Below are 244,633 nucleotides of genomic sequence, written 5' to 3'. Positions count from 1 at the left end.
TGTTTCTACAGGTATATTATGAACAAAGGGATCGTAAGGGACAAAATTGGTTCCCTTGAAGATCAGACTAGTCGGCTTTGTATGGAGCCAGAAGAGATGGGGGAGATCTTAAATGTTTTTTTTTCCCATCAGTGTTCACTCAGGAAATAGGCACAGAGTTGTAAGGAAAACAAGCAGTGAGGTCATGGAACCTATACAGACTAAAGAGGAGGAAGTGCTTGCTGCCTTAAAGCAAATAAGGGTGGATAAATCCCCAAGGCCTGACAAGATATTCCCTCAGACATTGAGGGAGGCTAGTGTAGAAATTGCAGTGGCCCTGGCAGAAATATTTAAAATGTCATTAACTACGGGTGAGGTGCCAGAGAATTGGAGGGTAGCTCAGGTTGTTCTGTGGTGTAAAAAAAGCTCCAAAAGTAAACCTGGAAATTGTAGGCTGGTGAGCCTGTCATCAGTAGTAGGTAAATTATTGGAAGGTGTTCTAAGAGATCGGATATACAAGTATTTAAATAGCCAGGGACTGATTAGGGATAGTCAACAAGGCTTTGTGCATGATAGGTAGTGTTTAACCAATCTTGTAGAGTTTGAGGAGGTTACCAGGAACATTGTTGAAGGAAAGGCTGTAATGTAAAAGGACTTTAGTAAGCCCTTTGACAAGGTCCTACATGGAAAGTTAGTCAGGAAGGTTCAAACACTCGTTATTCATGGTGAGGTGGTAAACTGGATTCAGCATTGGCTGGATGGGAGAAACCAGAGAGTGGTGGTGGATGACTGTTTCTCGGACTGGAGGCCTGTGACTAGTGATGTGACTCAGAGATGGGTGCTGGGACCATTGCTGTTTACTAGGATGTTGCTGGGACTTCAGGACAGGTTAGGACTTTATTTCCTGGAGCGTAGAAGAATTAGGAGAGATTTGATCAAGGTATTTAAGATTATGAAGGGGATAGACAGAGTAAATGTAGGTGGCTTTTTCCCACTGAGGGTCGGTGAGATACCAACTAGAGGACATGGGTGAAGGGTGAAAAGGGAATAGTTTAGGGGGAACATGAGGGAGAACTTCTTCACACAGAGTGGTGGGAGTGTGAAGCAAGCTGCCTGCTTAAGTGAGCTCAATTTTAACATTTAAGAAATATTTGGACGGGGTGGGGGGCTATGGACCTGGGCGCAGGTCAGTGGAACTAGGCAGAATCATAGTTCAGCACAGACAAGAAGAGCTGAACATGCTGTGATGTTCTATGGTTCTTTGGATAGGTTTGGGCAGGGGGTGGAGAACCACCAGGGATTGTGTCAGGACAAGGGTGGGCACAAACAGGGGACGGGGCAGCCAATGTCTCACCACCTTCTCCCATCTCGCCAAGACCCACCTTCCTGGTGAAGGTATAACCCAGGAGGAACTGGAAGTTGGGGAGTCGGGAGACCCGTCTACCTCGGAGTGTGGGCACACTTTCCCATGGCAGCCTTTGCAGATCCTGCAAACAACAGAAATATTTCAGTCTGGGGTCCGGTCCCCAAAAAAACTCCCCCTCCCCAAACAGATTATCCACACCTCCCCAATTGGGTCCTCCAACCAACCCACTGGCCCCCAACCATCACTCCCCCCTCCCCAATCAGGTTGCACCCACAAGTGAGAGCCTACTCCCACTCCCCTCCCCATGGTTCCAACCCTTCTTCCCCCTGGCGCAAGATACCTTGTCAAGCAGGAGGATGAGCTGGGAGGATGGTTGAGAGGGTTGGCCGGTCAGAGCCATCAGCCTGTTCACCACCCCTCCAGGTATTGACCCACCTTGGTGGGACAGCTCCCACACAGCCCTCGGCCAGGGAGTAGATATCCACACGGGTCAGGAGGTGGGAGCCCGCAAGCACAGCCTGCAGAGAGCAGAGCATGCCAGGTGAGAGCAGGCAAACCTGTCCTTCCCCATCTGTCCCCCACTCCCTCAGCTCCCTCCTCTTACCCCCAGCTCCACTCATATATTCCCTTCCCTCCCGACTCTCTGTACCACCCTCCCACATGTACCTTTCTCTCCCTCCCCTCATATCCCTTTCTTCTGCACTTCCTCCTCCACATACTATCCCGCCTACCCTAGCCACTCTCCTCTCTGCACTTGAATCACGTCCCCTGCTCCTGCACTGCCATTCCTCCAAACCCCATGCTTTTCTCCTGTACTTCCTCTGCTTCCTCCTCCCTTCCCTGCACCAATGCCCCCCCACCACAGCTCCTGGGACAAGTCAGCACTGACCTTCAGCAGCTCCTCCTCCACCCGCTGGTAGCCGCTCTCCTCCAGAAACTGGCAGAGCATGGCCACCTCGTGCTCCAGCTGGGGATCCCGGCAGGAGGGAAGCAGCAGACCCCGCCAGCAGCCCAGGACTCCAGTCTCCAGGGAATCCACCAAAATGCTGCCAGAGTTGGGGGGGTGGGGTATGGAAAAGACAGATTAGGGGAGTGATCCATGGGGGCACCCAACCATTCCCCCCCCAAACACACACACACACTGGGGAGGGGGAGGAAGAGACTGTTTATTGATATATTGTTAACCATTCCGTCTCTCCTCCCCTCACTCTCCCAACCCACTGGCCAGGGAAATCCTCTCTCCCCTTCCCTTCATTTGTTGGTCCAGGGCAATCAGTCCCCTCTCCCCGCTCACTTTCATTTGTTGGTCCAGAGCAGTCCATCCTCTCTCACCTTTACCCCTCTCCCTTCATTCATTGGTCAAGGTTGTCCATCCCCCCCTCCCCCCTCCCCCCTCCCCCCTCCCCCCCTCCCCCCTCCCCCCCTCCCCCCTCCCCCCTCCCCCCTCCCCCCCTCCCCCTCCCCCCCTCCCCCCTCCCCCCCTCCCCCCTCCCCCCCTCCCCCCTCCCCCCCTCCCCCCTCCCCCCTCCCCCTCCCCCCTCCCCTCCCCCTCCCCCCTCCCCCTCCCCCCTCCCTCCCCCTCCCCCCTTCCCCCTCCCCCCTTCCCCCTCCCCTCTTCCCCCTCCCCTCTTCCCCCTCCCCTCTTCCCCCTCCCCTCTTCCCCCTCCCCTCTTCCCCCTCCCCTCTTCCCCCTCCCCTCTTCCCCCTCCCCTCTTCCCCCTCCCCTCTTCCCCTCCCCTCTTCCCCCTCCCCTCTTCCCCCTCCCCTCTTCCCCCTCCCCTCTTCCCCTCCCCCCTCCCCCTTCCCCCTCCCCTCTTCCCCTCCCCTCTTCCCCCTTCCCCCTTCCCTCCCCCTTCCCTCCCCCATCCCCTCTCCCTCCCCTTCCCCTCTCCCCTCTCCCCTCCCCTCTCCCCTTCCCCCCTTCCCCTCCCCCCCTCCCCTCCCCCCCTCCCCTTCCCCCCTCCCCTTCCCCCATCCCCTCCCCCCTCCCCTTCCCCATCCCCTCTCCCCTTCCCCCATCCCCTCTCCCCTTCCCCCATCCCCTCTCCCCTTCCCCCACCCCCTCTCCCCTTCCCCCATCCCCTCTCCCTTCCCCCACCCCCTTACCTTCATTCGTTGGTCCAGGGCAGTCCGTCCTTCCACCACGCCTTCAGTTCCGTCACATTACTGACATCTTTCTGCTCTTTGAGAATGGAGTCAAACTCTGCCAGCAGTGAACTCACAGAGACCTGGGGAAGAATGGGTGACAGTGTGACCCACCCTGACTGACACTCAGACCGACAGCCACTCCTCAGGAGCCCCCATCCCTCCTCTACACCGCCCATCCTCTTGTTCACAACACACCGAGCAGCATCTCTCCAACCGAGACTCCTGTGAGCTGGAGGGACTCAGTGGGTCAAGCAACATTTCAGGTCAGGAGTCTCCAGGATCTCCCTAGATGCTGCCTGCCTAACCACTGTGTAAATCGGACCCCTGCTGCAGGCTCCCCACACCACACCCCACCCTTCTGACACTATTCCTCCCCTTGCCCACCCACCCACCTACCAGCTCACTTTCTGCTGGTATCTGCACCATCACTGGGACCCTCCCCTTCTCCAGCCTGGTCAACAGCAGCACCTCTCCCATGTCTTGTGAGCAAATAGGAGCCAGGGTCAAGAGGCAGACCACCACATCTAGAGGGGAGAGAGGAGAAAGGAGAGAGGAGAGGGATTAACTCAGAGGCGCAGACCACCCAGTTGGGAGGGAAGGTTGTAACAAGGGGTGATGGAAGAGGGGGCCATATCACTCCTGCAGCACGGTGCAGAGCAAATCCTCCCTCCCAACAGTCCGGATTCCCCCTCCTACCTTCAGGAATCTGTTGCAGCTGATCCTTGAAGACATCAGCTCCTGCCTGGACCCAGGCTGAGGGCTCAGCCCCACTGAATTCAAACACCGAGCGCAAGTCAGTCAGATAGTGAGGCTGGGAGTCTGGTTCCTTTCCCTCACAGAGACTAAGCTCCTGCAGCCTGGTCATCAACTCCTCCCCTTGAGCTTTCCTGTACTTCCTGGGGAGGAGAGAAGCAAAACCTTGAATGGGAGAGGAGAGTGGTAGAGGAAGGCAAGAGCATCTGGAGTATTGTGCAGTTTTGGTCACCCAGCTGTGGGAAGAATGTCACTGAGCTGGAAAAGGGGCAGAAAAGATTCACCAGGATGTTCAGGGACTGGAGGGCTGAAGTTACAACGAGAGGCTGGATAGGCTGGGGCATTTCTCCCTGGAGTGGAGGAAGCTAAGGGGGGACCTTAGAGACGTTTGTAAAATCATGAGGGGCATGGATAATATGGGTGGTCACAGTCTTTTCCCCAAGGTCTGGGAGTCTAAAACAGGTTGAAGGGGAGAGGTGAGAGATTTAAAAGGGACCTGATGGGCACCTTCTCACAGAGGATGGTGGGTGTGTGGAACGAGCTGCCACAGGAGGTGGGGACAATTACACCGTTTAACAGACATTTGGTCAGGTCTGTGGATGGGAAAGGTTTAGAGGGAGGTGAGGTGAACGTAAGGAAATGGACGACCTCAGGGACTGGGTTGGCAGGAGGGGATGGGCCAAAGGACTATGCTCTTGGAAACCCAACCACAACAGAGGCCATAGAGTCCCACCTGGGGGCCCTGAACGTTTCAGGGAAGTCACAGACTGAAATCATGGAGTTAGTAGGAGAGAAGAAACTAATTAAACTTGACAACTTCACAAGGGCGACCATAAGCTTTGAGCAGTCCCACAAGGCCATGGTCAAGAAAGGTTGAAAATGGATGGTGTAGGAAAGAAACCCACCACAGTCAGAGGTGTTTCCCCCTCCCCCCCCCCACTCCTTCCCGCTCACTCCTTTCCCTCCCCAAGCTTACAAAATCTTGCGGTGAAGGTTCTGCACCATCTGTGTCGAGAGGTGATAGCCAGCGACTCGCTGATCAGAAAGGCAGTGATGTGAGGATGCCGAGAGCCCATGCAGAGGGCCAGGAGCCGACAGGCCCGGGCATACAGGCCACTGGGTGGGCAGTGACTGACACAAGCCACTGCTTCTGACAGGCAGGAGTAGACAGAGTCCAATGTGGTCACGTCTATAGAGAGAGAGAGAGAAAGAGAGAGGAAACTCTGCTTGGTTCGCACTTCTCCCAACCTCCCCTGTCATGCACTGACCTGAAGATGAGGCCTCATTGTTGGGTGGATGCGGAGGGTCTCCAGTAGGCAGTCTCCTCCTCCTCTCCAGCTTCAGGACAGTCTGACGCTTGCTGAGGAGCTGATTCACATCGACGCAGGACCTCCGATTCCAGCACCTCCCTGGTCAGTGCCCTGCGGGGAGCTGCAGAATAAGCAGAGGCCCAGGTACAGAAAACAGTAGGAAATTGTGGGATACTCCCTGCCCCTTCCCTTGCATTCCTTTCCTTCCTTCTGCCTCCGCCCGGCCGGCCTCCCGGCCTCCGCCCGGCCGGCCTCCCGGCCTCCGCCCGGCCGGCCTCCCGGCCTCCGCCCGGCCGGCCTCCCGGCCTCCGCCCGGCCGGCCTCCCGGCCTCCGCCCGGCCGGCCTCCCGGCCTCCGCCCGGCCGGCCTCCCGGCCTCCGCCCGGCCGGCCTCCCCGGCCTCCGCCCGGCCGGCCTCCCGGCCTCCGCCCGGCCGGCCTCCCGGCCTCCGCCCGGCCGGCCTCCCGGCCTCCGCCCGGCCGGCCTCCCGGCCTCCGCCCGGCCGGCCTCCCGGCCTCCGCCCGGCCGGCCTCCCGGCCTCCGCCCGGCCGGGCCTCCCGGCCTCCGCCCGGCCGGCCTCCCGGCCTCCGCCCGGCCGGCCTCCCGGCCTCCGCCCGGCCGGCCTCCCGGCCTCCGCCCGGCCGGCCTCCCGGCCTCCGCCCGGCCGGCCTCCCGGCCTCCACCCGGCCGGCCTCCCGGCCTCCGCCCGGCCGGCCTCCCGGCCTCCGCCCGGCCGGCCTCCCGGCCTCCGCCCGGCCGGCCTCCCGGCCTCCGCCCGGCCGGCCTCCCGGCCTCCGCCCGCCGGCCTCCCGGCCTCCGCCCGCCGGCCGGCCTCCCGGCCTCCGCCCGGCCGGCCACCCGGCCTCCGCCCGGCCGGCCTCCCGGCCTCCGCCCGGCCGGCCTCCCGGCCTCCGCCCGGCCGGCCTCCCGGCCTCCGCCCGGCCGGCCTCCCGGCCTCCGCCCGGCCGGCCTCCCGGCCTCCGCCCGGCCGGCCTCCCGGCCTCCGCCCGGCCGGCCTCCCGGCCTCCGCCCGGCCGGCCGCCCGCTCCGCCCGGCCGGCCGCCCGGCCTCCGCCCGGCCGGCCGCCCGGCCTCCGCCCGGCCGGCCTCCCGGCCTCCGCCCGGCCGGCCTCCCGGCCTCCGCCCGGCCGGCCTCCCGGCCTCCGCCCGGCCGGCCGCCCGGCCTCCGCCCGGCCGGCCGCCCGGCCTCCGCCCGGCCGGCCGCCCGGCCTCCGCCCGGCCGGCCTCCCGGCCTCCGCCCGGCCGGCCTCCCGGCCTCCGCCCGGCCGGCCTCCCGGCCTCCGCCCGGCCGGCCTCCCGGCCTCCGCCCGGCCGGCCTCCCGGCCTCCGCCCGGCCGGCCTCCCGGCCTCCGCCTCGCCTCCCGGCCTCCGCCCGGCCGGCCTCCCGGCCTCCGCCTCGCCTCCCGGCCTCCGCCTCGCCTCCCGGCCTCCGCCTCGCCTCCCGGCCTCGCCTCGCCTCCCGGCCTCCGCCTCGCCTCCCGGCCTCCGCCTCGCCTCCCGGCCTCCGCCTCGCCTCCCGGCCTCCGCCTCGCCTCCCGGCCTCCGCCTCGCCTCCCGGCCTCCGCCTCGCCTCCCGGCCTCCGCCTCGCCTCCCGGCCTCCGCCTTCCCATCGCCTCGCCTCCTGGACTACGCCTCCCCTCACCTCGCCTTCTGATCTCCGTCTCCCCCTCACCTCGCTTCTGCCCGGCTGCCTTCTTGCCCCTGGATGCAGCCTGGCGCGGTCGTGTCGATTTGACCTGGCGTTTGCAAGTGGCAGCACTGAGCTGGCGACCTGTGTCCAACATTCCTGGACTGCCTCCTTCTTCTGCCTCACTGTCGTCAAAGTGTTTCTGGAGCCGGAGCGGGCACGGACAAGGGTGGGGGCTTGGGGTTGCACCCAGGTCGAGGTGCTGGGCTCGTCCTCCAGGACTCTGAGCTGGGGCCCAGCTCGGGACAGAGTCCTGCCAGGCCCAGCTCGGGACAGAGTTCTGCCAGGCCCAGCTCGGGACAGAGTCCTGCCAGGCCCAGCTCGGGACAGAGTCCTGTCAGGTCCAGCCTTCTCCTTTGACTTTCGACTGACTTTAGCCTTGCCCAGACAGCACTGTTTGAAGACCAGCCCCAGACTGGGGAGAAGATCCTCGCCAACCTGCACTGGTGCTGCTGAGAGAGCCGGGTCAGACAGAACACAGCTTTGCACAGCAACAAGGATGCCCGAGTCTGTTCCATGTCCAGCAGTCCTGCCTTCCTGAGGTCCAGCCACTGCAGGCTGGCCTCAAGCTGTTTGCTGGCCTGGTCCAAGGAGTCGCAGTTCAGGATGAGCCAAGCCAACTGGGAGCAAGCCTGAGCTGCTATCCCATCAGTGGGCCCTGCAGGCTGGGAGGCATTCTCTCTGCTCCGCAGGCCCACCACCTTCAGCTGGTCTGCCAGGCCCCAACAGGCCACTTGGTGACGGAGGCCTGGAGGCTGGCCCTCTGCTGCACGGCTTCCAACAGGCTCCTGCTCTCCCTTGGCCTGCCCGAGCTGGCTTCTAGCAGGGCTTGCACCAGAGCCCATCGTAGGGAGGTGGAGGAAAGGGGCAGGTCACTGCACACAGGGCAAGTGCAGTCAGAAAGGTGTGCCATGGGGGCCAGGGACATCTCAGGGGCTTAGGCTTCAGGAGAGGAGAACTGGCTTGGGCCGAAAGGAGGGAGCTTGGGGCTGGGTCATTGCAGGAGAAGGGCCGGATGTGCAGGAAGGTGGGGGCTTCCTCAGCTGGACTCTCCCTGCTCTCCCCTCTAAACTGGGCAGCCCGGCCCTTCCTCGGACGGATCCGGACCCCGTCTCTCCAGTCGTCGTGGTGATGGCATTGAACTCTGCGAGGGAAGAGGGACAAAGCAGTAAAGGGTGAGCTCAAATCATGGGACCCTTCCCTATCTGTCACACACACATTCTCTGCCAAGACCCCAGGACAGACCTGCGTCAGACTCCAACAACACCATCAGCTGCTCCAGTTCCAGTGAACAGGCTCCCACATTTCCCCTCTGTAGCTCCAGCTCGGCACTAGCCACCAGAAGGTCTGCAAACCTGCAATGCAATGCAATGGGAAGGGGTTTGGTGAGTGAGAGTCTGCTCCCAGCATTGCAGTTCTGCGAAAGCCTGGCCAGGGCACAGGGATCCTTTGGAGGTTGGACCCATTGGGAATTTATTCCCTTGGTCAGCCTACCTGCCATTCCTTGAACCCCAGGAATCAGGATGGGGAAAGGAGGAAATTGATGAGAGACAGGTTCTCACAGAAATCCATTGGTCTTTATCCAGAGCAGAGTCAAGGATCTCTCTCTCCAGTGTACAGGTGTGGGGGTCAGGGTCTCTCTCTCTCTCCAGTGTACAGGTGTGGGGGTCAGGGTCTCTCTCTCTCTCCCCAGTGTACAGGTGTGGGGGGGTGGGGTCAGGGTCTCTCTCCAGTGTACCGGGGTGGGGTCAGGGTCTCTCTCCAGTGTACCGGGGTGGGGTCAGGGTCTCTCTCCAGTGTACCGGGGTGGGGTCAGGTTCTCTCTCCAGTGTACCGGGGTGGGGTCAGGGTCTCTCTCCAGTGTACCGGGGTGGGGTCAGGGTCTCTCTCCAGTGTACCGGGGTGGGGTCAGGGTCTCTCTCCAGTGTACCGGTGTGGGGTCAGGGTCTCTCTCCAGTGTACCGGTGTGGGGTCAGGGTCTCTCTCCAGTGTACCGGTGTGGGGTCAGGGTCTCTCTCCAGTGTACCGGTGTGGGTCAGGGTCTCTCTCCAGTGTACCGGTGTGGGGTCAGGGTCTCTCTCCAGTGTACCGGTGTGGGGTCAGGGTCTCTCTCCAGTGTACCGGGGTGGGGTCAGGGTCTCTCTCCAGTGTACCGGGGTGGGGTCAGGGTCTCTCTCCAGTGTACCGGGGTGGGGTCAGGGTCTCTCTCCAGTGTACCGGGGTGGGGTCAGGGTCTCTCTCCAGTGTACCGGGGTGGGGTCAGGGTCTCTCTCCAGTGTACCGGGGTGGGGTCAGGGTCTCTCTCCAGTGTACCGGGGTGGGGTCAGGGTCTCTCTCCAGTGTACCGGGGTGGGGTCAGGGTCTCTCTCCAGTGTACCGGGGTGGGGTCAGGGTCTCTCTCCAGTGTACCGGGGTGGGGTCAGGGTCTCTCTCCAGTGTACCGGTGTGGGGTCAGGGTCTCTCTCCAGTGTACCGGTGTGGGGTCAGGGTCTCTCTCTCTCTCTCCACTGTACAGGTGTGGGGTCAAGGTCTCTCTCTCTCTCTCTCTCTCCAGTGTACAGGTGTGGGGGTCGGGGTCTCTCTCTCCACCCTACAGGTGTGGGGTTGGAGTCCCTCTCCATCTCCGGAGTACAGGTGTAAGGTCAGGGTCTCTCTCTCTCCTGCCTACAGGTGTGGGGGTCAAGGTCCCTCTCTCTCCTGCCTACAGGTGTGGGGGTCAAGGTCCCTCTCTCTCCTGCCTACAGGTGTGGGGGTCAAGGTCCCTCTCTCTCCTGCCTACAGGTGTGGGGGTCAAGGTCCCTCTCTCTCCTGCCTACAGGTGTGGGATCAGGGACTCGCACTCTATCCAGTTTATAGGTGGGTCAGGGTCTCTCTTTCTCTCCTGCCTACAGGTGTGGGGTCAGAGTCCCTCTCCCTCTCCAGTGTACAGGTGTGGTTAGGGTCTCTCTCTCCAGTGTACAGGTGTGGGGTTAGGGTCTCTCTCCAGTGTACAGGTGTGGGGTTAGGGTTTCTCTCTCTCCAGTGTACAGGTGTGGGGTTAGGGTCTCTTTCTCCAGTGTACAGGTGTGGGGTTAGGGTCTCTCTCTCTCTCCAGTGTACAGGTGTGAGGTTAGGGTCTCTCTTTCTCCAGTGTACAGGTGTGAGGTTAGGGTCTCTCTTTCTCCAGTGTACAGGTGTGGGGTCAGGGTCTCGCTCCCTTCTCCAGTGTATAGGTTTGGGGTCAGGGTCTCTCTCTCTCCAGTGTACAGGTGTGAGGTCAGAGTCTCTCTCTCTCCAGTGTACAGGTGTGGGGTCAGGGTCTCTCTCTCTCTCTCCAGTGTACCGGTGTGGGGTCAGGGTCTCTCTCTCCAGTGTACAGGTGTGGGGTCAGAGTCTCTCTCTCTCCAGTGTACAGGTGTGGGGTCAGGGTCTCTCTCTTTCTCTCTCTCCCCCCAGTGTACAGGTGTGGGGGTCGGGGTCTCTCTCTCCTCCCTATAGGTGTGGGGTTGGAGTTCCTCTCCCTCTCCAGAGTTAAGGTGTGGGGTCAGGGTCCCTCTCTCCTGCCAACAGGTGCGGGGCCAGGGTCCCTTTCTCTCCTGCCTACAGGTGTTGGGTCAGGGACTCGCACTCTCTCCAGTTTATAGGTGTGGGGTCAGGGTCTCTCTTTCTCTCCTGCCTTCAGGTGTGGGGTCAGAGTCCCTCTCCCTCTCCAGTGTACAGGTGTGGGGTTAGGGTCTCTCTCTCCAGTGTACAGGTGTGGGGTTAGGGTCTCTCTCTCTCCAGTGTACAGGTGTGGAGTTAGGGTATCTCTCTCTCTCTCTCTCCAATGTACAGGTGTGGGGTTAGGGTCTCTCTCTCCAGTGTACAGGTGTGGGGTCAGGGTCTCTCTCGCCAGTGTACAGGTGTGGGGTCAGGGTCTCTCTCTCTCTCCAGTTTACAGGTGTGGGGTCAGGGTCTCTCTCTCTCTCTCTCCAGTGTACAGGTGTGGGGTCAGGGTCTCTCTCTCTCTCTCTCCAGTGTACAGGTGTGGGGTCAGGGTCTCTCTCTCTCCAGTGTACAGGTGTGGGGTCAGGGTCTCTCTCTCTCTCCAGTGTACAGGTGTGGGGTCAGAGTCTCTCTCTCTCTCCAGTGTACAGGTGTGGGGTCAGGGTCTGTCTGTCTGTCTCTCTCCAGTGTACAGGTGTGGGGGTCGGGGTCTCTCTTTCCTCCCTACAGGTGTGGGGTTGGAGTCCCTCTCCCTCTCCAGAGTACAGGTGTAAGGTCAGGGTCTCTCTCTCTCTCTTGCCTACAGGTGTGGGGTCAGGGACTCGCTCCCTCTCCAGTGTATAGGTGTGGGGTTAGGGTCTCTCTCTCTCTCCAGTGTACAGGTGTGGGGTTAGGGTCTCTCTCTCTCTCTCTCCAGTGTACAGGTGTGGGGTTAGGGTCTCTCTCTCTCTCTCCAGTGTATAGGTGTGGGGTCAGGGTCTCTCTCTCTCTCCAGTGTACAGGTGTGGGGTCAGGGTCTCGCTCCCTCTCCAGTGTACAGGTGTGGGGGTTGGGATCTCTCTCTCCTGCCTACAGGTGTGGGGTCAGGGTCCCTCTCTCTCCTGCCTACAGGTGTGGGGTCAGGGTCCCTCTCTCTCCTGCCTACAGGTGTGGGGTCAGGGTCCCTCTCTCTCCTGCCTACAGGTGTGGGGTCAGGGTCCCTCTCTCTCCTGCCTACAGGTGTGGGATCAGAGTCCCTCTAGGGTCTCTCTCTCCAGTGTACAGGTGTGGGGTTAGGGTCTCTCTCTCTCCAGTGTACAGGTGTGGGGTTAGGGTCTCTCTCTCCAGTGTACAGGTGTGGGGCTAGGGCCTCTCTCTCCAGTGTACAGGTGTGGGGGTTAGGGTCTCTCTTTCTCCAGTGTACAGGTGTGGAGTGGAGTCACTCACGGTCGGACACATTGCAGCTTGGCCGTCAGTCGCAGGGTCTCCCGGCAGAACATCTTGGCCTCTTGGGCGCTCCCGATGGTCGTCAGAAGCCGGATTAGTGTGCGGGAGCAGTTGAGGAGGGTAGAGAGCACCAGCCACTTCTGGAAGAGGTTGTCCCCTTCAGGAAAAAAAAGAGGAAGATGTTGATTAAAGGAGACCCAGAACCAGACAGTGGTGGTTCAAGACAGCACACTTGGGTGGGTCGGGGGGGTGGGGGTGGTGTGGGGAAGAGACAGTGAAGATTCTCATGAAACATTGAAGGGTCAGTTCATTTCCGAATTTGGAAGAAATGGTTTGCAAGGAGACATTGCTTAAAAAAGCTGATAAGACCAGTTAAAAAACTACAGGCCAGTGAGCTTCACATTAATGACAGGATCTACATGCATGTGGAAAGACAAGAACGGGTTGGGGACAGTTTGCTTGGCTTTGCCCTTGGGAAATTGGAGTCTCACGAAGCAGAAATGTTTTTGGGGTGGTGGTCAAGAAAATTGTTAAGGGCAAGCCTTCAACAAGGTCCCACGTGGTAGACTGTTCTGGAAATTCAGGGTGAGTTGGCCGATTGGGTACACAAGTAGTCTAACAGTAGGAGACGGGAGGTGGTTGTTATTCATAATCGGAGACATGTGACAGGGCCCATGTTTGTTGTCTGTATTAACGAGTAGGATGACAAACTTTAAAAAAAAATGTATACATGCAGCACAGTAACAGGCCCTTCCGGCCCACGAGTCCGTTCCGCCCAATTTACACCCCATTTACCTACGTTTTGAATGGTGGGAGGAAATCAGAGGGCCCGGGGAAAACCCATGCAGACACAGGGAGAGCATACAAACTCCTTACAGACAGAGCAGGATTCAAACCCCAGTCCTGATTGCTGATGCTGTAACAGCATTGTATTAACATTCCTAACCACTAAGCTTTGTGGAAGACACCAGAATTATGGTCTAGTGGACAGTGAGAGAGGCTCACTGAGATCACAACAGGAGTGAGAAGAGCTGGGGAATTGGGCCAAGAAACGGCAGGAGTTAAATCAGGACAGGATTGACACAGGTAATGGTCTTGGCCTGGGTAGTGTTTTTTAAAATAATTTTTTATTTTTCACACTGTGAACCTTATCAACCAAAATATATACAAACGTTTCTCATTAAATATACAGTGGCATTTTCTCCCTTTCATCCCCCCATACCCTCCCTCCCCCCTTCCCACCATCCTCCAAAACCAATAAATATTCAACATATACAATACAATAAAACCATAAAACAATGTCTTCACACAATGAAAAATAAACAAGAAAAATGTGTCATCTGTTTGTTACGCACTGAATCAAATTGTTTTGTCTTCTTATCATTTCAGGGGGTGGAGGTCCGAGGCAAGCTCTCTCTGTTATGTTCCATGTTCCCAAATTTGTTCAAATAATGTGACTTTATTTTTTAAATTATATGTTATTTTTTCCAATGGAATACATTTATTCATTTCCATGCATAATTGCTGTATTCTCAGGCTCTCTTCCATTTTCCAAGTTAACATTATACACTTTTTTGCTACTGCTAAGGCTATCACAATGAATCTTTTTTGTGCTTAATCCAATTTGAGGCCTAATTCATTACTTCTTATGTTATTTAAAAGAAAGATCTCTGGATTTTTTGGAATGTTATTTTTTGTGATTTTATTTAATATCTGATTTAGATCTTCCCAAACGTATTCACTTTTGTACATGCCCAAATTGCATGTATTGTTCCCATTTCCTTCTTACAACGAAAACATCTGATGATGTTGGATCCCATTCTTTTAATTTTTGAGGAGTGATAACCAATTATACTGTATCATGCGTAACCTTGTTTATTTTTAACTAATATGGCTCCTCTAGCTTTTGAATTATATGATGCTGGCGCTATGTATCCTACCCAGTCTCTCTTTAATTTGTTATGTTCCACTTCAGTTAGATGCGTTTCCTGCACAAATGCTATATCTATTTTTTCTTTTTTCAGTGAATTTAATAGCTTCTTCCTTTTAATTTGGTTATGTATTCCATTAATATTTATAGTCATATAGTTCAACGTGGCCATCTTATATCTTGTTTACACCTCTTTTCTGCTTCCTCACCACCTTCATCCCCCTTTTTCCCCCATTTTCATCTCTGTTTTCCCTTTTTAAACTCAATGTATGACAACACATTTAAAACATAAAATACTCCAACAATTCCCACACCCAATATAACCTTAACCTCAAATGCCCCCTCCCCCCTCCCTGAGTTGCCCCTTATCCCTTGCCAGGCAACCACAACTTCCCTTTCCATTTGGATTGCGATCTTGCTCGCAAGCGTCAACTGATTTCGCAGTGACGGTTATTCTCTCCCCCCAACCCACCCCCCCCAAAAACACATTTTTAAAAAAATTTTTTTTTTTTTTTTTTACACATATAACAAAGCTCTCCCTTTTTAACCCCCCCCCCTTACTCCCTTCCTTCCCTTCTTTTCCCTCTTTAGTTCTTTACATATACATTGTTTTTACATCTTTATATATATTTTTATCACCTCATTCTTATTACATCTCTTCATCTTTCCTTCTATTCTGCAAACACTCTGTGAATTCTTGTGCTTCCTCCAGATCCAAGAACAGTCTGATTTGCTCCCCGTGTATAAATATTTTAGGCACAGTTGGAAGCCTTAACATGAATTTATAACCTTATTCCATAGAATCGATTTTTGCTGTATTAAACTCTTTCCTCTTCTTTAAGAGTTCAAAACTCGTCTGGGTAAAAAAACATTTTTTGACCCTTGTATTCCAATGGTTTATTATCTTCTCTAACTTTATTCCTTGCCCGCTCCAATATATTTTCTCTTGTCGTGTATCTCAAAAGTTTTACTAAGATGGATCTTGGTTTTTGATGTGCCTGTGGTTGCGGAGCTAATGCTCTGTGTGTCCTTTCTATTTCCATTTCTTCCTGCATTTCTGTCATTCCCAGGACCTTCAGGATTCATCCTTTTATGAATTCCTTCATGTCTGTGCCGTCTTCACCTTCCTTCAGGCCCACTATTTTTATGTTGTTTCGCCTATTATAATTTTCCAACATATCAATTTTCTGAGATAACAACTCTTGCGTCTCCTTAATTTTTTTTGTCACTTTCTTCCAATTTTCCTCTTAAGTCATTTACTTCCATTTCTACACCTGTTTCTCGTTCTTCCACATTTTCTACTCTTTTCCCTATTTCTGTCATGACCTGTTCTAAACTTTGCATTTTATCTTCTGCTCTTTTCATTTTTCTTTTAATTGCACTAAATTCTAATAACCATTCTTTTAGTAATCTCATTTGTTCTTCAAAAAAGGCTTTATCTATATTCTGTCCATCTGTTTTACCTTCTATTTCTCTGTGAAGATCTTGGTCTTCTTCTTCCTCTTCTGTGTCTGTACCTGTGTTTGTGTCTTCTTCTTCTTCTTCTCTTCTTTGTATCTGTGTCTCTTCTGATTCTCCTGATGAGTTGCTTGTATCACTTTGTCGGGCCTCTTCTTGCTGGGCCTCTTGTTGTTGATCCTCCTGGGCTGCTCATCTGTCGGGCCTCCTGCTGCTGCTCCTCTTACCGTTCACTCCATCGACTTTCTTCCTCTTCTGGGTCCTCACTCCCTCTCCTCCCACCTTTCTCATCTTCCAGCTGAGAGCCCTGGTGTCAGGCGTCCTTCAGCTGGCTGTGCCATGGTTGCCCGCTCCTCAGCTGAGCCCCCTCCCATTGGTGTTTCCTTTTACCTTTGATTGCGCAGTTGCACACTTTTGTTTGGCTCAGAGAGCCATTTTTGCAGTCCATGGTCGAGGGGTTGCGACTCCGTGAGGCAGACACCAACCTCGGAGATTGGGCGCTCTTCGCCACCATGGCTCCCTGTTCCTTCGTGCAGGTGCAATGGAGGATTTAGACCAGCTTATGCAAGAATGTATACATGTGAATCAGATGACATAATCTAAATTCGACCATGGGGCCCAGAGATGCATATGAATCAGAAGACAATCTAATTTACACCATGAGGCCCAGAGATGCAGTTGTCTTTTGTTGGTCGCAGACTGTCAGGAGACCTTGAAGATAAGTAACCATTTATTCAGGGTGATGGGCTGAGTAAACAATTTTTGGGTAATAGAAGCCATGGTCCCGCTGCTGAAGTTTCAGACTCTCTGAGGGATGGAAACGTCTCTCAGCAGGAAGAAGAACTTCTAGAGTCCAGCTAACATCCCGGTCGGGGGAGGTGGAGAAGCTGCTACCGATGCCCCGACAACCTACCACAAGTGTGCGGTCATTGCCTCACTTCGGCAGTTGGGACCAGTCCAGGCGTTGATAAGTATAATTGGGAAGGGCTTGCATATTGTAGTTTGAAATCAGCTTTTGAATTTGTAATAAACATTTGTATAAACTGAACTGCTCTCAGTGTGGGTGTCTATTTTCTTTCGGTAGCTCAAACACTGTGACCAATCTAAAACGAACAAAGTGAGAGGTACAAGTTTACCCAGGACAATTGGCGCTGCGAGCAGGATTGGTTGAGATGTTTCGCCGAAAGAAAGAGATGAGCCCTGAGCAGTTCTTGATTCCGGGATGGACTTCCAAAGACGATGGGTTTGGCATGTTGGCCAATACCCTGTCTTTGTTGGGACCACCTAATTGTTGGGATGAGAAGTTAGATCAATCAAGTGCGCCTCTGGGAGAGCGGGTTGCCACTCTCCTTCGAGAAAGTAAATTTCCTGTTAAAAAGGGGATGCTGACGAACGGTTTTTGGCTGCTGGCCACACCCTTAAGCCGCTCCGTTCAGCTTGAAACAGAATCAGTTCAGCGAGAAGTAGAATCTCAGCACAAGAGAGAGCAACAAGAGGAGGAGCTAGAAGCCCTGCGACAACGCTGTTACATGATGAGCGAGATTGTTCGCACTAGTCAGGACCGAGCCAAAGAATGGGAGGATAAGCATGTCCAAACGATCTGCCGTAATATTAAACTCCGGCAGCAGCTCTGTGCAGATAAAGAAAGGCATGGAGTAGAACCCGATTCACATCGTATTCGTGCCATGATAAGGAATGGCGACAATCCTGATGTAATTGATGATTGGGACGGGTATATTTGGAATGATGACAATGGTAATAATGCAGATACTCCTCAGCATGTGCCTAACATACTACCCTCTCCACCCGCTGTTCACGCCCACCCTGTAAGGCAGCAGATTTTCCAAACAGATGGAGAGGGAGAGGGGCAGAATGTAACTGACGAGATTGAAGAGGTAGATGATCCCCTGATCTCACTAGAGGACCCAGGGGAAGGTACCCGAACCCCTGCTTATGCTTAATGGCCCACCCCCTCTTCGGGAAGGCCTAGGCCACGGCCCATCCACTAGGCAAAGGATCCTGTGGGCCAAAGTGGGAGCAGAGGTCAAGAGAAGTCAATGATACGTGACTTCTCTATAAAAGAGCTGGCTGCCATTGGAGATCGATTTAGGCAAAAGGCGGGAGAAACTCTGGCAGCCTGGCTCCTGCGTGTTTGGGAGCAAGGAGGGGGTAATGTATATTTAACCCCTGAGGAATTGTTGGGATTAGGAACTCACTTATTGGAGGAGGGGGATGGTGGTATGCTGACTTGAAGGCGGTCACTTTACCACTAGACTCCCATGATCACCCTCTTCGGCTGTTTACTGATTCCTGGGCTGTGGCTAATGAACTAGTGGTATGGATGCCTGATTGGCAAAAGAATGACTAGCTGGTACATGACCGCCCAGTATGGGGCAAACAGTTGTGGCAGCTGTTGTGGGATGCTTCCCATCCTCTTGAGATAACCGTATATCACGTTGACGTCCAATACCAATGCGATGATGAACATGGCACAACATAATGCAGTAGCAGATCAGCTTGCCACTATCAGCCGCACTGATACCTTCCCCCTGGGTCGATGGGCACACAAACAGAGTGGCCATTTGGGGGAGAAGGGATCAGCTATGTGGGCCCATACACATGCCTTACCCATCCATCAGGACGATGTCCGCGTGGTCGTCCGGACATGCCCAGCATGCCAGGTTGTGAAGTGCTGCACCCTTCCTCCTGGTCCGCATAGCTGAATAAGACGGGGAGCTCGCTCAGCTGCGGTCTGGCAAATTGATTACATAGGCCCTATGCCAGACTGTATGGGTAAACGTTACGTCCTAGAAATGGTTGACACATTTTCAGGCCTGGTTTTTGCTTTTCCCACCAAGACAGCTGACCAAGCTAGCACTATCCAAGGACTAAACCATTTAATTTCTTGTTATGATGTACCAGAATAAATTCAGTCTGATAATGGCTCGCACTTCTCCGGGAAGGCAACCTGTGATTGGGCAGCTGACAACAGTATATTATGGGTCCACCATATTCCTTATTACCCGCATGCAGGCTGCCGGGTTAGTTGAACAAATGAACGGCTTACTGATGGAACAAATTAGTTTGTTAACACCACTCGGGACCCTGAAGGGGTGGAGCCATGTGCTGCAGCAGGCAGTCGACAATTTGAATCATCGCCCTTTAAAGGGAGGTACACCGTTCCACCAACTTCTTCACGCTTCTGGAGGAGTCACGTGATGGAGTAGTGGCCGGTAGGAGAATACCAACCCTCTCCAGAAAAGAAGGAAAAAAGTAAAGAAAAAGCAAAGCCCCAGACACATAAACCACAACAAATAAAAAATAAAGGTGTGGAGGAAATGGCACCAAAGAAAGAAAAGCCAAAAACAACGGGAAGAAGGAAAGACGCCGGAAGAGAAAGGTGAAGGCCTTACCTGTACGAAGAAGCAGGGACCCGCCATGGAAAGAGGAGCCCACTCCCTGAGGTCAGTGGAAACCCCGAAGGGTCGCGACCCACCGAGCGCAGGACTACAAGGATGGCTCACGGAGCCAAATAGAGATGCGCATGACAAAGACAACACTGACGGGAGGGGGGACCAGCTGTGGAGTGGAACTCCACAACTTGAACACCTGAGTAAGACCCGACAGCAGGGCTCCCAGCGGGAAGATATAGGAAATAACGGGAACGGGAGGGAGGAGAATTAAAAAAGAAAATCAGAGACTCAGCAGAAGACCAGCCCAGAGGAAGAGGACCAACATCAAGACACCATTAATAAAAAAAAATACCCAGCAAACTGAGATAAACAGCCCAACAAGAAAGTCAGAATAGACACAGATACAAGGAAGAGAGGTAGAGGACACAGGTCCTGGAGTGGACTCAGGGGAAGAGGAGGGAGAACATCAAGGTCTGCACAGAGAAATGGAAGATGAAGGGAATGGACAGTACATGGATAAAAAATTTTTTCAAGAATATATGGAAGCATTAAAAGAATGACTGACACGAAATTTAGTGAAATAAAAAGAATAAAAGGTACAGAAGAAAAAGTGAGTAGATTAGAGATGGTCATGAGAGAAATAGGGAAAAGAGTAGACAAGGTGAAAGAATGAGAAACAGCTGTAGAAATGGAAGTGGACGACTTAAAAAGGAAATTGGAAGAAAGTGATAAAAAAGTTAAAGAAACACTGGAGTTGTTAGCTCAGAAGATGGATACAATGGAAAACTATAATAGGAGAAACAATATAAAGATAGTGGGCCTTAAGGAAGATGAAGAAGGCAAAGATATGAAAGAATTTATAAAACAATGGATTCCCAGGGTCCTAGGAATGCCAGAATTACAGGAAGGAATGGAAATAGAAAGGGCACACAGAACATTAGCCCCAAAACCACAGCCACAACAAAAACCAAGATCCATTCTAGTAAAATTCCTTGAGATATACGACAAGAGAAAATATATTGGAGAAGGCAATGAAAAAAATGAGAGAAGACAAAAAGCCACTGGAATACAAAGGTCAAAAAAAATTTTTCTACCCAGACACAAGTTTTGAGTTCCTGAAGAAGAGGAAGGAATTTAACGCAGCAAAATCGATCCTATGGAAGAAAGGCTATAAATTTATGTTAAGATATCCATCGGTGCTTAAAATAGTTATCCCGGGGCAGCAAAGCAGACTGTTCTCGGATCCGGAGAAAGCACGAGAATTTGCAGAACGCCTGCAAAACAGACAGAGAGATGAAGAGATGTAGCAAGAACAAGAATGACGTCAAACTTCATATAAAGAAGAAAAATAATGTATAAGAAGGAGAAGAAAGGAAGTAAGGGGGGGGAATTAAGAGGGTGAGCTTTGATACATGTGAAGATAAAAGTCTTTTCTGGAGGGGGCTGGTTGGGAGAGAATAACAGTCACTGTGAAAAAAGTTGACGCTTGCGAGCAGGTTCGCAATCCAAATGGAGAGGGGAGATGTGGTTGCCCGGCAAGGGACAAGGGGCAACTCAGAGAGGGGGGGGGGGGACATTTGGGGTTAAGGGAATTTTAGATGTGGGAATAGTGGAAATATTTCGTTTTAGAAGTGTTGTCTTACAGTGTGTTCAAAAAAAAAAACCAAATGGATAAGGAGGAAAGGTGGTGATGAGGAAGCGGAAAGGAAAGGTAAACAAAGTATGAAATGGCCATGTTGAACTATAGGACTATAAATATTAACAGAATACATAACCAAATCAAAAGGAAGTGGCTGTTAAATTTACTGAAGAAAGAAAAAATTGATATAGCATTCGTACAAGAAACACATCTAACTGAAGTGGAACACAAGAAATTAAAGAGAGATTGGGTAGGGCATGTAACGACGGCATCATATAATTCAAAAGCCAGAGGAGTAGCTATATTAATCAATAAAAATGTGCCAATCAAAATAGAGGAGGAAATAATAGATCCAGCAGGGAGATATGTAATGATAAAATGTCAGATATATTCGGAGTTTTGGAATTTACTCAATGTATATTCACCTAATGAAGAGGATCAATATTTATGCAAGATATCTTTTTGAAGATTGCAGATACGCAGGGGAATATACTGATAGGAGGGGACTTTAACCTTAATTTGGACTTAAAGATGGATAAAACTGGAAAAAAAGACTAGCAGAAAGAACAAAGTAACCAAATTTATGGTTAAATTGATGCAGGAAATGCAACTTTTGGATATATGGAGGAGACAACACCCAAAGGAGAAGGAATACTCATATTATTCGGGTAGGCACAAAACATACTCAAGGATAGACCTGTTCCTGTTGTCAGCCCACATCCAAGGGAGAGTTAGGAAAATGGAATATAAAGCTAGATTGTTATCGGATCACTCACCCCTGTTATTGGCAATAGAGCTGGAGGACATCCCACTGAGAACTTACAGATGGAGATTAAACACCATGCTACTTAAAAGACAGGATTTTAGAGAATTCATTGAGCAACAAATTAAAATGTACTTTGAAATAAATACGGAATCAGTGAAAGATCAGTTTATACTATGGGATGCAATGAAAGCGTCCATCAGAGGGCAGATAATAAGTTATGTAACTAAGATGAAGAAGGACTATAATCGGGAAATAGAATAGCTGGATAGGAAAATAGCAAGTACAGAAAAAGAATTAGGAGTAAGGGAAGGTACAACAAAAAGAAGAGAATTGGCGGACAAAAATAAAATGAAACACTACAAACGTATAAGGTGGAGAAGAACATCATGAAGACAAAACAGAAGTATTATGAGCTAGGAGAAAAAACGCACAAAATACTAGCTTGGCAACTTAAGACAGAACAAACTAAAAGAACGGTATTGGCATCAAGGAAAAAGGACAAACAAATTACATATAACCCAACAGAGATCAATGAAAACTTCAAGGAATTCTACGAGCAACTATATCGAACTGAGAACGAAGGGAAAGAAAACAAAATAAATGAATTTCTAGCTAAAATTGAACTACCGAAATTGCAAGAAGAGGAGCAAAATAAATTAATAAAACCATTTGAAATAGAGGAAATACAGGATATATTAAAAAAAAGCTACCGAACAATAAAACACCGGGAGAGGATGGACTCCCAATAGAATTCTATAAAACATTTAAAGACATTAATTCCTCCTCTCCTGGAAGTAATGAACCAGACTGAAGAAACACAAAACATGCCAGATTCATGCAAAACAGCAATAATTACAGTAATACCACAGATGGGGAAAGATCCACTAACACCAGCATCGTATAGACCAAAATCTCTACTTAACACAGATTATAAAATAATAGCTAAACTATTAGCAAACTGATTGGCCGACTGCGTACCAAAAAAAGTAAAACTAGATCAAACTGGATTTATTAAGAAGAACAACGGACAATATCTGTGTTCATTAACCTAATCCATGCAGTACAGGGAAACAAGACGCCAACAGTGGCGGTTGCCTTAGACACAGAGAAAGCCTTTGACAGAGTAGAATGGAATTATTTATTCAAAGTACTACAGAGGTTCAACCTACCAGAGAAATATATTAATTGGATTAAAGCATTATATAAGGGACCATTGGCGAAGGTGATAGTAAATGGATATATATCAAACCAATTTAAATTAAGCAGATCAAGTAGGTTGGGATGTCCACTATCTCCCTCACTGTTCGCGTTAGCTATAGAACCACTGGCAGAACTGATAAGAACAGAAAATAAAATAAGAGGGATTAAAAGAGAAGGAATATAAAATCAGTCTATTTGCAGATGACGTCATAGTATACTTAACAGAACCAGAAATAACAATAAAAGAATTACACAAGAAATTGAAGGATTATGGAGAAGTATCGGGGTACAAGATCAACGCAAATAAAAGTGAAGCGATGCCAATGAATAATGTGGATTTCACAAAGTTTAAGAATCACCATTTTGATGGCAAACACAAGCAATTCGATACCTAGGTATACAACTAGATAATAATCTAGGCCATCTATACAAACTAAATTATTAGCCATTAATGAAGAAATTACAAGACGATTTAGAACATTGGAAAGACTTACCACTAACACTGATAGGAAGGGTAAATTGTATTAAAATGAATATCTTCCCAAGGATACAATACCTATTTCAATCATTACCAATTCACCTAACAGAGAAATTCTTCAAGGAGCTAAAGAAAATAATAAGGAAATTCTTATGGAAAGGGGGAAACTGAGGATAGCGCTAGATAAATTAACAGAATGGTACAAGGGGGCTTATAGCTACCAAACTTTAAGAATTATTATAGAGCAGCACAATTAAGATACCTATCAGATTTTTATCAAACAAGGGAAAAACTAGATTGGACCAGATTAGAGCTAGATAAAATAGGGGAGAAGGTACCTGAACATATACTATATAAGTGGGATGAAAAGCTGGTGCAACATTCCTATTCACCAGTACTGCACCATCTGCTCAACCTTTGGAAGAAGATTCACGTAGAAAGGAATAAAACAAATTATCAACTACCAAAATTAATATTGACGCAAAATCAACTAATCCCTTTCACAATAGATAACCTTTCCTTTAAGGAATGGGAGAGAAAAGGGATCAAAAGAATAGAAAATTGTTTTTTGGGAAATAAATGATTATCTTTTGAACAAATGAAGGACAAATATGGTATAACTCACGGTACAATGTTTGCATACCACCAACTGAAAACCTACTTGAAGGACAAATTGGGAAGCAGACTGAGGTTACCAGAAGGAAGCAATTTTGAATATGTGATCACAGACACAATGATAATTAAAAGATTTATAACAAACATGAAGATCTACCGGGACCAATGTCTGAAGAGGGCGCACAAAATCTGTGAATTGGTGCGGACTCGAAAGGCCAACATTGCCTGTTTCCACTCCGTAAATGGTTATATGGTTAGATGGTTATATGTACATCAAATTGCAAAAGAGAGAGGACTAGTCACGTGATGAAGTAGTGGCCGGTAGGGGAACTCCAGCCCTCTCCAGAAAAGTAAAAAGATAAAGAAAAAGCAAAGGCACAAACATAAAAACCAAAACAAAGTGAAAGTAAAAGTGTGGAGAAAATGGCAGAGAAGAAAGAAAAACCAAAAACAACAGAAAGAAAAGAAGAAGGAAAGACATCGGAAGAAGAAGGAGAAGGCCTGTACGAGGAGGCCCGCCGTGGAGAGAGAAGCCCGCTCTCTGAGGTCAGTCGAAGCCCCAAACTCGGGACTACAAAAATGGCTCATGGAGCCAAACAAAACTGCGCAACCGCGCAAGACAAAATAAGAAATCAAAGAAACAACAGATGACCAACCCAGAGGAAGAAGACCAACAGCAAGACACTTCTAATAAAAATAAGACCAAAAATACCCAACAAAATAAAACAAACAACCCAACAAGAAAACCAGAAGAGACAGAGGTAAAGGACACAGATCCTGGAGTGGACTCAGAAGAAGAGGAAGAACACAGAGAAATGGAAGATGAAGGGAAGGGCAAGTACATGGATATTTTTTTTTAAAGAATATATGGAAACAGTAAAAGAATGGCAGTCACAAGAATTCAGTGAAATAAAAAGAAAAAGAAAAAGTACAGAAGAAAAAGTGAATAGATTAGAGATGGTCATGACAAATATAGGAAAAAGAGTAGACAAGGTGGAAGAACGAGAAACAGCCATAGAAATGGAAGTAGATGACTTAAAAAAGAAATTAGAAGAAAGTGATAAAAAAGTTAAAGGAACACAGGATCTGTTAGCTCAGAAGATAGATATAATGGAAAATTATAATAGAAGAAACAATATAAAGATAGTGGGCCTTAAGGAAGATGAAGAAGGCAAAAATATGAAAGAATTTATAAAAGAATGGATCCCTAGGGTCCTAGGAAGTCCAGAATTACAGGAAGAAATGGAAATAGAAAGGGCACACAGAACATTAGCCCCTAAACCACAACCACAACAAAAACCAAGATCCATTCTAGTAAAATTCCTAAGATATACAACAAGAGAATATATTGGAGAAGGCAATGAAGAAAATAAGAGAAGACAAAAAACCACTGGAATACAAGGGTCAAAAAATTTTTTTCTATCCAGATATAAGTTTTGAACTCCTGAAGAAGAGGAAGGAGTTTAATGCAGCAAAAACGATCCTATGGAAAAAAGGTTATAAATTTATGTTAAAATACCCAGCAGTACTTAAAATATTTATTCTGGGGCAGCAAAACAGACTATTCTCGGATCCGGAAAAAGCACGAAAATTTACAGAACAACTACAAAACAGACAGAGAGATGAAGAGATGTAACAAGAACAAAAATGACAACAAACTATATGTATGTGTGTATGTAGGTATATATATATATATATATGTGTGCGTGTGTGTGTATGTATATAGAAATATTATATATATATGTGTGCGTGTGTGTGTATGTATATATATAAAAAATAGAGTATAGGTAAGAACTAATAAAGGGAAAGAAAGGAAGTAAGGATGGAATTAAGAGAGTGACCTTTGTTATATAAGATTAATATCTTTTCTGGGGGGGGCTGAGTGGGGAAGAATTACAGTCACTGCGAAATCAGTTGACGCTTGCGAGTGAATTCGCAAATCCAAATGGAGAGGGGAGATGTGGTTGCCCGACAAGGGACAAAGGGCAACTCAGAAAGGGGAGGGACTATTGGGGTTAAAGGAATTTTAGATATGAGAATAGTGGAAATATTTTATGTTTTAGAAATGTTGTCTTATAATCTGTTCAAAAAAAGAAAGCAGAAATGGATAAGAAGGGAAGGTGGTGATGAGGAAATGGGAAGGAAAGATAAACAAAGTATGAAATGGCTATGTTGAACTATATGACTTTAAATATTAATGGAATACATAACCAAATCAAAAGGAAGAAACTTAAATTTACTGAAAAAAGAAAAAATTGATATAGCATTCGTACAAGAAACACATCTAACTGAAGTGGAACACAAGAAATTAAAGAGAGATTGGATAGGAAATGTAACAGCAGCATCATATAATTCAAAAGCCAGAGGAGTAGCTATATTAATCAATAAAAATATACCAATCAAAATAGAAGAGGAAATAATAGATCCAGCAGGGAGATATGTAATGATAAAATGTCAGATATATTCAGAATCTTGGAATTTACTCAATGTATATTCACCTAACGAAGAAGATCAAAAATTTATGCAAGATATCTTTTTGAAGATAGTAGACACGCAAGGGAACATACTAATAGGAGGGGATTTTAACCTTAATTTGGACTCAAACATGGATAAAACTGGAAAAAAAACTAACAGAAAGAACAAAGTAACCAAATTTATAATTAAATCGATGCAAGAAATGCAACTTTTGGATATATGGAGGAAACAACACCCAAAGGAAAAGGAATATTCATATTATTTGGATAGACATAAAACATATTCAAGGATAGACCTATTCCTGTTATCAGCCCACATTCAAGGGAGAGTTAGGAAAACAGAATATAAAGCTAGACTATTATCGGACCACTCACCCCTGTTATTGGCAATAGAGCTAGAGGACATCCCACCAAGAATGTATAGATGGAGATTAAACTCCATGCTACTTAAAAGACAGGATTTTAGAGAATTCATTGAACGACAAATTAAAATGTACTTTGAAATAAATACGGAATCAGTGAAAGATAAGTTTATACTATGGGACGCAATGAAAGCGTTCATCAGAGGGCAAATAAGTTATGTAACTAAGATGAAGAAGGACTACAATCGGGAAACAGAACAGTTGGAAAGGGAAATAACAAATATAGAAAAAGAATTAGCAATAAAGGAAGATACAACTAAAAGAAGAGAATTGGCAGATAAAAAAATAAAATATGAAACACTACAAACATATAAGGTGGAGAAGAACATAACGAAGACAAAACAGAAATATTATGAGCTAGGAGAAAAAACGCACAAAATTCTAGCGTGGCAGCTTAAGACAGAACAAACTAAAAGAATGGTATTGGCATTAAGGAAAAAGGACAAGCAAATTACATATATTCCAACGGAGATCAATGAAAACTTCAGGGAATTCTACGAACAATTATATCAAACTGAAAACGAAGGGAAAGAAGACAAAATAGATGAATTTCTAACTAAAATTGAACTACTGAAATTACAAACCAAGGAGCAAAATAAATTAATAAAACCATTTGAAATAGAAGAATTATAGGAGATATTAAAAAAACTACCGAACAATAAAACACCAGGAGAGGATGGATTCCCAATAGAATTCTATAAAACATTTAAAGATTTATTAATTCCTCCCCTCCTGGAAGTAATCAACCAGATTGACAAAACACAAAGCTTACCAGATTCATGTAAAACAGCAATAATTACAGTAATACCAAAGCAAGGGAAAGATCCACTCGCACCAGCGTCATATAGACCAATATCATTACTTAACACAGATTATAAGATCATTGCTAAACTATTAGCAAACAGATTAGCAGATTATGTACCATAAATAGTAAATCTAGACCAAACTGGATTTATTAAAAAAAGACAAACAACAGACAATATCTGTAAATTTATTAACTTAATTCATGCAGTAGAAGGAAATAAAACTCCAACAGTAGCGGTTGCTTTAGACGCAGAGAAGGCCTTTGACAGAGTAGAATGGAATTATTTATTCAAAATACTACAAAAATTCAGCTTACCAGAGAAATATATTAATTGGATTAAAGCATTATATAAGGGGCCATTGGCGAAAGTGACAGTAAATGGATATATATCAAAACAATTTAACTTAAGCAGATCAACAAGGCAGGGATGCCCACTATCTCCTTTATTGTTCGCATTAGCCATAGAACCACTAGCAGAACTGATAAGAACAGAAAATAAAATAAAAGGGATAAAAATAAAAGACAAGGAATATAAAATCAGTCTATTTGCAGATGACATTATAGTATACTTAACAGAACCAGAAATATCAATAAAAGAATTACATAAGAAATTGAAGGAATATGGAGAAATGTCGGGGTACAAGATTAACGCAAATAAAAGTGAAGCAATGCCAATGAATAATGCGGATTTCTCAAAATTTAAGAAAGAATCACCATTCAGATGGCAAACGCAAGCAATGCGATATCTAGGTATACAAATAAATAAAAACCTCGGCCATCTATATAAACTTAATTATTATCCACTAATGAAAAAAATTACAAGACGTCTTAGAGCATTGGAAAGATTTACCACTAACACTGATAGGAAGGATAAACTGTATTAAAATGAACATTTTCCCAAGGATACTATACCTATTTCAGACATTACCAATACGCTTAACAGAGAAATTTTTCAAGGATTTAAAGAAAATAATAAGGAAATTTTTATGGAAAGGGGGGAAACAGAGGATAGCACTAGATAAATTAACAGAATGGTATAAACAAGGAGGCTTACAACTACCAAACTTTAAAAATTATTATAGAGCCGCACAATTAAGATACCTATCAGATTTTTATCAAACAAGGGAAAAGCCAGATTGGACTAGATTAGAACTAGATAAAATAGGGGAGAAGATACCTGAACATATACTATATAAATGGGATGAAAAATTGGTACAACGTAGGAATTCACCGGTATTGCATCATCTGCTCAACATTTGGAAGAAGATTCACGTAGAAAGGAATAAAACAAATTTGGGCCACAATATTCTCCGTTGGTTGCTCGCATTATTGCTTATTTTTGTGATTATTGTAGTTTTGTTTTCTCTTTTTCGCTCCTTCTATACTAAAATGCTTGTTAGGTCTCGTAAGTAACAGACTGCGACCAAGGGCTGGAATGTAATGGAGGATTTAGACCAGCTTATGCAAGAATGTATACATATGAATCAGAAGACATAATCTAATTTACACCATGAGGCCCAGAGATGCAGTTGTCTTTTGTTGGTCACAGACTGTCAGGAGACCATGAAGATAAATAACCACTTATTCAGGGTGATGGGCTACGAGTAAACAATTTTTGGGTAATAGAAGCCATGGTCCCACTGCTGAAGTTTCAGACTCTCTGAGGGGTGGAAATGTCTCTCAGCAAGAAGAACTTCTAGAGTACAGCTAACGTCCCGGTTGGGGGAGGTAGAGAAGCTGCTACCGGCGCCCTGACAACCTACAAGTGTCCCGGTCGGGGGAGGTGGAGAAGCTGCTACCGGAAGCCCTGACAACCTTCAAGTGTGCGGTCATTGCCTCGCTTCGGCAGTTGGGATCAGTCCAGGCGTTAATAAGTATAATTGGGAAGGACTTGCATATTGTCGTGTGGGTGTCTATTTTCTTTCGGTAGCTCAAACACTGTGACCAATCTAAAACGAACAAAGTGAGAGGTACAAGTTTACCCACGACAATCAGGTAAGGCCTTCTTTCTTTTCCAGAGACTTTTCTTTTTTCCCTGTTGTTTTTACTTTTTCCTTCTTGAGTACCATCTTCTTTCTCTTCAACTTTATCTTCTATTTCTTATACTTTATATTTGTTAAGCTTTGTCTTTTCTTGACTTTTTTTTCTGGAGAGGGCTGGTTTTACCCTACTGGCCACTTCTCCATCACGTGACTCTTGCCTGGGTAGTATTGAAGAAAGACTTGGGATGTGGGTACAAAGTTCCAATCAAGTGGCAACATTGGTTGACAGGGTGGAGAAGGTGTTTGATACACTTGCCTTCATTGTCAGGGCACTGAATTCAGGAGCAGGGATGTCCCGTTACAACTGTCCAGGATGTTTGGGAGACCACACTTGGAGTAGCTGTAGGAAGGATGTCACTGAGCTGGAAAGGGGGCAAAAAAGATTCACCAGGATGTTCTCGGGACTGGAGGGCCAGAGTTACAGGGAGAGGCTGGGACTTTTCTCCTGGAGTGGAGGAGGCTGAGGGGGAACTTTATAGAGATTTATAAAATTATGAGGGGCATGGATAAGGTGGGTGATCACTATCCTTCCCCCAGGGTCGGGGAATCTAAAACTAGAGGGCACAGGTTTAAGGGGAGAGATGAGAGATTGAAATGGGACCTGAGGGGCACCTTCTTCACACAGAGGGTGGTGGGTGTGTGGATCTAGCTGCCACAGGAAGTAGTGGAGGTGGGGACAATTACACCATTTAACAGACATTTGGACAAGTTCTTGGTTGGGAAAGATTTCTAGGGAGATGGGTCGAATGCAGGGAAATGAGTAGAGGACTGGATCAGCAGGGAGGAGATGGGATGAAGGGTTGTTTCCATGCTGCAAAACTCCATGAGTACTCAGTGATGAGTCAGGATATCCCCATAGCTTGGTGGAGTGAACAATCTGGTGTACCAACACACTAGAGGACAAACTTTGCCAACTCACAGGAGCACCAGTTGTATTATCTACAGTTAGCTGCAGCAAGTCATTGAGACAGCTCTTTCCAAACCCACCACAACTGCCAGCTAATGATCGGCGGACACCAGGATTTGGAAGTTGCCCTCTGAGCCACGCACTATCCAGACCTGGAAACATATTGCCATTCCTTCATCCTGACTGGGTCAAAACCATGCAATTCTCTTCTGACTATGTTTCCCCACACCTCAAGGGCAGCAGTTGTTCACAAAGGCAATTCAGGGAGATAATCAGATGCTGGCTCAGTCTGAGGCCCACACCCCATGAATGAACAAAGGGAATAGACAAGTTACCTGAATTGGGAGGGCAGGCCAGATCGGGGCTGTTGTTGCTAAACATCAGTACACTGGGACAGAGAAGCATCACGATCCCACACAGAATCTTGTGGGAGTCAGTCAGGGCAGACTCAGCAGAGCTCCAACCTGAACAGAAAGAGGAGTGTGAGCAGAGGAAGGGGGAGGGGAGTGTTTGAACCACAGCCACCCAGCACCCCACCCACCTTGTTCCTTCAATTGTCCACGGAGCTGAGCTGGCAGGATAGAGGCAGGCAGGCTCAGGTAGAGGGCTGCCAGCTGTTGGGCCTTGGCCTTTAGCAGGTACCAGACCTTGGAGGGTTTCTGGAGAGATGGAGACTGCAGGACCTCCAGGAGCAGCAACAAGCCATCAGCAATCTGCAGGGAGGAAGGAATGAGGGTTTCAGCCAGAGGCAGCAGAAAGATTTCAGTTAGATCTGATCAAGAGCAACTAGACTGCTGGAGAAACCAGTAGATCAGGCAGCAACCATGGAGACAAAGGGACAGCCAACAGTTCAGGTCAGGACTGAGGGTCAGTGTGTAGAGGATAACGGTGATGGCGGGAGGGGAGGTGGTTGAGAATCTGTTGAGGGGCCGAAGAAATACATGCGCACCATTCTATGTGGGGGTAAAGGTGACCCTCAGGTCCATCTACATCTCTCACTGCTCAGGAAAGGCAACCGACATCCTGAAGGACCCATCACATCCTAGACGCACTCTCTTCTCCTACTGTCAAGGAGAAGGCTCAGTGTGATTGCCCACCAACAGCCTTAAATACAGCTTCCCTGCAGCCACCAGGCTCATGAATGACCCCCACCCACTAAATTGTTGTCTTTACACAGCTGTATGAATGTTAGTGTTACCCTACTAGACTACTAACAGAAGAACCTTTCTCACTGTACTGTGTGACAAATAAACTGAAATCCTCCCCTCTCAACATAAACCTGTGGCCTGGAGTTTTAAACTCCCCTGCCCTGACCATTCACCTTTTCCATGCCCTTCATAATTTCAACTTCAAGTTCACCTCTCCAACCTCTCCTTGTAAACCATGAGGCCAGTGGTGTACTGGATAGACTACTCCTTCCCAGCTCCAGAGACCTGGGCTTGATCCTGATCTTTGGCACTGCCTATCAGTGGAGTTTGCATGTTCTCCCTTTGACTGCATGGGTCCCAGGGAAAGGGTAATTGGTCATTGTAAATTGCCCCTCAGTAGGGGGGGGGGGGGGGAAATATGTGGGAGAATCCAGCAGCTGTTGGTGATGATGTGTGGGGAATAAAATGGAATTAGTGGGTTATGGTGAGCAAGGATTCAGTGGTCCGCAGTGGAAGTTTCAAACCTGCATGTATTCCTGACAAAAGCGCGATACAATTACCCATACAGACTCCCCCCCCACCCCCAGCGAACCCCGCCCGAGTACCTGCTGGCTGGTAAACATCTGCTGACTGCGCAGGACAGAATATGTGGTCTTCAGCAGCAGGTAGTCATTCTTACTGGGGTTGGATGACTTCAGGATCAGCTCAGCCTCATCCAGGCAGGCCTGGGAGAACCATGGACACAGAGAGGTGATGAGGGTTGGGGAGGAAAAACAGAAAGAGGAAGGCAGGGGAAACAAAAACAGAGGTCAGAACACACTGCAGCACCCACCCATTCACCCTGCTCTCTCCACCTCTGAAGGGTGCCTGAACAGCAGAGCCCCAATGGCCCCCTGCCAGCCTCTCACTCACATCCCTAACCCACCACCACTCCCCACACCTACCCCAGCTGGTTCCACAAACTCGATCAGCAGCAGCACCTCTGCCATCTGGAGCAGGACGCTGAGTACCATCAGAGGCTCCGAGCTGCGGTCCAGGAGGTTCAGGCTTAGCATGTAGCTCTCGATCACCTGGAAAGGCTGCAGGAAGGAGGTGGGGGGGGGGGGGGGGGGGTGAAGAGGTGCAGGCAGGTTAACTTGCTTAGATAGGACAAAGTTGATTCCTATGGTAGGGAGAGTAGAGGACAAGAGGGCAAAACGTCAGGATTGAAGGACACCTATTTAAAACAGATTTGGTGGAATTTCTTTTTCCAGAGATGGGTGAACTTCAGGAATTTGCTACCACAGGTGGCTGTGGTGATCAGGTCGTTGGGTGTATTTAAGGCAGAGATTGATAGGTATCTGAATTGGTGGAGTATCAAAGGTTATGGGGAGAAGGGATGGAAGTGGGGTTGAGTGGGAGGATGGATCAGCTCATGATGGAATGGCACAGCAGACAATGGGCCAAATGGCCTGCTTTTGCTCCTATATCTTATGGTTTTATAAGCAATTTTAAAAAATTCTTCTCAATCTGTACTGGGAACGTTAGTGCTTGTGTTAGATATAAATGGCAGATAAAAAACTCAGTGTGGGTTAGCAGGTTTTCAGATGACCCTAAAATTGGTGGCACTGTGGAGCGTAGAGGGTTATCGAAGAATGCAGTAGGATGTGGGCAGAGAAATAGCAGGTGGAGTTTAATGCACACAAGTGTGTGGTGCAGTTCTTTGGGAGGTCAAATACAAGGGGAATGTACACAGTTGATGATAGGGCTATGAACAGCATTGATGTGTGGAACGATCTGGGGGCTCAGGTCCACATCTCACTGGATGTGGCCATGCACATAGATGGGGTGGTAAAGAGGCTTGTCTTCATTGGGCAGGGCATGGAGTCCTTTTCCCCAAGAGGGCACAGGTTTAAAGGGGACCTAAGGGGCACCTTCTTCACACAGAGGGTGGTGGGTGTGTGGAATGAGCTGCCACAGGAAATGGTGGAGGTGGGGACAATTACACCATTTAACAGAAATTTGGACAGGTCCGTGGATGTGCAAGGTTTAGAGGGAGATGGGCTGGACACAGGCAGAGAGGATTAGTGTCAGCATAGAGGAGTTGAAGCAAAGGGCCTATTTCTGTACTGGATGACGGAGGTTACCTTGTAAATCAGCCAATAGAGAGCAGCCATGAGGTGAAGGTCGTGGACAGTCTGCTCAGGGCTGCGGAGTGTGGGCGCCAGTGACTCCAACAGCACGTTCTTCCACAGGGACAGGGCCTTGTCCAGGTGTTTGCAGCGCTCTAAACACAGAGAGGGCAGAGATAGGGTGAGTGGTGAGAAACCTACCTGCCTACTCCAGTAAGAGATGTCTGAAACACTGATGGGAGACAGGGCGAGTAGTGAGAATCCTACCTGCCTGTCCCGGTAAGAGATGTCTAAAACACGGTGGGAGCAGAGACAGGGCGAGTGGTGAGAATCCTATCCCCCAGCCCCACCAAGAGATGTCGGAGACCCAGAGGGGACAGAGACTGGGTGAGTGGTGAGAAACCTACCCCTGGGCCCAGCCCTAGTAAGTCGCGTCTGAAACACAGTAGGAGCAGAAACAAGGCAAATGGTGAGAAGCCTACCCTCCAGCACCTAACCCCTGGGTGTAACGTTGAAGGTTGTTGGTTCAAATTAATCATTGATTCCGCTTTGGTTCATTGACTCCTCAAAACAAAGCATTTTAACATGCCAGGTGTTGAAGTTGGGAAGGAGATAGCCTTACATGATGTCAGTGAAGAGATTACAAGGAGGATACTCTTCATCTATGGAATGTACCAGAGACAGGACATTTTACTGGTGAAGCTCTGTTCAAAGGTATAAACAGAGATAGGAAATTGTGGAATAAAAAGAATAAAGGATTCTTTTTACGGTTCTGTTTTTTGAACTTTTGACCAATTGAAAGATAAGTATAATATACCAAATAATACAATTTTTTTCTTATTATCAGCTTAAATCATATTTAAAAAATAAGTTAGGGATGAATTTTAGACTAACTGATCGAAGTTAATTTGAATATTTAATAACTGATATGTTTATCAAAAGATTTATTACAAATATGTATAAAAAATTGCAGAAAAAGGATTTATTTAAATCTAATTTGAGATGGGAGATTTAAATATACAAATTCAAGAAGTATGGTCAAAATTGTCAAGAAAGTGTAACTAATACAATTAATGTTCGATACCAAATGGTACAATTTAATTTTTTTTTACATCAACTATATTATACTCCATATAAATCACATGGAATTAATTCAAATTGTTCTGATCAATGTTTTAGATGTAATAAAGAAGTAGGAACTTTTCTCCGAGGAATCGCTCATGCGCGATGTGTACGACAAAGACACCAACGGGAAGGGGGACCAGCTGTGGAGTGAAACTCCACAGCACGAACAGAGAAGTATATTAATTGGATTAAAGCATTATATAAGGGGCCATTGGCGAAAGTGACAGTAAATGGATATATATCAAAGCAATTTAATTTAAGCATATCAACAAGGCAGGGATGCCCACTATCACCCTTATTGTTCGCGTTAGCTATAGAACCACTAGCAGAATTGATAAGAACAGAAAATAATATAAAAGGGATAAAAATAAAAGATAAAGAATATAAAATCAGTCTATTTGCGGACGATGTTATAGTATACTTAACAGAACCAGAACTATCAATAAAAGAATTATATAAGAAATTGAAGGAATGGAGAAGTGTCGGGTTACAAGATTAACGTAAATAAAAGTGAAGCAATGCCAATGAATAATGCGGATTTCTCAAAATTTAAGAAGGAATCACCATTCAGATGGCAAATGCAAGCAATAAGATACCTAGGTATACAAATAAATAAAAATCTCGGCCATCTATATAAACTCAATTATTATCCACTAATGAAAAAATTACAGGGCGATTTAGAGCATTGGAAAGATTTACCATTAACACTAATAGGAAGGATAAACTGTATTAAAATGAACATTTTCCCAAGGATACTATACCTATTTCAGGCATTGCCAATACATTTGACAGAGAAATTCTTCAAGGAGTTAAAGAAAATAATAAGGAAATTTTTATGGAAAGGGGGGAAACCGAGGATAGCACTAGATAAATTAACAGAATGGTATAAACAAGGAGGCTTACAATTGCCAAACTTTAAAAATTATTATAGAGCCGCACAATTAAAATACCTATCAGATTTTTATCAAACAAGGGAAAAGCCAGATTGGACTAGATTAGAACTAGATAAAATAGGGGAAAAGATACCTGAACACATATTATATAAATGGGATGAAAAATTGGTCCAACGTCGGAGTTCTCCAGTATTACATCATCTGCTCAATATTTGGAAGAACATTCATGTAGAAAGGAATAAAACAAATTACCAATTACCAAAACTAATAATGACGCAAAATCCGTTACTCCCTTTTACAATAGATAACCTTTCCTTTAGAGAATGGGAGAAAAAAGGGATCAAAAGAATAGAAAATTGTTTTTCAGGAAATAGATTATTATCCTTTGAACAAATTAAGGATAAATATAATATAACTCAAGATACAGTGTTGGCATATTACCAATTGAGATCCTACTTGAAGGACAAATTAGGAAGTAGTCTGAGGTTACCAGAGGGAAGTAACTTTGAATATGTGATTACAGATACAATGACAATCAAAAGATTTATAACAAATATGTATATTAAACTGCAAGAAAAGGAGAATGAGGAAACAAATGGTAAAAGTAAACAAAAATGGGAACAAGATTTAAATATAAAGATAAAGAAGGAAATATGGGAGAAGTTATGCTCTGGAACGATGAGAAATACAATAAATACGAGGTTACGTATGATACAATATAACTGGATACACAGGCTATACATTACACCTCAAAAGTTAAATAAATGGGACCCAACAGTATCTGACAGATGTTTTCGTTGTAAAAAAGAAATGGGAACAACAATTCATGCAATCTGGACATGTGAGAAAGTAGAAAAATTTTGGGAAGATCTAAATCAGATATTAAATAAAATTACAGAAAACAATATACCAAAAAACCCAGAGATCTTCCTCCTAAGTAACATAAAAAATAAAGAATTTGGACTTGATTTGGATGATGCACAAAAAAGATTTGTTAAGATAGCTCTAGCCGTAGCAAAAAAATGTATCATGTCAACCTGGAAATTGGAAGATAATTTGAGAATACAACAATGGTATGTAGAAATGAATAAATGTATTCCATTAGAAAAAATAACATATAATTTAAGAAATAATATTGAAATATTTGAACAAATATGGGAGCCATACATGAAACACAATAGAGAAAACCTACCGGGGACATCTACCACCTAAATTAACGAAAGGAGAAGGAAATGAAAATAATTGACTCAGTGGAATTTCTTGTTTATTTTTATTGAATGACAACATTGTTTGACTGGTTTAATGTGTCTTAGATTTTGTACTTTAAATGAATGGGGGAGGGGGAGGTAGGGAGTGTGGGATGGGAGGAGTGGGGGGAGAAAATTACACTGTATATATTTGAAAAGGAAAGTGTATGCATCTTGGTCAGTGTGGTTTATGGTGTGAAAAATAAAAAATTTTAAAAAAGACACCATGGAAAAAAAACCCAACAAACTGAGACAAGCAGCTCAACAAGAAAGTCAGAAGAGACACAGATACAAGGAAGAGAAATAGAAGACACAAACCCAAGAGCAGACACAGAAGAACACCAAGCTCTGCACAGAGGACTAGGTAAAATGAATGGACAGTACATAGATTAAAAAAAATTTCAAGAACATATGAAAGCATCAAGAGAATGGCTGACACTAGAATTTAGTGAAATAAAAAGAAAAATGAAAAGTACAGAAGAAAAATGAGTAGAATAGAGCTGGTCATAACAGATATAGGGAAAAGATTAGAAAATGTGGAAGAACGTGTAATGGCAGGAGATATGGAAGTGAATGATAAAAGAAAATTGGAAGAAAGTGATAAAAAAGTTAAAGAAACAGGAATTGTTAGCTCAGAAGATGGATATAATAGAAAACTATAGTAGGAGAAACAATAAAAGATAGTGGGTCTTAAGGAAGATGAAGAAGGCACAGACATGAAGGAATTTATAAAAGAATGGATACCAAAGGTCCTAGGAATGCCAGAAATGCAGGAAGGAATGGAAATAGAAAGGGCACCCTGAAACCACAGTCACAACAAAAACCAAGATCCGTTTTAGTAAAATTCCTGAGATATACGATGAGAAAATATAATCGGAGAAGGCAATGAATAAAATAAGAGAAGATAAAAAAACCACTGGAATACAAAGGTCAAAAATTTTTTTCTACCCAGATACAAGTTTTGAGTTCCTGAAGAAGAGGAAGGAGTTTAACGCAGCAAAATCGATCCCATGGAAGAAAGGCTATAAATTTATGTTAAAATATCCAGCGGTGCTTAAAATAACTATCCCGGGGCAGCAAAACAGACTGTTCTCGGATCCGGAGAAAGCACAAGAATTTGCAAAACACCTGCAAGACAGAAAGAGAGATGAAGAGATGTAACAAGAACAAAGAACAATGACAAACTACATATAAAGAAAAAATAATGTACAAGAACTAGAGGGAGGAAAAGGGAAGTAAGGGAGAAGGAGGGGGAGAAAAAGAGGAGGGGTTAAACAAAATATAAAATTGATAATAAATAAATAAAACATAAAAAGAAAAAGAGAAGAAATGAGGGGGAGCTTTGTTGTAATGGGAAGATAAAAGTCTTTTCTGGAGGGGGTTGGGTGGGAGGGAATAACAGTCACTGTGAAATCAGTTGACACTTGCAAACGAGTTCGCAGTCCGAATGGAGAGGGGAGTTGTGGTTGCCCAGCAAGAGACAAGGGGCGACTCAGAGAGGGGGGTGGACACTTGGGGTTAAGGGAATTTTAGATGTGGGAATGGTTGAAATATTTTATGTTTTAGAAGTGTTGTCATACAGTGCGTTCAAAAAAAAACTGAGAAATGGAAATGGGGAAAAGGGGAAAGGTGGTGGTGAGGAAGTGGAAATGAGATGTAAACAAAGTATGAAATGGCCATGTTGAACTATACGACTATAAGTATTAATGGCATAACCAAATCAAAAGGAAGAGGTTATTAAATTTACTGAAAAAAAATTGATATAGCATTCGTGCAGGAAACGCATCTAACTGAAGTGGAACACAAGAAATTAAGAAGTAGGAACTTTTCTCCATGCAGTTTGGCAATGTGAAAAAGTAGGAACATTTTTGGGAAGATGTAAGTATTTTATTGGGACAAGTTATGAAGTTGAAAGATCTCAAATTTTTTTATTAGGAGATATTTTTGATTTGAAGTTATATACTTATCAGAAGACGTTTTTAAGTGTAGAAATGTTTAGCTGCAACATAGAAACTAGACAATAAATGGCAAATGGAACTACTAAATTGAATACCAATAGGGAAAATAACGTATTGTGATGGCGCACGTCCTCATGGCGAACCGGCCACGCTTGTATCGCCACTTGGCGGGGCACCCATGGGGAAATGGCGTCAGCATTCCTTCCAGTGTGCGTCCTGGGCAGCGATTGTGACGTAACAATGCACCAGGTGACTGAGCTCATGCTGCCCTTAAAGAGGTGTGCTGAATGTGAATAAAAAGTCGTTAACTACCTTCGGAGTGGAAGCAGTGATTTCCTTCAGCTCCTGCAAGTGCCACAGTATAATTTATGGAATCAACTTGAAAAATTTGAAAACTTATATGGATTTTATTGCTATGACTTCATCTACAGTGTCTGCCACTCCCGCTCCAACTCACCTTAGTTAATTCAAGGTTCAAGATCACTATGTAAATTTGAAATTTAATTAATAAAAGATTATATGATTATCAGCCAGGCTTTTTTTCTTTTCTTCTATCTTTCCTACTTTTTGGGTAGGGAGAAAATATGAAATTATGTATTCTTTTTGCATCATTGTTTTTTTATTTTTTATGATATGGATAAATTTTCTACTTGTATTGATGCAAATGAAAAATAAAATTTACCAAAAAAAAGGGGGATAGATGCTTGTGCACCAGGTTACGAGCAGAGCCAGGCGAGCAATGGAGTGCTGCCACACACCTGGCTGGATTGGTTGGCAAGGGTTCCTTTCCCCCCCCACCTCGCACATTTACATCATTATTCTCCAGTGTCTCCTTTGGTCGTGAGTACCTCTTGTTGATGAATCAGGAAAGAACAAGGGGCAGGCATTGAAATTGTTTCGTTACAAGAGAGGTTTTGAGGAGCCATGCTTGCCTTCATGGGCCAGGGCACTGTCCAGGAACGCCCCGTTACAACTGACCAGGACGTTGAGGAGACCACACTTGGAGCTGGGCACCCAGCTGTAGGAAGGATGTCACTGAGCTGGAAAGGGGGCAGGAAGGATTCACCAGGATGTTCCCGGGACTGGAGGGCTGGAGTTACAAAGGGAGGCTGGATAGGCTGGGACTTTTCTTCCTGGAGTGGAGGAGGCTGAGGGGGGGACCTTTTCGAGGTTTATAAAACCATGAAGGGCATGGATAAGGTGGGTGGTCACAGTCTTTTCCCCAGGGTAGAAGAGTCTAAAACTAGAGGGAACAGGCTTGGGGCAAGAGGGGAGAGTTTTAAAGAGGACCTGAGGGGGCACTTTCACACAGACGCTGGTGGGTCTGCCCTTGGCATAGTAATAGAGGGGGAGGGGAGGTAATGAAGATTTGGAACACACTCACGGGTCTCGGTCCTCAGGTTGAAGTTGATGCAATCATGTGGGAAGCTGGCGCCCTGCTGCCGGTCCTCATAGTCCAGCTCGTTGGTCTCTCCCTCCTCCAGATCAGGGGTGCTGGCAGCTGCAGCACGCTTCCTCCTGCATAGCTCCACGTTCTGGAGATGGGAGCAGTGGTAAAAATTAGTGATCCAGAAGGAATACCCTGGCCACAATGGAGAGACCCACACTCCCTCCTGCACTGCTCGACGTTCTGCAGGGTGCAATATTGGGCATCAGAACACCCCCCTCCCCACAGCTTCCCTGGCAGGGAGAAAGAAGGTCTTACCATCTGGATTTGAGCCTCCAGTTCACAGACGTAGAGCCACAGAGAGGCTCGGGCCTGGTCATCTTGCAGTTGTTGCCTATTTTCAGAGGTCACTGGCAGGGACACCAACACTCCCAGTGCTTCCTCAGCACAGTCTGTGGCCGAGCTGCAGAGAGAGGTGACAGAGAGGATGAAAGGTAAACTAGAGCTACACAAATCCTCACTGGACAGAAGGGCCTGTTCCCATGCAGTGAGAGTGGAGGTGAGGTCACTTTCCTCTCTCCCTCCACAACACTGGTCAAAACACTAATGCACACCCTTTGGGGGAACACAAGGACATCAGAAACAGCAGCACTAGTCGGCCACTCAGCCCATCAAACCTGCTCCCTCATTCTGGTCACACAATACAAATAGGAGCAGGAGTCAGCCATCCAGCCCATCAAGCTTGCTCTGCCATTCAATAGCTGATCTGATGGAGAGTCACGTGATGGAGTAGTGGCCGGTCAGGGAACTCCAGCCTTCTCCGGAAAAGTTTAAAAAAAACACACAAAACACAAAGGCACAAACATAAAAATTAAAATAAAGTGAAAGTAAAGGTGGGAAGAAAATAGCAGCGAAGAAAGAAAAGTTGAAAGCAACGGGAAGAAGAGAAGAAAGGACGTCGGAAAAAGGTGAAGGCCTTACCTGTCCGAGAAGGCCCGCCGCGGAGAGAGAAGCCCGCTCCCTAAGGTCAGTTGAAGTCCCGAGCTTGGGACTACAAAAATGGCTCGCGGAGCCAAGTAAAAGTGCGCAACCGCGCATGACAAAAAAAACACTGACGGGAGGGGGGACCAGCTGAAGAGTCGATCTCCACAGCTGAGAATGACAGCTGCAACACCACAACAGGAAGAGAACATAGAAAACAACGAGAACAAGAAAGAAGAGAGTAAAAAGAAAACAAGGAAACAACAGATGACCAACCCAGAGGAAGAAGAACATAGAGAAATGGAAGAAGAAGGGAAAGGCAAGACAATGGAAATATTTTTTTTTTTTTAAATATATGGAATCAGTAAAAGAATGGCAATCACAAGAATTTAGTGAAATAAAAAGAAGAATTAAAAGTACAGAAGAAAAAATGAATAGATTAGAGATGGTCATGTCAGATATAGGAAAAAGAGTGGACAAGGTGGAAGAACGAGAAACAGCTGTAGAAATGGAAGTAGAGGACTTAAAAAAGAAATTAGAAGAATCTAATAAAAAAGTGAAAGAGACACAAGAGCTGTTAGTTCAGAAGATAGATATAATGGAAAATTATAATAGAAGAAATAATATAAAGATAGTGGGCCTTAAGGAAGATGAAGAAGGCAAGAATATGAGAGAATTTATAAAAGATTGGATCCACAGGGTCCTAGGAAGACCAGAATTACAGGAAGAAATGGAAATAGAAAGGGCACATAGAACATTAGCCCCGAAACCACAGCTACAACAAAAAGCAAGATCCATTTTAGTAAAATTCCTAAGATATACAACAATAGAAAATATATTGGAGAAAGCAATGAAGAAAATAAGAGAAGACAAAAAGCCACCGGAATACAAAGGTCAAGAAATTTTTTTCTATCCAGACATAAGTTTTGAACTCCTGAAGAAGAGGAAGGAGTTCAATACAGCAAAAACGATCTTATGGAAAAAAGGATATAAATTTATGTTAAAGTACCCAGCGGTACTTAAAATAGTTATTCCAGGGCAACAAAACAGACTATTCTCGGATCCAGAGGAAGCACGAAAATTTGCAGAACAACTACAAAACAAGCAGAGAGATGAAGACATGTAATGAGAGTAAAAATGACCACGAACTATACGTATGTGTGTATATGGGTGTATATATATATATATATATATATATATATATATATATACACATATATATATGGAGGTGTGAGGGGGCTGGTAGTCATGGTGGGGAGCTGGCTGATGGAGGACCTCAGTTTTCTTCAGGCTGACTTCCAGGCCAAACATTTTGGCAGTTTCCGCAAAACAGGACGTCAAGCGCTGAAGAGCTGGCTCTGAATGGGCACACAAAACACAAAACGGTCAACCAGTTTACCTATCTCGGCTGCACCATTTCATCAGATGCAAGGATCGACAATGAGATAGACAACAGACTCGCCAAGGCAAATAGCGCCTTTGGAAGACTACACAAGAGAGTCTGGAAAAACAACCAACTGAAAAACCTCACAAAGATAAGCGTATACAGAGCCGTTGTCATACCCACACTCCTGTTCGGCTCCGAATCATGGGTCCTCTACCGGCATCACCTACGGCTCCTAGAACGCTTCCACCAGCGTTGTCTCCGCTCCATCCTCAACATTCATTGGAGCGCTTTCATCCCTAACGTCGAAGTACTCGAGATGGCAGAGGTCAACAGCATCGAGTCCACGCTGCTGAAGATCCAACTGCGCTGGGTGGGTCACGTCTCCAGAATGGAGGACCATTGCCTTCCCAAGATCGTGTTATATGGCGAGCTCTCCACTGGCCACCGTGACAGAGGTGCACCAATGAAGAGGTACAAGGACTGCCTAAAGAAATCTCTTGGTGCCTGCCACATTGACCACCGCCAGTGGGCTGATATCGCCTCAAACCGTGCATCTTGGCGCCTCACAGTTTGGCGGGCAGCAACCTCCTTTGAAGAAGACCGCAGAGCACACCTCACTGACAAAAGGCAAAGGAGGAAAAACCCAACACCCAACCCCAACCAACCAATTTACCCCTGCAACCGCTGCAACCGTGTCTGCCTGTCCCGCATCGGACTTGTCAGCCACAAACGAGCCTGCAGCTGACGTGGACATTTACCCCCTCCATAAATCTTCGTCCGCGAAGCCAAGCCAAAGAAGAATATATATATAGGTGTATGAATATATGTGTATACATGAATGTATCCGTATTTAGAGGAAAATATATAGAGTATAGATAAGAATTAATAAGGGAATGAAAGGGAATAGAGGGAATAAGGAGGGAATTAAAAGAGTGACCTTTGTTATATATGAAAATTGAAATCTTTTCCGGGGGGGTCTGGGTGGGGAGGAGTTACGGTCACTGCAAAATCAGTTGACGTTTGCGAGTGAATTCGCAAATCCAAATGGAGAGGGGAGATGTGGTTGCCCGACAAGGGCTAAAGGGCAACTCAGGAGGGGGAGGGGAGAATGGGGTTAAAGAAGTTTTAAATAGGAGAATAAGGAAAATGTTTGATGTTTTAGAAATGTTGTCTTATAAAGTGTTCAAAACAAGAAAGCAGAAATGGATAAGAAGGAAAGGTGATGATGGAGAAACGGAAAGGGAAGATAAACAAAGTATGAAAAGGCTACGTTGAACTATATGACTTTAAATATTAACGGAATACATAACCAAATCAAAAGGAAGAAACTGTTAAATTTACTGAAAAAAGAAAAAAATTGATATAGCATTTGTGCAAGAAGCACATTTAACTGAATTGGAGCACAAGAAATTAAAGAGAGATTGGGTAGGACATGTAACAGCAGCGTCGTATAATTCAAAAGCAAGAGGAGTAGCTATATTAATCAGTAAAAATGTACCAATTAAAATAGAAGAGAAAATAATAGATCCAGCAGGGAGATACGTAATGATAAAATGTCAGATATATTCGGAGTTTTGGAATCTACTCAATGTATATTCACCTAACGAAGAAGATCAAAAGTTTATGCAAGATATTTTTTTGAAGATAGCAGATACGCAAGGGAACATATTAATAGGAGGGGATTTCAACCTTAATTTGGATTCAAATATGGATAAAACTGGGAAAAAAATTAACAGAAAGAACAAAGTAACCAAATTTATAATTAAATTGATGCAAGAAATGCAGCTTTTGGATATATGGAGGAAACAACACCAAAAGGAAAAGGAATATTCATATTATTCGGGTAGACATGAAACATATTCAAGAATAGACCTATTTCTGTTATCAACTTGTTTGCAAGATAGAGTAAGAAAAACAGAATATAAAGCTAGAATATTATCAGACCATTCACCCTTGATATTGACAATAGAGTTAGCGCTTTTGGCTTCGCGGACGAAGATTTATGGAGGGGGTAAATGTCCACGTCAGCTGCAGGCTCGTTTGTGGCTGACAAGTCCGATGTGGGACAGGCAGACACGGTTGCAGCGGTTGCAGGAGAAAATTGGTTGGTTGGGGTTGGGTGTTGGGTTTTTCCTCCTTTGTCTTTTGTCAGTGAGGTGGGCTCTGCGGTCTTCTTCAAAGGAAGTTGCTGCCCGCCAAACTGTGAGGCGCCAAGATGCACGGTTTGAGGCGATATCAGCCCACTGGCGGTGGTCAATGTGGCAGGCACCAAGAGATTTCTTTAGGCAGTCCTTGTACCTCTTCTTTGGTGCACCTCTGTCACGGTGGCCAGTGGAGAGCTCGCCATATAACACGATCTTGGGAAGGCGATGGTCCTCCATTCTGGAGACGTGACCTACCCAGCGCAGTTGGATCTTCAGCAGCGTGGATTTTAAACTCCATGCTACTTAAAAGGCAGGATTTTAGAGAATTCATTGAAAGACAAATTAAAATGTACTTTGAAATAAATACGGAATCAGTGAAACATAAGTTTATACTATGGGATGCAATGAAAGCGTTCATTAGAGGGCAAATAATAAGTTATGTAACCAAGATGAAGGAGGACTATAATCAGGAAACAGCAGTTGGAAAGGGAAATAGTAAATATAGAAAAAGAATTAGCAATGAAGGAAGATACAACTAAGAGAATTGGCAGATAAAAAAATAAAATATGAAACACTACAAACATATAAGGTGGAGAAGAACATAATGAAGACAAAACAGAAATATTATGAACTAGGGGAAAAAACGCACAAAATTCTAGCATGGCAGCTTAAGACAGAACATGCTAAGAAAATGGTATTGGCATCAAGGAAAAAAGACAAACAAATCACATATAATCCAACGGAGATCAATGAAAAGTTTAGAGAATTCTATGAACAATTATGCCAAACTGAAAACGAAGGGAAAGAAGGCAAAATAGATGAATTTTTAACTAAAATTGAACTACCAAAATTACAAATAGAGGAACAAAATAAATTAACAGAACCATTTGAAATAGTAGAAATACAAGAGATAATAAAAAAAAAACTACCAAATAATAAAACACCAGGAGAGGATGGATTCCCAATAGAATTCTATAAAACATTTAAAGATTTATTAATTCCTCCCCTCCTGGAAGTAATCAACCAGATTGACAAAACACAAAGCTTACTAGATTCATGTAAAACAGCAATAATTACAGTAATACTAAAGCAAGGGAAAGATTCACTCGCACCAGCGTCATATAGACCAATATCATTACTTAACACAGATTATAAGATAATAGCTAAACTATTAGCAAACAGATTAGCAGATTATGTACCTAAAATGGTAAATCTAGACCAAACTGGATTTATTAAAAAAAAAGACGCACAACAGACAATATTTGTAAATTTATTAACTTAATTCATGCAGTAGAAGGGAGTAAAGCGCCAACAGTAGCAGTTGCTTTAGACGCAGAGAAGGCCTTTGACAGAGTAGAATGGAATTATTTATTCAAAGTATTGCAAAAAATCATTTTACCAGAGAAGTATATTAATTGGATTAAAGCATTATATAAGGGGCCATTGGCGAAAGTGACAGTAAATGGATATTATCAGACCATTCACCCTTGATATTGACAATAGAGTTAGAGGACATCCCTCCAAGAATGTATTTTTTCTTTTTCTTTGGCTTGGCTTCGCGGACGAAGAATCAAAGCAATTTAACTTAAGCAGATCAACAAGGCAGGGATGCCCACTATCACCCTTATTGTTCGCGTTAGCTATAGAACCACTAGCAGAATTGATAAGAACAGAAAATAATATAAAAGGGATAAAAATAAAAGACAAGGAATATAAAATCAGTTTATTTGCAGATGATGTTATAGTATACTTAACAGAACCAGAATTATCAATAAAAGAATTATAAGAAATTGAAGGAATATGGAGAAGTGTCGGGTTACGTAAATAAAGTGAAGCAATGCCAATGAATAATGCGGATTTCTCAAAATTTAAGAAGGAATCACCATTCAGATGGAAAATGCAAGCAATAAGATACCTAGGTATACAAATAAATAAAAATCTCGGCCATCTATATAAACTCAATTATTTTCCACTAATGAAAAAATTAAAGGGCGATTTAGAGCATTGGAAAGATTTACCATTAACACTAATAGGAAGGATAAACTGTATTAAAATGAACATTTTCCCAAGGATATCATACCTATTTCAGGCATTGCCAATACACTTGACAGAGAAATTCTTCAAGGAGTTAAAAATAATAAGGAAATTTTTATGGAAAGGGGGGGAAACCGAGGATAGCACTAGATAAATTAACAGAATGGTATAAACAAGGAGGCTTACAACTGCCAAACTTTAAAAATTATTATAGAGCCGCATAATTAAGATACCTATCAGATTTTTACCAAACAAGGGAAAAGCCAGATTGGACTAGATTAGAATCAGATAAAATAGGGGAAAAGATACCTGAACACATATTATATAAATGGGATGAAAAATTGGTACAACGTAGGAGTTCTCCAGTATTACATCATCTGCTCAATATTTGGAAGAACATTCATGTAGAAAGGAATAAAACAAATTATCATATAACAAAACTAATAATGACGCAAAATCAGTTACTCCCTTTTACAATAGATAACCTTTCCTTTAGAGAATTGGAGAAAAAAGGGATCAAAGGAATAGAAAATTGTTTTTCAGGAAATAGATTATTATCCTTTGAACAAATTAAAGATAAATATAATATAACTCAAGATACAGTGTTGGCATATTACCAATTGAGATCCTACTTGAAGGACAAATTAGGAAGCAGTCTGAGGTTACCAGAAGGAAGTGACTTTGAATATGTGATTACAGATACAATGATAATCAAAAGATTTATAACAAATATATATATTAAACTGCAAGAAAAGGAGAATGAGGAAACAAATGGTAAAAGTAAACAAAAATGGGAACAAGATTTAAATATAAAGATAAAAAAGGAAACATGGGAGAAGTTATGCTCTGGAACGATGAGAAATACAATAAATATGAGGTTACGTATGATACAATATAACTGGATACACAGGCTATACATTACACCTCAAAAGTTAAATAAATGGGACCCAACAGTATCTGACAGATGTTTTCGTTGTAAAAAAGAAATGGGAACAACAATTCATGCAATCTGGACATGTGAGAAAGTAGAAAAATTTTGGGAAGATCTAAATCAGATATTAAATAAAATTACAGAAAACAATATACCAAAAAACCCAGAGATCTTCCTCCTAAGTAACATAAAAAACAAAGAATTTGGACTTGATTTGGATGGTGCACAAAAAAGATTTGTTAAGATAGCTCTAGCCGTAGCAAAAAAATGTATTATGTCAACCTGGAAATTGGAAGATAATTTGAGAATACAATGGTATATAGAAATGAATAGATGTATTCCATTAGAAAGAATAACATATAGTTTAAGAAATAATATTGAAATATTTGAACAAATATGGGAGCCATACATGAAACACAATAGAGAAAACCTACCGGGGACATTTACCACCTAAATTAACGAAAGGAGAAGGAAATGAAAAGAATTGACTCAGTGGAATTTCTTTTTTATTTTTATTGAATGACAACATTGTTTGACTGGTTTAATGTGTCTTAGATTTTGTACTTTAAATGAATGGGGGGGAAGGTAGGGAGGATGGGATGGGAGGAGGGGGGGAGAAAATGACACTGTATATATTTGAAAAGCAAAATGTATGTATCTTGGTCAATGTGGTTTATGGTGTGAAAAATAAAAAAATTTAAAAAAAAGAAATTGAAGGAATATGGAGAAGTGTCGGGATACAAGATTAATGCAAATAAAAGTGAAGCAATGCCAATGAATAATGCGGATTTCTCAAAATTTAAGAAAGAATCACCATTCAAATGGCAAATGCAAGCAATACGATACCTATGTATACAAATAAATAAAAACCTCGGCCATCTATAGAAACTCAATTATTATCCACTAATTAAATAATTACACGACGACTTAGAGCATTGGAAAGATTTACCACTAACACTAATAGGAAGGATAAACTGTATTAAAATGAACATTTTCCCAAGGATACAATACCTATTTCAGGCATTGCCAATACACTTGACAGAGAAATTCTTCAAGAACTTAAAGAAAATAATAAGGAAATTTTTATGGAAAGGGGGGAAAATCGAGGATAGCACTAGATAAATTAACAGAATGGTATAAACAAGGAGGCTTACAACTGCCAAACTTTAAAAATTATTACAGAGCCGCACAATTAAGTCACCTATCAGATTTTTATCAAAGAAGAGAAAAGCCAGATTGGACTAGATTAGAACTAGATAAAATAGGGGAGAAGATACCTGAACATATTTTATGTAAATGGGATGAAAAATTGGTACAACGTAGGAATTCTCCAGTATTACATCATCTGCTCAATATTTGGAAGAAGATTCATGTAGAAAGGAATAAAACAAATTACCAATTACCAAAACTAATACTGATGCAAAATCAGCTAATCCCTTTTACAATAGATAACCTTTCCTTTAGAGAATGGGAGAAAAAAGGGATCAAAAGAATAGAAAATTGCAAAAGCTGATCTGATGATGGGCTCATCTCCACCTATCTGCCTTTTCTCCCATCCCTTAATGCCCCTACCATGTAAAAATCTATCCAACCTGGTCTTAAATATATTTACTGAGGTCACCTGCACTGCTTCAATTGGCTGTGAATTCCACAGATTCACCCCCCTCTGAAAAAGGCAGTTCTTCTTAAATCTACTTCCCTGGGTCTTGGTACAATATTGGTAAATGTGAGGTTATTCTCCAAATCTTGGGGCTCCATTCCCTCTTTCTAGTCTCACTTCCCCGTGGAGACAACTTTCCTGCTTCTATCTGATCTTTTCCTTTCATCGTTTTATGTCTCAAAAAGACCCCCCTCATCCTTCTAAACCCCACTGAGTGCATACCCAGAAAAATCGATCTCTCCTCACAGGCTCACCCCCTCATCTCTGGACCAACCTGGTGACAACCAGTCTATTCTTCCTCCAGTGAGGAAGTCAGAACTACACGCAGTACTCCACATGCGGCCTCACCAGGACCCTGTCCAGCTGCAGAACCTCCCTGCTCTGAAATTTAATGCCTCTTGCAACGAAGACCAATATCCCACACTGCACTAATTGCACATTCCTGCCCTCTCACCATTCTGTATGCTGGCTGAAGTCACGGTAACACAAGACCTGGGCCAGTTCCACAAGCTGTACAGCCCTCATGTGCTCAAGACCCCTCCCAGGGTCCTCGTCTGCTAGCCGCATCAGGTCGCAGATGACGTTGAACCGCTCCTGTGCAGTGTCCATCCGCAGACGCTTGTAGGCACGCAGCTCTTCAGATAGGAGATCTGCAAGGGTTTGGGGCTCCAGCTGCCAGGACTCTAGTGCATCCTTCAATGTCCTGAACAGAAAAAGAGGGTTCAGGTCCAATACAGAGAGAAGTCAGCATAACACAAGGGCCAGGTCCTGTACAGAAAGAGGGGTCAGATCCAATAGATAGAGGTCAGCGTAACACAAGAGTCAGGTCCTGTACACAGATGAGTACAGATCCCTACACTTCACAGGGGCTCAGTCTCTCTGCTTGGGGCATGGGTAGAGGTACCTACCTGAGCTGTAGCTCCTCGTTGCCAGTTTTCACTGCGTCGGCCTTTATGCTGACCCATAGGGCAATGGGATCGATCAACCATTCAGACCCCCATCCGCACACTGCCCCCAGCCACACGCTGACCATCTCCAGGGCCAGCGCCAGCCTCCCCGCCCTTCGGCAACAGTCTACTAGCAGCCGGAAGAACTTGGGCACCTGTGGGGAGACAGCACAGAGGGGAGAGGATGAGGTGAGGAGGGGGGAGGTAAGGAGAAAGCTGGCAAACAGGGGGAAAGGGTGAATGGTGGAAAGGAAGAGGAAGAGAAGGACTACCACACAAACACACACCTCCCCTCACAACCAGCCCAGCTTACCCGATCTGGAGGCAGGGACAAGTGACAGAACCTGTTTGAGGGTGGGCCCTCCTTGCCCAGAGACACGGCCACCTCCGCAGCCAGGGAGAAGAGTTTTTTGGTGTAGAATCCATAGGACAGGTTGTAGACTCGCAGGGCTGTGGGGAGAGAGAAGGGTCAGTCAGGGTAAATCACAGGTGCCTGTGGGACAGAGAGGGGTCAGTCAGACCAAATCACAGGTGCCTGTGGGAGAGAAAGGGGTCAGTCAGACCAAATCACAGGTGCCTGTGGGAGAGAGAGTGGTCAGTCAGAGAAAATCACAGATGGCTGTGGGAGAGAGAGGGGTCAGTCAGTGCAAATCACTGTGGGAAAGAGGAGGGGTCAGTCAGGGCAAATCACAGGGAGCAGTGGGGGGGGGGGAGAAAGTGAAGGGACAGTTTGGAGTAAATGACAGGGTGGGGTGCAGTAGAGAAGAGGGGACAGTCAGGGGACACAAAGTTATAGGGAGAAGAGTTTAAGGATCAAGGGACACAAGGCTATAGGGAGAAGAGTTTAAGGATCAGCCAGGGGCTCAGTACAAACAGGTGGGGAGGATGCCCCAGGGAAAGAGTGTCCCAAAACCCTAAACCCAAGTCTCTCGCCCTTTTTATGACTTGTCGATCACATTGACAGACCCTTCAACCATCTCCTCCCTGCCGACCTAGCTAGTCCCATTTCCCAGAATTTGATCCATCTCCCTCTAAACTTTTCCCATCCAGGATGGATGGATGTCCAAATGTCTGTTAAATGGTGTGATTGTCCCCATCTCCACGTCTTCCTGGGGCAGCTCATTCCACACACCCACCACCCTGTGTGTGAAGAAGGTGCCCCTTAGGTCCCCTTTAAACCTATGCCTTCTAGTTTTAGATTCCCTAAACCTGGGGAAAAGTCTCAGCCTCCTCCACTCCAAGGAGAAAAGTCCCAGCCCATCCTCTCCTTGCAACTCCAGCCCTCCAGTCCCAGGAATATCCTAGTGAATCTTTTCTACCCCTTTTCCAGCTCAGTGACATTCTTCCCGCAGCTGGGTGACCAGAACTGTGTAGTCTCCCCAACGTCCTGGACAGTTGTAATGGGACCTCCTTGCTCCTGTTCTTCAGTAATGAGGGATTACAGAAGAGATACTTACCTGTGGCCCCTGCATACTCTGACAGGCCTTCGTCAGTCAGGAGGCGCTCCACCTCTGCCATCTTCTGGATTGCATTACAACACAGCTCCACCAAGGACTCTGCCACCACAGCATCCTTTTCCTAACCAGGGGTGGGGAAGAGAGAGACAGATGATACAGAAAATTCTTTCCTCTTATCAAACTTCCAATACACAGAAGTGTAGAGGGTTGTAAATAAAACCTCCCTTCATCGCCTCTGTCTATACTTCTCACTGCCTCAGGAAAGCAGCCAAAATGTAAAAGACTCATCACCTTCCCTCCCCCAACACCAACCCCCATCTACCTCCCTCACCACCTGGTCAGGAAGAAGATTCATGAGTGGGTTCCAGATTCAAAGATCTTCAATGTGCAAATGACAGGCAAAATACCTCCATCCCATGGATGTCACATAGTAGAGAACATTCACTGAAGAATGGATTATGGGAGGGAGTTTAAAGGAGATGTGTGAGGCAAGGTTTTTGTTTCCCAGAGAGTGGTGGGTGTCTTGAAGGGGATGCCAGGGGCAGTGGTGGAAGCAGGTAGAATACACATCGACCCCTACTTACGATGTCCCGATATACAATATTTCAAAGTTACGATGGTTCTGTTCTTGTGTTTTTTGGCAAAATCTTGTGTTTTCGTTCAGCGAACCATGCATTTTTTTAACCGGGAAAACCACGCACTTTTTCAGGTGAACCATGCATTTTTCCTGGCAAACCGTAATTTTTTTCAGGGCAACTTGCACACTTTTTGAGCAAATCGCATGTGTTTTTATGGCAAGCCACGTTCTTTTTTTAAACAGGGCAAATTGCACACTTTTTAAAGCAAATTTTGCACTTTTTGGCAACTCGTATTTTTTTCTAGCAACCAGTGCTTTTTTTGTTGGGGAAAACTGCGCTTTTTTTGGGGTAACGTGCCCTTTTTTGGGCGAATAATGCGTTTTTTTGGAAACGTACCTTTTTGTGGCAAACTGCGCCCACGCTTTTTTCTTGCAACGCGTACTTTTTTGGCAACTCGCACGTGTTTTTTGTGGCAAATCATGTTTTTGGCAACTTGCGCACCTTTTGGCGACTCGTGTTTTTTGTGGTAAAACGCGTTTTTTCAGCATACTGCATTTTATCAGCAAATCGCACTTTTTGTGGCTAACTGCGTTTTTTTCCGGCAAACAGCGCTTTTCTTTGGGGCAACCTGCGCACCTTTTTCTGGCGAACAGCGCACTTTTTAGGCAAACTGCATGTTCTTTTTCAGCGAATCACGCAATTTTTGTGGCTAACTGCTTTTTTTCCTAGCAAACAGCACTTTTTTTTCCGGGACAACTCAGCATATTGTTTTTGTGGCACCGTGCTTTTTTCAGGGCAAACCACGCACTTTTTCTTGGGAAATCACACTTTATTGGGGTGAATTGCGCACTTTTTGGGAGGGGAATCATGCTTTTTCATGGCAACTCGTGTGTGGCTTTTTAAATGACAAAAATCGCGGTTTTTCCCGGCACATCCCACTTTTGTTTTGGGCGATGCGCATGTTTTTCCTCCCGGGGGAAAAACAATCGCACTTGTTTTGGCAAACCACCATATTTCCACAGCAAACCATGCCTTTTTCCTTGGCAAATCTCACGTGAACACAAAGGGAGTGGAGAGAACAGATCGTGTGTAGGCAGCAGAGATTTAGTTTAATTTGGGCACAGACATCATGAGCCTGTGTTGCACTGCTCTACGTAAAAATAAAACAGGAGGTAGTGGGGGATTGTTTTGTCCAGGTGAGGGAGATTCAAGAAAACCTCACCACAGGCCAGGATAAATATATGAAGAGACCTTGCAAGAAGAAGCAGGACCTCGACACTCTGTAGTACCTACTCTGGTGATTCGGAGAGGAAGGGCAGACACACCCTACCTGAGACTCCTGAAGGTAGTCAGATGATCTGCTGGTAAACAGCTCCAGATTCTGAAAGCACTGCTTCAGCAAGATGGACCGCTCAGGCAACCCTTCCTCCTGGGAGGCACAGCGAGAACCAGTTAATGGAGAACACACCACCCCCACAGAGAACCCCCAATAGCCAGGTGCAGCCTTGAGTCAATGAACCCAACTGCTCTCTCCCCAAACTGAGGAACACCATCCCCTACACGCTCCCCCCACCAGTGACCCTCTGACCCCAGGAACACTAGCTCCTGACACTCCCCTCCCGTGACCCACCGATCCCAGGAACACTATCGCCCTATACGCCCCCCTCAGTGACCCTCTGACCCCAGGAACAATAGTCCCCTACATGCCCCCCCCCCCCGGGATCCTCTGACCCAAGGAACACCATCACCCTACACACCCCCCATAATCCTCTGACCCAAGGAACACCATCCCCCTACACACCCCCCCCCTCCCTCAGTGACCCTCTGACCACAGGAACACCAACCCCACACTTTGCTCACAATGACCCTCTGACCCCAGGAACACCAACCCTACATTTTGCTCACGATGACCCTGACACCAGAAACACTGTCCATGTACAACCCCACCAATCCTGAAAGCACTGCCCCTGCATACACCCTCTCCTCTCACTGAGAGTGACATACTCCCTAACCAGTGCCTTGCTCCCCTCCTACTCCCTTCCTTTCCCCACTCCCTCAGAGACACCATGAAATCTCGCTCCCCCACCCCCTTCCCTTCTCTCTTCACCTGCTGAGCCTCCTCCTGCAGCTGGGCTAGGTAGAGTTGCAGGAACGAGCCCAGCTCAAGCAGCTGCTGGGCAGAGAGGACAGACTCCCCTTCCTTGTTGCCTTCCAAACTGATCAACAGCTGCTGACACCCCACTCGTAGTGCCCTGCGCTGCTCCTGTCCCTGAGCCAGAGGCAATGAACGCAGCAAAGCCTGCGCCTTGACCAGGGGATCCCCACCCACATGCAGCTGAGCACCCATCCCGCACATCCTCAGGGCTGCCCGGAAATGGGGGGAGGCGTGGCTGGGCAACAGCTCCTCTGCCCGGGAGAGGGTGCCCAATGCACGGCTAGGGTGGCCAGACTTGCACAGGGAGATGCAGCATTGCCCAGTCAGCTGGCAGAGCAGCAGGTGAGAATGTGGGGAATCAGCAGCCAGCAAAGGCAGCAGTCGCTCCTCAAAAGCTCCAGCCAGGTGCTCGGACTCCTTTCCTCCCTGCGAGTCACTCCCCTTCTCAAAGAGGGCACAGGCCAGAGCAAAGTTCCTGGCAAGGGGACTGGAGTTGGAAACGGTAATCCTATCCACCAGGACCAGAAAACGGAGTGAACTCAGCCGTAGGGTCAGAGCCCGGCATCGGGAATGCCCGACCCCCTCCGTCTCCTCCTTCTCTGCCCTCTTCCACAGCACTCCGAACCCATTCTTGGCCACTGCCTCATAGTCCTTCAGCAGCGGGCTTCCCGTCAGGCTCTCCTCCCAGTAGTTCTCCAGGCCCCGGTAGAGATGGTCAGACAGAGAAAGCCAGCCATCCAGCCGTGCCCTGGGAGCTGAGCTTCTCAGCAGGTGGAAGAGAAGCCTCTCGCCATACAGCTGGGGCTGGCCTTGGCTCGTAGCATGGTAGCCACGGTAAGCCAGCTCTCCCAGAGACATCAGACTCTCCAGGTGATCTCGGGATGTCCCTTCCTCCCCCATCTGTTGGATGCAGGCCCTCATCACCCGGTCACAGGTCACCCGCTGCTCCGTTCTTCCATCAGGCTGCTCCAGTACATCACGCAGAGACTCCTGATGAGGGGAGGAAAGGAGATGGAGAAGTCATCATTGTATGCACAAGTACACCAGGCAGTGATGAACAATGCCCAAGTTTACAACACCATCTAGATCAAACGCAAGTCCATGACTGAAGTAAAATCACAAGGCTGGAGAAAATCAGCAGGTCAAAAAGTGTACTTTGGAGAGCAAATATAAAGATGCATAACCAATGTTTCGGGCTTGAACCTTCAAGATATAAGCAAAATGTAGACACCTTGATGATATTTTATCCACACCTTGATGAAGGGCTCAACCCTGAAGTGTTGGTTCCATAAAGTACACTATTTGACCTGCTGAGTTTCTCCAGCTCTGTGTTTTTACCATCTACATAAGTTGGGGAGGTGGGCCAATGAGGTGTTGCCATTTGAAAAGTGAAACCAGAGTAGGACTTGTACAGTAAATGGCAGGATCCTGGCGAGTGTGGTAAAGCAGAGAGACTGAAGGGTTCAGACACTTAGTTTGCTGACTGAAAAAGTAGGCAATGTAGTGAAGGAGACATTTGGCACCTGACCCTTCATTGGACAGGGTAGCGTACGAACGTTGGGACCTCAGAATTCAGCTGTACAAGGTGAGACCTGTACTGCACAGTTCTGGTTGCCAGATTTCAGAAGAGCATCAATGTATTGGAAATGTGCAGAGGATGTTCACCAGAATGTGGCCAACACTGGAAGGCTTGAGTTGTATGAAGAGGACGAACAGGCTAGTGTTTATCCCTTAGTACATTGGGGGGGGGGGGGGGTGAGGTGTGATCTTATCGAGGTTTATAAAATCATGAGGGATGTAGATAAAGTGAGTGTTCACCATTGGTTTCCCTGGGCTAGAGGGTTAATTTTTTTCTCTCAGAGGGTGGTCCATATGTGGAACAAGCTGCCAGAGGAAGCTGTAGAAGTTATGGTTACAATATTCAAAGGATATTTGAACAGATGCATAGGTATGAAGGATTTACAAAGATATGGATTAGAACAGGTAAATAGGACCAGCACAGAATCCTTACCAAGCACCTATTTCAGTGCTGTAAAACTCAAAGGGTGTAAAGAGAAGTGTGGCAGATGCAGTGTCCATGGACTAACTCCACCTCAGCATGTAAAGTGTCCCTTCACACTCCTGGCATGTCTTGTGGTCAGGAGTCCCTCACTGCTGGGTTCCCAGCCTCTGAGCTGGTCTCGTCCACAGGGAGTCCAAGTGCCTCAATTGCAGTGGGACAAGGCAAATGTGAACGTCCGTGAAGATGTGCATGAAATAGAGGGGCCACAGGTCTTCTAACGGAGAGGTGCTCAGACAGGGTCATGGGGAGGGATCCCTGACAGGGGGAAGAAGAGAAGGGGGACTAGGGCAGGGTCACAGAGGAGAGAGGGGGGGGGGGGAAGAGAGAGAGGGGGGGGGTGGGGGAAGAGAGAGAGGGGGGGGTGGGGGAAGGGAGGGAAAGAGAGGGGAGGGAAAGAGAGAGGAGGGGAGAGGTGAGGGGGAGAGGGGTCACTGACAGGTCGGGCTCCAGCCTCACCTGCAGCTCGGCCCGCAACCGCTCGCTGTCCCGCCGGCTGCCGACCCGCCGCCGGGCCGCCGCGGAGCTCAGTGCCGCCATCACTCCTCCCGCAACCGCCTGCCCAGCCGCCGTTCAAACCGTCCGCGCACAACGCGTCCGCCAATCACAGCGTAGACTCAGCGCACGTGACTCGTCCCCTAACGCCTCCGAATCGCCGCGCGATTCCCCCTCCCCGCCGAGGCCGCGCGCGAACAGCGACCGCCAATCATAGCCCGGGCCAGTGCTGGTGTCCGCAGTCCTGACGAAACCTACACCAATCACAGCTTGGCACCCACCCAGCTGAGGCCGCCCACACAAGGTTCTCGCCAATGACAGTCTGACCCCGAAACCCACGTCAGGTTGTTCGCCGTATCAGCCAATTGCAATACCAGGCCAGCCAAGTGGCGTCCAAACACGGAAATGCTGGCGGAACCCTGCCGTCTCGCACTGTCCATAGGAGGTCATTCGCCTGAGTGCTTCTTCGGGTTGTAAGCAAAGAACATGAAGGTGTCAGATTAAAGACTGGTCTGTCACCGGCAACCCTGGCAAATTTCTCGAGGTGTGGTGGAAAGTGTGCTGACCGGCTGTATCGTGGTCTGGGATGTGACCAACACCAACACCTCTGAGCATAAAGCCCTCTAAAAGGTAGACACAGCGCAGGACATCACACCATTGAGAACATCTACGGGGAACGCTGCCGTCCAAGAGCAGCATCGATCATCAGCACACGCTCTGTTCTCGCTACTGCCATCAGGAAAGAGGGGTTCAGGAACAGCTGCTCCTCCTCCACCATCAGACTCCTCAAGACAAACTCAATCAGGGAGTCATTTAAGGATCTTACTTGTGCACGTTATTTATTTATTTTTTTAACTCTGTATTGCACAGTCAGTTTGTTTACATTCGTTATCTTTCACAGTTATTTATTTCTTTACATCACACTGTGCAGTTTATTTTCATCATCATCATGGCCCATCCCTTCCCGAGCGAAGATGAACATGGTGTCTTGTAGCTCTTCTGCCCTCACAGAACTTTTTGTAGTTGTTGGCACATTGTGATGTGCCACTGCGAATCGCAGGATGCCATGCAGTGCGATTAATTTTTTGTGTGAGGCCCTCCCAGTCCATATGGTTGACATGGAATGACTGGAGATCGCGCTTGAGTACGTCTTTGTAGCGAGGATGTGGGCGGCCAACAAGGCGGGGAGCATCCGGTGGCCCACTGAAGAGGGCATCTTTGGGCAATTGGCCGTCCTCCGTATGGACAATGTGGCCAGCCCACCACAGGTGGCGAGTGAGAATGATTGAGTAAAGGTCCACACTTCCAGTCTTCTCCAGGACTTAGACATTTGTGACTCTGTCGCACCATGAGTAGCCTAGAATGGATCTGAGGCAGCGGAAATGGAATGCGTTAAGGCGGTGTTCTTGCTTTCTGTATGTGACCCAGGGTTCACAGCCATGGTGAAGAGTACCCAGCACTCAGGCCTCGTAGACTCAGATCTTCAACTTGGTGGAGAGATGGCAGTTATCCCACATGCAGGCACGGAGGCGTCCTAAGGTAGTGGATGCTTTTCCCAAGCATGTGTCCAGTTCTGCGTCGAGTGAGTTCATTGATGTCATGGTGGAGCCCAAGTAGTAGAATTTCTCTACATTGGCAAGCACTGACCCATTGATGGTAATTGATGGAGTGTCATGGGTTTGTTGGCTAAAGACGACGGTCTTCCCCAGGCTGATTTTCAGTCCAAATTCAGTGTAGGCAGATGCAAATGTGTCGCACAACACTTGCAGCTCTGGCTGGGAGTGAAACACAAAGGCAGCATCATCTGCATAGAGCAGTTCTTGAATTATAACCCTTCTGATTTTGGGCTTGGCCCTGAGCTGTGACAGATTAAAAAGTTTTCCGGAGTTCCTTGTGTGCAGGGCTATGCCTGAAGCTTCTGGAAAGGCACGGCGCAGAAGAGCAGAGAAAAAAATGCCAAACAGAACTGGAGTGAGTACACAGTCCTGTTTTACGCCACAGCAGATTGGGAACTCTTCTGATCTCGAGCCGTCGAATTGGACAGTGGCCTGTATGTTGTTGTGGAACTGGATGATGATGGCCAGCAGTGTGTCAGGGCAGCCAAGATGTTTTAAGAAATGGAATAGGCCTAAGCGACTAACATAGTCAAAGGCCTTGGTGAGGTCGATGAAGCACATATGGAGGGGTTTGCGTTGTTCGATGCATCTCTCTTGCAGTTGGCGGAAGGTGAAGACTATATCGATAGTTGATCAAAATGGTCAAAAGCCACATTGGCTTTCAGGTAGTTTTCTGTTGGTGATGGTTTGCAGGCGGGGGGAGGATTGCACGACAGAGTATCTTGCCTACAAGGCTGAGCAGTGTGATGCCACAGTAATTGTTGCAGTCTTGGTGGTCACCTTTGTTCTTGTAAAGGGTCACAATGTTCACATTCCGCAGATCTTTGGGGATACAGCTTTGAATAGTGTTGTGAGCTCGGAGATGAACGTTTTGCCACCAAGCTTCAAGATCTCAGAGGGGATACCATCGATTCCAGGTGATTTGTTATTTTTCATGCAGTGGACTGCTTTTCTGACATCGGTGATGGTAATTTCAGCATCCAGCTCTGCTAGGACAGGGTGTTGATGATGTCAGGGTCCACATCGACTGGTGTTGTGTAGAGAGCTGTAATGTTCAACCCAGCGGTGTAGTTGAGAGTCAAGGTCTGTGAGGAGACTCCGATCGAGAACGCAGAGTGGAGCAGTTTTCTTAGGTACTGGATCTAGAGCTTCTTTGATTCCGCTGTACATCCCTCTGATGTTGCCGCAATTCGCGCTGTTCTTGATGCGCGCGCTGAGATCCTGCATCGCAGTCCTGGTGGCTCTTTGAACTTTCTGCTTATCAGACTGGTAAGCTGGCAGCGTTGAGGCAGACTCGTCCACTTTATTTTATGCAGTGGTCATTCTGTTGCGCCCCAGAGGACAAAGGATCTCAGGGTTGCATGTGACCTCATATATGTACTCTGACAATAAATCTGAAGACGGGGTGGAGGAGTATCTTCCCTTTTCCTTCTGTCTCTGTTAACAGAGCCAATAGCAATTCTCACCTTTCCTCTTATCATATCCAATTAACACCTTTTGCTGGTCTGGACCCCCAGGCAGTCTTTATGGAAAATATACCTATGTATATTATCTTCATTAATCCATCACTATGTTACAATTCACTCTGTACTTCAATTCCATTGTTTATGGAACATATTGATGTAATTATGTAACGGCCACAGTATGTTGAAAGGTTGGCTGATTATGTGTAGAATTTGCTGACTCCAAAACCTGCTAACTTTAAAACACAAACAGGGAAAATATCTTCATCCCCAAGTTTACACAAAACTGCTAAATTTAAAAGACCAGTCCAGAGAGAAAACATCAAGGTCATATATTGAAATCTAAGAAAATAACAGTGGTTACAGGCACCAGGAGAATAAGCATTAAAACAGGATGAGATCAGGGGAGTAACAGGAGAGCAGATAGGAGAAGCTGGACGGGACAAGGTAGGGGAACCATAGTTGCGAGTGATTTATTTTGAAACAGGCCAGTTACAAGATAAATGTGGTGCAAGGAGAAGTGATAAGAGAACCATGATCAAGAAACGAACCCAGGATGAGCTAATTGGTACAAAACATCAATCAAAGTCGGAGCTAAAATTCTGTGTGTGTATGTGTGTATATATATATAACCAACCAATTTTCCGCTGCAACCGTGTCTGCCTGTCCCGCATCGGACTTGTCAGCCACAAACGAGCCTGCAGCTGACGTGGACATTTGCCCCCTCCATAAATCTTCGTCCGCGAAGCCAAGCCGAAGAAGATATATATATAAAGAAGGGCAGTGTCTTATAGCAACAGGTTTTTCTCTCTCCCCCTCCCCCCCCCTCATCCTCTGGGAGTGGTTTGTCAGCAATGGGAGGCGGTGCGAGGGATCCCTCCTTCCCTCACAGGGACACTCCCTCCTGGCACAAAAGCCCTCAGTGTTGGGCAAGAATGTCCAGCTTCCACATCTTGCTGCAAACTCTGAAACCAATTACTGAATCACTACCATATGTGGAGCCCCAGGGCAGGCTCAACCCAGCTCATCAGGCAGAACTCATACATACACACACACATAAGTGTACATGTGTGTATTTATACACACACAGAAACATGTCTGAACCGACTTATTTTGACTTGTCCAACTTGTTCGGAACTGTAATTTCTTGTGTTCACTACATTCTCGTGACCTGACTCACTGAAAACCAGGCTGACGAGCTGCCTAGGCCCCATTGTCTAGGAGACGGTGTGCCCAGATATCCTCGGCCAAGCAGTGGCCTGGGGTGATGAGGAGCATCGGTGTTGAGTGTGACCATGGAGGAGGTGTTGTTCACCCATTGCTGCCTGTTGTCCAGGAAGCCAAGGATCCAGCTGTAGAGCTGGGGTCAGGGAATGGGCGCGTGGGCCGCTCGACCTCCCCCCCCCCCCCCAACCCGTCCCTGTGCAACCGAACACCACTCCAGCTCCCTCCACACTTTCCCGTGGCATTGCAGCAGCCGGCTGAGGATCAACCAACCATTAGACATGGCAGAAGAAAGAGGCTGATTTAGTTTGGTGTCATGAAGCCAAGACAACCACCTCTCTCCAGGTGGTCCCTCCGCTTTGAGGCCGGAGGCAGGAGTGGATTTTAAACTGCGGACACACCTTTTAGGGGGCGGCCCTACAAGGCTGCTTGCAGCGTTAACTAGTCCAGCAGAAAGGGCCCGTTCAACCGGAGGCGCCTTGAAGCTGGTCGACTGGAGCCCATGGAGGATGGCCGACCAGAGCTGCATCTCCACCGTTGACGTGATGTCAATTGAAGCGCGGTGAAGCAGAAGAGCACAGGATGATGGTGGACCAGGAGCAGGCAAGGGAAATATATATCAGGTGTCAAGGCCATTTCAGGTGCCCTGAACACCCCAGAGGCTGCATATTCTCCCCCCTTGCAGCTAAGGAAGTACTCACCTGAATGCTCTGAAAGCGCCTCCGAGGCGCCAACACCAACCCTCCTCCGGGAGGGATAATTGGCAGAGAGCCGAGCTCACCTGAATGCAGCCATGCTGTAAGCGGCTGCCTGGGGGCGGACTGATGGCGTAGCAGTGATGTTGTCAGGATGAGATGCATTAGCGTGAATCTTGAAAGCATTAATGGCCTTCCCAAGGATTTGGCGTATCTCAGCCTCCACATTGACACAGGCTGATAACATCAGAGGTATTTCCCTTGCCTGCTCCGGGTCCGCCATAATCCTGTGCTCTTCTGCTTCGACGCGCTTCGAAGCTACAGGTCCAATCGACCAGCTCTGAGGTGCCTCTGGATATGAACAGGCCCTTTTAGGTGGACCAGGTAGCCTTTTAGGGCTGCCACCTGAAAGGTGAATCTACAGGTTAGAATCCGCTCCTGCTGCCGCACTCAAGGCGGAGGGTCCACCTGAAAGGGCCCTCAGTTTTGAGTCTGAGAGGTGCAACATCCCCGGTGAGGGCACCAATCCTACTGATCTCCTCCATGCACCTCGTCGGTGTTTGAAAATCCGCGCTACCGCGTCTCAGGCTGCACGTCCAGGTGCGCAGCGCTCCGTCGATCATCCCTCCTGGAGGAGGGTTGGCGTCGGCGCCGCTTCATGCGAGTCCGTCTTCAGCCACAGGTCGGGCGGGGGTGGGGGAGAGAAATTCTGTAGCTTTTACAAGGTGGTTCAGGCCACCTGAAAGGGCCTTCAACGTCGATCAGCACCCGGGTGAAGGTCTTGTGGAGCTGGTGGCCCGAAATACGGCCGGCTGTCTCATGCACGGTGGGGGTGGGGGGAGGGTGACGGCAGCACAAAGACGAGGTTGGAGGAACCTACTATTTCGTACTGTAAAATGAAGCTGGAAATTAGAATCCTTGAAGGTAACATCATTTCCAGCTCTCAACATGTTTATTTCTTCATTTATTGCCACCGGCGGGTCGATTATCCTGACATGGAATATTTTTATTGTAAAAATGGATACTGTCATTACTTGTTGTGACCTTCTCTCTCTCCTCTCCCCCCCCCCCTCTCTCCCTTTCGATGTTATGCTTTGACCGCGTAAATAAACAGCAAATGCAGGAGTTGAAATAATTAGCCATCTCTGCACCTCTGTGGACGCGTCGCTATCAGTCAGGAACAGGTGGAAAGATTTCCACTCGTTGCCTGCCTTGCAGCACCTTCACCGAGTTGCTCTGTTTCGCTTCTACTAATACTCTTGGCATTTTGGTGGCACCAAATCGATTAAGGGATCCAGATTCCAGTATCGCTCCCTGGTCTTAGTCGCAATGGACTCCTCATCGGACTGAACTGACCTCATTGACTCCAGTAGGAAACAATAAAGGCTGTTGGCATTTCCAAGCAGATTATTGTGGCTAATAACGAAGTAATCATAACGCTCCTCCTGGAATAACCAGTGCGCACACTTGCCTCCAATGGCAACGAGCCTCCGTCTCGTTTTGCCAAGTATTGGGAGATGTCATGTTCTTGGTTTTCTGTCTTGTTAAGCTCCACGTTCCCGGTGAGACAGTACGGCAATGAGACCAAACTTGAACATTCGTCGCAGTAAAGAATCTTTCACATTAAAACAAAACGTCCGTACGGCGGCCGGCTCAATGGCCGTCTTCGTTCCCCATAATCCCCCACGCAGCTGGAACTGCTCTGCCTTTCCCTGGCGCTGACCCTGGCAGAGCAGTTCCAGCTGCTAGCGATTTTAGCCAATGATCACGCACACCAGACCTGTAAACACCCCAAACTTGAACCCACTCTCCTCCCGCACCCTCAACTGTTCTCCCCAGTTTGTAAATTAAGTACTGAAATATTGTATGAATGTGATTTCTTGTCATAATTAAATGCACCACCTTTGTTAATGGAAAAATAGTCAGACACAGAGTGAAGCTCCCACTACCCCTCCCGCCACCATTTATTGATGTTGGGGACACATCATCCTGCCCACATTTTCCTACCCCCTTGGTGAAGGGCTTAGGTCTGAAATGTCGGTTCTGTATCTTTATCTTTGCCTCATAAAGTTCCCTGTTTGACCTTCTGTGTTGCTCCAGCTTTGTTTTTTTTATTGCAACTGTTTCTTTAATCAACATCCTGTGCATTAATATCGGGGTTTACGGCCACTGCACGTTTATGACAATAAACTCCTTCTCTCTGGGCATCAGTCGTTTCTGCCAGTCTTATGCTGCCAGGATCAAACATGGTGGCGAGAATCCGTAGCGCGTGGACAAAGTTGTCCACATTACTTCTCTTTGGCTTGGCTTCGCGGACGAAGATTTATGGAGGGGGTAAATGTCCACGTCAGCTGCAGACTCGATTGTGGCTGACAAGTCCTATGCGGGACAGGCAGACACGGTTGCAGCGGTTGCAGGGGAAAATTGGTTGGTTGGGGTTGGGTGTTGAGTTTTTCCTCCTTTGCCTTTTGTCAGTGAGGTGGGCTCTGCGGTCTTCTTCAAAGGAGGTTGCTGCCCGCCAAACTGTGAGGCGCCAAGATGCACGGTTTGAGGCGATATCAGCCCACTGGCGGTGGTCAATGTGGCAGGCACCAAGAGATTTCTTTAGGCAGTCCTTGTACCTCTTCTTTGGTGCACCTCTGTCACGGTGGCCAGTGGAGAGCTTGCCATATAACACGATCTTGGGAAGGCGATGGTCCTCCATTCTGGAGACGTGACCCACCCAGCGCAGTTGGATCTTCAGCAGCGTGGACTCGATGCTGTCGGCCTCTGCCATCTCGAGTATTTCGATGTTAGGGATGAAGGCGCTCCAATGAATGTTGAGGATGGAGCGGAGACAACGCTAGTGGAAGCGTTCTAGGAGCCGTAGGTGATGCCGGTAGAGGACCCATGATTCGGAGCCGAACAGGAGTGTGGGTATGACAACGGCTCTGTATACGCTAATCTTTGTGAGGTTTTTCAGTTGGTTGTTTTTCCAGACTCTTTTGTGTAGTCTTCCAAAGGCGCTATTTGCCTTGGCGAGTCTGTTTTCTATCTCGTTGTCGATCCTTGCATCTGATGAAATGGTGCAGCCGAGATAGGTAAACTGGTTGACCGTTTTGAGTTTTATGTGCCCGATGGAGATGTGGGGGGGGGGCTGGTAGTCATAGTGGGGAGCTGACTGATGGAGGACCTCCGTTTTCTTCAGGCTGACTTCCTGGCCAAACATTTTGGCAGTTTCCGCAAAACAGGACGTCAAGCGCTGAAGAGCTGGCTCTGAATGGGCAACTAAAGCGGCATCGTCTGCAAAGAGTAGTTCACGGACAAGTTTCTCTTGTGTCTTGGTGTGAGCTTGCAGGCGCCTCAGATTGAAGAGACTGCCATCCGTGCAGTACCGGATGTAAACAGCGTCTTCATTGTTGAGGTCTTTCATGGCTTGGTTCAGCATCATGCTGAAGAAGATTGAAAAGAGGGTTGGTGTGAGATCACAGCCTTGCTTCACGCCATTGTTAATGGAGAAGGGTTCAGAGAGCTCATTGCTGTATCTGACCCGACCTTGTTGGTTTTCGTGCAGTTGGATAACCATGTTGAGGAACTTTGGGGGGCATACGATGCGCTCTAGTATTTGCCAAAGCCCTTGTCGAAGGCTTTGGTGAGGTCAACAAAGGGAGCCACAGTAAGGCTGCCAGCAATAAAGATGGCTGCGCCGCCAGCAGCGATGGGGTGACCGGAAGTGGTCTGCGATCCTGCGCGAGATGCTGGCCCGGCTTCCGGCCCTTGGTGTCCGCCTCCTGGCCCTGTATCGGCACCCACGACGGCAACTTCCACTCCGACGAGGCGCTGGCCTGCTCTGACAGCTGCCCGAGTATCAAGTGAGGCCCGACCTCTCACCCCTGGGGGTGGGCCTCCCCCTAACCTCTCACTCCTCAGGGTTGACCTCCCCCTGGGGGCGGGAGTCACCCTGACCTCTCACCCCTGGGGGTGAAGCTCCTCCTGACCTCTCACCCGTTGGTTGGGCTCACCTGACCTCTCACCCCATGGGGTGAGGCTCCCCATACCTCTCAACCCTGGGTGTGGGCTCACCCTGTCCTCTGACCAAAGGTATAAGGTTCACCCTGACCCCTGGGTGTGGGAGTCATCCTGACCTCTGACCCTATGTGCAGGGACCACCTTGACCTCTCACCACTGGGTGAGAGACTCACCCTGACCCTTATCCCCTCAGTGTGGGGTTTAAAAATTGAGGGCTGCCTGGTTGGTGCCGCACAGCGATTTACAGCGATCAGGATCGGGATTTGAATCACACGCTGTCCGTAAGGAGTTTGTAAGTTCTCCCCACTGTTCAAAACATACCATGGGTTGTTGTAGGTTAATCGGGCAGCACGGACTCATGGGCAGAAAGGGCCAGTTACCGTGCTGTATGTCTAAATTTAAATTAAATATCAGGAAAATGGGCCTCTGCAGAATTATATTGCCTTCAGGCAGAGAAAGGATGTCGGGAGGAGTCACGTGATGGAGTAGTGGCTGGTCAAGAAAACCAGCCCTCTCCAGGGAAATAGGAAAAAAGTTAGGAAAAAGCAAAGAATAACAAAAATAGAATACAAGAAATAGAAGATAAAGATACAGAGAAGAGAAAGAAGATGGCTTCCAAGAAGGAGAAAGTAAGAACTGGGAAAAAAAAGTAAAAAAGTCAGCGGAAAAGAAAGAAGGAGGCCTTACCTGCACAAAGGAACAGGACGCTGTGGTGACGAGGAGCGCCCGACCCTCGAGGTCAAACAAAAGTGCGCAGTGCAAAATCAAAGGAGAAAGAGGACACCGGCGGGAGGGGGGATCAGCAGAGGAGCGGGGTGTCACAGAGCAAGCAGCTGAGGGACGCCCAACACCAGAGCTCTCAGCTGGAGGGCAAGGAACAACAGAGGAGCAGCACAGGAGGGGAGGACAGCAACAAGAAGCCCAGTAAGAAGAGGCCCGACAAAGAGATACAAGCAGCTCATCAGGAATAAAAGACACAGACACAAAGAAGAGAAGACACAAAACACAGATACAGATGCAGAAGAAGAGGAAGAAGAGGAAGAAGACAACCAAGATCTTCATAGAGAAATAGAAGGTAAAACTGATGATCAGAATATAGATAAAGTCTTTTTTGAAGAACAAATGCGATCATTAAAAAAAATAGGGAAAAGAGTAGAGAATGTGGAAGAGCGGGAAACGGCTGTAGAAATGGAAGTAAATGAATTAAGAGAAAAATTGGAAGTGACAAAAAAATTAAAGAGACACAAGAGTTGTTATCTCAGAAAATTATAGTAGATGAAATAACATAAAAATAGTGGGCCTGAAGGAGGGTGAAGAAGGCACAGACATGAAGGAATTTATAAAAGGATGGATCTCGAAGGTCCTGTGAATGACAGAAATGCAGGAAGAAATGGAAATAGAAAGGGCACACAGAGAATTAGCTCCAAAACCACAGGCACATCAAAAACCAAGATCCATCTTAGTAAAATTTTTGAGATATACGACAAGAGAAAATATACTGGAACAGGCAAGGAATAAAATTAGAGAATACTGGAATACAAGGGCCAAAAAATATTTTTTTACCCAGACATGTTTTGAACTCTTAAAGAGGAGGAAAGAATTTAATACAGTGAAATCGACTTTATGGAAAAAAAGTTATAAATTCATATTAAGACATCAAGGCGTGCTTAAAATATTTATAACCGGGGAGCAAAACAGACTGTTCTTGGATCTAGAGAAAGTGCAAGAATTCGCAGAACGTTTGCAGGACAGGAGATGAAGAGATGTAACAAGAATGAAGAACGGCGATAAAGTATATATAAAGATGTAAAAACAATGTATATGTAAAGAACTAAAGAGGGAAAAGAGAAGGGAAGGAAGGGAGTAAGGGGGAAAAAAAAGAGAGCTATGTTATAAGTTTAAAAAAAATTGTTTTCTGGAGGGCTGGGTAGAGGGGGAATAACCATCACTGCAAAATCAGTTGACGATGCAAACAAGGGATTTGGGGCAACTCAGAGAGGAGGGGAACTTTTGGGGTTAAGGTATTAGTGGAAGTGGGAACTGCGGGGGTACTTTGTCTTAAATGTGTTGTCATACATTAAGTGTAATAAGAGAAAACTAAGATGAAAATGAGGAAAAGGGGGATGGAGGTGGCAAAGAGATGGAAAAGAGGTGTATGCAAGATACAAGATGGCCATGTTGAACTATATGACTATAAACATTAATGGAATACATAACCAAATTAAAAGGAAGAGGCTACTAAATTTATTGAAGAAGGAAAAAATAGATATAGCATTTGTGCAGGAAACGCATCTAACTGAAGCGGAACATAAACTAAAGAGAGAGTGGGTAGGACATGTAATAGCAGCATCCTATAACTCAAAAGCTAAAGGTGTAGTCATACCAGTTAAAAATGTACCAATCAAAATAGAGGAGGAAATAATAGATCCAGAAGGGAGGTATGCAATGATAAAAGTGTCAGATATACTCAGAATTTTGGAATTTACTCAATATATATGCGCCTAACGAGGAGGATTAAAAGTTTATGAAGGATTTTTTTTTGAAGATTGCAGACACACAAGGAAATAATATTGATATGAGGGGATTTTAACCTTAATTTGGACCCAATGTTGGATAAAACTGGACAAAAGTAAAAAGAATAAAGTAGCCAAATTTATGGTTAAATCAATTCAGGAAACGAAAATGAATAAATGTATTCCATTGGAAAAAAAATAACATATAATTTAAAAAATAAAGTCACAATGTTTGAGCAAATTTGGGAACCATACATGGAACATATCAGAGAGAGCTTGCCTATGACCTCCATCCCCTAAAATGAGAATGAAAATGATAAGACAAAACGACTAGATTCCGTGTGTAATAAATAGATGACACATTTTTCTTGTTTATTTTCCTTTGTGAGAAAATATTGTTTTATGGTTATATTGTATTGTATATGTTGAATATTTATGGGTTTTGGAGGGGGTGGGTAGAGGGGAGGGAGGGAAAGGGGGAAAAAAAGGGAGAAAATACCACTGTAAATTTAATGAGAAACGTTTGTACATATTTTGGTTGATATGGTTCATAGTGTGAAAAATAAAAAAATTATTTAAAAAAAAAAAGGCAGGGAAAGGATGCCCAGATGAAAGTCTACATACAAGGGATGCATAAAATCTTGTCAACAACAAAAAAGGGTTCCCTGTGAAGCAGACACATCTTGGTTCCTTCCGTACTTCTCTCCTCCCGACGACATAAAAAACATTAAAGATTTTTATGTTACACGAGGTGAAAAGAAAACAAGGCTTTCACTTAAATGTGCTGTGACCACTGGGGCTCCCGTTGAGAATGGCTGGTCTCAAGCATTGGTTTTCAAACTGCCCCCCTAAACTCACATCCCACTTTAAGTGATCCCTATTGCCATTGGTGCTCTGTGATTAGTAAGGGATTGCTTGAAGTGGGATGTGGGTGGAAAGAAAAAGTTTGAAAACCACTGTTTCAATCGTCCCTCATTGACTCGTTATGTGCACAGTTTCATAACTCCAAAGGAAATGGCCAATGACAATTTTTCTCAAAGTATTTCAGTAACAATTCAAGATTCAATTTATTGTCATTTTAATAAAAGTGTCTTTTTGCCTGCTGCAAGGCCGACACATTCTCCACCAGCAGGAATTGTCTAAGCGTCTCTTACAGTCAGAGAGAGAGAGAAAGGATCAAGAGAGATTCCCCCAGAGTCACCGAGTGTCCGTGGATTCACCTCCAGCACTTCTGCAGCCACACAGAGTCCAGTCCAAACCATCAGCAACCCGAGCTCCAGATCTGAACCTCCAGGTCCAGAGCAGTGGTCTAGACAGTTTAGAATTGGGTCTGGAACAGTGGTTCTAAACCCCCTCTTCCCACTCACATACCACCTTACTCATCACGGAACACTTATGGCTTAGGGATTACTTGAAGTGGAATGTGAGTTTAAGGGAGGGGATTTGAAAACCACGGTCGAGAGTATTACCTGGAAGGACTTGGGAGAGCTAGAAGGGCCCATGAGAAGGCCTTGGTGAGCAGGATGAAGGACAAGAGGACGAGTTGTGATGGGTCCCATCGGGGGTGCTGGTGGGCACGTGTGCATAGAGTCAGAGCAGGTAGCGGAGATCTGTAATGAATACTTTGCTTCAATATTCACCAAAGGAAAGGACTGTGAAAATCGTGAAGATGCCTCGGGGCGGACTGAGGCGCAAATGCACGTTGACACTGAGAAAGAGGACGTGTTTTTAAAAAAATAGACATACAGCACGATAGCAGGCCAATTCAACCCTACGAGTCCGTGCCGCCCAATTTACACCCCATTAACTTACACTCCCGGAGCACTTTTGGAGGGTGGGAGGAAACCGGAACCCCAGGGAAAATCCACGCAGAAACGGGGAGAACATACACACTCCTTACAGACAGCTCAGGATTCGAACCCCCGTCCCGATCGCTGGCGCCGTAAAGTTATTGCTATGTTAACCGCGACGCAAACTGTGTTTGTAAAGCGTGAAGTTCGTTAAGACGGGATTCACCCATGGCTAATGTGGAAAGTGAGGGAGGAGATTGTGGAATCACTGGCGATGATCTTCACATCATCACTGGAGACAGAAGTACCAGAGGGTTGCAAATGTTGTTCCCCTTTTCCCCTCGTTACAGGAAGGATGTGGAAGCTGTGGAGAGGGGGGCAGAGGGGATTTACCAAGATGTTGCCTGGATTGGAGAACGTGTCTTATGAGGCAAGTTTAGCAGAGCTGGGACTTTTCTCTTTGGAGCGAAGAAGGGCGAGAGGTGACTTGATAGAGGTCTACAAGATTATGAGAGGCATTGATAGGGTGGACAGACAGAGCCTGTTTCCAAGAGCGGGAATAGCAAACATGAGGGGAGGAACATTAGGAGTTAAGTTTTTTTTTAAAACAGTGTTGTAGGTGTCTGGAATGGATTGCCATGGACGGTGGTGGAGTCTGGTACATTAGGGGTGTTTAAGAGACTTTGACAGGCTCATGGATGAAAGAAAAACTGAGGGTTCTTGGTGTGAGGCAGGAAAGGTTTAGTTTACTGAGTAGGTTTACATCGGTTGACACATCGTGGGCTGGGACTGTGTTGAAATGTTCTATTCAGTAAAGGAGTGGAGATAACGTGGGAAATTGTAGACCAGTGAGTCTTATTTCAGTGGTGGGCAAGATATCTTGAGAGAGAGAGAGAGAGAGAGAGAGAGAAAGAGAGAGAGAGAGAGGATTTACAAACATTTAGAAGGATAATCTGATTAGGGATAGTCAGCATGGCTTTGTCAGGGGAAGGACATGTCTCACGGGACTGATTGAATTCTTTGAGGATGTAACAGAACATTGATGAAGGTAGAGTGGTGGATATTGATTCATTAAGGCCTTTGATAAGGTTCCCTGTGGAAGGCTCCATTTGTACATCGCAGTGTTAACCAGTTTGAGAACGTTGCCACTCTCTGTCTCTCCCACAGGATGCACAGATAGTCCGTACGAGGGAGCCTGAGGTTTTGCGGGAGTGTGACGTGGTGGTGGATGTGGGAGGGGTGTATGACCCAGCTATTCATCGTTATGATCACCACCAGAGGTTTGTGACAGCAGGGTTCCACCGGAGCATGGCAGTTCGCTGGGGTCCAGATGGGAGGGCTCGTCCATCTCCTAATGTTGTTCAATGTCAGAGCTGGCTGGAGAGGGGCTGAATGGCTTTGTGTCCCAATGTAACAAGCTGGAGAGGGGCTGAACAGCCATCCATTCCAGTGTGACAGGCCAGAGATGGGCTGAATGGGATCCTATTCCGGTGTAACTGGCCAAAGGGCTGAATGGCCTTGTGTCCCAATGTAACAGGCTGGAGAGGGGCTGAACAGCCTCCTGTTCTGGTGTGGCAGACTGGAGAGGGGCTGAATGGCCTCCCATCCTGGTGTGACAGGCCAGAGAGGAGCTGAATGGCCTTATGTCCCAATGTAACAGGCTGGAGAGGGGTTGAACTGCATCCTATTCCAGTGTAACAGGCCAGAGAAAAGCTGAATGGCCTCATCCTGCTAATCTTCACCTGTCAATTCTCAGGACAAGAATAAATCCCAGAGGGGCTCGGTCTGAAACATCACAGGCACCAAACTTCACTTCATCGATGTGATCGACATGAGGCGGTGTCTTAAAAAAGAAGCTCTATCCTTAAAGACCCCACCACCCAGGCCATGCCCTCTTCACTCTGCTACCATCGGGGAAAAGGTACAGGAGCCTGAAGGCGAGCACTCAGCGGCACAAAGACAGCTTTTTCCCCGCTGCCATCAGATTCCTGAATGATCAATGAGCCACAAACACTGGCTGACTTACTTTTCATGCAGTTTTTATTTATTTTGTAAGGTGGTTTATATAAATATTTGCCCTGTGACACTGCCACAAAATAACAAATTTCGTGACACATTCATGACAGTAAATCCTGATTCTCCCTGCCCCAGGTCCTTCACTGAGACGACGTCTTTCCCGAGGTCTGGTTCCAGACACCAGACCTGGCTTAGCAGTGCAGGCCTGGTCTACTTTCACTTTGGGAACAGAGTCCTGGCTCAGTCCCCGGGGCTGGAGGTCTCTGACAGTCCACTCCCCACTCTACTGGACAAGGTGAGAGCACGAGGTCAGGGGTCCAGCACAGGAGGTCAGGGGGTGGGGTGGAGAGAGAAGATGTGATCATTTGCTGTCGAGGTGTGATAAGTGAAGGCCATCAGGTCAGGGTCAAAGTCAAGTGGCTGGTTCATGATCAAGGGGCTGGGGTTAGGGTCATGAGGTGGGGTCAAAGTCAAGGGCCTGGAGTCAGGTTCAAGGGGGTCAGACCTCGACTCGTTCCACGTTCTAACTCTCCCTATTCTCCCCCACCCCCAGGTGTACGAGAATGTTGAGGAGATCGATGCCATTGAGAACAGGATCCCTCGCTGTGACGGGGTCTTAATACATTATCAACTCACCTCAGCACCCATGTGGCCAACCTCAACCCCCTGTGGAATGCAGCCCCACAGGACACAGAGGTGAGGGCTGCCCCCAATACTTCCCCTTCCCTCCTTCTGCCCCTTCCCACACCCACCTCACCTTTGCTCTCACCCTCTTGCAGGCTGCCTTCGCCAGGGCCACGGAGCTAGTGGGGGGGGTGAGTTCCTGGACTGACTGAACTATTACCACACGTCCTGGCTGCCAGCATGAGGGCTGGTGGAAGAGGCCATCCAAAGGCGGAGGGAGGCGAGGGCCAGGGGCGAGGAGTTGCTCGGGGGCAAGGGTTTTTTGGTGGTGAGGGGTCAGGTCAGGGGAAGGGGTGAGATAGAGTGAAAGGTGAACAGTAGAGGGGGTTCCCAAGGAACTGAGAGGTATGGGGTGGTGGTTCTTCCACCTGGATCCATTTCAGGTCAGTCCCAGTGTGGGCCAGTCTTAGTGGAGGTCAATCCCAGACCCAGTGTGGACCAAACCCAGTATTGGCCAATCCCAAGGACCACCCTCTCTTTTGCAGGAGGATGAGAATGGAGAGATCATGGCCCTGAAGCAAGGAGGGTGCCCGTGGGAAGAACATCTCTTCGAATTGGAGAAAGAGCTCAAAATTGAGCCACCCATCGTTTATATTGTACGTGGACCCCCAGGGACACTGGCGTGTCCAGTGTGTTCCAGAAACACCAAAATCCTTCACAGGTGAGAGTAGAGAGGGAATAGCAGCAAGCACTTGGGTTTGTTCTATTTACCAAATAACACTCCCCCCCACCCCCCCCAAACCCCTGGATCAGATCACAGCCTGTGACCCACTCCCGGGGATCTGTTATTCTATATATAAACCCCCTGTACCTCTGGATCATATCCCAGCCTGTAACCCCCTCCTGGGGATATTATTTTATATATAAACCCCCTGTATCCCTGGAACAGATCGCAGCCTGTAACCCATTCCAAAGGATCTGTTATTCTATATATAACTCCCCCAAACCCCTGAATCAGATCCCACCCAGCCTGTGACCCACTCCCGGAAATCTATTATTCTGTATACTGAATCCCATTTCCCTTCCCCTGGACTGTTCACCCTCTCTCACCTCTCCCACAGGCTACCTCTGCCAGAGGATTGGCGAGGGCTCAGGGACACCGAACTGTCCAACCTAAGCAAGGTTGCAGGCGGTATTTTTTTTACACGCCACAGGTTTCATTAGAGGCAACGTCAGCAAGGAGGGGACTCTGCAGATGGCTCGCAAGACCCTGACTCAGGCAGGCAAGGTGGAGGGGTTCTGACCCTCTGGTTGCCTGTACAGAAATAAAGTTCTTCATCTAACTTGTACAGAGTCTGTTCCTGGAGCAATCCGCGAATGGCAAGAGGCTTGTGTTTGGTGAGGGGCTCCCTCATCTGCACACATGCACAAATTGCAAGATCCTGTGTTTAACCAGGGGCTTGTGTCCATACAGGACAGAGCACGTCTACACGTAAACAGAGATTTCCCCACCCCACATGCATGCATCGCTCCTTGTGGCTGCAGACCTACTATCCCTTGTTGCCCCATGTGTACTTACATCTGCACTCAAACACATCTGTGCACATAGGCACACCATGCGCCGTCCCGACACACATTCGAACGCCTGAGGCCAACGCAAGGGTGGAAGTGAAAGAATTTTATTCACTGTGACAGTTAGGGAGCATCTCTCTCTCCATTCCTGCCATGTGGGTTTGGTGGCTGGGGGCATGAGGGGTGGTTACAGCTCAGAGAACAGGTTGCAGGGTCGGGGGCAGTTGATCGGGGGGCTGCAGGAGACACCAGGGAGGTACGACTGGGTTTTGACAAAATAAAACGGGATGTTGGCGATCTGACCAGACGACCAGCCCTGCGGAGGGAAGAGGGACAGGTCAGCAATGGTGTGCATAGAGAGGAGGGAGGGTTTCAGGAATGAGTCTCTGCTCCCGTCTGTGCCCCCCCCCCCCCCCCCCCCCCCCCCCCCAGTCTCTGCCCGTGCCTCTTGGACCACCTTGCTTGTGACCCCCTGGGTTGCACACAGAGAAGTGCAGGCTGCACAGGTGTTTGCGCGCGCCTGTACACATTGCGCTGTGCAGGTTGGCACCTACCACAGTAAGCAGCGCTCCCTTGGCGAAGCTGGGGTGGAAACTGATGAACTGTGGGAAGGATTCATCTTCACTCTGTACAAAACCACTGAGAAAAAAGCAGAGAGAGAGGTGGGGTTAGTAAAAAGGCAACCTCCATCCCCCCCCCCCCGATTTCATCACTTGCGGCAGCAGGAGGTGGGCACTTGAAGGGGTCCACCATACACAGGCAAGGCTACTCACCAGGGCAGAAGCTCAAACACAGGGTGGATGCGGGTTTTGAACACAGCGACTGTCGGTGCACTGCATGGTTCCCCTGGAGAGAGAGAAAAAATTCGTATTGGCCCTTAGAGATTACAGCGGGAGGGAGCCGGGGATGGGGAAAGAGGGAGTGGGAAATGGGGGAGGGAGAAGGGGGATAGACTGGGGGTGTGTCACAAAGATGAGACACTGTGGTGGTGGGGGTCTTCCTCACCTCTCAGAAGAACGGCCAGTCGCTCTCCGCTGGGGTCCCAGACCATGGACTGCACCTCCCCACCAACGCTGAAATACAGGAACAGAGACTGGCTCCAACACAGGCAGGGTGCTGGTGTTGAGGGAAACAAGGATCTCCATGACTTAATCCAACCCCCTCCCTCACATGGAGCTCTAGGACCCTGCTGCCGACCGTGGTCCCCTCATCTGTCCCCATCAGCAACTCCATGACCCCGTGGTAGAGTGCCCCCCCCATGGCGATACCGGGATTTTGCTGCAGCATTTCCCAGTCGTGTCTCCTCCAGCAGACCTCTTGACCCGTTGGCGCGCGGTTTCTCCCGGCAAAACCCCCATCACCAACCCCACAGTCCCCTGATGAAAGACCCTGTACGTGGTCCTCTGGTAGAGCTTTCCAGCTTGTGATCCCCTGTTGGAAATCCACAAACAGAACAAGGTGACAGCCAATCAGCCTCCCACCTGATTGAGTCTCCTGCGTCTCCAAACGTTGCCCTGGACAGATCTGCACAGATGGTCGCCGTCTTAGAGCTTCCACTGGCCCCTGACCCCTCACCTGGATAAAGAAGCAAGGGCAGAGTCATTCACTACCACAGATGGCAGCCAGGGCCAATCCCAGCCTCTCCCACCCTCTGTCCATGGAGACCAGTCATCACACACCAAGAGAGCAACAACAGATGGACTGGAAAGGGGGCAGGAAAGATTCACCAGGATGTTCCTGGGACTGGAGGCTGGAATTACATGGAGAGGCTGGTTAGGCTGGGATTTTTCTCCCTGGAATGGAGGAGGCCGAGGGGGACCTTATAAAGGGTTATAAAATAATCAGGGGCGTGGATAAGGTGGGTGGTCACAGACTTTTCCCCAGGGTCGGGGAGTCTAAAACTAGAGGGCACAGGTTTACGGGGAGGTGAGAGATTTAAGGGGGACCTGAGGGGCACCTTCTTTACACAGAGGGTGGTGGGTGTGTGGAACGAGCTGCCCCAGGAAGTGGTGGAGGTGGGACAGACATTTGGACAGGTCCGTGGATGGGAAAAGTTTACCTGGGCTGGACACAGGGAAATGGGACTAGCTCAGGTAGGGGGACGGTCAGCAGGGAGGAGAAGGGCTGAAGGGCCTGTTTTCATGCTGTATGACTGTGACGCCTGTCTGTTGAAGACATCTCAGTGATGCAATATAACAAGGACCTCTAACTTTCATCCTGACCTCAAATTCACTCGGGCCATCTCTGGCTATACTCTCCCCTTTCTCGATCTGTTTCCACCTCTGGAGACAAACTCTCGACAGGCATTTTCTATAATTCATCCCTTGATGAAGGGCTCAAGCTCAAAATGTTGGTTCTGTACCTTTATCTTTGCTACATAAAGTTCACTGACCTGCTGGATTTCTCCAGCATCGCATGTTTTCACTTCATCCGCAATGTCTGCAGACATTTGTGCCTCAGAATTCCCACAGTTACCTAAATTATATCTTTTCACACCCAGTAACCTGTAAGGATTTTATTCCATTCTCACAATTCCTCAGTCCCTAAGCGCATCTGCTCCCAGAATGAAATCTTCCATGCCATCATCTGAGATGTCCTCCTTATTCCAAAAAAAAAATGTGACCTCCCATCACCTATTCAGCCCTCAACCCATGTCCTCTATTTCCCCACACATCCACCTTGACCCCCTCCGGCCCAAAATGCAATGAGGACAAGATTCCCCTTGTCTTCATCTACCACCTCACCAGGCTCTCCATCCAACAATTTCCACCACATACGTGATCCCACTGCCAGACATCTTCCCCTCTCCATCTTCTGTAGGGACCAGTCCTTCTGTGACATCCTCATCCACTCCTCCCTCTCCACCAATCGCCCCCCCTCGGCACCTACCCCCGTGTCCACAGGAAGTGCCACACTTGCCCCCACACCTCCTCCCTCACCACTATTTGGGGCCCCAAACAGTTCTTCCAAGTGAAGCAACACTTCACTTGTGAATCTGCAGGGGTCGTCTACTGCATCTGGTGTTGCCTTTTCTACATTAGGGAGACTGGGCGCACACTGGGAGATTGCTTTGTTGAGCACCTTCGCTGTGTGCACTGCAACATCCAGGACCTCCCAGCAACCACCCATTTCAATTCCATGCCCCATTCCCAGCCCGACATGCTTGTCTGTGGACCCCTACCACTTGTGTACTATTCTGCTCAAAGTAGAGGTGGAGTGACCTTGTGATTGTGAGTTTAAACTCACCTGTGTCCACAAAGGTCAGCAGGTAGACGACGGACTCGCCTTGTACTGTGAACAACAGACAGCTGCCATCCGGACTCCAACACCCGGTCTGTGAGGGGATGGACAACAAAAGTGGAGTGAAAAGACCAAACCAGACCAACGCTGGCTGCTGGAAATATGAAATCAAGCAGGAGAAATGCTCAGTGAAAAACAGGAAGATGGAGGGAGGCAGCACAGGCAGGGTGCTGCCTGCCATGCACCCCTCATCTGTCAGGCACCATCTGTGGGGAGAAAGGGGGTCAACATTTCTGGGCACCCAGCTGGAGGAAGGATGTCCCAGAGCTGGAAAATGTGCCGAGGAGATACACCAGGATGTTCCTGGGACTGGAGTTACAGGAGAGGCTGGGACTTTTCTTCCTGCAGTGCAGGAGGTTGAGGGGGAACCTTATTCTTCAACAGTGGTTCCCAACCTTTTTCTTTCCACTCACATACCACTTTAAGTAATCCTTGTGCCATAGGTGCTCTGTGGGTGGAAAGAAAGTTTGAAAACTACTGTTTTAATTGTCCCTAATTGACTCGTTATGTGCGCGGTTTCAGAACTCCAAAGGAAATGGGCCAATGACAATTTTTCTCAAGCAAAATATTTCAGTGACAATTGGGTCTCAAGCAGTGATTCTCAACCTTCCCTTCCCACCCACACCCCACCTTAAGCAATCCCTTACTAATCACAGAGCCCTGATGGCAAAGGGATTACTTCAAGTGGGATGTGAGTGGAAAGAAAAAGGATGAGAACCACGTTGTAGAACCACCATGAGCAGCTGGATCTAGTTTTCAATCTCTGAAGAAACTTGGAATGTAATTTTTAAATTGGTTAATACCTCATTTTTATGTGCTCACCACTCCCTCCTACAAGGTAAAGTAGTCCATAGGGCTCACGTCCAAAATTCAACCATCTTGTTTTTATGCGGATGTATTTCCTCGTTGTGACAAATGAACAACGGAGATGCTTCATTAATTCATATGTTTTGGACACATCCAAGTCTTGGGAAATACTGGAAGGAAGTATTTCAAACCCTCTGTACTTTTTAAAGTTAATTTTAAGCCTAATCCTTTAACTGCCCTTTGGTATTGTTAGAGAGTTAATGGCATCTGATTTGCATGTATTAGCCTTTATTTCTCTGATGGCGAGGCAGTGTTGCTCTGCTTCCTCTCGCTCAATGACTATGTGACATTATGTCATGTTTAAACTTAAGAGAAGATTCGATGCTCAGTTTCCAATATGAATTCAAATTTTCAAACCCTATGGGGACCCTTTTTGAATTACTTCTTTGATTTGGTATCAATGCAGAGGTGTTGGTTTATAAGGTCATTTATTACTCCGATAAGGAACTTTTTCCTCTTTACAAAACAGCTTCGGTTTTGGTAGTGGGCTTAGTTTTTATTTTTATAATAAATTACCATAATTTGTTTGATTGAGAATGCAGGGTACTGTGGATGAACTGGTACGATCTGAGGGTAGTGGTTAATACTTTTCTAATTTTTTTTTAAATGTGTATTCTTCTGGGTTTTTTTTTAATGTGTAATTTCAATAAAAATATTGAAAATGAAAGAAATCATGAGGGGGATGGATAAGGTGGGTGGTCAGTCTTTTCCCCAGGGTCGGGGAGTCTAAAACTAGAGAGCACAGATTTAAGGGGAGAGATTTAAAGGGGACCTGAGGGGCTCCTTCTTCACACAGTGGGTGGTGAAATGAGCTGCCATAGGATAGGCAACTGGGTGGCACACACAGTCTACCTCCCTCCTGAACCCAATACCCCCACACTCATCCCCTGCCCTCCACTGACGCCCAGATGTGTCCAGGAGCACTGGAACCCACCTGACACCTTCCCTTGAGAGTGGGCCATCGGTCGCAGGTCCAAGTACGGGTCTCCCACACCCTGCAAGAGGAGCAGAGAAAGAATGGGTGCAAGGCCAGGGCTTATGGGTGAGAGGCTTCCGACCAGCAGACCAGGCATGGGCAGCTGGTTCCAACTGCAGCCCTGGAGCTGACCAGCCCAGTTGCACCAAACAGCTTGAGGTGGTGCCTGCGATGGGGCAGACACCCTGACCCCTCTCCCAGCCCACCCACAACCTCCCCCTCTCTGCCCTCCTGACTATACATCCCTTTCCCCTCCCAATCCCCACCTTCCCTCCCTTTCCCAACCTATTTCACCCCTGCCTGCCCCCACCCCTCCCTCCCCCCTTTCTCCTCCCCACCTCCCCAAGTTCCTTCCCTTCTGCCCCCACTCTCCTCCTGAACTAAACCCTCCCCTACACCTCCCCAACCTTCATTGATGCTCCTCCACCAAAATTACCTGAACACAGCAGAGGGGGTTGTGGCCAGAATCCTGTGGCCGTCGGGTGACCAGGCCAAGAAGGAGACTCCTCCTCCACCCACCCGTTGCAGAGGGATAGAGATCTCTGTTGCCACGTCCCACACCTAAGAGAGGGAAGCAGTCAATGCAGACCCTACCTTCCATCCTGTACCCACACACCCACCTCCTCCCGGACCCACCTCCCACACCCGCAGCAAAGGAGGCTGGGGGGGGGGGGGGGCGGTGACACCTGATGGAGGTGGAGAAGACCATGAGAGACAGACAGGGGAGGTCGTCAGTATCTTTTCCCCAGGGTCCTGGGATCAAAAACAAGAGGGACAGGTTTAAGGGGAGAGGAAGGAGATTTAAAGGGGACCCGAAGGGTAAGTGTTTTCATACAGAGAGCGGTTGGTCTCTGGAACTGACAGCCAGAGGAGGGGGTGGAATCAGATACAGTCACTGGGTTTAACGGGCATTTTGTCATACCAATGAACAAGCAAGGTGGGGGTCAGTGTATCTGAGCCAGGGAGAAGCGTAGACAGGAAGGTGGTGGGCCCATGGGCGTATTTCTGTGGGTCCAACACTACCATCATGCACGTATCCATCGGCGAGGCGGACACCAGGAAGCCACCTTGGGGGCACCAGGCAAGGGAGGTCACAGGTCCATGTCCAGGCTGAGAGAGAACCTGCCCACATCCTGATGATGGTCTGTGAGAAGAGACGGGAAAGGAGGAAACAGTCTGAGGTCAGATCACCCGTTCCCCCAAGGATCCAGCAATTGAAATTCTGGCGCAGCGCTACCTACTCGCCTCCCCTCCCGCAGCACGGAACTCCCACCTCGCTGCCCCTCCTTCAGCAGTGCTCCCCTCTCACTACCCCTCCTGTGGTGTGGAGCTCACACCTCACTGCCCCCCCCCCCCCCCACCTCGCTCAGGATGCGTGCTGTGGGCCACATTACCTGGAGGACAAGGAGCTGGGGTCCACATTCCACACCAGGATACAGCTCTGGCACCCAACAGCTAGGACAGAGGCACAGAGGGGTTTCCAGGCCAAGGTCGATACGTTTCTCTGCAGCCGGTGTTTCAGTGTGGGTACTGTGTCACTGTGAGAGGCACAGAGGTGAATGAGGGCTGGGTCATGTGCAACAGGACTATACTCCCCATTCAGGCTACTCGGCCCGTCGAGCCTGTTTCCCCATTCAGTGAGATCACAACTGATCTGACCGTGACTCAGCTTCTCTGACCCGTCCCTTCCTCAGAACCCTTAATTCCCAAACTGTTCAAAAATCTCTCCAATTAGAGGAAAGTCAGGGTGGTCCAGTGACGTAGGAAGTAGATAGATCCGATGCCTCAGGCTCCAGGGACCAGAGTTCAATCCTTACCTCTGCCAAAGCCTGTGGAGTTTCCATGTTCTTCCTACGGCCATGTGGGTGGGTTAATCACCCTCCCACCCAGTGTGTGGGTGAAATAAAATGGGATCAGCATGGACCTGAATGGCCAGTTGCCCTGCTGCGGGACACTATTTCCACAGATTCACCGCCTTTTTTCTTTTTTTTAAAAATTTTTTATTTTTCACACCATAAATCACGTTAGCCATGATATACACTTTTTCTTTTTCACACATATACAGTGACTTTTTCTCCTCCCCCCCCCTCCCTCCTCCCAAGCCACCCCCCACCCACCCCTCTCATCCATTTTAGGTATACAATCTAGGTTGCATTAAGCCAGTCAGACAATGTTGTCATTCAACAAAAATACACCAGAAATTCTACTGAGTCCATTCTTTTCTCAGATTCACCACCTTGAGGGGGGGCATGCCATCTCTGCTTTGAATCTCCTGTCAGATAACTGAGAGACAGGTCCTTCAGCCAGAATCTGGGGCAAAACAGGCATGGTCTTGCGTATCCCCATCACACTCCCCACTGCCTGCCAGTGGTCAGAGACAGCGAAGTAAAATCCCCATTATCCAGGCCCTATGAGGATCACTGTACCGGAAATGCGAATTTTCTGGTTGAATGAGACTCACTCTACCAATGCCTAACTAATACACCATTTAAAAGACAAGACAGTGCAAAATGTAATTTGAAAAAGTCAGCATTGTCATCTTTAATTATGTAAAGTTCACTTGAATCAGGTAATTACTGTAACGCACATTTAAATTTGAACTCCAATTGCTGGCACTTTAACAGTGTTGCACTAATTATGCTACCAGGTTTACAGATAACACCTTACTAATATACCTAACAAGGCTCTGATAGTTCAATGGTTAGAGCACTGGTCTTATAAACCAGGGATCACGAGTTTGTTCCTTGCTGGGGCCTTGTTTCTGTGAGGGGTGCTGGACAAAGTGGCGACTCTGTCTTCCTCACGGTAGACAAAGTTAAAGAATTTCATGTAGGTTACATTCTAAATGTAGTATTACGTGACAATAATGGAACCTTTACCTTTTTAACTAATAAAGATATAGACAGACTTTTGGGGATAGGGAGACATTTTGGGAGATTCGCCCCAGCAGTATTGGCCGGCTCTTCACCCTGGGCCCATTTTATTGAAATTTTAAAAAAAAATTTTTTATTTTTCATACTATAAACCATATTGATCAAGATACATACATTTTCCTTCTTAAATATATAGTGTTGTTTTCTCCCCCCTTTCCCTCCTCCCCTCCCATTTATTTAAAGTTCAGAATATAAGATACATTAAACCCGTTAAACAATGTTGTCACTCAATAAAAATAAACAAGAAATTCCACTGAGTCAGTTCTTTTCATTATCTTCTCCTTCTGTCATTTTAGGTGGTAGATGTCCACGGTAGGTTTTCTCTATTGTGTTTCATATATGGCTCCCATATTTGTTCAAATATTGTAATGTTATTTCTTAAATTATATGTTATTTTTTCTAATGGAATACATTTATTCATTTCTATATACCATTGTTGTATTCTCGTTATCTTCTAATTTCCAGGTTGACATAATACATTTTTTTGCTACAGCTAGGGCTATCATAACAAATCTTTTTTGTGCTCCATCCAAATCGAGTCCAAATTCTTTGTTTTTTATATTACTTAGGAGGAAGATCTCTGGGTTTTTTGGTATATTGCTTTTTGTGATTTTATTTAGTATCTGGTTTAGATCTTCCCAAAATTTTTTCACTTTCTCACATGTCCAAATTGCATGAACTGTTGTTCCCGTTTCCTTTTTACAGCGAAAACATCTGTCAGATACTGTTGGGTCCCATTTATTTAACTTTTGAGGTATAATGTATAGCCTGTGTATCCAGTTATATTGTATCATACGTAACCTCGTGTTTATTGTATTTCTCATGGTTCTGGAGCATAGCTTCTCGCATGTTTCATTCTTTATCTTTAAGCTTAGATCTTGTTCCCATTTTTGTTTGGTTTTATCATTTGTTTCCTCGTTCTCCTTTTCTTGTAGTTTAATATACATGTTTGTTATAAATTTTTTGATTATCATTGTGTCTGTAATCACATATTCAAAATTACTTCCTTCTGGTAACCTCATGCTGTTTCCCAATTTGTCCTTCAAGTAGGATTTCAGTTGGTAGTATGCCAACATTGCATCGTAAGTTATATGTTATTTATCCTTCAATTGTTCAAAGGATAATAGTTTATTTCCCAAAAAACAATTTTCTATTCTTTTGATCCCTTTTTTCTCCCATTCTCTAAAGGAAAGGTTATCTATTGTAAAAGGGATTAGCTGATTTTGCGTCAGTATTAGTTTTGGTAGTTGGTAATTTGTTTTATTCCTTTCTACATGAATCTTCTTCCAAATGTTGAGCAGATGATGCAATACCGGAGAATTCCTACGTTGTACCAATTTTTCATCCCATTTATATATGTTCAGGTATCTTCTCCCCTATTTTATCTAGTTCTAATCTAGTCCAATCTGGCTTTTCCCTTGTTTGATAAAAATCTGATAGGTATCTTAATTGTGCGGCTCTATAATAATTTTTAAAGTTTGGCAGTTGTAAGCCTCCTTGTTTATACCATTCTGTTAATTTATCTAGTGCTATCCTCGGTTTCCCCCCCCTTCCATAAAAATTTCCTTATTATTTTCTTTAAATCCTTGAAAAATTTCTCTGTTAAGCGTATTGGTAATGTCTGAAATAGGTATTGTATCCTTGGGAAAATGTTCATTTTAATAGTTTATCCTTCCTATCAGTGTTAGTGGTAAATCTTTCCAATGCTCTAAGTCGTCTTGTAATTTTTTTCATTAGTGGATAATAATTGAGTTTATATAGGTGGCCGAGGTTTTTATTTATTTGTATACCTAGATATCACATTGCTTGCGTTTGCCATCTGAATGGTGATTCTTTCTTAAATTTTGAGAAATCCGCATTATTCATTGGCATTGCTTCACTTTTATTTGCGTTAATCTTGTACCCCGACACTTCTCCATATTTCTTCAATTTCCTATGTAATTCTTTTATTGATATTTCTGGTTCTGTTAAGTATACTATAACGTCATCTGCAAATAGACTGATTTTATATTCCTTGTCTTTTATTTTTATCCCTTTTATTTTATTTTCTGTTCTTATCAGTTCTGCTCGTGGTTCTATGGCTAATGCGAACAATAAAGGAGATAGTGGGCATCCCTGCCTTGTTGATCTGCTTAAGTTAAATTGTTTTGATATATATCCATTTACTGTCACTTTCACCAATGGCCCCTTATATAATGCTTTAATCCAATTAATATATTTCTCTGGTAAGCTGAATTTTTGTAGTACTTTGAATAAATAATTCCATTCTACTCTGTCAATGTCAAAGGCCTTCTCTGCGTCTAAAGCAACCGCTACTGTTGGAGTTTTATTTCCTTCTACTGCATGAATTAAGTTAATAAATTTACAGATATTGTCTGTTGTTCGTCTTTTTTTAAATAAATCCAGTTTGGTCTAGATTTACTATTTTTGGTACATAGTCGGCTAATCTGTTTGCTAATAGTTTAGCTATTATCTTATAATCTGTGTTAAGTAAAGATATGACACTGGTGCAAGTGGATCTTTCCCTGTCTTTGGTATTACTGTAATTATTGCTGTTTTACATGAATCTGGTAAGCTTTATGTTTTGTCAATCTGGTTGATTACTTCCAGAAGGGGAGGAATTGATTAATCTTTAAATGTTTTATAGAATTCTATTGGGAATCTATCCTCTCCTGGTGTTTTATTGTTCCATAGTTTTTTTTATTATCTCCTGTATTTCTTCTATTTCAAATGGTTTTGTTAATTTATTTTGTTCCTCTGTTTGTAATTTCAGTAGTTCAATTTTAGTTAAAAATTCATCTATTTTATCTTCTTTCCCTTCGTTTTCAGTTTGATATAGTTGTTTGTAGAATTCTCTGAAATTTTCATTAATCTCTGTTGGATTATATGTGATTTTCTTGTCTTTTTTCCTTGATGCCAATACCATTCTCTTAGTTTGTTTTGTCTTAAGCTGCCATGCTAGAATTTTGTGCATTTTTTCTCCTAGTTCATAATATTTGTTTTGTCTTCATTATGTTCTTCTCCACCTTATATGTTTGTAGTGTTTCATATTTTATTTTTTTATCTGCCAATTCTCTTCTTTTAGTTGTATCTTCCTTCATTGCTAATTCTTTTTCTATATTTGCTATTTCCCTTTCCAACTGTTCTGTTTCCTGGTTGTAGCCCTTCTTCATCTTAGTTACATAACTTATTATTTGCCCTCTGATGAACGCTTTCATTGCGTCCTATAGCATAAACTTATCTTTCACTGATTCCGTATTTATTTCAAAGTTCATTTTAATTTGTCGTTCAATGAATTCTCTAAAATCCTGCCTTTTAAGTAGCATGGAGTTTAATCTCCATCTATACATTCTTGGTGGGATGTCCTCTAACTCTATTGTCAATAACAGGGGTGAGTGGTCCAATAATAGTCTAGCTTTATATTCCATTTTCCTAACTCTCTCTTGCATGTGAGCTGATAACAGGAATAGGTCTATTCTTGAGTATGTTTCATGTCTGCCCGAATAATATGAACATTCCTTTGGGTGTTGTTTCCTCCATATATCCAAAAGTTGCATTTCTTGCATCGATTTAATTATAAATTTGGTTACTTTGTTCTTTCTATTAATTTTTTTTCCCAGTTTTATCCATGTTTGAATCCAAATTAAAATTGAAATCCCCTCCTATTAGTATGTTCCCTTGCGTGTCTGCTATCTTCAAAAAGATCTTGCATAAATTTTTGATCTTCTTCATTAGGTGAATATACATTGAGTAAATTCCAAAACTCTGAATATATCTGACATTTTATCATTACATATCTCCCTGCTGGATCTATTATTTCCTCTTCTATTTTTATTGGTACATTTTTACTGATTAATATAGCTACTCCTCTAGCCTTTGAATTATATGATGCTGCTGTTACATGTCCTATCCATTCTCTCTTTAATTTCTTGTGTTCCACTTCAGTTAAGTGTGTCTCTTGTATGAATGCTATATCAATTTTTTATTTTTTCAGTAAATTTAACAGTTTCTTCCTTTTGATTTGGTTATGTATTCCATTAATATTTAAAGTCATATAGTTCAACATAGCCATTTCATACTTTGTTTATCTTTCCTTTCCATTTTCTCATCACCTTTCCTTCTTATCCATTTCTGCTTTCTTTTTTTGAACACATTATAAGACAACATTTCTAAAACATAAAATATTTCCACTATTCTCTTATCTAAAATTCCTTTAACCCCACTATCCTCTCCCCTTCCTGAGTTGCCCTTTGTCCCTTGTCGGGCAACCACATCTCCCCTCTCCATTTGGATTTGCGAAATCACTCGCAAGCGTCAACTGATTTCGCAGTGACCGTAATTCTTCCCTACCCAGCCCCCCCCAGAAAAGATTTTAATCTTCATATATAACAAAGGTCATTCTCTTAATTCCCTCCTTACTTCCTTTCTTGCCTTACTTTCCCCCTCTTAGTTATTATCTATACTCTATTTTTAAAAAAAAATATACATGCACCCATATACACACATACATATAGTTAGTGGTCATTTTTGCTCTCATTACATGTCTTCATCTCTCTGTCTGTCTTGTAGTTGTTCTGCAAATTTTCGTGCTTCCTCCGGATCCAAGAATAGTCTGTTTTGCTGCCCTGGAATAACTATTTTAAGTACCGCTGGGTATTTTAGCATAAATTTATATCCTTTTTTCCATAGGATCGTTTTTGCTGTATTAAACTCCTTCCTCTTCTTCAGGAGTTCAAAACTTATGTCTGGATAGAAAAAAATTTTGATCTTTGTATTCCAGTAGTTTTTTGTCTTCTCTTATTTTCCTCATTGCTTTCTCCAATATATTTTCTCTTGTTGTATATCTTAGGAATTTTACTAGAATGGATCTTGGTTTTTGTTGTGGTTGTGGCTTAGGCGCTAATGTTCTGTGTGCCCTTTCTATTTCCATTTTTTCCTGTAATTCTGGTCTTCCTAGGACCCTGGGGATCCATTCTTTTATAAATTCTCTCATTCTTGCCTTCTTCATCTTCCTTAAGGCCCACTATCTTTTTATTGTTTCTTCTATTATAATTTTCCATTTTCTCTATCTTCTGAGCTAACAGCTCTTGGGTCTCTAACTTTTTTATTAGATTCTTCTAATTTCTTTTTTAAGTCATCTACTTCCATTTATATGGCTGTTTCTCATTCTTCCACCTTGTCCACTTTTTCCTATATCTGGCATGATCATCTCTAATCTATTCATTTTTTCTTCTGTACTTTTTACTCTTTTTATTTCACTGAATTCTTGTGACTGCCATTCTTTTATTGATTCCATATATTCTTTAAAAAAAATATATCCATGTACTTGCCCTTCCCTTCTTCCATTTCTCTGTGTTCTTTCTCTTCTTCTTCTGAGTCCACTCCAGGATCTGTGTCCTTTACCTCTGTCTCTTCTGGTTTTCTTGTTGGGTTGTTTGTTTTATCTTGTTGAGTATTTTTGGTCGTCTTATTTTTATTAGAAGTGTCTTGCTGCTGGTCTTCTTCCTCTGGGTTGGTCATCTGTTGTTTCTTTGATTTCTTTTTACTCTCTTCTTTCTTGTTCTCATTATTTTCTATGTTCTCTTGCTGCTTTGTTGTGGTTGTCAATTTCAGCTGTGGAGATCGACTCCTCAGCTGGTCCCCCCTCCCGTCAGTGTTCTTTTTGTCTTGCGCATCGAGCATGCGCGACTCCTCGCGCATGCGCAGTTGCGCACTTTTGTTTGCCTCCGCGAGCCATTTTTGTAGTCCCGAGCTCGGGGCTTCAACTGACCTGAGGGAGCGGGTTTCTTGCTCCACAGCGGGCCTCGGACAGGTAAGGCCTTCACCTTCTTCCGACGTCTTTTCTTCTCTTCTTCCCATTGCTTTTGGCTTTTCTTTCTTCACTGCCATTTTCTCCACACCTTTATTTTCACTTTATTTTAGTTTTTGTGTTTGTGCCTTTGTTTTTTCTCTTTTTGTTTAAACTTTTCCGGAGAGAGCTGGAGTTCCCCGACTGGCCACTACTCCACCACGTGACTCCTCCCTTTATTGAAATTTTTTTTAAATAATTTTTTTTATTTAATACTTCACCATGAACTATGTTAGTAATATATACAAATATTCAGCATTAAAATACACAGTGACATTTTCATTTCCCCCCTCCCCCCAGAACTTAAAGCAAGAAATGAAAGAAAGAAAAAAAAATGGAAGAACACAAAAAAGAAATCATGTCGTCCAAAATTTCATATTTAATCATTTTCGTACTTGTATCCTATTGCATCAAGAGATGGAGGTCTGAAGTCGGCGGTTTCTAATATACTCTATGTATGGTTCCCAAATTTGTTCAAATAAAGTACATTTGTCTTTCAGATTTTAGGTAAATTTTTCTAATGGAAGCATTGTTGTATTTTTAAGGTGGCTTCTGTTTTATTGAAATTTTAATACATTTTAAATTTTTTTAAAATTTAGACATACAGCACAGTAACAGGCCCTTTTGGCCCACGAATTCGTGCTGTCCAATTAACCCACATCCCCGGTACATTTCAAATGGTGGTAGGAAACTGGAGTCCCTGGGGAAAATCCACACAGACACAGGGAGAACATACAAACTCCTTAGACAGCCTGGGATCCAAATCCCAGTCCCAATTGCTGGCACTGTACTAACCGCCACACCTACCACGTCACCCATATATTTATTCAAACAGCTGGGGCATGGCTGGGGCGCGCTGCTGGCTGAATGTTTGCTCCCATCTTAAAACCCAGTTTTAAACTTTTATTTAAACCTTTATTTATTCTTATTTATTCAAAGATTTATTTATTTATGTCTTCAATTTTTTTTGTTTACCTGTTGAGTTTCCAGTTGAGTGCCAGATAATGGGGATTTTACACTATGCACCAACACACACAGACCCAGAAATGTGCACGCGCGTACTCTCCCCCCCCAGAAATGCACGTGTGCACGCGCACACCCAGCCAGGTAGCTCACATTTGAACATTGCTGAGCCTCCCCTCGCCCACCTCTTTGACTTGTAGATACGGATGGAATCATCAACAACGGCCAAGGCACACTTGTTGGTGTGGGGGTGCCAAGCGAAGGCACGGAGCGTACATTCCTTCCTGGAAATACAAAACGGTTGTCAGCAAGCGGACAGGAGGGGATGGGTCTACCTGCAGAACACAGTGAGGGAGGAGCAGTGAGGAGGTAAAGCTGCGGGAGGGGCACTTTGGCCCAACCCCTCCCTGCTGACCCAGTTCCTGACCTGAACTTGCCCATTTCCCTGCATTCGGCCTACGTCCCTCTAAACCTTGCCCATCCACGTACCTGTCCAAATGTCTGTTAAACTGTGTAATCGACTCCAGCTCCACCACATCCTGCAGCAGCTCATTCCACAAACCCACCACCCTCTGTGTGAAGAAGGTGCCCCTCAGGGTCCCCTTTAAATTTTTCCCCTTAAACCTGTGTCCTTCTAGTTTTAGACTCCCTGACCCTGGGGAAAAGACTGTGACCACCCACCTTATCTATACCCCTCATGATTTTATAAACCTCTACAAGGTTCCCCCTCAGTGTCTTCCACTCAAGGGAGAAGAGTACCAGCCCATCCAACTTTCCCCATTACCCAGTGACCTCAATTACCCAGTTTCACCAATGCCCTTCATAGAAAATTACAGCAAACAGGCCCCTTCTGTGCCGAACCACGTTTTTGCCTAGTCCCAACCTGTACCCTGTCCGTAGCACTCCATACCTCTCCCATCCATGTACCTATCCAAATTCCTCCCAAGCCCACATTCACCATTTCAGCTGGGAACTCATTCCACGCTCCCACCACTCTCTGTGTGAAGAAGTTCCCCCTCATGTTCCCCTAAACTTTTCCCCTTTCACCTTAACCCATGTCCTCACCAACTCTCAGTGGTACATTTACTCTGTCTATCCTCCTCACAATTTTAAATATCTCGATCAAATCTCCCCTCATTCTTCTACACCTTCAGTATTTCAAAGCCCACAATTTCTCCCCACATGCAGCAGTGGAGAGGACTCACCAGTTGGTCACTTGGGTGAACTCTGACAGAAGGTCTTCAGTGCTGAGCTGTGAAAAAAACGAGTCGTGAGTAGCAGCAACTAGAACCCTATCCAGTGTCCCAGACTGTCATGACCTCGATTGTAGTGATCACAGCCCCTCACGCTGTGAACCCAAGCCCTTACCCAGCAAACTCTCACTCAGCATCATGACCCCTCACTCCAGTGACCCTGGCTCAGTAACCACCAACACAGTGGCCACTGGGAAGTGGGGAGGTTGGTACTTACTGTGAGGTGAGGAGTCAGCGAGCGGCGGAAAGATGTGATCCAGCGGTAGGCAATCAGTGCACAGCCAGCGAGCGTTCGCAGCAGGCGCGGGACTGCAAAAACATGCAGGGTCAATTGAGGCTCCACACTTAGTCAGCTCGGTGGGGAGGGGGCGGCGGGGAGGGGTCACCGCAGGGAGGGGGCGCGGCAGCCCACCATGGTTCACTACCTTCCTCAGCAGATCTGTTGATCTCCTCCAGCAGTCCGTAAATACCAGATTCGTGCCTGTAAACAGACGCACACAGTGACACATGGACTCAAAACAGAGAAATGCACACACATGAACTGGCACACTTACAAAAACACATGCACACAAACATAAATAGATGCATAATCATATTTTGGAATGTGCAAGAATTACAGCATTGTTATGGGAGACAAACTTTCCTAATACAGTGCCTAAACATTTATCAAGGATCGTGGGGACTGGATACCTGCTGCTGTTCAGAATCTTCCAGATTTTAGAATCATTTTAAAATGGCGGTCCCTTTAAGCAAATGCGATGTTTCAAAATCATACAAATCAGGGGTGCAGGATGTTAAGTGTTAAACAAATAAAGACCATAAAATCATCAGCATGTTTTTTGAAAACTAGCTGAGACCCCCCATCACAGCCCATTCTTACCTTTGTAGGAAAGGTATCTTGGCCCAGAACATCCAGTGGGAGAGAAGCAGGCGGCGGCTGGCTCAGTGTGGGACCAATGGCCGCCTTCCTTATCCATAATCCCCCACACAGCTGGATCTGCTCTGGCATTAGCAGCTGCCAGCTGCCACCACAAGTAGACTCTGGACTCAGCAGCACTGCACCCTTGCTGCCGCATTGGGAGTTAGATGGGGAGGGGGGGGGCAGGTGCGATTGACAGCTGGGGGGAGGCAGTAGGGAGTTTTCATTACCAATAAAAATGCTGGCTTTTGAAGGTTGCCAGTGTTCAGAATCCCGGATAAAAGGTTAGGCACCTGTATTGACTTGCACCTCCTGATTGCAAGACTGATAGATGGGGCTGAATTTGTCAGGTGTGTCCAAGAAGGATTCCTGACAATACGTGGACCAGCCAACGATCCCGTACTGGATCTAATTCTGGGTAATGAACCTGGTCAGGTGATGGACCTCTTGGTGGGGGAGCATTTTGGTGAGAGTGACCATAACTCCCTGAGCTTTAGTATAGCTATGGAAAAGGATAAAAACAGACAAATGTAAAGTATTCAAATGGGGAAGGGCTAATTACAATGGGATTAGGCAGGAACTAGTGAGTGTAAAATGGAAACAGATATTCAAGGGAGAAAGCACAGAAATAATGTAGAGGAAGTTTAGGGACCACTTAAGCAGGGTTCAGGATAAGGTTGTCCCTGTGGGACAGGGAAAAGATGGTAAGAAAAGAGAACGGTGGTTGACGAAGCAGGTGAGGCAGCTCGTTGAGGGGAAGAAGGAAGCATATGTTAGATCTTGGAAGCAGGAAAGGCTCATGAGAAATGTATGGTAGCCAGGAAGGAACTTAAGAAAGGACTTGGGAGAGCTTGAAAGGGGCACGAGAATGCCCTGGATGTAGGATTAAGGAGAACATCAAGGCGTTCTATGCGTATGCGAAGAACAGAATGAGAATTAAAGTGGGGCCACTAAAAGATGAAGGAGGCACCATGTGCCTGGAGACAGAGGAGGTTGGGGAGGTCCTAAATGAAGACTTTGCGCAGTATTCACCAGAGAGAAGGACGTTGATTAGGGTGAGGTCGGAATAGAACAGGCCTGTGTGCTGGACAATATGGACATTAAGGAAGTGGAAGTGTTGGATCTTCTTGTATCAGACACAATATATCCCAGGCTGCTGTGGGAAGTGAGAGAAGAGATAGCTGGGGCAGTAGCTATGATCTTTGAGTCCTCTTTTGCCACAGGAGAGGTGCCAAAGAATTGAAGTCCTTTTGCTTAAAAATTATAATAGGGAGAATCCTGGGAATTATAGACCGGTGAGTCTTACAATTTCAAATGGCATTTTTGAGATTTGCTTTAGCAGTGGCAAGAAAGTGTACATTTCATGGAAAGATCAAATGGATCTTAATTTACAAAGATGCCATTTGGAAACAAGATCATGTTTTCCAATGGAGAAGATAACAATCTAAGGGATAAATATTATGTATTTAAAAGGATTTGAAACCCATACTTGGATTATTGTAATTTGAAAATTTAAGGCTAGTTCTGAATGTCGCTGGGTTTCCTTACCATATAGTAAATGAATGGAGTTTGGTGTTCTCTTTTTCTATTCTTTCCCTTTTTAGGGGGGTAGAGGGTCCAGAGGTAGGATAGAGGGAGAGGGTCATTTTAGGGTTGGAGGGAGCTTTGGATTTTCTTTTTGGTACGATTTTTTGTATTTTTAAGTTTATTTCTGTAACCACGTTTAAATTTTGACAAATTGTTATATTTCTTTTATGTAACTGTGGTTATTGCTTTTCTTTAAATAAAATATTTTTAAAAAAGATGGGTCAGTAAGTTTGCAGATGATATGAAGGATGGAGTTGTTCATGTTGCTGAAGGTTACAAGTGAATATAGACAGGATGCAGAGATGGGCAGAAAAGTGGCAGATGGAGTTCAATTCAGATAAGTACAAGGTGATGGTTTTTGGAAGGACAAACCAGAAGGCTAAGCACAGGGTTAATGGTCAGTTACTTAAGAGCATGGATAAACAGAGGGACCTTGGGGTCTAAATCCATACATCTCTCAAGGTCAACACACAGGGTTGATAGGATTAGTTAAGAAGGCCTATGGGATGCTGGGATTCATTAATTGGGTGATTGAGTTCAAGAGGCCATGTTGAAACTCTACAAACCTCTGGTGAGACCACACTTAGAATATTGTGCTCAGTTCTGGTCACCTCATTATAGGAAGGATGTGGAAGCTATGGAGAGGGTGCAGAGATTTACCAGGATGTTGCCTGGATTATGAGGCAAGGTTAGCAGAGCTGGGACTTTTCTCTTTAGACCGTAGAAGGATGAGAGGAGACTTAATAGAGGTCTGCAAGGTTATGAGAGGCATAGATAGGGTGGTCAGACAGCACCTATTTCCCAGAGCAGAATCAGCAAACACCAGAGGACATTTGTACAAAGTGAAGGGAGAGAAGGTTAGAGGAGATATCAGGTGAGTTTTTTTTTTAAAAAAAAAAGCATTGTGGGTGCCTGAAAAGCCTTGCTAGGGGTGGTGGTGGAGGCTGGAACATTAGGGGCATTTAAGAGACTCAGACAGCCACATGGATGAAGCAAAATAGAGGGTTACAGGGTAGGAAGGATTTAGCTTTTTTGAAATATAAAAAAATATGGGTCAGCACAATATCAGGGGCAGAAGGGCCTGTACTGTGCTGTAGTGTTCTATGTTCTAACATGCACAAATACACACAGTCCAAACAGGAGAGTGTGTGCTTCATCCAGCTTCCTCCAACTGCTTCCATGCTGGAGAGGGGCACCTACCTCATTGGATGCCATGTCCCCACACTCACCAGGTGTTGGCACTCCGTTCCCACACTGACTCACTGTGGGAGAGGAATGCTGCCTTGCTGCTGTGTTCAGAATGGCAGTGAGGTTTCAGGCTCTCTTTCTGGATGGCCACTGGGGGAAAGCCAAGAACCTTGGGAGGAAAAACAGAACATAGAGAATTGGAACTTTGGCCTGGGAAACAGGAGATAAATATCCTGCAGTAAGTACAGCACAAAACTCTGGAGACCAAGCCAGGTGGGGAGGGGGCTTCACTCTATCACTTTTTTTTTCCTTTAACCAAAGTGGTTTATCCAACGATGACAAGAAATCACATTCATACAGTATTTCCTTGGCTTCATTATCCTGAAGACACGAGCCTGTGTCTGACACTCAAGGCACCCCCAACTTCCACTCCCCCAGTACTTGCACAACATCCCAGACTGTTTGTAGCCTGTGGCTCTTACCTGCATATGGAAGTTGTAAACGTCTTCACTGGATGGTGTCCCAGTGACCAGCTCGTTGTTGAGCTCAAACAGAGTGGTGCCGCCATTGGGTGGTGGAAACAAGGCCAAGGAGACCATCCTGGGAGAAGAGGCCGCTGAACAAAAGGAGAGGACAGTCCTGAGTGTGGTCACCAACTTGGAAGAAATAAAGGAGTGTGCGCAGAGGAAAAACGGCAGTGGGGGGAAGACCTGCCCAGGTGTTCCCGAGTATTATCTCCCTCATACTTACCGTTGGTCCGTTCCCGCTCCACGCCTCTAATGTCCCGTCATGCACCGGTCCTATTATCGCCTCATCCAATCAGCACGCACCTCCACGACAGTAGCTCTCCAATCGCTGCCTTCTCCTCCGCCCACCAATGACCATTCTTCCGGAATGGCCAGTCCTTAACGAGCCCGCGAGGCACACTAGCCATTCAGAGGTTGCCACCAGTATGACTGGCTATTGAACGCCACGCCCGGAGAGAGCTGATCAATGAGCGTGAAAAGCATTCGGCCACGCGCGGCCACCGGCCTCGTAGGCCAATGAGCGGCTGTCGTTGGCTGTGGGCGAAACAAGGGGACGGGAACCTGGCCAATCACCGCACGGCTCGCCGCAACCCACCGGTCGGGCACCCCTATCCTGAGGCGACTGGGTGGGTGAGGGTGGTGTCAGAGCGCTCTGTTCGCCCATTGAGTGGCTGCTTCCTCGGCTTCCGTCATGGCGCCTGTTGGAGAGGGGGCATCGAGGGGGCTTAGTGATCCATGGTATGCCGGATCTGCGGTGTGCCTGCACCTTTCAGGTGGTATAGCTGGGAGAATGCGGCTCCGGAGCCGGCTGCTGGTGTGTGTGTACATTCAGGTGGCAGCGCTGAAAGGTCTGCAGCGGGGAAAGGCTCCGTGGAGCAAACGCCCGCTCCTGTCGACTGGCTTTAGTCCCACTCGCTGTCAGGGCTGGGGCGACCAGCACGGGACTTCAGGCCTGTAGTCCTGCACCGGCCATCCCAGCCCTGATATTCTCCCGCCGGCCGCCCCTGCCCCGAAGGTCAGGGGCAGCGGGGAGGGAGGCTGTCAGGCAGCCCACCTCCTAGTAGCCGTTTTTAGGCTATTGCTTTCAAGTGCCTCAGGGGACTACTTGGATGTGGGGATTATACCTCCCGAAGCAGGGTTGGGTGAATCCTCCTCAGGGCCGGATTTTGCGCTTTCAGGTGGCCTCCCGACAGCCGTATTCGGGTAGAATATACGGCTTTACATCGGGGTATTCTGACCACCTAAAAGCAGCTTCTGTGTGCCGTACCCGCGTTGTGACTGATCTGTAGTGTTGTCGTGTGATAGATCCATTGGATTAAAGATTTGTGGTGTGACAGACCCGTAATGTGGTAGATTCATGCAGTGATAGATCCTCAATGATTTGTTGACCTGCTTCTTCATGCATTTGGGGCACGTGGTTTATGCCCTTTATTCCATGTGTATTAATCGCCCTGTCCCTATAAATAACAAATCCCTGGAGTTCTGTCCTCCCTGCACCTTTAAGCAGTCAATCCCTGGTGTTATCTGCTTCTCTACCCCTTTAAAAAAATAGATCCTGATGTTTCCACCCTTGCTCCACCTTTATGTTCAAAATCTGTCCCGTTATTTCTGCCTGCGCACCCCATTCACCACTAAATCCCCAGTGTTTCTGCCTGCCAATCCCGTTCATCACCGGATCCCCGACGCTCCTGCCCAGCCCCTTCATCACCGGATCCACGGCGCTCTTGCCCGGCCCCTTCATCACCAGTTCCCCGGCGCTCCTGCCCGGCCCCTTCATCACCGGATCCACGGCGCTCTTGCCCGGCCCCTTCATCACCAGTTCCCCGGCGCTCCTGCCCGGCCCCTTCATCACCAGATCCCCGGCGCTCCTGCCCGGCCCCTTTAATACCGGATCCCCGGCGCACTTGCCCGGTCCTTTTAATATCGGATCCCCGGCGCACTTGCCCGGTCCCTTTAATATCGGATCCCCGGCGCACTTGCCCGGTCCGCTCATCCACAGATCCCCGACGCTCCTGCCTGGCTCGCTCATCACCAGATGCCCGACGCTCCTGCCTGGCCCGCTCATTACCGGATCCCCGACGCTCCTGCCTGGCCCGCTCATCACCAGATCCCCGGCGCTCCTGCCCTGCCCGTTCTTCAACAGATCCCCGTGTTCCTGCCAAGCCCGCTCATCATTAGATCCCCGGTGCTCTTGCCCGCCCCCTTCATCACCAGATTCCGGGTGTTCCTGCTCGGCCCGCTCATCACTAGATCCCTGGTGCTCCTGTCGGTGTCTTTAACACCAACCTGCCCCCCAGCATCTCTCTTCCCATTCAGTGACCTATTCCCCGCTGAACAGTGCGTCAGCTCCTTTAAGGCGGCGGCGAGCACGTCCGTCAGGGCGTGTCTGCGCGTCGTGGGCGCGCAGTGGGAGCGGGAGCGCGGCGGGGGCCGGGGATCGGATGCGAGAAGCAACGGGGACAGCGCAGGTAGGACATCGAGAGCAGAGGGGAAAGTGGTGAGTGGTGAAGAGCCGGAGATCTCCCACTTGCAGCAAGGGGGATTCGGGGGAGGAGCTGGGAACCGGTAGCAGGGAAGGAATCAGGAGCAGGGAGTCCGGGAGCAGTGAGAGGCACCATCAGGACCGGGAGGATCACTTGGAGCAGCAAGAAGGGGATCAGAGTGTGGATAGAGATCAGGAGCAGAGAGACTGGGAGCAGGGAGAGGAGAGTGATCAGAATCGGGGTCCAGGTTCAGCATCAGTTCCAGGAGCATCACTTGGAGCTGTGGGATGAGGATGATTAGCACCAGAGAGAGACTCCTGCATTAACTCTCTGACCAGGAGTCCATCAGGAGCTGAAGCTTGATCAGAAGCATCTCCATGTCTCTCTGTTCTACAACACTCCCCACCGTTCACTGTGTCAGTCCCCATACCCTGAGGTCTCGCTGTTCCACAACACTGCCCACAATTCACTGTGTCAGTCCCCGTACCCCGAGGTCTCTCTGTTCTACAACATGCCCCAACTTTCACCGTGTCAGTCCCCATACCCCGAGTTCTTTCTGTTCCACGACACTCCCCACCGCTCACGGTGTCAGTCCCTGTACCTCGAGGTCTCTCTGTTCTACAACACTCCCCACCGTTTACCGTGTCAGTCCCCATACCGCGTGGTCTCCGTTCTACAATGCTCTCCACCTTTAACCGTGTCAGTCCACGTACCCCGATGTCTCTCACTTCTACAACACTCCCCACCATTCACCGTGTCAGTCCCCATAACCCAAGTTCTTTGTGTTCCACGACACCCCCACCGTTCACCTTGTCAATCACTGTACCCCAAGGTCTCGCTGTTCCACAACACTCCCCACCTTTCACCGTGTCAGTCCCCGTACCCCGAGTTCTTTCTGTTCCACGACACTCCCCACCATTCACCGTGTCAGTCCCCGTACCCCGAGTTCTTTCTGTTCCACGACACTCCCCACCATTCACTGTGTCAGTCCCCGTACCCCGAGATCTCTCTGTTCTACATCACTGCCCACCGTTCACCGTGTCAGTCCCCGTACCCCGAGGTCTCTCTGTTCTGCAACACTCCCCACTCTTCACCGTATCAGTCCCTGTACCCTGAGGTCTCTCTGTTCTCCAACTCTCCCCACTCTTCACCGTGTCAGTCCCTGTACCCTGAGGTCTCTCTGTTCTCCAACTCTCCCCACTCTTCACCGTGTCAGTCCCTGTACCCTGAGGTCTCTCTGTTCTCCAACTCTCCCCACTCTTCACCGTGTCAGTCCCTGTACTCCGAGGTCTCTCTGTTCTCCAACTCTCCCCACTCTTCACCGTATCAGTGCCTGTACTCCGAGGTCTCTCTGTTCTCCAACTCTCCCCACTCTTCACCCTGTCAGTCTTGGCCTGGTTTAACCTCCCAAATTGCAACATCTCCCGTTTTCTGAGTTAAACTCCATCCGCAGTTCATTGCTATCTTCGTGTAAACCTCTTCACTGTCCTCTTGACCACCAACGTTGGTGTCTTCCAGAACTTAATGACCACACAGCCTCCATTATTATCCAAGTCAGGAGCACAGTCTATCAGCTCCAAGCACAAGGCACCTTGGGAGAGCAGATGAAGGGAACTTGGATTCAGATATTTGCTTCAAGCAGAGAGGCTTATTCTGTTGGTTGTGTGGGATTGGACCTCAAGTGTGAGGGAATGGTTCAGGACGAGGTTAGTTTGGGAATGTCCAGGAGACCCGAATTATATTGCAAGTAAGTTGGACTGGAGCAGAGTTCATAATGGTCTGGGAGTGAATCAGGGGTGTCCTGTGGTGAGATGTGTGGAGTGGATTGGATATTGAATGAATCAGGAGATTGGTGTTGGTTTTAGACAGGATCTTAAATTTGTGATCTGTTGGTCATGGGAGACTGGATGTGCAGAGCAGAGTTGGATTGGGATTGGATCCAGAGATTGAACCTGGATTGATTGGACTCGAGTGGAATTGGACCTGAGAAAGTGGGATTAGATCTGGGATTGGATCTGGGAGATTGGATTGAGATCTGAACATTGGTCTGGATGAGAATTGGATCTGGGAGAGTGGGATCGGATGGGGTTTGGATGTGGGAGAGTCGGATCAGACGACAATTGGATGTGGGAGAGTGGGATCGGATGGGCATTGGATCTGGGAATGTGGGAATGGATCTAGGAGAGTGGAATAACTGAGAATGAGAGGGCAGAAGATTGGAGCCATTTGGTAGGAGGGATGTTCATCAAGTCACTCCTCACCCCGTCTCATACTGTACTCAACTTCCACGGTCCCTCCCTCCCTCCTCCATGATCATAGAGTTCTTCAGCACGGAACGGGCCCTTCCTTCATCTCCTCCCCGCCGACCCAATCCCCTACCTGAGCTAGACCCATTTCCCTGCGTTTGGCCCATCTCCCTCTAAACCAGAGGTTCTCAACCATTTTTTTCTCACTCAAACTGCTTTTGGTAATCCCTTACTAATCTCAGAGCACCTATGGAATAGATGCTAGAAGTGCTCTGTGATTAGTAAGGGATTACTTAAAGTGGTATGTGAGTGGAAAGAAAAAGTTTGAAGACCACTACTCTAAACCTTTCCCATCCACGGACCTGTCCAAATGTCGTTTAAATGGTGTGTTTGTCCCCACCTCCACCACTTTCAGCTCGTTCCACACACCCACCACCCTCTGTGTGAAGAAGGTGCCCCTCAGGTCCCCTTAAACCTGTCCCTCTAGTTTTAGACTCCTCGACCCTGGGGAAAAGTCCGTGACCACCCACCTTATCCATGCTCTTCATGATTTTATAAACCTCTAGAAGGTCCCCCCCTCAGCCTCCTCCACTCCAGGGAGAAAAGTCCCAGCCCATCCTCGCCTTGCAACTCCACCCCTCCAGTTCCAGTAACATCCTGGTGAATCTTTCCTACCCCCTTTCCAGTTCAGTGACATCCTTCCTACAGCTGGGTGCCCAGAACTGTGCACAATACTCCAAGTGTGGTCTCCCCAACGTCCTGGACAGTTGTAACGAGACGTCCCTGCTCATGGACTCAGTGTCCTGACCCATGAAGGGAAGTGTGTCAAACAACTTCTCCCCATGTCTCCCTGTGTCCACACATTCAGGTAACAATGTTGCTGTACCTCAAGTTCTCTCTGTTCTACAACACTCCCCAGACTCCTGCCACTGATAGTGTAAAGTCCTGCTTCCTAAAATGAAACACTGCCTCCCTGAACTTCAACCTCCAGACAAGGTGCACACAAATGGTCTCTGTTGCTATGGGACCCTGCATGGGACTGACTCAGTGGCTCCATGAGCCTCTCTGTCTTGACACCCTGTAGAGCTTGTCGAAAGAATCAAAGACTTGTTGATCCAAACCAAGGCTTTTATTAGCAAAAGACAGGAGCTCTTCACAGGTGGCCGACCAGTCCGGAATGATCCGACCTGGCTAGGGACACAACCCTTTAAGGCCCAGACAGGTGAATGGTGGGAAGTGTTGTAGAACAGGGAGACCTCAAGGTATGGGGACTGACACAGTGAACGGTGGGGAGTGTTGTAGAACAGAGAGACATGGAGATGCTTCCGATCAAGCTTCAGCTCCTGATGGACTCCTGGTCCGAGAGTTAATGCAGGAGTTTCTCTCTGGTGCTAATCATCCTCATCCCACAGCTCCAAGTGATGCTCCTGGAACTGATGCTGAACCTTAGCTCTCAGCCAATTGCTGTAAGCACAGTCTAGATACTGTAACTATATACACTACATACATTGGTGATAGATCTGTACTATCACACACCCCTGTCTGTCTCTTACTCTACCCCCTCCCCCTCTCCCTATCTCATCTCCCCAACTGCTCCATCTCCTGCCCCTCCTTCTCCCCATCTTTCTCTTCATCCTGTGTTCTCACCCCATTATCTCTCCCACCCACCTGCCTCTCCCTGCCACTCTCTCTCCCTTTGCCCCTTCCTCCTCCATCTGTGCTGTTCAGCCCCTGGCCATTTAAGTCTCCCTCCTTCCTCCTCCTACATCACAACGCCCCACCTCCCTCACCTGTCCCCCCCCCCCCACATCTGCACTGTCAATCCACTGGCTCCCTCCACTGTCTGAATGTTTCCTTGGAAACTGAGTTAAAAGAAACTGCTTTGAATGCCCCAGTTTATCAATCTGTGAGAGTTTGGGTGGTGGGGGTTGGGGTGGGGGGGGGGCTGGGGGGAAGAGGAGGTGGCGGTAGAATCTGGAGTCTGGGAACTGACACCAGTTCCAGGAAATCAATGACGTGGACCGAGTGCTGCTGCAAGATGCAGGCAGCACAACAAGCAAGACTCTGTCATATCCCTGCCACTCACAGCAGGCAGGGAGAGAGGAAGCCCTCGTCACCACTGACACCTGGGGCTCCAGGGGATAGCAACAACATAGGAAAAGCAAGGAGTTGGAGGGAGAGGTGGGGGGGGGGGGTGAGAGATGGGGTGGGGTGGGGTGGGGGGGAGAGATGGGGTGGGGGGGGGAGAGAGAGATAGGTGGGGAGAGAGGAGACAGTGGGAGAGGGGGAAGAGAGAAGGGAGGGGGTAGGGGAGAGGAGAGGGGGAGAGAGAGAGAGAGAGAGACACACACACACAGCAGCTGGAGAAGGAGAGAGACAGTCAGACACAGACACACAGAGTTGCATAGAAAGACAACACCCCTCCCCTCACTACCCCACCTCCCTCCTGGTTTGTGCCCATTTCATTGAGTTAATCTGCCATCTTCAGAGGGTGTATGCATTTGTAGTTTGCAGTCAGTACTAATCTTAGTGAATTACGTCATTGCCCAGGGATTAATCTGTGTCCTGGGATTCCCAGCATCCATTCCTCGTCCTGATTGGATGGCTGGGGAAAGGGGGAGAGGGGGAGGCGAGGTTGGCATTTGGGAAGCAGGAGAGAGCCAGGGAGAATGTAGGGGACCTGAGGGATGGGATTTTACTCACATTAAGGGAAGGTGGGGGAATGGAAAGAGCAAAGCTTGGAGGTAGAATGTACTGCATAACCCCCCACCCCCCACCTCCTCACACACACTCTCTTTTCTGATTGAAAAGGTCATTCAGCCTTGGAGGAGATTACAGAGGCAAAGACAGGTGTAGGGACCAGAGGGGGTTACAGAGACAGGGAGGGGTGTAGGGACCAGAGGGGGTGTAGGGAACGGAGGGGGTTACGGAGACCGGGAGGGGTGTAGGGACCGGAGGGAGTTACGGAGACAGGGAGGGGTTTAGGGACCAGAGTGGGTTACGGAGACAGGGAGGGGTGTAGGGAACAGAGGGGGTTAGAGAGACAGGGAGGGGTGTGGGGACTTAAGGGGGTTACGGAGACAGTGAAGGGTGTGGGGACCAGAGGGGGTTACGGAGACAGGGAGGGGTGTAGGGGACCGTGGGTGGGGGGGGGGGTTTACAGACACAGGGAGGGGTGTAGGGACCAGAGGGGGTTACAGAGACAGGGAGGGGTGTAGGGACCAGAGGGGGTGTAGGGAACGGAGGGGGTTACGGAGACCGGGAGGGGTGTAGGGACCGGAGGGAGTTACGGAGACAGGGAGGGGTTTAGGGACCAGAGTGGGTTACGGAGACAGGGAGGGGTGTAGGGAACAGAGGGGGTTAGAGAGACAGGGAGGGGTGTGGGGACTTAAGGGGGTTACGGAGACAGTGAAGGGTGTGGGGACCAGAGGGGGTTACGGAGACAGGGAGGGGTGTAGGGGACCGTGGGTGGGGGGGGGGGTTTACAGACACAGGGAGGGGTGTAGGGACCAGAGGGGGTTACAGAGACAGGGAGGGGTGTAGGGACCGGAGGGAGTTACGGAGACAGGGAGGGGTTTAGGGACCAGAGTGGGTTACGGAGACAGGGAGGGGTGTAGGGAACGGAGGGGGTTAGAGAGACAGGGAGGGGTGTGGGGACTGAAGGGGGTTACGGAGACAGTGAGGGGTGTGGGGACCGCAGGGGGTTACGGAGACAGGGAGGGGTGTAGGGGACCGGGACGGTGGAGGTTACAGAGACAGGGAGGGGTGTAGGGGACTAGTGGGGGTTACAGAGACAGGGAGGGATGTGGGGAACCAGAGGGGGGGGGGGTTACAGAGACAGGGAGGGGTGTAAGGGACTGGAGGGGGTTACAGAGATGGGGATTTAGGTGACTGGAATAGGTTACAGAATCAGGGAGGGGTGTCAGGGACTGGAGGGGGTTACAGAGACGGGTAGGGGTGTTGGGACCGGTGGGGGTTACAGAGACGGGGAGGGTTGTAGAGGAATGGAGTGAGTTTCTGAGATGGGGAGGGGTGTAGGGACCGGAGGGGGTTACAGAGACGGGGAGGGGTATCGGATGCTGGAGTAGGTTACAGAGACAGGGTGGGTTGTTATGGACTGGAGTGGGTTACAGAGAAAGGGAGGGTGTAGGGAACGAGGGGTTACAGAGACAGGAAGGGGTGTAGGAAACTGTAGAGCGTTACAGAGACAGTGAGGGGTGAAGGGGACCAGAGGGTGTGGGGGTTACAGAGACGGGGAGGAGTGTAGGGACCAGAGATGGGGAGGTGTGTAGGGACCGGTGGGGGTTACAGAGACGGGGAGGGGTATAGGAGACTGGAGTAGGTTACAGAGATGGGGAGGGGTGTAGGGGAATGGAGTGGGTTTCTGAGATGGGGAGGGGTGTAGGAACCAGAGGGTGTTACAGAGACGGGGAGGGGTATCGGAGACTGGAGTAGGTTACAGAGACAGGATGGGTTGTTATGGACTGGAGTGGGTTACAGAGACAGGGAGGGTGTCGGGAACAGAGGGGTTACAAGAGACAGGAAGGGAACTGGAGAGTGTTACAGAGACAGGGAGGGGTGTAGGGGACCAGAGGGTGTGGGGGTTCCAGAGATAGGGAGGGATGTTGGGAACCACAGTGGGGTTACAGAGACAGGGAGGGGTGTAAGGGACTGGAGGGAGTTACAGAGTTGGGGAGGGCTGTCGAGAACTGGAGCGGTTTGCAGAGACGGAGAAGGGTGTAGGGAACTGGAGAGTGTTACAGAGACAGGGAGAGGTTTAGCGGACCAGAGGGAGGGGTCACAGGGAGGGGTGTAGGTCACTAGAGGGGGTTATAGAGATGGGGAGGGCTGTCAGGAACTGGAGTGGTTTTCAGAGACAGGGAGGGGTGTTGGGGGCTGGAGGGGGGTTACACAGACAGGGAGGGCTGTCGAGAACTGGAGGGGTTTGCAGAGACAGAGAAGGGTGTAGGGAACTGGAGAGTGTTACAGAGACAGGGAGGGGTTTAGCGGACCAGAGGGAGGGGTTACGGAGACAGGGAGGGGTGTAGGTCACTGGAGGGGGTTACAGAGATGGGGAGGGCTGTCGGGAACTGGAGGGGTTTGCAGAAACAGGGAGGGGTGTAGGGGGCTGGAGGGGGTTACAGAGACAGGCTGTATTGAACTGGTGGGATTTACAGAGACAGGAATGGGTGTGGGGACCAGAGGGAGTCATGGAGAAAATCCAAGCATGCTCTAAGGATGCCCATTGTTTGTGGTCTGACTCTGAATGTGCTTCGTATGGTTGTGCACTGAGAGTGTGTTCTCTGACTTGTGAGGGTGCAGTGCCTCTATCTCCAGCACTCTCCTGGTGTGGCTCGCCTGGTGATGCTGCTTCTGCTGATGTCTGCTCCTCCCCAGGGAACAAACATTCAGATCTGTTGCAGGCCAGAAGGAACCCTGATTGGCTGAGGAGCTCATTGTCCCTCTGCTCCCACTGCCCTGCACCTCTCTCCCTGTCCTGCATTCCTCACTGATGACCTTAGCACCCACCTGAGAGAGTCTGGTCTCTCCGTTCATCTCACACCCACTGACTGCACCTTAGGGGAACGGTACAGGTGCTGGAGGAAGAGGAGGGGGGTGCAAAGCAGAGGAGAAGGGAAGGGGGGAGGAGAGGGGAAGGAGAGGGGTGCAGAAGGGAAGGCAAGAGAGAAGGGGAAAGAGGGGGAAGATACAAGAGAGGGAGGCAGAAGGCAGAGGAATGAAGGCATATCAAGAGATAGGAGAGAGAGAGAGTAATATCGAGAGGGAGAGGAGCGAGGGAGGTATTGAAAGGGGATAGTGCAGGAGCCTGGAGAAGGGCAGGGGATGAGGGGAAGAACCAGAATCTGGGCAGAGAGGAGACGTGTTGTGCAGGGATCAGTTAGGCCCAGGAGTGTTGCTTGACAAGGCATTGGAGAGCTTGTCATATGTGAAAGAGGGGTGTGTGAGGATCTCTCTTTTGCCCCTTTCACACATACATCCCAGTAAATCAGCCATTCAGTGTCCCGGGATAGGAATGGGGGTTTGCCCTTTCACACGAGACCATGCCTAACTGGGACATTGAATGCTTTCACACTTGCAAGAGTTTAACCCTGCCGTTTGCTCTGCTCTACCTTTAATAGGAAGTGCCTGCAATGTTGCTGCCGTTTCACACTTGCCTGATCTCAACGCCAGCATTTGGATTGTACTTGGGGTTGAGGCCAGCAATCCCCGGGGTGAGATGACATCATCTGACGCCGGCATTGAGCAAATTTTGCTTTCACACTTGCCACTTTAAAGACCGATTGGCGTTCGATTCCTGGGATCACTGGCAAGTGTGAAAGGGGCTTCTCTCTCCTCACCTGCTGCCCTTGCCTTGGGACAGTGCCCAGCTTCCTGTCCCACTAACCTCTCTGACAAACGTATGTAAGTAATGCTGTATGTTTGATGGGTGTTAGTAGATCGTCAGGAACAGTGAACTTGGGTGGTTGATTCAAACAGCCAGTGCACGAGCTGCCGACAGACACATGGGTTATTTAAACATTGCAGGAGACATGAACAGTCTGAGCATGGGCTACTTAAAGAACCACGCAAACACAGAGTGGGGCGGCAGGTCAAACTAAGGCTCGGGCCCCGAGGCCTCCGCTCCCTACCATCCTCCTAGCCAACAGACAATCTTTGGAAAGTAAACTGGATGAACTCAGAGCCAGATTACAGCAGCAGACAAGTGCAGTGTGATATGCTTCACCAAGACACAGCTGAACGAGGGTGTCTCATACATGGCACTTCACCCTCCATTGCGCTGATCAAACACTGGCATCAAGAAAATCCAGGGAAGGTGGCATTTGTGTCATCATCAATTCACCGTGGTGCACAGACGTGACGGTCGTGTCCCAGTCCTGCTCCCCCGACCTGGATCATCTGGTGATCAAGTGTCGCCCATTCTGCCTGCCGAGGGAATTCATCACCATTACCCTGGTCGCAGTGTACATTCCACCCAGGCTAACGTCAGGCTGGCACTGGAGGGACTGAGCATAGTAAATAGCCATGAAACAGCACATCCTGACGCCTTTCTGATCATTGTGGGAGACTTCAATCAGGCCCACCTGAAGACGTCCTCAATAAACTACCATCAACGCGTAACCTTTGAAACTAGAGGAGCCAACATCCTCGACCACTGCTACACCACCATGAAGAACCCACACCAAGCCATCCCACAACTGGACTTCGGCAAGTCTGATCACCTGGCTGTACTCCTGCTCCTGGCGTACAAGCAGAGTCTGAGGACCACAGCACCAGTGGTGAACGCTGTGAAGGTGTGGTCAAGGGAGGTAGAGAAGCGCTTGCAGGACTGCTATGAATCAGTGGCTGGACCATATTCCAGGACTCAGCCTCAAACCTGAATGCATGTACCACGGCTGTCACTGACTTCATCCAGACCTGCGTGGCCAAGCGTACGCCCACACGTACATACCGGGAGATCCCTGGCCAGAAGCCGTGGATGAATCAAAGGATTCGCAACCTGCTGAGGGTGAGACTTTTAAAGCCAATGATGCAGGTCTCCACAGGAGGTCTAGGTAAGACCTACTGCCATCACAGCAGGAAAGAGGCAATTCTGAGGGAGGCGAGAGACAGAGCCAGATACACACCAGCTACAGCAGAGATTGCAGGCCTACAAGGTGAAGCCTGACACCTTGGTGAGCTGAAGCAAACTCCCCCCCACCCCATAGTCACACTCTCAAGCTGACCACCTGCAGATTGGAGGATCAACACCTGGTTGTTCATCTGGGCACCCTCCAACGCCAGGGCATGAACATAGAGTTCACTGCATTCCCACTAATCAGCTTACTTTTTCACCCCTTCCCCCTGCCCACTTAACTAGTCATTCCAGTTCCTACTTCCTTTCTCTCTCCACCCAGCCTAGACTCCTTCCCCTTCCTGCGTTGTCCCCCCTCCACCTATCATCTCCCTCCCTCACCACCCCTCCCCCCTTTTGTTTGGACATCTCTCATGTTCCCCCACACCTTGATGAAGGGCTCAAGCTCGAAATGTTGGTGACATAACTTCACCTTTGCTTTTGACCTGCTGAGTTTCACCAGCATTTGTGTGTTTATTTCACTGAACACCTTTGATACTCACTTTGAGAAGGAGAACTCGATGACACCTATGAGAATCCCACAGAAGCTGATGACCCCACGATGTCTATCTCTGAGGGTGATGTCAGAACATCCCTCGAGAGGGTGCGCTCTTTCAAGGTGTCAGGCTCTGCCCAGGGGACTGAAAATCTGCGTCAACCAAGTATTGGGAAGGAGGTGCAGGAGCCTGAAGACGAACACCCAGTGGTCCAAGGACAGTTTCTTTCCCTCTGCCACCAGGTTTCTGAATGGCTCTAGCTCTGGGGGAGAGAGGAGGCTGTTGATGGTCAGTGGTGGGGCAGGGATGGGTGAGTGGTTGTTCTATGAACCCTCCGCACCTTAATCTTTTTTTCTCTTTCTAGTGTGATCTTTCACCTACGACCTTCAACCTCCGACATCTACGGACCCCCCTGGCCACTGGACCTGCCTGGATACTGAGTGACTTCTCCCTCCCCAATCTGTGACCCCGGGCACAGGTCCACCTTTCCTTCCATCTGTGACCCCATGACTCTGAGTGACCCCTGACATCCATGGACGGAGCCACCTCCCCACCTACAATCCCTGAGTGACCTTTGACACTGTACCCAGGCAAACCACTTCTCCCCAACCTTTGACCCTCAATCCCAGGCTTGTTTAACCCCCAAACTTCAGCAGCAATTCAAACCTGAAAATCTTTGACCCCCCCAACCGCTTCCCTGTCCTTGTGCACAAGGCTGTTGACCTCCGACCCTTGACCTGTGGTACGAGAGCACTGTCTCCCTTGACCTTTCATTGACCCACCCCCACCTTTGACCGATGATCCCTGGGAGGCCAGAGTGACCTCTAAACCCTGCCACTCCCAGGGGGGGTGGAGGTTGGGCCTACCCTGATGCCATGGCCTGCCTCCAGGAGAGGCAGACACCTTCACCTGGCCTGGGGGTCTTTCCACGGGAGTGGGAGGAGGGAGCGAGGCTGGATTCGCCCTGCCGGGCCCAGGCCAGTGACCTGTCACCCTCGCAAGGTGTGGCAGATGGCAGCGAGGACTCGCCACGCGACCACTTCTCCCGCAGCGTGCTGCAGCTCCACGAGGTTGAGGGGGTGGCAGCTGGTGCAGGGAGCCAGGGACGCAGGGAGACCCTGGGCTGGGACAGGGTCCGGCTCCAGTGTGCACACACGGGGCCCGGCTTCTTCCAGGGCCTGTTCGGCTGCCTGAAGCCTGTTTGGAACATGATTGGCAAGGCATACAGCACCGAGCACAAGGTTCAGGCTGAAGGTGAGTTGGGCTCCCCACGGCCCTCTCTCCTACCCTTCTGTCTCCCCTTGTCACTCCATCTCTCCTTCCTTCTCTCCCTCTCCCCTTTCTTCTCTCCATCTCCCTCCCTCTCCCCTTCTCTCCATCTCCCTCCATCTCCTTCTCTCCATCTCCCCCTCCCTCTCCTTTTTCGTCTGTCAATCTCCCTGCCCTTTCTCCATCCCCCTCCTTCCCTCTGTGCATATCTCCATTCCCCTCCCTTCTCTCCATCTCCCTCCCTCTCCACCTCCCTCCCTCATCTCTCTCCCACTCTGTCCCCCTCTCTCTCTTTCCCTCACTCGTCCCCTGTTCTCTCCCTTCCCCAGCCAGTAACCGGAACACCTTGTTTCCAGCAGAATCCTGGGAAGTTCCCTTTGAGGAGATCTCGGACTTGCAGTGGGTTGGGAGTGGTGCGCAGGGAGCCGTGTTCCTGGGACGTTTCCATGGAGAGGAGGTGGCAGTGAAGAAGGTGCGGGATCGAAAGGAGACCGAGATCAAACACCTGAGGAAGCTCAAGCACCCCAACATCATCACCTTTAAGTGCGTTCAACTGACCTTCTCCATTCCCCTATGTCTCTCCCCTCTTCCCCCCTTTCTTCCAGCCCCTCCACACTCTCTCTCTGTCTTCCTCCTCCCTCTTTATCCTGACAGCACTGACCATTCTCTCTCACTCCCCAGGGGCATCTGTACCCAAGCTCCGTGTTACTGTATCATCATGGAGTACTGTGCGCAGGGCCAGCTGTACGAAGTGCTGAGGGCGGGCAGGAAGGTGGCTCCTTCCCTCTTGGTCGACTGGTCGATGGGAATTGCTGGGGGCATGAACTACCTTCACCTGCACAAGATCATCCACCGAGACCTTAAGTCCCCCAAGTAGGTGTTGGGACAGAGTGCCAGGAAGTGAGGGTGCTATGAAAAGGTTCATGGGGAGGGGGGGGGGGGGACGGTTCACGGGGATGGACTGAAAATGGTGGGAGTGGGGGAATGGTTCACAGGGAGGAATGAGGAAGCGTGGTTGCAGTTTAAAAGGACAGACCTATGAGGAAGTTCACTAGGACGGACTGATGAGGGATGGAGGTAGCAAGAGAGGCAGTTCACAGGGACAAAGGGATGGTAGGAGTGGGATGATGTGTTTTCTGCACCATCCCATTACTGACATTAAAAAAATTTAATTTAGGCATACAGCCTGGTAACAGGCCCTTTCGGCCCACGAGCCCGTGCTGCCCAATTACACCCAATTAACCTACACCCCCCCTCCCCCCCCCCCAGTACATTTTGAACGGTGGAAGGAAAACCCACACAGATATGGGGAGAACGTACAAACTCCATACAGACAGCGCAGGATTCGAACCCAGGTCCTGATCTCTGGGGCTGTAACAGCGTTATACTAACCACTGTGCCAACTGTTCCACCCCTTCTTACTGAACCTGCCTTATCTCTGTTACTGACCTGTAACTGTCCCTATTACCAACCACGTTACTAACCCATTCAGCAACGCTATTACACGGGTCAACGATTTTTTTCAAAACATTTTCTTCTTCAAAACAAAATTGGGGATTATGATAGACAACTTCAAGCTGAACACAAAGATCATTTCAGATTTGCTGTATCATGTAGGAAGCTGGAGAAACATCACATTGACTTTGATTGAATTGAGCCTGTTTAATCACGTCATGATGCTGACTCATTGCGTTAGTTCAACAGACTCAAAAATGTTTTGCCACTGATTTTTGTTAGTACTCAGCATCTGATGCCTCTCATGTTGATCTCCAACAATAGTCGGGCAGCTTTGACAGATTCCAGTTGCCCTGATACCATTTTACTTGGACACAATGTCCCAGTGAAACCTTTCACCATGTTTGTCACTGACGGCACCAAGATCAGCCGGGAAGGAGTCCAAGTGCGAATGCAGGAAATGAATTTTCAACAACATGTTGCACTTCATGGTTTTGTCTACTTGAAGCAGATTGTAAGTCAGCTGGGTGTAGTTTGATGTTCTGTAGTGGCCAATAAAATTCTCTTCATCTTTCAACACCTTCCAAACATGCCCAGGCCTAAGACAACTTTTCCATAACACCTGGACTGAGTGCATGCCCAGGCACTTAAAACAGCGTGGGTGTTCAGGAAGCAAAATCTTCGTTTGTCCAGTGATGTCAACCCATTACAATCCACGTTACTGACCCATTACCATCCCTGTCACACACCCATTACTGACCCTGTTACGAGCCTGCATTGTCCGATATTGTTATTACCATTACTGTTATCAACATCGACCTCTCCAGTTTCCAGTAAACCCCTCCACTGAGTCTCTCTCTCTCTCTCTCCCCCTTTCCCTCTGTCTTCTTTCCTCCAGCTCCCCACCCCCTTCCCTCTCCAGACAGTTACCCCTCCCCATCACTTTTCAGCTTTTTTCTCTTCTGCCCTCCCACCCATAAGAGGGGGAGGTGTGGCATTACTTGTCAGGGAGGATATTACAGCAGTGCTGAGGCAAGGTAGACTGAAGGGCTCATCGAGGGAGGCAGTGTGGGTAGAGCTAAAAAATAAGAAGGGTGAGGTTACTATTATGGCGGTATATTATAGTCCTCCAAATGTGGAAAGGGAACTAGAAGAGCAAATGTGCAAGGAAATAGGTGAGATATGCAGGAGAAATAGTGTGGTGTTGGTTGGGGATTTCAATTTTCCAAACATAGATTGGGAAACGCAGTCAGTAAAAGGGCAGGATGGATTAGTATTTATGCATTGTGTTCAGGATTGCTTTTTGCAGCAATATGTTGAGACACCCACTAGTGGGGGAGCGGTGTTAGATCTGTTGTTTGGGAATGTAATGGGGCAGGTGATGGAGGTAAGCGTTGGAGAAAACTTTGGATCCAGTGATCATGGGTCCATTAGCTTTAGCTAATGATGGAAAGGGATAGGTCGGGTCCGAGGTTGAAGGTCTTCGAGTGGGGGAAGGCCAGATTTGGAGAAATGAGAAGGGATTTGCAGAGAGTTGTGTGAGCTGATCTTTTTGCCGGAAAGAATGTAGAGGAAATTTGGGGGGCATTTAGGGGTGAGATTTTGAGAGTACAGGATCTTTATGTTCCAGTCAGGCCGAAGGGAAAGACTAAAGGTTCGAGGGAGCCATGGTTTTCTGGTGAAATTAAGAAGTTCGTTCGGGACAAGAGAGAGGCCTATACCAAATATAAAAAACAAGGGATTGAGGAGATGTCTGGTCATTACTTAGATTGCAGGAAGAACCTTAAGAGGGAAATTAGAAAGGCAAAAAGAAGGTATGAGGAGTCCATAGTTAATAAGGCGAAGGTGAATCCTAAGGGTTTTTAAAGATATGTGAACAGTAAAAGGAGGGTTAAGGATAGAATAGGCCCACTGGATGATGGGACCGGTGAACTATGTCAGAAACCGTATAAGATGGAAGAAATATTGAACTTTTTTTCTCGTTCGTATTTACGAGGAAAAGGGACATTGGGCCATATGAGATAAGTGAGGCAAAAGGCTTAGTTATGGAAAGGATAGCGATTAGTAAAGTGAGAGGTTTGGAGCTTCTAGGGTCAATTAAAACTCAACAAGGTTCATCAAACATGACTTTCCTTTTATAAACCCATGCTGGGTGTCCCTAATCAATCCCTGCCTATCCAGATATGCGTATATAAGTCTCCTGGCCCTGATGGGATTTTTCCCAGGACTTTAAGGGAGGTCAGGGAACAAATAGTGATTTTTCAAAGATCACTGGAGGAGGGGGTGGTACCACAGGATTGGAGGGTTTGCAAATGTTGTTCCATTGTTCAAAAAAGGCAATAGGTGTAGGTGAAGTAATTATCGGCTAGTAAGTTTGACTTCGGTGGTGGGGAATGTTATGGAGGGTATTCTTTGAGATAATATATACGCGTATCTGGATAGGCAAGGATTGATTAGGGGCACCCAGCATGGGTTTGTAAAAAGAAAGTCATGTTTGACGAACCTTGTTGAGTTTTTTGAGGAAGTGACAAAAAAGGTGGATGAAGGTAGAGCGGTGGATGTGATCTATTTGGATTTTAGTAAGGCTCTTGATAAGGTTCTGCATGGAAGGTTAATAAGGAAGGTTCAGTTACTAGGAATTAGTTCCCAAAATAGAACTAATTGAGAAATTTTGTACCAGTTTAATTTCTAAATTTACCCAATGGGGATTTAGAGATAATTCTGAATAATTCAACCAATACCTTAAGTAACTAATATTAATTGCCCAATAATAAATTCTAAAGTTGGGTAATGCCAATCCTCCCTCCAGTTTAGATTTCTGTAAATATTTTTTTCCCAATCTAGGATTCTTGTTTTGCCAGATATATGAAGACAATTTAGAATCGACCTTATCAAAAAAAGATTTAGGAACAAAAATAGGTATAGCTTGGAATATATATAAAAATTTAGGTAAGATCATCATCTTAATAGCATTAATTCGGCCTATCATGGATAGGGATAATGGTGACCAATTGGTAAGTAAACTACCGATCAGGTCCAATAGAGGGAAAAAATTAGTCCTAAACAAATCTTTATGTTTTTTAGTAATCTTAATCCCTAAATATATAAAATAGTCTCTAGCTATTTTAAAAGGCAAACTATCATAAATAGGAACCCATCCATTAAAAGGGAATAATTCACTTTTATTTAAGTTCAGTTTATATCCCGAAAAATTACTAAATTGGGCTAATAAAGATAAAACTGCAGGAATAGAATTTTCAGGATTGGAAATATATAGCAATAAATCATCTGCATATAGTGATACTTTATGAATATCCCTGCAACGAATAATACCAGTAATATTGGGTGCTTCTCTGATAGCAATTGCCAAAGGTTCTAAAGCTAAGTTAAATAATAAAGGGCTAAGGGGGCACCCTTGCCTGGTGCCCCGAAATAATCGAAAATATGGCGATCTTTGGGTATTAGTAAAAACCGAGGCAACTGGGGAATTGATAATCCAATGGCTAAACATACACTACGTATATGGTTTCAATTCTGGAGATTTTTTGGCCTAAGTCATTTTATCTTGGAAACCCCTATTGTACTAAATTTCTTTTTTCATCCTTCTCTAATTGATCAAGCTTATTTACTCTGGAAAGTTAAAGGTATAACATGCTTTTCGGATTTATTCTTGGATAACTCTTTCATGTCATTTGAACAATTATCCATGAAATATGATTTACCTAGATCTCATTTCTTTCGATATTTGCAGATTAGGAGTTTCTTAGTTTCGACTTTACCCTCTTTTCCCAATCGGGAGACTACGACTGTTTTAGAGGATATACTATATTCAAAATTCCCTCCAAAAGGTGTGATATCTAAATTATATAATATAATTACAAAAATAAATTCTGGGACTTTTGGAAAGTTTAAAAATGATTGGGAAAGAGAATTTTCCAATGAATATTTCCAATATTTCCAATGAAAATTGGAATAAAATTCTGCGACTGGTAAACTCCTCTTCTCTATGTGCAAAACATTCACTGATACAGTTTAAAGTTGTTCATAGAGCTCATATGTCTAAAGATAAACTCCATCGCTTTTATTTTCATATCGATCCTATATGTGATAAATGTCAATTGGAAATAGTTTCCCTTACACATATGTTTTGGTCCTGTCCCTCTTTACAGAATTATTGGAAGGAAATTTTTTCCATTATATCTACCGTTTTGAATATTGATTTACAACCACATCCCATTACTGCAATTTTTGGATTACCTATGATAGATTTGACTTATTTATCTCTTCCTGCGGATCGTATGATTGCTTTTCTTACACTAATGGCTAGAAGATCTATACTATTGAATTGGAAAGAGGTTAATCCTCCCACTGTTTTCCAATGGTTTACCCAAACTATACTATGTTTAAATTTAGAGAAAATTAGAAACTCTGTCTATGAATCCCCTTCTAAGTTTGAGTTAACCTGGCGACCATTTATTCAATATTTTCATTTGTGGTGAGTTGATCTGGCTCTGTTTTCTTTTTATGGTTATGTATGATAATTGGGCTATTAGATGAGATCGGAGTGATCGGCGTGGTTTAGCTATATCGGTAGGTTTTTTTTTAAGTTTTTAATTCAGATTTGTTTTTTCTTCCTTTTTGGGGCTTTTTTCTCTCTTTTTTTAATATATTTTTATTAATTATATCTTTTTTTAGAGATAGTTCATACTCTAAACTGATCTAAAATTTTTTTTTATGATATATTTTTATTCTGCAATATTATTGTTTAATATCTCTGTATTAATTCATTATTTACTATGTATTTTTCATATCTCTTTGAACTGTATGTGTTTATAAATTATAATAATAATAAAAAGATTGGAAAAGAAAGTTACTAGGAATTAATAGAGAGATTGTGACATGGGTTCAGAGGTGGCTGGGAGATAGACAGCAGAGAGTCAGGTTGGAAGCCTATGACAAGCTGGGTGCCTCAGGAATTGGTGCTGGGTCCCTTGTTGTTTATCATTTATATTAATGATTTAAAGGAGGGTGTGGTTAATTGGGTAAGCAAATATGTGGATGATATGAAAATAGGGGGAGTGGTGGATAGAGAGGTAGATTTTCTTGGATTACAGAAGGATTTAGTTTGTTTGGAAGAGTGGGTTGAAAGATGGCAGATGGAATTCAATGTAGACAAGTGCGAGGTGTTGCATTTTGGTAAAAATAACCAAAATAGGACATATACAGTTAAGGGGAGGGCATTGAGGCACGCAAGGGACCTGGGGATTATGGTACAGAGTTCACTGAAGGTGGATTCCCATGTAGACAGGGTGGTTAAGAAGGCATATGGTATGCTGGTCCTCAAAAATCATAGTATAGAGTATTGGAGCTGGGAGGTGATGCTGCAGCTGTTTAAGGCATTGGTGAGGCCAGGCTTGGAGTACTGTGCTCAGTTCTGGTCTCCAAATTATAGAAAGGATATAGATAAGGTGGAGAGGGTGCAGAGAAGGTTTACAAGGATGTTGCCTGGCTTACAGCATCTGGATTAGAGGGAGAGGTTAAGGAGACTGGGACTTTATTAACTGGAACATAGACGACTGAGAGGGGACTTGATAGAGGTCTTTAAAATTATGAAAGGAATAGATAGACTATTCATAAACAGACTCTTTTCCCCTGAGGGCAGGGGAGGTTAGAACAAGAAGCCATGAGCTAAGGGTAAGGGGGCAACACTTTAGGAGAAATATTAGAGGTGTTTTTTTTAACTCAGCGAGTGGTGGCAGAATGGAATGATCTTCCAAATGAGATAATTGCATCAGGGTCCCTTCTGTCATTTTAATGAAGGTTGGATGTGTACATGGAGGTGAGGGGGGTCAGAGGGTTATTGGCAGTGAGTGGGAAGGGGGAATTAGTGGAGTTGTTCAAATGAACCGGTGCGGACTCGAAGGGCCGACATGGCCTGTTTCCTCACTGTAAATGGTTATATGGTTATATCCATCTGTGATCTCTTACCTATGCCCATTCACCTCCACTGCCCCTTCCTCCCTCCTCTCCTCCACCCCCTGCCCCTTCCTCCCCTCTCCTCCTTCTCCGCCCCTTCCCCCCTCCTCTCCTCCTTTCCCACCCTTTCCTCCCTCCTCCTTCCCCATCTTTTCCTCCCTCCCTCTCCTCCTCCCTCTGCCCCTTCCTCCTCATCCTCCCCTGCCCCTACCTCCCTCCTCCTCCTTCCCCGCTTCTTCCTCCTTCCTCTCCTCCTCCCACTGCCCCTTCCTCCTCTCCTCACCCCTGCCCCTTCCTCCCTTTTCTCCACCTCCCCTGCCCTTTTCTCCCCCTCTCCTCTCCATCCTCTGCCTCTTCCTCTCCTCCTCTCCCCTCTCCTGCTCCTTCCTCCCTGCTCTCATCCTCCCCCCACCTTCACATTCAAGCAGCTGCCTGCTTTAGGCTCACACCTTGTCAAAGGTCCCAGGCACGAAAGGTTTGTTACTCTCTCATTCCTGTTGACGATGCATGACCTGCTGAGTTTCTCCAGCACGTTTCTGCATTGCACTATAAGCACAGCGTCTGCAGACTTTCCTGTTTCACTGTTTCCATGGCTGACACTACCTTGTCCTCTCCTCCAGCATGCTGATCACCTCTGAAGACCTGGTGAAAATATCCGACTTTGGGACGTCGAAGGAACTAAGCGACAAGAGCACCAAGATGTCGTTTGCTGGGACAGTGGCCTGGATGGCCCCAGAGGTGATTCGCAATGAGCCTGTGTCGGAGAAGGTGGATATCTGGTGAGTGGAAGGGCCACACAAGGTTATGAATTCAACCGGATTGTCCCAGTCACTGGAGAAAAGGCATCTACCATTGGACCAGAGCATCAACTTCCGGACAAGATGGAAACTGTGCACGGTGCTCCCTGTGTGGTCTACCCCAGGGATATGGAGACAGGAACTGTGCACGGTGCTCCCAGTGTGGTCTGGCCCAGGGATATGGAGACAGGAACTGTGCACGGTGCTCCCAGTGTGGTCTGGCTCAGGGACACGGGGACATCAACTGTGTACGGTTCTCCTGGTGTGGTTTGACCCAGGGATACAAGGACGGGATCTGTGCACGGTGTTCCCGGTGTGGTCTGTCCCTGGGATACAGAGATGGGAACTGTGCACGATGGACCCAGTGCAGTCCGACCCAGTGACACGGAGACGGGAACTGTGCATGGTGCTCCCGGAGTTGTCTGGCCGAGGGACACAGAAACGGGACCTGTGCACGGTGCTCACAGTATGGTCTGTTCCAGGGATACAGAGACGGGAACTGTGCACTGTGCTCCCGCTGTGGTTTGACCCAGGGAAATGGAGACGGGAACTGTACATGGTGTTCCCGGTGTGGTCTGTGCCAGGGAGACGGAGACAGGAACTGTGTACGGTGGTCCCGGTGTGGTCTGTACCAGGAACACGGAGACAGGAACTCTGCATGCTGCTCCTGGTGTGATCTGACCCAGCGACACGGAGACGGGAACTGTGCACGGTGTTCCCCGTGTGGTCTGTCCCAGCGAGATGGAGATGGGAACTGTACACAAAGGTCCCGGTGGGGTCTGTACTAGGAACAAGGAGACGGGAACTGTGCAAGGTGCTCCCGATGTGTTCTGCCCCATGGACACGAAGACGGGAACTGTGCTCGGTGCTCCCAGTGTGGTCTGACTGAGAGACACGGAGACGGAAACTATGCAAGAGGCTCCCGGTGTGGTCTGTCCCAGGGACACAGTGACCCGGACTGTGCACAGTGGTCCCGGTGTTGTCTGACCCAGTGACATGGAGACAGGAACTGTATACGGTGGTCCCGGTGTGGTCTGTACCAGGAACAGGGAGTCAGAAACTGTGCATGGTGCTCCCGGTGTGGTCTGACCCAGCGACATGGAGACAGGAACTGTGCATGTTGCTCCCCGAGTGGTCTGACCCAGGGAAAGAGAGACGGGAACTGAGCAGAGAGCTCCCTGTGTGCTCTGTCCCAGGGACACGAAGACAGGAACTGTGCTGGGTGTTCCTGATGTGGTCTGACCCAGGGACACTGAGACGGAAACTATGCACGTGGCTCCCGGTGTGGTCTGACCCAGTGACACGGTGATGGGAACTGTGCACGGTGATCCCGGAGTTGTCTGGCCGAGGGACACAGAAAAGGGAACTGTTTACAGTGCTCCCAGTGTGGTCTGTTTCAAGAATACAGTGTCAGGAACTGTGCATGGTGTTCCTGGTGTGGTCTGATCCAGCGACACAGAGACGGGAGCTGTGCATGGTGCTCCCGGAGTTGTCTGACCCAGGGATATGGAGACAGGAGAGTGTGTTTGCTGGGATTGTATTTACACCATGTACGATCAGTGTGCTCGTTCTCCATAGGTCGTTTGGGGTTGTGCTGTGGGAGTTACTGACAGGTGAGATCCCGTACAAGGATGTGGATTCTTCTGCCATCATCTGGGGCGTTGGAAGCAACAGCCTCCACCTTCCCGTTCCAACAGGATGTCCTGATGGGTTCAAACTACTCCTCACACAGTGCTGGTAAGTCCTCCCCCTCACCCCCCATCCACCCATCCTCTCCGCTCCACCCATCCTCTCAGCTCCTCCCTCTCGCGACGCTCCCTCCTGAATGCCCCTCCATCACCACAGCTCCCCCCACCACCACCCCCCCCCCACCGTCTGTGTCCTGACCCTTGGTGTTCACCATTCTCTGCAGGAACGGGAAACCCCGGAACCGCCCCTCCTTCCGACAGATCCTCCTGCACCTGGACATCGCCTCAGCGGACGTGTTGGGGACCCCGCAGGAAACATACTTCCAGTCCCAGGTATGAGGGAGGGCCCGGTTCTCTCACCCCAGGGGTGGGCTGAAGGGCAGGAGTATGGGGGGTGGGGGGGTGGAGAGAATGAGTAGAAGGGGGAGTGGGAGGGATGGAGAGTTCTCCAAGTTTTCTCTCCCTCTCTAACCCATCACCTCACTCTTTCTCCACCCCTCATCCCCCACCCCCTCAGGTGGAATGGCGCCAGGAAGTGAAGAAGCATTTTGAGAAGATAAAGAGTGAAGGGACCTGCCTGCACCGCCTGGACGAGGAGTTGGTGCGGAGGAGGCGTGAGGAACTCCGGTGAGAGCCCGTGCTTGACGCACGGAGCAATTCGGTGAATGTGTTATACGCCACAGGGTCCCAAACACTAGTGTGGTTCAGCTGGGGTTCCCAGAACTGGAAACCCGGGAGCACTGCCCGGCGGTTCGACAGGCCAGGTGTCAGCCGGTTTCGGCGTGACCGGGAGTTGGTGTTAGTGGGTGTTGGTGTTACTGCGTGTTGATGGTACCGGGTGTCGGTGTGACTGGGCATTGGTGTTACCAGGTGTTGACAGTACTGGTTGTCGCAGTGACTGTGCGTTGTTGTTACCTGGTGTTGATGGTACCACGTGTCGGCATGACTGGGCATTGGAGTTAACAGGTGTGGACGGTACCTGGTGTCGGTGCGACTGGCCGTTGGTGTAATCAGGTGTTGATGGTACAGGGAGTCGGCGTGACTGGGAGTTGGCGTTACCGTGTGTTGATGGTACAGGGTGTCGGCTTGACTGGGTGTTGGTGTTACCGTGTGTTGATGGTACTGCGAGACAGCATGTCTGGGTGTTGGTTTTACCTGGTGTTGATGGTGCCGGGAATCGTTGTGACTGACTGTTGGTGTTACCGGGTGTTGAAGGTTATGATTGTCAGCGAGACTGCGTATTGGTGTTAGCAGCTGTTGGTTGTTGGTGTTACCAGGTGTTAATGGTACCGGGTATTTGCGTGACTGGTTGTTGGTGTTTCTAGGTGTTGATGGTACCTGGTGTCGGCATGAATGGCTGTTGGTGTTATTGGGTGTTGAAAGTTACGGTTGTTGCCGTGACTGCGTATTGGTGTTAGCAATTGTTGGTGTTACCAGGTGTTGATGGTACCGGGTGTCGGCGTGACTGGGTGTTGGTGTTGCCGTGTGTTGATGGTACCTTGTGTTGGTGTGACTGGGTGTTGATGGTACCGGGTGTCAGCCTGACAGGGTGTTGATGTTACCGGGTGCTGATGGTACCGGATGTCAGCATGACTGGGTGTTGGTGTTACCAGGTGTTGATTGTTACCAGATGTTGATGGTATCGGGAGTCGGTGTGACTAGGTGTTGGTGTTACTGGGTTTGATGGTACCAGGAGTTGGCGTGACTGGGTGTTGGTCTTACCGGGTGTTGATGGAATGAGGTGTCGGGGTGATTGGATGTTGGTGTTACCGGGTGTTGATGGTACCTTTTGTCGGTATGACTGGGTGTTGGTGTTACCGGGTGTTGATGGTACAGAGAGTCAACGTGACTTGGATTTGGCATCACCGGGTGTTGATGGTACCGGGAGTCGGCACGACTGCGTATTGGTGTTAGCAGCTGTTGATGGTAACGGTTGTCAGCGTGACTGGGTTTTTGTGTTGATGTTAATGGGTGTTGGCATGACAGTGTTTTGGTGTTACCCTGTATTGATGGTACTAGGTTTCGGCGTGACTGGGTGTTGGTCTTATTGTTTGTTGATGGTACCGTGTGTCGGCATGACTGGGTATTGGTATTACCATGTGTTGATGGTAACTGGAGATGGCGTTACTGGGTGGTGGTGTTACTGCGTGTTGATGTTAATGGTTGTTGGCGTGACTGGTTGTTGGAGTTACCAGGTGTTGATGGTACCGAGTGTCAGCCTGACAAGGTGTTGGTGTTACTGGGTGCTGATGGTACCAGGTGTCGGCCTGACACGTGTTGATGTTACTGGGTGTTGATGGAACCAGGTGTCGGGGTGACAGGGTGTTGGTGTTACCAGGTGTTGATGGTATCTGGTGTCGTTAAACTGGGTGTTGGTGTTACCGGGTGTTGATGGTACCCGGTGTCGATGTGACTGTGTTTTGGTGTTACCGGATGTCGATGGTACGGGGTTTGAGCATGAATTAGTGTTGGTGTTACCGGGTGTTGATGGTACAGAGAGTCGACGTGACTTGGAGTTGGTGTTACCGGGTGGTGATGGTACCGGGAGTCGGCATAACTGGATGTAGGTGTTACCGCGTGTTGATAGTACCAGGAGTCATCATTACTGGACGTTGGTGTTACCAGGTGTTGATGGTACCGGGAGTCGATGTGACTGGGTGTTGGTGTTACCGGATGTTGATGGTACCTTGTGTCGGTTTGACTGGGTGTTGGTCTTACCGGGTGTTGATGGATCCATGTATCGTTGTGATTGGGTGTTGGTGTTACAAGGTGTATTTTGTACCTTTTGACGGTGTGACTAGGTGTTGGTGTTACCGGGTGTTGATGATACAGAGAGCCGACATGACTTGGAGTTGATGTTACCGGGTGTTGATGGTAACGGAAGTCGGCGTGACTGGGTGTTGGTGTTACCGTGTGTTGATGGTACCAGGAGTCAGCATTACTGGGTGTTGGTTTTACCAGGTGTTGATGGTACCTGGAGACGGCGTGACAGGTTATTGGTGTTACCGGGTGTTGATGGTACGGAATATCAGCATGACTGGGTGTTGGTGTTACTGGGTGTTGATTGTTACCAGGTGTTGATTGTATCGGAAGTCCGTGTGACTAGGTGTTGGTGTTAATGTTTATTGATGGTACCGTGTGTCGTCATTACTGGGTGTTGGTATTACCACGTGTTGATGCTACCAGGAGTCGTCATGAATGGGCATTGTTGTTACCGGGTGTTTATGGTACCGGGAGTTGGCGTGACTGGGCGTTGGTGTTACCGTGTGTTAATGGTACTGGGTGTTGATGGTACCAGGTGTCAGCTTGGTGTTGGTGTTAATGTTTCTTGATGGTACCATGTGTCGGCATTACTGGGTGTTGGTATTACCACGTGTTTATGGTACCTGCAGATGGAATTACTGGGTGTTGGTGTTACCAGGTGTTGATAATACCGGGTGTCGGCGTGATTGGTTGTTGGTGTTACCAGGTGTCGGCCTGACAGGGTGTTGGTGTTATTGGGTGTTGATGGAACCAGGTGTCGGGTTGACAGGGTGTTGGTGTTACCGAGTGTTGATGGTACCGGGAGTTGGTGTGACTGTGTGTTGGTGTTACCGCGTGTTGATGGTAACAGGAGTCAGCATTACTGGGCGTTGGTGTTAGCGGGTGTTGATGTTACCGGTTGTTGGCCTGAATGGTTGTTGATGTTATTGGGTGTTGATGGTACCGGGTGTCATCCTGACAGGGTGTTGGATTGACTGGCTGTAGGTGTGACCGCGTGTTGATGGTACCAGTAGTCAGCATTGCTGGGTGTTGGTGTTACAGGGTATTGATGGTACCGGGAGTCAATGTGACTTCGTGTTGGTGTTACTGGGTGTTGATGGTACCAGGTGTCAGTGTGATTGGGTGTTGGTGTTACCAGGTGTTGGTGATACCTTTTGTCAGTGTGACCGGGTGTTGGTGTTACCGGGTGTTGATTGTTACCAGTTGTTGATGGTATTGGGCGTCGGTGTGACTAGGTGTTGGTGTTACTGGGTCTTGATGGTACCAGGAGTTGGCATGACTGGGCATTGTTGTTACCAGGTGTTTATGGTACCAGGAGAAGGTGTGATTGGGTGTTGGTGTTACCGGGATCTGATGGTATCTTGTGTCGGTGTGACTGGGTATTGCTGTTACCAGGTGTTGAGGGTACCGGGTGTCATACTGACAGGGTGTTGGTGTTACTGGGTGTTGATGGTACCAGATGTCGGCAAAATTGTGTGTTGGCATTACAGGGTGTTAATGGTACCTGGAGTTGGATTGACTGGCTGTAGGTGTGACCGCGTGTTGATGGTACCAGGAGTCAGCATTGCTGGGTGTTGGTGTTACCGTGTATTGATGGTACCGGGAGTCGGTGTGACTTGGTGTTGGTGTTACAGGGTGTTGATGGAACCAGGTGTCGCTGGGATTGGGTGTTGGTGTTACCAAGAGTTGATGGTAACTTTTGTCGGTGTGACTGTGTGTTGGTGTTACCGGATGTTGATGGTACAGAGAGTCGACGTGACTTGGATTTGGGATTACCTGGTGTTGATGGTACTGGGAGTTGGCGTGACTTGGTGTTGGTGTTACCGGGTGTTGATGGTACCAGGTGTAAGTGTGATTGGATGTTGGTGTTACCAGGTGTTGATTATACCTTTTTTCGGTGTGACTCGGTGTTGATTGTTACCAGTTGTTGATGGTATCAGGAGTCAGTGTGACTGCGGTTTGGTATTATCGGGTGTTGAAGGTTACGATTGTCGGCGTGACTGGGTGTTGGTGTTACCGGGTGATGGTACATGGTGTTGGCATGACTGGGTGTTGGTGTTACCGGGTGTTGATGGTACATGGTGTTGGCATGACTGGGTGTTGGTGTCTCTGGGTGTTGATGCTACTGGGTTTCGGCATGACTGGGTGTTGTTGTTACTGGATGTTCATGGTACCGGGAGTCGGCGTGACTGAGTGTTGTTGTTACAGGGTGTTGATGATACCAGATGTCGTCAAAACTGTGTGTTGGTGTTTCAGGGTGTTGGTGGTACAGGGAGTCGACGTGACTTGGAGTTGGCGTCACCGGGTGTTAATGGTACCAGGAGTTGGATTGACTGGCTGTAGGTGTGACCGCGTGTTGATGGTACCAGTATTCAGCATTGCTGTGTGTTGGTGTTACCGGGTATTGATGGTCCCTGGTGCCGGCGTAACTTGATGTTGGTGTTACCGGGTGTTGATGGAACCAGGTGTCGGTGGAATTGGGTGTTGGTGTTACCAGGTGTTAATGGTATCTTTTGTCAGTGTGACTGGGAGTTGGTGTCACCGAGTGTTGATGGTACAGAGAGTCGACGTGACTTGGAGTTGGTGTTACCGGGTGTTGATGGTACTGGGAGTCGGCGTAACTGGGTGTTGGTCTTACCGCGTGTTGAAGGTACCAGGAGTCAGCATTACTGAGCGTTGGTGTTAGAGGGTGTTGATGGTACCGGGAGGCGATGTGACTGGGTGTGGGTGTTACTAGGTGTTGATTGTACTGGGTGCCTGCGTGATTGGGGGTTTTTGTGTTGATGTTAACGGGTGTCGGCATGACAGTGTTTTTGTGTTACCCAGTGTTGATGGTACTGGGTTTCTGTGTGACTGGCTGTTGGTGTTAATGTTTATTGACGGTACCGTGTGTCGGCATGACTGGGTGTTGGTATTACCACGTGTTGATGGTATCTGGAGATGGCGTGACTGGTTGTTGGTGTTACCAGGTGTCGATGGAACGGGGTTTCAGCATGACTGGGTGTTGGTGTTACCGGGTGTTGATGATACTGCGAGTCGGCGTGACTGGGTGTTGTTGTTACCGCCTGTTGATGGTACCAGGAGTCACCATTACTGGGTGTTGGTGTTACCGGGTATTGATAGTACCGGGAGTCGGCGTGATTGGGTGTTGGTTTTCCCTGCTGTTGATTGTACTGGGTGTCTGCATGACTGCGGTTTGGTATTATCGGGTGTTGAAGGTTACGATTGTCGGCGTGACTGGGTGTTGGTGTTACCGGGTGATGATGGTACATGGTGTTGGCATGACTGGGTGTTGGTGTTACCGGGTGTTGATGGTACATGGTGTTGGCATGACTGGGTGTTGGTGTCTCTGGGTGTTGATGCTACTGGGTTTCGGCGTGACTGGGTGTTGTTTTTACTGGATGTTCATGGTACCGGGAGTCGGCGTGATTGGGTGTTGGTTTTCCCCTATGTTGATTGTACTGGGTGTCTGCATGACTGCGGTTTGGTATTATTGGGTGTTGAAGGTTACAATTGTCGGTGTGACTGGGTGTTTGTGTTACCGGGTGTTGATGGTACATGGTGTTGGCATGACTGGGTGTTGGTGTTACCGGGTGTTGATGCTGCTGGGTTTTGGCGTGACTGGGTGTTCATGGTACCGGGAGTCGGCGTGACTGAGTGTTGTTGTTACAGGGTGAATGGTTGGTGGTGTTACTGGGTGTTGATGGTACCGGGTGTCAGTGCAACTGATTGTTGGTGTTACCGGGTGTCGATGGTACTGGGAGTCTGCATGACTGTGTGTTGGTGTTACAGGGTGTTGATGATACAGGTATTCGCCATGACTTGGAGTTGGAGTTACCGGTTGTTAATGGTACCAGGAGTTGGATTGACTCACTGTAGGTGTGACCACATGTTGATGGTACCAGTAGTAAGCATTGCTGGGTGTTGGTGTTACCGGGTATTGATGGTACCTGATGTCGGCGTGACTTGATGTTGGTGTTACCAGGTGTTGATGGAACCAGGTGTCGGTGGGATTGGGTGTTGGTGTTACCAGGTGTTAATGGTACCTTTTGTCAGTGTGACTGGGAGTTGGTGTCACCGGGTGTTGATGGTACTGGGAGTCGGCGTAACTGGGTGTTGGTCTTACCGCATGTTGAAGGTACCAGGAGTCAGCATTACTGAGCGTTGGTGTTAGCGGGTGTTGATGGTACCAGGAGGCGATGTGACTGGGTGTGGGTGTTACTGGGTGTTGATTGTACTGGGTGTCTGCATGATTGGGGGTTTTTGTGTTGATGTTAGTGGGTGTCGGCATGACAGTGTTTTTGTGTTACCCTGTGTTGATGGTACTGGGTTTCTGTGTGACTGGCTGTTGGTGTTAATGTTTATTGATGGTACCATGTGTCGGCATGACTGGGTGTTGGTATTACCAAGTTTTGATGGTATGTGGAGATGGCGTGACTGGTTGTTGGTGTTACCGGGTGTCGATGGTACGGGGTTTCAGCGTGACTGGGTGTTGGTGTTACCGTGTATTGATGGTACCGGGAGTCGGTGTGACTTGGTGTTGGTGTTACAGGGTGTTGATGGAACCAGGTGTCGCTGGGATTGGGTGTTGGTGTTACCAAGAGTTGATGGTAACTTTTGTCGGTGTGACTGTGTGTTGGTGTTACCGGATGTTGATGGTACAGAGAGTCGACGTGACTTGGATTTGGGATTACCTGGTGTTGATGGTACTGGGAGTTGGCGTGACTTGGTGTTGGTGTTACCGGGTGTTGATGCTACCAGGTGTAAGTGTGATTGGATGTTGGTGTTACCAGGTGTTGATTATACCTTTTTTCGGTGTGACTCGGTGTTGATTGTTACCAGTTGTTGATGGTATCGGGAGTCAGTGTGACTGCGGTTTGGTATTATCGGGTGTTGAAGGTTACGATTGTCGGCGTGACTGGGTGTTGGTTTTACCGGGTGATGGTACATGGTGTTGGCATGACTGGGTGTTGGTGTTACCGGGTGTTGATGGTACATGGTGTTGGCATGACTGGGTGTTGGTGTTACCGGGTGTTGATGGTACATGGTGTTGGCATGACTGGGTGTTGGTGTCTCTGGGTGTTGATGCTACTGGGTTTCGGCATGACTGGGTGTTGTTGTTACTGGATGTTCATGGTACCGGGAGTCGGCGTGACTGAGTGTTGTTGTTACAGGGTGTTGATGATACCAGATGTCGTCAAAACTGTGTGTTGGTGTTTCAGGGTGTTGGTGGTACAGGGAGTCGACGTGACTTGGAGTTGGCGTCACCGGGTGTTAATGGTACCAGGAGTTGGATTGACTGGCTGTAAGTGTGACCGCGTGTTGATGGTACCAGTATTCAACATTGCTGTGTGTTGGTGTTACCGGGTATTGATGGTCCCTGGTGTCGGCGTAACTTGATGTTGGTGTTACCGGGTGTTGATGGAACCAGGTGTCGGTGGAATTGGGTGTTGGTGTTACCAGGTGTTAATGGTATCTTTTGTCAGTGTGACTGGGAGTTGGTGTCACCGAGTGTTGATGGTACAGAGAGTCGACGTGACTTGGAGTTGGTGTTACCGGGTGTCGATGGTACGGGGTTTCAGCGTGACTGGGTGTTGGTGTTACTGTGTATTGATGGTACCGGGAGTCGGTGTGACTTGGTGTTGGTGTTACAGGGTGTTGATGGAACCAGGTGTCGCTGGGATTGGGTGTTGGTGTTACCAAGAGTTGATGGTAACTTTTGTCGGTGTGACTGTGTGTTGGTGTTACCGGATGTTGATGGTACAGAGAGTCGACGTGACTTGGATTTGGGATTACCTGGTGTTGATGGTACTGGGAGTTGGCGTGACTTGGTGTTGGTGTTACCGGGTGTTGATGGTACCAGGTGTAAGTGTGATTGTATGTTGGTGTTACCAGGTGTTGATTATACCTTTTTTCGGTGTGACTCGGTGTTGATTGTTACCAGTTGTTGATGGTATCGGGAGTCAGTGTGACTGCGGTTTGGTATTATCGGGTGTTGAAGGTTACGATTGTCAGCGTGACTGGGTGTTGGTTTTACCGGGTGATGGTACATGGTGTTGGCATGACTGGGTGTTGGTGTTACCGGGTGTTGATGGTACATGGTGTTGGCATGACTGGGTGTTGGTGTTACCGGGTGTTGATGGTACATGGTGTTGGCATGACTGGGTGTTGGTGTCTCTGGGTGTTGATGCTACTGGGTTTCGGCATGACTGGGTGTTGTTGTTACTGGATGTTCATGGTACCGGGAGTCGGCGTGACTGAGTGTTGTTGTTACTGGGTGTTGATGATACCAGATGTCGTCAAAACTGTGTGTTGGTGTTTCAGGGTGTTGGTGGTACAGGGAGTCGACGTGACTTGGAGTTGGCGTCACCGGGTGTTAATGGTACCAGGAGTTGGATTGACTGGTTGTAGGTGTGACCGCGTGTTGATGGTACCAGTATTCAGCATTGCTGTGTGTTGGTGTTACCGGGTATTGATGGTCCCTGGTGTCGGCGTAACTTGATGTTGGTGTTACCGGGTGTTGATGGAACCAGGTGTCGGTGGAATTGGGTGTTGGTGTTACCAGGTGTTAATGGTATCTTTTGTCAGTGTGACTGGGAGTTGGTGTCACCGAGTGTTGATGGTACAGAGAGTCGACGTGACTTGGAGTTGGTGTTACCGGGTGTTGATGGTACTGGGAGTCGGCGTAACTGGGTGTTGGTCTTACCGCGTGTTGAAGGTACCAGGAGTCAGCATTACTGAGCGTTGGTGTTAGAGGGTGTTGATGGTACCGCGATGCGATGTGACTGGGTGTGGGTGTTACTAGGTGTTGATTGTACTGGGTGCCTGCGTGATTGGGGGTTTTTGTGTTGATGTTAACGGGTGTCGGCATGACAGTGTTTTTGTGTTACCCAGTGTTGATGGTACTGGGTTTCTGTGTGACTGGCTGTTGGTGTTAATGTTTATTGACGGTACCGTGTGTCGGCATGACTGGGTGTTGGTATTACCACGTGTTGATGGTATCTGGAGATGGCGTGACTGGTTGTTGGTGTTACCAGGTGTCGATGGTACGGGGTTTCAGCATGACTGGGTGTTGGTGTTACCGGGTGTTGATGATACTGCGAGTCGGCGTGACTGGGTGTTGTTGTTACCGCCTGTTGATGGTACCAGGAGTCACCATTACTGGGTGTTGGTGTTACCGGGTATTGATAGTACCGGGAGTCGGCGTGATTGGGTGTTGGTTTTCCCTGCTGTTGATTGTACTGGGTGTCTGCATGACTGCGGTTTGGTATTATCGGGTGTTGAAGGTTACGATTGTCGGCGTGACTGGGTGTTGGTGTTACCGGGTGATGATGGTACATGGTGTTGGCATGACTGGGTGTTGGTGTTACCGGGTGTTGATGGTACATGGTGTTGGCATGACTGGGTGTTGGTGTCTCTGGGTGTTGATGCTACTGGGTTTCGGCGTGACTGGGTGTTGTTTTTACTGGATGTTCATGGTACCGGGAGTCGGCGTGATTGGGTGTTGGTTTTCCCCTATGTTGATTGTACTGGGTGTCTGCATGACTGCGGTTTGGTATTATTGGGTGTTGAAGGTTACAATTGTCGGTGTGACTGGGTGTTTGTGTTACCGGGTGTTGATGGTACATGGTGTTGGCATGACTGGGTGTTGGTGTTACCGGGTGTTGATGCTGCTGGGTTTTGGCGTGACTGGGTGTTCATGGTACCGGGAGTCGGCGTGACTGAGTGTTGTTGTTACAGGGTGAATGGATGGTGGTGTTACTGGGTGTTGATGGTACTGGGAGTCTGCATGACTGTGTGTTGGTGTTACAGGGTGTTGATGATACAGGTATTCGCCATGACTTGGAGTTGGAGTTACCGGTTGTTAATGGTACCATGAGTTGGATTGACTCACTGTAGGTGTGACCACATGTTGATGGTACCAGTAGTAAGCATTGCTGGGTGTTGGTGTTACCGGGTATTGACGGTACCTGATGTCGGCGTGACTTGATGTTGGTGTTACCAGGTGTTGATGGAACCAGGTGTCGGTGGGATTGGGTGTTGGTGTTACCAGGTGTTAATGGTACCTTTTGTCAGTGTGACTGGGAGTTGGTGTCACCGGGTGTTGATGGTACTGGGAGTCGGCGTAACTGGGTGTTGGTCTTACCGCATGTTGAAGGTACCAGGAGTCAGCATTACTGAGCGTTGGTGTTAGCGGGTGTTGATGGTACCAGGAGGCGATGTGACTGGGTGTGGGTGTTACTGGGTGTTGATTGTACTGGGTGTCTGCATGATTGGGGGTTTTTGTGTTGATGTTAATGGGTGTCGGCATGACAGTGTTTTTGTGTTACCCTGTGTTGATGGTACTGGGTTTCTGTGTGACTGGCTGTTGGTGTTAATGTTTATTGATGGTACCATGTGTCGGCATGACTGGGTGTTGGTATTACCAAGTTTTGATGGTATGTGGAGATGGCGTGACTGGTTGTTGGTGTTACCAGGTGTCGATGGTACGGGGTTTCAGCGTGACTGGGTGTTGGTGTTACCGGGTGTTGATGATACTGCGAGTTGGCGTGACTGGGTGTTGTTGTTACTGCCTGTTGATGGTACCAGGAGTCAGCATTACTGGGTGTTGGTGTTACTGGGTATTGATAGTACCGGGAGTCGGCGTGATTGGGTGTTGGTTTTCCCAGGTGTTAATTGTACTGGGTGTCTGCATGACTGCGGTTTGGTATTATCGGGTGTCGAAGGTTACAATTATCAGCATGATTGGGTGTTGGTGTTACCGGGTGTTGATGGTTCATGGTGTTGGCATGACTGGGTGTTTGTGTCTCTGGGTGTTGATGCTACTGGGTTTCGGCGTCACTGGGTGTTGTTGTTACTGGATGTTCATGGTACCGGGAGTCGGCGTGACTGAGTGTTGCTGTTACAGGGTGTCGATGATACCAGATGTCGACAAAACTTTGTGTTGGTGTTTCAGGGTGTTGATGGTACAGGGAGTCGAAGTGACTTGGAGTTGGCGTTACCAGGTGTTGATGATACTGCGAGTTGGCGTGACTGGGTGTTGTTGTTACTGCCTGTTGATGGTACCAGGAGTCAGCATTACTGGGTGTTGGTGTTACCGGGTATTGATAGTACCGGGAGTCGGCGTGATTGGGTGTTGGTTTTCCCAGGTGTTAATAGTACTGGGTGTCTGCATGACTGCGGTTTGGTATTATCGGGTGTCGAAGGTTACAATTGTCAGCATGATTGGGTGTTGGTGTTACCGGGTGTTGATGGTACATGGTGTTCGCATGACTGGGTGTTTGTGTCTCTGGGTGTTGATGCTACTGGGTTTCGGCGTCACTGGGTGTTGTTGTTACTGGATGTTCATGGTACCGGGAGTCGGCGTGACTGAGTGTTGTTGTTACAGGGTGTCGATGATACCAGATATCGGCAAAACTGTGTGTTGGCGTTACCAGGTGTTAATGGTACCAGGAGTTGGATTGACTGGCTGTAGGTGTGACCGCGTGTTGATGGTACCAGGAGTCAGCATTGCTGGATGTTGGTGTTACCGGGTATTGATGGTACTTGGAGTCAGCGTTTCTTGGTGTTGGTGTTAATGGGTGTTGATGATACCTTTTGTCGGTGTGACTGGGTGTTGATTGTTACCAGTTGTTGATGGTATCTTGCGTCGGTGTACTGATTGTTGGTGTTACCGGGTATTGATGGTACCAGGTGTCGGGTTGAGAGGGTGTTGGTGTTACCGGGTGTTAATGGTACCTTTTGTCAGTGTGAGTGGGAGTTGGTGTTACCGGGTATTGATAGTACTTGGAGTCAGCGTGACTTGGTGTTGGTGTTAATGGGTGTTGATGATACCTTTTGTCGGTGTGACTGGGTGTTGATTGTTACCAGTTGTTGATGGTATCTTGCGTCGGTGTGACTGATTGTTGGTGTTACCGGGTATTGATGGTACCAGGTGTCGGGTTGAGAGGGTGTTGGTGTTACCGGGTGTTAATGGTACCTTTTGTCAGTGTGAGTGGGAGTTGGTGTTACCGGGTGTTGATGGTACTCGGAGTCGGCGTAACTGGGTGTTGGTCTTACCGCGTGTTGAAGGTACCAGGAGTCAGCATTACTGAGCGTTGGTGTTAGCGAGTGTTGATGGTACCGGGAGTCGATGTGATTGGGTGTTGGTGTTACTGGGTGTTGATTGTTGTTGGTGTCTGCGTGATTGGGGGTTTTTGTGTTGATGTTAACGTGTGTCGGCATGACAGTGTTTTTGTGTGACCCGGTGTTGATGGTACTGGTTTTCTGTGTGACTGGCGTTGGTGTGACTGATTGTTGATGTTACCGGGTGTTGATGGTACCTTTTGTCGGTGTGACTGGGTGTTGATTGTTACCAGTTGTTGATGGTATCGGGCGTCGGTGTGACTGATTGTTGGTGTTACCGGCTGTTGATAGTACAAGGCGTCGGGTTGACAGGGTGTTGGTGTTACCGGGTGTTGATGGTACCTTGTATAGTGAAACTGGTTGTTGGTGTTACTGGGTGTTGATGGTTCCCGGTGTCGATGTGACTGGGTGTTGGTGTTACCGGGTTTTGATGGAACCAGCTGTCGGAGTGATTGGGTGTTGGTGTTACCAGGTGTCGGGGTGATTGGGTGTTGGTGTTACCGGGTGTTGATGGGACAGAGAGTCAACGTGACTTGGAGTTCCGGTTACCAGGTGTTGATGGTATCGGGCGTCGGTGTGACTGTGTGTTGGTGTTACCGCATGTTGATGGTAACAGGGGTCAGCATTGCTGGGCATTGGTGTTACCGGGTGTTGATGTTGCCGGGAGTGGGTGTGATTTGGTGTTGGTGTTACTGGGAGTTGATTGCTACCAGGTGTTGATGGTAGTGGTTGTCGGCATGAATGGTTGTTGGTGTTACTGGGTGTTGATGGTACCGGATGTTGGCATGACTGGGTGTTGCTGTTACCGGGAGTTGATTGCTACCAGGTGTTGATGGTATCGGGAGTCAGTGTGACTAGGTGTTGGTGTTAATGGGTCTTGATGGTGCCAACAGTAGGCATGACTGGGGGTTGTTGTTAGCGGGTGTTCATGGTACCGGGAGTCGGCTTGACTGAGTGTTGTTGTTACAGGGTGTTGGTTTTACAGCGTGTTGATGGTACCAGGAGTCACCATTACTGGGTGATGGTCTTACAGAGTGTTGATGGTCATGGGGGTCGGCATGACTGGGTGTTGGTGTTACCGCGTGTTGATTGTTACCGCCTGTTGATGGTATCGGGCGTCAGTGTGACCAGGTGTTGGTGTTACTGGGTCTTGATGGTACCAGGAGTCAGCATGACTGGGCGTTGGTGTTACCGGGTGTTCATGGTACCGGGAGTTGGCATGACTGGGTGTTGTTGTTACAGGGTGTTGATGATACCAGATGTGGGCCTGACTGTACGTTGGTGTTTCAGGGTGTTGATGGTACAGGGATTCGCCATGACTTGAGGTTGGCGTTACCGGTTGTTAATGGTATCAGGAGCTGGAGTGACAGCGTGTTGATGGTACCAGGAGTAAGCATTGCTGGGTGTTGGTGTTACCGGGTATCGATGGTAACGGGAGTCTGCGTGACTTGGTGTTGGTGTTACCGGGTGTTGATGGAACCAGGTGTCGGGGTGATTGGGTGTTGGTGTTACCAGGTGTTGATGAAAAGTTTTGTCGGTGTGACTGACTGTTGGTGTTACCGCATGTTGATGGTATCGGGCGTCGATGTGACTGATTGTTGGTGTTACCAGGTGTCGATGGTACGAGCATGACTGGGTGTTGGTCTTACCGCGTTTTGATGGAACTAGCTGTTGGGGTGAGTGGTTGTTGGTGTTACCAGGTGTCGGGGTGATTGTGTGTTGGTGTTACCACGTGTTGATGGTAAATTTTGTCAGTGTGATTGGGTGTTGGTGTTACCGGGTGTTGATGGGACAGAGAGTCAATGTGACTTGGAGTTCCGGTTACCAGGTGTTGATGGTTTTACCAGGTTTTGATGATAAATTTTGTCGGTGTGACTGGCTGTTGGTTTTAACGGGAGTTGATGGTGCCGGGTTTCTGCCTGACTGGGTGTTAATCTTAATGTTTGTTCATGATACCTTTTGTTGGTGTGACTGGATGTTGGTGTTACTGGGTGTTGATGGTACTGGGAGTTGGCATGACTGGGTGTTGGTTTTACCATGTGTTCATGGTACCAGGAGTCAGCATTACTGGGTGATGGTCTTACTGAGTGTTGATTGTACCGGGAATAGGCGTTACTGGGTGTTAGTATTACTGTGTGTTGATGGTAACGGGTGTCGGTGTGACTGGGCGTTGGTGTTACCAGGTGTTGACAGTACTGGTTGTCGCAGTGACTGTGCGTTGTTGTTACCTGGTGTTTTTTTTGTTTTTTTTTTAAATTTTTTATTTTTCACACCATAAATCACAATAGCCATGATATACACTTTTTCTTTTCCACACATTTACAGTGACTTTTTCTCCCCCCCCCCTCCCTCCTCCCAAGCCACCCCCCCACCCCCCCCCCCTCATCCATTTTAGGTATACAATCTAGGTTGCATTAATTCAGTCAGACAATGTTGTCATTCAACAAAAATACACCAGAAATTCTACTGAGTCCATTCTTTTCTTTTCTTCTCCTTCCATCAACTTAGGTAATGTTTGTTCCCGGTAGGTTTTCGCTATTGTATTTAATGTAAGGCTCCCATACTTGTTCGAATATTTCAATATTATTTCTTAAACTATATGTTATGTTTTCTAATGGAATACATTTATTCATTTCTATATACCATTGTTGTATTTTCAAATTATCTTCCAATTTCCAGGTTGACATAATACATTTTTTTGCTACGGCTTGGGCTATCTTGACAAATCTTTTTTGTGCATCTTCCAAGTCAATTCCAAATTCTTTATTTTTTATGTTACTTAGGAGAAAGATCTCTGGATTCTTTGGTATATTGTTTTCTGTTATTTTATTTAATATCTGATTGAGATCATCCCAAAATTTTTCTACTCTCTCACATGTCCAGATTGCATGAATTGTTGTTCCCCTTTCTTTTTTACATCGAAAACATCTATCAGATACTGTTGGGTCCCATTTATTTAACTTTTGCGGTGTAATGTATAGTCTGTGTAACCAATTATATTGTATCATACGCAGCCTCGTATTTATTGTATTTCTCATCGTTCCAGAACATAATTTCTCCCATGTTTCCTTTTTTATCTTTATATTTAAATCTTGTTCCCATTTTTGTTTAGTTTTACCATTTGTTTCCTCATTCTCCTTTTCTTGCAGTTTGATATACATATTTGTTATAAATCTTTTGATTAACATTGTATCTGTAATCACATATTCAAGGTTACTTCCCTCTGGTAAACTCAAATTGCTTTCTAATTTATCTTTCAAGTAGGATCTCAGTTGGTAATATGCCAGCGCTGTATCTCCAGTTATATTGTACTTATCTCTCATTTGTTCAAAGGATAAGAATCTACTTCCTGAAAAACAATTTTCTATTCTTTTAATCCCTTTTTTTTCCCATTTTCTAAAGGAAAGGTTGTCTATTGTAAAAGGGAGTAGCTTATTTTGCGTCAATATTAGTTTTGGTATTTGATAATTTATTTTATTTCTTTCTACATGAATCTTCTTCCATATATTGAGGAGATGGTGTAATACTGGAGAAGTTCTATGTTGTACCAATTTTTCGTCCCATTTATATAATATGTGTTCAGGTATCTTTTCCCCTATTTTATCTAATTCTAGTCTCGTCCAGTCTGGTTTTTCCCTTGTTTGATAAAAATCTGATAGGTACCTTAATTGTGCGGCTCTATAATAATTTTTAAAGTTTGGCAATTGTAAGCCTCCTTGTTTATACCATTCTGTTAATTTATCTAGTGCTATCCTCGGTTTCCCCCCTCTCCATAAAAATTTCCTTATTATTTTCTTTAACTCTTTGAAGAATTTTTCTGTCAGTTGTATTGGCAATGCCTGAAATAAGTATAGTATCCTTGGAAAAATGTTCATTTTAATACAGTTTATCCTTCCTATCAGTGTTAGTGGTAGCTCTTTCCAATGCTCTAAATCGTCCTGTAATTTTTTCATTAGTGGATTGTAATTGAGTTTATATAATTGGCCTAGATTTTTGTTTATTTGTACACCTAGGTATCTTATTGCCTGCATTTGTCATCTGAATGGGGATTCCTCCTTAAATTTTGAGAAATCCGCGTTATTCATAGGCATTGCTTCACTTTTATTTACGTTTATCTTGTATCCCGACACTTCTCCATATTCCTTCAATTTCTTATATAGTTCTTTTATTGATAGTTCTGGTTCTGTTAAGTACACTATCACATCATCCGCAAATAGACTGATTTTATATTCCCTGTCTTTTATTTTTATTCCTTTTATATTATTATCTATTCTTATCGATTCTGCTAGTGGTTCTTTTGCTAGCGCAAACAATAATGGTGATAGTGGGCATCCCTGCCGCGTTGACCTGCTTAAGTTAAATTGCTTTGATACATGTCCATTTACTGTCACTTTCGCTAACGGTCCCTCATATAATGCTTTAATCCAATTAATAAACTTCTCCGGTAAACTGAATTTTTGCAATACTTTGAACAAGTAATTCCATTCTACTCTGTCGAAGGCCTTCTCTGCGTCTAAAGCAACTGCTACTGCCGGTGCTTTATTTCCTTCTACTGCATGAATTAAGTTAATAAATTTACAAATATTGTCTGTTGTGCGTCTTTTTTTGATAAATCCAGTTTGGTCTAAATTTACCATTTTCGGTACCTGTTCTGCTAATCTGTTTGCTAATAGTTTAGCTATTATCTTATAATCTGTGTTTAGCAGAGATATTGGTCTATATGACGCTGGTGAGAGTGGATCTTTCCCTTGTTTTAGTATCACTGTAATTTTTGCTGTTTTACATGAATCTGGTAAGTTTTGTGTCTCATCAATCTGGTTGATTACATCCAGGAGGGGCGGTATTATTAGATCTTTAAATGTTTTGTAGAATTCTATTGGGAGTCCATCCTCTCCTGTTGTCTTATTATTTGGTAAATTTTTTATTATCTCTTGTATTTCTACTGTTCCAAATGGTTCTGTTAATTTATTTTGTTCCTCTATTTGTAGTTTTGGTAGTTCAATTTTAGTCAAAAATTCATCTATTTTCCCTTCTTTCCCTTCGTTTTCAGTTCGGTATAATTGTTCATAGAATTCTCTGAAGTTTTCCTTAATTTCTTTTGGATTATATGTAATTTGTTTGTCTTTTTTCCTTGTTGCCAATACCATTTTCTTAGTTTGCTCTGTCTTAAGCTGCCATGCTAAGATTTTGTGTGTTTTTTCACCTAGTTCATAATATTTCTGTTTTGTCTTCATTATATTCTTCTCCACCTTATATGTTTGTAATGTTTCATATTTTATTTTTTTATCCGCCAATTCTCTTCTTTTGGTTGTATCTTCCTTTATTGTTAATTTTTTTTCTATGTTTATTATTTCCCTTTCCAACTGCTCTGTTTCCTGATTATAGTCCTTCTTCATCTTGGTTGCATAACTTATTATTTGTCCTCTAATGAATGCTTTCATTGCGTCCCATAGTATAAACTTATCTTCCACTGATTCCGTATTTACTTCAAAGTACATTTTTAATTGTTTTTCAATAAATTCTCTAAAATCCTGTCTTTTAAGTAGCATGGGGTTTAATCTCCATCTATACATTCTTGGAGGGATGTCCTCTAGCTCTATTGCCAATAACAGGGGGGAGTTGTCCGATAATAGTCTAGCTTTATATTCCGTTTTCCTAACTCTCCCTTGAATGTGGGCTGATAACAGGAATAGGTCTATCCTTGAGTATGTTTTATGTCTAGTCGAGTAGTATGAGTATTCCTTTTCTTTTGGGTTTTGTTTCCTCCATATGTCCACAAGTTTCATTTCTTGCATTGATTTAATTATAAATTTGGTTACTTTGTTCTTCCTGTTAATTTTTTTCCCTGTTTTATCCATATTTGGATCCAAATTCAGATTGAAATCCCCTCCTATTAGTATGTTCCCTTGCGTATTAGCTACCTTTAAAAAGATATCTTGCATAAACTTTTGATCTTCTTCGTTAGGTGAATATATATTAAGTAGATTCCAAAGCTCCGAATATATCTGACATTTTATCATAACATATCTCCCTGCTGGATCTATTATTTCCTCTTCTATTTTAAATGGCACATTTTTGCTAATTAATATAGCCACTCCTCTTGCTTTTGAATTATACGATGCTGCTGTTACATGTCCTACCCAATCTCTCTTTAATTTCTTGTGCTCCAATTCAGTTAAGTGTGTTTCTTGGACAAAAGCTATATCTATTTTTTCATTTTTCAGTAAATTTAGTAGTTTCTTCCTTTTAATTTGGTTATGTATTCCATTAATATTTAGAGTCATATAGTTCAGCGTAGCCATTTTATATTTTGTTTATCTTTTCTTTCCGTTTTTCCATCATTACCTTTCCTCCTTTTCCATTTCTGTTTTCTTATTTTCAACTCTTTACCAGACAACATTCCTACAACATCCAACATTTTCCTTATTCTCCTATTTCTATCTTCTTTATCCCCAATCTCCCCTTCCCCTCCTGAGTTGTCCTTTATCCCTTGTCGGACAACCACATCTCCCCTCTCCATTTGGATTTGTGAATCCACTCGCAAGCGTCAACTGATTTTGCAGTGACCGCTCTTTTCCCCCACCCAGCCCCCCCCAGAAAAGATTTCACTTTTTATATGTCACAAAGGTCACTATTTTAATTCCCTCCTTATTCTCTCTATTCCATTACCTTCCCTTATTAATTCTTGTCTAATCTATGTTTTCCTCTAATTACAGATACTTTCACGTATGCCCACTGTCTCTATTCACTCTTATACCTCTTTACCCGCATACATATCAATCGTGGTCATTTTTACCCTCATTACCCGTCTTCATCCCTCAGTCTATTTTTGTCTTTACCCACATACATATCAATCGTGATCATTTTTGCTCTCATTACCCGTCTTCATCCCTCAGTCTATTTTTGTAATTGTTCTGCAAATTTTCGTGCTTCTTCTGGATCCGAGAACAGTCTGTTTTGTTGTCCTGGAATAAATATTTTCAATACCGCAGGATGCTTCAGTGTAAATTTATATCCTTTCTTCCATAAAATCGCTTTTGCTGTATTGAACTCTTTTCTCTTCTTTAGGAGTTCAAAGCTTATATCTGGATAAATGAAGATTTTTTGCCCTTTATACTCCAGTGGTTTGTTGCCCTCTCTTACTTTTTCCATTGTCTTCTCCAGTACCTTTTCTCTTGTAGTATATCTTAGGAATTTTACTACAATAGATCTTGGTTTTTGTTGTGGTTGTGGTTTAGGGGCCAATGCTCTATGTGCCCTTTCTATTTCCATTTCTTGCTGTAGTTCTGGACATCCTAGGGCCTTAGGGATCCATTCTTTTATAAACTCCCTCATATTCTTGCCTTCTTCATCTTCCTTAAGGCCCACTATCTTTATGTTATTTCTTCTGTTATAATTTTCCATTATATCTATTTTTTGGGCTAGTAATTCTTGTGTCTCTTTAGTTTTTTTATTAGATTCCTCCAATTTCTTTTTTCAGTCTTCTACCTCCATTTCTGCTGCTATTGCCCGTTCTTCCATCTTGTCCATTTTTTTCCCCATTTCTGTTAAGGTCATATCCATTTTATTTATTTTCTTTTCTGTGTTGTTTATTCTTCTTCTTAAATCATTGAATTCCTGTGTTTGCCATTCTTTAAATGACTCCATGTATCCTCTAACAAGAGCAAGTATATCCTTTACCTTGCCTTTCCCTTTATCTATTTCACTGTATTCTTCCTCTTCTTCTTCCTCTGGGTTGGCCATCTGTTGTTTCTTTGATGCCCTTTCCTCCTCTTCTTTCTTGTTTCCATTGTCTTCTGTGGTCTCTTCTTGCTGCAGGTGTTCTGCAGCTGTCGTTGCCGGCTGTGGAGATCGACTCCCCAGCTGGTCCCCCCTCCCGTCGGTGTGTTTTTTTTCATGCGCATCGCGCATGCGTGAGGAGTCGCGCATGCGCGGTTGCGCACTTTTACTCGGCTCTGTGAGCCATTGTTGTAGTTCTTTTTCTACCGACCTGAGGTAGTGGGGTCCTCTCTCCACAGCGGGCCTCTTCGGACAGGTAAGGCCTTCACCTTTTTCCTCCGTTGTCTTCTCTTCCTCTCTTCTTTCCGTTGATTTTGATTTTTCTCCTTTTGTCTCCATCTTCTTTCCACCTTTATACTCACTTTTCTTTCACTTGTATTTCTGTGCCTTTGTATTTTCTCTTGTTTTTCCCGACTTTTCTGGAGAGGGCTGGAGTTCACCGTCCGGCCACTACTCCATCACGTGACTCCTCCCCCGTTGTTACCTGGTGTTGATGGTACCGCGTGTCGGCATGACTGGGCGTTGGAGTTAACAGGTGTGGACGGTACCTGGTGTTGGTGTGACTGGGCGTTGGTGTAATCAGGTGTTGATGGTACAGGGAGTCGGCGTGACTGGGAGTTGCGTTACCGTGTGTTGATGGTACAGGGAGTCGGCTTGACTGGGTGTTGGTGTTACCGTGTGCTGATGGTACTGCGAGACAGCATGTCTGGGTGTTGGTTTTACCTGGTTTTGATGGTGCCGGGAATCGTCGTGACTGGGTGTTGGTGTTACTGTGTGTTGATGGTACCGGGTGTCGGCGCAACTGCTTATTGGTGTTGGCGGCTGTTGATGGTAACAGTTGTCAGCGTGACTGGGTTTTGTGTTGATGTTAACGGGTGTCAGCATTTCAGTGTTTTGGTGTTGCCCGGTGTTGATGGTACCGGGTTTCTGCGTGACTGGATGTTGGTGTTAATGTTTGTTGATGGTACTGAAAGTCAGTGTGACTGGGTTTTGGTGTTACCGCGCATTGTTGATACCAGGAGTCAACCTTACTGGGCATTGGTGTTACCGAGTGTTGATGGTACTGGGTGTTGATGGTAGCTGGTGTCTGCGTGACTGGGTGTTGGTGTTAACGTTTGTTGATGGTACCGTGTGTCGGCATGACTGGGTGTCGGTATTACCACTTGTTGATGGTATCAGGAGATGGCGTTACTGGGTGTTGGTGTTTCCTTGTGTTGATGGTAAACGTTGTCAGTGTGACTGGTTGTTGTTACGGCTATTGATTGTATCGGGTGTCGGCCTGACAGTGGGTTGGTGTTACCGGGTGTTGATGGTACCCGGTGTCGATGTGACTGTGTTTTGGTGTTACCGGGTGTCAATGGTACGGGGTTTCAGCATGACTTAGTGTTGGTATTACCGGGTGTTGATGGTACTGCGAGTCAGCATGACTGGGTGTTGTTGTTACCGCCTGTTGATGGTATCGGGTGTCGGTGTGACTGATTGTTGTTGTTACAGTGTCGATGGTACCGGGTGTCAGCATGACTAGGTGTTGGTCTTACCGGGTTTTGATGGAACCAGCTGTCGGGGTGATTGGGTGTTGCTGGAACCAGATGTCAGGGTGATTGGGTGTTGGTTTTACCAGGTTTTGATGATAAGTTTTGTCGGTGTGACTGGCTGTTGGTGTTAATGAGAGTTGATGGTACCGGGTTTCTGCATGACTGAGTGTTGATCTTAATGTTTGTTCATGATACCTTTTGTTGGTGTGACTGGGTGTTGGTGTTACCGGGTGTTGATGGTACTGGGAGTTGGCATGCCTGGGTATTGTTTTCACCGCGTGTTGATGGTACCAGGAGTCAGCATTACTGGGTGATGGTCTTCTCGAGTGTTTATGCTACCGGAAGTCAGCGTGACTGGGTGTTGGTATTACTGTGTGTTGATGGTACCGGGTGTCGGCCTGACTGGGTGTTGGTGTTACTGTGTGTTGATGGTACCGGGTGTCGGCGCGACTGCTTATTGGTGTTGGCGGCTGTTGATGGTAACAGTTGTCAGCGTGACTGGGTTTTGTGTTGATGTTAACGGGTGTCAGCATTTCAGTGTTTTGGTGTTGCCCGGTGTTGATGGTACTGGGTTTCTGCGTGACTGGGTGTTGGTGTTAATGTTTGTTGATGGTACTGAAAGTCAGTGTGACTGGGTGTTGGTGTTACCGCGCATTGTTGATACCAGGAGTCAGCCTTACTGGGTGCTGGTGTTACCAGGTGTTGATGGTACTCGGTGTTGATGGTAACTGGTGTCTGCGTGACTGGGTGTTGGTGTTAACGTTTGTTGATGGTACCGTGTGTCGGCATGACTGGGTGTCAGTATTACCACTTGTTGATGGTATCAGGAGATGGCGTTACTGGGTGTTGGTGTTTCCTTGTGTTGATGGTAAACATTGTCAGTGTGACTGGTTGTTGTTACGGCTATTGATTGTATCGGGTGTCGGCCTGACAGTGGGTTGGTGTTACCAGGTGTTGATGGTACCTGGTGTCGTTAAACTGGGTGTTGGTGTTACCGGGTGTTGATGGTACCCGGTGTCGATGTGACTGTGTCTTGGTGTTAACGGGTGTCGATGGTACGGGGTTTCAGCATGACTTAGTGTTGGTGTTACCGGGTGTTGATGGTACTGCGAGTCAGCGTGACTGGGTGTTGTTGTTACCGCCTGTTGATGGTATCGGGCGTCGGTGTGACTGATTGTTGGTGTTACCGTGTGTCGATGGTACCGGGTGTCAGCATGACTGGGTGTTGGTCTTACCGGGTTTTGATGGAACCAGCTGTCGGGGTGATTGGGTGTTGCTGGAACCAGATGTCGGGGTGATTGGGTGTTGGTTTTACCAGGTTTTGATGATAAGTTTTGTCGGTGTGACTGGCTGTTGGTGTTAATGGGAGTTGATGGTACCGGGTTTCTGAGTGACTGAGTGTTAATCTTAATGTTTGTTCATTATACCTTTTGTTGGTGTGACTGGGTGTTGGTCTTACCGGGTGTTGATGGTACTGGGAGTTGGCATGCCTGGGTATTGTTTTCACCGCGTATTGATGGTACCAGGAGTCAGCATTACTGGTTGATGGTCTTGCCGAGTGTTTATGCTACCGGAAGTCGGCGTGACTGGGTGTTGGTATTACTGTGGGTTGATGGTACCAGGAGTCGGCATGACTGCGCGTTGTTTTTACCGGGTGTTCATGTAACCGGGAGTCGGCATGACTGGGTGTTGTTGTTACAAGGTGTTGATGATACCAGATGTCGGCATGACTGTGTGTTGGTGTTTCAGGGAGTTGATGGTACAGGGATTGCCATGACTTGGTGTTGGCGTTATTGGTTGTTAATGATATCAGGAGTTGGAGTGACTGGCTGTAGGTGTGACAGCGTGTTGATGGTACCAGGAGTAAGCATTGCTGGGTGTTGGTGTTACCGGGTAATGATGGTAACGTGAGTCTGTGTGACTTGGTGTTGGTGTTACCGGGTGTTGATGGAACCAGGTGTCGGGGTGATTGGGTGTTGGTGTTACCAGGTGTTGATGATAAGTTTTGTCGGTGTGACTGGCTGTTGATGTTAACGGGAGTTGATGGTACCGGGTTTCAACATGACTGGGTGTTGATCTTAATGTTTGTTCATGATACCTTTTGTTGGTGTGACTGGGTGTTGGTGTTACTGGATGTTGATGGTACTGGGAGTTGGCATGACTGTGTGTTGGTTTCACTGCGTGTTGATGGTACCAGGAGTCAGCATTGCTGGGTGATGGTCTTACTGTGTGTTGATGGTACCGGGTGTCTGCGTGACTGGGTGTTGGTGTTAACGTTTGTTGATGGTACCGTGTGTCGGCATGACTGGGTGTCGGTATTACCACGTGTTGATTGTACCTGAAGATGGCGTTACTGGGTGTTGGTGTTACCTGGTGTTGATGGTAATGGTTGTCAGCGTGACTGGTTGTTGTTGTTACCGGGTATGGATGATATCGAGTATTGGTTTGACAGGGTGTTGTTGTTACTGGGTGTTGATGGAACCAGGTGTCGGGGTAACAGTGTGTTGTGTTACCAGGTGTTGATGGTACCTGGTGTCCTGAAACTGGGTGTTGCTGCTACTGGGCGTTGATGGTACCTGGTGTCGATGTGACTGGGTTTTGGTGTTACCGGGTGTCGATGTGACTGGGTTTTGGTGTTACCGGATGTCGATGGTACGCGGTTTCAGCATGACTGAGTGTTGGTGTTACCGGGTGTTGATGGTTCTGCGAGTCGGCATGACTGGGTGTTGTTGTTACCGCCTGTTGATGGTATCAGGCGTCAGTGTGACTGATTGTTGGTGTTACCGTGTGTCGATGGTACCGGGTGTCAGCATGACAGGATGTTGGTCTTACCGGGTTTTGATGGAACCAGCTGTCGGTGTGATTGGGTGTTGCTGGAAACAGGTGTCGGAGTGATTAGGTGTTGGTTTTACCAGGTTTTGATGATAAGTTTTGTCGGTGTGACTGGCTGTTGGTGTTAACGGGAGTTGATGGTACCGGGTTTCTGCGTGACTGGGTGTTGATCTTAATGTTTGTTCATGATAACTTTTGTTTGTGTGACTGGGTGTTGGTGTTACTGGGTGTTGATGGTACTGGGAGTTGGCATGTCTGGGTGTTGGTTTCACCGTGTGTTGATGGTACCGGGAGTCAGCATTTCTGGGTGATGGTCTTACTGAGTGTTGATGGTACTGGGGTTCGGCGTGACTGGGAGTTGGTGTTACCGGTTGTTAATGGTATCAGGAGTTGGAGTGACTGGCTGTAGGTGTGACAGCGTGTTGATGGTACCAGGAGTAAGCTTTGCTGGGTGTTGGTGTTACCGGGTAATGATGGTAACGGGAGTCTGCATGACTTGGTGTTGGTGTTAGGGGCTGTTGATGGAACCTGGTGTCGGGGTGATTGGGTGTTGGTGTTACAAGGTGTTGATGGTACTGGGTGTCGGCGCGATTGCTTATTGTTGTTGGCAGCTGTTGATGGTAACAGTTGTCAGTGTGACTGTGTTTTTGTCTTGATGTTAATGGGTGTTGGCATGAGAGTGTTTTGGTATTACCCGGCGTTAATGGTACTGGGTGTCTGCGTGACTGGGTGTTGGTCTTATTGTTTGTTGATGGTACAGTGTTTCGGCATGATTGGCTGTTGGTGTTAATGTTTTTTGATGGTACTGGACGTCAGCGTGACTGGGTGTTGGTGTTACCGTGTATTGTTGACACTAGGAGTCAGCCTCACTGAGCGTTGGTGTTACCGAGTGTTGATGGTACTGGCTGTTGATGGTACCGGGTGTCTGCGTGACTGAGTGTTGGTCTTACCGGGTCTTGATGGAACCAGGTGTCGGGGTGATTGGCTGTTGGTGTTACCAGGTGTCGGGGTGATTGGGTGTTGGTTTTACCAGGTGTTGGTGGTAACTTTTGTCAGAGTGACTCGGTGTTTGTGTACCGGGTGTTGATGCGACAATGAGTCAACGTGACTTGGAGTTAGCGTTACCACGTGTTGATGGTATTGGGAGTCGGCGTGACTGGGTGTTGGTATTTCTGCGTGTTGATGATAACGGGAGTCGGTGTTATTTTGTGTTGGTGTTACCGGGTGTTGATGGTAACGGTTGTCGGTGGTGTTACTGGGTGTTGATGGTACCGGGTGTCAGTGTGACTGATTGTTGGTGTCTCCGGGTGTCGATGGTACTGGGAGTCTGCATGACTGGGTGTTGATGTTACAGGGTGTTGATGATACCAGATGTCGGCATGACTGTGTGTTGGTGTTTCAGGGTGTTGATGGTACAGGTATTCGCCATGACTTGGAGTTGGCGTTACCGGTTGTTAATGGTATCAGGAGTTGAAGTGACTGTCTGTACGTGTGACAGCGTGTTGATGGAACCAGGAGTAAGCATTGCTGGGTGTTGGTGTTACCGGTGTTGATGGTACCGGGTGTTGGCATGACAGGGTGTTATTGTTACAGGGTGTTGATGATACCAGATGTCGGCATGACTGTGTGTTGGTGTTGATGGTACAGGGATTTGCCATGTCTTGGTGTTGGCGTTACTGGTTGTTAATGGAATCAGGAGTTGGTGTGACTGGCTGTAGGTATGACAGCGTGTTGATGGTACCAGGAGTAAGCATTGCTTGGTGTTGGTGTTACCGGGTATTGATGGTAACGGGAATCTGCGTGACTTGGTGTTGGTGTTACCGGGTGTTGATGGAACGAGGTGTCGGGGTGATTGGGTGTTGGTGTTAACAGGTGTTGATGATAAGTTTTGTCGGTATGACTGGCTGTTGGTGTTACTGGGAGTTGATGGTATCGGGCGTCGGTGTGACTGATTGTTGGTGTTACCGGGTGTCGATGGTACCGGGTGTCAGCATGACTGGGTGTTGGTCTTACCGTGTTTTGATGGAACCAGCTCTCGGTGTGATTGGGTGTTGCTGGAACGAGGTGCAGGGGTGATTGTGTATTGGTGTTACCAGGTGTTGATGATAAGTTTTGTCGGTGTGACTGGCTGTTGGTGTTAACGGGAGTTGATGGTACCGGTTTTCTGCATTACTGGGTGTTGATCTTAATGTTTGTTCATGATACCTTTTGTTTGTGTGACTGGGTGTTGGTGTTACTGGGTGTTGATGATACTGGGAGTTGGCATGACTGGGTGTTGGTTTCACCGCGTGTTGATGGTACCAGGAGTCAGCATTTCTGGGTGATGGTATTACTGTTTGTTGATGGTAACGGTTGTCGGCGTGAATGGTTGGTGGTGTTACTGGGTGTTGATGGTACCGGGTGTCAGTGTAACTGATTGTTGGTGTTACCGGGTGTCGATGGTACTGGGAGTCTGCATGACTGTGTGTTGGTGTTACAGGGTGTTGATGATACAGGTATTCGCCATGACTTGTAGTTGGAGTTACCGGTTGTTAATGGTATCAGGAGTTGAAGAGACTGTCTGTACGTGTGACAGCGTGTTGATGGTACCAGGAGTAAGCATTGCTGGGTGTTGGTGTTACCGGGTATTGATGGTAACTGGAGTCTGCGTGACTTGGTGTTGGTGTTACCGGGTGTTGACGGAACCAGGTGTCGGGGTGATTGGGTCTTGGTGTTACCGGGTGTTGATGGTAACGTTTGTCGGCGTGAATGGCGGTGGTGTTACTGGGTGTTGATTGTACCGTGTGTCATCTTGATAGGGTGTTGGTGTTACCGGGTGTTGATGATAAATTTTGTCAGTGTGATTGGCTGTTGGTGTTACTGGGAGTTGATGGTATCGGGCGTCGGTGTGACTGATTGTTGGTGTTACCGGGTGTCGATGGTACCGGGTGTCAGCATGACTGGGTGTTGGTCTTACCGTGTTTTGATGGAACCAGCTCTCGGTGTGATTGGGTGTTGCTGGAACCAGGTGTCGGTGTGATTGTGTGTTGGTGTTACCAGGTGTTGATGATAAGTTTTGTCGGTGTGACTGGCTGTTGGTGTTAACGGGAGTTGATGGTACCGGGTATCGGGTTTCTGCGTGACTGGGTGTTGTTTTTAATGTTTGTTCATGATACCTTTTGTTTGTGTGACTGGGTGTTGGTTTTACTGGGTGTTGATGATACTGGGATTTGGCATGACTGGGTGTTGGTTTCACTGCGTGTTGATGGTGCCAGGAGTCAGCATTTCTGGGTGATGGTCTTACTGAGTGTTGATGGTACTTGGGTTCGGCTTGACTGGGAGTTGGTATTACTGTTTGTTGATGGTACCGGGTGTCGGCCTGATGGGGCGTTGTTGTTACTGGATGTTCATGGTACCGGGAGTCAGTGTGACCAGGTGTTCATGTTACTGGGTCTTGATGGTACCAGGAGTCGGCATGACTGGGCGTTGTTGTTACCGGGTGTTCATGGTACTGGGAGTCGGCATGACTGGGTGTTGTTGTTACAGGGTGTTGATGATTCCAGATGTCGGCATGACTGTGTGTTGGTGTTTCAGGGTGTTGATGGTACAGGGATTCGCCATGACTTGGAGTTGGCGTTACCGGTTGTTAATGGTATTAGGAGTTGGAGTGACTGGCTGTAGGTGTGACAGCGTGTTGATGGTACCAGGAGTAAGCTTTTCTGGGTGTTGGTGTTACCGGGTAATGATGGTAACGGGAGTCTGCGTGACTTGGTGTTGGTGTTACAAGGTGTTGATGGTACTGGGTGTTGATGGTACCGGGTCTTGATGGTAACTGGTGTCTGCGTGACTGGGTGTTGGTGTTAACGTTTGTTGATGGTACCGTGTCTCGTCATGACAGGGTGTCGGTATTACCATGTGTTGATGTTATCTGGAGATGGCGTTACTGGGTGTTGGTATTACTCTGTGTTAATGGTACCGGGTGTCGGCCTGACGGGGTGTTGTTTTTACCGGGTGTTCATGTTACCGGGAGTCGGCAGGACTGGGTATTGGTATTACCGCATGTTGATGGTACCACGAGTAAGCAATACTCGGTGATGGTCTTACCGAGTGTTGATGGTACCGAGAGTAGGCGTTACTGTGTGTTGGTGTTACTGGGCGTTGATGGTACTGGGTGTCTGCGTGACTGTGGTTGGTGTTATCGGGTGTTGAATGTTACGTTTGTCGGCGTGACTGGGTGTTGGTATTACTGGGTGTTGGTGTCACTGCATGTTGATGGTACCAGGCGTCAGCATTACTGGGTGATGGTCTTACCAAGTGTTGATGGTACCGGGAGTCAGCATGACTGGGTGTTGGTGTTACTGTTGATGGTACCGGGTGTCGGCGCGACAATTTATTGTTGTTGGCGGCTGTTGATGGTAACAGTTGTCCGCGTGACTGGGTTTTTGTGTTGATATTAACGGGTGTCAGCATTTCAGTGTTTTGGTGTTACCTGGTGTTGTTGGTGCCGGGTTTCTGCGTGACTGGGTGTTGGTCTTAATGTTTGTTGATGGTACCATGTTTCGCCATGACTGGGTGTTGGTGTTACCTCGCATTGTTGATACCAGGAGTCAGCCTTACTGGGCATTGGTGTTACCGAGTGTTGATGGTACTGGGTGTTGATGGTACCGGGTGTTGATGGTACCGGGTGTCTGCGTGACTGGGTGTTGGTGTTAACTTTTGTTGATGGTACTGTGTGTCGACATGACTAGGTGTCGGTATTACCACGTGTTGATGGTATCTGGAGATGGCGTTACTGGGTGTTGGTGTTACCTGGTGTTGATAGTAACAGTTGTCAGCGTGACTGGTTGTTGTTACTGGGTATTGATGGTATCGGGTGTCGGCCTGACAGTGTGTTGGTGTTACCAGGTGTTGATGGTACCTGGTGTCGTTATACTGGGTGCTGGTGTTACCGGGTGATGATGGTACCCGGTGTTGATGTGACTGTGTTTTGGTGTTACTGGGTATCGATGGTACGGGGTTTCAGCATGACTTAGTGTTGGTTTACAGGGTGTTGCTGGTACTGCGAGTCGGTACTGGGTATTGTTGATGGTACTGGGTATCTGAGTGATTGATTGTTGGTGTTACCGTGTGTCGATGGTACTGGGTGTCAGCATGACTGGGTGTTGGTGTTACCGGGTGTTGATGGTACTGCGAGTCGGCATGACTGGGTGTTGTTGTTACCGCTTGTTGATGGTTTTTGGCGTCGGTGTGACTGATTGTTGGTGTTACCGAGTGTCGATGGCACCGGGTGTCAGCATGACAGGGTGTTGGCCTTACCGGGTTTTGATGGAACCAGCTGTCGGTGTGATTGGGTGTTGCTGGAACCAGGTGTCGGTGTGATTGTGTGTTGGTTTTACCAGGTTTTGATGATAAGTTTTGTTGGTGTGACTGGCTGTTGGTGTTAACGGGAGTTGATGGTACCGGGTTTCTGCGTGACTGGGTGTTGATCTTAATGTTTGTTCATGATACCTTTTGTTGGTGTGACTGGGTGTTGGTGTTACTGGATGTTGATGGTACTGGGAGTTGGCATGACTGTGTGTTGGTTTCACCGCGTGTTGATGGTACCAGGAGTCAGCATTACTGGGTGATGGTCTTACTGAGTGTTGATGGTACTTGGGTTCGGCGTGACTGGGAGTTGGTATAACTGTTTGTTGATGATACCGGGTGTCGGCCTGATGGGGCGTTGTTGTTACTGGATGTTCATGGTACCGGGAGTCAGTGTGACTAGGTGTTCATGTTACTGGGTCTTGATGGTACCAGGAGTCGGCATGACTGGGCGTTGTTGTTACCGGGTGTTCATGGTACTGGGAGTCGGCATGACTGGGTGTTGTTGTTACAGGGTGTTGATTATACCAGATGTCGGCATGACTGTGTGTTGGTGTTGATGGTACAGGGATTTGCCATGTCTTGGTGTTGGCGTTACTGGTTGTTAATGGAATCAGGAGTTGGTGTGACTGGCTGTAGGTATGACAGTGTGTTGATGGTACCAGGAGTAAGCATTGCTCGGTGTTGGTGTTACCGGGTATTGATGGTAACGGGAATCTGCGTGACTTGGTGTTGGTGTTACCGGGTGTTGATGGAATGAGGTGTTGGTGTGACTGGGTGTTGGTGTTACCGGGTGTTGATGGTACTGGGAGTTGGCATGCCTGGGTGTTGTTTTCACCGCGTGTTGATGGTACCAGGAGTCAGCATTACTGGGTGATGGTCTTGCCGAGTGTTTATGCTACCGGGAGTCGGCGTGACTGGGTGTTGGTATTACTGTGTGTTGATGGTACCGGGTGTCGGCCTGACGGGGTGTTGTTGTTACTGGGTGTTCATGGTACCGGGTGTCAGTGTGACCAGGTGTTCGTGTTACTGGGTCTTGATGGTACCAGGAGTCGGCATGACTGCGCGTTGTTTTTACCGGGTGTTCATGTAACCGGGAGTCGGCATGACTGGGTGTTGTTGTTACAAGGTGTTGATGATACCAGATGTCGGCATGATTGAGTGTTGGTGTTTCAGGGAGTTGATGGTACAGGGATTTGCCATGACTTGGTGTTGGCGTTACTGGTTGTTAATGGTATCTGGAGTTGGTGTGACTGGCTGTAGGTGTGACAGCGTGTTGATGGTACCAGGAGTAAGCATTGCTGGGTGTTGGTATTACCGGGTATTGATGGCAACGGGAGTCTGCGTGACTTGGTGTTGGTGTTACCGGGTGTTGATGGAACCAGGTGTCGGAGTGATTGGGTGTTGGTGTTACCAGGTGTTGATGATAAGTTTTGTCGGTGTGATTGGCTGTTGGTTTACCGGGAGTTGATGGTATCGGGCGTCGGTGTGTCCGATTGTTGGTGTTACCGGGTGTCGATGTTACCGGGTGTCAGCATGACTGGGTGTTGGTCTTACCGTGTTTTGATGGAACCAGCCGTCGGGGTGATTGGGTGTTGCTGGAACCAGTTGTCGGGGTGATTGGGTGTTGGTCTTACCAGGTGTTGATGATAAGTTTTGTCAGTGTGATTGGCTGTTGGTGTTAACGGGAGTTGATTGTTACCAGGTGTTGATGGTATCGGGAGTCAGTGTGACTAGGTGTTGGTGTTATTGGGAGTTCATAGTATCGGGCGTCGGTGTGACTAATTATTGGTGTTACCTAGTGTAGATGGTACCGGGAGACAGCATGACTGGGTGTTGTTGTTCCAGGGTGTTGATTATGCCATATGTCGGCAAGACTGTGTGTTGGTGTTTCAGGGTGTTGATTGTACAGGGATTCGCCATGACTTGGAGGTGGCGTTACCGGTTGTTAATGGTATCAGGAGTTGGAGTGACTGGCTATAGGTGTGACAGCGTGTTGATGGTACCAGGAGTAAGCTTTGCTGGGTGTTTGTGCTACTGGTTAATGATGGTAACGGGAGTCTGCGTGACTTGGTGTTGGTGTTACCGGGTGTTGATGGAACCCGGTGTCGGGGTGATTGGGTGTTGGTGTTACAAGGTGTTGATGGTACTGGGAGTTGGCGTGACTGGGTGTTGGTCTTAACGGGTTTTGATGGAACCAGCTGTCGGGGTGATTGGTTGTTGGTGTTACCAGATGTTGATGATAAGTTTTGTTGGTGTGACTGGCTGTTTTTGATAACGGGAGTTGATGGTATTGGGTTTCTGCGTGAATGGGTGTTGATTTTAATGTTTGTTCATGATACCTTTTGTCAGTGTGACAAAAGTGTTGGTGTTACCGGGTGTTGATGGTACTGGGAGTTGGCGTGCCTGGGTGTTGGTTTCACCGCGTCTTGATGGTACCAGGAGTCAGCATTACTGGGTGACGGTCTTACCGAGTGTTGATGGTACCGGGAGTCGGCTTGACTGGGTGATGGTATTACTGGGTGTTGATGGTACCGGGTGTCGGTATCACTGCTTATTGGTGTTGGCAACTGTTGATGGTAACAGTTGTCAGCGTGACTGTGTTTTTGTGTTGATGTTTACAGGTGTCGGCATGACAGTGTTTCGGTGTTACCCGGTATTGATGGTACTGGGTTTCTGTGTGACTGGGTGTTGGTCTTAATGTTTGTTGATGATACCTTTTGTCGGTGTGACTGGGTGTTGGTGTTACCGGATGTTGATGGTACAGAGAGTTGATGTGACTTGGATTTGGCATTTTCCTGGTTTTGATGGTACTGGGTGTCTGCGTGACTGGGGTTGGTGTTATCGGGTGTTGAATGTTACGGTTTTCGGCGTGATTGGGTGTTGATGTTACTGCGTGTAGATGGTACCAGGAGTCAGCATTACTGGGTGATGGTCTTACCAAGTGTTGATGGTACCGGGAGTTAGCATGACTGGTTGTTGGTGTTACTGTGTGTTGATGGTACCGGGTGTCGGCGCGACAATTTATTGTTGTTGGCGGCTGTTGATGGTAGCAGTTGTCCGCGTGACTGGGTTTTTGTGTTGAATTTAACAGGTGTCAGCATTTCAGTGTTTTGGTGTTACCTGGTGTTGTTGGTGCCGGGTTTCTGCGTGACTGGGTGTTGGTCTTAATGTTTGTTGATGGTACCATGTTTCGCCATAACTGGGTGTTGGTGTTATCTTGCATTGTTGATACCAGGAGTCAGCCTTACTGGGCATTGGTGTTACCGAGTGTTGATGGTACTGGGTGTTGATGGTACCGGGTGTCTGCGTGACTGGGTGTTGGTGTTAACTTTTGTTGATGGTACTGTGTGTCGACATGACTGGGTTTCGGTATTACCATTGTTGATGGTATCTGGAGATGGCGTTACTGGGTGTTGGTGTAACCTGGTGTTGATAGTAACAGTTGTCAGCGTGACTGGTTGTTGTTACCGGGTATTGATGGTATTGGGTGTCGGACTGACAGTGTGTTGGCGTTACCACGTGTTGATGGTACCTGGTGTTGTTAAACTGGGTGCTGGTGTTACCGGGTGATGATGGTACCCGGTGTTGATGTGACTGTGTTTTGGTGTTACTGGGTATTGATGGTACGGGGTTTCAGCATGACTTAGTGTTAGTGTTACAGGGTGTTGCTGGTACTGCGAGTCGGTACTGGGTGTTGTTGTTACAGCCTGTTGATGGTACTGGGTATCTGCGTGATTGATTGTTGGTGTTACCGTGTGTCGATGGTACCGGGTGTCAGCATGACTGGGTGTTGGTCTTACCGGGTTTTGATGGAACCAGCTGTCGGGGTGATTGGGTGTTGCTGGAACCAGATGTCTGGGTGATTGGGTGTTGGTTTTACCAGGTTTTGATGATAAGTTTTGTTGGTATGACTGGCTGTTGGTGTTACTGGGAGTTTATGGTATCGGGCGTCGGTGTGACTGATTGTTGGTGTTACCGGGTGTCGATGGTACCGGGTGTCAGCATGACTGGGTGTTGGTCTTACCGTGTTTTGATGGAACCAGCTCTCGGTGTGATTGGGTGTTGCTGGAACCAGATGTCTGGGTGATTGGGTGTTGGTTTTACCAGGTTTTGATGATAAGTTTTGTCGGTATGACTGGCTGTTGGTGTTACTGGGAGTTGATGGTATCGGGCGTCGGTGTGACTGATTGTTGGTGTTACCGGGTGTTGATGGTACTGAGTGTCTGCGTGACTGGGTGTTGGTGTTATTGGGAGTTGATGGTATTGGGCGTCGGTGTGACTGATTATTGGTGTAACCTGGTTTCGATGGTACCGGGAGTCGGCATGACTGGGTGTTGTTGTTACAGGGTGTTAATGATACCATATGTCGGCATGACTGTGTGTTGGTGTTACCGGTTGTTGATGGAACCAGGTGTCGGGGTGATTGGGTGTTGGTGTTACCGTGTGTTGATGGTAACGTTGGTCGGCGTGAATGGTTGGTGGTATTACTGGGTGTTGATTGTACCGTGTGTCATCCTGATAGGGTGTTCGTGTTACCGGGTGTTGATGGTACCGGGTGTCGGCATGACTGTGTGTTGGTGTTTCAGGGTGTTGATGGTACAGGGATTTGCCATGACTTGGTGTTGGAGTTACTGGTTGTTAATGGTATCAGGAGTTGGAGTGACTGGCTGTAGGTGTGACAACGTGTTGATGGTACCAGGACTAAGCATTGCTGGGTGTTTGTGTTACCGGGTGTTGATGGTAACGGGAGTCTGCGTGACTTGGTGTTGGTGTTACCGGGTGTTGATGGAACCAGGTGTCGGGGTGATTGGGTGTTGGTGTTACCAGGTGTTGATGATAAGTTTTGTCGGTGTGACTGGCTGTTGGTGTTACTGGGAGTTGATGGTATCGGGTGTCGGTGTGATTGATTGCTGGTGTTACCGGGTGTCGGAATGACTGGGTGTTGTTGTTACATGGTGGTGATGATACCAGATGTCGGCATGACTGCGTGTTGGTGTTTCAGTGTGTTGATGGTACAGGGATTTGCCATGACTTGATGTTGGCGTTACTGGGTGTTAATGGTTTCAGGAGTTGGAGTGACTGGCTGTAGGTGTGACAGCGCGTTGATGGTACCAGGAGTAAGCATTGTTGGGTGTTGGTCTGACTGGATATTGATGGTAACGGGAGTCTGCGTGACTTGCTGTTGGTGTTACCTGGTGTTGATGGAACCAGGTGTCGGGGTGATTGGGTGTTGGTGTTACCAGTGGTTGATGATAAGTTTTGTTGGTGTGACTGGCTGTTGGTGTTACTAGGAGTTCATGGTATCGGGCGTCAGTGTGACTGATTGTTGGTGTTACCAGGTGTCGATGGTACCGGGTGTCAGCATGACTGGGTGTTGGTCTCACCATGTTTTGATGGAACCAGCTGTCGGGGTGATTGGGTGTTGCTGGAAAAAGGTGTCGGTGTGACTGGCTGTTGGTGTTACTAGGAGTTGATAGTATCGGGCATCGGTGTGACTGATTGTTGGTGTTACCTGGTGTCAATGGTACCGGGTGTCAGCATTACTGGGTGTTGGTCTTACCGTGCTTTGATGGAACCAGCTGTCGGGGTGATTAGATGTTGCTGGAACCAGGTGTCGGCATTATTTGGTGTTGGTGTTACCGAGTGTTGATGGTAACGGTTGTTGGTGTGAATGGTTGGTGGTGTTACTGGGTGTTGATGGTACCGGGTGTAAATGTGCCTAGGTGTTGGTGTTATTGGTTGATGGTATTGGGCGTCGGTATGACTGATTGTTGGTGTTACCGGGTGTTGATGGAACCCGGTATCAGGGTGATTGTGTGTTGGTGTTACAAGGTGTTGATGCTACTGCGTGTCGGCTTATTGGTGTTGGCAGCTGTTGATGGTAATAGTTGTTCGTGTGACTGTGTTTTTGTGTTGATGTTAACGGGTGTTGGCATGAGAGTGTTTTGGTGTTACCCGGCGTTAATGGTACTGGGAGTCTGCGTGACTGGGTGTTGGTCTTAATGTTTGTTGATGGTACAGTGTTTTGGCATGACTAGGTGTTGGTTTTAATGTTTGTTGATGGTACTGGAAGTCAGCGTGTTGGTGTTGGTGTTACCGTGTATTGTTGACAACAGGAGTCAGCCTCACTGGGCGTTGGTGTTACCGAGTGTTGATGTTACTGGCTGTTGATGGTACCGGGTGTCTGCGTGACTGGGTGTTGGTGTTAACGTTTGTTGATGGTGCTTGGTGTCAGCATGACTGGTTGTTGGTCTTACCGGGTCTTGATGGAACCAGGTTTCGGGGTGATTGGCTATTGGTGTTACCAGGTGTCGGGTGATTGGGTGTTGGTTTTACCAGGTGTTGATGGTAACTTTTGTCAGAGTGACTGGGTGTTGGTGTACCGGGTGTTGACGGGACAGGGATTCGACATGACTTGGAGTTGGCGTTACCACGTGTTGATGGTATTGAGAGTCAGCATGACTGTGTGTTGGTGTTACCGGGTATTGATGGTAATGGGAATCTGCGTGACTTGGTGTTGGTGTTACCACGTGTTGATGGAACCAGGTGTCGGGGTGATTGGGTGTTGGTGTTAACAGGTGTTGATGATAAGTTTTGTCAGTGTGATTGGCTGTTGGTGTTAACGGGAGTTGATTGTTACCAGGTGTTGATGGTATCGGGAGTCAGTGTGACTAGGTGTTGGTGTTATTGGGAGTTCATAGTATCGGGCGTCGGTGTGACTAATTATTGGTGTTACCTAGTGTAGATGGTACCGGGAGACGGCATGACTGGGTGTTGTTGTTCCAGGGTGTTGATTATGCCATATGTCGGCAAGACTGTGTGTTGGTGTTTCAGGGTGTTGATTGTACAGGGATTCGCCATGACTTGGAGTTGGCGTTACCGGTTGTTAATGGTATCAGGAGTTGGAGTGACTGGCTATAGGTGTGACAGCGTGTTGATGGTACCAGGAGTAAGCTTTGCTGGGTGTTTGTGCTACTGGTTAATGATGGTAACGGGAGTCTGCGTGACTTGGTGTTGGTGTTACCGGGTGTTGATGGAACCCGGTGTCGGGGTGATTGGGTGTTGGTGTTACAAGGTGTTGATGGTACTGGGAGTTGGCGTGACTGGGTGTTGGTCTTAACGGGTTTTGATGGAACCAGCTGTCGGGGTGATTGGTTGTTGGTGTTACCAGATGTTGATGATAAGTTTTGTTGGTGTGACTGGCTGTTTTTGATAACGGGAGTTGATGGTATCGGGTTTCTGCGTGAATGGGTGTTGATTTTAATGTTTGTTCATGATACCTTTTGTCAGTGTGACAAAAGTGTTGGTGTTACCGGGTGTTGATGGTACTGGGAGTTGGCGTGCCTGGGTGTTGGTTTCACCGCGTCTTGATGGTACCAGGAGTCAGCATTACTGGGTGACGGTCTTACCGAGTGTTGATGGTACCGGGAGTCGGCTTGACTGGGTGATGGTATTACTGGGTGTTGATGGTACCGGGTGTCGGTATCACTGCTTATTGGTGTTGGCAACTGTTGATGGTAACAGTTGTCAGCGTGACTGTGTTTTTGTGTTGATGTTTACAGGTGTCGGCATGACAGTGTTTCGGTGTTACCCGGTATTGATGGTACTGGGTTTCTGTGTGACTGGGTGTTGGTCTTAATGTTTGTTGATGATACCTTTTGTCGGTGTGACTGGGTGTTGGTGTTACCGGATGTTGATGGTACAGAGAGTTGATGTGACTTGGATTTGGCATTTTCCTGGTTTTGATGGTACTGGGTGTCTGCGTGACTGGGGTTGGTGTTATCGGGTGTTGAATGTTACGGTTTTCGGCGTGATTGGGTGTTGATGTTACTGCGTGTAGATGGTACCAGGAGTCAGCATTACTGGGTGATGGTCTTACCAAGTGTTGATGGTACCGGGAGTTAGCATGACTGGTTGTTGGTGTTACTGTGTGTTGATGGTACCGGGTGTCGGCGCGACAATTTATTGTTGTTGGCGGCTGTTGATGGTAGCAGTTGTCCGCGTGACTGGGTTTTTGTGTTGAATTTAACAGGTGTCAGCATTTCAGTGTTTTGGTGTTACCTGGTGTTGTTGGTGCCGGGTTTCTGCGTGACTGGGTGTTGGTCTTAATGTTTGTTGATGGTACCATGTTTCGCCATAACTGGGTGTTGGTGTTATCTTGCATTGTTGATACCAGGAGTCAGCCTTACTGGGCATTGGTGTTACCGAGTGTTGATGGTACTGGGTGTTGATGGTACCGGGTGTCTGCGTGACTGGGTGTTGGTGTTAACTTTTGTTGATGGTACTGTGTGTCGACATGACTGGGTTTCGGTATTACCATTGTTGATGGTATCTGGAGATGGCGTTACTGGGTGTTGGTGTAACCTGGTGTTGATAGTAACAGTTGTCAGCGTGACTGGTTGTTGTTACCGGGTATTGATGGTATTGGGTGTCGGACTGACAGTGTGTTGGCGTTACCACGTGTTGATGGTACCTGGTGTTGTTAAACTGGGTGCTGGTGTTACCGGGTGATGATGGTACCCGGTGTTGATGTGACTGTGTTTTGGTGTTACTGGGTATTGATGGTACGGGGTTTCAGCATGACTTAGTGTTAGTGTTACAGGGTGTTGCTGGTACTGCGAGTCGGTACTGGGTGTTGTTGTTACAGCCTGTTGATGGTACTGGGTATCTGCGTGATTGATTGTTGGTGTTACCGTGTGTCGATGGTACCGGGTGTCAGCATGACTGGGTGTTGGTCTTACCGGGTTTTGATGGAACCAGCTGTCGGGGTGATTGGGTGTTGCTGGAACCAGATGTCTGGGTGATTGGGTGTTGGTTTTACCAGGTTTTGATGATAAGTTTTGTTGGTATGACTGGCTGTTGGTGTTACTGGGAGTTTATGGTATCGGGCGTCGGTGTGACTGATTGTTGGTGTTACCGGGTGTCGATGGTACCGGGTGTCAGCATGACTGGGTGTTGGTCTTACCGTGTTTTGATGGAACCAGCTCTCGGTGTGATTGGGTGTTGCTGGAACCAGATGTCTGGGTGATTGGGTGTTGGTTTTACCAGGTTTTGATGATAAGTTTTGTCGGTATGACTGGCTGTTGGTGTTACTGGGAGTTGATGGTATCGGGCGTCGGTGTGACTGATTGTTGGTGTTACCGGGTGTTGATGGTACTGAGTGTCTGCGTGACTGGGTGTTGGTGTTATTGGGAGTTGATGGTATTGGGCGTCGGTGTGACTGATTATTGGTGTAACCTGGTTTCGATGGTACCGGGAGTCGGCATGACTGGGTGTTGTTGTTACAGGGTGTTAATGATACCATATGTCGGCATGACTGTGTGTTGGTGTTACCGGTTGTTGATGGAACCAGGTGTCGGGGTGATTGGGTGTTGGTGTTACCGTGTGTTGATGGTAACGTTGGTCGGCGTGAATGGTTGGTGGTATTACTGGGTGTTGATTGTACCGTGTGTCATCCTGATAGGGTGTTCGTGTTACCGGGTGTTGATGGTACCGGGTGTCGGCATGACTGTGTGTTGGTGTTTCAGGGTGTTGATGGTACAGGGATTTGCCATGACTTGGTGTTGGAGTTACTGGTTGTTAATGGTATCAGGAGTTGGAGTGACTGGCTGTAGGTGTGACAACGTGTTGATGGTACCAGGACTAAGCATTGCTGGGTGTTTGTGTTACCGGGTGTTGATGGTAACGGGAGTCTGCGTGACTTGGTGTTGGTGTTACCGGGTGTTGATGGAACCAGGTGTCGGGGTGATTGGGTGTTGGTGTTACCAGGTGTTGATGATAAGTTTTGTCGGTGTGACTGGCTGTTGGTGTTACTGGGAGTTGATGGTATCGGGTGTCGGTGTGATTGATTGCTGGTGTTACCGGGTGTCGGAATGACTGGGTGTTGTTGTTACATGGTGGTGATGATACCAGATGTCGGCATGACTGCGTGTTGGTGTTTCAGTGTGTTGATGGTACAGGGATTTGCCATGACTTGATGTTGGCGTTACTGGGTGTTAATGGTTTCAGGAGTTGGAGTGACTGGCTGTAGGTGTGACAGCGCGTTGATGGTACCAGGAGTAAGCATTGTTGGGTGTTGGTCTGACTGGATATTGATGGTAACGGGAGTCTGCGTGACTTGCTGTTGGTGTTACCTGGTGTTGATGGAACCAGGTGTCGGGGTGATTGGGTGTTGGTGTTACCAGTGGTTGATGATAAGTTTTGTTGGTGTGACTGGCTGTTGGTGTTACTAGGAGTTCATGGTATCGGGCGTCAGTGTGACTGATTGTTGGTGTTACCAGGTGTCGATGGTACCGGGTGTCAGCATGACTGGGTGTTGGTCTCACCATGTTTTGATGGAACCAGCTGTCGGGGTGATTGGGTGTTGCTGGAACCAGATGTCTGGGTGATTGGGTGTTGGTTTTACCAGGTTTTGATGATAAGTTTTGTTGGTATGACTGGCTGTTGGTGTTACTGGGAGTTTATGGTATCGGGCGTCGGTGTGACTGATTGTTGGTGTTACCGGGTGTCGATGGTACCGGGTGTCAGCATGACTGGGTGTTGGTCTTACCGTGTTTTGATGGAACCAGCTCTCGGTGTGATTGGGTGTTGCTGGAACCAGATGTCTGGGTGATTGGGTGTTGGTTTTACCAGGTTTTGATGATAAGTTTTGTCGGTATGACTGGCTGTTGGTGTTACTGGGAGTTGATGGTATCGGGCGTCGGTGTGACTGATTGTTGGTGTTACCGGGTGTTGATGGTACTGAGTGTCTGCGTGACTGGGTGTTGGTGTTATTGGGAGTTGATGGTATTGGGCGTCGGTGTGACTGATTATTGGTGTAACCTGGTTTCGATGGTACCGGGAGTCGGCATGACTGGGTGTTGTTGTTACAGGGTGTTAATGATACCATATGTCGGCATGACTGTGTGTTGGTGTTACCGGTTGTTGATGGAACCAGGTGTCGGGGTGATTGGGTGTTGGTGTTACCGTGTGTTGATGGTAACGTTGGTCGGCGTGAATGGTTGGTGGTATTACTGGGTGTTGATTGTACCGTGTGTCATCCTGATAGGGTGTTCGTGTTACCGGGTGTTGATGGTACCGGGTGTCGGCATGACTGTGTGTTGGTGTTTCAGGGTGTTGATGGTACAGGGATTTGCCATGACTTGGTGTTGGAGTTACTGGTTGTTAATGGTATCAGGAGTTGGAGTGACTGGCTGTAGGTGTGACAACGTGTTGATGGTACCAGGACTAAGCATTGCTGGGTGTTTGTGTTACCGGGTGTTGATGGTAACGGGAGTCTGCGTGACTTGGTGTTGGTGTTACCGGGTGTTGATGGAACCAGGTGTCGGGGTGATTGGGTGTTGGTGTTACCAGGTGTTGATGATAAGTTTTGTCGGTGTGACTGGCTGTTGGTGTTACTGGGAGTTGATGGTATCGGGTGTCGGTGTGATTGATTGCTGGTGTTACCGGGTGTCGGAATGACTGGGTGTTGTTGTTACATGGTGGTGATGATACCAGATGTCGGCATGACTGCGTGTTGGTGTTTCAGTGTGTTGATGGTACAGGGATTTGCCATGACTTGATGTTGGCGTTACTGGGTGTTAATGGTTTCAGGAGTTGGAGTGACTGGCTGTAGGTGTGACAGCGCGTTGATGGTACCAGGAGTAAGCATTGTTGGGTGTTGGTCTGACTGGATATTGATGGTAACGGGAGTCTGCGTGACTTGCTGTTGGTGTTACCTGGTGTTGATGGAACCAGGTGTCGGGGTGATTGGGTGTTGGTGTTACCAGTGGTTGATGATAAGTTTTGTTGGTGTGACTGGCTGTTGGTGTTACTAGGAGTTCATGGTATCGGGCGTCAGTGTGACTGATTGTTGGTGTTACCAGGTGTCGATGGTACCGGGTGTCAGCATGACTGGGTGTTGGTCTCACCATGTTTTGATGGAACCAGCTGTCGGGGTGATTGGGTGTTGCTGGAAAAAGGTGTCGGTGTGACTGGCTGTTGGTGTTACTAGGAGTTGATAGTATCGGGCATCGGTGTGACTGATTGTTGGTGTTACCTGGTGTCAATGGTACCGGGTGTCAGCATTACTGGGTGTTGGTCTTACCGTGCTTTGATGGAACCAGCTGTCGGGGTGATTAGATGTTGCTGGAACCAGGTGTCGGCATTATTTGGTGTTGGTGTTACCGAGTGTTGATGGTAACGGTTGTTGGTGTGAATGGTTGGTGGTGTTACTGGGTGTTGATGGTACCGGGTGTAAATGTGCCTAGGTGTTGGTGTTATTGGTTGATGGTATTGGGCGTCGGTATGACTGATTGTTGGTGTTACCGGGTGTTGATGGAACCCGGTATCAGGGTGATTGTGTGTTGGTGTTACAAGGTGTTGATGCTACTGCGTGTCGGCTTATTGGTGTTGGCAGCTGTTGATGGTAATAGTTGTTCGTGTGACTGTGTTTTTGTGTTGATGTTAACGGGTGTTGGCATGAGAGTGTTTTGGTGTTACCCGGCGTTAATGGTACTGGGAGTCTGCGTGACTGGGTGTTGGTCTTAATGTTTGTTGATGGTACAGTGTTTTGGCATGACTAGGTGTTGGTGTTAATGTTTGTTGATGGTACTGGAAGTCAGCGTGTTGGTGTTGGTGTTACCGTGTATTGTTGACAACAGGAGTCAGCCTCACTGGGCGTTGGTGTTACCGAGTGTTGATGTTACTGGCTGTTGATGGTACCGGGTGTCTGCGTGACTGGGTGTTGGTGTTAACGTTTGTTGATGGTGCTTGGTGTCAGCATGACTGGTTGTTGGTCTTACCGGGTCTTGATGGAACCAGGTTTCGGGGTGATTGGCTATTGGTGTTACCAGGTGTCGGGTGATTGGGTGTTGGTTTTACCAGGTGTTGATGGTAACTTTTGTCAGAGTGACTGGGTGTTGGTGTACCGGGTGTTGATGGGACAGGGATTCGACATGACTTGGAGTTGGCGTTACCACGTGTTGATGGTATTGAGAGTCAGCATGACTGTGTGTTGGTGTTACCGGGTATTGATGGTAATGGGAATCTGCGTGACTTGGTGTTGGTGTTACCACGTGTTGATGGAACCAGGTGTCGGGGTGATTGGGTGTTGGTGTTACCAGGTGTTGATGATAAGTTTTGTCGGTGTGACTGACTGTTGGTGTTACTGGGAGTTGATGGTATCGGGCGTCGGTGTGACTGATTGTTGGTGTTACCGGGTGTCGATTGTACTGGGTGTCAGCATGACTGGGTGTTGGTCTTACCGTGTTTTAATGGAACCAGCTGTCGGCGTGATTGGTTGTTGCTGAAACCAGGTGTCGGGGTGTTGGTGTTACCAGGTGTTGATGATAAGTTTTGTTGGTGTGACTGGCTGTTGGTGTTAACGGGAGTTGATGGTATCGGGTTTCTGCGTGACTGGGTGTTGATTTTAATGTTTGTTCATGATACCTTTTGTCAGCTTGACTGGGTGTTGGTGTTACCAGGTGTTGATGATACTGGGAGTTGGCATGACTGGGTGTTGGTTTCACCGCGTGTTGATGGTACCAGGAGTCAGCATTACTGGGTGATGGTCTTCCTGAATGTTGATGGTACCGGCAGTCGGTGTGACTGGTTGTTGGTGTTACTGTTTGTTGATGGTACCGGGTGTCGGCGCGAGTGCTTATTGGTGTTGGCAGCTGTTGATGGTAACAGTTATCAGCGTGACTGGGTGTTTGTGTTGATGTTAACAGGTGTTGGCATGACAGTGTTTTGTTGTTACCGGGTGTTGATGGTACCGGGTTTCTGCATGACTGGGTGTTGGTCTTAATGTTTGTTGATGGTACCGTGTGTCGGCATGACTGGGTGTTGGTGTTAATGTTTGTTGATGGTACTGGAAGTCAGCGTGACTGGGTGTTGGTGTTACCGCGTATTGTTGATACCAGTAGTAAGCCTTAGTGCGCGTTGGTGATACCGCGTGTTGATGGTACTGGCTGTTGTTGGTACCGGGTGTCTGCGTGACTGTGTGTTGATGTTACCGGGTGTCAATGGTACCGGGTGTCAGCATGACTGGGTGTTGGTCTTACTGGTTCTTGATTGAACCAGATGTCGGGGTGATTAGCTATTGGTGTTACCAGGTCTCGGGGTGATTGGGTGTTGGTGTTACCAGGTGTTAATGGTAACATTTGTCAGTGTGACTGGGTTTTTGTCTACCGGGTGTTGATGGGACAGGGAGTCGACATGACTTGGAGTTGGCGTTAAAACGTGTTGATGGTATTGGGAGTCGGCGTGACTGTGTGTTGGTGTTACCGCGTGTTGATGACCGGGAGTCGGCGTTATTTGGTGCTGGTGTTACCTGGTGTTGATGGTAACGGTTGTAGGCGTGAATGGTTGGTGGTGTTCCTGGGTGTTGATGGTACCAAGTGTCATCCTGATAGTGTGTTGGTGTTTCCGGGTGTTGATGGTACCGTATGTCCGCATTACTGGGTGTTGTTATTACAGGGTGTTGATGATACCAGATGTCGGCATGACTGTGTGTTGGTGTTTCAGGGTGTTGATGGTACAGGGATTTGCCATGACTTGGAGATGGCGTTACCATTTGTTAATGGTATCAGGAGTTGGAGTGACTGGCTGTAGGTGCGACAGCGTGTTGATGGTACCAGGAGTTAGCTTTGCTGGGTGTTGGTGTTACTGGGTAATTATGGTAACGGGAGTCTGCGTGACTTGGTGTTGGTTTTACCGGTTGTTGATGGTACTGGGTGTCAGCATGACTGGGTGTTGGTCTTACCGGCTCTTGATGGTAACTTTTGTCAGAATGACTGGGTGTTTGTTTACTGGGTGTTGACGGGACAGGGAGTTGGCATTACCATGTGTTGATGGTATTGGGAGTTGGCGTGACTGTGCGTTGGTGTTTCCACATGTTAATGATAACGGGAGTCGTCGTTAGTTGGTGTTGGTGTTACCGGGTGTTGGTGGTGTTTATGGTACCGGGTGTCAGCTTGACTGGGTGTTGGTATTACTATGTGTTGATGGTGCCAGGTGTCGGCGTCACTGCTTATTGGTGTTGGCAACTGTTGATGGTAACAGTTGTCAGCGTGACTGAGTTTTTGTGTTGATGTTTATGGGTGTCGGCATGACAGTGTTTTGGTGTTACCCGGTGTTGATGGTACCGGGTTTCTGCGTGACTGGGTGTTGGTCTTAATGTTTGTTGATGAAACATTTTGTCGGTGTGACTGGGTGTTGGTGTTACCGGGTGTTGATTGTCCAGAGAGATGATGTGACTTGGATTTTGCATTTTCCTCGTTTTGATGGTACTTGGAGTTGGCATGACTGGGTGTTGGTGTTACCGTGTATTGATGGTACCATGAGTCAGCATTACTTGGTGATGGTCTTACCGAGCGTTGATGGTACCAGGAGTCGGCGTTACTGTGTATTTGTGTTACTGGCAGTTGGTGGTACTGGGTGTCTGCATCACTGGGGTTGGTGTTAGCGGGTGTTGAATGTTACGGTTGTCGGCGTGACTGTGTGTTGGTGTTACTGGGTGTTGGTGTCACTGCGTGTTGATGGTACCAGGAGTCAGCATTACTGGGTGATGGTCTTACTGAGTGTTGATGTTACCGGGTGTCGGCATGACTGGGTGTTGTTGTTAAAGGGTGTTGATGATACCAGATGTCGACATGACTGTGTGTTGGTGTTTCAGGGTGTTGATGGAACAGGCATTTGCCATGACTTGGTATTGGCGTTACTGGTTGTTAATGGTATCAGGAGTTGGAGTGACTGGCTGTAGGTGTGACAGCGTATTGATGGTACCAGGAGTAAGCATTGCTGGGTGTTGGAGTTACCGGGTATTGATGGTAACGGGAGTCTGCGTGACTTGGTGTTGGCGTTACCGGGTGTTGATGGAACCAGGTGTCGGGGTGAATGGGTGTTGGTGTTACCAGGTGTTGATGATGTTTTGTCGGTGTGACTGGCTGTTGGTGTTACTGGGAGTTGATGGTATCGGGCGTCGGTGTGACTGATTGTTGGTGTTACCGGGTGTCGATGGTACCGGGTGTCAGCATGTCTGGGTGTTGGTCTTACCGTGTTTTGATGGAACCAACTGTCGGGGTGATTGGGTGTTGCTGGAACAAGGTGTTGATGATAAGTTTTGTTGGTGTGACTGGCTGTTGGTGTTCACGGGAGTTGATGGAATCGGGTTTCTGCGTGACTGGGTGTTGATTTTAATGTTTGTTCATGATACCTTTTGTCAGTGTGACTGGGTGTTGGTGTTACCGGGTGTTGATGGTACTGGGAGTTGGCGTGCTTGGGTGTTGGTTTCACTGCGTGTTGATGGTACCAGGAGTCAGCATTACTGGGTGATGGTCTTACCGAGTGTTGATGGTACCGGGAGTCGGCTTGACTTGGTGATGGTATTACAGGGTGTTGATGGTACTGGGTGTCAGTATCACTGCTTATTGGTGTTGGCAACTGTTGACGGTAACAGTTGTCAGCGTGACTGTGTTTTTGTGTTGATGTTTACGGGTGTCGGCATGACAGTGTTTCGGTGTTAACCGGTATTGATGGTACCGGGTTTCTGTGTGACTGGGTGTTGGTCTTAATGTTTGTTGATAATACCTTTTTTCGGTGTGACTGGGTGTTCGTGTTACCGGGTGTTGATGGAACCAGGTGTCGGGGTGATTGGGTGTTGGTGTTACCGTGTGTTGATGGTAACGTTGGTCGGCGTGAATGGTTGGTGGTATTACTGGGTGTTGATTGTACCGTGTGTCATCCTGATAGGGTGTTCGTGTTACCGGGTGTTGATGGTACCGGGTGTCGGCATGACTGTGTGTTGGTGTTTCAGGGTGTTGATGGTACAGGGATTTGCCATGACTTGGTGTTGGAGTTACTGGTTGTTAATGGTATCAGGAGTTGGAGTGACTGGCTGTAGGTGTGACAACGTGTTGATGGTACCAGGACTAAGCATTGCTGGGTGTTTGTGTTACCGGGTGTTGATGGTAACGGGAGTCTGCGTGACTTGGTGTTGGTGTTACCGGGTGTTGATGGAACCAGGTGTCGGGGTGATTGGGTGTTGGTGTTACCAGGTGTTGATGATAAGTTTTGTCGGTGTGACTGGCTGTTGGTGTTACTGGGAGTTGATGGTATCGGGTGTCGGTGTGATTGATTGCTGGTGTTACCGGGTGTCGGAATGACTGGGTGTTGTTGTTACATGGTGGTGATGATACCAGATGTCGGCATGACTGCGTGTTGGTGTTTCAGTGTGTTGATGGTACAGGGATTTGCCATGACTTGATGTTGGCGTTACTGGGTGTTAATGGTTTCAGGAGTTGGAGTGACTGGCTGTTGGTGTGACAGCGCGTTGATGGTACCAGGAGTAAGCATTGTTGGGTGTTGGTCTGACTGGATATTGATGGTAACGGGAGTCTGCGTGACTTGCTGTTGGTGTTACCTGGTGTTGATGGAACCAGGTGTCGGGGTGATTGGGTGTTGGTGTTACCAGTGGTTGATGATAAGTTTTGTTGGTGTGACTGGCTGTTGGTGTTACTAGGAGTTCATGGTATCGGGCGTCAGTGTGACTGATTGTTGGTGTTACCAGGTGTCGATGGTACCGGGTGTCAGCATGACTGGGTGTTGGTCTCACCATGTTTTGATGGAACCAGCTGTCGGGGTGATTGGGTGTTGCTGGAAAAAGGTGTCGGTGTGACTGGCTGTTGGTGTTACTAGGAGTTGATAGTATCGGGCATCGGTGTGACTGATTGTTGGTGTTACCTGGTGTCAATGGTACCGGGTGTCAGCATTACTGGGTGTTGGTCTTACCATGCTTTGATGGAACCAGCTGTCGGGGTGATTAGATGTTGCTGGAACCAGGTGTCGGCATTATTTGGTGTTGGTGTTACCGAGTGTTGATGGTAACGGTTGTTGGTGTGAATGGTTGGTGGTGTTACTGGGTGTTGATGGTACCGGGTGTAAATGTGCCTAGGTGTTGGTGTTATTGGTTGATGGTATTGGGCGTCGGTATGACTGATTGTTGGTGTTACCGGGTGTTGATGGAACCCGGTATCAGGGTGATTGTGTGTTGGTGTTACAAGGTGTTGATGCTACTGCGTGTCGGCTTATTGGTGTTGGCAGCTGTTGATGGTAATAGTTGTTCGTGTGACTGTGTTTTTGTGTTGATGTTAACGGGTGTTGGCATGAGAGTGTTTTGGTGTTACCCGGCGTTAATGGTACTGGGAGTCTGCGTGACTGGGTGTTGGTCTTAATGTTTGTTGATGGTACAGTGTTTTGGCATGACTAGGTGTTGGTGTTAATGTTTGTTGATGGTACTGGAAGTCAGCGTGTTGGTGTTACCGTGTATTGTTGACAACAGGAGTCAGCCTCACTGGGCGTTGGTGTTACCGAGTGTTGATGTTACTGGCTGTTGATGGTACCGGGTGTCTGCGTGACTGGGTGTTGGTGTTAACGTTTGTTGATGGTGCTTGGTGTCAGCATGACTGGTTGTTGGTCTTACCGGGTCTTGATGGAACCAGGTTTCGGGGTGATTGGCTATTGGTGTTACCAGGTGTCGGGTGATTGGGTGTTGGTTTTACCAGGTGTTGATGGTAACTTTTGTCAGAGTGACTGGGTGTTGGTGTACCGGGTGTTGACGGGACAGGGATTCGACATGACTTGGAGTTGGCGTTACCACGTGTTGATGGTATTGAGAGTCAGCATGACTGGGTGTTGGTCTTACCGGGTTTTGATGGAACCAGCTGTCGGAGTGATTGGGTGTTGCTGGAACCAGATGTCTGGGTGATTGGGTGTTGGTTTTACCAGGTTTTGATGGTAAGTTTTGTCGGTGTGACTGGCTGTTGATGTTAACGGGAGTTGATGGTACCGGGTTTCTGCGTGACTGAGTGTTGATCTTAATGTTTTTTCATGATATCTTTTGATGGTGTGACTGGGTGTTGGTGTTACCGGGTGTTGATGGTACCGGGTGTTGATGGTACCGAGTGTCTGCGTGACTGGGTGTTGGTGTTATTGGGAGTTGATGGTATTGGGCGTCGGTGTGACTGATTATTGGTGTAACCTGGTGTCGATGGTACCGGGAGTCGGCATGACTGGGTGTTGTTGTTACAGGGTGTTGATGATACCATATGTCGGCATGACTGTGTGTTGGTGTTACCGGGTGTTGATGGAACCAGGTGTCGGGGTGATTGGGTATTGGTGATACCGTGTGTTGATGGTAACGTTTGTCGGCGTGAATGGTTGGTGGTGTTACTGGGTGTTGATTGTACCGTGTGTCATCCTGATAGGGTGTTGGTGTTACCGGGTGTTGATGGTACCGGGTGTCGGCATGACTGGGTGTTGTTGCAGGTGTCGGCATGACTGTGTGTTGGTGTTTCAGGGTGTTGATGGTACAGGAATTTGCCATGACTTGGTGTTGGCGTTACTGGTTGTTAATGGTATCAGGAGTTGGAGTGACTGGCTGTAGGTGTGACAACGTGTTGATGGTACCAGGACTAAGCATTGCTGGGTGTTGGTGTTACCGGGTGTTGATGGTAACGGGAGTCTGCGTGACTTGGTGTTGGTGTTACCGGGTGTTGATGGAACCAGGTGTCGGGGTGATTGGGTGTTGGTGTTACCAGGTGTTGATGATAAGTTTTGTCGGTGTGACTGGCTGTTGGTGTTACTGGGAGTTGATGGTATCGAGTGTCGGTGTAACTGATTGCTGGTGTTACCGGGTGTCGGCATGACTGGGTGTTGTTGTTACATGGTGGTGATGATACCAGATGTCGGCATGACTGCGTGTTGGTGTTTCAGTGTGTTGATGGTTCAGGGATTCGCCATGACTTGGTGTTGGTGTTACTAGTTGTTAATGGTATCAGGAGTTGGAGTGACTGGTTATAGGTGTGACAGCGTGTTGATGGTACCAGGAGTAAGCATTGTTGGGTGTTGGTCTTACTGGGTATTGATGGTAACGGGAGTCTGCATGACTTGCTGTTGGTGTTACCGGGTGTTGATGGAACCAGGTGTCGGGGTGATTGGGTGTTGGTGTTACCAGGTGTTGATGATAAGTTTTGTCGGTGTGACTGGCTGTTGGTGTTACTAGGAGTTGATGGTATCGGGCGTCAGTGTGACTGATTGTTGGTGTTACCGGGTGTCGATGGTACCGGGTGTCAGCATGACTGGGTGTTGGTCTCACCGTGTTTTGATGGAACCTTTAGCTGCCGGGGTGATTGGGTGTTGCTGGAAAAAGGTGTCGGTGTGACTGGCTGTTGGTGTTACTAGGAGTTGATGGTATCGGGCGTCAGTGTGACTGATTGTTGGTGTTACCGGGTGTCGATGGTACCGGGTGTCAGCATGACTGGATGTTGGTCTCACCGTGTTTTGATGGAACCAGCTGTCGGGGTGATTGGGTGTTGCTGGAAAAAGGTGTCGGTGTGACTGGCTGTTGGTGTTACTAGGAGTTGATGGTATCGGGCATCGGTGTGACTGATTTTCGGTGTTACCTGGTGTCAATGGTACCGGGTGTCAGCATGACTGGGTGTTGGTCTTACCGTGCTTTGATGGAACCTGCTGTCGGGGTGATTAGATGTTGCTGGAACCAGGTGTCGGCATTATTTGGTGTTGGTGTTACCGAGTGTTGACGGTAGCGGTTGTTGGCGTGAATGGTTGTTGGTGTTACTGGGTGTTGATGGTACCGGGTGTAAATGTGACTAGGTGTTGGTGTTATTGATTGATGGTATTGGGTGTCGGTATGACTGATTGTTGGTGTTACCGGGTGTTGATGGAACCTGGTATCAGGGTGATCGTGTGTTGGTGTTACAAGGTGTTGATGCTACTGCGTGTCGGCGCGATTGCTTATTGGTGTTGGCAGCTGTTGATGGTAATAGTTGTTAGCGTGACTGTGTTTTTGTATTGATGTTAACGGGTGTTGGCATGAGAGTGTTTTGGTGTTACCCATCGTTAATGGTACTGGGTGTCTGCGTGACTGGGCGTTGGTCTTAATGTTTGTTGATGGTACAGTGTTTCGGCATGACAGGGTGTTGGTGTTAATGTTTGTTGATGGTACAGGAAGTCAGCGTGACTGGGTGTTGGTGTTACCGTGTATTGTTGACAACAGGAGTCAGCCTCACTGTGCGTTGGTGTTACCGAGTGTTGATGGTAATGTTTGTCGGCGTGAATGGTTGGTGGTGTTACTGGGTGTTGATTGTACCGTGTGTCATCCTGATAGGGTGTTGGTGTTACCGGGTGTTGATGGTACCAGATGTCGGCATGACTGTGTGTTGGTGTTTCAGGGTGTTGATGGTACAGAGATTTGCCATGACTTTGTGTTGGCGTTATTGGTTCTTATGGAATCAGGAGTTGGTGTGACTGGCTGTAGGTGTGACAGCGTGTTGATGGTACCTGGAGTAAGCATTGCTGGGTGTTGGTGTTACCGGGTATTGATGGTAACGGGAGTCTGCGTGACTTGGTGTTGGTGTTACCGGGGGTTGATGGTACTGGGTGTCAGTATGACTGGGTGTTGGTCCTACCGTGTTTTGATGGAACCATCTGTCGGGGTGATTGGGTGTTGCTGGAACCAGTTGTCGGGGTGATTGGGTGTTGGTGTTACCAGGTGTTGATGATAAGTTTTGTTGGTGTGACTGGCTGTTGGTGTTCACGGGAGTTGATGGTATCGGGTTTCTGCGTGACTGGGTGTTGATTTTAATGTTTGTTCATGATACCTTTTGTCAGTGTGACTGGGTGTTGGTGTTACCGGGTGTTGATGGTACTGGGAGTTGGCGTGCCTGGGTGTTGGTTTCACCGCGTCTTGATGGTACCAGGAGTCAGCATTACTGGGTGATGATCTTACCGAGTGTTGATGGTACCGGGAGTCGGCTTGACTGGGTGATGGTATTACTGGGTGTTGATGGTACCGGGTGTCGGTATCACTGCTTTTTGGTGTTGGCAACTGTTGATGGTAACAGTTGTCAGCGTGACTGTGTTTTTGTGTTGATGTTTACGGGTGTCTGCATGACAGTGTTTTGGTGTTATCCGGTGTTGATGGTACCGGGTTTCTGTGTGACTGGCTGTTGGTCTTAATGTTTGTTGATAATACCTTTTTTCGGTGTGACTTGGTGTTGGTGTTACCGGGTGTTGATGGTACAGAGAGTCGAAGTGACTTGGATTTGGCATTTTCCTGGTTTTGATGGTACTGGGTGTCTGCGTGACTGGGGTTGGTGTTATTGGGTGTTGAATGTTACGGTTTTCGGTGTGACTGGGTGTTGGTGTAACTGCGTGTTGATGGTACCAGGAGTCAGCATTACTGGGTGATGGTCTTACCGAGTGTTGATGGTATCGGGAGTCGGCTTGACTGGGTGTTGGTGTTACTGTGTGTTGATGGTACCGGGTGTCGGCGCGACTGCTTATTGGTGTTGGCATCTGTTGATGGTAACAGTTATCATCGTGACTGGGTTTTTGTGTTGATGTTAACGGGTGTTGGCATGACAGTGTTTTGGTGTTACCCGGTGTTGATGGTACCGGGTTTCTGCGTGACTGGGTGTTGGTCTTAATGTTTGTTGATGGTACCGTGTGTCGGCATGACTGGGTGTTGGTGTTAATTTTTTTTGATGGTACTGGAAGTCAGCGTGTCTGGGTGTTGGTGTTACCAAGTATTGTTGATACTAGGAGTCAGCCTTAGTGGGCGTTGATGATACCGTGTGTTGATGGTACTGGCTGTTGATGGTACCGGATGTCAGCATGACTGTGTGTTGGTCTTACTGGGTCATGATTGAACCAGGTGTCGGGGTGATTAGCTGTTGGTGTTATCAGGTGTCGGGGTGATTGGGTGTTGGTGTTAACAGGTGTTGATGGTAACTTTTGTCAGTGTGACTGGGTGTTGGTGCACCGGGTGTTTATGGGACAGGGAGTCGACATGACTTGGAGTTGGCGTTACCACGTGTTGATGGTATTGGGAGTCGGCGTGACTGTGTGTTGGTGTTACCGCGTGTTGATGATACCAGATGTCGACATGACTGTGTGTTGAAATTTCAAGGTGTTAATTGTACAGGGATTCGCCATGGCTTGGAGTTGGCGTGACTTGCAGTAGGTGTGACAGCGTGTTGATGGTACCAGGAGTAAGCATTGCTGGGTGTTGGTGTTACCGGGTATTGATGGTAACAGGAGTCTGCGTAACTTGGTGTTGGTGTTACCGGGTGTTGATGGACAAGGTGTCGGGTTGATTGGATGTTGGTGTTACCGGATGTTGATGGAACTGGGAGTTTGCTTGACTGGGTGTTGGTTTCACTGCATGTTGATGGTACCGTGAGTCAGCATTACTGGGTGATGGTCTTACCGAGTGTTGATTGTATCGGGAGTCAGCTTGACGGGGTGTTGGTATTACTGTGTGGTGATGGTCCCGTGTGTCGGTATCACTGCTTATTGGTGTTGGTAACTGTTGATGGTAACAGTTGTCAGCGTGACTGTGTTTTTGTTTTGATGCTTACGTGTGTTGGCATGACAGTGTTTTGGTGTTACACGGTGTCAATGGTACCGGGTTTCTGCGTGACTGGGTGTTGTTATTAATGTTTGTTGATGATACCTTTTGTAGGTGTGACTGGGTGTTGGTGTTATCGGGTGTTGATGGTACAGAGAGTTGATGTGACTTGGATTTGGCATTTTCCTGGTTTTGATGGTACTGGGTGTCTGCTTGACTGTGGTTGGTGTTATCGGGTGTTGAATGTTATGGTTTTCGGCGTGACTGGGTGTTGGTTTTACTGCGTGTTGATGGTACCAGGAGTCAGCATTACTGGGTGATGGTCTTACCGAGTGTTGATGGTATCGGGAGTCAGCTTGACTGGGTGTTGGTGTTACTGTGTGTTGATGGTACCGGGTGTCGGCATGACAGGGTGTTGTTGTTACAGGGTGTTGATGATACTAGATGTCGGCATGACTGTGTGTTGGTGTTTCAGGGTGTTGATAGTACAGGGATTTGCCATGACTTGGTGTTGGCGTTACTGGTTCTTAATGGAATCAGGAGTTGGTGTGACTGGCTGGTGGTGTGACAGCGTGTTGATGGTACCTGGAGTAAGCATTGCTTGGTGTTGGTGTTACCGGGTATTGATGGTAACGGGAGTCTGCGTAACTTGGTGTTGGTGTTACCGGGTGTTGATGGTAACTTTTGTCAGTGTGACTGGGTTTTTGTCTACCGGGTGTTGATGGGACACAGTGTCGACATGACTTGGAGTTGGCGTTACCACGTGTTGATGGTATTGGGAGGCGGCGTGACTGTGTGTTGGTGTTACCGGGTATTGATGGTAATGGGAGTCTGCGTGACTGGGTGTTGGTCTTACCGTGTTTTAATGGAACCAGTTGTCGGCGTGATTGGTTGTTGCTGAAACCAGGTGATTGGGTGTTGGTGTTACCAGGTGTTGTTGATAAGTTTTGTTGGTGTGACTGGCTGTTGGTGTTAACGGGAGTTGATGGTATCGGGTTTCTGCGTGACTGGGTGTTGATTTTAATGTTTGTTCATGATACCTTTTGTCAGCGTGACTGGGTGTTGGTGTTACCGGGTGTTGATGATACTGGGAGTTGGCATGACTGGGTGTTGGTTTCACCACGTGTTGATGGTGCCAGGAGTCAGCATTACTGGGTGATGGTCTTCCTGAATGTTGATGGTACCGGGAGTCGGCGTGACTGGTTGTTGGTGTTACAGTTTGTTGATGGTACCGGGTATCGTCGCGAGTGCTTATTGGTGTTGGCAGCTGTTGATGGTAACAGTTATCAGCGTGACTGGGTGTTTGTGTTGATGTTAACAGGTGTTGGCATGACAGTGTTTTGTTGTTACCGGGTGTTGATGGTACCGGGTTTCTGTGTGACTGGGTGTTGGTCTTAATGTTTGTTGATGGTACCGTGTGTCGGCATGACTGGGTGTTGGTCTTAATGTTTGTTGATGGTACTGGAAGTCAGCGTGACTGGGTGTTGGTGTTACCGCGTATTGTTGATACCAGGAGTAAGCCTTAGTGCGCGTTGGTGATACCGCGTGTTGATGGTACTGGCTGTTGTTGGTACCGGGTGTCTGCGTGACTGTGTGTTGATGTTACCGGGTGTCAATGGTACCGGGTGTCAGCATGACTGGGTGTTGGTCTTACCGGGTCTCGATGGAACCTGGTGTGGGGGTGATTGGCTGTTGTTGTTACCAGGTGTCAGGGTGATTGGGTGTTGGTTTTTCCAGGTGTTGATGGTAACTTTTGTCAGAATGACTGGGTGTTGGTGTACTAGGTGTTGACGGGACAGGGAGTCGACGTGACTTGGAGTTGGCATTACCACGTGTTGATGGTATTGGGAGTTGGCGTGACTGTGTGTTGGTGTTACTGTGTGTTGATGGTACCGGGTGTCGGCGCGACAATTTATTGTTGTTGGCGGCTGTTGATGGTAACAGTTGTCTGCGTGACTGGGTTTTTGTGTTGATATTCACGGGTGTCAGCATTTCAGTGTTTTGGTGTTACCTGGTGTTGTTGGTGCCGGGTTTCTGCGTGACTGGGTGTTGTTCTTAATGTTTGTTTATGGTACCATGTTTCGCCATGACTGGATGTTGGTGTTACCTCGCATTGTTGATACCAGGAGTCAGCCTTACTGGGCATTGGTGTTACCGAGTGTTGATGGTACTGGGTGTTGATGGTACTGGGTGTTGATGGTACCGGGTGTCTGCGTGACTGGGTGTTGGTGTTAACTTTAGTTGATGGTACTGTGTGTCGACATGACTGGGTGCCGGTATTACCACGTGTTGATGGTATCTGGAGATGGCGTTACTGGGTGTTGGTGTTACCTTGTGTTGATATTAACATTTGTCAGGGTGACTGGTTGTTGTTACTGGGTATTGATGGTATCGGGTGTCGGCCTGACAGTGTGTTGGTGTTACCACATGTTGATGGTACCTGGTGTCGTTAAACTGGGTGCTGGTGTTACCGGGTGATGATGGTACCCGGTGTTGATGTCACTGTGTTTTGGTGTTACTGGGTATCGATGGTACGGGGTTTCAGCATGATTTAGTGTTGGTGTTACAGGGTGTTGCTGGTACTGTGAGTCGGTACTGGGTATTGTTGTTACCGCCTGTTGATGGTACTGGGTATCTGCGTGATTGATTGTTGGTGTTACCATGTGTCGATGGTACCGGGTGTCAGCATGACTGGGTGTTGGTCTTACCGGGTTTTGATGGAACCAGCTGTCGGGGTGATTGGGTGTTGCTGGAACCAGATGTCTGGGTGATTGGGTGTTGGTTTTACCAGGTTTTGATGTTAAGTTTTGTCGGTGTGACTGGCTGTTGGTGTTAACGGGAGTTGATGGTACCGGGTTTCTGCGTGATTGAGTGTTGATCTTAATGTTTGTTCATGATATCTTTTGATGGTGTGACTGGGTGTTGGTGTTACCGGGTGTTGATGGTACCGGGTGTTGATGGTACCGAGTGTCTGCGTGACTGGGTGTTGGTGTTATTGGGAGTTGATGGTATTGGGCGTCGGTGTAACTGATTATTGGTGTAACCTGGTGTCGATGGTACCGGGAGTCGGCATGACTGGGTGTTGTTGTTACAGGGTGTTGATGATACCATATGTCGGCATGACTGTGTGTTGGTGTTACCGGGTGTTGATGGAACCAGGTGTCGGGGTGATTGGGTATTGGTGTTACCATGTGTTGATGGTAACGTTTGTCGGCGTGAATGGTTGGTGGTGTTACTGGGTGTTGATTGTACCGTGTGTCATCCTGATAGGGTGTTGGTGTTACCGGGTGTTAATGGTACCGGGTGTCGGCATGACTGGGTGTTGTTGCAGGTGTCGGCATGACTGTGTGTTGGTGTTTCAGGATGTTGATGGTACAGGAATTTGCCATGACTTGGTGTTGGCGTTACTGGTTGTTAATGGTATCAGGAGTTGGAGTGACTGGCTGTAGGTGTGACAACGTGTTGATGGTACCAGGACTAAGCATTGCTGGGTATTGGTGTTACCGGGTGTTGATGGTAACGGGAGTCTGCGTGACTTGGTGTTGGTGTTACCGGGTGTTGATGGAACCAGGTGTCGGGGTGATTGAGTGTTGGTGTTACCAGGTGTTGATGATAAGTTTTGTTGGTGTGACTGGCTGTTGGTGTTACTGGGAGTTGATGGTATCGAGTGTCGGTGTGACTGATTGCTGGTGTTACCGGGTGTCGGCATGACTGGGTGTTGTTGTTACATGGTGGTGATGATACCAGATGTCGGCATGACTGCGTGTTGGTGTTTCAGTGTGTTGATGGTACAGGGATTTGCCATGACTTGGTGTTGGTGTTACTGGTTGTTAATGGTATCATGAGTTGGAGTGACTGGCTGTAGGTGTGACAGCGTGTTGATGGTACCAGGAGTAAGCATTGTTGGGTGTTGTTCTTACTGGGTATTGATGGTAACGGGAGTCTGCATGACTTGCTGTTGGTGTTACCGGGTGTTGATGGAACCAGGTGTCGGGGTGATTGGGTGTTGGTGTTACCAGGTGTTGATGATGTTTTGTCGGTGTGACTGGCTGTTGGTGTTACTAGGAGTTGATGGTATCGGGCGTCAGTGTGACTGATTGTTGGTGTTACCGGGTGTCGATGGTACCGGGTGTCAGCATGACTGGGTGTTGGTCTTACCGTGTTTTGATGGAACCATCTGTCGGGGTGATTGGGTGTTGCTGGAACCAGTTGTCGGGGTGAATGGGTGTTGGTGTTACCAGGTGTTGATGATAAGTTTTGTTGGTGTGACTGGCTGTTGGTGTTCACGGGAGTTGATGGTATCGGGTTTCTGCGTGACTGGGTGTTGATTTTAATGTTTGTTCATGATACCTTTTGTCAGTGTGACTGGGTGTTGGTGTTACCGGGTGTTGATGGTACTGGGAGTTGGCGTGCCTGGCTGTTGGTTTCACCGCGTCTTGATGGTACCAGGAGTCAGCATTACTGGGTGATGATCTTACCGAGTGTTGATGGTACCGGGAGTCGGCTTGACTGGGTGATGGTATTACTGGGTGTTGATGGTACCGGGTGTCGGTATCACTGCTTATTGGTGTTGGCAACTGTTGATGGTAACATTTGTCAGCGTGACTGTGTTTTTGTGTTGATGTTTACGGGTGTCGGCATGACAGTGTTTTGGTGTTATCCGGTGTTGATGGTACCGGGCTTCTGTGTGACTGGCTGTTGGTCTTAATGTTTGTTGATAATACCTTTTTTCGGTGTGACTTGGTGTTGGTGTTACCGGGTGTTGATGGTACAGAGAGTCGAAGTGACTTGGATTTAGCATTTTCCTGGTTTTGATGGTACTGGGTGTCTGCGTGACTGGGGTTGGTGTTATTGGGTGTTGAATGTTACGGTTTTCGGTGTGACTGGGTGTTGGTGTAACTGCGTGTTGATGGTACCAGGAGTCAGCATTACTGGGTGATGGTCTTACCGAGTGTTGATGGTATCGGGAGTCGGCTTGACTGGGTGTTGGTGTTACTGTGTGTTGATGGTACCGGGTGTCGGCGCGACTGCTTATTGGTGTTGGCAGCTGTTGATGGTAACAGTTATCATCGCGACTGGGTTTTTGTGTTGATGTTAACGGGTGTTGGCATGACAGTGTTTTGGTGTTACCCGGTGTTGATGGTACCGGGTTTCTGCGTGACTGGGTGTTGGTCTTAATGTTTGTTGATGGTACCGTGTGTCGGCATGACTGGGTGATGGTGTTAATGTTTGTTGATGGTACTGGAAGTCAGCGTGACTGTGTGTTAGTGTTACCAAGTATTGTTGATACCAGGAGTCAGCCTTAGTGGGAGATGGTGATACCGCGTGTTGATGGTACTGGCTGTTGATGGTACCAGGTGTCTGCGTGACTGGGTGTTGATGTTACTGGGTCATGATTGAACCAGGTGTCGGGGTGATTAGCTGTTGGTGTTATCAGGTGTCGGGGTGATTGGGTGTTGGTGTTAACAGGTGTTGATGGTAACTTTTGTCAGTGTGACTGGGTGTTGGTGCACCGGGTGTTTATGGGACAGGGAGTCGACATGACTTGGAGTTGGCGTTACCACGTGTTGATGGTATTGGGAGTCGGCGTGACTGTGTGTTGGTGTTACCGCGTGTTGATGATACCAGATGTCGACATGACTGTGTGTTGAAGTTTCAAGGTGTTAATTGTACAGGGATTCGCCATGGCTTGGAGTTGGCGTGACCGGTTGTTAATGGTCTCAGGAGTTGGAGTGACTTGCAGTAGGTGTGACAGCGTGTTGATGGTACCAGGAGTAAGCATTGCTGGGTGTTGGTGTTACCGGGTATTGATGGTAACAGGAGTCTGCGTAACTTGGTGTTGGTGTTACCGGGTGTTGATGGACAAGGTGTCGGGTTGATTGGATGTTGCTGTTACCGGATGTTGATGGAACTGGGAGTTTGCTTGACTGGGTGTTGGTTTCACTGCATGTTGATGGTACCGTGAGTCAGCATTACTGGGTGATGGTCTTACCGAGTGTTGATTGTATCGGGAGTCAGCTTGACGGGGTGTTGGTATTACTGTGTGGTGATGGTCCCGGGTGTCGGTATCACTGCTTATTGGTGTTGGTAACTGTTGATGGTAACAGTTGTCAGCGTGACTGTGTTTTTGTTTTGATGCTTACGTGTGTCGGCATGACAGTGTTTTGGTGTTACACGGTGTCAATGGTACCGGGTTTCTGCGTGACTGGGTGTTGTTCTTAATGTTTGTTGATGATACCTTTTGTAGGTGTGACTGGGTGTTGGTGTTATCGGGTGTTGATGGTACAGAGAGTTGATGTGACTTGGATTTGGCATTTTCCTGGTTTTGATGGTACTGGGTGTCTGCTTGACTGTGGTTGGTGTTATCGGGTGTTGAATGTTATGGTTTTCGGCGTGACTGGGTGTTGGTGTTACTGCGTGTTGATGGTACCAGGATTCAGCATTACTGGGTGATGATCTTACCAAGTGTTGATGGTACCGGGAGTTGGCGTGACTGGGTGTTCGTGTTACTGTGGGTTGATGGTGTCGGTGCGTCTGCTGATTGGTGTTGGCAGCTGTTATCAGTGTGACTGGGTTTTTGTGTTGATGTTAACGGGTGTTGGCATGACAGTGTTTTGGTGTTACCCTGTGTTGATGGTACCGGGTTTCTGCATGACTGGGTGTTGGTCTTAATGTTTGTTGATGGTACCGTGTGTCGGCATGACTGGGTGATGGTGTTAATGTTTGTTGATGGTACTGGAAGTCAGCGTGACTGTGTGTTAGTGTTACCAAGTATTGTTGATACCAGGAGTCAGCCTTAGTGGGAGATGGTGATACCGCGTGTTGATGGTACTGGCTGTTGATGGTACCAGGTGTCTGCGTGACTGGGTGTTGATGTTACCTGGTGTCTGCGTGACTGGGTGTTGATGTTACCGGGTGTCGATCGTACCGGGTGTCAGCATGACTGGGTGTTGGTCTTACTGGGTCTTGATTGAACCATGTGTCAGGGTGATTAGCTGTTGGTGTTAACAGGTGTCGGGGTGATTGGGTGTTTGTGTTACCAGGTGTTGATGGTAACTTTTGTCATTGTGACTGGGTGTTGGTGTACCGGGTGTTGATGGGACAGGGAGTCAACATGACTTGGATTTGGCGTTACCACGTGTTGATGGTATTGGGAGTCGGCGTGACTGTGTGTTGGTGTTACCGCGTGTTGATGATACCAGATGTCGGCATGACTGTGTGTTGTTGTTTCAGGGTGTTGATTGTACAGGGATTCGCCATGGCTTGGAGTTGGCGTTACCAGTTGTTAATGGTATCAGGAGTTGGAGTGACTGGCTGTAGGTGTGACAGCGTGTTGATGGTACCAGGAGTAAGCATTGCTGGGTGTTGGTGTTACCGGGAATTGATGGTAACGGGAGTCTGCGTAACTTGGTGTTGGTGTTACCAGTTGTTAATGGAACCAGGTGTCGGGGTGATTGGGTGTTGGTGTTACCAGGTGTTGATGATAAGTTTTGTCGGTGTGACTGACTGTTGGTGTTACCGGGAGTTGATGGTCTCGGGCGTCGGTGTGACTGTTTGTTGGTGCTACCGGGTGTCGATCGTACCGGGTGTCTTCGTGACTGGGTGTTGGTCTTACTTGGTCTTGAATGAACCAGGTGTCGGGGTGATTGGCTATTGGTGTTACCAGGTGTCGGGGTGATTGGGTGTTGGTGTTACCAGGTTTTGATGGTAACTTTTGTCAGTGTGACTGGGTGTTGGTGTACCGGGTGTTGATGGGACAGGGAGTCGACATGACTTGGAGTTGGCGTTACAACGTGTTGTTGGTATTGGGAGTCGGCGTGACTGTGTGTTGGTGTTACTGCGTGTTGATGAAGGGGATTCTGCGTGACTTGGTGTTGGTGTTACCGGTTGTGGATGGAACCAGGTGTCGGGGTGATTGGGTGTTGGTGTTACCAGGTGTTGATGATAAGTTTTGTCAGTGTGACTGGCTGTTGTTGTTACTTGGAGTTGATGGTATTGGGCGTCAGTGTGACTGATTGTTGGTGTTACCGGGTGTCGATGGTACCGGGTGTCGATGGTACCGGGTGTCAGCATGACTGGGCGTTGGTCTCACCGTGTTTTGATGGAACCAGCTGTCGGGGTGATTGGGTGTTGCTGGAACAAGGTGTCGGGGTCATTGGGTGTTGGTGTTGCCAGGTGTTGATGATAAGTTTTGTCAGTGTGACTGGCTGTTGGTGTTAATGGGAGTTGATTATATCGGGTTTCTGTGTGACTGGGTGTTGATTTTAATCTTTGTTCATGATACCTTTTGTCAGTGTGACTGGGTGTTGGTGTTACCGGGTGTTGATGGTACTGGGAGTTGGCGTGACTGGGTGTTGGTCTTACCAGGTTTTGATGGTACCGGGAGTCGGTTTGACTGGGTGTTGTTATTACTGTGTGTTGATGGTACCGGGTGTCGGCATGACTGGGTGTTATTGTTGCAGAGTGTTGATGATACCAGATGTCGGCATGACTGTGTGTTGGTGTTTCTGGGTGTTGATGGTACAGGGATTTGCCATGACTTGGTGTTGGCGTTACTGGTTGTTAATGGTATCAGGAGTTGGAGTGACTGACTGTAGGTGTGACAGCGTGTTGATGGTACCAGGCGTAAGCATTGCTGAGTGTTGGTGTTACCGGGTATTGATGGTAATGGGGGTCTGCGTGACTTGGTGTTGGTGTTTCCGGGTGTTGATGGTACTGGGTGTCAGGATGACTGGGTGTTGGTCTTACCATGTTTTGATGGAACCATCTGTCGGGGTGATTGGGTGTTGCTGGAACCAGGTGTCGGGGTGATTTGGTGTTGGTGTTACCAGGTGTTGATGGTAACTTTTGTCAGTTTGACTGGGTGTTGGTGTACCGGGTGTTGATGGGACAGGGAGTCGACATGACTTGGAGCTGGCGTTACCACGTGTTGATGGTATTGGGAGTCGGCGTGACTGTGTGTTGGTGTTACCAGGTATTGATGGTAACGGGAGTCTGCGTGACATGGTGTTGGTGTTGATGGAACCAGGTGTCGGGGTGATTGGGTGTTGGTGTTACCAGGTTTTGATGATACATTTTGTCGGTGTGACTGGCTGTTGGTGTTACTGGGAGTTGATGGTATTGGGCGTCGGTGTGACTGATTGTTGGTGTTACCGGGTGTTGATGGTACCGGGAGTCGGCATGACTGTGTGTTGGTGTTGGCAACTGTTGATGGTAACAGTTGTCAGCGTGACTGGGTTTTTGTGTTGATGTTTACGGGTGTCGGCATGACAGTGTTTTGGTGTTACCCGGTGTTGATGGTACCAGGTTTCTGCGTGACTGGGTGTTGGTCTTAATGTTTGTTGATGATACCCTTTGTCGGTGTGACTGGGTGTTGGTGTTACCGGGTGTTGATGGTACAGAGAGTTGATGTGACTTGGATTTTGCATTTTCCTGGTTTTGATGGTACTGGGAGTTGGCATGACTGGGTGTTGGTGTTACCGTGTATTGATGGTACCAGGAGTCAGCATTACTCGGTGATGGTCTTACCGAGCATTGATGGTACCGGGAATCGCCGTTACTGTGTGTTTGTGTTACTGGCAGTTGGTGGTACTGGGTGTCTGCATCACTGGGGTTGGTGTTATCGGGTGTTGAATGTTACGGTTGTCGGCGTGACTGGGTGTTGGTGTTACTGGGTGTTGGTTTCACTGCGTGTTAATTGTACCAGGAGTCAGCATTACTGGGTGATGGTCTTACTGAGTGTTGATGGTACAGGGAGTCGGCACGACTGGGTTTTGATGTTACAGGGTGTCGATGATTCCAGATGTCGGCATGACTGTGTGTTGGTGTTTCAGGGTGTTGATGGAACCAGGTGTCGGGGCGATTGGTTGTTCGTGTTACCGGCTGTTGATGGTAACGTTTCTCGGCGTGAATGGTTGGTGGTGTTACTGGGTGTTGATTGTACCGTGTGTCATTCTGATAGGGTGTTGTTGTTACTGGGTGTTGATGGTACCAGATGTCGGCATGACTGTGTGTTGGTGTTTCAGGGTGTTGATGGTACAGGGATTTCCCATGACTTGGTATTGGCGTTACTGGTTGTTAATGGTATCAGGTGTTGGAGTGACTGGCTGTAGGTGTGACAGCGTATTGATGGTACCAGGAGTAAGCATTGCTGGGTGTTGGTTTTACCGGGTATTGATGGTAATGGGAGTCTGCGTGATTTGGTGTTGGCGTTACCGGGTGTTGATTATAAGTTTTGTCGGTGTGACTGGCTGTTGGTGTTACTGGGAGTTGATGGTATCGGGCGTCGGTGTGACTGATTGTTGGTGTTACCGGGTGTCGAGGGTACTGGGTGTCAGCATGACTGGGTGTTGGTCTTACCGTGTTTTGATGGAACCAGCTGACGGGGTGATTGGGTGTTGCTGGAACCAGGTGTCGGGATGGGACAGGGAGTCGACATGACTTGGTGTTGGCGTTACAACGTGTTGATGGTATTGGGAGTCAGTGTGACTATGTGTTGGTGTTACCGCGTGTTTATGATACCGGGAGTTGGCATGATTTGGTGTTGGTTTTACCGGGTGTTGATGGTAACTTTTGTCAGAGTGACTGGGTGTTGGTGTACTGGGTGATGACGGGATAGCGAGTCGACGTGACTTGGAGTTGGCGTTACCACGTGTTGATGGTATTGGGGGTCGGCGTGATTGTGTGTTGGTGTTTCCGCGTGTTGATGATAACGGGAGTCGGCATTATTTGGTGTTGGTTTTACCGGGTGTTGATGGTAACGGTTTTCGGCGTGAATGTTCGGTGGTGTTACTGGGTGTTGATGGTACCGGCTGTCATCCTGATAATGTGTTGGTGTTTCCGGGTGTTGATGGTACAGGGATTTGCCATGACTTGGTGTTGGTGTTACTCGTTGTTAATGGTATCAGGAGTTGGAGTGATTGGCTGTAGGTGTGACAGCGTTTTGATGGTACCAGGAGTAAGCATTGCTGGGTGTTGGTGTTACCGGGTATTGATGGTAACGGGAGTCTGCGTGACTTGGTCTTGGTGTTACCGGGTGTTGATGGAACCAGGTGTCGGGGTGATTGTGTGTTGGTGTTACCAGGTGTTGATGATAAGTTTTGTCGGTGTGACTGTCTGTTGTTTTTACTGGGAGTTGATGTACGGGCGTCGGTGTGACTGATTGTTGGAGTTACCGGTTGTCGATGGTACCGGGTGTCAGCATGACTGGGTGTTGGTTTTATCGTGTTTTGATGGAACCAGCTCTCGGGGTGATTGGGTGTTGGTGTTACCAGGTGTTGATGATAAGTTTTGTCGGAGTGACTGACTGTTGGTGTTAATGGGAGTTGATGGTACTGGGTGTCTCCGTGACTGGGGTTGGTGTTATCGGGTGTTGAATGTTACGGTTTTCGGCGTGACTGGGTGTTGGTGTTACTGCGTGTTGATGGTACTAGGAGTCAGCATTACAGGGTGATGGTCTTAACGAATGTTGATGGTACCCTGAGTCGGCGTGACTGGATGTTGGTGTTACTGTGTGTTGGTGGTACCGGGTGTGGGCGTGACTGCTTATTGGTGTTTGCAGCTGTTGTTGGTAACAGTTATCATCGTGACTGGGTTTTTGTGTTGATGTTAATGCGTGTTGGCATGACAGTGTTTTTTAGTGTTACCTGGTGTTCATGGTACCGGGTTTCTGCATGACTGGGTGTTGATCTTAATGTTTGTTGATGGTACCGTGTGTCGGCATGACTGGGTGTTGGTGTTAATTTTTGTTGATGGTACTTGACGTCAGCGTGACTGGGTGCTGGTGTTACCAAGTATTGTTGATACCAGGAGTCAGCCTTAGTGGTCGTTGGTGATACCGCGTGTGGATAGTACTAGCTGTTGATGGTACCGGGTGTCTGCGTCACTGGGTGTTGATGTTACCGGGTGTCGATGGTACCGGATGTCAGCATGACTGGGTGTTGGTCTGACTGGGTCTTGATTGAACCAGGTGTCAGGGTGATTAGCTGTTGGTGTTACCAGGTATCTGGGTGATTGGTTGTTGGTGTTACCAGGTTTTGATTATAAGTTTTGTCGGTGTGACTCACTATTGGTGTTACCAGGAGTTGATGGTCTCGGGCGTCAGTGTGACTGTTTGTTGGTGTTACCGGGTGTCGATGGTACCGGGTGTTAGCATGACTAGGTGTTGGTCTTACCGGGTCTTGATGGAACCAGATGTCGGGGTGATTGGCTGTTGGTGTTACCAGGTGTTGATGGTAAATTTTGTCAGTGTGACTGGGTGTTGGTGTACCGGGTGTTGATGGGACAGGGAGTCGACATGACTTGGAGTTGGCGTTACCACGTGTTGATGGTATTGGGAGTTGGCGTGACTGTGTGTTGGTGTTACCATGTGTTGATGATACCGTGAGTCGGCGTCATTCGGTGTTGGTGTTACCGGGTGTTGATGGTAAAGGTTGTTGGCATGAATGGTTGGTGGTGTTACTGGCTGTTGATGGTACTGGGTGTCATGCTGATAGGGTGTTGGTGTTACTGGGTGTTAATGGTACCGCATGTCCGCATGACTGGGTGTTGCTGTTACAGGGTGTTGATGATACCAAATTTCGGCATGATTGTGTGTTGGTGTTTCAGGGTGTTGATGGTACAGGGATTCGCCATGACTTGGAGTTGGCTTTACTGGTTGTTAATGGTATCAGGAGTTGGAGTGACTGGCTGTAGGTGTGACAGCATGTTGATGGTACCCTGAGTAAGCTTTGCTGGGTGTTGGTGTTACTTGGTCATGATGGTAAAGGGAGTCTGCGTGACTTGGTTTTGGTGTTACCGGGTGTTGATGGAACCCGGTGTTGGGGTGATTGTGTGTTGGTGTTACAAGGTGTTGATGGTGCTCGGTCTCGGCGCGATTGCTTATTGGTATTGGCAGCTGTTGATGGTAACAGTAGTCAGCGTGACTGTTTTTTTTTTGTTGTTGATGTTAACGGGTGTTGGCATGAGAGTATTTTGGTGTTACCCAGTGTTGATGGTGCTGGGTTTCTGCGTGACTGGGTATTGGTCTGAATGTTTGTTGATGGTACCGTGTTTCGGCATGACTGGGTGTTGGTGTTAATGTTTGTTGATGGTACTGGAAGTCAGCGTGACTGGGTGTTGTTGTTACCGCGTATCGTTGATACCAGGAGTCGGTGTTACCAAGTGTTGATGGTACTGGCTGTTGATGGTTCCAGGTGTCTGCGTGACTGGGTGTTAGTGTTAACGTTTGTTGATGGTACTGGGTGTCAACATGACTGGTTGTTGGTCTTACCGGGTCTTGATGGAACCAGGTGTCGGGGTGATTGGCTATTGGTGTTACCAGGTGTCGGGGTGATTGGGTGTTGGTTTTACCAGGTGTTGATGGTAACTTTTGTCAGAATGACTCGGTGTTGGTGTACCAGGTGTCGACGGGACAGGGAGTCGACGTGACTTGGAGTTGGCGTTACCACGTGTTGATGGTATTGATAGTCGGCGTGACTGTGTGTTGGTGTTTCCGCGTGTTGATGATAACGGGAGTCGGCGTTATTTCGTGTTGGTGTTACCGGGCGTTAATGGTAACGGTTGTCAGTGTGAATGGTTGGTGGTGTTACTGTGTGTTGATAGTACCGGGTGTCATCCTGATGGTGTGTTGGTGTTTCCGGGTGTTGATGGTAACTTTTGTCAGTGTGACTGGGTTTTGGTGTACCGGGTGTTGATGGGACAGGAAGTCGACATGACTTGGAGTTGACGTTACCACGTGTTGATGGTATTGGGAGTCGGCGTGACTGTGTGTTGGTGTTACCGTGTGTTGATGATACCGGGAGTTGGCGTGATTTGGTGTTGGTGTTACCGGGTGTTGATGGTAACTGTTGTCGGCGTGAATGGTTGGTGGTGTTACAGGGTGTTGATGGTGCTGGGTGTCATCCTGATGGTTTGTTTGTGTTTCCGGGTGTTGATGGTAACTTTTGTCAGTGTGACTGGGTGTTGGTGTACCGGGTGTTGATGGGACAGGGAGTCGACATGACTTGGAGTTGACGTTACCACGTGTTGATGGTATTGGGAGTCGGCGTGACTGTGTGTTGGTGTTACCGCGTGTTGATGATACCGGGAGTTGGCGTGATTTGGTGTTGGTGTTACCGGGTGTTGATAGTAACTGTTGTCGGCGTGAATGGTTGGTGGTGTTACTGGGTGTTGATGGTGCTGGGTGTCATACTGATAGTGTGTTGGTGTTACTGGGTGTTAATAGTACCGGATGTCCGCATGACTGGGTGTTGCTGTTACCGGCAGTTGATTGTTACCAGGTGTTGTTGGTATAGGGAGTCAGTGTGACTAGGTGTTGGTGTTACTGGTTGATGGTATCGGGCATCGGTGTGATAGATTATTGGTGTTAGCGGGTGTTGATGCTACAGGGAGTCGGCATGACTGGGTGTTGATGTTACAGTGTGTTGATGATACCAGATGTCGGCATGACTGTGTGTTGGTGTTTCATGGTGTTGATGGTACAGGGATTCGCCATGACTTGGAGTTGGCGTTACTGGTTGTTAATGGTATCAGGAGTTGGAGTGACTGGCTGTAGGTGTGACAGCATGTTGATGGTACCATGAGTAAGCATTGCTGGGTGTTGGTGTTACTGGGTAATAATGGTAACGGGAGTCTGCGTGACTTGGAGTTGGTGTTACCGGGTGTTGATGGAACCCGGTGTCGGGGTGATTGGGTGTTGGTGTTACAAGGTATTGATGGTGCTGGGTGTCGGCGCGATTGCTTATTGGTGTTGGCAGCTGTTGATGGTAACAGTTGTCAGCGTGACTGTGTTTTTGTGCTGATGTTAACGGGTGTTGGCATGAGAGTGTTTTGGTGTTACCCGGTGTTGATGGTACTGGTTTTCTGCATGACTGGGTGTTGGTCTTAATGTTTGTTGATGGTACCGTGTTTTGGCTTGACTGGGTGTTGGTGTTAATGTTTGTTGAAAGTACTGGAATTCAGCGTGACTGGGTATTGGTGTTACCACGTATTGTTGATACTAGGAGTCGGTGTTACCGAGTGTTGATGGTACTGGCTGTTGATGGTACCAGGTGTCTGCGTGACTGGGTGTTGGTGTTAACATTTATTGATGGTACTGGGTGTCAGCATGACTGGTTGTTGGTCTTACCGGGTCTTGATGGAACCAGGTGTCGGGGTGATTGGCTGTTGGTGTTACCAGGTGTCGGGGTGATTGGGTGTTGGTTTTACCTGGTGTTGATGGTAACTTTTGTCAGAGTGACTGGGTGTTGGTGTACCGGGTGTTGATGTTACATGGTTTTGCCATGACTTGGTGTTGGTGTTACTGGTTGTTAATGGTTTTAGGAGTTGGAGTGACTGGCTGTAGGTGTGATAGCGTGTTGATGGTACCAGGAGTAAGCATTGCTGGGTGTTGGTGTTACCGGGTATTGATGGTAACGGGAGTCTGCGTGACTTGGTGTTGGTGTTACCGGGTGTTGATGGAACCAGGTGTCAGGGTAATTGGGTGTTGGGGTTACCAGGTGTTGATGATAAGTTTTGTTGGTGTGACTGGCTGTTGGTGTTACTGGGAGTTGATGGTACAGGCGTCGGTGTGAATGATTGTTGGTGTTACTGGGTGTCGATGGTACCGGGTGTCAGCATGACTGGGTGTTGGTCTTACCGTGTTTTGATGGAACCAGCTCTCGGGGTGATTGGGTGTTGCTGGAACCAGGTGTCGGGGTGATTGGGTGTTGGTGTTACCAGGTGTTGATGATAAGTTTTGTCGGTGTGACTGGCTGTTGGTGTTACCGGGTGTGGATGGTACTGGGAGTTGGCGTGACTGGGTGTTGGTTTCACCTCGTGTTGATGGTACCAGGAATCAGCATTACTGGGTGATGGTCTTACCGAGTGTTAATGGTACCGGGAGTCAGCTTGACTGGGTGTTGGTATTACTGTGTTGATGGTACCGGGTGTCGGCGTCACTGCTTATTGTTGTTGGCAACTGTTGATGGTAACAGTTGTCAGCGTGACTGGGTTTTTGTGTTGATGTTTACGGGTGTCGGCATGACAGTGTTTTTGTGTTACCCAGTGTTGATGGTACCGGGTTTCTGCGTGACTGGGTGTTGGTCTTAATGTTTGTTGATGATACCTTTTGTCGGTGTGACTGGGTGTTGGTGTTACCATGTGTTGATGATACAGAGAGTCAATGTGACTTGGATTTGGCATTTTCCTGGTTTTGATGGTACTGGGTGTCTGCGTGACTGGGGTTGGTGTTATCGGGTGTTGAACGTTACGGTTTTCGGCATGTCTGGGTGTTGGTGTTACTGCGTGATGATGGTACCAGGAGTCAGCATTACTGGGTGATGGTCTTACCGAGTGTTGATGGTACTGGGAGTCGGCGTGACTGGGTGTTGGTATTACTGTGTGTTGATGGTACCAGGTGTCGGCGCGACTGCTTATTGGTGTTTGCAGCTGTTGATGGTAACAGTTATCATCGTAACTGGGTTTTTGTGTTGATGTTAATGGGTGTTGACATGACAGTGTTTTGGTGTTACCCGGTGTTGATGGTACCGGGTTTCTGCGTGACTGGGTGTTGGTCTTAATGTTTGTTGATGGTACCATGTGTCGGCATGACTGGGTGTTGGTGTTAATGTTTGTTGATGGTACTGTAAGTCAGCGTCACTGGGTGTTGGTGTTACCATGTATTGTTGATACCAGGAGTCAGCCTTAGTGGGCGTTGGTGATACCGCGTGTTGATGTTACTGGCTGTTGATGGTACCGGGTGTCTGTGTGACTGGTTGTTGATGTTACCGGGTGTCGATGGTATCGGGTGTCAGCATGACTGGGTGTCGGTGTGACTGGGTGTTGGTGTTACTAAATGTTGTTGGTACTAGATTTCTGTGTGACTGCATGTTGGTGTTACCGGGTGTTGATGGTACATGGTGTTGATGTAACTGGGTGTTGGTGTTTCCTGGTGTTAATGGTATCTGGTGTCGGCGTGACTGGGTTTTGGTATTATCGGGTGTTGATGGTATTGATTATCGGCCTGACTGGGTGTTGAATTTACGGGCTGTTTATCGTACCAGGTGATGGCATGACTGGGTGTTGATGGTACCGTGTGTTGATTGTTACCAGTTGTTCATGGTATCGGTAGTCAGTGTGACTTGGTGTTGGTGTTACCGGGTGTTGATGGTCCCGGGTTTTGGCGTGACTGGGCGTTGGTGTTACTGGGTGTTGATGGTATCGGGTGTCGGCATGACTGGGCATTGCTGTTACCTAGTGTTGATGGTACCAGTTTTTGGCGTGACTGAATGTTGGTTTTACCGGGTATTGATTGTACATTGTATTGTCATGACTGGGTGTTGGTGTTACCAGGTGTTGATGGTACTGGGTGTCAGCACAACTTGGTGTTGGTGTTACCGGGTGTTGATGGCATCTGGTGTCAACGTGACTGGGTGTTGGTGTTACCAGGTGTTGTTGATGCTGGGGAGTCAACGTGTCTGGATGTTGGTGTTACTGGTTGTTGATGGTATCGGGAGTCAACGTGACTGGGTGTTGGTGTTACCGAATGTTGATGGTACAGGGAGTCGGCGTGACTTGGTGTTCACGTTACCCGATGTCTATAGTACCGGGACTTGTCGTGACTGTGTGTTGGCGCTGCGTGTTGATGGTACCAGGAATCAGCATTGGTGGGTATTGGTGTTACTGGGTGTTGATGGTACCGGAAGTCGACGTGATTGTGTGTTTGTGTTACCGTGTGTTGATGGTACCAGGAATCAGCATTGCTGGGCGTTGGGGTTACCGGGTGTTGATGGTACCGGAAGTCGGCATGATTGGGCGTTTGTGGAACCAGGTGTTGATGGTACTAGGTGTCGGCGTGACTGCGTGTTGATGTTACAGCGTGTTGATGATACTGGGTGTCAGCGTGACTGCGTGTTGGTATTACCGTGTGTTGATTAAACCAAGTGTCGGGGTGAGTGGTGTTGGTGTTACCAGGTGTTGATGGTACCTGGTGTTGGCATAACTGGGTGTTGATGTTACCGGTACGGGGAGTCGGTGTGAGTTGGAGTCGGCGTGACTGTGTTGTTGGTGTTATCGCTTGTTGATGTTACCAGGAGTCAGCATTGCTGGGTGTTGGTGTTACCGAATGTTGATGGTACAGGGAGTACAGGGAGTCAGCGTGACTTGGAGCTGGCGTTACCCGGTGTTGATGGTACCGGGTTGCTCATGCTACCTGGTGTTGGCGTGACTGGGTATTGCTGTTACTTCGTGCTGATGATACTGGGAGTCATGACTGGGTGTCGGTGTGACTGGGTGTTGATGTTACTAGATGTTAATGGTACTGGGTTTCTGCGTGACTGCGTGTTGGTGTTACCGGGTGTTGATGGTACATGGTGTTGATGTTGATGTGACTGGGTGTTGGTGTTTCTGGGTGTTTTTTTAAATTTTTTAAATTTTTTATTTTCACACCATAAATCACATTAGCCATGATACACACTTTTTCTTTTTCACACATATACAGTGACTTTTTCTCCCCCCCCCCCTCCTCCCAAGCCACCCCCCCCACCCCCCCCCCTCCCATCCATTTTAGGTATACAATCTAGGTTACATTAAACCAGTCAGATAATGTTGTCATTCAACAAAAATAAACCAGAAATTCTACTGAGTCCATTCTTTTCTTTCCTTCTCCTTCCATCAACTTAGGTAATGATTGTCCCCGGTAGGTTTTCGCTATTGTATTTAATGTAAGGTTCCCATATTTGTTCGAATATTTCAATATTATTTCTTAAACTATATGTAATTTTTTCTAATGGAATACATTTATTCATTTCTATATACCATTGTTGTATTTTCAGATTATCTTCCAATTTCCAGGTTGACATAATACATTTTTTTGCTACGGCTAGAGCTATCTTAACAAATCTTTTTTGTGCATCCTCCAAATCAATTCCAAATTCTTTGTTTTTTATGTGACTTAGGAGAAAGATCTCTGGATTCTTTGGTATATTGTTTTCTGTTATTTTATTTAATATCTAATTGAGATCTTCCCAAAATTTTTCTACTTTCTCACATGTCCAGATTGCATGAATTGTTGTTCCCATTTCTTTTTTACATCGAAAACATCTATCAGATACTGTTGGGTCCCATTTATTTAACTTTTGAGGTGTAATGTATAGTCTGTGTAACCAGTTATATTGTATCATACGTAGCCTCGTATTTATTGTATTTCTCATCGTTCCAGAACATAATTTCTCCCATGTTTCCTTTTTTATCTTTATATTTAAATCTTGTTCCCATTTTTGCTTAGTTTTACCATTTGTTTCCTCATTCTCCTTTTTTTGCAGTTTAATATACATATTTGTTATAAATCTTTTGATTAACATTGTATCTGTAATCACATATTCAAGGTTACTTCCCTCTGGCAAACTCAAACTGCTTCCTAATTTATCCTTCAAGTAGGATCTCAATTGGTAATATGCCAGCGCTGTATCTCCAGTTATATTGTACTTATCCATCATTTGTTCAAAGGATAAGAATCTACTTCCTGAAAAACAATTTTCTATTCTTTTAATCCCTTTTTTTTCCCATTCTCTAAAGGAAAGGTTATCTATTGTAAAAGGGAGTAACTTATTTTGCGTAAATATTAGTTTTGGTAATTGATAATTTGTCTTATTTCTTTCTACATGAATCTTCTTCCAAATATTGAGGAGATGATGTAATACTGGAGAACTTCTATGTTGTACCAATTTTTCATCCCATTTATATAATATGTATTCAGGTATCTTTTCCCCTATTTTATCTAATTCTAATCTCGTCCAGTCTGGTTTTTCCCTTGTTTGATAAAAATCTGATAGGTATCTTAATTGTGCGGCTCTATAATAATTTTTAAAGTTTGGCAATTGTAAGCCTCCTTGTTTATACCATTCTGTTAATTTATCTAGTGCTATCCTCGGTTTCCCCCCTCTCCATAAAAATTTCCTTATTATTTTCTTTAACTCTTTGAAGAATTTTTCTGTCAGTTGTATTGGCAATGCCTGAAATAAGTATAATATCCTTGGAAAAATGTTCATTTTAATACAGTTTATCCTTCCTATTAGTGTTAGTGGTAAATCTTTCCAATGCTCTAAATCGTCCTGTAATTTTTTCATTAGTGGATAATAATTGAGTTTATATAATTGGCCGAGATTTTTGTTTATTTGTACACCTAGGTATCTTATTGCCTGCATTTGCCATCTAAATGGAGATTCCTTCTTAAATTTTGAGAAATCCGCATTATTCATAGGCATTGCTTCACTTTTATTTACGTTTATCTTGTAACCCGACACTTCTCCATATTCCTTCAATTTCTTATATAATTCTTTTATTGATAGTTCTGGTTCTGTTAAGTACATTATAACATCATCCGCAAATAGACTGATTTTATATTCTTTGTCTTTTATTTTTATTCCTTTTATATTATTATCTATTCTTATCAATTCTGCTAGTGGTTCTATAGCTAACGCAAACAATAAAGGTGATAGTGGGCATCCCTGCCGCGTTGACCTGCTTAAGTTAAATTGCTTTGATACATGTCCATTTACTGTCACTTTCGCTAACGGTCCCTTATATAATGCTTTAATCCAATTAATATACTTCTCCGGTAAACTGAATTTTTGCAATACTTTGAACAAATAATTCCATTCTACTCTGTCGAAGGCCTTCTCTGCATCTAAAGCAACTGCTACTGCAGGTGCTTTATTTCCTTCTACTGCATGAATTAAGTTAATAAATTTACAAATATTGTCTGTTGTGCGTCTTTTTTTGATAAATCCAGTTTGGTCTAAATTTACCATTTTCGGTACCTGCTCTGCTAATCTGTTTGCTAATAGTTTAGCTATTATCTTATAATCTGTGTTTAGTAAAGATATTGGTCTATATGATGCTGGTGAGAGTGGATCTTTCCCTTGTTTTAGTATTACTGTAATTATTGCTGTTTTACATGAATCTGGTAAGTTTTGTGTCTCATCAATCTGCTTGATTACATCCAGGAGGGGCGGTATTAATAGGTCTTTAAATGTTTTGTAGAATTCTATTGGGAGTCCATCCTCTCCTGGTGTCTTATTATTTGGTAATTTTTTTTATTATCTCTTGTATTTCTACTGTTCCAAATGGTTCTGTTAATTTATTTTGTTCCTCTATTTGTAGTTTTGGTAGTTCAATTTTAGTCAAAAATTCATCTATTTTCCCTTCTTTCCCTTCGTTTTCAGTTCGGTATAATTGTTCATAGAATTCTCTAAAGTTTTCCTTAATTTCTTTTGGATTATATGTAATTTGTTTGTCTTTTTTCCTTGATGCCAATACCATTTTCTTAGCTTGTTCTGTCTTAAGCTGCCATGCTAGGATTTTGTGCGTTTTTTCACCCAGTTCATAATATTTCTGTTTTGTCTTCATTATGTTCTTCTCCACCTTATATGTTTGTAGTGTTTCATATTTTATTTTTTTATCTGCCAATTCTCTTCTTTTAGTTGTATCTTCCTTCATTGCTAATTCTTTTTCTATATTTACTATTTCCCTTTCCAACTGCTCTGTTTCCTGATTATAGTCCTTCTTCATCTTGGTTACATAACTTATTATTTGCCCTCTAATGAATGCTTTCATTGCATCCCATAGTATAAACTTATCTTCCACTGATTTCGTATTTATTTCAAAATACATTTTTAATTGTTTTTCAATAAATTCTCTAAAATCCTGCCTTTTAAGTAGCATGGGGTGTAATCTCCATCTATACATTCTTGGAGGGATGTCCTCTAGCTTTACTGTCAATATTAAGGGTGAATGGTCTGATAGTATTCTAGCTTTATATTCTGTTTTTCTTACTCTATCTTGCATACTAGCTGATAACAAAAATAGGACTATTCTTGAGTATGTTTTATGTCTAGCCGAGTAATATGAATATTCCTTTTCTTTTGGGTGTTGTTTCCTCCATATATCCAAAAGTTGCATTTCTTGCATTGATTTAATTATAAATTTGCTTACTTTGTTCTTTCTGTTAATTTTTTTCCCAGTTTTATCCATATTTGAATCCAAATTCAGGTTGAAATCCCCTCCTATTAGTATGTTCCCTTGCGTATTAGCTACCTTCAAAAAGATACCTTGCATAAACTTTTGATCTTCTTTGTTAGGTGAATATACATTGAGTAGATTCCAAAACTCCGAATATATCTGACATTTTATCATTACATATCTCCCTGCTGGATCTATTATTTCCTCTTCTATTTTAAATGGCACATTTTTACTAATTAATATAGCCACTCCTCTTGCTTTTGAATTATACGATGCTGCTGTTACATGTCCTACCCAATCTCTCTTTAATTTCTTGTGCTCCAATTCAGTTAGGTGTGTTTCTTGGACAAATGCTATATCAATTTTTTCTTTTTTCAGTAAATTTAGCAGTTTCTTCCTTTTAATTTGGTTATGTATTCCATTAATATTTAAAGTCATATAGTTCAACGTAGCCATTTTATACTTTGTTTATCTTCCCTTTACGTTTTTCCATCATTACCTTTCCTCCTTTTTCATTTCTGTTTTCTTATTTTAAACCCTTTATAAGACAACATTCCTAAAACATCAAACATTTTCCTTATTCTCCTATTTATAACTTCTTTAGCCCCAATCTCCCCTTCCCCTCCTGAGTTGTCCTTTATCCCTTGTCGGACAACCACATCTCCCCTCTCCATTTGGATTTGCGAATTCACTCGCAAGCGTCAACTGATTTTGCAGTGACCGCAACTCTCCCCCACCCAGCCCCCCCCAGAAAAGATTTCACTTTTCATATGTAACAAAGGTCACTCTTTTAATTCCCTCCTTATTCTCTCTATTCCATTACCTTCCCTTATTAATTCTTGTCTATACTATCTATATTTTCCTCTAAATACAGATACATTCACGTATGCACATTATACCTATACACTCTTATACCTCTTTACCCACATACATATCAATCGTGATCATTTTTACTCTCATTACACATCTTCATCCCTCAGTCTATTTTGTAATTGTTCTGCAAATTTTCGTGCTTCTTCTGGATCCGAGAATAGTCTGTTTTGTTGTCCTGGAATAAATATTTTCAATACCGCTGGATGCTTTAGTATAAATTTATACCCTTTCTTCCATAAAATCGCCTTTGCTGTATTGAACTCCTTTCTCTTCTTTAGGAGTTCAAAACTTATATCTGGATAAATGAAGATTTTTTGCCCTTTATACTCCAGTGGCTTGTTGCCCTCTCTTACTTTTTCCATTGTCTTCTCCATTACCTTTTCTCTTGTAGTATATCTTAGGAATTTTACTAAAATAGATCTTGGTTTTTGTTGTGGTTGTGGTTTAAAGGCCAATGCTCTATGTGCCCTTTCTATTTCCATTTCTTGCTGTAGTTCTGGACATCCTAGGATCCTAGGGATCCAATCTTTTATAAACTCTCTCATATTCTTGCCTTCTTCATCTTCCTTAAGGCCCACTATCTTTATATTATTTCTTCTGTTATAATTTTCCATTATATCTATTTTCTGAGCTAACAGTTCTTGTGTCTCTATAGCTTTTTTATTAGATTCCTCTAATTTCTTTTTTAAGTCCTCTACCTCCATTTCTACTGCTGCTTCCCGCTCTTCCATCTTGTCCATTTTCTTTCCCATTTCTGTTAAGGTCATATCTATTTTATTCATTTTCTCTTCTGTATTGTTTATTCTTCTTCTTAAATCATTAAATTCTTGCGCTTGCCATTCTTTAAATGACTCCATGTATTCTTTAATAAGAGAAAGTATATCCTTTATCTTGCCTTTCCCTTCTTCTTCCATTTCACTGCACTCTTCCTCTTCCTCTTCTTCTTCCTCTGGGTTGGCCATCTGTTGTTTCTTTGTTGCCCTTTCCTTCTCTTCTTTCTTGTTTTCGTTGTCTTCTGTGTTCTCTTCTTGCTGCAGGTGTTCTGCAGCTGTCGTTGCCGGCTGTGGAGATCGACTCCCCAGCTGGTCACCCCTCCCGTCGGTGTGTTTTTTTTCATGCGCACCGCACATGTGCGAGGAGTCGCGCATGCGCGGTTGCGCACTTTTACTCGGCTCAGCGAGCCATTTTTGTAGTCCAATTTCTACCGACCTGAGGGAGCGGGTTTCTCTCTCCACTGCGGGCCTCTTCGAACAGGTAAGGCCTTTTCCTTCTTCCTCCGTTGTCTTCTCTTCCTCTCTTCTTATCGTTGATTTCAATTTTTCTTTTTATGTCGCCATCTTCTTTCCACCTTTATACTCACTTTTCTTTAACTTTTATTTCTGTGCCTTCGTGCTTCCCTTTGTTTTTTCCGACTTTTCTGGAGAGGGCTGGAGTTCACTGTCCGGCCACTACTCCATCACGTGACTCCTCCCGGTGTTTCTGGGTGTTGATGGTATCTGGTGTCGGCGTGACTGGGTTTTGGTATTATCGGGTGTTGATGGTATCTGGTGTCGGCGTGACTGGGTTTTGGTATTATCGGGTGTTGATGGTATCGATTATCGGCCTGACTGGGTGTTGAATTTACGGGGTGTTTATCGTACCAGGTGTCGGCATGACTGGCTGTTGATGGTACCGGATGTTGATTGTTACCAGTTGTTGAGGTATCGGTCGTCAGCGTGACTTAGTGTTGGTGTTACCGGGTGTTGATGGTATTGGGAGTCTGCATGACTGGGCATTGCTGTTACTGGGCATTGGTATTACCAGCTGTTGATGGTACCGTTAGTTGGCGTGTCTGGGTGTTGGTGTTACTGAGTTTTGATGGTAGCGGGATTCGGCGTGTCTGGTTGTTGGTGTTACTGGATGTTGATGGTACCGGTTTTTGGCATGACTGGGTGTTGAAGTTACGGGGTGTTTATCATACCAGGTGTCAGTTGATGGTACCGGATGTTGATTGTTACCAGTTGTTGATGGTATCAGTAGTCAACGTGACTTGGTGTTGGTGTTACCGGGTGTTGATAGAAACATAGAAACATGGAAGATAGGAGCAGGAGTAGGTCACTCGACCCTTCGAGCCTGCTCCGCCATTCAACAAGATCATGGCTGATCTTAAAGTTCAGTACCCCCGTCCCCGCCTTCTCTCCGTAACCTTTAATACCCTTATACTGAAGAAATAGATCTAATTCCCTCTTAAATATATTTAATGAACCTGCCTCTACTGCCCATGTGGCAATGAATTCCACAGATTCACCACCCTCTGGGTAAAGAAATTCCTCCTCATCTCGGTCCTAAATGGTTTGCCTATTATCCTCAAACCATGGCCCCGAGTTCTGGATTTTCCCATCATTGGAAACATCCCATCTGCATCCATTCTGTCCAGTCCTGCCAGAATTTTATATGTCTCTATGAGATCCCCTCTCAATCTTCTAAACTCCAGCGAGTACAATCCCAATTTGCGCAATCTTTCCTCATAAGTCATTCCTGCCATTCCAGGTATCAGCCTGGTGAATCGCCTCTGCACTCCCTCCATTGCAAGAACATCCTTCCTTAGATAAGGTGACCAAAACTGCACACAATACTCCAGGTGGGGTCTCACCAAGGCCCTGTACAGCTGCAGTAAGGTATCCTTGTTCCTATACAAACCCTCTTGATATGAAGGCCAACATACCATTTGCCTTTTTAACCGCCTGCTGTACCTGCATGCTCGCCTTTAGAGACTGGTGTACAAGTACCCCTCGGTCTCTCTGCACTTCCCCATCTCTTAATCTATTGCCATTCAAATAGTAATCTGCCCTCCGGTTTGTATTACCAAAGTGGATAACCTCACATTTATCCACATTTGTAGTGCATTTGCCATGTATTTGCCCAGTCCCTCAATTTATCCAAATCACACTGGAGCTTCCTGACCCCCCTCTTGCGTGCACACAAACCCCTCCTAGCTTAGTGTCATCTGCAAATTTGGAGATATTACATCCAATCCCCTCATCTAGATCTTTAATGTAAATTGTGAACAGCTGGGGTCCCAGTACAGATCCCTGAGGCACCCCACTGGTCACCGCCTGCCACTCAGAAAACGAGCCATTTATCCCAACTCTCTGTCTTCTACCTGCCAGCCAGTTCTCAATCCACATCAATACTTTGCCCCAATCCCATGAGCCTTGATTTTGTAAGCCAGTCGTTTATGCGGGACCCTATTGATGGTCCTGGGTTTTGGCGTGACTGGGTGTTGGTGTTAATGGGTGTTGATGGTATCGGGAGTCAGCATGACTGGGCATTGCTGTTACCTAATGTTGATGGTACCGTTAGTTGGCATGTCTGGGTGTTGGTGTTACTGAGTTTTAATGGTAGCGGGATTCGGCGTGTCTGGGTGTTGGTGTTACTGGGTGTTGATGGTACCGGTTTTCGGCATGACTGAGTGTTGGTGTTGATGGTCCATTATGTCGGCATGACTGTGTGTTGGTGTTTCCGGTTGTTGATGGTACCGGGTGTAGGCATGACTGGGTGTTGGTGTTACCAGGTGTTGATGGTACCAGATGTTAGCGTGACTGTTTGTTGGTGTTTCCGGGTGTTGATGGTATCTGGTGTCGGTGTGACTGGGTGTTGGTGTCACCAGGTGTTGATGGTACTGGGAGTCAACGTGTCTTGATGTTGGTGTTACTGGGTGTTGATGGTACCAGGTTTTGGCGTGACTGAGTGTTGGTGTTACCGGGTGTTGTTGGTACATGGTGTCAGCGAGACTGTGTGTTGGTGTTAACAGTTGTTGATGGTACCATTTGTCGACATGACTGGGCATTGGTATTACCAGTTGTTGATAGTACCTGAAGACGACGTGATTGGTGTTGGTGTTACCGGGTGTTGATGGTACCAAGTGTCGGCATAACTGCGTGTTGGTGTTACCGGGTGTTGATGGTAATGGGTGTCGGCGTGACTGGGTTTAGGTGGTTTTTCCGGTACTGTTGGTGTGACCGGGTGATGACAGCCAGGTTTTTGATCCCTCAGGCATGCCCTGGACATCCGCGAACACTACGAACGAAAGCTGGAACGAGCCAACAACCTGTACATGGAACTCAACGCCGTTATGCTGCAGCTGGAACTGAAGGAGAAGGAGCTGCTGAGGTCAGGGGCCGTGAGGCAGAGCTGAGGTCAGGGGTCACCAGGGCGCCAAGCTCAGGGGTTCTGGGGCAGAGCCGAGTGATTACATCGTATGTTCCTGAACTCGTCACCAATCGTTGGCCCTGTCCCAAACCCAATGCAGGTTTCCCATCAATGGGAAAAACGTCTGGCAGTGCTGGTGCAGCTCCATGATCCTGGCAATGGGCAGGTCGAAGAGACCAGTCCGACGGAGCAGAGGACAGCGCCTGTCTACTCATTCAAGGAAGTGCGTTAGTGCATTGGCAGCAGTTCACAGGTTTACTGGACCCATCCCTGGAGTGGGTGGGATGTCTCAAGAGGCTGGGTGGGACAGGGTGGGACAGGGTGGAAATTTCTCAGATCCTGAGGGGTCTCAAGAGGGTGGGTGTGGGGAAGGCACGTCCTCCTGTTTGAGAAATTAAAACCGGAGGTGGGGGAGGGGAGTCACCATTTTAAGATAGAGATGAGGGGGAAATGCTTCCTCATGGAGTGCGAGGAGTCCGTGGAACTGTCTCCCTCGAGGTGTGGGGAGCAAATGCTGTGGAGGTGGAGAGAGTTGGGTTCTCGATGGATGGGGGGGGTTAAAGGACAGAGGGATTCTCTCTGGATGTTTCCACTTTCCCTCAACCTCTCTCTCACTCCCCCCCATATCCTCTCTTCCCCCACTACACCTTTTCTCTCCCATACCCTCTCCCCCCTCTTTCTCCCTCTCCCCCTCAAACCCCATCTCTCCCCATTGAAGATATTTTTGTCTCCCCAGGCGCGAGGAGGCGTTGGACAAGACCCACCCACGGGTTTTCCGAGCCCACCCTCTCTGCCCACTGGTCCACACAAACTCCGTCGAGAAACTTCTGCAGAAGCGACACTCGACACAGAGCAAGAGGTCAGTGGTCTCAAGGCACTGCAAGGTCAGCAGGTTGCAGCTCATGGCACAGGGTCGGTGGGTCAATAGGTCAAAGATTACGGGATGGGGTCAGCGTGCATGAGGGAGGGTTGGACAAGCAGGGGTCAGGATTCACTGCGGAAATCGAGAGTCTGGAGCATGGTGGGGGGGGGGAATGTGATGGCAAGGAGGTCAACATTGAGGCGAGGGGCAAAGGGGAAGTGTACAGCTGGGAAGGGGACTGGTGAAATGGGCAGACTTGCATCACTCCCTCCCCTGGCCCTGTGACAGGCCGTGACTTTGATGTGAGCCAGACCCCACTTTGCCTTTATGCTGCAGTTCACACTCCCTGACCCAACCCTCCCTCTGTCCGCTGTTGACCAGACCTCCCATCCCTGACCCTTGATCCCTCCCTTCCATTGGAGGCCAGACCTCCTGACCCTGATGACCATGACCGTAAACACTGCTTCCTTAGCTAGTTTCGGCACCAGTGATCAGGACCAGGATTTGAATCCAGCACAGTCTGTGAGGAGTTTGTACATTCTCCCCATGTCAGCGTGGGTTTTCCCTGGGGAGCTCCGGTTTCCTCCCACCCTTCAATTGGATGTAATTTGTACAGCTCGAGGACTGAAAGGGCCTGTTACCATGCTGCATGTCTGATAAAATTAAATTCTATTGGAGGCTAGATCTCCTGACCCTTATGAACATGACCTTGATCCTTGATCCTAACCCCCCCCACTATTGGAGGCAGAATGTTCTGACCCTGACAACCAGGACCCTTTAATCTTGATGGGACACTTCCTGAGAAGACTGAAATGGGCAAGCCACTACTATGTTAACCTTCTACAGGAGCTATATCAAGAGCGTCCTGGTCGGATGCTGCAGAGAAATGGATTGGAGGTCAATCCACGGGACCATAAGGGTGGCAAAGAGGATCCCTGGGGTCTCCCTTCCCCTGCTCCCCCCCCCCCCCCCAGCCCCCGGTGATCTACCAGGATCGTTGTCTGAAGAGGGCGCGCAAAACCATCGAGGACCCTTCCCACCCAGCACACAGCATCTTTCAGCTGCTCCCATCAGGAAAGAGATCCAGGAGTATCAGAGCCAGCACCACCAGGCTGAGGAACAGCTTCTTCCCACGGGCAGTGAGAATGCTGAACAACCAAAGGAACCGCACACTGACCCTCCAAGACTCTCATGTTACAAAACGATATTTATTTATTTGTACAGATAATGTGTTGTGTGTCTGTGTGCGTTATGTCTGGTTACGTGTCTGCGTGTTCTGCACTGAGGACCGGAGAACGCTGTGTTGCCAGGTTGTACTTGTGCAATCAGATGACAATAAACTTTATGTGATCCTGATTCTAACACTCTTCCCCCTCTTTCCCTGTTGCAGGCCAGACCTCCTGAGGTCGGAGGTCATTCTGCCAAAACTGGATTGTGTGGCAACCAAAGTGACAATCGCCGGTTGCAGGGCCAGGGTTAGCAGGGAGATCTCGCCAGCGAGCCAAGCCCCGTTCCCAGTGGTACCCCAGCGAGGAGAGCTGTGGCAACGTGCTGGGGTTTCCAGGCAAGGCTGGAACAGGGCTCGGTCCCGGGGGCCCAGCTTGCCGGAGCCTGCAGCCCCCCTGCTCCCAGAGCCCGCCCCATGCCGCTGCCCTGAGGGGTCTGCCCCGGCACCTGGCAGCGAAGGCCCTCTCCTCCTCCAGCCCCGACCTCATCTCCGGCACCCTGGAGGCCGAGGGCAGCCGGCGAAGGCCCAGGGCCCAGCAGGGGCAACAGGCTCCGTCCCCACCTCCCACCCCGAGAGGACGTAGCCAGGAACTCCAGCCCCAGGTTCGGGGTGCAGAGGCAGCAACTCTGGAACGGACAGAGGGCTCCAAAGAACCCTCCCGGCGTCTAGCATCAGGTCCCGGCGAGGGAACTGTCCCGACAGCAAGAAAGGAGGTACGTGGGAGGGAGAGGGGCCGACAAACGCTGGTCACAGGGTCACGCAGCACAGAGACAGACCCTTCAGCCCATCTCCTCCCAGCTGACTCGATCCCCAACCTGGCCTTATCCCCCTTCCCTTCATCCGGCCCATCTCCCTCCAACCCTTTCCCATCCTGTCCAAATTTCTGTTAAACAATGTAATTGTCCCCACCTCCACCACTTCCTGGGGCAGCTCGTTCCACACACCCACCACCTTCTGTGTGAAGAAGGTGCCCCTCGGGTCCCCTTTAAATCTTTCCCCTGAAACCTGTGCCCTCTAGTTTTAGACTCTCCAACCTTGGGGAGTCTAAAACTCCAGGGTCCCCTGGGGTGGACGGTGACCACCCACCTTATCCATGGTTTTATAAACCTCTATAAGGTCCCCTCTCAGCCTCCTCCACTCCAGGGAGAAAAGTCCCAGCCTCTCCCTGTAACTCCAGCCCTCCAGTCCCGGGAACATCCTGGTGAATCTTTCCTGCCCCCTTTCCAGTTTACACAAAACACGACACTCACTCAGGTCCCTCCACCCAATCTGTCTCCCTCCCCTTGCTCCCCCCGAGTGTGATTACCACCCTCTCCCTCCTTATTCTGTCTCCCGCCTTCCCCAATCCTGTCCTTCTTCAGGGGTAAGGGGGCGGAGGTCGCCATCTCTCACTCAACCATCTCACCCCACCTCCCCCCCCAAACAGAGAGCCTGCTGGTCGGAGGAGGATGGTGAGGACAGCGAGATGGAGTTTGCACACAGACAGAGGTAAGAGGTCAGCCTGCCTGGGTGGGGACGGTGCGGGGAGAGCCCGGGAACTCTGACCCCATCCGTTCCACAGTGATGGTACGTCTGCCCATCGGGTAGGATCTGTGGGTGGGATGTGCGTGCGTGCATGCATGCATGTGCATGACTGTGTGGTGCAACAACCCCTCTCCCACCCACCCCCCCCCCAACCTTTTCTCTCTCCCCTCACTCACCACCCCATCCCTATCCCGCAGACCTGGGAATGATTTCAGTGGTCATCAGTCCCTCTCCACCTTGAGTTTTGAGAATGCCTCTGTGTCAGACGAGGGGAACACCAGCGACCTGTCCCACAGCTGCACCCCGGATGTGCTCAGCACCAACACGGAGGAGCGTCTCGATGAGCGGTCGGACGAGCTTCTGTCTCAGAGCTCGGAGATCCCAGTGGATCTGTTGTCGCAGTCGGACGGCCTGTCGGAGAAGGAGGCAGCGCTGCAGCAAGTCAAAACCCAGGTGACGTCGAACAGAGGGTGTCCCAGTGAGCCGACCCACCCGGTAAGTGCAGAGAGACTCCACTGAGGGAGTGCCAAGCCCCAGGGAAACCCCAGCTCTGAGGCAGGGAGGGAGGGAGCCACTAGCTTCAAGTGACACCCCAACTGCCATTTCATCCAGTTGTACTTTACAATTGAATGACAATGAACTTGAGGGAGCTGAAGCTCCTGCAAATACTGAGGAACCCCCCCACCCAACCAGTTTGAAGGAAGCCCCTGTGCACACAGAATGGGGGGGACTGAGGAGGGAGTAAAGGGCAAGTCCTCATAAAGGTGAAGTTTGGATACTCCAGTGAGCGTTTGTTCAGACATCACCACCCCTCTCCTCTCCTCCAGCTAGCAACAAGAACAGCGCAGCAGAGAAACAGGCCCTTTGGCCCATCACCTCTCTGCTGACCCTTGTCCCTATCGACACTGACCCCACGTGCCCACATCAGGACACTCTCCTCCTTGCCTGATCTACAGTCTGACTAAATGCCCTTTAAACCAAGTGACTGTATCTGATTCCACCTCCTCCTCTGCCCGTCAGTTCCAGATACCAACCACTTTCTGTGTGAAAACACTTACCCCTCGGGTCCCCTTTAAACCTCCTTCCCCTCCCCTTAAACCTCTCCTTGTTTTTGATCCCATGCCCTGGGGAAAAGATACTGATGACCTCCCGTCTGCGTCTCTCATGGTCTTCTCCACCCCCATCAGGTTTTCCCCCCAGCCTCCTTCACTGTGGGGCAAACACCCAGCCTGTCCAACCTCACCCCATCACTGAATTGTGTGGTCACAACTGTCCCAAATACAGGACCAACAGGAAACAAGGGGGCGAAAAATCTGGCGTCAGAGATGAGCTGATTCTCTTCTGGTGCAGGTCATGCTGGGTGTCACAGTTCCCCCACCCCTGGGTGCAGGTCATGCTGCGTTTCACAGTTCCCCCACTCCCCACCCCTGGGTGCAGGACGCCTGGATGCCACAGTTCCCCCACCCCTGGGTGCAGATCATGCTGGGTGTTACGGTTCCCCCACTCCCCACCCCCGCGAGCAGGACGAGCTGGGTGCCGCAGTTTCCCCACCCACCTCCCACCACTCACTCTCTCTTGTGCTCCACAGGGTCCCCCACACAGTGAAGATTCCGACTGCGACATTTCTGAAATGGAGCCATGCTCTCGGGCGGACACAGCCCCGATACCTCGGAGTTCGGCCTCCTGGTAGCTGGGATCTTGCATGTACATACTTCAGTTGGCCTTCTCTCTGCACCCCCCCCCTTCCTATCACATGTTGAATGGACATGGAACCTACACATGGGTAATCAGGGATTTATTGCTCTGCTGATGACGGGACGTCTCGTGCTTTACTGAAAACTTTAATATTTTAGGTGCTAAAAACTTTACTGGATGCCACACATCAGACAGCACCCACTCCTTCACCTTCCAGCAGAACCTGTGCAGGCAGAGGGTGCTTCGGTCTCTCTCCAGCCCACAATAAACTTGATTATTTTAGACCAACATTTATAGCCTGATCTTTGGAAAGAATGGTTTTGTTTGTCTTGGTCAGTTTTACATCATGGTAAAAGCCCTGCCAATCCAGTCCCTGACCTGAACTGGTCCCCTTTCCCTGCACCCAGCCCATCTCTCTCTGAACCTTTCCCATCCACAGACCTGTCCAAATGTCTGTTAAACTGTGTAATTGTCCCCACCTCCATCACTTCCTGAGGCAACTTGTTCCACACACCCACCACCCTCTGTGTGAAGTAGGTGTCCCTCAGATCCCCTTTAAATCTCTTCCCTTAAACCTGTGCCCTCTAGTTTTAGACTCCCTGACCCTGGGGAAAAGGCTGTGACCACCCACCTTATTCATGCCCCTCATGGTTTTATAAACCTCTAGGTCCCCCCCTCAGCCTCCTCCACTCCAGGGAGAAAAGTCCCAGCCTCTCCCTGTAACTCCAGCCCTCCAGTCCCGGGAACATCCTGGTGAATCTCTCCTGGCCCCTTTCCAGCTCAGTGATATCCTTCCCACAGCTGGGTGCCCGGAACTGTGCACAATACTGCAAGTGTGGTCTCCCCGATGGCCTGTACAGTTGTAACGGGGCATCCCTGCTCCTGGACTCAGTGCCCTGACCCATGAAGGTAAGTGTGTCAAACACCTTCGTGTCCCCACTTTCAGGAGGCAATATATCTGTACCCCAAGGTCTGTTCGATAACACAACAGCATGGTTAACCATAGCTATTACAGTGCCAGCAACCTGTGTTCAAATCCACCGCAGACTGCAAGAACTTTGTATATTCTCCCTGCGTTCTCCGTAGATTCCCTCTGGCTTCTTCCCACCCTCCAAAAGAAATTACAGAATTTGTAGGTTAATTGGAGTTTTTGGGGAGCACAGGTTTGTAGGCTGAAAGGGATTGTTACCATGACTAATCCCCATCTGATTGTCATCTAATTAAAAAACAACACTGCTCAGTGCCTCAACATTCATCATGCAACTCAAGTGCAACTCCTCTGTTCAAGTATGTGAGGGGGGGGGGGGGGGGTTAAAGCTGTACCCTCATTCACTTGGATACATCTGTGGCAGGAACTTACCTGTCTAGCCAGAGACCATGGCTCCAAGGGTTCAGGAGGTGATGTGCGGAGGCCAGTTCAAACAGAGGCCAGGGGAGGGGTGGTGTTGCCAGTACAGAAACAAATACAAAAATCACAGGGATTAATTCTACCTCCAATCACAAGCCCTCTCCCCATGAAGCAGATTAAAGCAAACATCTAACCAAAGCTCAGGTGCCCATCAGCAATCTAACCCTCAGTGCCTCAGGGAAGTATGGTGATGTAACCACCAATCAGAACCCCAATGGGACCATCCCCCAGAGATCCTATCACTGCAAGAGCAGAACAAAGGGTGGGGATCTTGCAATGACTCACCTCCCAACTCTCCAAGGCCTTTCCCCTATCTACAGGACAGAAGTGTGTCACCTCCCCACATTCCTAGGTGGAGTTAGTCCATCCACTCCACATCCACCACATTACCCTTCCCCCATCTACATGTCAGGTGTATGAGGAAACACACCCTACTTGCCTGGGTGGAGTTAGTCCATGCACTCCACATTCGCGACATTAACCATCCCCCATCTACAGGTTAGGATGTGAGTGAACATTCTCCACATACTTGGGTGGAGTTAGACCATACATTCAACATCCACCACATTTTCCCTCCCCTATCTACAGGTCAGGGGTGGGAGGGAATACTCCCCATGTGCCTGGGTAGAATTAGTCCATGCACTCCACATTATCCTTCCCCCATCTACAGGTCAGCGGTGTGAGGGAACACTTCCTACTTGCCTGGGTAGAATTAGTCCATGTACTCCACATCCACATTGTCCTTCCCTCATCTACAGGTCAGGGGTGTGAGGGAACACTCCCCAGTGCCTGGGTGGAGTGTCGTAGCCTATCTGACGACACTACCTTACGTAAGTTGCAATAAATGACACTGGAGGCAGTAGAGTCAGGAATCAGTACCTTTATTGTGCTTAACCACAGCTTTTATAGTTCGCTCTGTGCGTTTCATGCTGAGCCTTCTGGGATACGGTAGTGATGTCACTTTCCAGCCTCGGCTGTTGGGTGCCATAAAAAGCACGGGCTCTTATTCATGCACTTTTCCTAATTGCTGGTGGCTGGCTTGTAGCTGGAGGACTGAGACATAATTGGAGGCTATATGCTCTGGTAATGCGCTTGCTTAACTGTTGTGGCTGCGCGCGATTCTGTTGTATGTGTGGGGCTCCTGCTACAACCCCCCCCCCCCCCCCCCCCACAGAATTGTGACTGCCAGACGCAGGTTCCTGCTGGTAGTTCAGCCTGCAGCGTCCTCTGGCATGTGACGTCATCGATCTTGAAAAGTCAGTGTGTGCCGGTTTCAGTCATTCAATTGTGAACGTACACTTGGCCCCCTACGTCCAATGTAAATACTACACCTTCTTGCCTGATTACCCTAAAGGGCCCCTCATATGGGCATTGAAATGCTGAGCATTTCTGACCTTTCCTAACCATCACTAATACTAATTCTGCAGTCAGTAGGTTGTGCAGCCCCTGATGTTTGGAGCTCCTGTGAAAAACCTGTTGTTTTGCCCCATTGCTATCTCTCACAAGACATAAAATATCCAAGTCAACTGTCTGATTTATGTCACTACTGAAATGTACGTCACCTGGAATGGATAGTGGAGTTCCATAGATCATCTCAGCAGTTGAAACTGGCAATCCTTCCTTTGGTACTGTATGTATTCCCAATAGCACCCACGGTAGTTCGTTTATCCAGTTCGGCCCCTGCAGTCTCGCCTTAAGTGCCGACTTTAAATGCCTATGGAGCCTCTCCACAAGTCCATTTGATTGAGGATAATAGGCGGTTGTGTGGTGTAATTTACTTCCACAGAAGTTTGAAATTCGTGTCCACAGGTGGGAAGTAAACTGCGTATCTCTATCTGAAGTGATGTGACTAGGTACACCAAATCGTGCAACCCAATTAAAAATAAAGGTCCGTGCACACGTCTCCGTGTCTGCTGCCTGCATAGGGATTGCTTCCGGCCAACGACTAAAATGGTCAATAACAGTAAATAAATCTCATCCCTTGACAGACCGGCAAAGGTCCAACTACATCCACGTGGATGTGCTGATATTTTGCATCCACCGTGGAGAATCTTTTAAGCGGTACATGCATTTGTCTGTGAATTTTAGCTTTTTGGCACTGAAGGCAAATCTTGGCCCACAGGGTGGCATCTCGCCTTAGACCATGCCACACATAATGATTTGACACTAATTTAACGGAAGATCTAATGGAAGGATGCGAAAGATTATGTATGTCATTGAAGATCTTCCTGTGCCAGCTAACCGGTAGAATGGGTCTAGGGTGTTCTGTGGAAATGTCGCAAAGGAATGTGGGACCGCTTGCCTCAGTGGAGATTTCCTCAACCTGGAGACTTGTAATGGCAGTTTTGTAGGCTTGTACCTCCTCATCCCGCTGCTGGTCTTCCACCAACTGTGCCGTGTCGATTCCAGCCTGGACTGCAGAGACAGTTGGTCTCGATAGGGCATCTGCCACCGGATTGGAAAAACTGGCAACGTACCGAATGTCAGTCGTGAACTCAGAGATAAATGACATTTGGCGTGCTGCCTTGCAGACCACGGGTCAGATATCATACTCATGGCCTGCATGAGGGGTTTCTGATCAGTCAAGGCCGTAAACACTCGGCCCTCCAGCATGTATCTGAAATGGCACACCGCCAAATACAATGAAAGCAATTCTTGGTCAAATGTGTTATATCTCATCTCTGTAGGTCGAAGATGTCTGCTATAAAACGTAAGTGGCACCCATTGTCCTTTTACGTGTTGTTGCAACACTGCACCAATTGCATGGTCGGATGCGTCTGTAGTTAGCGAGAGGGGTGCTTCACGATCTGGGTGGGCAAGACTTGCCACAGATGCCAATAATCCTTGGTTTTTTCAAAAGCCATGTCTGCTTCCTCATCCCAAAGCAATATATGTGATCTTTTTCCATTTAATAGGTCAAACAGTGGGCACATGAAACAATGGTAAAAGGTAACCATTCCACTGAATTCCACTGAATCGTTGCAAATCCTTCCGAGTAAGAGGCCAGGGAAACTTGCGTATGGCAATCACTTTGTCTGGCAATGGTATAGTTCCAGTATGAGAAATCCTGTGGCTAAGAAAATCAATTGCAGCCGCACCGAATTGGCATTTTGCAGGGTTGACTGAAAAGCCAAAATTCTGTAATCTAGTGAACAGGAGACGGAGGTGTCGTTTATGCGATTCCTCATCAGGGCTCACTATGAGGATGTCATCCAAATATATCAAAGGTTCCTTCTAAGTCCCTAATGACACCGTCTATCAATCTTTGAAACGTCTGGGCTGCATTCTTCAAACCAAACTGCATTCAAATAAGTTCAAAGAGACCAAAGGGGGTTATAATAGCCATCTTTGGAACATCCACAGGGTGAACTGGAATCTGATAGTATCCCTTCACATTCTACTTTGGAAAATATAGTAGCGTTAGCCAACCGTGCTGAGAAATCCTGGGTATGAGGGATTGGATAGCGGTCGGGGATGGGTATATCGTTCAACTGCCTGTAGTCCCCACATGGCCGCCAACCACAGCAGCTTTTAGGCACCATGCGAAGGGGTGAAGCCCATGCACTTTTGGACCTGCATACCACCCCTAATTCCTCCATTTCTGTGAATTCTGCTCTTGTAATTGTAAGCTTGCCTTTTGGAAGCCTACGAGCCCTGGCATAAACAGGTGGACCAGTTGTATCAATGTAATGACATCCTGAAAATTAGTCAAGTCCTGGGAACTCTTTAAGTATCGAGGCATATGCATTCTGCTGAATTGGCTGAACTCTTACCAGTTGGAAAAAACGACATATTCTCTTAAGGGGCAAACTTTGGAAGTTAACTGTGTTTATAAGTCAGCATTTATGTATATCAACCAGACCATGCTCTCTCAAAAAATCCAAACCTAACAGGAAAACCTACTGAGGCCACCACTCATTTCCAGTCGAATACCGCTGAACCCGTATGTATCATGACCTTCCTCATTCTGAAAGTAGGAAAAGTGGTACATTAACTGCTGAAAGCAGTGGAGTACGTGCACCTTATACCAACTCAAACGGTGTTGGGGAAACAATACTGAACTCAACCCCCGTATTAAGTAATCCACCCCCGAAATCACATCATGTAAATAAAGTAGACCTTGTTCTGTGCCAACTGCCGAAGCCACTAACGGCGGTTGGCAGGTCCGTTTCTCTGATGTGGAGGTGGACCTGGGTAAGTGCAAGGACTCTTACATCGATAGGCAGAGCGATCCCATCGGTGATGATAAAAACAGTATCCAGATCTTTTGTTTCCTTGATCAAGACGTGGTTGCTGTACTGCTGCACATACCGGTGGTCTCGGCGTTTCAGGGGGCTCGGATAGCTCAGCCGCACAGATGGGATGCACATGCAATCTGTTGCCCTGTGGAAGGCCATAAAGTCGGTCGGCCTCTCGCTACCAAATGTGGCTCTGCAAAACTCACGTGCGCCACACGCACCGGTAATTTCGATAAAAACAGTGCCTCGAAAAGAAAGCAATCCGTATGGCCTGCAGCTAATACCAGCTCTTGTATTAACTGGGATGGACAACAGTCCCCCAGTTCTTGCATATTCAAAATCCATATAGCCTGTTCATAACGAGAAAGCTCAAATGTTTTCAGCAGAAAGTCCCAGAATTTAGTGTACTTCTGGTCCACTGGCGGGTTATCGATGAACTCACCCTTGCTGCGGTCGTAGTATCTAATGCACTCACAACATGCAAATATCTCATGTCCTCAGATGTAATGTTCTGAAGCACAAATTGCGCTTCAACCAACTGCAGCCTGCTACGTGGCTGATCCAACCAGAATGGAGGCAGTCGAACTGCTACTGCATTAATCATGGGTGTGGCAGCCAGCGAGGCCACATCGACCTCCACCTTCAAGGTCATCATTGCTCGTCCATGTCAGTCATGTGGGACTCAGTGTAGCTGAGGCTCGTCAGGGTCACCAAAATATGTAGTGGCCTGACAACACTACCTTTTGCAAGTGACAATAAATGACACGAGACAGTAGAGTCAGGAATCAGTACCTTTATTGTGCTTAATCACAGCTTTTATAGTTCCCTCTGCGCGTTTCATGCTGAGCCTTCTGGGATGCAGTAGTGATGTCACTTTCCAGCCTCGGATGTCGGGTGCCATAAAAAGCAAGGGCTCTTATTCATACACTTTTCCTAATTGCTGGTGCCTGGCTTGTAGCTGGAGGACTGGGACATCGATGGAGGCTATGCTCTTGCTTAACTGTTGTGGCTGCGTGCAATTCTGTTGTATGCATAGGGCTCCCGCTACACCAGTTAGTCCATGCACTCCACATCCCCCGCATTATCCCTCCCCTATCTATTGTTCGGGGGTATGAGGGAACACTCCCCACGTTCCTGGGTAGAGTTAGTCCAAGCACTCCACATCCCCCACATTATCCCTCCCCTATTTACAGTTCAGCAGTGTGAGGGAACACTCCCCACGTTCCTGGGTAGAGTTAGTCCATGCACTCCACATCCCCCACATTATCCCTCCCCTATCTACAGTTCAGGGGTATGAGGGAACACTCCCCACGTGCCTGGGTAGAGTTAGTCCATGCACTCCACATCCCCCACATTATTCCTCCCCTATCTACAGTTCAGGGATGTGAGGGAATACTCCCCACATGCCTGGGTGGAGTTAGTCCATGCACTCCACATCCCCCACATTATCCCTCCCCTCTCTCCAGTTCAGGGGTACGAGGGAACACTCCCCACATGCCTGGGTAGTTAGTCCATGCACTCTGCATCCCCCACATTATCCCTCCCCTATCTACAGTTCAGCAGTGTGAGGGAAGACTCCCCATGTGCCTGGGTAGAGTTAGTCCATACACTCAATCTGATCATCCTTCCACTGTCAGGAGTGTTACAGAAAAGTCACCTCCAGCATCTTGGTGAATCTTCTTTTGAGCTAAATGATATTTTTTAAAGCCCCCACCCCTGGTCCACACACTGGCCAATGAAGAACAGCTGACACAGCCCCAGATCCAGTTCTGCTGTTTCTTTTATTAGAAAAATTCAACATTACAGAGCTTGGTTGACATTGGGTGGTGAAACCCCTCTGTTCAGTTACAATTTCTGAAGATTTTTTTTTTGTTTTCCTTCTTTTCAACATCACTTTCAAATCAGAACAGGAATAAAAGCAAAAATAAAATTCTTGAAAACGAGGGTAGAAAGGGGGAGGGATGTACAAATTTAGGCGATGGTGTGTTTGACAGATCGTAGAGTGGAGAGAAATTTATTGTCAGCTGCACTGGGCGTGTGACGGGTATAAATTTACAAACTGGATGGTGTGGAACTGGTCATGAACTATGAAGGGTAAATATTACTGGCTGGCCATTCCTGAAGCTTCAGAGGATAACCTAGAATACAGAGAATTAAGGAGAAAGTTGTATCTGAACAGTGTGTATAATTCAGCAAAACAGCCATGTTACCAAGGCATAACTTCACAAACCACCGCTACCATGTGTGGGAAGGGAAGGAGCGATCTGACCCAGAGAGAGGAGGCTTGAGGAATGTCCCACCCCCCCCCCTCCCCTCCCCAGCCAGTGCTGTACTGTCTGGATACAGTGAACCGTGTCTGCACATGCAGGTGGATGTGTTAACACTGCCATGGGAACAGTCTGGATATCTGAAGACCAGGTATCACCTCATTCACAGGCTGGGTGCCTGTATGAAGACAAGAAGGGCAGGTGGGGGAGGGGGTGGTGTGAAAGTTAAATGAACCCCAATCACAGTCTCACAGTGCAGGACAATGAGACACAGCCTCACACCAAGGCCTCTGGTAGCGTGCAGGTCAGACAGCAAGGCACTCACCCTCAGGATCATGGACCCAAGACAGTGGAGAAGGAAGAGGGAACAGACTCCCTGTGATCCAATGGAGGCCAAAACCACTGGCTGTTAGGCCAAGTGAAGGCAGAGGTAAATGGGCCCAGTCCCATAACCAAACTTTCCACCCACACTGTGGGATCAGTAAGACCCAGGGCTGGGTCCACCCTCCAGAGATTAGATGAGGCTCAGTCCAACACCCCCTCCTCCCCACCCTCTCCCTTAGAGACCAGATGCGGCTGGGTCTCTCCCCCCATCCCCCCAGAGAGAGCTGCAAAACCCTCATCTTCAAACCAGGCCCAAGTGGGCCAATGTTTAGAAAAACGTAGGGGAAGAAGGGGAGGGGAGAGAGGGGAAGGGAGAGAACGGAAGGCAGATATAGAGGTGAAAGGGCAGAGACAGGGTAAAGAACAGTGGGTGTACTGGAGGGAGGCAGAGGAGAGGAGGGTAAGCTGGGTGAAGCAGAGTGCCTGAGGGCAAGGGAAGGGGATGCGGGGATGGGACAGTGACCAGTTCAGGCGACTGTGGCGCTGTTTTATGTCAGGGGGAATTGCCAAAGATCTTTCAGGGGAACTACCTCACCCTCCCCTGCCCCCATCCCCCAGGGATTAAACCCAGGCAGAGCCTTACTTTGCCTTGAACTCTCAGCAGGGAACCCTCTCCTTCACCCACCAGGCCTGAGTGGCTCTTAGATTCAAACACACCCAAAAATAAAACACTGAAACAATTAGTCAGAAACCGCCTCCCCCCCCCCCCCCCCCCCCCACAGATGCTCAACTTCCCCTCAGGATCTCTCCCTTGGAAGCAGACAAAGGTTAGGGGGGGTGGGGGGGGGGGGGGGAGAGAGAGAAAAACCACGCACAAACACTAGCGAAGTGCAGGCAGCTCATGCCACTCAAATTAAAACTGGTCTTTTGATGTAGCTGGGTACACAAGGTGCATCAACAACCGTATCATCTCAGGACTAATATCCAGCAGTCAGTACGGAGAAAATCGCTGCTTCTCTGCCCGGTTTCCCACTGCGGAGGACGCCACTTTGCTGGGCACACTCCCTGCTGACCCCTTGGTGGAAGACACCACATTTAGACCCAGGAGTGGGATAGGATTGATCCCCACCAGACTGGAGGCACAAGGGGAGCTCGCCAGAGTAGGAGGGAGACCTCCAGACAGGTCAGGGGTTGCCGCAGGGGTAGAGGTGGGGGTGTTGGGTTCAAAGAGATTCATGTCGAGGTCAGGGACCGTGACTGAGGTTTTCTGGCTGAAGGACTTAGCACTTTCTAAACTGAAAGAGAGAGGAGAGGAAGAGGGAGAGGGTAGGGAAAGCAAGGGAGGCAAGACAGGACAAACAGGTGAACATTAGAACAACCAGGTACATAGTTAGAGGAGGAAAGGGGGAAGAGGGTCAGGTCAGGGGAGAAGGGAAACCTGTTATCCAATAAACACCCAGACCCCATTACACAGCTGAACGCACGCATGTAGTTGGGCAGGTACGCGCACGCACACACACACACACACACACACACACACACACACACACACACACACACACACACACACACACACACACACACACACACACACACACACACACACACACACACGAGTGCTCATACATACATACGTCTGGTCTCCTGCTGCCAGTCAGGGGATGGGGGAACCCATGTCTCTCACTGGAATTCAATGCAGCTGTACCGGGATGGAGAGAAAGCTTGGAGTAACAGGTTGGGAGACTGGCCCTTCAACTGATACCTGGGCATGCCTGGCCTCCACACAGACACCCCCTACACTGATGTAGACGCTGAAAACACAGGCTGAGGGTGGGGAATCTCTGCTCAAAGCCCTCCCACTCAGACAGAGTGGGTGGAACTACAGGCTGAGGATGGGGGAACCTCCTCTCTCACACTCCCACCCTCCCTAATGGGGTAGCTGGAACCATATGGAGGACCGAGGGCAGCAGGTGCCACCTGTGTAGCCACGGTCGGGTACAGATGCAGGGAAACTCGCACCCTCAGGTCAGCACTGCATTGAATTCCTGTTCTTCAAGGGTGCTGTCGGGGGTGGGGTAGGGGGTGGGGTAGAGGTTGGGTGGCAATTGTCACACACTTACCTTGCATTGATGAGGTACTGGGCCAGACTGATGTTGGCTGGCGAGCCTGTGATGGTGATCTGTCGCTCAGTCGACCCCTCTGCTGGGTTGGAGATTTTAATTTGTGCTCCGGACATCTGGCGGATCTCGTTGATTTTGCTGCCTTGTCGGCCGATGATGCATCCAATTAACTGGGGAGAGAGAGGGGAGGTTGACCAAGGGAGGCTGGGGGGGGGGGGGGGGGGAAGGAAGGCTGGGTAGAGGAGAGTGACCGAATGGTTGGAGTAGGGTGGGGGGGGGGGGGTGCCAGGGGAAGAAGGGGTGAGGGTGAGAGAATAGTCACCTCAGGGTCAGGAGGGATGGGGAGAGAGTGAGAGAGGTGACAGGGACACTGGGAACCATCATGGGGACGGAGGGAGTCAGCGAGGTGTAACCAGCCTGAGAGCAGGGATACGCAGCACGGGATATTTTGATCTTCAGAGTTCCACCGCAAGCTCAGTGGGCTGGTGGGTGAAGGATCGGAGGAGAGGAACACCGAGAGTACACGTCTTGGGGCCCCAGGGTGAGGGGTCCCTTTCATCTCACACCAATGGCCCTGATGGGACAGCTTGAGGGAGGAGGGGGAATATCCGTCACAGAGGTTGAAAGGGGGTGGGGGTTGATAGATGGAGTACAGGCCAGGAGGTGAGAATTGGAAGGGGGAGAGAGAAGGAATGAAGCACTCACGTCATTGGGAATGGCGATTTCATGAGAACTGGTTTGGGAGGAATCCATACCTGTTGGGGAGAGCAGCAGAAGTTACTGACAACCAGTGATGCTCACGGCAGAATTGGTAGGTGCTCAGGTCCCAGAGGGCACGCGCTCCTCGACGAGCCCGTCGGTGGAAAGCAGTAGCTTACTGGAGTGCACAGTTCACCCACCTGGACATCAGAGGGCAGCACCACAGGGGATCGAAAGCTACCCATCAAAATGGGAGCCCATTCCACCGGAGTCAAGTCAGGGTGCCTCCCAGCTCCAGCTGGCCTGTCCGGGCATGACCATGTGGGATGCCTCCACATCCCCAAAACATACAGAAGGGGTGGGAGGCTGTGAATCATCCCCCAGTATGTGTATGGGTGGGGGCAGGAGGAGGAACAGGTCTGACCAGTGATCACACACTGGAGGGATCACTTGGGAATGGTTCACCACAGCAGGGGGTTAACATTTGAGATACAATGTTGGGAAATTTTAAATTTTTAAAAAATATAAATTTAGACATAACAGGTCCTTTCGGCCCACGAGCCCGTGCTGCCCAATTACACACAATTAACCCAGTACGTTTTGAAAGGTGGGAGGAAACTGGAGGCCCCGGGGAAAACCCATGCAGACACTGGGAGAACATAAATTCCTTGCAGGCAGTGTGGGATTCAAACTCTGGTCCTGATCGCCAGCGCTGTAACAGTATAACCACAAGTGGGGTCTGTTCCAGTGCCAGCAGCAACTGCAGCCTGAAATGTTCAAACATCAGCCCCGAGAGATCAGAGGGTGAATGGAACGAGGCGAGGCCACGAGGCTGCACACACAAACAGGTCTCTGCAGAACAAGGGAGTGAACGTCAGAGACGGGCTGGTGCACGACACCTGACCACACTAATCCCATTGGCCCTTATGAGGCACCTTGCCTGTCCAATTTCCTGAAAGGGGTAGGCTGGGACTTTTCTCCCTGGAGTGGAGGCCAAGGGGGGAACCTTGTAGAGGTTTATAAAACCACGAGGGGCATGGATAAGGTGGGTGCTTACAGTCTTTTCCCCAGGGTCGGGGAGTCTAAAACCAGAGGGACAGGTTTAAGGGGAGAGGTGAGAGATTTAAGGGGGACCTTCTTCACACAGAGGGTGGTGGGTGTGCGGAATGAGCTGCCACAGGAGGAGGGGACAATTACACCTTTTAACAGACACTTGGACAGGTGGATGGGAAGGGTTTTGACCAAATGCAGGCAGCTCAGAATGCCAACTTGGTCTGCATGGACAAGTTGGGACGAAGGGACTATTCTGTGCTACATGACTGAATGTATTTGAGAAATGTGAAGAAAGAGCCCCTCAGGGCAATGCCCAGGGATTCATGGTACTAACCAGAGTATCCGGGGCTGGTTTGTCCCACTGGTGTGAAGGGGGTCTGCTGCATAGCCAGTTGGTGAAGTTTGGTGAGCTGTGGGAAGGAAGGAGAACAGATGGTGAGCACAGGAACCATACGGTCAAGCTGGCAAAAACCAGGCAGCACTTTCCCACCTCCCACTGCACAGGGATGTCTCCAACCTGAGCACTCACTAGAAACCTTAACCAGTAACAGGACAAATACTGAGAACAGTGTCAGACTGACTGTAACATTAACCTCAATGGAAGCAGGCCTTTCAGCCCATCTCCTCCCTACTGACCCAGTCCCCTTTGTTAGCTCGTCCCCTTTCCCTGCATTCAACCCATCTCCCTCTGAACCTTTCCCATCCACAGACCTGTCCAAATATCTGTTAAATGGTATGTTTTCCCCCATCTCCGCCGCTTCCAGCTCGTCCCACACACAGGATAGTTAAGAAGGCCTGTGAAGAAGGTGCCCCTCAGATCTCCAACACTGGGGAAAAGACTGTGACCACCCACATCCTGATTGTATAAATCTCTACAAGGTTTCCCCTCAGACTCCTCCACTCCAGGGAGAAAAGTCCCAGCCAATCCAGCCTCTCCTTGTAACTCCTGCCCTCCAGTCCCAGAAACAGGTTGCTGTGGGAAGAGAATGCTGGGGGTGTTGGCCATGATCTTTGCATCCTCCTTGGCCACAGCAGAGGTGCCGGAGGATTGGAGAATGGCAAATGTGGTCCCCTTGTTAAAGAAAGGTAACTGAGAGAATCCTGGGAATTACAGACCCCTGAGTCTTACATCAACGGTGGCCAAACTGTTGGAGAGGATTTTTAAGGACAGGATTTATGAGCATTTGGAGAAGTCCAGTCCACTCAGGGATAGTCAGCCTGGCTTTGTGAAGGGAAGATCGTACCTCAGGAGCCTAATTGAGTTTTTTGAGGAGGTAACAAAAGAAATTGATGAAGGCAGGGCAGTAGATGTGGTGTATGTGGATTTTAGCAAGGCATTTGACAAGGTCGCCCATGAGGGTCTTGTTCAGAAAATCCTGAGGCATGGGGTTCACGGAGCCTTGGCTGTGTAGATATAGATTTGGTTTGCCTGTAGAAAGTAGAGAGTAGTAGTGGAAGGAAAGTATTCTGCCTGGAGGTCTGTGACTGGTGGAGTGACGCAGGGATCTGTTCTGGGGACCCCTGCTCTGTGATTTTTATAAATGACCAGAACAAAGAATTAGAGGGATGGGTCAGTAAGTTTGTGGATGATACGAAGGTTCGAGGAGTTGTGGGTGGAGCTGAAAGTTGTTGAAGGTTACAATAGGATATAAACAGGATGCAGAGTTGGGCAGAAAAGTGGTAGATGGAGATCAATCTGGATAATTGTGAGGTGATGCATTTTGGAAGGACAAACCAGAAGTCTGAGTACAGGGTTAATGGATGGATAATTAAATGTGGATGAACAGAGGGACCTTGGGGTACAAATCCATACATCCCTCAAGGTCACTGCACAGGTTTTTTTTTCCTTCTGAACCTCTTTATTGCTTTTAAAACAATCATCCATTTACACCTGCTTTTGAAATACTTTCGCAAAACACTCTCATTGTTTTATTGCCTTTGCAAAGACTCTTGGTGCCTGCGTGACTCACTTTCAGCAAAGCTCTTGCATTTTAAATGAGATCTGTTTTGTGAAGTCTTTGTGTCCTATACTAAACCCCCACAATCTATTTCCTTTAAAAAAAAACATATCTATATACAATATAAAATATTATATATCTGTCACAATACCAATGAGAGTGCAATTCTGGATCTCCTATTAAGAATCGAGGCAGGACAGGTGACAGAAGTATATGTAGGGGAACACTTAGGGTCCAGTGATCATAATTCCACTAGTTTTGAGATGATTATGGATAATGATAGGTTTGGTACTCGGATTGAAATTCTAAATTGGACAAAGGCCCTTTTTTTTTTATAAATTTTTTATTTTTCACACCATAAATCACGTTAGCCATGATATACACTTTTTCTTTTTCACACATATACAGTGACTTTTTCTCCCCCCCCCTCCCTCCTCCCAAGCCACCCCCCCACCCCCCCCTCATCCATTTTAGGTATACAATCTAGGTTGCATTAAGCCAGTCAGACAATGTTGTCATTCAACAAAAATACACCAGAAATTCTACTGAGTCCATTCTCTTCTTTTCTTCTCCTTCCATCAACTTAGGTAATGTTTGTTCCCGGTAGGTTTTCGCTATTGTATTTAATGTAAGGCTCCCATACTTGTTCGAATATTTCAATATTATTTCTTAAATTATATGTTATTTTTTCTAATGGAATACAGTTATTCATTTCTATATACCATTGTTGTATTTTCAAATTATCTTCCAATTTCCAGGTTGACATAATACATTTTTTTGCTACGGCTAGGGCTATCTTAACAAATCTTTTTTGTGCATCCTCCAAGTCAATTCCAAATTCTTTATTTTTTATGTTACTTAGGAGAAAGATCTCTGGATTCTTTGGTATATTGTTTTCTGTTATTTTATTTAATATCTGATTGAGATCATCCCAAAATTTTTCTACTCTCTCACATGTCCAGATTGCATGAATTGTTGTTCCCCTTTCTTTTTTACATCGAAAACATCTATCAGATACTGTTGGGTCCCATTTATTTAACTTTTGCGGTGTAATGTATAGTCTGTGTAACCAATTATATTGTATCATACGTAGCCTCGTATTTATTGTATTTCTCATCGTTCCAGAACATAATATCTCCCATGTTTCCTTTTTTATCTTTATATTTAAATCTTGTTCCCATTTTTGTTTAGTTTTACCATTTGTTTCCTCATTCTCCTTTTCTTGCAGTTTAATATACATATTTGTTATAAATCTTTTGATTAACATTGTATCTGTAATCACATATTCAAGGTTACTTCCCTCTGGTAAACTCAAATTGCTTCCTAATTTATCTTTCAAGTAGGATCTCAGTTGGTAATATGCCAGCGCTGTATCTCCAGTTATATTGTACTTATCTCTCATTTGTTCAAAGGATAAGAATCTACTTCCTGAAAAACAATTTTCTATTCTTTTAATCCCTTTTTTTTCCCATTTTCTAAAGGAAAGGTTGTCTATTGTAAAAGGGAGTAGCTTATTTTGCGTCAATATTAGTTTTGGTAATTGATAATTTGTTTTATTTCTTTCTACATGAATCTTCTTCCAAATATTGAGGAGATGGTGTAATACTGGAGAAGTTCTATGTTGTACCAATTTTTCGTCCCATTTATATAATATGTGTTCAGGTATCTTTTCCCCTATTTTATCTAATTCTAATCTCGTCCAGTCTGGTTTTTCCCTTGTTTGATAAAAATCTGATAGGTATCTTAATTGTGCGGCTCTATAATAATTTTTGAAGTTTGGCAATTGCAAGCCTCCTTGTTTATACCATTCTGTTAATTTATCTAGTGCTATCCTCGGTTTCCCCCCTCTCCATAAAAATTTCCTTATTATTTTCTTTAACTCTTTGAAGAATTTTTCTGTCAGTTGTATTGGCAATGCCTGAAATAAGTATAGTATCCTTGGAAAAATGTTCATTTTAATACAGTTTATCCTTCCTATCAGTGTTAGTGGTAGCTCTTTCCAATGCTCTAAATCGTCCTGTAATTTTTTCATTAGTGCATTGTAATTGAGTTTATATAATTGGCCTAGATTTTTGTTTATTTGTACACCTAGGTATCTTATTGCCTGCATTTGCCATCTAAATGGAGATTCCTTCTTAAATTTTGAGAAATCCGCATTATTCATAGGCATTGCTTCACTTTTATTTACGTTTATCTTGTATCCCGACACTTCTCCATATTCCTTCAATTTCTTATATAATTCTTTTATTGATAGTTCTGGTTCTGTTAAGTACACTATCACAACATCCGCAAATAGACTGATTTTATATTCCCTGTCTTTTATTTTTATTCCTTTTATATTATTATCTATTCTTATCAATTCTGCTAGTGGTTCTATAGCTAGCGCAAACAATAACGGTGATAGTGGGCATCCCTGCCGCGTTGACCTGCTTAAGTTAAATTGCTTTGATACATGTCCATTTACTGTCACTTTCGCTAAAGGTCCCTTATATAATGCTTTAATCCAATTAATATACTTCTCCGGTAAACTGAATTTTTGCAATACTTTGAACAAATAATTCCATTCTACTCTGTCGAAGGCCTTCTCTGCGTCTAAAGCAACTGCTACTGCAGGTGCTTTATTTCCTTCTACTGCATGAATTAAGTTAATAAATTTACAAATATTGTCTGTTGTGCGTCTTTTTTTGATAAATCCAGTTTGGTCTAAATTTACCATTTTCGGTACCTGCTCTGCTAATCTGTTTGCTAATAGTTTAGCTATTATCTTATAATCTGTGTTTAGCAAAGATATTGGTCTATATGACGCTGGTGAGAGTGGATCTTTCCCTTGTTTTAGTATCACTGTAATTATTGCTGTTTTACATGAATCTGGTAAGTTTTGTGTCTCATCAATCTGGTTGATTACATCCAGGAGGGGCAGTATTAATAGGTCTTTAAATGTTTTGTAGAATTCTATTGGGAGTCCATCCTCTCCTGGTGTCTTATTATTTGGTAATTTTTTTATTATCTCTTGTATTTCTACTGTTCCAAATGGTTCTGTTAATTTATTTTGTTCCTCTATTTGTAGTTTTGGTAGTTCAATTTTAGTCAAAAATTCATCTATTTTCCCTTCTTTCCCTTCGTTTTCAGTTCGGTATAATTGTTCATAGAATTCTCTGAAGTTTTCCTTAATTTCTTTTGGATTATATGTAATTTGCTTGTCCTTTTTCCTTAATGCCAATACCATTCTTTTAGTTTGTTCTGTCTTAAGCTGCCATGCTAAGATTTTGTGTGTTTTTTCACCTAGTTCATAATATTTCTGTTTTGTCTTCATTATATTCTTCTCCACCTTATATGTTTGTAATGTTTCATATTTTATTTTTTTATCCGCCAATTCTCTTCTTTTAGTTGTATCTTCCTTCATTGCTAATTTTTTTTCTATGTTTACTATTTCCCTTTCCAACTGCTCTGTTTCCTGATTATAGTCCTTCTTCATCTTGGTTACATAACTTATTATTTGCCCTCTAATGAATGCTTTCATCGCGTCCCATAGTATAAACTTATCTTCCACTGATTCCGTATTTACTTCAAAATACATTTTTAATTGTTTTTCAATAAATTCTCTAAAATCCTGTCTTTTAAGTAGCATGGGGTTTAATCTCCATCTATACATTCTTGGAGGGATGTCCTCTAGCTTTACTGTCAGTATTAAGGGTGAATGGTCCGATAGCATTCTCGCTTTATATTCTGTTTTTCTTACTCTATCCTGCATACTAGCTGATAACAAAAATAGGTCTATTCTTGAGTATGTTTTATGTCTAGTCGAGTAGTATGAGTATTCCTTTTCTTTTGGGTTTTGTTTCCTCCATATGTCCACAAGTTTCATTTCTTGCATTGATTTAATTATAAATTTGGTTACTTTGTTCTTCCTGTTAATTTTTTTCCCCGTTTTATCCATATTTGGATCCAAATTCAGATTGAAATCCCCTCCTATTAGTATGTTCCCTTGCGTATTAGCTACCTTCAAAAAGATATCTTGCATAAACTTTTGATCTTCTTCATTAGGTGAATATATATTAAGTAGATTCCAAAGCTCCGAATATATCTGACATTTTATCATAACATATCTCCCTGCTGGATCTATTATTTCCTCTTCTATTTTAAATGGCACATTTTTGCTAATTAATATAGCCACACCTCTTGCTTTTGAATTATACGATGCTGCTGTTACATGTCCTACCCAATCTCTCTTTAATTTCTTGTGCTCCAATTCAGTTAAATGTGTTTCTTGGACAAATGCTATATCTATTTTTTCCTTTTTCAGTAAATTTAGTAGTTTCTTCCTTTTAATTTGGTTATGTATTCCATTAATATTTAAAGTCATATAGTTCAGCGTAGCCATTTTATATTTTGTTTATCTTCTCTTTCCGTTTTTCCATCATTACCTTTCCTCCTTTTCCATTTCTGTTTTCTTATTTTCAACTCTTTACAAGACAACATTCCTACAACATCCAACATTTTCCTTATTCTCCTATTTCTATCTTCTTTATCCCCAATCTCCCCTTCCCCTCCTGAGTTGTCCTTTATCCCTTGTCGGACAACCACATCTCCCCTCTCCATTTGGATTTGCGAATCCACTCGCAAGCGTCAACTGATTTTAGTGACCGCTATTTTCCCCCACCCAGCCCCCCCAGAAAAGATTTCACTTTTCATATGTCACAAAGGTCACTCTTTTAATTCCCTCCTTATTCTCTCTATTCCATTACCTTCCCTTAATTCTTGTCTATACTATCTATATTTTCCTCTAATTACAGATACATTCACGTATGCACATTGTCTCTATTCACTCTTATACCTCTTTACCCGCATACATATCAATCGTGGTCATTTTTACCCTCATTACCCGTCTTCATCCCTCAGTCTATTTTTGTCTTTACCCACATACATATCAATCGTGATCATTTTTACTCTCATTACCCGTCTTCATCCCTCAGTCTATTTTTGTAATTGTTCTGCAAATTTTCATGCTTCTTCTGGATCCGAGAATAGTCTGTTTTGTTGTCCTGGAATAAATATTTTCAATACCGCAGGATGCTCAGTATAAATTTATACCCTTTCTTCCATAAAATCGCCTTTGCTGTATTGAACTCTTTTCTCTTCTTTAGGAGTTCAAAACTTATATCTGGATAAATGAAGATTTTTTGCCCTTTATACTCCAGTGGTTTGTTGCCCTCTTACTTTTTCCATTGTCTTCTCCAGTACCTTTTCTCTTGTAGTATATCTTAGGAATTTTACTAAAATAGATCTTGGTTTTTGTTGTGGTTGTGGTTTAGAGGCCAATGCTCTATGTGCCCTTTCTATTTCCATTTCTTGCTGTAGTTCTGGACATCCTAGGGTCTTAGGGATCCACTCTTTTATAAACTCCCTCATATTCTTGCCTTCTTCATCTTCCTTAAGGCCCACTATCTTTATGTTATTTCTTCTGTTATAATTTTCCATTATATCTATTTTTTGAGCTAGTAGTTCTTGTGTCTCTTTAGTTTTTTTATTAGATTCCTCCAATTTCTTTTTTAAGTCTTCTACCTCCATTTCTGCTGCTACTGCCCGTTCTTCCATCTTGTCCATTTTTTTCCCCATTTCTGTTAAGGTCATATGTATTTTATTCACTTTCTCTTCTGTGTTGTTTATTCTTCTTCTTAAATCATTGAATTCCTGTGTTTGCCATTCTTTAAATGACTCCATGTATCCTCTAACAAGAGAAAGTATATCATTTACCTTGCCTTTCCCTTCATCTATTTCACTGTATTCTTCCTCTTCTTCTTCCTCTGGGTTGGCCATCTGTTGTTTCTTTGTTGCCCTTTCCTTCTCTTCTTTCTTGATTCTATTGTCTTCTGTGGTCTCTTCTTGCTGCAGGTGTTCTGCAGCTGTCGTTGCCGGCTGTGGAGATCGACTCCCCAGCTGGTCCCCCCTCCCGTCGGTGTGCTTTTTTTCATGCGCATCGCGCATGCGCGAGGAGTCGCGCTCCTCGCGCATGCGCGGTTGCGCACTTTTACTCGGCTCTGCGAGCCATTGTTGTAGTTCTTTTTCTACCGACCTGAGGAAGCGGGCTCCTCTCTCCACAGCGGGCCTCTTCGGACAGGTAAGGCCTTCACCTTTTTCCTCCGTTGTCTTCTCTTCCTCTCTTCTTACCGTTGATTTTGATTTTTCTTTTTTTGTCTCCATCTTCTTTCCACCTTTATACTCACTTTTCTTTAACTTTTATTTCTGTGCCTTTGTATTTTCTCTTGTTTTTCCCGACTTTTCTGGAGAGGGCTGGAGTTCTCCGTCCGGCCACTACTCCATCACGTGACTCCTCCCAAGGTCACTGCACAGGTTGATAGGATAGTTAAGAAGGCCTGTGGGATGCTGGGCTTCATTAATAGGGGGATTGAGTTCAGGAGTAGAGGTCATGGTGCAACTCGACAAATCTCTGGTGAAACCACATTTCAAATATTGTGTTCAGTTCCGGTCACCTCATTATAGGAAGGATGTGGAAGCTGTAGAGAGGGTGCAGAGGAGATTTACCAGTAGGTTTCCTAGATTGGGAAACAAGTCTCATGAGGCAAGGTTAGCAGGGCTGGGACCTTTCTCTTTGGAGCGAAGAAGGGTGAGAGACAACTTGATAGAGGTCTACAAGATTATGAGAAGCATGGTGGACAGTTTTCCCAGGGCAGGATCAGCAAACACTAGAGGACATCTGTACAAAGTGAAGGGAGGGAAGTTCACGGGAGACATCAGGGTTATATTTTTTTTTGCACAGAGAGTTGTGGGTGCCGGAAATGCCTTGCCAGGGGTGGTGGAGGCGGCTGGAACATTGGGAGAATTTAAGAGACTCTTGGACAGGCGCATGTATGAAAGAAAAATAGAGGGTTACAGGGTAGGGAGGGTTTATTTTTTTTGGCATGAATATAGAGGGTCCAAGTGCAGTAGTGTTCTATGTTCTAACATCCTCATAAATCTTTTCTGCACCCTTTCCAAGTTAGTGAGCTTTCCTATAACTGGGAAACACTCCCAACATGGCCTAAGCAACATTTCATGAAAGTTAATCTGTTTAAAAAGACAATGATAAAAATCACTTTACAATAATCAAAAATAAGGCACTCACATCAGGATGTGGGATGGCAAACTGTCCTTGGATGGTGTAAGCCTACAGTATGAGGGAAGAAGAGGCAGTTAATGATTAGCATGTCCCTCCGAGCTACACCCGTTCACCAGGATTAGCACGTAAACCCTGATATTCTGCCACCGTTCACCCTCTCCAACAGGATCACCACTGGCTTTAGAATAACTCACGCAAACACACTAGAACAGAAAAAGGATCCACACAGCAACACAACCAGACAGCACGAATAAGCAATGGGGGTGGGGACACGGGCAACAGTCTTACCTGTCCACCAGCAAAAATGACGGGAGCAGACACAGGCTTGGGGCGGTATGGTACGGTTATGCCCTTCGGAGGAGATTGCTTCAAAAACAGAAAGACAGTTCACAAAGTCAGTGGGGCAACTGAGCAGTGCAGAAAATTTTGAGCACTCACAAAAAGTCCAGCACACAAGCAACTTTACAATTCACCACATCTCGACAGCTAATGAACAGTGGGGAGTGCTGTAGAACAGAGGGACCTCGATGTACGGGGACTGACACAGTGAACGGTGGGGAGTGCTATAGAACCAAGGGACCTCGATGTACGGGGACTGACACGGTGAACGGTGGGGAGTGCTGTAGAACCAAGGGACCTCGATGTAAGGGGACTGACACGGTGAACGGTGGGGAGTGCTGTAGAACAGAGGGACCTCGATGTACGGGGACTGACACCGTGAACGGTGGGGAGTGTTGAAGAACAGAGACCTCGGGGTACGGGGAGACACGGTGAACGGTGGGGAATGTTACAGAGAGACCTTGGGGTATAGGTATAGTTTCCTGAGAGTTGGGACACAGGAAGACAAGCTGGTGAAGGTGTTAAACACACGGCTTCGTGGGTAAGGGCACTGAGTCCAGGAGCAGGGGTGTCCTGTTACAACTGTACAGGACGTTGGGGAGACCACACTTGGGAGTATTGTGCACAGTTCTGGACACCCAGCTGTGGGAAGGAGGTCACTGAGCTGGAAAGGGGGCAGGAAAGATTCACCAGGATGTTCCTGGGACTGGAGGGCTGGAGTGACAAGGAGAGGCTGGGACCTTTCTCCCTGGAGTGGAGGAGGCTGAGGGGGGACCTTCTGGAGGTTTATAAAATCATGAGGGCCATGAATAAGGTGGGTGGTCACAGTTTTTTCCCCAGGGTCAGGGAGTCTAAAACTAGAGAACAGAGGTTTAAGGTGAACGGGGAGAGATTCAAAGGACCTGAGGGGGTGGGTGTGTGGAGACAAACACACTGTGTGGAGATGGAGACAAACACACTGTTTTAAAGACATTTGGACAGATCCGTGGATGGGAAAGGTTTAGAGGGAGATGGGCCGGGCACATGGAAATGGGACTAGCACAGGTAGGGGACTAAGTCGGCAGAGAGGAGGTGGGCCAAAGGTCCTTTTTCTTGCTCAATAACTCTATGAACCAATGTGTCTAAATTGCTCAAGAATTGGATCCCCACCCCCCCCTCCACGTCCTGTTCAACGAACCCCATCTACCTCCAGAATCACCACACAGATCTGCTTGGCGCACTCGATGATGGATGGCGGGGTGCCAGCGATGGTGATGGCTCTCTCAGTAGAGTTGGGCAGCATATCTCCGGCAACCTGAACCTGGGCTCCAGTCGACTGTTGAAACAAAAACCAATGTCGTCGAAGGTGAAACAGGACAGGAAAGGCACTTTGGCCCACCACATCTTGCAACCCACAAGGACCAATTAAACAAGAGACTGGAGCCAGACATGCTCTGCTGGAGGAACCCAGCGGGTCAAGCAGAAGAATTTCAGGTCCAAACCCTTTGATAAAAGATCAGCCATTCCTTCTCTCCCACTCATGCAGCTTGGCCAGTGGAGTGTGCTTGCTGACAAATGAAATAATCCCTGCTGCTTGCACCTGATACATCTGGAAGCCTCTCAAACACCACGACTGCATTCGCCAACAGCACAGCCCCACAGTTCTGCAGAAAAAAAGACCCACATATCTCTAACTCCCCCTCCCCCACCTTAAACGCAGGTCCTCAAATGTGCAATTTTTAAAAAAATTACACAGGGAAAAAGATTCTGACTTGTCCATCCTGTCAGAAATCCATTAACCTCCATCAGGTCTCCCCTCAGCCTCTGGCACTTCAGAGAAAACAACCCAGGTTTGTCCCACCTCTCCCCATAACCCAATCCAGGCCACATCCTGGGGAACCGCTTCTGTACCCTTTCCAAAGCCTCCATGTCCTGTAATGGGGTCAACCTGGATTGCAGAAAATTCTCCAACTGTAGCCCAACCGCAACATTACTTCCCTTCTCTTGGACAATAACCAGACTGATGAAAGGCAAGTTTGCCTTTACCACCCTGTCCACTTCCAGGGAGCTGTGGACACGCATCTCCAGTGACCTCCCAACATGCAGGAGGGCAGACACCACCCCAAAATCCAGGAATGGGGGAAAATGCCAGGGATTCACAGCAGTCTGCAAACTGAATGAGAGGGTGAGCAAATTTAAGTTCTTGGGAGTCACCATCTTGTCCCCTTTCCCAGTGACACACCAATGGCTTCATGAAGAAAGCATGTCAGGACCTCGACTTCCTCAGGAGTTTGCGGAGGTTTGCTAAGACACCAGAAACCCTGGGAAATTTCTAGAGGTGTGGTGGATAGCGTGCTGACCGGCTGCATCACGGACTGATTTGGGGGACACCAATACCCCGGAGCATAAAGCCCTGCAAACAGTAGTGGACACGGCCCAGGACATCACAGGCAAAACCCTCCCCTCTACTGAGTAAATCCACAGGGAGCACTGCCATCAGAGAGCAGCAGCAATCATCAAGGATCCACACTATCCAGCTCACACTCTGTTCCCGCTGCTGCCATCAGGAAAGAAGTGTAGGTGCCAAAACTCGCATCACCAGGTTCAGGAACAGTTGCTCCCCCTCCACCATCAGACTCCTCAAAGACAAACTCCATTAGGGACTCATTTAAGGACTCTGACTTGCAATTTATTGATTTTTTTCCCCCCTCGTGTTGCAGTTTGTTTACATTGTGTATTTTGTGATTCTGCCCGGTCTGCTGCAGGAAAAGGGATCTCAGGGTTGTATGTGATGTCACATATGTACTCTGACAATAAATCCAAACATCTGAGAATCCGAGTTTGTCCCCTACCTCCTACTGACAGAGCTCACCTCACGGATCTCCTTGATCTTGCAGCCTCCTTTCCCAATCAGCGATCCGCACTGGCTGGCTGGGATCACGATGCGCAGGGTGACAGGTGGTTGGCTGGATGCTGTGCTGTTTGCCATGCCACTGTTGATATCCTGAGGAATCAAGGAGACTATCAGCCTGGGCTCACAACAGGTTGCCCTGAGAAACACCAGAACCCCCCCCCCCCCCCCCATTAGAAACTTCTTTCACTTCAAGCCCAGCACAGCAGCAGACGAGAGACTGAGTCCGAACACTATAGCTCACCTCCTCCAGCTTGTGAGTTATCATGGTGAATGCTTTAAAGATGGCGCTGGTTGGGCCAGAGAGAGTGACGATCCGCTCTGGGCAGTTTCCCTCAGAGATATTGATCCGTGCACCGCTCTGTGCATGTGTGTGTGTGTGTGAGAGAGAGAGAGAGAGAGAAAAAAAGCTTCAGTTTCAGCCCAAGTACTGCTGCAGAGCATGTGGAGACTGATGAACAGGAACTTACCTCTTCGCGCATCTTCTTCACGGTCTCTCCTTTCTGGGGAAGGGAGAGATACAAAGGTTACCTGCTGGCTGAGACATCACGAGAAAACACAGAGGTAATAGTTACCGTCAGGCAGTGACTGACCTTCCCAATGATGCTTCCCACTTCCTGCAAGCAGAACACATAAACATGTCATTGGAGGGCTCCCAATGAAGCACAGAGTTGCTCGACCCACGGTGCCCAAGTACAAAAACTAAGACATCCTGTTACAACTGTACAGGACGTTGGGGAGATCACACTTGGAGTACTGTGTACAGTTCTGGTCACCCAGCTATAGGAAGCGTGTCAGAGCTGGAAAGGGTGCAGAGGAGATTCACCAGGATGTCCTTGGTTCTGGAGGGCTTGAAAGGGAGGGGTGGAGTCTGATTTCCTAGTACAGCCCCCAGGGAGCATACACACCCCCTGGGGGCCACAGCACATTTTGGGGTGGAGGGGGAAGAAACACAGCCTGAAACCAAATAATAACTTTCATGGACTTGTTAGTACAGAAGAAACCAAGCAAACACTGACTTTACAGGGAAGGGGGCCCATAAACTGAGCAGTCTTTAGGGGGCCAGAGCCAAAAGAAGGGTGAGAATGGCTGCCCCAGTGGAAGTGGCTGAAGAATGATCTCCTCCACTCCAGCCTCTCCTTGCAACTCCAGTCCCGATAACACCCTGGTGAATCCTTTCTGCACTCTTCCTAGTTCAGTCACATCCTTGCTCAGACACATGGTTCTTTGCCCCACCCACAGGTAAGTGACCACCACCACACCCCCCCCCACCCCCAGGGACAGACCAGGGTAGGACACAAACCTTCCCATGCATCAGCAGCCTGAGGGTCAGGGTGACGTTCAGCCCTCCTTCAACACCAGTGTCCATATCAGATTCTGTAGTTCTCCAGCGAATCGATGGGGGTCACAGATGTTCCTGCAATGGCAAGGATTAGCTTCCCCCACCATCTGCCACAATCAGCAATAAGGCCCCCCCACACACACACACACACACACACACACACACACACACACACACACACACACACACACACACACACAGACCCCTGCAGCAAACAGAACACTCTGTTTGTAGATTTAACGTACTGGGGAAAAGGACATTCAGGAAGGTGACAAAAGAGGTTCCCCAGGATGTGGCCTGGATTGGAGGGGGTAGGTCTTGGGGAGAGGCTGGACAAATAGGTTTTCTCTGGAGCGTCGGAGGCTGAGCCAAGACCCCGAGGGATTAAAAAATTATGGTATGGATAATAGACAGTGAGAACCTTATCACCAGGGTAAAAATATCACACTTGAGGATATGTTGGGGGTTAAAGATTTGCAGAGCAAGTGTTTATTTTGAAGCACAGAGAGTAGTGGGTGCCTGGAAGGGGCTGCAAGAGGGGCTGATACGATAATGGTGTTTCAGAGCCTTGTAGATCAAAACATGAATATTAAGATTGGAGTGATACGGAGTGTGTGCAAGCAACAAAGTTGAATTTAATTTGGACATCATGTTCTCCGTTGCAAGGTCAGTGGGAAAATCAATTATCAGTATAGGAAGGAGAGAGAGGAAGAAAAACAGTTGGTCCGGTGATGGCACTGCGGAGTTTCCAGACACTCTGTCTCACCCTGACCCTCAGGCCCAACACGAGGCAGTTGGTGGCCTGCAGGACCTGATGTGGAATTCTACAACTTCACGTAACCGAATTTATCTGCAGTCATGGCCATGCATCACAGACACGGACAGCTCATCTTTCCGTCATTTTCATCTTCAGGAGTGCAGGACGCGCTTGACCTGCCAGTCATAATGTCCTGTGCCACATTTCACTGCTCCTACATTCTTCTATCCATGTTACAACTGCACCCACTCACTCATTGACAAAATGCCTCAGTGGTCAGCCTCACTTTACCCGGCGAGAGACACAATCACCCTTCTGCAGCTAAACCACCTTGCGTCACCGCGCTCCCAGTTTCCACCTTGGACCAAAAAACACAAAGCTGGAGAAACCAGGCTGGTCAAACAGCAAAGAGACAAAACCAACATTTCATCGAGATGCGAGCAAAATGTCGGCAGGCGCCCTCGAACACAGTGTCTGCACATTTGTGTTCTACTCCCATCTTTGACCTGATGGTCAAAGATTCCCACAGATGCAGAACGAGATGTTGAACATTTTCAGGCTTTTATTTTAAATTTGCAGGTACAACATACCCAAGGTCAGTAAAAATGATCTCTGGGAGATGTCGGAACAACAACATCCCCAACTGCTTTGAGGATGTAACAGTGCCCATCTCTACTACTTCCACTGGCAGCTGCTTCAAGGTACCAAACACTTTCTGTTCAACAGCAGTGGACAAACCAACATTAGGATTAAGATGGATCGAGACCTTCCTGCACTTGTGATCTCTCCGTCCCTCCACACTCCCCACTGTTCACAGTATCCCCTACCCTTGTACCCCGAGGTCCCCCCGTCCCTCCACACTCCCCACCATTCAGTGTGTCCCCTACCTTTGTACCCCGAGGTCCCCCCGTCCCTCCACACACCCCACCATTCAGTGTGTCCCCTACCCTTGTACCCCAAGGTCCCCCCGTCCCTCCACACCTTTCACAGTATGTCCCCTCCACACTCCCCACCATTGTGTCCCCTACCCTTGTACCCAGAGGTCCCTCCACACTGCCCACCGTTCAGTGTGTCCCCCTACCCTTGTATCCCGAGGTCCCCCATCCCTCCACACTCCCCACCGTTCAGTGTGTCCCCCTACCCTTGTACCCCAAGGTCCCCCATCTCTCCACACCTTTCAGTGTGTCCCCTATCCTTGTACCCCAAGGTCCCCCCGTCCCTCCACACTCCCCACCATTCAGTGTGTACCCTACCCTTGTATCCTGAGACTCCCCCATCCCTCCACACTCCCCACCGTTCATAGTGTGTCCCCTACCCTTGTACCCCAAGGTCCTCCCACACTCCCCACATTTCAGTGCGTCCCTTACCCTTGTACCCCCGTCCCTCCACAATCCCATTATAGCGTGTCCCCTAATCTTGTACCCCGAGGTTCCCCGATATGCCATATCCTTGCACCTGGAGGTCCTTTTGGACTGTCAGGCACTTTGAGGGGCAGATCTCCAAGTGACATCCTCAACAAGCAAAACTGAACTTAAAAGGAACCACCAGACATAAGCGAGGTGACCAGACATTCTGCTTGGATACTCACTGTTTTACTGAGTTGGAACAAGGGTCCTGGCTCTGACCAACGACACAGGAACTGTGAAGCAAAGCAGAGGCACCTCAGCAAGATCGAACTGACCCCCAACTCTCCCACGAGGCAAGCCCTAGCTTCCAAAACCAAACGTTGCAGACAGCAAACAAACACAGTAAAGACTCAGCAGAGGGGATCAGAGTCAGCACCTGGACGGAGAGAAAAGCTAATTGCAGGTGGATTGGAGAACAGGAATTACTCCAATCAGGTCACAGAGGCCATCTCGTCAGCCTTGTGCTTTGTCCAGCCTGCCCCTCTAACCTTCAAACCCGTATTCTCTGCTGACTCCCAATCCTGACGGGCTGTTGCTTCTTTTCCCACCGATGCTGCCTGACTTGCTTCCAGACAAGGACCAGCCATTGGAAAGTTGCTCTCTTACCCTCTCACCTTCAACCTACATCCTCCAGTTCTAGAATCGTCTATCATCTCCCTGACTTCCTCCTCGTCCTGGTAAACCCCACATCTGTTTATTCCAATTTCTCACAGGTCACCTGTTGCCCCCAATAGGTCACCAAACTATTTTTTTTGCATCAGGTTCCCCATTACCGATTTCCCCACCTTTACTGAATCTTCATTTCCCACCTTACATCTCTTGCTCAGAGACATAAATATCGCTGCCCAAAACTCAAATGTCCACTCACCCTCAGCAATGAAAACTTGGCCACGCTGATCATTACCTAAAGCATTCAACTTCCCAGCTTACCCAACCAATCGCCACCTCAATTATCCAACCCTCACCCACTTCCAAAACATGAGGAACCCTCTCCCTTCCCCCACCAATCCCTGCTCTAGTTACTAACCAGACTCTCCCTTAGCAAACCCCATCAAACCCTGCCTGCAATCAGTCCCTCCTTGATCCCCACAAATTCCTCATTCTATCACTCTTCCTTCACCACCACCGGACACCCCTCCCAGACTAAATCCAGTTTCCCTGCAAAATTCCCCTCCCCTTCACCCCACCTCAGCCCTTCCCCCTCCCCAACCTGATCAATTGCTCCACCCTCCTCCCACCCCCCCAATCCCGACCAATTGCACCACCCCCTCCCATCCTGATCAATTGCACCACCCCCTCCCTACCCGATCCTCTCCCCCAGTTCGGCGCTGACGTTGAACCCGAGGCCCGCCTCCCCTCCACCGGGCCTGCTGTGACAAAGGCCAAACCCGAGGACCCGGTAGGCTCGCTCTCCGCCGGCGGCCAAGCCAGAGACCTAAATCCAAGGCCTCGTAGGCCCGAAGCCTGCGGCCTAGCGCAGGCCACCCGCCCCGACGTCAGGAGGGGGCCGTGCAGCCGGCCCAATGCTCCGATCCGGGGACGGCCGCTCACCTGCCGAGGTCCGGGTAGGGAGGGCCTGGGCGGGGAGGTCGGGTCGGGGCCGGGACTCGGGGAGGCGGGAGAGAGAAATGGCGACGGCAACGCGGGCACAAAGAAGCTGCAGCCTGAACTCTGACCCCCCCCCCCCACGACACGCAGCCGCGTTCTCCCCGCCCCGCGCGTCACGGCCGGCAGCCTCGCCTGCGCAAAGGCCACGCGCCGCTGCGCCTCACTCGACCTCCCCGCTTCGCTGCCGTCAACCCGTTTCGTTCCCCCTCCTCGGGGCCTGGAACACTGACGCCCTCCCTCGCCGCACCCGCCAGCGGCTGGCAAACCTCATTTCGCTCCCTCGCCCTGATCGGGGTACGGTGTGCGGTCAGCGCAGGCGCGAACAACCGGCAAGCCGGTGCGTGAGGCAGTGCGCATGCGTACTTCATGCTGCTTGAGTTCCAGGATTTCAGCGAGAGCGAGCTTTTATAAACATTGTTTTTATGATTACACCGAGTTCTAAACATTGTGCACACGGGGCTATACACGTACACGTGGTTCGAAACATTACACAGCGTGATAATTCATGCATGCAGACATAAACAATACCCAGTATAAAATCATCACCCTGGGCTCCAATTTATTTGAAAGGTTTGTTTCTTGAATAAAAATTGGGGATTATCATAGCCAATGGCAAACTTAACAGAAAGATCATTTCAGATTTGCTCTATCACGTAGGAAGTTGGAGAAACATTAAATTACCTGGCATTGAATTTAGCTGAAAGCGTATACTTGCCGCAGAATGTATTGCAGCTGTTGGACATTCCTGCTGCATTGAATCTTCCTGAAGATTCATTGTGTGAGAAACAGGAGTACCTTCACAGAATTTGCTCGAGACAAAAATTGAGAACAAAGAACAATTATTATACAACAATGCAAAGTTGGGTGCTTTCCCCTTACCCTGGGAATACACACACCTACTGGGGCTCACCCAAATTTTATACAGTTCATTTCAGTGTAGAGGTACCCTCCCCCCCACTAACATTCTTCTGCCTCCTGGATAAGTTTGGCATTAGGCAATCCTGTCTGCCTACGTGCTGTTTCTGCAGTCTCAGCATCATCAGACAGAATTTGGGAAACATACATCCTTTGGGTTCTAGTGTTCTGACGAGGGGTCCGTTGAATTAAATACTGCACACAAGTCTTTAGGCAGGGGAGCACCATAATGGCCAGAATAGCAAGTCCAGCTGCTATAAGGGCTGTGGGTATCAGACTCCAGTTACCAATAAAAAGTCTAGTCCATCCCACACCAGACCGAGGTTGCCACGTCTGAACCTGGGCATGGGAAGATTTTCGAACTCCTGAAGAAGTGTCTTTATCCGCCTGACCATTGTGAGCATTGTCATTAACCAGTCTTTCACAAACGCTGCCTTCAGCAGCCAATGAGTAATCGAGAGCCAGGCGATTTTGTTGAACTGTGGCTCGTATCTGTCGTCTTTCTTCAGCCCATAAATTCAGGGCCATCCCTGTCTGTTCGGTGATGATCTGCAAGGCTGCCTGGAGTGATTAAACGATTTAAATGCCAAGCAGCTGTGGTGTTCTGGAGCAGCTTACGTCGTTTACAACTGGAACTCCCCTTACAATGGTGGTTCTTAACATTCCGAATGTCTGTGTGAACCAAAGGATGATTTACAGGAGTCCAAGTTGGGGAGGGATGTTTCTTGTCACTTAACCTGTGCTGTCTGTGACATTATTATAAGTATTCACTCTATCTCTGCTACATGTACAATCCTGACTAACATTCTGTCTGTCCCACCATCTTCTTTGTGCTATCTCTTTAAAACTCCTCTTTTTAATACCTGTAGAGGCCAAAATACAAATCAAATCTACTCCCCTAGGGCCGTTCTGTTCCCCTGGTCCATGGTGGGATCCTATATTAACCCATACCCCACTATGACTATACTCTATACCTGCGCCTTGTCTGCATTCTAAAGGTAAATAATTGTCACCTCTGCTGCCCCTATTCCAGGAGGACTTAATACATTGTGAGCAATTTGGTGATTTCCCAAAAATTGGGAACCAACAAATAAACAAAACAGCAAATGGTTAAAACAACATTACAGCACTTTTTCCCGGCGTAGTGTAACTTTCAGATCAGAAGGATGAAGGACTGCACGCCAGGTGGAGGGTAGATTATCAATGTCTTTAGTCCGTGGATCACCAGCTTGTTTAATTCGTTCTATGTGAGTCCACCACTTTTCTTTCGTTCGCACGGCAGTGCCTGTACACAATAGGGGCCATCCCAGACAGGTTTTAGTTGGTGATCTTGCCGTGCTTTTACATATACCCAATCACCAGATTTAATAAAATGAATAGGATGTTCCAGGGTGGGTTTTGAGCTAATAAACCCTTCCATTTTAATTCATATAGAGAGGCAGAAAGTCCCTTTAAATATTTGGATATGTACTGGTCGTTAGCCTCAGGGGTAGGGGTATTAAAAGGTGACATACAAGGTTCGAGTATACCATCTTTCACCAACTGATCAATTACTGGCTGCAGCCCCTTTTGGCCAGCCATCGGAATTGGATACTGCTTTCATCTAATTACTTGCTCAGGATCTTTTAAAGTAACTTGCAGGGGAGGAATATCTAACACTCCTCTATTGCCTCTTTTTGCCCATACTCCAGGATTTATTAGTTCCCGATTAACCTCCTCGGTTAATACATACAATTGAACCCCGATACCTGATTCCTGTGGTCTGGTGCCGATAGCCAATTGGTCCTGTAAATCTCGTCCTAACAAACAAACTCCAGCTTGGGGAACTAGTAGAATGTCCTCCGTTACTATGTTCTCTCCCATTTGTATTCTTACACCCCTTAATACAGGGACCATAAAATCTCTTCCTCCTACTCCCAAAATCATCACTGTCCCCTCTATCTTAACACCCTCGGGTGGTTGTAAAATACTAGACCGGGCTGCCCCAGAATCTACTCAAAAGGTCATCTTGTCACTGTGGGGTCCTCTTTGGCTTGGCTTCGCGGACAAAGATTTATGGAGGGGTAAATGTCCACGTCAGCTGCAGGCTTGTTTGTGGCTGACAAGTCCGATGCGGGACAGGCAGACACAGTTGCAGCGGTTGCAGGGGAAAATTTGTTGGTTGGGTGTTGGGTTTTTCCTCCTTTGTCTTTTGTCAGTGAGGTGGGCTCTGCGGTCTTCTTCAAAGGAGGTTGCTGCCCGCCAAACTGTGAGACGCCAAGATGCACGGTTTGAGGCGATATCAGCCCACTGGCGGTGGTCAATGTGGCAGGCACCAAGAGATTTCTTTAGGCTGTCCTTGTACCTCTTCTTTGGTGCACCTCTGACACGATGGCCAGTGGAGAGCTCGCCATATAACACGATCTTGGGAAGGCGATGGTCCTCCATTCTGGAGATGTGACCTACCCAGCGCAGTTGGATCTTCAGCAGCGTGGATACGATGCTGTCGGCCTCTGCCATCTCGAGTACTTCGATGTTAGGGATGAAGTCGCTCCAATGAATGTTGAGGATGGAGCGGAGACAACGCTGGTGGAAGCGTTCTAGGATCCGTAGGTGATGCCAGTAAAGGACCCATGATTCGGAGCCGAACAGGAGTGTGGGTATGACAACGGCTCTGTATACGCTTATCTTTGTGAGGTTTTTCAGTTGGTTGTTTTTCCAGACTCTTTTGTGTCGTCTTCCAAAGGCGCTATTTGCCTTGGCGAGTCTGTTGTCTATCTCGTTGTCGATCCTTACATCTGATGAAATGGTGCAGCCGAGATAGGTAAACTGGTTGACCGTTTTGAGTTTTGTGTGCCCGATGGAGATGTGGGGGGGCTGGTAGTCATGGTGGGGAGCTGGCTTAAATTTACCAATGGTTCTCTGTGCAGCCCCACGGTGTGTATTGACTGAGAACTGTGACCCCCCTATTCATAATCTGCTTCCATCAGTGCGTAAGATCGCGTCTCCCTGGCTCACATTGGGCATTCTCTCTTAAAATGTCCCTCCTTTTTTCAATGGTAGCAAACTAATACTCCTGTTTCCCAATTCCTACCGGGATTACCACGAGGTCCTGGGAACGGTCGTCCCCCCCAGAATTCCCCTCTACCCTTGCCCCTGCTCTGGTCTCTACTCTTCCACTCCCGGCGCTCCTCCCAATGTCCAGGAGCTGGCACACAGCCCCTACCCTTTCTTTGCTGTCCCTCCACGACTTCCTTGACTGCCTGCATCAAAATCTTAGCCTTTCCTTTCTATTTATCCTCAGACCTCTGGACGTATGCCCTTTGTGCGATCTGTAAAAGCTGTGTTATTCCCTGTTCATGCCAATTCTCAGTCTTCTGCAATTTCCTTCTAATGTCTGGGGCTAAATTTGTAACGAAGCCCGTTAATACCAATTGTTCACCCGCTGGGGATTCTATATACAGATCCCCATATTGCTGTATGGCCGTACGCAATCTATTCAGAAATGCAGAGGGGGTCTCCTCGGGACCTTGGGAAACCTCAAATGCTTTCTTAAAATTCTGTCCCTTTGGAACAGATTCCTTGATTCCTTTTATCAGATTAACCCTATATTCCTCCATTAATGTGTGACCATCATTAATATTCTTATCCCAATTTGGTTTTGCCAGGGGGAATTTAAGTTCCCCAGGTATCGCCTCTGGTCCCCCTTGGTGTTCCCTATCCCAGACTCTAATCCCTGCCTGGCGAATCATTCCACGTTCATCCAAAGTGAACAGAGCCCTAAAGATCGATGTTAACTCATCCCATGTATATATATTTGGTCCCAAAAATTGATCTAATTGTTCGGCACATCCCTGAGGATCCTCTATCATGGAGGTCATTTCTCTCTTAAAGTTATGCCCCTCCTTACTAGTCAGGGGCACATTTATGAAACCGAGACCCCCTCCCATGGGAACTTCCCGTAAAGGTCTCATCCAGTTAATTTCTGGCTTATCCTCTCCTTTATAATGTCTAGGTTCCTGCTCTCTGGGAAATGAATCAAAGGGTTCTGCCCTTCCCTCCCGGAGGGTCTCACACTGTTTTGAATCAAAGTCTCCTCCCTCTCTTGTCAATTGAGGTGGTAATCTAGTACTTTGTGAATACCACCCCTACTTTCTTCTCCTTTCTTTAGCTGTTGGGGTGGAGGGGAAGGTGAAGAAGGGTAGAGCATAGGAGAGAGGGGAAAGATAGGAGCCGGCATAGGAGGAGCATAAGGTGGAGGAAGGGAATGTAATACATCCCATCCTTGTGTTTCAGGGACAAAAGGTTCCTCATCCTTCTTGTCCTTACATTCCTTTTCATTCAAAACCAGTTGATCAATCGATCCACTGAGCCAGCAAGCTGCATATTTTCTGCTCTCAATATTATCTCTTTGGTTTTGATAGAGCCAGATGTTCAATGCCTGACACATCCAGTCCTCATCGGATCCAAACTTTGGCCAATATACCGAATTCCCTTTTATCAGGTTTTTAACCCATTCCAGACAGCAATACCTGATCATGGTCTGTTTGTACTTCCCGTGGGTTCTCCCCGCATCCCAATCAGATAGCATTAATCCTATTGGACGTTGCTTCGTTATCTGATCGTCCTGTCCTTCCTTAGGACTATTTCCCTTGCTACTCACACCTCCCATACTAACAGGTAAGTAAAATTCCTCTTACTGGGATCCAGTAGCTATTCCTAGCACGCTTCCTTAACATCCTCCCGTCATTTGTTCTCAATGCCTCTTCTCGATATCACTTGCTTCATCCACTGACCAGTCACCCATTGTCCGTGAGTCCATCTACATCAGCCGGGGTGCATCTACCCTCGTCGTTGGACACTTTGTCAGTGGAGGGAGTGGGATCCCGGACGAGCCCCCATTTGTGAGAAACAGAAGTACCTTCACAGAAATTGCTCGAGACAAAAATTGAGAACAAAGAACATTTATTATTCAACAATGCAAAGTTGGGTGCTTCCCCTTACCCTGGGAATACACACACCTACTGGGGCTCACCCAACTTTTATACAGTTCATTTCAGTGTAGAGGTACCCCCCCCCCCAACATTCTTCTGCCTCCTGGATGAGTTTGGCATTAGGCAATCCTGTCTGCCTACATGCTGTTTCTGTGAACTTGGAGGACCAGGGGGTATCCTGTCTGTGTCCCATCATGTCATTGTCCTTATTCACCTGCCTTTGTCCTTATTCACACCTTCCCAACCCTCAGGGCTTACTAACTCTTATATGCAGAACTTGCTATTTCTGTCTAAGGCTTACTAATTACATATGTGGAACTTGCTGACTCTGACAAAGGCTAGAAGACCCTTATCTTATTCAGACTAATTTTACTTCCTACATTCTATTATCTACCCTTATCCTGTTCATACTGGCTTTATTCATTACACATATATCCATACTATCTTTCTTCATCTCTCATATTTTCATATTAGTTTTACTCATCTCTCACAATTGGGAGACATTGGCTAGGCCAAATTTGGAGGAGTTCTGGGCTCCTAACTACCGGAAGGATGTCAGTATGGTTGAGAGAGTGCAGAGAAGGTTGACTAGGATGTTGCCGGGTCTTCCGGGGTTGAGGTACAGGGAAAGATTAAGCAGGTTAGGACTTTATCCCTTGGAGCGAAGAAGAACAAGGGGAGATTTGATCGAGGTTGACAAGATTATGAGAGGTGTAGATAGAGTGAGTGCGAGTAGTAGAGAGGTCATAGTTTTAAGCTAAAAGGGAAAAGGCTTAGGAGGAACATTAGGGGGAAATTTTTCCCTCAGAGGGTGGTGGGAGTATGGAATGAGCTGCCATCTGATGTGGTGAGTGCTAGCTTGATCTTGTATTTTAACAGTAAATTGGATAGATACATGGATGGGAGTGGACCAGAGGATATGGAATGGGAAAAAGTCAGTGGGACTAGGGTCAAGGAACCACAGCACAGACTAGAGGGGACGAATGGCCTGTTTTCTGTGCTATAGCATTCCATGGCTCTAAGACAATAAATACTATTGTTAAGGACACTCACTCTGCTATTGCCTGAAGAACATGTGCATCAGTATGCGTTCAATCTATAATCAATGTAATGCACAGCATCTGTATATGTGAGCTGCTTTTATACCCTGTCTGCATCTATCCTGACTAAACATGCCCAGGCCTAAGACAACATTTACATAGCACCTGCACTGAGTGCATGCCCAGGCATGTTTGGATTAACCATAAAGTTTGCTTTATGGGAAATATACTAGTAGACTTAAAATATGACAGGAAATCACAAAATAGGTCATATCTAAAAAAAAAGGAACATGATATGAAAATGTTAAGGTGGTTTTTGTGATCAGCAGCCTAAAATCTATAAAATACACCCAAAAGTGTTCAGGAAGCAAAATCTTCATTGTCCAGTGCAATCATTCTGCTACCGACCCAGACAACAGTCTGTCTGGGTCAGTAGCTGAAAATCGAGCACTGTCATACTGGTGCACCCCAGGCCTCTGGGCTCAGCCCACTTCTACTCACGCTACTGACCCACAACTACATCACATGATCCAGCTCCAACAATTGTACAAAGGATGGGGATAAGTCAGCATACAAGAGGGAGATTGAAAATGTAGCTGAATGGTGCACCAACAACAACCTCAGACTCAATGTCACCAAAACCTGAATGTTGACTTCAGGAGTGAAAACCAGAGGTGGACGATCCAGTGATCATTGGGAGAACAGAGGTGGAGAGGGTGAGCAAATTTAAGTTCTTGGGAGTGTGATGGAATATATATTTGGGAGATAATTGGTAAAATTAGAGTAGGTTACAAACATACACACATTTTAAAACAGATCTTATTTGAAATACTGAAGAATTCATATTCAGTGATTTTACAGAAACTATGGAGAATGCTATGCACATTTCACAAGTAGGTGCTAATTGAAATTATGTCATGAAATGAATGGACTGGAGACACTTTGGCTGTTGAAAGCTCTTTGCAAGGGTTTTGACAGAGTGCACAGAAAGGACATTCTTGGGTTCATGTTTACCTAAAACAACAGATGGGAGCAGAAGAAGGTGGGGGTTTTGCAAGTGAGAGAGTCACATGGGCTTTCTAGCAGTCTCAGTTGAAGAGCGAGAGAGAGAGAGAGAGAGAGTGGAGACAAGTTCTCTCAGCTCGTGTGTGACACTGAAAGCAGCTGAACAGTGCAAGCCAGGAGAAGCTTGTTGGAAATAGAAAGTTCCAGAATGGCAGATGGCTGAAAGTGCTATCTGTCTGATGTTTCTCTTGGAATAAGGGGAACAGAAAGGAACTCTGTGGTAGCCTGAAAGAAAGAGGTTATTGTCTGGAGAACCCTGATAGGGCAAGTTTCATCAGTGAGACATTGAGGTGATTAATGGTGGTGGAAATTCTGGAACAACAAATCTCTCTCTGCAAACCCTACAAGAACCTTCCTGAGCAGTAAACATTTACCTTTCAAACACCAAAGCCTGGTGAACTTTATACATGTTAAATTCTGTGCACAGTATAAGAATTGCCTGCAACCAGAGAACTTGGAAGAATGAGAAGTGAGATTGAACTGTGAACCAAAGAACTTTTCTTAAATTTACACACACATCACATACACGTGCACTTAGAATTAGAATGGTCCATATGACAGCATTTTCAAATGACCAAGGCTTCTTTGCAATCTTCTGAACACAGCTCGTGCTCTCAATGAATCCTTGCATGGCTATGTGGTCTACTTGTACCAGACATGGAGCAAAAAGCCAAGAGTCTGGCGGAGGGGGAAGGTTATCAGCAACAAACTCGAAGAGAACACAAGCGAAATCATGCAGGTGATGATTTCAGTGGTTCCTTGAACCTCCAATACCTCCGAAGTTTAAAAGCCAAAACTTTCTTGCCATTAGTGACAACCTGCTGTCTGCTTCTGTCAAAACGCCAGAGAGTTTGTCAAAAGTTGAATGGTGCATTTGGATTCCTTCATCATTCACACCTGGAGACATTGTAAAGAGGTCATCAAATCATATCCGGAAGAAAGTCCTGGTGAAGATTTGGTGCTGAACTGCTTAAAGCTGATCTTGCTTCTCATACTGACGCTAAACAAGACCTTGTAGAATTACAGTTTCACCGTTTGGTTAACTGGCAATTCTTTATTTTTAGATTTGTGTTTTCCAAATGCAATAATTGGCTCACTCACGGTGACCGACTGGAGAGGAGAATGCCCATCTTCAAAACTGAACAAGATTAAAAATGCACTAAGGGTCAAAGCCAACTGAACAATCTCACTCTAATGAGCACTGAACGTGACCTTGTGCACGAAATAGGCATTTCCAGCATTATCAACAAATTTGCTCATGCTAGATGGAGAAAATTGAACTTTGAAATTGTAGATTTGACGTTTGAAATTGGTAGCTACGTGTATCAGTGTTACATAACGGGTGTTTGGGTTTTGGGGCGGTGGATTGTTGGGAAATATAAAAGCTTAAAGGGGTGGTTGTGAAAATTATTGTAACCTTTCATCAAGGATCTAGTCACTGAATATAGAGTGATTTGAGAAAGCTGGCATCATTGTGTTAAAAATAAGCTCATGTGGCAGTGCACTTCGGTCAGGGCAAACCGGCCCCACTTATAATGCCACATGGTGGGGCAGCCCTGGGAAGATGGCACCGTCGGGAGTTTCTTCCTCACTCAAACCTCCCATGTGGTGCGCGCCCCGGGCAGTGATTGTGATGTCATCACGCACGTGGTGACTGAACCAATGCTGCCCTTAAAGTGGCACGCGCCAAATTCAAATAAAACAGTGGTGGCTGTGCTTATTACACTGCTCACCTGCCACACTGGTGATCCTGACGAGCCCAGACGTTTTTCTGGACTCAACCATGGATTCGACAGAGGTTAATGCCGTCTCGATCAAGCTTCCCCCCTTCTGGACCCACCACCCAAGGACGCAAGCAGAAGCACAGTTCCAGCTTCGAAACATCTCCACAGACACCACGATGTTTTACCACGTCGTGAGTGCGCTGGACAAAGACACGGCAGCGAGGTTGGACGACCTCATCCACCACCCCACAGCTGTGGGCAAGTACACCGCCCTCAAAGACCTGCTACTGGGGACATTTGGGC

The 244,633-nt window shown here is 47.4% G+C and overlaps 5 protein-coding genes and 1 pseudogene across 9 annotated transcripts; 2 read left to right on the top strand and 4 right to left on the bottom strand.

Annotated features, from left to right (window-relative positions):
- Nucleotides 1-1,175: 1,175 nt before the first annotated feature.
- Nucleotides 1,176-57,115, bottom strand: espl1 (extra spindle pole bodies like 1, separase). Its single transcript, XM_069904918.1, is given in 28 exon segments — nt 1,176-1,466; nt 1,686-1,768; nt 1,770-1,863; nt 2,235-2,391; nt 3,455-3,573; nt 3,890-4,017; nt 4,190-4,389; nt 5,223-5,253; nt 5,256-5,435; nt 5,515-5,651; nt 5,751-7,388; nt 8,209-8,407; nt 8,509-8,618; nt 12,154-12,310; nt 30,638-30,766; nt 30,844-31,015; nt 32,056-32,175; nt 32,395-32,529; nt 33,577-33,716; nt 40,169-40,319; nt 40,490-40,634; nt 49,763-50,011; nt 50,217-50,410; nt 50,569-50,705; nt 51,713-51,833; nt 53,621-53,719; nt 54,398-55,435; nt 56,964-57,115. Coding segments are annotated over 28 exon segments (6,435 nt in total). The 5' UTR covers nt 57,045-57,115.
- Nucleotides 5,563-8,204, bottom strand: LOC138747159 (uncharacterized). Its single transcript, XM_069906131.1, has 2 exons — nt 7,249-8,204; nt 5,563-5,677 (listed from the first exon to the last, which is right to left on the bottom strand). Exon 1 carries the CDS (start codon nt 8,106-8,108, stop codon nt 7,395-7,397), a length of 714 nt encoding a protein of 237 aa, XP_069762232.1. The 5' UTR covers nt 8,109-8,204; the 3' UTR covers nt 5,563-5,677; nt 7,249-7,394.
- Nucleotides 57,116-72,400: 15,285 nt separating the features above from the next.
- Nucleotides 72,401-73,721, top strand: LOC138747158 (MYG1 exonuclease-like; annotated as a pseudogene).
- Nucleotides 73,722-74,611: 890 nt separating this feature from the next.
- Nucleotides 74,612-95,364, bottom strand: aaas (achalasia, adrenocortical insufficiency, alacrimia). Of its 3 annotated transcripts, XM_069906129.1 has the most exons (17): nt 95,105-95,364; nt 94,837-94,970; nt 94,396-94,523; nt 91,086-91,141; nt 90,878-90,969; nt 90,613-90,659; nt 89,593-89,691; nt 81,058-81,201; nt 80,687-80,807; nt 80,100-80,224; nt 79,622-79,682; nt 77,767-77,854; nt 76,002-76,095; nt 75,526-75,593; nt 75,294-75,366; nt 75,075-75,159; nt 74,612-74,836 (listed from the first exon to the last, which is right to left on the bottom strand). In XM_069906129.1, the coding sequence occupies exons 2-17, from the start codon at nt 94,951-94,953 to the stop codon at nt 74,708-74,710; spliced, it is 1,527 nt and encodes a 508-aa protein (XP_069762230.1). In that variant the 5' UTR covers nt 94,954-94,970; nt 95,105-95,364; the 3' UTR covers nt 74,612-74,707. The 3 variants fall into 3 exon arrangements, with proteins under 3 accessions (XP_069762230.1, XP_069762229.1, XP_069762231.1); XM_069906128.1 differs by lacking the exon at nt 95,105-95,364 and having other exon boundaries at nt 94,837-95,093; XM_069906130.1 differs by lacking the exons at nt 81,058-81,201; nt 95,105-95,364 and having other exon boundaries at nt 94,837-95,093.
- On the top strand, nt 95,269-205,375 carry LOC138747156 (mitogen-activated protein kinase kinase kinase 12-like). The gene is given in 15 exon segments (XM_069906127.1): nt 95,269-95,619; nt 108,105-108,994; nt 109,369-109,552; nt 109,691-109,882; nt 117,061-117,219; nt 118,816-118,974; nt 119,150-119,258; nt 119,443-119,552; nt 199,623-199,739; nt 200,515-200,637; nt 202,031-202,105; nt 202,107-202,581; nt 203,295-203,356; nt 203,590-203,887; nt 204,981-205,375. Coding segments are annotated over 14 exon segments (2,544 nt in total). The 5' UTR covers nt 95,269-95,619; nt 108,105-108,615; the 3' UTR covers nt 205,083-205,375.
- A 7,120-nt stretch (nt 205,376-212,495) lies between these two features.
- On the bottom strand, nt 212,496-234,683 carry pcbp2 (poly(rC) binding protein 2). Of its 3 annotated transcripts, none has more exons than XM_069906116.1 (14): nt 234,557-234,682; nt 233,188-233,238; nt 230,804-230,917; nt 230,094-230,117; nt 229,971-230,003; nt 229,745-229,861; nt 229,462-229,593; nt 227,797-227,925; nt 226,560-226,637; nt 226,278-226,319; nt 217,531-217,606; nt 216,150-216,199; nt 215,445-215,614; nt 212,496-212,871 (listed from the first exon to the last, which is right to left on the bottom strand). In XM_069906116.1, the coding sequence occupies exons 3-14, from the start codon at nt 230,867-230,869 to the stop codon at nt 212,835-212,837; spliced, it is 954 nt and encodes a 317-aa protein (XP_069762217.1). In that variant the 5' UTR covers nt 230,870-230,917; nt 233,188-233,238; nt 234,557-234,682; the 3' UTR covers nt 212,496-212,834. The 3 variants fall into 3 exon arrangements, with proteins under 3 accessions (XP_069762217.1, XP_069762218.1, XP_069762219.1); XM_069906117.1 differs by lacking the exon at nt 234,557-234,682 and adding an exon at nt 234,310-234,430; XM_069906118.1 differs by lacking the exon at nt 227,797-227,925 and having other exon boundaries at nt 234,557-234,683.
- Between the last annotated feature and the right edge of the window lie 9,950 nt (nt 234,684-244,633).

The sequence above is a fragment of the Narcine bancroftii genome, chromosome 12 (assembly GCF_036971445.1).
Source record: "Narcine bancroftii isolate sNarBan1 chromosome 12, sNarBan1.hap1, whole genome shotgun sequence".
NCBI lineage: Eukaryota > Metazoa > Chordata > Chondrichthyes > Torpediniformes > Narcinidae > Narcine > Narcine bancroftii.
This window is presented reverse-complemented; position numbering and strand designations above follow the sequence as displayed.

What these genes read in the sequence shown, in the direction of transcription:
- LOC138747159 (XM_069906131.1), bottom strand. Translation starts at nt 8,108, where the DNA reads ATGGGCTCTGGTGCAAGCCCTGCTAGAAGCCAGCTCGGGCAGGCCAAG.
- aaas (XM_069906129.1), bottom strand. Translation starts at nt 94,953, where the DNA reads ATGGTCTCCTTGGCCTTGTTTCCACCACCCAATGGCGGCACCACTCTG. An exon ending in GAACGGAGTGCCAACACCTG is followed by an intron (nt 91,142 to 94,395) that starts GTGAGTGTGGGG and finishes GTCTGTTTACAG; the next exon opens with GCACGAATCTGGTATTTACG. An exon ending in AGGGAGCGCTGCTTACTGTG is followed by an intron (nt 74,837 to 75,074) that starts GTAGGTGCCAAC and finishes TTCCCTCCGCAG; the next exon opens with GGCTGGTCGTCTGGTCAGAT.
- pcbp2 (XM_069906116.1), bottom strand. Translation starts at nt 230,869, where the DNA reads ATGGACACTGGTGTTGAAGGAGGGCTGAACGTCACCCTGACCCTCAGG. An exon ending in TCATTTTTGCTGGTGGACAG is followed by an intron (nt 226,320 to 226,559) that starts GTAAGACTGTTG and finishes CTCATACTGTAG; the next exon opens with GCTTACACCATCCAAGGACA. An exon ending in AAATCGCCATTCCCAATGAC is followed by an intron (nt 215,615 to 216,149) that starts GTGAGTGCTTCA and finishes CTCTCTCCCCAG; the next exon opens with TTAATTGGATGCATCATCGG.